The sequence below is a fragment of the Lynx canadensis genome, chromosome B1 (genome assembly GCF_007474595.2).
Source record: "Lynx canadensis isolate LIC74 chromosome B1, mLynCan4.pri.v2, whole genome shotgun sequence".
Taxonomy (NCBI): domain Eukaryota; kingdom Metazoa; phylum Chordata; class Mammalia; order Carnivora; family Felidae; genus Lynx; species Lynx canadensis.
Window position 1 is genome coordinate 140,699,042 of NC_044306.2, and position 278,276 is coordinate 140,977,317.

Sequence of the window (278,276 nt, forward strand, 5' to 3'; positions counted from 1 at the left end):
ATAGTATACACTTGATAAATGTTTGTATTATTCCTGCCTTGTGTGTAAGGATTATCACTCCATTGATGTGATATTTCACTGCATATGAGCCAGACATTGAAACTTATGTGTGTTCATTATTACTGGAATATATATATTTTCTAAACCCTTGCTACTCAGTGTGGCCCACAGACCAGCAGTCTGTGGCATTATTTGGGAGGTTGTTAGAAATGCAGAATCTTGGGACTCTTCTCAAGACCTACTGAACCAGATCCTGTATTTTAACAATATCCTAGGTGATTTGTACACTCATTAAGATTTGAGAAACACTGTTCTAAGACATCATTTAATATTTGTAAACTATCTGGATGTGCCATTATTTACTTGACATGGGGAGAACTTTGTAATTATATTAACTGAAAAAGCAAACAACAACTCCATATAGTAGGATTCAAATTTTATTTTTCAGAGATGCAGCTTATAAAATGCATAGAAGTGCACAAAAACACAGGAAGGAAAGAGATAAAGACAGAGTGAGTGATATTGCTGAATAGAATTGTGATTTTTATTTGAAATGAGATAGATTTAGATCATTTTGATAGTGTAAAAAGAATCTGGGCAAAACAGACATAAATTGCACAAGTTTTGTAGATATTAGATTTTGTAATGATTAGACTGTCTCTCACAATCCTGGAGGATAGCAGAGTGCACTGATTACAATAGGCTTTAGAGTCAATCAAACCTGAGGAGATCTTGCTATGCTATTTAAAAACTACTCTTTCTTAGAAAAAAAAAATTAACAGTAAAGAAAATATCTCTCTAAGCCTCAGTTTTCTCATCAATCAAGTGGGGATAAAAATAGTATGTATTTGGGGTGCACCATGGGTGGCTCTTGATAACGGCTCAGGTCATGATCTAATGGTTTGAAAGATTGAGCCCTGCGTTGGGCTCTGTGCTGACAAGCACAGGGAGCCTGCTTAGGATTCCCTTTCTTCCTCTCTCTCTGCCCCTTCCCCTCTCTCTTTCTTGCACACATGCTCTCCCTCTCTCTCTCAAAATAAATAAATAAACAAGAAAATACTATGTATTCATAAGACTTGAGAGGATTAACTGAAGAGATTTAGATAAAGTGCTTAGCACACTTCCTGGGACATAATTAGTCCCCAATAAATGATAATTATTATTACCATTGTTCGGGATTCTTTTGAATTTTTTTTAAAATATGAAATTTATTTTCAAATTGGTTTCCATACAACACCCAGTGCTCCTTCCAACAGGTGCCCTCCTCAGTGCCCATCACCCACATTCCCCTCCCTCCCTCCCCCCATCAACCCTCAGTTTTCTGTTTCTAAGAGTCTCTTATGTTTTGGCTCCCTCCCTCTCTAACCTCTTTTTTTTTTGTTTGTTTTTTCCTTCCCCTCCCCATGGTCTTCTGGTAAGTTTCTCAGGATCCACATAGAGTGAAAACACATGGTATCTGTCTTTCTCTGTATGACTTATTTCTTTTTTTTAAATTTTTTTTTCAACGTTTATTTATTTTTGGGACAGAGAGAGACAGAGCATGAACGGGGGAGGGGCAGAGAGAGGGAGACACAGAATCGGAAATAGGCTCCAGGCTCTGAGCCATCAGCCCAGAGCCCGACGCGGGGCTCGAACTCGCGGACCGCGAGATCGTGACCTGGCTGAAGTCGGACGCTTAACCGACTGCGCTACCCAGGCGCCCCTGTATGACTTATTTCACTTAGCATAACACTCTCCAGTTCCATCCACGTTGCTACAAAAGGTGATATTTCATTCTTTCTCATTGCCAAGTAGTATTTCATTGTTGATATAAACCACAGTTTCTTTATCCATTCATTAGTTGGTGGATATTTAGGCTTTTTCCATAATTTGGCTATTGTTGAGAGTGCTGCTATAAACATTGGGGTACAAGTGCCCCTATGCATCAGCACTCCTGTATCCCTTGGGTAAATTCCTAGCAGTGTTATTGCTGGGTCATAGGGTAGATCTATTTTTCATTTTTTGAGGAACCTCCACACTGTTTTCCAGAGTGGCTGCACCAGTTTGCATTCCCACCAGCAATGCAAGAGGGTTCCCGTTTCTCCACATCCTCGCCAGCATCTATAGTCTCCTGATTTGTTCATTTTAGCCACTCTGACCGGTGTGAGGTGGTATCTCAGTGTGGTTTTGATTTGTATGTCCCTGATGAGGAGTGACGTTGAGCATCTTTTCATGTGCCTGTTGGCCATCCGGATGTCTTCTTTAGAGAAGTGTCTATTCATGTTTTCTGCCCATTTCTTCACTGGATTATTTGTTTTTAAGGTATGGAGTTTGGTGAGTTCTTTATAGATTTTGGATGCTAGCCCTTTGTCTGATATGTCATTTGCAAATATCTTTTCCCATTCCGTTGGTTGCCTTTTAGTTTTGTTGATTGTTCCCTTTGCAGTGCAGAAGCTTTTTATCTTCATGAGGTCCCAATAGTTCATTTTTGCTTTTAATTCCCTTGCCTTTGGAGATGTGTTAAGTAAGAAATTGCTGCGGCTGAGGTCAGAGAGGTTTTTTCCTGCCTTCTCCTCTAGGGTTTTGATGGTTTCCTGTCTCACATTCAGGTCCTTTATCCATTTTGAGTTTATTTTTGTGAATGGTGTGAGAAAGTGGTCTAGTTTCAACCTTCTGCATGTTGCTGTCCAGTTCTCCCAGCACCATTTGTTCAAGAGACTGTCTTTTTTCCATTGGATGTTCTTCCCTGCTTTGTCAAAGATGAGTTGGCCATATGTTTGTGGGTCTAGTTCTGGGGTTTCTATTCTATTCCATTGGTCTATGTGTCTGTTTTTGTGCCAATACCATGCTGTCTTGATGATTACAGCTTTGTAGTAGAGGCTAAAGTCTGGGATTGTGATGCCTCCTGCTTTGGTCTTCTTCTTCAATATTACTTTGGCCATTCAGAGTCTTTTGTGGTTCCGTACAAATTTTAGGATTGCTTGTTCTAGTTTCGAGAAGAATGCTGGTGCAATTTTGATTGGGATTGCATTGAATGTGTAGATAGCTTTGGGTGGTATTGATATTTTAACAATATTTATTCTTCTAATCCATTTGCACGGAATGTATCTTCTTCAGTTTCCTTCATAATCTTTTGAATTTTTGACTGCTGATATTTGTACTAAATTTAGGAAGTTTGACTTTTAGTAAATTTCAGTCTTGTTACACATATTAATATTTGAGGACTTAAGAGTAGGGAGTAGGTAATAATGTACCTATTATTTTCATTTGTAAATATCCCTTAACACTAATATTACTTTTTGAGTGAACAGATGCTTGTGAGTGAACAGATGCTTCAGTAGTATACTTTTCTTCATGGTGACCATCAAGTTCTTTGCCAATTTATATTGGCAATGTATATATACATTTTTATATATATGTATATATACATATATATAATTTATATTATATATATGTATATAATATATAATATAATGACCATCAAGTTCTTTGCCAATTTATATTGGCAAATGTACATATACATTTATATATATGTATATATACGTATATATAATTTATATTATATATGTATATAATATATAATATAATTTATATTATATATGTATATATATGTATACATACACACACACACACATACACACACACATATATATATATATATATATATATATATATATATATATATAGTTCAGAATCTCAAATGATGCAGTTTTGCATCTAGTGTGTGCAGTGCCCTGGTTTTATTAATAGCATTTGGCATGTCTTTAAATTTGGTCTATGGTGCTGTTAGCTCTCTCTGATGTCAACCAAGGCCAACCTTTAGTGGAAACTATTTTCTGTGTCTATTGAGATATAATGAAGACAGATGGCAACACATATTTGAAGAAACATCCTTACAAGATGCTCTGTTGTACAAATGATGGAAGTGCAGATATGAAAGATAATGCATCAATTATCATAGATGGGACACCTGATCCAGTGTTCAATCAATCAATAACAGTATTTAATTTAGTAAAAATTAGCTAGAGTGTTTAAAATATTTGCCGTCTCTGTCAGTTGTCGTTTAGTGATGACAATTTTAATATAATGGACCTATTTTGATATCTTGAACATTTGAACTTGTGCAATTACTTGGTGAAAATAAATTATAAACTGTTTTGTGTTTATGGAACTGTTTATACATACAAACATTGAATTATTTGAATTTCCAGTTGTTTTCCTTTTTTAAAAAAATGGTTATTTATTTATTTTGAGAGAGAGAGAGCATGTGTACAGGGGATGGGGAGAGAGAGAGAGAGAGAGGGAGGGAGAGAGAGAGAGAGACAGAGAGAGAGACAGAATCCTAATCAGGTTCTGTGCTGTCCGTGCAAACCGTACCACAGGGCTTGAACTCAGAAACTGTGAGATCATGACCTGAGCTGAAACCAAGTGTCAGACGCTTAACTGACTGAGCTACCCAGGTGTTATTTTCTTAATACAGGAACATGGTAAACACTAGATGGAAAAATCCAATTTAGGACAAGTTTTATTTTTTAAAAGTGCATACACTCTCCTGTCTCAATTTCTCCCCAGTGCATTCTCCGTCCCTCTCTTTGATTGTTTTTCATTTGGAAATGTTTTGGGTGGTTTGGGTGAACTTCCTCTCAAATTGTGAGTTTCTGGATTTCCAACATTCACAACTTACTGGCTTTTTCACATAACTTTATTCTGCTTTATCATAGTCATAATATGGTTGTTGCTTTGCTTACTAGAAAGACATTTTTTATATTCTCATTAATTCATGTAACCTGTATTCCCTAAGCATTTATCGGTTGTACTACATGTACAAAACAATTTGCTAGTTCTAAAGGGTTGTATAGTATAATATCCTATTTTTATACCCCAAAAGAGTTTGTCTTTAATAGAGGAGGTGATTCGTATACTCAACTAATATAACATAAGGTCCAAAGAAATATATTTAAAAAAATCAGTACAAACTTTAGAGGGGGGTAGGTAATGTCCTGTGGGGAATTCAACTGAATTACTTTAGATGATGAGTCCAATTTTATGACTCATTGTCTAAAATGCTTGCCCTTCTTTTTTCTTTTTTTTTTCCTTCTTTTTAAGTTTATTTATTTTTGAGAGAGACAGAGACAGCATGAGTGGCGTAGGGGCAGAGAGAGAGAGGGAGAGAGAGAGAATCCCAAGATGACAGTGCAGAGGCTGATGTGGGGCTCGAACCCACGAAACTGTGAGATTATGACCTGAGCTGAAACCAAGAGTCAGATGCTCCACCAACTGAGCTACCCAGGTGTCCCCAAACTACTTGCCTTTCAATGAATGTGTTACTGGAGTCACTTTTCCATTCAGTAATGTCATTTCTATAAAATTCATTTTATTAAAATAAGTATTAATATTAAACTAATGTAAATGTATTCTTGTATATTATATAAGAATATAAATGTATAAATGAATGTATAAATGAATGTAAATGTATAAATGTATATTATACAATATATTGCACTATATAATCAATCTTTAGCTGTTCTTAGCTTCTGCTTAATGTAGTGTGATTTCTTTAATCTCAGACTTGAATAGAAAATAAATTTCTAAATAATTTTGAACCTTTTTCTTTAAAATCAAAATACCTTACAAGGGATAAATAGGGTCTGGCTTCAGAGATGTATACCATCAATAGTACTTAAAGGTATTTATTCTCCAGTTTTATGGAGAACGCCACAAGAATTAATCATTTGATTTTGCTATTGGAACTGTCTTTTTGAACTATATGATGGATTACATCAAATTAAAAGAGAAAGTCAGGATACACACATTTGTCTTAAATATTTTGAGATCTGATTTAATTATGGTCAATATTGGTAGAAGAGACAAAACTAAGACAATTTTAGAAATTCACACAGGTCATTCTGGGTTGCATATTCTTTGACATGACCTTTGGAAAATCTAATTGTAATTTCTTTTTTTTAATGTTGACTTATTTTTGAGAGAGGCAGAGAGACAGAGCACAAGTGGGGGAGGAGCACAGAGAGGGAGACACAGAATCCAAAGCAGGCTCCAGGCTCTGAGCTGTCAGCACAGAGACAGAAGCAGGGCTCGAACCCACGAACTGTGAGATCATGACCTGAGCCGAAGTCCGATGCTTAACTGACTGAGCCACGCTGGCGCCCCCTCATTGTAATTTCTTGATTTATCTTATTCTAAGCAATTTTTAAAAAAATGGTTACAGTTTCCAGTGGATTCTGTCTTTAAGCGTCTCATAATTTTTCTTGATGTTTGAAACATTTTCAGTAATGCTGCCAGAGGTGTGCCTGAAATAACTAATAAAGAAATTGAGAACTGATCTCCTTAAGGGATCTATTTTAAAATAGATTCCCTCAGACTTGCTGGCAGGTAGAGTAGATTTGGAGGCTTTACGGTTTTCCTTTGACCCCTCCGTCTGTGTGGCTCACCGTTCTTTTACCTCAGATCGGCCAAAGTGAATGCTATAATGCTCCATTTTTGTCAGAACCTTTTTAGCTCCATATTCCTTTAGCAAAACTTTTCTGTTTTGTTCCTTTCAGAGTCTTGTTACCTGTATCGTGTTAAAATATTTAAGGAGGTCACTGATTTGAGATACTTGCCCTCCAAGAGGGCATGTTAACCTTTGACAGTGGTCCTCAATTCTTTCCCCAATTCTTAATTGAACAAAGGTACACAGTCTTCAGAGGAATGAGTGTTGATTATAGGAGATAAAATAACAGACCAAGAGGAGGTCTTTGGGCATTGAAAGGTCTGTGGGTGACCATGGAATCAATCTTTTTGGTCATTTCTGAGTTTAAATAGGCCTCATCCAGAATGTCTCAGATATAAAATTTTACTGTATTTGTTTCCTAATCACTAAAGCTTCAGTTGCTTTGTGAAAAGTGGATTCACTGAGAAGTGATCTTAAAAAGTACAAATGATTCCCCTTTTCAGTGATGCATATTCAGCAGCAAAAATTACCAGCTGACTTTTAGAGTCTGACAATTTATACTTCCACTGTTATTAAAGAAAGCATAGAAAGCGTTTCTATTTCCTTCTTTCCTGTTCTAGTTACGAGCAGGAGATGCTAGAGACCATTGTACGTCATCTGTCTTCAACTCTGTCAAGAAAGGAATGTCGTTCAAAGATCATCTGGAATTTGTCTGAATTTGATAATGAAGTGCAGAGCAGTTCTAAAAATAAAGACAGGATTGTTGGGTCCATTCAGACCAGCTTATTTCATCATTGTTGTTTTTCACTTGTAGCCTTGTGCCTTGTATGGTGGTTTCTGTTTCTCAGAACGAGCTAAGAAGGGCCATTCTGTTCCTGTGCTCTGGGCATGCTGGAGTACAGAGTCTGTGTTTTTGAGGAAAATGTTGGGCTCATCTAAGGAGCCTGTGTCCTCCAACCATAAGGTTTGCTGCATACAAGGTGGGTTAGCATCCGTGGGAAAGGAGGCTGAGAAATCGGATAGAAATGCCAGAAATACAGAAGTGCTTCTTTATGGATATTATATTGAACCTCTTAATAAAATGACATTAAATTTTCAGAATTAAAGAGGGGGTCTGATTTGCTATCTTGTTTTTGCCTAATAGGGAAAGTTAGCATTGATTTCATGGCCATCAAGAAATTTTAGTTATCTGTTTGTATTCAAGGCTACCAGACTTTGAGGCAACATCCGCTTTATTGGTGCCTATTTATATTTACTCTAATCGAGTAAGGGTTCCTACAGTATACAATTGTAGAATATATACTGGAAGACAGCACAGAAATTTCCTAAGAGCTTGGTAGCTGTATATACAACAGTTAATAGGTTTTTCTCTGCCATCTATTAAAGTTAAGGGGAGGACCTTGAGGTTATTAGCAATCTTATAATGCACTTTACATGTTATAATTTAGTTCTCTATCTCGGTCTTCTTTTTTCCTTTTTAGATACTAGCTCAGTCATGCACTGAAATCCTGGAATTGCGGCCTTCAAGTGTCTGTGTAGGGGGTAAGTGGTTAGAATTTAAAAATACCATATAAGAAATTGTATTTTTTCCCCCTAGTTAAAATATATGATTTGAAACTCGTGTTGGAATGAGAATAACAAAATTAACTTTTTTGGCATCCTTTTCTGTAAGAATTTTTAAATAATTCCTTGAAATATTTCTATTTTAAATTCAAATTTTTTAAGATTGGAGTGTTATTTTAAATAATGAACATATTGTGTGACAGGCTTTTAGAATTTTCTGTATATTTAGTTCATGTTTGAGACCTTTCCTATGACAAGTAAAATAAAATATGAGTTTTTTTCTTTTATCTGATTATACAGTCATGTATCTGTAGACTTTGAGCTCCATGATTTGATGACCAGCCCGAAGTGCAGTGCCCTCCAGCTCAGGGCACAGAAGGGAGCGATGTATGGGTGGATGGCAGGAAGGAAGCAGGTGGCTTCATTAGCTAAGAACAGACTCAGGTTTTAGCATTTCCAGGCTGTCCTTACCCAAAGAGAATGTGATTCTCTCTGGCTTGTTCTGTTTCTTCTTCTTCAAGTCTGACCTGGAGTTCATTTTAACCTGACTTTACTAGAAAAGGAAAAATATATTGGGTCTGATGGAAGAGGAAATGTGCTGTGTAATTTACCACAGAGCCTCCCAATCTCTGGATATAGTCTTAAGTTCTATATCTTTTAGACTCCCTAATTAATGGTTGAGATGTTTAAAAGGAATAGTGCATTTGAATGTCGCAGAGCATCCCTTTGCCTTTATAACTTTACTTAATCTTCATACCAGCACTATTTGACATTTTTATAATCACTGGTTCAACAGATGAGGAAACCCAGGCAGAGTGGGTCAGTATTTGCTTTAGTAATTGTCCTATTTGACTCTTGTCTATCTGACTCTGAAGCCCATGATCTTTTGCACAGTCACATTGTAAGTTTTACCTGCCCTTTATAAGTAAAATTCCCTTTATAATATACTCCATGCGGAGTGGCATAGCAATATTTTCTTGATAATACATTATTGTATATATGTTAGATTTTGCTAGGCGATTGCTTGAGAAGATGGAGAGTTAATCACTGTTAAAATAGTTAATATGCCTTCTTCTAGCTAAATAGCAAATGTTTAATGGCCTATCAAGGTATTTGATCAGTTAACGTTTTTTCTAGCATTTTATCTTACTGTCTAACATTTAGTGACTACTTCCCCTGTATAGAGTCCTGAGCAATACGTTGAATAAACTTCCTTTATTGACTGGTCATAGATGATTAGTAATCCAAAGTTCATGTCCTCTGCTGGGTTCTAAATTTGTATGCAAAAGAAAATGAAACCAGATTAGTAATGTCAAGAAACTGTTAAAGAACTCTGTATGGGGTGTCAGAGATTAAAGAAAATACAAAACTGTTCTAAGAAACAAAGAACATGAATAAGTAATTTTCTTTACATTCCCACATCTTAATACTTGGGAGTACAGAAAAACAAAGAGGGTTCTTTCCTACTGATATTTGCCTAAGGATAGAATTTCTTCCTTCCTTTCTTTCCTTCCTTCCTTCCTTCCTTCCTTCTTTTCTTTCTTTCTTTCTTTCTTTCTTTCTTTCTTTCTTTCTTTCTTTCTTTCTTTCTTTCTACTGGGGACAGAGAAGACAGGGTAAGGGGAAGTTCCTGTGGTACGTGGGGATAAGTGTTAGGCTTTAGTTCTAATTTCTTGGTTACTATTGGAAACCACTTTGTTTAAAAAATTAAATAATGTCACCTTTCTATGTGACAATCAATGATATCTTCCCTGAATTTCCCTAGAGGGTCCGAGAAAGCAAGTAGAATTGGAGACAACGATGTCTTCATTGTTACTAGTTGGCTGAATACTATGAAGAAATTAATTCTGTGTACCTTGACCTTTCAAGTTATGTCTTTTTATTTTTTGTAAAGCAGGGGTTAAAATGTTTGTTTTTCTTTTTGCTTCTAGAGGAATTTCAAATTGTTTTGAATGGAAGAGGATTCATCTTGGGCAGTCGGAATGGGAGTGTTCTCTGTACTTACACTGTAAATGAAACATACACAAAAAGTAGGTTCCTCATAATCTCTATGTTGCTTGAATATCTGTACAGCATATAAGTATCAAGTGTTTTCCTCTTTTTCCCAGCTGAAATCAACTATGCTATATTTTTCAATCAAGGAAGAAAGAAATGAAGTCTGGTGAGATTACCAGTAGTAATAACAATTTTTTGTTGTTGTTGTTGTTTCATGATTACAACCTTTGTTCATAACTTAAGAGATGCTGAACCCTATCCTGAGTAGCCTCATTTTACGGGTAGTGGTCCAGTGGCTGAAAGAGTCAAATAACTTGCCTGTGGTGACACAGCCAATAATGGGCAGAGCTGAGAGTTGAACCCAGTTTTCCTAACTTGATTCTGTGTGGACTGCATCAACTGCTTGGTTTAATTGCCTCTTTCTCCAGATTTATTTATTGTCACTCTTGCCTGAAAATCTAACTATCTTGGACCACTCTACTACTTATTGCCTTATTTTATGCTCACTCATTTTCTTCATCTAATGTCCCAATAATTTGCCAGTCAGCTTCTTGAGAGAGGCTTTTTGCCTTGTTGATATTTCATATATTTTATGTTTTTGAATGTTTCACGTATTTTTATCTTCGGTGCCCACCCAGCACTGTTTATTGAAAATTATCATATTTATGGAATGGGGTTTTATTTTCCCTAACATGGCTTTCAAAAAAGCAGATGAGGATAGTGTTTTTAATCTTCATTCTGAGAAAAACTCCTTAAATAGATCTTAAATATTCTGAGCGTTTTGGGTCTCTATTGAGACATTTTTTCCTTATCGATGATTATAATGGCTTCTAAAATTTTAATCTGTAAGGCAGATACCATAACTCTGTGAACTCTGGTGGAATTATGTTTTGAGAGGTTCATCTACAATTTTGCTGTTTTTCTGATGGTACTAAGCACTCCAATAGCACAGCTTTGGCTATGTACACAGCAACTGTTCAGTGTGTGTTTGTTGAATTAACGTGGTGAGGATCTCAGCATGGTAAATGTCAGAATTAATTCCTCTCTTTCCTGTTAGGATCATCATTTTGGTAAAGCAAGACAATAATATTTGTAACAAATGCTTCATAGTAGATGCTACAATTGTAGAGGACAAAGTAATTTTATTTTTATTCACTAGCCATCTGAATCTAAGAGTTAGCTTTACCTAGCTCCCTTTGGGTACATGTTTGATTATAATATAAACATATTTATCCCTTAGCTACATAAGATTAAGTTTATTAAACTAAATTCTCAAACAAATGAATAGAGTCAGGTTGTATTTTCATCCCTCATATCCAGGATTATCCATTTGTTTATGTAACTTTTCTGAATATTTATAGTCCAGATTTTTTTGATCCTATATTATTAAAATTATTAGGGCAATTTAAGCATTCTGTTTTATGAAATGTATTTATTTATTGTAGATACAACTATTTTATTGAAGCCTTGAAATACCTTCATTCTTCTTTGGATATTCATCTTTTCTCCATTGTTTTTAATTTTTTTTTAATGTTTATTTATTATTGAGAGACAGAGAGACACAGAGCGTGAGCAGGGGAGGGGTAGAGAGAGGGGGAGACATAGAATCTGAAGTAGGCTCCAGGCTCTGAGCTGTCAGCACAGAGCCCGACGCAGGGCTCGAACTCACAAACTGCGAGATCATGACCTGAGCCGAAGTCGGTCACTCAACCGACTGAGCCACCCAGGCGCCCCTCTCCATTGTTTTTAAATTCTGCTTTTAAATATATATCACTTATCCTTAAAAGCCTAAGATACTTAAAAAATGGAGATGGAGAAGATGATAATTTTATAGTATCTACAAATACATGTGAATTTAGTCTAAGAAAAAAATCACAATTTACCAACACTGTATATCAGTGAGGCCTAGAGTCTCTATTTTTTTTCATTCTCTTTTCCGTCTCCTCTTTTTCAATGAGAATCTATTTGGTTTTTCATTCTAATATATATCTAATGTTCCACTGTTAAACCCTTCTTGCCATTATGTTTTAATATAATTTAAAATTTTTTTTTCAAGTTTATTTATTTATTTTGAGAGAGAGAGGGAGAGTGGGGGAGAGAAAGTCCCCCATATTGTCAGTGCAAAGACCAATGTGGGGCTCGATCTCACAAACCATGAGATCATGACCTGAGCTGAAATCCAGAGCCAGATGCTTAACCACCTGAGCCACCCAGGCACCCCATGTTTTTCATATTATTAATGAAACTGAGAAAAAATAAAGCTCTTTATTAATTCAGTGCCATTTTATTTTCTAGGTGTTTACCCAGTAAGTGTGGAGCTTAATTCTATGCTTTGTCCCGCACCTACACTGAATAAAGTTGGAGAGTAAGTACTTCATTTAAAACATATTAAAAACATTTTAGGTACAAATTATTAGGAAATGGTGACAAATATGCATTAATTATTTTATTGCATCTTTTTTTTTTTATGTACAGAGTGAACATGAAATAGTAGTTCTAGGCAAACTACTCTGGCTAGTACTTTAACCATATATACTCTTAGTAGGTTGAAAATGCTTCAGTCAGCTTTATCGTATTTCTTAAATATTGATTAAAAGGCTCCATAAGTATTTATCTGGATGGGTAAGAGATATTGTTAGAGCCTTTAAATAATCAGAGCCAAAGCATTATTTTGAACTGTGTAGTATTAAATTTACACATGCCCCTACACACATCTACACATACATGAGTTACAAAGTGAGATTTTGACTAATTACTATGGTGTTTAAATATCAAGATTAAAGAGCAAAAGGAGCATGGCTCAATAAGGCATGCCTTGGACTAGGAAGTATTTGTGCTTTAATTTAATATCCACATCCTATAAGGTCTGTTTTCTCATGTTCTTTGGTGTGACAATATAAACCATAATGATAGCTGGTTAAAATAAAGGATTTAGTTTGGAAGAAGAGCTTTTATTTAAATCACCTAAACAGATAATTTTGTTCATAATTTAGTATTTCCATTTGTGATTTTTTTTTTACACTCTATTATGAAGGAAATGATTGCAGACAGTTCAGATATTCCTTAGCCCAAAAGTAGTGGAAGGAATATGTTTAGGATAATAAGATACAGAATTACTTTAAATTGATCTTGCATATAGAGCAGAGGCAAATAAAATATACAAGGTTCATTAGCTTCTCCTGGTTTTTCTGCTTCTGTTCTTGGCATAGCGATCCTTTTAAAACTGTTCATTTATATCACCTTTCCCTTAAATCCTTGATAATATTTCCTGTTCCACTCAGAGTGAAAATCTAAACATTGCCATGTTCTACAAGGTTCTGTAGGATCTGGCCCCTCACCATGTCAGAGTATTCATCTTCCTTTTGCCCCTTTTGTGATGGTCACACAGGCCTCTTTGCTGTTCCTCAACTACGTTGGCACTTGTATACCTGTTGTTCCCGCTGCTTGAAATGCTCTTCTCCTCATGGCTCATTCTCACCTTCTTTAGGCCTTGTTCACATGTCACCTTCTTGGTAAACCCTTCCTGGTCACCCTATTTAATCAATACAGTCTTTCTCCTCTTGCGTTTGGCACTCCCTATTCCCTTCTCATGGTTATTTTTTTCTCCCAAGCATTTATTTTCTCTTGGGTCTCTTTCCTGCTAGGATAGATTTTGTTTTGATTCCTGCTGTATCTGTAACACCAAACGCAATGCTTGGCACACAATAGATTCATAAATGTTTGCTAGATGAGAGGATGGATGCATTTTCCTCAAATATTTTGAATTATGAGTTATATTAAGAGCAAAAAAGTACCTTTGATTGCTGGGGGTGGTCAGAGACTTATATCAGGTAGGAGAAAAATGCCCAGAATCCTATGGGAGGGGCATGCCATTTAAGAGAATAGAGGGGTGCGTGGGTGGCTCAGTCGGTTGAGCGTCCAACTCTTGATTTCAGCTCAGGTCCTGATCTCACCGCTTGTGGGATTGAGCCCTGCATCGGACTCTGTGCTGACAGTGCTGAGCCTTCTCGGGATTCTCTCTCTTCCTCTCCCTCTGAGTCTCCCCAGCTCTCTTTCTCAAAATAAATAAACATTTAAAAAAAGGAAAAAGAGAACAGAAAACTATCTTGACTTTTTAATAGCAATGATTGGTTAAGGAAGACATCTTACCATCTTTTCCAAAGTAGTTATAAAATGCAGTATGCTGTTTTATCCCAGACACTGAGTTTGTATTCTCTAGAATTTGCCTCTTTTTTTTTAAGAGACTATAGAGACCGCTGATATTCTTCAGTGATTTGTAGATTGACTAAATACCCAGGACGTGTGATTTAAAAAAAAAACATATAGAACATAATAAATATCAGACATGAGAAGTCATCATTTATTTGGCTTTTGACATTAATATTTCACCTACAAGAGAACTGGAGATTTGGGGGGAAGGACGTTTTAGATAATTACTTTTGCTTTCTCTTGCTTTCCTGCTTTCTTTTTGGTATCAAGCACGTGATACCACTGAGGCAAAACATGAGGTTTTATTTGTTAGTATATTGGGCACTTGGGGATATCATTATTGTTCTTCTAAGTATGTTACAAGTAATTCGGACCTTTCCTTTGCCTTGACTTTTCTTTAGATACCTCTGTAGGTGATGAGCTCTCTTATGAGATTGGATAAAAATCAACACAACTGAAACAGTTTAGCCTTGTAAGGTGACTGATGCTTAATATGTTTGCCTAATTAGCTTTTGGCTAAGAATTCAAACCCATTAAGTAGCTAGTTAGTCTATGTTTCAAATAAACACATCTGGCCCAAGAACGAATGAAGGGTTTTCCTGTGTGAGGGTGACAGATGTGGTGATGGTTCCCCCTGTTCTCTCACTTCAATAATTAACAACACCCTGGTGAAGTAACCCTGGATAGACAGCCTCAAAGCCAGATGCCTACTCTCAGAGCTGGACCCGTGGACATGTGCCTCATCTCATTAACCTGCTCTATCAGTTCCTTTCGCATCTTGCTGTTACTTCCTGAATTCCATTTTTGTTTGAGGATTATTCTTTTAAAAAAACCTAAACACTTGTGAATGTTAGTTTGTAAAAAGGTTAATATGAAGATGCTTTGCTTGCAGATGGGGACAAAGAATATAGCAGCAGAGCTAGGACCATAGCTTTGCATTTGGAAATTGATGTTGTGGAGTAAACAGACATTAAAACTGCCTGGGCAAATCTTATCCAGGCCTATCATTAGTTAGTGTTATTGAAATGGGTCTTTGAAGTACTTTCTTTGAGAGAGATTTCTGTTTATTAAATTTTTTTATTTGATATAGATTTCCAGATTGAGATGAATGGATTCTTAATATTTATTTATTTTATTTTACTTAAGTTTATTTATCAATTTGGAGAGAGACAGAGACAGTGTGAGTGGGGAAGGGGCAGAGAGAGAGGGAGGAGGGAATCCCAAGCAGGCTCTGCACTGTCAGCGTGGAGTCTGACACGGGACTCAAACTCTCGAAACCACGAGACCATGACCTGAGCTGAAACCAAGAGGTGGACACTTAACTGGCTGAGCCACCCACGTGCCCCTGGATACTTAGTATTTAAATGGGAAGAATGTAAAGGTGGTGGTAATGAGGTCGTTCTTCTGTACTTCTTTCATTGGATACAGTTTAATTTTAAAATGTCATGTGATTAAACAAATTGTCTTACCGAGAGAAATCTGTAGATTGTTGGCAGTTTACTTCTGCCAGTGGCTCACTTGTACCAGTGTTTTAAGTCTGAATAGGAAAGACTCTGTGGAGTTCTTTGAACCCTCCCCACCACAGGGCATTCGACTTGTGGTGTAAGTGCAGGTGTCCCCAGTACTTGAAGGATGGGCTTCTCCTCTGACCCTTGTTGAGTGAGATGTCAACAATAGCACAGCTGTTCTGCAATAGTTGAGATCCTCAAACCTGTAATTTGGCAAGAAGAGCAGAACAAATTGGGTAAATATACATAAACACATTGTGAAGAAAGAAAAACAGAACAGAATGAACCAGAGCCTTATCCTACAGCTTGTTTGATAGAGATGATTTAAGGAGGCATATGGTATAGTTAAATGTGCTTTCAAAAACATTGGCCAGAATCTTCTGGCAAATATGAAATAAATATCTAAGTCAGATGAAACTGATAGTATTAGTTCTCTTAAAAGGCAATGTGGGAAGACACATGACAGAGTGTTTTGAGTAAGAAGTGGTGGGACATTAGCGTATGTGGAAATTTTTAGGCATGTGATATTGAAGGTTCATTCAGATGAATGGTGTGGCCACCTTGGGGTTAGAGCCTAAGTTGGTAATAGAACCTTTTTATTTTCTTCTTCAACATTGTTAGTTTTTCAATATGATCATTTTACCTGGAATAAAATTGATTCATTCCACTTCTCTTTCTTGGCTGGACAAATTCTGCCTTTAACACAGCTTCTCACATGAACACTTCTTTTCAAAAATATACCTATGCATGCATGTGTATATATATCTATACAATACCTAATAACATTACCTTAGTAGCAGATGATATAAGAATGCCTTTATTCTCTCTTGTTTTCATTATGAGGAATGACACTTGATTTATTTATTTTTATCATAGATTCTAGGACAGTAGTTATGTCTTTACTTTGAATGTAAGCATTAGAATTTTGGTGAGATGGGTTAAGGCTGAAGACCATCTCTGTTTCTTTATCTCTCTATCCCCCACCCCAGTGGTGGGGCATTTTATCTTTTTCTTTCCCATAGTGTATTGCTTTCTGATTATACGTATAAATGTGATCAGTTCACCTAATCCTTATTGGGGCTCCATCCTAAGTATTATTTTTAGTTCTGGAAATTGTCTTTTAAGAGGAACAATTAGTTGGAGCACATCTAGAGGTGGCCGACAAGATGTTGCCAAGTATGGAAATGTTAAATACGATGTAATTGAAAATACTCTAAAATATGATTCAGGCATGACCTATCAGATGTCTTCAAACATCAGCTCTGTCATGTGAAAGAGCTGACTTATTCTTTATTGCTCTAAGGAAAGGAGAAGGAAAGAGCAAAAGGTAAAGAGAGGCACATTTCAGCTCAATACAAAGAAGATCTCTAACACTTTAGAGAATGTTTTGGTAACCACAAGTGTTCAAAGACGGACAGATATATGATGAGATAGAGATATCCTTAGATATGTGTTTCAATTCTCTTAAATACTGCTTCTAAATTTTGTATTATCATTTTATTTTTACTTTTTTTTGCTATTAATAGGGGATTTGGCTTTTTTTTGGATGAAAGGCACTAAAAATGAGTGATTATTTCCAAGTATCTTTTCATTATTTTATTAAAATATGCAAAAACAGTTAGAAAGGGATTATTTTCAGGGTAGTACTGTAAACATTTGCCGTACAGCTTCAGGTGTGATGGCCAGCACATTTCTGAATACAGCTTTCTGTTCTTTCTGAAATCTAGCAATTTCCCAACTGCAATGTTTGTTTTAGTATACACATATTTTGAAATATCTTAAAAAGAAATTATTTTATTCAAGAACCCTTTAACCACGTTAAAAAGATATCCTTAGATAAAGCATTATTTACACATATACTTATCACTATAAGTGAAATCTAGTGAAATCTTTATTCACAAATATGAAGACTTATTTTTCAACTCTTCATCTTTATTATGCACAAAACTAACTTTTAAAAAGCTCTGCAGAGTATTTCATAGTAGCACTTGATTTCAAAATATCTTAAGTCACCATAATTTTTATAACTTTTTGAGTTGTTGCCAGCTTAATTTTCAGTACGTGCAAATTGGAGGTAAATTATTTATTACTTCTGGCAAATACCTTTCATAATTTTATTTAATTTTTTCATCTTTTTTAATGGATCATAAAATGGCATCTTTTATTGGCTACACAAGAAGTCAGTAGTAAATGAATACTTTGCAAATAGGCTACCATGGATTGAAATGTCAACCATAGTTCATGGTGTGTGAAGTTTCTTAGATCAAAGTAGCTCTAACATATGGCACTGAGCTATTCTGTTTGGGAACTCTCCTGCATCTTTAAATAAACTCACTGTGACCATTAGGACTTGCTGAATTTTATTTACTTAATTACATATCACAATACTATTTAATAATTCATGTGGAATGAATTTAGTTTTATCACTATTAATTGAATACCAGTTGACATTAAAATGTACTTCAAACAATCTTTTTGCTATGGTGAGTTGTTTGGGTTTCTTCTGTCCTTCTGCTTTGTTTTGTTTTTTTGTTGTTGTTTTTTGTTTTTTTGCGCTTAAATGAGCTCTAGACCCAACATGGGGTTTGAACTCGCAACCTGGAGATCAAGAGTTGCATGTTCTATGGAAGGAGCCACCCAGGCACCCTGATCCTTCTACTTTGAAAAAAAAAAAATATTCCAAGGATGGAACCAAGAGTGTATTAAGATATTTGTGAGCAATTCTGAACAATGTAGAACCAATTTATAGAAAAGGATGTTGGAAGTTTTCAGTTCTTAGACTGATCTTCCCTAACCACCCTGCATTAGGCACTGTGGGCCATTCCTGTCTCAGAAGGTTCTCCCTTTGTCTTTCATGACTTTTTATTCTCACCTAGCTGGCTGTTTCTTCTCAGATGTCACTGCAGGCTCCTCTTCTTACTGTCCCTTACTCTCAGTTATCACCATTGTTGGCATACTGATTCATAAATGCATCTTCTTCAAGGCTTCCTTTTCTTGCTGAGGAGCTCCAAATCTCAAGACAAGATCTTTTTCTTAGCTCTAAAGGCACTATCCGAAAGTCCATTATCCGAAAGTCTACTGCTTCACTTGGATTTCTCATGGCCCATTCAACTGGAAGCTCCCAAGTTAAGCCTAGGTACTTCTGTTCAAACCTGCTCTGTTTCCTGTGTTTCCTATGCAACCCACCTCACACCAAGATAGAAACTGTTAAGTCATCATTAACTATTTCCTTCTTCCTCACCGTTAACATCCTAAATGTCCAATCATTTTTATTTTAATTCCTTAAGATCTCCCAACTTTCATTTTCACACCACCCTTATTGCCACTATTTTAGTTCATTTCTACTTTGGCTCTAATGTGAAATATACCACGACATCCATAAATGGTGTTTCTACTGTAGAATCTACTCTTCCAATCCACGTTCTACACTGTAAATAAGAACGATATTTGTAAAAACACAGTTCTGCCAATATTTCTACATAATTTAAAAACTCTTAAGACTAATTCCAAATGTCTAAAGATGGCATCCTGGCTTTTTCCTGATCCTTTCCTACTCCCTTTTCCAGCCTCAGGCCATATATTCTTACTCTCACATCTTGTGATGCTGAGTTGAATGGTTTTAGTTCCTTGACTGTTCTGTGCCTTCCTTACCTTCCAGCCTATCAAATAGCCTCCTTCTTCGTGGATCCTTTTCTAATCTCTTTTCCTTATTATCTCCTGGTCATTATTTAGGATTCATCTTTGAGTGACTTCCTGCAGGAAGCCTTTGTTGATGTCCCCTTGGCAAAGCTGAACAATTTGTATCTCTCACAACTAGGTCCGCTAGTACTCCTGTGCTTATACCTCTTTTAGTTAATGTCACACTCTATTGTAATTGTTTATGTGGCTTCCTTTCACTTACATGGTAATACTGTGTTTTATTTGTTATTGCAGTCCTGTTACCAAGCACAGCCTAGCTTGGCCTATTGTAGCAATTTGTAAGTATTTGTTTAATTAACTAGTAATAGAATGATTGAGTGATTAAATGAATCATGAACTTATTGGCAAACGTTCATAAACCAATTTAGAGTGCAGTTTTAGGTTTGAGGTGTAAACATACAGCCCAACACAGCTATGATGTTGGGTTTAATCAGATGATGTTTTGTAACAGGAAGGAAATAACACTGAAACATTTCTGTACAGGAACCTGGATGATGTTATATTCTAGGCAGTTTTTGAACAATTTATCTGTAGTTTTACATGGCAGTGAGTAGAAAAGTTCTTTGAGCCAAAAAGTGTTAGGTAATTATTTTATTGCTGCTAGATATTCTTCTGTATTAATTGTGTTATATTTTCACTTGGTCTAAAAGGTTTATATAAAAGTACCTTGTTATTCTGAATAATCTGTTAGAAAAATAGTCAAGTGTTACAATAATATAAGAATAACTGCTGTATCCTATGTTGGGTATTTTGTGCTTATTACTTTTCCAGGCTCTCTTCCCCCAAACAGCTCCAAAATAGGTAAAATTATCCCCATTTTACAGATTGAGGAATGCAAGGTTGAGAGTACAGGGACTAGGCTTCAAACCCAGACTCCTGATTTCTCAACTTGTGGGCTAGACCTCTCCCCTTTTATAATTTTAATGGATTCTTGGGACAAATGAAAAATGAACTCTCCCCTCACCTCTCACTTCTGTGTGGAATTAGGTAAAACCAACATGGCTTTCATACATTTTCATCCATAACAAAGTGTCTATCAACTGTGAGTGTGGGTTCTACTGTTAGTAATACACTAACCAGAAGTAGGGGTTATGTAGGAATGAGCAATGCATAGATACAAATGGAAATGACATAAAATAAGATGGCAAACATTAAATATATGTATTGGAATTTTGAGTCAACAAAAGGTCAGGGTATTAGGTTTGGGTTAGAGGGTGAGGTGGCTTTACCAATCTGCATGCAAAGGAGCAGCATACCTTTGGGCAAGGGTGTCATTCATGTGCCAGTATCATACCAATAATTTCAAAAACGTTTCACTAAAGAAACAACAACATTTAAATGCAAGAGTAACTTTTGGAGCGTGTTTTTTGTGTTATCTTAGCAGTTAGTAAATGCCATTCTAGTTAACCATGAGCAATATGGTAAATGTATTAGTATGAGCAATATGGTAAATGAATGTAGTAAAAACCTGGAGGAGTGTTACTCAGCTCTTGCCGATGAGAGAAATTTAAATGTAAGATTCTCACATATTTATCAGGGATGAAAGAAGTATGTGGTAGAAATAAAAGAAGCACTTGGACTCCAGAGTCAGAGAAGTTTAAGGTTTGGGCAAGTTACCTTTGTAAGCTTCAGTTCCCTCTCTTGGGAAGTGGAGAAAATGCTGCTGCCTAGCTCAGGGGGTCTCTGTGAAGATTAAATGAGAGGAGAGCCGTGTGTCTGGCTCGTAGTAGGGACTCGATAAACGCCATCGTTATCAATGCTGCTGCTGATGGCATGCTCTGCTCTCAAGAAGGTAAAGATCATATTGTTTCAGTTGAGTCCACATGTCAAAAGAAACATCAGGTGCCTTTCCATCTGTGGAGACTTGTCTCAGTTTTATGTGAAACCAGCCACATGATACTAGACTGAGTTTTGGAGATAACTGCAGTTATATTGGCTGCCTAGAAGATCTCGTTGGCATGCATTTCTACTAGAGGAAAGAACTTTGTTGTAAAATAGATCTTCTGTTCTTATTCCACTTGGATAAGCATTAAAATCCTTTTTTTCTTTTTTTCTCAGCCTGGAAGCATCAAAATTTTTAATGTTTCCTTCATTAATTAGAGAACTGGTTTGTTTCTGGTGAGTTCTAAGTGCCAGGTTATAAACAACTTCAGTCAGTATCTGCTGAACGCATAAAAGTTGAATCAGTAAGATTATTTGCAACAATCATACATTATTGTGAATCGATAGTCCCTTCCCCCAAACTAAAACCATACTTACCATGTCATATGCTTTCTGGTACGTTTCAAAGTAGAGGAATTGGGAACTAGGAAAGATTATTTTTGGATTCAACTCTGCTTAGTCTTCAAAAAAAGTAAATAAAACAAGGCACTTGGTTCTGCAGAATAAGCAATTGGGTTTAAGTTTTCTTTCTTAAATAAACCACTTGGCATTCTGTGTTGAACTAGTTCAAAAGTTCAAACAAGTTGATATAAATATCTTAAGTTCTCATTCTTTTCTGGATATAGCTAAACCTTTTTTTTAAACAAAGTATTTTGAAGGGAATAATTTAAAGAAATATTTTAAACAGAAGTATTACTGATTTTTGAAGAAGAGTTCAGCTTCAGGTCTGCTAGGAGTATCTTTCCTGGTGTCTCTTGTTCCTGTGTGAATCCAAACTAAATATCACGGTGAGAAAAGAAACACACTAAGGACTCTGATTTCAACAAGCTTGCGTGGTCTGATGGAAAGACTTCAAAATTAGTTAGAACCCTAGCTTTACCACTTTAGGCAAGGTAATTAGCATTTCTGGGCCTGATGTACCCCATCTGCACAACTGTGAAACTACTACTTTCTTTAAGGGCTGTTGTGACGATGATGTTCATAAAATGCCTAGGCTGGGTATCTGGCACATAGCAGGGGCTAAATAATATTTCTCATCCCCATCTCTGGCATCGTAATTGAAATTTTACCAGTGGTTTGAGATTGCTTCTCTTTTATCAGAATTCTTTGTAAGTGGTAGTGAATTTGGCTTTCAATTCAAGGAATAGAGAAGAAAACTTCAAAATATAACATTTTGTTGATTCAGAGTAATTCAGGCAAAGTTTTTACCTATTAATTCTTGGAATTTAGAATATTTTCGGAGAATGGGAGCATGGCACTGTATAGAAGTTAGATTACCAAAATGTTATCTACTACTTTCTGCTTTAATGAATGGATAGCTTTGAAATGTTGGCATTCCAAATATTATAGGATAATATACTGTGTCAACTATTTTGGAAAAGGGCTGTTACCTTAATATTTTAAAATCCCCTTGTCATTTTTTCCCCTATTGATATCTTAGAGCTATTTTTTAGAAAGTTACCAACTCCTGGCTGACTGATCACAAATAATTGCTAGAATCTGAATTAATGAAATTTTAACTATTATTAATTATCTTAAAATTTGAAATCATGTTTCCAAAGTAAGAGTTGTATTCTAATTCTGATGTATCTTAGCCATGAAAAAAAGAAATTATTCTTTCTTCTTGTACCTTTGTAAAGATATATATATATATATATATATATATATATATATATATATATTTTATTTATTTTTGGGACAGAGAGAGACAGAGCATGAACGGGGGAGGGGCAGAGAGAGAGGGAGACACAGAATCGGAAACAGGCTCCAGGCTCCGAGCCATCAGCCCAGAGCCTGACGCGGGGCTCGAACTCACGGACCGCGAGATCGTGACCTGGCTGAAGTCAGACGCTTAACCGACTGCGCCACCCAGGCGCCCCGATATATTTTTTTTAATATATGAAATTTATTGTCAAATTGGTTTCCATACAACACCCAGTGCTCATCCCAAAAGGTGCCCTCCTCAATACCCATCACCCACCCTCCCCTCCCTCCCACCCCCCATCAACCCTCAGTTTGTTCTCAGTTTTTAACAGTCTCTTATGTTTTGGCTCTCTCCCACTCTAACCTCTTTTTTTTTTTTTTTTCCTTCCCCTCCCCCATGGGTTTCTGTTAAGTTTCTTAGGATCCACATAAGAGTGAAACCATATGGTATCTGTCTTTCTCTGTATGGCTTATTTCACTTAGCATCACACTCTCCAGTTCCATCCACGTTGCTACAAAAGGCCATATTTCATTCTTTCTCATTGCCACGTCGTATTCCATTGTGTATATAAACCACAATTTCTTTATCCATTCATCAGTTGATGGACATTTAGGCTCTTTCCATAATTTGGCTATTGTTGAGAGTGCTGCTATAAACATTGGGGTACAAGTGCCCCTATGCATCAGTACTCCTGTATCCCTTGGGTAAATTCCTAGCAGTGCTATTGCTGGGTCATAGGGTAGGTCTATTTTTAATTTTCTGAGGAACCTCCACACTGCTTTCCAGAGCGGCTGCACCAGTTTGCATTCCCACCAACCAACAGTGCAAGAGGGTTCCCGTTTCTCCACATCCTCGCCAGCATCTATAGTCTCCTGATTTGTTCATTTTGGCCACTCTGACTGGCGTGAGGTGATACCTGAGTGTGGTTTTGATTTGTATTTCCCTGGTAAGGAGTGACGTTGAACATCTTTTCATGTGCCTGTTGGCCATCCGGATGTCTTCTTTAGAGAAGTGTCTTTTCATGTTTTCTGCCCATTTCTTCACTGGGTTATTTGTTTTTTTGGGTGTGGAGTTTGGTGAGCTCTTTATAGATTTTGGATACTAGCCCTTTGTCCGATATGTCATTTGCAAATATCTTTTCCCATTCCGTTGGTTGCCTTTTAGTTTTGTTGGTTGTTTCCTTTGCTGTGCAGAAGCTTTTTATCTTCATAAGGTCTCAGTAATTCACTTTTGCTTTTAATTCCCTTGCCTTTGGGGATGTGTCGAGTAAGAGATTGCTACGGCTGAGGTCAGAGAGGTCTTTTCCTGCTTTCTCCTCTAAGGTTTTGATGGTTTCCTGTCTCACATTCAGGTCCTTTATCCATTTTGAGTTTATTTTTGTGAATGGTGTGAGAAAGTGGTCTAGTTTCAACCTTCTGCATGTTGCTGTCCAGTTCTCCCAGCACCATTTGTTCAAGAGACTGTCTTTTTTCCATTGGATGTTCTTTCCTGCTTTGTCAAAGATGAGTTGGCCATACGTTTGTGGGTCTAGTTCTGGGGTTTCTATTCTATTCCATTGGTCTATGTGTCTGTTTTTGTGCCAATACCATGCTGTCTTGATGATGACAGCTTTGTAGTAGAGGTTAAAGTCTGGGATTGTGATGCCTCCTGCTTTGGTCTTTTTCTTCAAAATTCCTTTGGCTATTCGGGGCCTTTTGTGGTTCCATATGAATTTTAGGATTGCTTGTTCTAGTTTCGAGAAAAATGCTTGTGCAATTTTGATTGGGATTGCATTGAATGTGTAGATAGCTTTAGGTAGTATTGACATTTACCTTTGTCAAGATATTTTGATGTCCTAGGATCGTCTACAACAAATACCTACATGGACATTGCATTCTCGTTTTTCTTCAGTTTCTCTCTCCTGTATTATCACTTTCTCTACATTTTAACCTTGAATGGTTTATTATTTCCAATTATTTATTTATTTACCTATCTATTTTTTAAGAATTTTTTTTAATGTTTATTTTTGACAAAGAGACAGAGCGCAAGTAGGGCAGGGACAGAGAGAGAGGGAGACACAGAATCCAAAGCAGGCTCCAAGCTCTGAGCTGACAGCTCAATGTGCGGCTCGAACCCACAAACCATGAGATCATGGCCTGAGCAGAAGTCGGACACTTAACCTACTGAGCCACCCATGTACCCCTCCAATTTTTTATTCTTAATAATCTTGTGATGGTAGTAATGACTGAAGACAGGGGAAATATGGTAAATAGGATCTAAGTGTTTTTTTTTTTTTTTTTTTTTTTTTTTTTTTTTTTTTTTTTTTATTCTTTTTAGGGTATTGGGAAGACAGCCTCAGCATTTCTCTCAAGGAATTTTTTTTTTTTTAATTTTTTTTTTCAACGTTTATTTATTTTTGGGACAGAGAGAGACAGAGCATGAACGGGGGAGGGGCAGAGAGAGAGGGAGACACAGAATCGGAAACAGGCTCCAGGCTCTGAGCCATCAGCCCAGAGCCCGACGCGGGGCTCGAACTCACGGACCGCGAGATCATGACCTGGCTGAAGTCGGACGCATGGAATTTTTTAATGTTACTATTTATGTTAATCTTTCTCTTAAGAACAATTAGATCATTTAAGGAATTTGCCTCTGGCTACTAAGTAATGACTGGAGCTAAGAAAGAAAAAAGTTGGGATAACTGATCAAAAGTAAACATTCTTGCTTGTTTTGAATTATATGCAGAAATAAGAATCTCCCACAATCCTCTCGTTTTTAATTTATTTTTAATTATTGTTTCTTTCATTTTCTTTCAGAACTCTTGATGTTTCAGTGAGCTTTAATGGAGGAAAATCTGTTATCTCAAGCTCATTGATAGTCACAGCCACAGAATGTGTAAGTAAAAAGTTGCATAAAGTTACTTTTTAAAAATGATTCCATCCAGAAATAATTTACAGATTCTGAGTGCTGTTGCATATTATAATAAGGAAGATGCCAACAATGACACTGGAGAGCACCACAAGGAAAAGTTTGTATAGAATTCATTCTAGATCCTGTTTTTTTCCTTTAGTCTCATTAAAAAGAGATTTTAAGATAGGATAAATTTTGTTCTGATATTCATAAATCTCAGAAGTCATTTAAAATCAAAATAAGGTAGGAGAATGATTTTCAACTGAAACATTTTTATTAAAACATTAATTATCAAAATGGAATAATTTTTTTGTGTGTGTTATGAAGGTTGGGTTATTGTGTCTAAGACATTGATCACGTTTTTGAAATTATGAGTGTGTTTTAATGGTGAGCTCATATTTTTGTCCCTTTTAAATGTTGGTGCTTTCTAACATGAGTAAATAATTTGATTTCAATAGTTTGCTGTATCTTAGTTTGAAACTCTATTTTAGTTGAGATGATTGATTTGTATTACCTAAGATGCAATAATGTCAAATGTAAACTTTGTTGTTAAGATAGTGTTTTCCTTGTAGATAATTTTTAGGGTTCATGGAAAGTTTTCATATTCAGTTGAACATGAAAACAGAAAGCACTAAAAGGGACTGATCACATGGCTATTATTTTTATGAGTATATTATCTTTGTAAAAAATGCAGTAATCAAAGCAAGAAACCCCAAATTCTTGCCCTTCAAAATACCAAAATTACAAACCAAAACATTTTCTCACATCTCATGGTTGCATGGGTTTATATTTTGATCTTCATTTTTTAAGAAATGTTTTTATTTTTATTTATTTTGAGAGAGAGGGGGAGAGAGAGCAGGAACGGGACAGAGACAGAGGGAGAGAATCCCAAGCAGGCTCCACGTTGCCAGGGCAGAGGACTTGAATCCACAAACCATGAGATTATGACCTGAACCTAAATCAGGAGTCAGATGCTTAACTGACTGAGCCACCTTGATGTCCCTTCCTTCAAAAAACAAAGTAACTCAATATTATCTGTATAGAGACAGTTGTCTTTCTCACTGTAAGAAAACATTGTAAGGAAAACAAACATCCATAAGGACCTTGGGCCACTACTAAATTTTCTGGATAGCTCTTTATCAACACCTGTCTCTGTTTGAAAATATCTAGGTTTTTTTTTCTCTCTTCATTTGCAATTCATGTTGCAATTTGCAAGTTTTCTTGTCTCTCAGGATGTGGTTAGATTACAAATTACGTAGTTTCTCAGTGATTAGCTCACTAAATGATACTCTTTCTCCGTCCTTCCTCTTATTCTGTTCCTCTAGCCATCTCTTCTCATCCTTGTATAGGATACAAAGACTTGTATCCCATAGGCACTCACAATTTTGGTGTGCAGGGAAGCTGAGGTTAAATGACTCATTTTCGAATTTACAAGTCATTGTACTTTTAAGGGAGTCTTCTAGGTCTTTCCGGTTCTCAGGAGAGCACATTGTGACTCAAGGTAGTTTAAGAGTAAGGTGATTTTAGAAAGAGTGACATTGGTTGTGTCAGAGATGGAGAGAGTGAAGGTGCAAGTTGTAATATTAAGTAAGGGATCAAAGTAATTTTTGTTGCAAACGTGAGATATGAATAAAGACTTGAGGAAGGTATGAACGTGAACCCTGAAGACCACCCAAGGGAAGAGTGTTTTATGCAGCAGGAGCAGCTAGAACAAAGCCTAAAGGGTCATTCTGTCTGACAAGTTTAAAGCAAAGCAAGGTGGCCAGTGGGCTGGAATGGAGGTATCCTGGGAGAGCAGGAGTCTCAAGAAGAGTAGGAGAGAATGGGGGGGGGGGGGAAGGGGACCGATTGGATAGGGTTTTGTAAGTCATATGAACGACGTGAGTTTTTCTTCTGAGTAAATTGGAGAGCCATTGTAAGGTGACATGATATGACTTAATACTTTGAAAGGATCATTCTGGCTACTGTGTATAAATAGATTTTGCAGAGAGGGGCAAATGTGGAAATACAGAGACTAATTCCTTGCCGAATTCAGTAATCTAGGAGAGGGGAGAATGGCTCCACTAAATGTGAGATGGTGAGAAGTGATTGGATTTGAATACATCTGTGTAAAGGTGGAATCTATGGGATGCCTAGACAGAGTAGGTGTGGGTGTGAGAGAAGGACATTCACAGTAATTCTTTTTTTTTATTTAAAAAAATTTTTTTAATGTTTATTTATTTTTGAGAGAGACAGAGACAGAGCTTGAGTGGGGGAGGGTCAGAGAGAGAGGGAGACACAGAATTGGAAGCAAGCTCCAGGCTCCGAGCTGTCAGCACAGAACCCGATGCGGGGCTCGAACCCACGGACGGTGAGATCATGACCTGAGCCAAAGTCGGATGCCCAACCTACTGAGCCACCCAAGCACCCCCACAATAATTCTAAGTGTTTTCATATGAGGGACTAGAAGAACATGCTGTCATCAGGTAGAGCAGTGTTTGGAAGAAGATGAGGACTTCTTTTGTTTTGGAAATGTTGAGTGAAAGATGTCTATACAGCCATTTCAGTGGAAATATCATAAAGCTGTTGAATATACAAGTCGGGAATTCCAGAGAGAGGTCTGGGTTGAAAGTACACATTTGGGCATTGTATAGAGTGAAGTAGTCAATGAAATTCCACATGATTTTTACTGAAAAAAAGAAAAAGAAAGTGACTTTCAGAGGTTAGAGCAAGAAGAGAAAGAGCACCAGAGAAAGGTTTTGTTTGTTTTAATTTGGAGAATAGTTGACATACAGTATTGTATTAGTTTCTGGCGTACAGCATGGCTGATTTGATATTTACGTACATTTCGAAATGGTGACCGCCGTAAGTGTAGTTACCATCTGTCACTATACAGAGTTGTTACCATATTACTGACTATGTTCCCTGTGCTGTACGTTATATCCCCGTGTTTCATGTGTTTTATAACTGGAAGATGGTACTTCTTAATCCCCTTCACCAGTTTCATCCATACCCCCAAACCCCTCCCCTTTGGCAACCACCAGTTTGTTTTTGAGAAAGGTTTTGTATTCATGGAGGAATCAGGATAAACTGGGTCCTGAAAGGAAAGCAGGACCTAGGCAAGAAGAAAGGAGGGAAAAGCCGATTACAGATGAAGAGAAAAATGAAATTGAGGGTGGATGTATTTGATTGGAGTGAAGATGGGAGGGAATCTTGAAAATAGAAAATTTAGACCAGATTATCAGTAGCCTCAAAGACGGAAACAACCAGGTGGAGTTTAGAGTTCATCCCATAGGCCTGTGGTTCCTAAACCCCAGTGCACAGAAGTCTGTGCTGAAATGAAAAAAGAAAAGAAAATGGATTATGTTTTTCATAATGCTAGATTTATTCAACTTGAAAGAATTATTTTATTCTGAAATTGTTCTTTCTGCCACTTTAATTTTGCAATATCCTTTAACTGAAGAAAGGATAACTGTAATAATTTGTTGGATCAGCCCTTCCTTCGTTTTTTATTCTCTCCTTCCCTCTCTCTTCCCTCCTGGCTCTCCTTTCTTCCTTGGAATGGGAGAAATATATAGCAATAAAGAAAAACTGCACTCAACAACATTAAACAGGTAAGGAAGACCTTATTCAAGGTTATTATAAGGGTGCCTGACTGGAGCATGTGACTCTTGATCTTGGGGTTGTGGGTTCAAGCCCCACATTGGGTATAGAGATTACTTAAAAAATAAAATCTTGGGGTGCCTGGGTGGCTCAGTCGGTTAAGCGTCCGACTTCGGCTCAGGTCATGATCTCACGGTTCGTGAGTTCGAGCCCCGCATCGGGCTCTGTGCTGACAGCTCAGAGCCTGGAGCCTGCTTCAGATTCTGTGTCTCCCTCTCTCTCTGGCCCTTCCCCTCTTGAGCTCTGTCTCTGTCTCTCTCAAAAATAAGTAAACATTAAAAAATAATAATAATAAAATAAAATAAAATCTTAAAAAAAAAAAGACTATTGCAATAGGGGAGAGATTGAACTCAACAGAGGCGGGACAAGGGAGTGGAAGGAATTGCAGGCCACCTGTATATGCTAACTGGTTTTACCCAAAATAGAAATAAACTTTCTCTTATTTTACTGACAGGGGGTAGTGTTAAAATTTGGAGCTAGGCACCCATGAAGTTAGGCTACTGCCCTTCCACAGAGACTGGGAAATAGGGTTACCATCTTGTTTGGTGAATACATTTCAAAGGGGTATCTCTCAGGTTGAGAGAGACCTTCCCCCTTGGATCTATAAAACTGGAAAGAGACTTAAATATATTTCAAAGAGGGAGAGAAAGATTTTGCAATTAGAAGTTTTCTTTTTTTTATTTTTTTTTTAAGCTATGAGCACAGTGCCAGACCATTCAATATTTATTCAATCAAGAATGCTAATTCAGCTGTATATAAACTAACAGGAGGAGACAGATATGCAAACGTATCAGGGCAATGGTGTTATACAACAGATAACACTGTTATCTGTGTGAAGTAGGTATTATTTTTTTTTCAATATATGAAATTTATTGTCAAATTGGTTTCCATACAACACCCAGTGCTCATCCCAAAAGGTGCCCTTCTCAGTACCCATCACCCACCCTCCCCTCCCTCCCACCCCTTGCAATTAGAAGTTTTCTAAAGTAGATTCTCTCAAAAAAAGGGAGGTCATGGCCCTATTGCAAGAGGAAACTTAATCTGAAGTTTAATCAAGATGAGGAAAATGTAAGCCTATGTTGGTCAATAGAATTAGTGAAGTGAATGAGAGAAGGAACAGTTTCAAGAAATGGGAAAACCAGGACACTTACTATATAAAGGAGCCGAAGGAAGATGGAACTCCAATATGAAAAGAAGGCAGCATTAAGTGCTTCAGAGAGGTGAAAGAGGAAAGGTCAGAGGGGTCACAGTTACCTTGATGCTTCAGTCTAGGTTGATGATGTATAGTTTTCTGTGGGAATTTTATTATTCCAGTAATTATTATAGGATAATAAATACTATAATTTTCATTATTGTATTGCTAATAATCATTGCATAATTCATTTTTCCTATTAGAATAGTCATTGTTTGTACTCAAACTCAAATACCTCTAGAGTGTGGCAGTGATATTATATAACATTTGTAGATGTGAAAAGTGAGACCATTGCCATGAGATGCTCCTGCTGATGTGTGCATTAAATCTCTTTTTCAAAACAGACTAGGAGAGTGGGTAAGATGATGATAAACACTCGGGTGTTGTATTAAGTGGTATTCAGTCTGTCAGGCATTTTCAGATATGATGAGATGCAGTTAGTAGTATTACTCATTCTAGGATTGATGCTTTTGGCTTTCACAGATATTTGAAAGCCAATGAAAATAAAACACCATTGCTTTGGCAATCGATTAATCCTCATAGAAATCCCACAAATAAGCAGCCCTTCTGTGTGCTCCCAGGGCATCCAGGCTCAGTTCTGTTAAGGCACTACGTCACTGAACTGTAATTTCCTGTTTACTTCTGGGCTTTTCTTACTTGTTTCGAGATATTGGCAGCAGGGCCTGTCTCACTCCCTGCCTTCCTCCCAGTGCCTGGTCCTTACACAGGGCTTGTGCTCCAAAATTATTTGTTTAAATGAATGGATGTAGATCTAGTTTACAAGTGGGAAAATGAAGCTTCGATTTATGAGATTTTAAAATTAGGGCCCAGGAGGGCTTGTATTTAGACAGTCATCTCTCTTTATCTATGTCAGAAGATCTCCTAAATGAGTCTCTGCTTAAAAGAAATAGTGAAAGGTATCTTCTTCCCCCTTTGAACCACTGTTCTTCTGACTCTTGACATAACAGTATCAAAAATGTTTCTTGAACACACAATGCCAGACACTGTGCTAAGCACTATACATGTGCTTATTTATACATTAAATACTTAAGTATTTAATACTTAAAACTTAAGAGGAGGCTCTTACTGTTACCTTAATCTTACAGATGAGGAACAGAGAGCCACCTCTTATCTCTCGTACACATATATGCAAACACATCAGAAGGTGCTTCTTCTATTAGGTAGACCCAACCCTCAGCAGGGGGTATGGCTTGATGAGAAAGAACATCGGTTGATTTTAGCTCTCACTGCCCCTGAGAGGGGGGGACATGGAGCCTGGAGGCTCTAAAGGTTAAATTATCTGCTCATATCAAGTAGGTGGCAGAATCACAATTGAATCCAAGTCTGTCTCTGCCCACCCTGGCCTGACCACTTGTGCAATCTGCCATTTGTAACTAGGTCCTAATTTGATTATATAAAACAGGGGTTGGCAACTTTTTTTTTTTCCTGTAAAAGGTACAGATAGTAATATTTACAGATAGTAAATATTTCAGGGTTTCAGGGCTACACAATTTCCATCACAGCTACTCAACTCTGCCATTCTAGCACAAAGGCATCTGTAAATACTATGTAAACAAATCCATGTGGCTGGTTCAACAAAGCTATGTACACTGAAATTTGAATTTTATGTAACATATTCTTTATTATATTATTATTTGAGAGGGAAATGGGGAGAGGGGCAGAGGGAGAGACACAGAGAGAGAGAATCCCAAGCAGGTGCCATACTAAGCGTGGAGCTCAATGGAGGGCTTGATCCCACAACCTGGGATCATGACCTGAGCTGAATCAAGAATTGGACAATCAACTGGCTGAGCCACCCAGGCGCCCCATAACGTTTTGTTTTTGTTTTTGTTTTAATTTCTTTGGCTATGTAGTAAGATAAAAGAAAAAAATCTTAACTTGCCAGGGGTCTTATGAAAACACATGAGCTGATTTGGCCTTTGGGACATAGTTTTGCTAATTCCTGATATCAAATGTTCCAAAAGAATCCAGAACATGAAATCATTACCCATTCTGTTACTGATTTTTCTTCCTGAACTCTAAATACATAGAAACAAAATTGTGGAGACCCATTTCCCCTTCTCTGAGTCTGTCTTGTTTTTGTTTTTTGTGTTTTGTGTTTGTTTGTTTGTTTGTTTTTTAATGTGGTTGCTGTGATAATTATTTTCTAGGTAGCTTACAACACTTTTGAAAATTTTTTGAGTGATTCCTTTCTCATAGTATTTTGCAAGTACAGTACTGACTGATTTGTTTAAAAAAATTTTTTATGCTTTTTTTTTTTTTTGAGACAGGACAGAGACAGAGTATGAATGGGGGAGGGGCAGAGAGAGAGGGAGACACAGAATCCAAAGCAGCCTCCAGGCTCTGAGTTGTCAGTACAGAGCCTGATGCGGGACTCGAACTCATGAGCAGTGAGATCATGACCTGAGCTGAAGTCGGACGCTTAACCAACTGAGCCACCCAAGCGCCTGTGACTGATTTGTTTTTATGCTTCTATGATTCTCTCAGCCAGAATTTCACTTACATTAGGCAGAGTGAACTTTTTGATTGGAAAACTTACTTTTAATCGAGAAAAGGAAATCAGATGCAGATGAAATTCAAAAACTTAGTGTGTCCAGGATGACTACAAAATATGTTCTTTCTACCCCACTGTCGAGCTCAAGGCTCTGGTATGTCCTCAGTTAACCCTTAAAAGAGTTTTTGGCTTCATAGCTGTAACCATCATCTGGGTAGTAAGTCTCAAACTGGATTCCTCAGCTAACTTGCACAACCTACTCTTCACAGACATGTGAGAATGCCATTTTTTCAAAACTATGGTTAGAAAGATTCAGTCCAACAAATGGCCAAAAGAAAGGTTATCCAACAAATGGACATTAATCCAACAGATGGCCAAGTCTCTCTGTATTAAAAGAACTACCCACTTTTGAGAAATTTGTGTTTCATACCCTCTCTTCAGCTTCTTCAGGTGCTACTAAATCCCCTCTACCTATGTTCCACCCAAAGTTGTCTTTCTCTTGTCCTTGCAGGAAGCCACTATTTCTACCATACTTTCTCCCTGCGCTTTCTTACTTCCTCAAAGTGGTCCTCTTAGAACTATAGACCAGGTTAGTCTCTACTTGTCTCTATCGTAGTTGCCTTCCTTGCTCAAACCTTGCTCAAGGTTTGTCTCTCCAACTAACCTGTGGGCTTCATGAAGACTTGTCCAACTTGGTAACTTGGCACCTACTTATTTAAAAAGTGGCTTGTAGTTTCTGCCTGTGACACAGATCTATGTGTCATCATGGCTAGTTTCATTTGTCTCCTAAGTCTGCAGTTTTCATCTTGCTGTCTGCTCTTAGGACTGAAGTCTATGTGTTTGACCTTTCCTTAATTTGTTTATAAAGCTATGTGAACAATGAAATTATTTCCCTTTCAAGATGAAGTCTTTCATGCTCTGATAATGGCTCTGGAAAATGAAAACAACAGAACTGGGAAAGCCTGAATTTGTATCCAGTTAAACTGAGCTAATTTCTGGGACGGGGGCATCCAGGGACTGTGTCATATACTTACGGCACTGATGGCAAGGTTGGGCCTATATTATATTCTTTGCTTCCTTTGACCTGCTTTCCATCATGCTCAGGTTAATATGATAAAGATTAGGTCTGTAGGTCTTTAGAAAGTGTGTATTTTTGGGGTACTGTGGGTGACTCAGTCGGTTAAGTGTCCAACTTCGGCTCAGGTCATGATCTCACTGTGAGTGAGTTTGAGCTGCGAGTCGGGCTCTGTGCTGACAGCTCAGAGCCTGGAGCCTGCTCAGATTCTTTGTCTCCCTCTCTCTCTGCTCCTCTCCCACTCATGCTCTATCTCTCTTGTCTCTCAAAAATAAATAAATGTTAAAAAAATTAAAAAGAAAAAGAAAGTGTGTATTTCTTTTTAATTTTATTGAAGGTGAATCTTTGGAGTCCGTGACATGATAATATTGTCATAATAAATATATATTTGTGTGTGGATGTGCATAGTGTCTTATTAATGTTCCTAATAGAGTTACTTTTTGGAGGAAAAATTAAGAATTTTCACTGCCTATCATGGTGAGCCCATCTACTGTATATTCTGTCAGTATGATTTTCTGAATTTCCTGCTAATGACACATTCATAGAAAGAAAAAAAAGACACCAATAAAATTTTAGCAGATTCGTATCTTCTGGTTGCATGTTCTTATTTCTGAACACAGAGTCTGAATTCTAAGAAAAGAGGAAACCAAATGTTCATAGAACCTTTTTGAAAACTGTATAGTACAGACAAATGGTGAGCCATTTCCATGAGTGCTGTGACTAGATCCTAATGTGGGAAAAGACTGGTAGGGAATGCTGTATTCATTCTGTACATAAACAGTCAGATGGGGAGTATCTTATATAAGACCTTATATTTGAAGGTAGAATCATGAATTTATGCATTTGACAGCATTTCTGCCATAGGATATCACATTTTTTCTATGTGTTTCTTTGACATTCTTTTCCTGTCATATTCCTGTTTGCCTAGATTTTAGAGCTTAGCGTAATCAAGGCTGTGGAGAGTCACATGATTTGTTCATGAATGTTAGAAGTCTGTGTAGAAAGATGTACTTTGAGTATTTCTTAGGTAGCCTGATGTGTGTTCTGAATTGTTTTCTTTGACTTTAGGAACAGAGAACTTAGATATTTGCCTGGAAAATTTCTGAAAAGTATTTATATTCTCTCTCTCTCTGTCACACATATGTACACACACACACACACACACACACACACACACACACACAGGAATTTCTATGTGCAAGACAGTGAGTGATTTAGATATTTTAGATATATTAATAACTAGATTTGAGGTTATATTTTCATTCTACCAGACTCCACATCAAGAAATTGCTACATGAGTCCATGTCTTTTTATTTCTTATATTTAGGTTAATTCTTTATGGTAAATATCATGTAGTTGCATCTTCTAGAGCCTTAAGAATGGTCATATAGTGAATGATAGAACTCGGTGAAGATAGTGTGTGCCTGTGTGAAGTTTCGAAAGTTATTTTTGTTGTCTTCTGTGAGAAAAGTTAAATAAAATGATCAAGATTCTAAGTGATACCTTGGTGGTGCCAGTTTTGGGTTCATTTGCAACCTAATAGCAGCTACAGAAATTTACCTCCTATGGTTGTTCCCTCTTCCTTTCAGATGCAAAATCAGAAATCAAAGGATAGCTTTAATTGTCATGTGTAGTTGAATCTTAATCTTCTGAAAGTTTCTGAAAGTGATGAATATTTTATGGTTTATGCTGCTCTGCGAATTAATTATTTTAAAAGTAGATTTATTAAAACTGAAAGGCTGCTAGTAATCGGTATCTATAAAAATTGATCTGTTTTGGGATAGCTTCCAAGCCGCTATACGCTCATCGTTTTTCCTTTTTCTTCCTTTGTGATAATAACTGGTGGTACAGGGAAATGATACACATGTCAAGATTTTTCTGATTAGCTGAACCAAGTGTATTTGGCTAGCACTTCTTGCCACTTGTTTTGAAAACTACCTTCTCTTCTCTTCTCAGTTATTTACATGTAACTGTCTACATAGTGATTATTATCTCTTTTGTGTGTATGGCATTATGTTTTGCACTTTAACATCCCACTATAAAATGTTCTGACTGAATACTACCACCGTTGTCACTGAAACATCAGAAAGTCTCTCAGCTTTGATCGATCCCATCAGTTCTCAGTGTGGATTGTAGGGAATCCTAAATTTAAATATTTAGATGTTTCAAATGTTATGAGAAAAACAATGGTTCTGTGCTGATGTAAGTTGAACTTCTTTACTGCAGTATTCAGATACTTAAAAGTATGTTAACATCCAGAATGATTTCCTACAAGAGAGAGATAATAGTAATGGCTTTTTTCACAAAGAGTTTCATGATTTGGGAACAACTGGCTTTCCTTGTTTTGTAGATTAGAAAACTGTCCCTGAGAAGTTAAACAACTTGCTTAAAATTAAAAGTCTAGACTAATACTTTTAATGCAGTGCCATTCCAAGACGGATACTGCCTGGGTCCCCCCACACCTTGCCACCCCTCTCGCTGTCAGCTCTTGTGATACAAGTAGCTCACTCTGACCTCTGGGCTTTGTACTTCTTATTGTTTTGAATGACAGGGACATGTATTTCTGAAAAACTGCCCATGAAGTTCCAAATTCCCACCTGGAGAGTGTATTGATTTATTTACATTTTTTTTCCTTCCCTGAATTCTTTCCAAGAAAGAAGGAAGGAAGAGAAGGAAAGGAAGAAAGAAGAAAGAAAGAAAGAAAGAAAAAGAAAGGGAAAGGAAAGCAAAGCCGAAAGGAAGGAAGGCAGGAGAAGGAAGGAAGGAAGGAAGGACGGAAGGAAGGAAGATAGGAAGAAATGAACAGGAAGGAAAGAGAAAGACACACATACCAAAAACACAAACATTATTACTGGGGCTACCCAGAGTAGGATTTTAGAGACATGCTTTGTCCCATTGGAACTTTATTCCCCACACTAAACATTCAGTAAATATGAGTCTTTCGCCATCAGTGGCTTTTGCAGCCTAGTTTTTAGAGTTCATTTTCTTAATGCCAAGCTCATAATTTTAAATGCCAAGCATGGGATGTACATGGTAAGTAGGTTGGATGTAACCCCATGGCTTTCTAGAGCTCCTAACGAATAGTGGCAGAAAAGAGAAATTAAAGAAATCAGTTTATCAAAAGTAACAAACAGGGGGTGCCTAGGTGGCTCAGTCGTTAGGCATATGACTTTGGCTCAGGTCATGATCTTGCAGTCTGGTCTGTGAGTTCGAGCCCCTCGTGGGGCTCTGTGCTGACAGCTCAGAGCCTGGAGCCTGCTTCGGATTCTGTGTCTTCCCTCTCTCCTCTGCCCCTCCCAAGCTCACAACGCTCTGTCCCTCCCCCCCTCTCAAAAATAAATAAAACATTTTTAAAAAAACTAAAAAAAAAAATTAAAATAACTTATGATAAATGTTAAAGATGGAAGTACAGAAGAACTATGAATTGTGGTAATAAAGAGAGATGTTGTCTATCTTTTCTTTTTTTAGAAAATTTTATTAGTTGATGGAACACTTTGTTTTTGTTTGTTTTTCAGATTTTTATTTAAGTTATAGTTAGTTAACATATAGTGTAATATTAGTTTCAGGAGTAGAATTCAATGTTCATCACTTACGTACAATTACCCAGTGTTCATCATAACAATTGCCCTCCTTAATACCCACCCATCCAGCCCATCTCCCACCCACCTCCCCATCCATCAACCCTCAGGTTTATTCTCTATTGTTAAGAGTCTCTTATGGTTTATTTCAAGGAGGGGCATTTTCTACCCAGAGGGTGCAAGACAGGCTTCCTGGGGAAGTGACTTAAGCTGAGCACTGTAGGATGAGTAGGTGGTGGGTTACAGGAAGGGGATTGGAGGCAGAGGTAAGAGCAGGTTCCGTAGGGCTGGAGGATCTTGGCATTAGGAAGCGAGCAGACACCAGTGTGGTTTCTTGAGTGGTTAGTGCTTGAGCTGTGGTGAGAAATCTTCTGATATGTGAGTGCAGAGGTTGCTTTCTTGCACTGAGCATATGAACCGTTTGCCAACAAGAACCATTGTTGTTGGTTTCTCATTTGCTTGGTGATTTTTGATATTCCTCTTGCCCTGGCATTTAAATACATAATGCAAGTAGTTTTCTGTCATCAAAAAGTCTGGGAAAATGCTGCATACATTCTGCCTAGAAGTAATCATGCTTGCAATCAAAATAATCCATTCCCAGAGACAAAGATAGAGACCCAGACTGCCCATTCCCTATAACCCCAGATAGTGATTTTTCCTGCATTCTTTAAGCCATCATTTAAAAGTGTCTATAGCACTTTGGAAGGTTTCGTATTTATTATTGACTGTTTTAACATATATGAAATAGACTATAAAGGAATTACCGAATTTAAGGAATATAATAGAACTCTGATTTGACATCATTATGCTTTTCGCTATCGTTTTCTGGTGTTCCTTAAAAAACAAAAACATGTATTTGGGATTTAACTCTGCGCTTTACTGACCACTTTGTTTTGTCTTCTGCCCTCTTCTAGTCTAATGGGATTGCAGCCATCATTGCTATTTGGTGTTACTGCTACTACTGGGCATTGGTTTGATTGTGGTGGTTTTGGCCCCTGTGCTGCAAAGTGGTGAGGTAAGGAGGATTTTCAACTCTACTTGTTTGTAAAGCAGTGAGATGTCAAGTAAGGCCTGGACTGTGAATCAATGCCACTTGGTCAACAACAGCAAAGTTTCAGTTAGCAAATTGAATTTTAGGAGCTTTTATTACTATAATAAGTTCTAGAAAACATGCATGCCAATAAATGTTTCTTATAAAACTTCATCTAAAAAACATTTCAAAATGAAGCGTGGAGGGAGAGGGCGAGAGGGTAGGGGAAGAGGTAGTAGGGATAAAGGGCTTTCTACTCCAGTACAAAAGAATTTCCAGTAAGTTGAATGATACTTTCTGTTGGATTCCTGGGGAGAAGTTGCTAATCTGTCAGGTTTTCTTGTCAGTTGCTTATTGAATCTTTCATTACCTCTTTGGAAAATCTATTTCAGGACCATCTCTGTTTGCCTCTCAAAAAAACATTTTAGAAATAAATTGTGTGCAGATGTTAGGGTTGCACAGACAGTTTTGAAGTTACAACAGTTTCTTTGAGTTATTTTTCCTGTTTGAGTAAAACCTTTGAAAGACTACAGGTTTATTTGTTTTCTATCGCAACTTGAACAAATTGCTCTGCATTCCGTGGCTTAAAGCAACACAAACTTATTATCTAACAGTGATTTAATCACATATCCAAGATGGGTCTCACTGGACTAAACCGGGCTAAAAGGGAATGGCAGAGTTACATTCTTGTCTTAATGCTCTGGAGGAGAATCTGTTCCCTTGCCTTTTCTGGCTTCTAGAGACCACACACGTCCCTTGTTTCGTGGACCCCTTCCTCCATCTTCAAAGCCAGCAACATTGCATCTCTCTGACTATTCTTCTGTAGTTGCATCTCCCTCGGGTCTCAGCCAGCTGAGAAAGGACCTCCAATGTTAGGAAACCATGTGAAGAAATTGGACCCAGCTGGATAATCCATGATAATCTACCCTCGCAGCATCCTTAACTTTATCATATCTGCCAAGTCCCCTTTTGCTATGTAATGAAAATTATTCATAGTTCCAGGGACAGCTTTGGGGGGGACCATTCATTCTCGCCTACCACAGGATGGAATGTTGAGTACTAAAGTTCAGCACATTTATGGGGCACCTGGTGGCTCAGTCAGTTAACCATCTGACTTTGGCTCAGGTCATGATCTCACGGCGTGTGAGTTCAAGCCCTGTGTTGGGCTCTGTGCTGACGCTCAGAGCTGGAGCCTCTTCAGATTCTGTGTCTTTCTCTCTCTCTCTCTGCCCGTCCCTGCTCACACTTGTCTCTCAAAATAATAACATTAAAAAAAAAATTTTTAAGTTCAGCACATTTCACACAACCACATTTGGATTGTTCAAGTTTCATAGAAAGATTATCCTGAAGAAGCACTCATTCAAAGCATACCTCCTACTTAGTTGATAGTATTCCTTTTTATTATCAGCGTATTATGTAGAACTTTATATTCTGTAGATCACTGTGGTGTTGTACCTAATATTACTAGACTGCCTTTTTTCTCCCTCACCTTTGCTGACTAATTCCAAGTTCCTTATAACTTCAGGCACTACTTTGCGTCACTCCTGCATTTATTATTAATGTACTTCAGTCCGTTTTCATGAGTCAACTTACAATCCTTATATCAGAGCAGTTGGCCATATAAGAGGTAAGAATTAACTCAGACAATGGTAGAGACAAGAAGCATCCTGTCTCTTTGCTGAACTAATCAGTTTCCTGCCATAGCAGGTTTATGCTCAGGACAGTTTTCCTGTTGTAATCTCGATCATCCTAGATATGGCTATTTTCGGGTGGCTAACGTTCTTGAGTCAAATTGAAAGCAGAAAGGTGCCCTAATATGATTTGCGCTCCTTGGTTTTTTAATTTAAATTTGGCCGTGGTGGATGTCCTTTCCTTCCTTACTTTGCAGTTTCATTTATTATTGATCAGAGGGCTCAAAAGCATCGAAGTATACGATTTTTTAAAGACGTGTGAAAACTAAAATGGGCTTCTTTGGAGCATTGTTAGATGCTCCAAAATGTGGGCAAAGTTTAAATGGAGGGGCATGAGGTGTCCCAATAGCAACATTTGTAAAGCACACTAAGAACATAAGGAGGAGGGATTTACCAGAGTCACGGGATTGTTTCAGAGAAACCTGACTGGGCTGATGACCCACACTGAGTTTTGAATAATGAATAAGATGTTTGCAGTTGAGAGAGATTTCAGATGAAGTGTGTGTGTGGAATTATACTGATTTATTCTGGCATGCTTTGGGGAGCACCAGGCGAGGCGTTACCTAGTGTGCCAGTGAAAGGAAAGTGTGAAAGATGGTTTGGGATTTAGGTAGGAATCTCATTTAGGGAGGCTTCCTCTGTCTTTTAGGAAGCTTGAGCTCCCCCCAGGGATGATGAGAAGCCACTGGAGAGATTTGTTCAGTATAATACCCTGAAAGAAGCTTTGCTTGCTTTACAGCAGTGTCTACTCAGGTCTGGTCCTGGTGAGGATTAAGTCTGTATCCAGCTGAGTTTCCATCAACAATTGAAATGGAAAGCCAGTGACAGATGATGCACCTTGGATATGGCCAAAGCAAAGGAATGCTAACAAAGTGCGATAGGAGTTAAGGTAGAAGCTAGTGCGCTAGGGAAAAATGAAGAGGTGATGTGATGAAAGGGGCACAGGGACTTTAGCCTTGTGAAACAATCTTGAGAGTGTCAAAGGGTGTTGTGGTGCAATTGCAGGATATTTGTTTTACCTTTGTTACTTTTTAGAGAATATGTTTGTGCAATGCTGGACTTAGAATGTAGTTAGCTAAATAATTCTTTGCAAGTTAAATTATTAAGGATCAATTTAACTTTGACTATTGTTACCAGTAATATTACTTTCTAATGTGAAATGAGAGCATTTATTTCAGCTTGGTGTTGTACAAATTTTGTTTTGTTTGAGTGCTTTTAAGTAGTGGCAGGGGCACCTGGGGTGGCTCAGTTGGTTGAGCATCCGACTTCTGCTCAAGTCATGATCTCACGGTTTGTGAGTTTGAACCCTGAATCAGGCTCTCTGCTGTCAGCACAGAGACAGCTTTGGATCCTCTGTCCCCTCTATCTCTGCCCCCCACCCCACCCACTCTTGCATGCCTTCTCTGTTCTCTTTCTCTGTCTCTCTCTCTCTCTCTCTCTCTCTCTGTGGTCTCTCAAACATAAATAACATTTAAAAAAAATGAAAGTACTAGGGGGAAACATTTAAATTTAATGTTTCTGGGGTTGCCTGGGTGTCTCCAGTCGGTTAAGTGTCTGACTTCAGCTCAGGTCATGAATTCGCTCTGTTTGTGGGTTTGAGCCCAATGTTGGGCTGTGTGCTGACAGTTCAGAGCCTGGTGCCTGCTTCAGATTCTGTGTCTCCCTCTCTGTACCTTCCCTGCTCATGCTCTGTCTCTCTTTCTCCACCTTCTCTCTCAAAAATAAATAAACATTAGAAAAATTAATCTTTCAGCTGAAACATGACTAAAGAGCTTAAAAATGTCTGTTCTCAGGCACATTTAGATTATGTCCATGGTCCACTTCCTTGGGGATCACATGCTCAGGTGCTCTATAAGATAGAAAGCCTTGATATAAAGCTCTGAACAGAGTCCATAATATTTTGTCACACATTCTCAATCATTTCATATTTTATGTAACTATCTTATGAAGTGATTTTTTCATTGTTCAGAGATTAAAATTTCAAAATTTCACATTTACCTGATCAATAACTCAAAAATGACAGTGTTCTTACACTTCAGACAGTGGTTCTCATTTTTTTTTTTTCCTGCCCCGAATAACCAGAAGGTCTCAGAACAGTAGTGGTAAGATTTCCCATGGTGATGATTCTCCCTGAAGGGAAAGACAGGGCAGTTTCTCTAGGATTCAGTGCCATTTGGAGAAGCCTGTGGGGTTTGCTGAATAATGGTCTCTAAAGATATGCAGGTCTTAATTCCTGGAAATTGTGAATGTTATATGGCAAAAGAGACTTTGAAATGTGATTAGATTAAGGATCTTGAGCTAGGGAGGTTATCCAGGAGGACCTACTGGTGGGCTCTAAATGTAGTCACAAGTGTTCTTGTAAGAGGGAGACAGAGGGATGATTAGCCTACTCAAGGGGAAAATGGCAGTGTGACCATGGAAGCAGAGACTAGAGATGCAACTACTGGGCAGGGAATGCTCACCGTCACCAGGAGCTCAGGGAGGCAAGCAACAGATACAGTCCTGGAGCCTGTAGAAGGAACCAGCTCTACTAATACCTGATTTTAGCCTGATAAGACTCAGTTCAGACTCCTGACTTCCAGAAACTGTAAGAAAATAAATGTTCTATGGTCTTAAGCCATTGCAATTGTGGTAACTTGTTGCAGCCATGTTAAGAAACCTAATACAGTTCTTAAATGATCTGATATTCCCCAGGGTTGGGAATGACTGCCCAGGGCTATTGATTTTGGCAATTCTTATGTAACACGTCTTCGGAGCAGCTCGTTGCAAAAACTGTTCATGGAGTACAAGAGGTTGTAAAATGGAAGACAATGAAAATATTCTTTTACAATGTTAGCAGTGGTTCCAAGGCTATTAAGAATCAATATGCATTTTTAAAAATTAGAATTACGTTTCTGTTTTGTTCTGAGTACCCATAAAATAAATGTGCATAATGTTTGTATATACTGAGTAGAAAGTTACTTACTGTTTCAGAGTGACAAGGAATTTTTGGGAAGAAACAGGTTTCTAATTTTCAGAAGTATTCAAGGCATATATGTCATTAGAACCATTTGACAACAGGGATCCATGGACGGTCCCCCTCGGGGTGCTTGTTATTTGCTAGAAGAGGCCAGTACCATCCTATTCATATTCAGAAACTGAACCACTGAATTCCTAGAAAGCTAGAAAGTGACCATTTTACTCTGGAAGGAAAAGCAAAGAATTCAACATTTAACTAAATATGTCTCTGAAACTATGACATATACTTCATTAGCTGTACCAAATTAGCATGAAGAACAAGAAACACATCAAAAATCGTAACTATCCCCTCTAGAATATTTTATATTAAAATTGTAAACCAATGGGTGCCTGGGTGGCTCAGTCGGTTGGGCATCCCACTTGGCCTAGGTCATGATCTCTCTGGTCTCAAGTTCTAGCCCTGGGTCGGGGCTCTATGCTGACAGCTCGGAGCCTGGAGCCTGTTTCAGATTCTGTGTCTCCCTCTCTCTCTTCTTGCTTCCTCCCCCACTCACACTCTGTCTCTCTCTCTCTCAAAAATAAATAAACATTAAAAATAAATTCAAAAATTTAACCAAAATCCTCAAAAAAGTTACCCAATGGTACATTTTTGGTGATACTTAATGAAATTAAGATAAAACGATTATTTATGTGATCATTGTTGAACATTTCTCTCACTTTATAGTGTACTAATTTCATGAAGTCAAGTATTGTGTGTATTTTAATCAAGGCGTGTTATACATTATCTTCTTGAACTGTTTCAATTCTTAAAACACTTGAATCTCTTTATCTGAAGACGACTTCAAAATAGGGTAATCTGTGCCAGTTTTAATCAAAATTCTGTCAACTATGGAGAAGCCATTTTGAATGAGAGGATTTATGTATACTCTAGTTCTTGTATGATTTTCATGATTTTATTCAAAGGTATTCTTATAATGTATATACAATAGGAAAGGTGGCTTTGCCATTCTATACAACAAGAAGTAAGATACAAGTACATAAAATTGTTTATTATTTTTAAGTTTTTTTTAATTTTTAAAATGTGTTTTGTGAGAGAGAGCGAGAGAGGAGGTGTGAGAAGGTAGGGCAGAGAGAGAGGGGAAACACAGAATCTTAAGCAGGCTCCAGCTCTGAGCTGTCAGCACAGAACACAACACAGGGCTTGAACTCACAAACCACGAGATCATGACCTGAGCTGAAGTCAACTGCTTACTGACTGAGCCACCCAGGGTCCCCAGAATTTTTTTATTATAATAAAACTCTGAAGTAGAAGCAATTTACTTTAGTTGCTTCCGTATACACCCCACAGGGGTTTCAAACCTGAGGATTGTGAACTTGGGTGGGAAAAAAATCTTCTTTTTACTTCCAACTGAAATTTATCATTTCCTTCATTTATAAATGTAGGCCGCTATTCACAAAAACTATTGTCACCAATAGTATTTACAGGTATCCTATATCACATACAATTCTTCAGATATTTTTGAAATTCTTTTACAAGTAACATAACTTCAAAATTAGGATAGTTACTCAGTTCTCATTATTTAATGAATTAATAAAGTAGCATATATTTCTATATCAAAAGTTGTGTGTGTGTGGTGTGTGTGTGTGTTACAGAATTGATCATTATATTTCAATATAATTGGATTCCTTAAACCTTTTTTTATTTTAATGTCACTTAATTATTCTGGGAAGAGATCCATCGGTTCACCAGATTGCCAAAAAGGGCATAGAATAAAAAATGTTAAGGAAAACCTGTGCAATAAAAATCTGTCCACTCACAGACTACTTACTGGGCACCTAGGTGGCTCACTCAGTTAAGCATTGAACTCTTGGTTTCAGCTCAGGCCATGATATCACAGTTCCTGAATGGAACCTGCATCGGGCTCTGTGCTGATAGCATGGAGCCTGCTTGTGATTTCTCTCTCCCTCCATCTCTGCCCTTCTCCGGCTTGCTCTCTCTCTCAAAAAAAATAATAAACATAAAAAAATAATGAGAACTACTTACAAATTTAAATCTTTCAGTTCTGTTTAATGAGTGTTTTCAAGGATAAAGAGAGAGAAAGGATGAGAGAGAGGAGAGAGAGAGAGATGAGAGAGAGAAGATCATTTAAAATGGTTGCAGAATAGGGGTACCTGGGTGGCTCAGTCGGTTAGGTGTCTGACTTCGGCTCAGGTCATGATCTCCGGTTTGTGAGTTGAGCCCGGTCGGGGGGCTCTATGCTGACAGCTCAGAGCCTGGAGCCTGCTTCTGATTCTGTGTCTCCCTCTCTTCGCCCCTCCCCCACTCATGCTCTATCTCCCTCTGTCCTCTCAAAAATGAATAAAAGTTAAAAATATTTAAAAAAATTAAATAGGGGTGGCCTGGGTGGCTCAGTTGGTTGAGCATCAGACATCAGCTCTGGTCATGATCTCACGGTTTGTGGGTTCGAGCCCTGCACCCAGCTCTGTGCTGACAGCTCCAAGCCTGGAACCTGCTTTGAGTTCTGTGTCTCCCTCTCTCTCTGCCCCCTCCCCGTCTTGTGCTCTCTCCCTGTCTCTCAAAAACAAATAATAAAAAAAATTTTTTAATTAAAATGTTGCAGAATAGTGTCCTCTGTGTACCAGAGCTTTCCATGACAAATAGAAATCTGAAACAATGATAGTTGGAAAACTACCTAATAATAATCATAGTAAAAGAGTTCTTCATGCAAAGCTGAAATTTTTAGGCACTATCATTAGTGAATTATAGAGTGTGTTGGGTTTGCAAACTATTCCGTAAGGGGAAAAGTTCTCATTTTGTGTGAAGTTATTTCTTACCATCTGTTTAAGAGTCTGTATCCTGCTCATTGGGATCCTCACAATCCATCCTTTAGAGCTGCTTTTTCTTTAGCAAGACATCAGCTGCATCCTTCCCTTAATCCTTAAATTTAAAATGAGGGCAGGAGAGGTTAAAAAAACTTATCATGTACTGAGTCATGAGTGGAATATCAGAAAATATGGGTGTTTTCATCATTGTTTAGCTTAGAAGTTCTGTTGAGTTTATGACAGATTTGTTTTACTGCCAGGATGGCAGAAATGATAGTCCCTATAGTTGTATCATTGGAATATCCAGACACTCTGCAGAATTACAGATGTAAGGCTAATGAGGTGGCAAACAAAGGCTTTCTGGAGTGTTGTCAATTAGAGGGTGTTCTACAGCTGCAAATAAATATCTGAATATGCTGGAAATGATAATGTTCACTTTGCTCTAGTGTCCTTGGCCGAAGTTCTTCATCCTCAAGGGAAAATTGCAAGCTCATTTTTCCTTGGAGCATTTAAGACTTACATAAAGATCTCATAAATCTTAATTTAAAAAACCATTTTAAAAAGTTATCTTTTTAAAGCCCAATTTGCTTATAAGTAAGTTGAGCTTTCACGATGAGGATATATCTGACTGCAGCTCCATGGAATCATTTTCTTAGCCAGCAACAGCTGTGCTGTTCTTTCTAAATAGTAATAATGCTTCTATATTGCACTTGTCTTTTATTGTTGAGGAGGGCTTTTGGTGCCTTTATGAGTTACTTTGAGAATAGCCTGATTTTTTGGGGGGGAATGCACAATAAAATAGAAGTAATTTGAATTTAATATGCCTTCCTTGCACCATTAATTAAATGATTTATGTTTGGTTGCCTCCTCGAAATAGAGTGTGATGTTAGTACTTACAGCTTCCATGGTGATGTTTTCCAACAGAACATCATTTGCGAAAACAGGGTATCAAACTCTCCCTGGTATTAGTTTATTTGCTTTGACAGCAGCACCTTTACTTAACTCTTGGCAAAGTACACTCTCACACTATTCTTCCCAATCCCCATTTTGGCACTTTAAGTTATATTTATTGTCCAGACCTCCACCCAGCTCTTTATTTGTTCAGAGTAGGAATCTTTTGATCATTGATGAGTGTGTCAAGGAGAAGAGGAAAGGGGGGATGAGATAAATCAGACCGTATTTTGATCTGGATGATGAAAGGATCTAACTTGGTGAGATTCAGGGGAAAAAAAGTCCCAGATACGGATGTAAGAGAACTTTGTGTTTATGCACTTCAGAGGAAAGGCACCACACTTGCTCTCTGATCTATCACAAAGAAAAGGAGAATGAAAGGAAGACCCCATATATTTCAAACAAACTTTTCTAAACACTGAGACGTGACTTCTCTATTGTTTGTGGGCTCTTAGTCGCTTAGATGACATTGCTGATAAATTGGGCATTTGTTTTGGTCACTGGCAAGAATCAGTCCTGAAACACGACTTGATCTACAGGCGTTGTACAGTATCTTATTCTTTTTTAATCCAAGGCAGTTCACTGTTGACAGTTCTTTTCACTCTTTTCTGAATATTGGAAACATATGATTGCATCAAGCTGGCTGCAGGCTCCAGTGCTGACATTTCTAGCGCAAAGAATGCCCACATCACTCGAAACATTTGAAAAGTGTTAATGAGCGGATCAAAAGGACTGTTGCCTGAAGCAGCTAACTTTTTTTTTTTTTTTTAAGAAATCGGCTCTCCTCCAAACTGAAATCTTCATTCTAGCAGCTAAGTAGATGAGATGTAATCCTCCCTTGATGATGATAATAACAAATGAAAAAAAAAATTGGAGGAGAATCAAACTCTACATATGGTTCATAAAGTGGTGAAAGTGTTTTCCAGAATCTTCAATACAGAACTAAAGGATGCTAAGTGGAAAAAATTCTGGCAACTAGGCAATATTATGCCTTTTAAAATCTGCAAATTCTCATAAAATATGGTGCATATGAATACATCCTTTTCTGAAATGGATGTGTTCTTGCACTATTTAGTACAAGAATGGGATTCTCATGACTGTTATTTTTAATGTATTTACATTGACAGTAAGGTTTCCTTTTCTCCTGCACTAGTGTTACTGAAATGTAGGGATATCAGTTGGACACAGATTTTTGCCATTTTGGCTTTTGAACCAAATGGCTTCAGATTATTTTCACCGTCTTTGGTTACTTATGAGAGCCTGTAATAGAGTGTGTGGGGGGGGAACATTTTGAAACATCACATAAAAGCCGTTTTTTTCTTGTTCCAACATTTCTAGGTCAGTGATGTTGGGCATATTAATTAACAAGTTATGTCTCTATAAAGTGGGAATGATAACCTCTATCTTTCATAGTTACTATAAGGTTTAAATTAAACTCTCTCTCTCTCTCTCTCTCTCTCTCTCTCTCTCTCCCCCTACCTACCTACCTACCTACCTACCTTCTTATTCATCCACCCGTCCATCCATCTATCCATCCATTCATGCATTCTAGCAATTAACAGATACTCAACACATCTTAGGTCTTTTTTCTTTTCATCCTTCCCCTTTGCAGTCCAAACCTTATTTTATTTAAAAAAATTTTTTTTAACATTTTTTTTATTTTTGAGAGACAGAGTGTGAGCAGAGGAGGGGCAGAGGGCAGAGAGAGAGGGAGACACAGAATCTGAAGCAGGCTCCAGGCTCTGAGCTGTCAGCACAGAGCCCGATGCAGGGCTCAAACCACCGTGGGATCATGACCTGACCCGAAGCTGGAACCTCATCCGACTGAGCCACCCAAGCGCCCCATTCCAAACCTTATTTTAAATGGATGCCATGTGGCAGAGGAAGTTGAACTCAGAGTTTGGAGATAGATGGACCTGGGTCCTGGATTTGAGTCCTAATTCTGTTTTCTCTTTGTGCATCGCTAGACAAGTTATCGAAATTAGCATCTCCCTCTCCTTATATTTAAAATGTGGACAAGTATGGTAACTGCACAGGGCTACTATGACAGTAAGGGAAATATAGAGCATGTGGCATATTGTAGCACCAGTAAAGGGTGGTTGCTGTTAATAGTCATAACAGCACAGAGATGAGCCTGAGCTCTGGTTCAGTTTCTGAAGGTGCTATTCGTTGTGGTGGTGGTTGTGTCCCTTAATTTACTAGATCAAAATTTGATGTAGACAGAGTTTTAAGGGGTGTATTTCCATTGTTAACAATGTAGAAAATATACTTGCTAGAATTTCAGAATCAATTGAAATTTATAAGTCATACATTTAGTCATAAATGAGATTACACATTATCGGAAAAACAAACCCTTATGTTCTTTTCTGGAACCAGGTGGATACAAATGCATGTTGATATATGGCCTACTTAATTATGGAAAGGCCTAGAAGCAAAGACCTGCTGGAAAAAATGTGATACGTAATTTTTAAGTGTTCTGTCAGAATTTTCATGTTGGAAATGACCTACAATTAATCAAATTTATTTCCCAGATGAAGAAAGTTAGGATGGTCTAACATCTTCCCACCTGCCATTTAGTTAATTAGTTCTCTGATTTTATTGGTTGAAAGAGAAATTTGATGCTTCATTTTTTTTTGAAACTAGCAGTGTTTTAGTTTCATGGGAACCTGTGTCTATTTGCTTATCATTTATATATTTTTTCTCAGTATTTTTCTTTAAATGTAGAGGTTGGCTACAAGCCTTTGTGAACATCCTCAGCTAGCTCCTTCAGGTTACTTACAATCATATTTTTAGTATCGCTATTCTCAGAGCACTTTCTGAGGAACTGGTGATACTTGTAAAGAAGGAGAAATGATTATTGCCCTTAAGAAGTCTACACTCTTATGGGGTAATTGAAAAATTCCCAAATAAACATATAAGTCCAAGCTAATGAAGCATGAATGATTCAACTGTGCAGCAACATTTATTTTTAGAAGTTTTCAAGATTTTAGATAAAGCAGTAGAAAGTTGGGGGAATGGTTCCGTGAAGGTTGGATGGGACTTAACATGGAAATGGGCATTTTATTTGGGGCAAGCAAAATCTTCACTTTTTTGGAGTAGCGATGCACATAGGGATGTTTGTAGATAGGATGTGAGGGCATAACTGCATCATACTGATGCATTTGAACCATGAGAATAGAATTGCTGGTTCACATATATGTCCTGTACTGAAAAGAAGCTTTGGTTTTCCAGGTTGTGGCTTATAAAAAAATGCAAAGATGCCTCTTGTTAACCTATTGTGAGTCTGTTGGCAGTGGTCATATGAATTTATATTAAAACTCAATTTGCCCGTATAAACACTAAAACTAGATGCTATGCAGGATAATGAATATGACAAGTATGATGTAAAAAAGGATGAGTCATGGAGGAAGATTTTTCAGGAGGATATAATATAGAACCAGTTTGGGGATACTGTTTATGTCCTCAGAAATATGTATAAAAGTACAAGATGTATAGGTAATAAGCAGAGCAAATATGAAATCTTTATGAGGAAATGAAAAGGAGTTCAGATACAACGTACTCACACTTAGTGGAATGAAATATGTACCTTGGTCTTTTTCTAGTGAAAAACTCTAGGGAGTACTTTAAGGTAATTTGCAAAGCTAAGAGTACAAGCATCATTTGTAAGGATCATCCAGTACAATTCACTAATTCAATGATTTCAATTGTGGTCATTGGAACCATTGATCCATTTTGACCAGAGAAACACTTAGGCTACTGTTAGAAAAATAACCTAGTTACACAGGTTAGAATGAGGGACGGGTCGGAGATAGAAAAACAAGATAAATGTCTAGTTTAAGTAAGTAGAGCATGTGGACATTGATGCCAAAAAATCTATGGCAATTATTGACTACCAATCAATGTTATCAGTGTGTCATTAGTTAAAATGCATAGAATTGAAGTAAAAACTGGTGAGGGTGCATCTGTTTTATGTGAGTACCATATATTTACTTATAATGGCTTGGTTACACTTAAAATGCTATTATCAGTTCTGGAAAGCCTGCTTGGAAGTATTGATCAAAAGAATATGTATTAAAGAAATGGACCAAGATGACTGAATAACTCAGAACCATTGCATGAAAAATTGTTGTGATGTTTAGCTTCCAGATGAGTAGGCTCAGTAGATATATGGTTATTATCCTAGTATTCAAAAATAGGAACTGCCCTCTTCTGGAAGAAAGATTAGTTGTGTGTGTGTGTGTGTGTGTGTGTGTGTGTGTGTCCATCCGAGTGTGTGTGTCCACATCCTAGGATCTGGACTAAAGAGTGGAAACTACAGAGAGAGAGGCGCTTTGGCTTCTTTGCGGGGGGGGGGGGCTTTCAAATGATGCAAATTATTTGCCAATGGAATGAATTGCTTTGTGAGGTAGTGAATTTCTCTTTATTACGGGAATTCAAACATAGTTGGACTACAACTTGGTGAGAGGTTGTCAGAATCTTGAAGTTTTGGTTGAATGTGCATTGGAGAAGTTGAAAAGTGTACTAGATATTTTTAAGGTCCAGAGAATTATGAGTTTATGATTTTAGGTGGAAATAGTGGGAATAGAATGCAAAGAATCCTTCCTTCTTCCCTTGTTCTTCCTCTCCTTCCTTCTTTCCTTCCTTGTTTCCTCTCTCTTTGTCCCTTTCTCCCTTCTTTTTTTTCTTCCTTTCCCATCTCCATCCTTTTCCTCTCCTCCTAACTTCCCTTTATTCCTTCCTTCCTTTCTTACAAAATAGAAAACCTATTTTGTGCCAGACAATTTACTAAGTACTGGGAATGCACTGAGGAACAAAGCAGACATGAATTTCCAAATAGGCATTTATGCATATGAGGGGAATCTTACCTGCATTGGGGAGATTGGGGAAAGTCTTGGGTGGGAAGGTGAGGGACACAGAGAGAGAAATATTTCAAAAAATCTGTTGGACATGGTAAATGATTTGGTGAAGTCATATAGAAATGAAGAAGAAATTATTGATTATGCAAAAATTTTGAGGCTGCAACTGGAAAAAGTAATTTACTTGAAAGAAACATGGAAGAAGAGTTGGATTTTCGAGTGCAAAATGTTAATAGATACAGTTTTTACTGATTGCGTTTGGACATGCAGTTTGGATAATGATATGTGGCACTTTCTTTCTATAAATGCACCTGTAGCTTGATAACCTTCACTTTGTTTTAAATCTTATCCTCCACTGGCATTTATTTCTGGGCTAACTGTAAAAATTCACAACTTTTTATCCTTCAAAATTACTAAAGAGAACCGGAATTTTATATTGCTGATAAAATAAAATTGAATTAAATAAAAGGGCTAAATAGAAATAACAGCATTGTTGGTAGCATTCAAAGTTTTAAATAAATTAGAGATTCAGTCAAACTGTCAAATTACTGTCTAGTTACATCTATGTGGAGACTGGATCTATCTGAAATTTAGATCCAAACTAAAATTTGAACAATGAAAATATTATACATAAAGAAAAGTAAGAGTCGGTTCTCTCAACATTATCAATAGCATTGCATATTAAAAACCTTTCACTATGGAAAATCTCAAACATATAGAAAGAGAAAGTCTAAAATAACGAATTCCCTCATGTCTCTTTCACTCAGCTTCAATTGATTCTCAATTTATGGCTAATTGTATTTCATCTGTAATCCCTTCCACTTACCCATCCCAAATTATTTTGGTGAAATATCAGAATCATATCATTTAATCTGAAAAGTTTTCAGTATATATCTTTAGAAATGAACATTCTTTTAAAACATACCCATGACTACAGTAATATACCTAAATAGTAATATAATTCTTTGACGATACTCATTTTCAAAATTATTATTTTAAACTTCTTAAAAAATTTAAAACATAATTGAAATATTTGACATTAAGGTGAAGCAGTTATATTTTCAAACAGTTTTTCCTCTTTGTCTAGAGACTTGGAAGTATGTCTAAATTATCAGAAGCCATTGACACTTGGTCAGTAATTTTCTATCACGATGGTGTGAAAGTCTAGCTACCCCAGTACTGGTAAAGGTCATTTAGATTAGATCTTAGGCTTCATTTCTATCACATAAAGAATCGGCCATACACAATGTCATGAAAGAATATATTGAGTAATGATTCACAGAAAAGGCATCTTCGTTAAGAATGTCTGTTTCTAGCTTAAAGGGTGCGGAAAGAGAAAATGTTAATTTCCCCGTCATCTCTTCCAAAGCAAGCTAACTTGTGCATTTTAAATTCATGGAAAAGTCAATGAGTCATAGAAGGAAGATGTTGCTAGTAAATTCCTGCTCTGTTTGAAGGGGCATACTGTAATCTAGTGAAAACTGGTTGCATTTTGACATTAGAAGAACCATTCAGTGAAACTTGTGCGAAGTATTTGACAATTTTTGCTCTGTTTTTCACCTGAAAAATGAAGCTACTAATAAGTCTATGGCCTAAAGCTAAAAGGAATGAATGCATATGAAGGAGTTTTGTAAATCGTTAGGTGCTTTTTATCTAGTGCTGCCTAACAAACCACTCCACAACCTAGTGTCTTCAAGCGACAAGTTCTATGGAAACTGGCTCAGGCTAGGAGATTCTTACTCTGGGGTTCTCTCATGTGATTGCAGTCCGGTGGCAGCTGGACTGGAGTCTTCGGAAAGCTCAACAGACCTCCAGGTCTGAGAGAGCCATGCTTGGCACTTCAGCTGGGATGGTTGGCCAGGCACTTCTCTCATTACCCAACCTTTCCATAAGGTTATCCTGGGCTTCCTCCTGGTCTGATGGTCTCAGGATAGACTTCCGACATAACAGCAGGCTTCCTGCAGAGTGCGCGTCCCAAGGAAGAGGGAAGTGGAAAAGCTTCTTTTGACCTAGCTGCAGAAGTCACGTGGTAGCACTTGTACTTCATGCTAGTCAGTCAGAAGCTAGTTACAAGCAAGCCTGTATTCGAAGGGAGAGGCATACACATGGAGAGGCAAGGATCACACGGCACTACCAATATTTCATTAGCACTACCACGTTGTTATTTAATCTAGTTATTTATATACATCTTTGCTGTCTCCTTCCTATGCCACCAAAGTTTTTACATTTGATTTTTTTTTTTTTTTTTTTGGACAGGTTATCAAGGATCCTCCTCCACCACCACCTCCTGCACCAAAAGTGGTAAATCAGTGCCTAATAAGTGATGTGGATATTTTTTTCTGTATTCAGATACTATCCCCAAATATGATCATTTACTTTGTTGTTAGACAACGGTGATACCTGTCATTGACTTTTGAATTTATGAAAATTCATTGTTATTTTTCATCTTCTTATGACTTCTTTCATGTGCTTGAGGAATAGAACCTTCAAAAAATGACAAATATAGCCTGGCCATGAGGATCAATAGCACATAGAAACTTACTTTTCTTTTTATGTCAAACATCAATAGTCCGGATGTTACTTATAAAAAGTTGTAAGATCCAAGCTGATGGTTTAAAGATGCTATTCCTTTCTTCAAGATGATTCTTTTATATTCCATTCTTTGTTAGCCAAAATTGAGTTCGTATCATGAAATATGGAACGTAGTGGTGTAGTGCATTTTCAAAACTTTGCAACTGCCTATCTTTTTAGTACAAATTTTGCAGTTTAACTTCAACATGTATGTTGATGTTTTAAATGATTATTTAAATGCTGTTCTAAAGTTAATGTCTTTTTAAATATGAAGTGATGTATAGAACTGGAAAAATAAATGATGCTCATAGTTAGGGAGCAACTTCTGGTGATCTGGTGAAATAAGGGAGATTCCTAAAATTGGAAGGGCAGGAGTCCTTGTATTCTGTAGAATTCCACTTGAAATTTATGCATGTAAGCATAAGTACATCCTCATGCCCTCTACGTAATTGTTACCACATTTCTTTCATGTCAGTGGCATTATTTGGAAGAAACGTTTAAATGTGAGTTAGTTCTGATGAAACAGTATTTTAAGAAATTAATTAAACCCGTGTTTAAAAACTTGTATCTACCCAGGAAGAAGAAGAACCTCTGCCCACCAAGAAATGGCCCACGGTGGATGCTTCCTATTACGGTGGCCGAGGGGTTGGAGGAATTAAAAGAATGGAGGTTGGTATCTTTAAAAAGAAAAAAAAAACAGAAGCTGCTAATCTGAACGTGTAATTCTAGAACTATTAAACCATGGAAACTGTGTTTTTCACAATTTAATAACCGTCCAATTATATTTAACACTGGCTCTTTTTTGGATATAATTTTTTTTCTATGGGATCATCCTGGCCATTTCAAAACCATTCAAGAAGAACTGACTTCATTTAGTCAAAGCATCGCATTGATAAGATGTTTGAACTCTAAAGGGCAAAACAAAGTTAGGGTTTTTCTCACTATTTTGGAAAAAATTACTGCAGACAGCATCAACTTTGTAGAAGCCAGCCACTTAAAGTTGCAACAATGCTTTTCTTTGAAAAGATCCAATAGTTATGTACTGTTTAGAGATAAAAATGTTAAAATATTCAGTGGTATGGGTATGACCTTATCACAAATGTAAGGAAGCACATTTAGGCTTTTTTTTTTTTTTTAAACAGCTTTTAGTTACCACTTATGAACAATTATAATTAACTTAATTTATTTTTTTAAAGTTTACATATTTATTTTGAGAGACAGAGAGAAACAGACAGGGTGTACCCATGAGCAAGTGCAAATGGGCATGAGTGGGGGAAGGGCAGAGAGAGATGGAGAGAGAGAGAGAGAGAGAGAGAGAGAGAGAGAGAGAGAGAATCCCAAGCAGGCTCTGTATGGTCAGCACGGAGCCTGACATGGAGGCTCAAACTCAGAACCCATGAGATCATGACCTGAGCCGAAATCAAGAGCCTGATGCTTAAACGAATGAACCACGTAGGCACCCCCATCATAGTTAATTTTAAATATCACTTACAGAATGTATTGAACTTTTAAATTTTTTTTAACGTTTTATTTATTTTTGAGACAGAGAGAGACAGAGCATGAATGGGGGAGGGGCAGAGAGAGAGGGAGACACAGAATCAGAAGCAGGCTCCGGGCTCTGAGCCATCAGCCCAGAGCCCGATGCGGGGCCCGAACTCACGGACCACGAGATCGTGACCTGAGCTGAAGTCGGACGCTTAACCGACTGAGCCACCCAGGCGCCCCTGTATTGAACTTTTAGACTGGTTCAAATTGAACTTTAATATTATATCTTCAAAATGAAGTGTGGTCTTCTTGCCACCACAGAAATAGTTCTCAAGGTGATAGCTTAATTAATAATAAGCCATTATTGCCAGCACTGAGCCCTTAGCAACAGTGTAGACAGGCCAGCATCCCACCTCAAGGAACAGTTGGAGGAATTTGTCATTGATAGGCTGACTTTATTATGAAACACAGATCCTGGCATTTCTTCCTTATTAGTTACCTTTTAACTTTACTTCTTGATAAGAAGGAGTTTTTATGTGTTCTGCAATTATCATGTATCTCCTTGTATCGTGTATCGTGTATCGTGTACCACCGTATCTGCCTTGTCGTGTCACTGCCAGCAAAAACCAGTAAGCCAATTAATAAACAACCTCACAACGGTTGCAGTTTTCTCTTTTTAACTTTTCTATAAAATTCAGATTCCCTAGGAGAGTTTCCCCTTTCAGAATAAATTTCAGTATTCTTCCAAAGAAGTGGTTACTCAAGCCATCTGATAGTGATTCTCACTTTCTTGACCACATTAGATGTTAAAGTAATGCACACTTTCCATAAAAGCATGCCACTTTATTGCTGAAATATCCACTGAGACAGGTACGTCATTGCTAATAAGCCATGGAAAAAGGAGATGCGGGAAGCCATTAAGTTTGTCTTTTGGAGGAGATAGTGCGTATGTGTTTTCTTGTGAGTGATTGAGAATATCACACAGTCCACAAGAACGTGGCTATGCTAGCTTTTGTTGCCTGTCACAGAACCAGGAACATTTCCTTCTGCTTACTTTTGTTGTGTCATTCAAGGCTTGGAGGGGTGGGGAAAGAATAGACTATGTCATCTAATGTATATGAAAAATAAACTTGGAGATAAAATAGTTACCTCTGGATATCCTAATATTGTCTATCTCAACTTATTTTTAGCTTATTTCACCTCATTCCAAAATGTGTATGTAAAAAAATGTGTGCATGGGGCGCCTGGGTGGCGCAGTCGGTTAAGCGTCCGACTTCAGCCAGGTCACGATCTCGCGGTCCGTGAGTTCGAGCCCCGCGTTGGGCTCTGGGCTGATGGCTCAGAGCCTGGAGCCTGTTTCCGATTCTGTGTCTCCCTCTCTCTCTGCCCCTCCCCCGTTCATGCTCTGTCTCTCTCTGTCCCAAAAATAAATAAACGTTGAAAAAAAAAAATGTGTGCAAGGGAAAAAAGGTTTTGACAAGACATACTACAAAATGTTAGTAGATTTCTCTGGATGGAGTGATTTTCAGTTTGTGCTATGTATTTCCCTATTTTTCCTAACTCATTTGATAACGAGCATGCACTACTTCAGAGTCAAAATAATACATTTAATTCTATTTTGAAATCCACACATATAAAATACCACATGACCGTGAAATAAGGATATGCTAGTAAGTGAGCCTTAACTGAATAATGTTCTTGCTGAAAAAACGAGGAATTATGCCAGATTTTTGTGAGTCTAATATTCCAGTGTACCAAAGATTAAGATCTCTTTCTAAAGGGGGGGAAAAAAAGCATACACATGAGCTCCTGAAGGGGTCCTGAGTTCAAAGGAATAGTATTGGTTTATGATCAAGAAAGCCAAAGGCTCATGCACATTCTTGAGTAACTCACATTTCAAGTTCTAAGAGTTATTAACTCTTAATATGTGAAATGATATTGCCTGTCCTTTTCAGTTTAAGAAAACTTATGAAAAGGACCCACTTTAATGATTGGGGTGCATTTTAGCTTTGGACAATTTTGGCTACATTGTATAGGGTATTCCATACATAGGGTATGTAGGTATATAGGGTATTCCATACATAGGGTAAATAGGGTATAGGGATGGAAATGGGAATGAGAAAAAATGAGAAAGGAAATGTGAACATTACAAAAGGGAAACAATACATAAAAATACACAATAAAAAGAATCAAGAATTAAGCATCATGAAACTTTCTCAAACCTGATCTTATTTAAACTTAGGGAAAATAGAAAATTTAATCTGTTTTAAAACCATGCCTATTTAAGCCTGGAAAGTATTTTCCTTAAAAAAATACCTCTAACTAGGAAAAATAAATGGAATTCTAGAAGTTATGTGCACATCTGAATTACAGAACAAATCTTCATAACTAATGTTATTTTAAGGCAGGATAGGGATTTTACATAGATTTTTTTTTCTTACTCTTCCTTTAAATTAAATATTTAAACGTTACGGTAATGGCAATTTGCAGAACGCTGGAACTGAGCTGATGTTAATAACAGCTGTTAGCACAACTGATCCACAATACCTAATGACTTCAAATGTGTGTTTCTGCCAATTCAGCGTGAAACTGTTTTTGTTTCTTTTCTCAATTCTAAAATTGCTCCTTTATGATACAACCTCCTAGTCATCCAAATACTCTGGCAATTATGGAATTTTATTGTTTATTATGAAAGCCAAGTAGAGTTGGAAGGATTTAGCTATCAAGCTTGCACTTATTTTTTTTTCCATAGTAAAAAAGCCAGGTATATTAATTCTGCTAAAGTTCCCTTTAGCAATTTATTTGTCTGTTTTTTTAAATCCTTTTGTGACTATCTTAAAGTGGTTAAACTAAAATATTAAAATTTATACAACTAAATGTATATATATATATATATATATATATATATATATTTGCTGGCATACCTTGTTTTATTGCACTTTGCTTTATTGTACTTCACAGATACCATGCTGTTTTTTAGAAATGGAAGGTTTGTGGTAACCCTGCATTGAGCAAGTCTGTCAGCATCATTTTTCCAACAGCATTTGCTCACTTTGTGTCTTTGGGTTATGTCTTGGTAAATTCTTGCAATATTTCAAACTTTTTCATTATTATTGTATTTGTTCTGATGGTCTACAATCAGTGATTACCACTTGCTAAAAGTTAAGATGATGGTTAGAAGTTTTTAGCAATAAAATATTTTTACTTAAGGTACATACATTGCTTTCTTAGACATAATGTTATTGCACACTTAATAGACTACAGGACAGTGTAAACATAACATTTATATGCACTGGGAAGCCAAAAAATTCATTTGACTCATTTATTACGCTATTTGCTTTATTGTGGAGGTGTGGAGCCAAATGCGCCATATCTCTGAGGTTATGCCTGTAATTGCTTGGAGAGTTTTAGGAAAAATCTATGAAGTATTTCCTAATTTTAGACTTTGAAATTGAATGGGAATTATTTGTTTTGTTCTTTGTGATAATGGTGACGATGAAGGACCAGTTACTTTAGGAACTAACACTAAGGATTCAACTAATGAATTTCCTTTAGACCTCAGCAACTCTACTTCACAGAATATAGTCTTTTAATAGTTGAGTGTCTAGAAATACCTTGAGTCAGAACTCCAGTTCAACAACCTTCTTCATGTTCTTTATCTGAGAATGGTGCCAATGATAATTGGAGAATATGATTACCATTACCTCTAAGATACCAACTGTGAAAGCGAGCCTGGAGAGCTGTGTATGTTAAATCTATAAGTTCTGAATAGATCTAACCTTTATCTACTTACATTTTTAATTTGAATTACTTTTCTGAGTTATGGCATTCATTTGTTTACTTAACTGTGTATATTTTTTGTTTTCTTTTTGTTTTTTTTTTCCCTTAAAATTGAGACTTCACAACTGCCGGAATAATATTCTGGTTTTAGAGGGTTTTGTTTTGTTTTGTTTTTGTTTTTGTTTTTATTTTTTTAGCTCAGGTTAGCTATATTTAAAGATTTCATAAGTTTTAGTTTATCTAGGTGAAGACACTGTGATTTGAAAGAGAAGGTCATTTCTCTGGAAAGAAAACCAACTACCTAGCTCTAAAGGTTTAATGGTGTTTAAAACAATTTTAACAACCTCATAAAGAACATTCTAGTACCACTGATCACACTGAAAGATACAGATACATTTTAATGACTCAGCAGGGTCTACTTGAAGTTGAAAGCCTGTTCTAAAATTGTAGTAAAAAAGGTAAAAACATCTAAGTAAGCCTTATCGAAAAGCCATGAATAGTTCTTCCTGTGAACAGTAATCATCTGTATCCCTACCCACTAACTCAGGTCATTAAAATGCTTTAAAAAGTGCCTAATTTTTTTTTTCCTTTGTAGAAATCATTTAACTCTGGTGAATCAGCGTGCTCTGGACAAGGCTTCGTATTTCTTTTTAGACCTTCACTTATCTCATCCTTATCGTCTTTGTTAATGTCCTTGCTTTTTGTAGGACTTCTCCACTGCTCCTGGGTGGACAAAATCTTTCTCCAGGAGTCACATCCTATTCCCATACCTATAAGGTGGTAAAGTTTAGCTCAGATTTAGCTCTTGATTCTTATTCATTGAAGAATAAAGAAAACAATCATTTGACCCTATAGTTTTTCAATGTCTAGAGCTTTCAGAGAAGGAAATACCCTAATATTTGTGGAATTCTCTGGTGCCTCTGAATTTTTCTTTTCAAAGCAGAGTCTTTTCAGATTTGCCTTCCTCTCAATGAAGAATTGACCTGTCAAATAACCATACCCAAATAAGCATCAAACTAAAGACTAAAAGCTACTTTACAAAGTCAAGTTTTACAAATTAAAGAAAAATTGTATATAATGATTTTACGTGTACAAATATTTTTTTAAAAGACTTTTTTTTTAATGTTTTATTTATTTTTGAGAGGAAGAGAGGGAGAGAGACAGTGCATGAGCTGGGAAGGGGCAGAGAGAGAGGGAGACACAAATTTTGAAGTAGGCTCCAGGCTCTGATCTGTCAGCACAGAGCCCAACACAGGGCTTGAACCCACGGACTGGGAGATTATGACCTGAGCCATAGTCAGACTTATAATTATTTTACTTCTAAAGTCTAAATGTTAAAATCATACTTTTTGATTTAGGCAAACTTGATGAGAATTTTGGAAGGAACAACTTACTCCTTTGTATAAAATACAAAGTTTTTTACAAAGTTGTAAAATACATGTAAATTATATTTGTAAAATTCAAACCTATTTGAAAGGTACTTATTTCAGACTGCTTACGTTCAAATCCCTGCCCTGCCACTTGCTAGCTGTGTGACTTTGGACATATCACTTAACCTTTCTGTGCCTCAGCTTCCTCGTCTGGAAGGAAAAGAATATAGTACCTATACTGTCTATTCCATTGCATTTTTGTATGGATTAAATGCAAATTGGCACATGGTAGCCATTCAGTAAATGTGAATTGTCATCATCATCTCTTTCCCCCAGTGCCATCAGTACATATGGGTACGTATTTAGCTAGAAGAGGAACATACCTAATTTAGTCTCAGAAGAGGAGAAATTCAGAGTTAGTATACTACTCATCTGTTTATTCCAAGATGGTGAGCCAAAAGACCATCTACTAAATAAGAGGTTGTTCTTCTAGGACACTATATGTCTGATACAAGTATTTCCCCATTGTTTTGAAGGTCCGTTGGGGTGATAAAGGATCTACTGAAGAAGGCGCGAGGCTAGAGAAAGCCAAAAATGCTGTGAGGATTCCTGAAGAAGTTGAGGAACCTGTCAGGCCTAGACCACCTCGTCCCAAACCCACGTACCAGCCTCCTCAGACAAAGTGGTACACACCAATTAAGGTAGTTGTTTAAATTTTGTATGATTTAACTGAGAAACTGTAACTAGAGAAAATGTGACTTCTTCAGCTCCCCCAAGCTCCCAACTGTCTGAAGGAGGACCAAGGTACATCAAGTAACAGACATTCATCATACATTCTAACAACTGAATGCTGCTTTCTCGGCAATAAGAACCTCCATTTTTGTTATTATTTGTTTAATTTAGTAAAGAAAGGAGAGAGAGACTAAGACTTTACCTTCTTCATTGTAACTGTTCGTTTATTTAGTAAGTAGAGGTTGAATACGTCCACTGAGAATTTACAAATCCTGTTTCCCTTTAGGGTCGTCTTGATGCACTCTGGGCTTTGTTACGGCGGCAGTATGACCGGGTTTCCTTGATGCGGCCTCAGGAAGGAGATGAGGTTTGTATGTGGGGATGTGTTAGGAAAGAGCGGAGTGCTTGGATCGGTATAATGAAGGTAGGGAAATAATGATCAAAAAGAATTTAAAGCCCTCGTCACACTTGAGGAAGGAATCATCGTCTTACATGTTCCTATTACACGTGCCTATTACATAGGGTGCTTAATAAATTATTTTCTATTGTTGCACTATATTTGCAAGTCAAGGCTCAACACAAGTCCTTTCTCAAGTAGTATGTAAAAATTATGGCCTATTGTACACATACTTTCATATGCACACTTGTTGCTTCAGCCTTTGACTTGGACATCACATTCTGAGGTTTTCAAGGTGGGAAGGACAGACTGAGGACTAGTAGCAGACATATGTCCTAGCAGACTAGGACAGACTGAGGATCCTTTCTCTGGCATCTACCAGCAGAGAGGCCCAGGGAACATAGGTGAACTTCATTCACATCAACTTCAGAGGACTTTAGGTTCATTCAGGTTTGATAGGCTATTTTTTTTTTTAATTTTTTTTTTCAACGTTTTTTATTTTTGGGACAGAGAGAGACAGAGCATGAACGGGGGAGGGGCAGAGAGAGAGGGAGACACAGAATCAGAAACAGGCTCCAGGCTCTGAGCCATCAGCCCAGAGCCCGACGCGGGGCTCGAACTCACGGACCGCGAGATCGTGACCTGGCTGAAGTCGGACGCTTAACCGACTGCGCCACCCAGGCGCCCCTAGGCTATTTTTTTTTTAAGATGAATGATTAATGACACTAATATTTATTTTACAGTGCCAAATTAAGTTATGTTTAGTGTTATATATTTTAGCTTGGTGCTTAACATACAAAAACATCTAAATCCTTAAAATTTTACTTCTAGGAAAATGGGGGTCATTTTAAAAACCTCTGAGCTCAACAATTTAGGAAATACAGTTTGAGACTTCTCAACAGATCATTTACCCTTTGCTTGGACCATAGGTAGAGTGAAGCAGGTGGTTTATGGAACAACCTCGTTCATTTCCAGACCACTGTAGTTAATAGAAAGTAAACTCTATTTACTCTTTAATATGCCAGCCTTTCACTGTGTGTGTCTTAAAATCATTGTTGTGCATCTTCTTAGTTTTCTGTTCCCCAGATTAGACATTAATTTATTTGTTTAATAATTTTCACCTGTACAAGTGTTGGGTATTGTGATAGCACTAAAGATGTATTAGCTGACAAAAGCAGGCAGTGGTTCTACCATTCTTGCCAATACTGTATATATTCTTTTCACTCTTATGATTAAAGTTTAGTTTTGTCTTTCATCATTTCTACTAATTCTGATTTAATTCAGTAGTTTTTGAATTATATATGTGCCTTAGTAATGACATCAGGTACTAGTGAGGGGTAGATACAAACTGTAGCCTTCGCCCCTAAAAAACCTAAAACTTGTCTGGGAAACAAGACAACTAGGAAAGAAATATTTATTCCAGAAGGTGATATGAGCCACAGTATAGGTAGTTATCAAGTACTTTTGAGTGTACAGAAGGAAGAGAGATGAACTCTTTCTGGAGGAACTTGGGAATGCTTCTTCAAAAATATAGGTCTTCTATCTTTAAATATGAATAGGATTTCAACAGGTGGAGTTCGGTGGAATGAGCTTTTCCATGGATGAAACATCAGGAACAAAGTCTCTGAGGCAGCCAAGAACACAGTGATTCGTGGATTACTAGTCTGAGGGTTGGGAATTGAAACCAGAATGACAGGTTGGGAATAGAAGAGAAGAAATCTTTTGAGATTGAGCACAGTAAATATTGTTATTGACAAGGCCAACCATGTGACTCTGTGATATTTGTGCCAAAAAATCTACACCAATCATAAGGCATACATAATCATAGTACATGTTGGGTCAACTTTATAAAAGACTGTACAATAACTGAAATACTTGTTTTGACCCCAAATGTCCTGTCTTGTTCTCTTGTTACCCATGTCCTCTCCCCACCATACTTACTACTCTTCAGATATGTTCAGTCCATTTCCTTGAGTATGCACACTCTCTCTTGCTTTCTTTTTTTTTTTTTAATTTTTTTAACGTTTATTTATTTTTGAGACAGAGAGAGACAGAACATGAACAGGGGAGGGGCAGAGAGAGGGAGACACAGAATCTGAAACAGGCTCCAGGCTCTGAGCTGTCAGCACAGAGCCCGACGTGGGGCTGGAACTCAAGGACCGTGAGATCATGGCCTGAGCCAAAGTCGGATGCTTAACCGACTGAGCCACCCAGGTGCCCCATCTCTTGCTTTCTTAACTCCAGGTCAAATAATATTATCCAGAAAATAATTTAATTGTTTATATGAAATCATGATTGCATGGCACCATGGCCATAATCTGTATGGACATTCCAACATCCCACAAATTTGATTTTAAAAAAGAGAGCAACAATATTTCTTAAGTTCCAGTACCTTTTTACCTTTAGAGTATCTTTCATTTTAGAAATAAAAGTGATTCACCTAGTAAGAAAATGACCTAGAGGTAGAAATAGAATTAGGATATGGAGCATATTTTGCACTGCTAATTTTGATGTACATTTGGTGTAGGATATTAAAATGGGATGATTTGCATTGGTAAGGCTTTATTTATTCATGAGAAGCAGACTGGCTCACCATTACCTTCTACTTACTATGGCTAGTTAAGCCCTCAAAAACTAAATGGACTGAACTGTACAATTTTCACCAATTCACTGTATGTAGACATGGTTTGTCTCCCAGGATTACATGGAGTAGAGAAAAATTTAAATTTAGGAGATTAAGATATTCAAATGGCAGAGGCCTCCACTCCTCTGGCTATTCTTCATGTTGAATACTCCAAGTAGGCCAGAATAGAATCATTGAAGGAGTAAATTAGTCTTGGAAGGTTTTTTTGATAGCTTAAAACCATACTTACTAGTGACTGGATGCTGTAGCATGTGGCTGGGTAAAATCCTATCTTCAACTTTACTCCCCTGAAGCCAATCAGTACCTAATTAAACTCAGACTACTCAAAGTACTCATGAAAGGTTTGATACATGTGTGTGTACAGCACACATGTATACAGTAAAGACAATCATTGTCCTTCCAAACTTATTACTTTGATTTCACAAATCTATTTTTCCATTAATTTTTCCCATTAAATAATAGGGAATTGGTAAATAGTATTGTATCAGCATAGGTATATTGATTCCCACAAAAACCGTTCGCATATGAAATAATGCACTGGAAAAATGTTATTAGCTAGTCAAGGACAATCTTTTTAAAAGAAACTTTCTTATCAACATACAAATAGGTGAAAAAATTTGCCAATAATTTTGTTATTTTCCTGTGCTCATAAAATCTTGTGCGTGTTCACCTTTGATTATACTGCTTAGAAGTATTTGTACAATGTCATACGAGGCATGTGTATAATATGGGCAATTTGTACGTTGTAGAAATTAAGAACTTTTGGAAGAATTGTCTAGTCGTTGGAAATGGATAGTTTGTTTCATATTGTCAAGGAATAAGCAAGAATGGTTTCTCATTTGTGACTTTTAAAGGAAAATAGTCTCTTTCTTAAAAAAAAAAAAGGCAAAACAAAGTTAGCGCTGCTTGGGAGATGATAAAGCAATTGTTTTCAGGTTGTGGCTGATGGTTCCAAAATAACGGAACCAATGCCTAGTCAACAGCACGTTTTCCACCTTGGAAAACAATCTTGTCATTTATTCATAAGTTGTTTACTGCAGATTCTGCCTCTTGAGAGTTTAGTTTAATAAACAAATCAGCGTACGTAGAACTAAACCCGGAGTCAAGCACATTTACTCTGCAAGTCCCGTCACGCTGAATTTCAAGCCAAATGTTCTCCTTTTATGGCTCCGGGGCCGCACCGGGCTCATTTGCAGAAGAATTCACTGCTGAATTGAAGTCCTTGATCAAGTAATTGAAGTTCAGGCATAAAGTATCAAAGCGGCGCGAGGAATCTCTGGCCCGTCCCTCGCTCCCGCTCGCTTTCCGCGCCGCCAGCTCCTGCGGAGGTGGCGGGGTCCGCGCGCGGCGCACAGACCAGGCACGGGCTTTGATTGTGGCTGCAACTCCTCTGAGTCATGAATGTTTCAGCGCGCGGCGCGCGAGGTTAGGGCCGCGCGTCCAGGTGTAAGCTAGCAGGTTGTCGCCGACATCTGTTTGCAGCAGCGGCAGCGGCCTCCCCAGCCCGCAGCGAGCGGCCGGATTGTCAGCGGAGGTAGTTGAGAGCGGCAGAACCATTTTGGTCTCACACTCGCTGCCTGGAGGCCTGAAACACCAAAGGTAGGAGTGGGGGTGGACACAGCTGCGCTCCCAAACTTGCCTTAGGCACAAATAAAGAGATCTAATGCAGTTTGACTCCGTTGCGGTGGGGAGACGAGGACAGAAAGCCACTTCAGAGACAACTTAACGCTGCAACATCTGCCGCCAAGTTTCCAGGGAGTGACGGGGGACAGCAGGTACAGATTGAAGTCTCCACATAAACAACCTCCATTAAGCCATGGACTCTTTTGAAGGGCCTCCATCAAACATGCTGGAGTCCGCAGCAGGAGTTTGTTTGGTTTTCAAAGCGGTGTTTTGTTTTTGCAATAACAAGGTAATTTATAAATGATGCATTACCACGCGTTCTCCTTTTTCATTTGAAAAGTGAGAGTTGGAGAAGCAGAAAGGCAAAGAAAGAAGAAAGCGCGGCACTAGTTTTGGAGTTGTTCCACAAACCAATTAAATCTCCAAGGAGCTTCTTGGCTGTGATGGAGGTTATGTTAACCTTCAGACCGCAATCCCTCATTCACCAGTAAGCAGACATAAATTTATACGCCGCAATAGAAGAACCCTGGTAATAGTAACACCCATAAAGCGCATCCACTCTTTGCTTTTAAACTTATGTCATGCTGCTTTTTACTACTTGGGGTGAAATGAAATTAGATTTTTTTCAGATGGATGTAAATTTTTAGCAAAACAAAATTGAGAAAATTCTATTCGCTTTAATTTCCTATTTATAAAAGACTTTACTTAATGCCTATAGTTGGATAGTAAAAATACAATTATAAGTCAAAAGTAAGAAGTGCATGTTCAAGGAAACATTTTTCTTTCTGAGGGATTTTTCTGCTCTCCCACCTAGATTTAGCCAGAGAAAAATTCAAGAACGTGTATACTTTTCAGTGGCAGTATTGCAAAAGCTCATAGTTGTGCACACACTCATGTGACATAATTAGAATTGGTTTAAACATTAGTGTGACAAATAAAGCTCCAGGGTACAGTAAGATAATATTTTGGTAATGTAAACTGTTATTATTAATAAAGTTTAGGCTTCCTCACCTGAGGAAATACCTGCAAGGCTACTCTGAGATAAAGAAAAGGTGCTAACTCAGAGGTATCCTTTGGAGTGGGAATAGCCAGGGAACAATGGCCTAGGGAGACCTGCTAGACTGTGGCAAAGTTTTCATCAGTCAGTAGTGAAATAAGCAACAGAAGTGCATAGTGAGTTTCCAATTAAGCTAAATTTATGCTGAGAGGACTTTTATTAATCGTACAGATATAATTTTCAGTTTTTGAGATGATTGATGGTAGCTGCATTAAAAGACAAAGTCCATTTTGACAGAAGCCAATGTCAATCCTCCAATTAAAAAAAAAAATCTGCAGGGAAAAAGAATCCCTGCGAACATAGATAGCACAGGCTCATTTAAAAGGCACCAGAGAGGGGCACCTGGGTGGCTCGGTCGGTTGAGCGTCTGACTTCGGCTCAGGTCATGATCTCGAGGTCCGTGAGTTCTAGCCCCGCGTCGGGCTCTGTGCTGACAGCTCAGAGCCTGGAGCCTGTTTCAGATTCTGTGTCTCCCTCTCTCTCTGCCCCCCTCCCCCCCCCCGTTCATGCTCTGTCTCTCTCTGTCTCAAAAATAAATAAATGTTAAAAAATTTTTTTTAAAGGCACCAGAGAAACCTGATAACCTCAGTGGCAAATGATTAAGGCTGGACCTCTGATGTTTATATCTCTAGTTCTAGATTTATGTTCACTCCTCTGCCTGTCCTGCATCTGCATTCTCAAGTTCAAAACAAACCGGCCTCACTGTCTTCAATGGCAGCTTCTTCAATGATCCTAACCTCCTGAGGATCGCTGTTGAAGTCCATCATGCTTACAAATACCCCAGTGCTCAGTGCTATTATTAAGTCACTTCATCTTCAGACTGAATAGCATTTTGGTAGCAGAGATTTTGTGTCACACTGCCTTTAAGTTCCTCATCACATTTGCAAAATGTAGACCACTTGTGGGTGTTTATGAACAGATTGAAACTTTCACTCACGTGATTTGAAATTTCAAATGTTTTCAGTGCTTGGAAGTATGCAGCTAATGACTGCATTTTTACACTTAGTTTTTAGGTTCCATCTTAATATTTTGTATCATGTAGCTGGACTTTGCAATCAATTTTAAGTGCTATAAGAAAACCCTTTATTTTAGCCTGAGTCATTAAGTCCATACTATACACAAAAATGCCTCTGGGGCATTGAGGAGGGCACCTGTTGGGATGAGCACTGGGTGTTGTATGGAAACCAATTTGACAATAAATTTCATATTTAAAAAATGCCCATGGTACTTTCAGATCTTTTCTTTTTTTGAATTCTTAACTCAGAAAAATATTGAGATATTTTAAAACTCAGATGATTACCTTTATTTTTGTAAGGTCTGAAATTTTACATGATCCTTTAAAATAATTATGATGATATCGCTGGGAAAGAAAACCATCAGATTTTTCTACCCTCTTTGTTATCACCAGTGTCTTTCATTCTTATTATCTCTTGTCTTAATATTTTAGGGCATTCTGAAAATACCTAAAATGTCCCATTTAAACTAGTAGAAGTAATTTACTTGGTTTATATACATTTGAAAGATAAATTTTTACTAGAATAACACAAGATAGACCTGCCATTATTACTACAATCCCACTGAGTAAGTGTATGTATGTGTGTGTGTGTGTGTTTACTGTAAATATTTTTGTGTGTATACCTATAGAACATATTTTCTTGTGTGTATGACATCAGCTAATGCTTGTTTAAGTAGAAAATAACAATTTCATGAAATAGAGTGCTTTTTTGGATACTATTTCTTAGCTTAAATAAAACTATCTCTTAATTATGTGTATAAGCTGACAAAAGTGTTGACTTCAGTTTAGTTCCCTAAAGTGAAATATAGAATATGTGAAATGTAATGATTTAAATTATACAGGAAGATTTATTTTTTCAAAGAAAGTATAAATAAAATCTAGATACTTACTTGGCTTTGTAACCCCCCAAACCAGGCATAATTTTTATTTAGTGGCCTCATACATATTTTATGTATCAACTTATAAATAAGTTTAGGTAGAGAGATTTCTTGTTTAAAATTGATCAACAAGTTTTTGAATATCAAGAGGCAAAAATTATTATATTAGCATGAATACCCTCCTTCCAAAGCAATGTGCTGATTTTAGAAATAAACTTTTTTTTTCATCATCCGTGAGCCTTGGCACACTAAAACAATACTTTAAAAATACCAAGAGTTAATGTCAGTTGTCTAGAGCTAAATACATTATTTTCTTAGGCTTAATATACAGCATTGCTGTAGAACATCTTGAGGACATCAATTCAGTCATCCAGCTGGGAGCAGAAATGTCAGCACAGATACAATTTTTAACTTCTCTTTTTTACCGTTTTGAGTACTTTATGTATGGCCTTTTAATAATGTTAATTGCAGAAGATTAAGTATATTAAGTAAATCATCTTATCATTCCTAATGATTTACAAAAATGTATATTATCCTGCATATATTAAATATTAAGTTTTCAATTTAGAGCTCAAAGGACACAGTCCAAGGGGTGGGGGGAAGTGCATCATTTTTGTAGACAGTTTATTATTTTACCAAAGCACATTACGATGGTGCCTTCATGTCTACCAGAGCCCCAATTTATAAGTTTAGTTTAAGGAGAGCTTCATAACTCAGTTAAGGAAATTGGCTTGAGTAGGAAGCTTTTATTGTTCCCTATTCTGAAAAAGGAATTTGTATTAACACATTATACAAATGTATATACTTTTAAGGAATGTCTTCTCTTGCTAAATATCTTCATTTTTATTTCTAAATAAATAAAATACTAGTATTTTTATAATATACCCTTTTAATCTCTAAGTAAGTCCTTTTTAAAATTACTTCACATAATCTTTGTATTTTCCCCTAATTCTGCCCTGAATCAATCACAACCTCTAACACTTGAAAAACCTTAAAACTTACATAATTTTGAAGTATAAAATAAAAATGATTTACTTTTCAAACTTGCAAGAAGTTGTTTAAGAATACCAGTAGACATTTGTTTACCATTGTATGACTTTGGCTTAAAAATTAATTCTTTTATTTCAAAGGGTTATGAGAAATTTCTTGTTATTTTCTTTTTGCTTTTTTTTTTAATTAATGAGATTGGGATGGTTTTTACAAACTTGTTCCCATTTCAAAGTGATTTTATTCTCTGATACACCTCATATCTTTCTCCTAGAGAGCTCTTTTCATTTAAGACTGTGGAAAAAAGGAATGCATCTAATTTCCTAAACTTTAGATTCCCGTAATGTTTCCTAGCAAGCAGGTTAATGTAGTGAAATAATATATATTCTATTTATATTTTAGAGTCTTCTCCAGTACTAAGCACGTTTTGGTTTTGGGTCAAAATTAGATTTTTTTTTTTCTTAAATCAAGCACTGTTTCCTGCTTACAATAAATTCTTCTATTAGAGCCATTTCCTGACACTAATGATATCTTAACAAAGAGTTTATAATGAATTCAATAAATTTTATTCAAATAGCATTAAGATCTACCCTAATGAGAATTGGCTATACACACACAGGAATATATGGTTTTTGCATTATACACACTGATATCATATTATATATCAAATCATATCTTACTTGCCTAACAAAGTAAATCTGTAAACATATTTCAATGAAGAATTCAAATAAGACATCTTATATATAGTGTAGAGATAAAAGCTCTAGAGTTAAGAGTGTTTATTCTCTGATTTCTTTCTCTACATCTTTCATTTTTCTCTCTTCTCCTTCCTCCTAACTTTTATTGGTTCCTCAGGTTTAACCTTTGGTCTCCTGGTATTCTCACATCTCACTCTTCTCTAGAGATCACATGGACTTTCACTGCTTTGCTATCATCATTAAGTACATCATTTTTAGTCGTTTCGTTCCTCTCTCCTAAATTCTACTTGCACGTCTCTGAGAGCTTATATGAATTTCCTCTTGAATGTTCTCTTGTCACCACATCATCTGTGTTCACCTGGATTTCTACTGTATTCTTTATGTACGGCTTTCAATTATAATTACCATATAACTTTTCAGTCTGTTCATCTCTGCCCCTCACCTGATGTATCTCAGCTGAGGCCCAGCTGACTTCATGATTCCCACTAATGCAGTGAGCACAGTCAAGACTTTAACTTTCTCATTCTGGATAGGAAGTCCTGTGCCAGCAAATCACAATATTTCACTATAATGTGCACAAGATATTGAACAGAACTGTGTGTATTAATGTCTCTTAGTTCTATTATAATTGATGGAAAATAAAGATGAGCTGTTGAGGAATATATGCATTAGACTCTAGTGACTCTTGAGAGACACATCATTTGACTTTGTACAATTTCAAACCTTTTATTATCACGACTTACGATTTTAGGTTCATGATTTTTCCCCTGAGACTATGGGACTACAAAAATCAAGACACAGAGCAGTTAGGAAATTTGATAAATTTGAATTATTTCTTATAAAGATATAGCTGAGGATGCTGATACATAAAATGTTATTTATATGGTGCTAAGATTTATCATTTTGGATGGTGATTAACTTTTATAATTAAATCTATTAAACATTTTCTGAGTAATAAAAGCATGACACAATCTTTTCCTTTAGGTGGAATTCTGAATAGATGAAGGCTTGTAATTTTTATTAATTCTCTTTATCAAGATACATTTATTATTTTGTTGCTTGCAGCTGCATTCTGCTTATTTTTTTCTAAAACAGATTTAATCTTTGTTTCATATTTGATCAAGAAGAGTTTTCAGTGATTGGGATTCTTGTGAAGCCTGTATTTGTCCCAGTGAAATCATACATTAATGTCAATCTTTCCATAATCAGCCTTTCTGCAGGGCTGTATGTGGCTTATGCTAGCCTCTGAGTTCAGTTTATAGAAATGCTGGCTCTTCCCAGCAAACAGAGAGAAGGGAGCTGCTGATTGAATTCAGTTTCTACTCTCCAGAAGAGGTGTGATGTCTTTATCTATCCTCTGAATCCAGATTTATGAACTAGTCCTGTGCTCTTAACTAGATTAGTTCCTTTTCCATTAACCGCTTAAAGTAGGGCAGAGCTGTCTGAGCTGTTGGTTGTAAATTTGCTAATGTCTACTTCGTTAATCTCAGGTACAAAAGGCAACAGATAACAGGAACAAAGTTTTGGGACCCTGTGTTTTCACAGCCTGAAATGAGCGTGGAGTGGTCACAGGAATGAGAAATTAGAGATAGGAAGGACTGCTACATTGAAGAAAAGGGAATGACTTCTGTCATTAATCTTAATTAATTGCCAAGAGTTTTAAATCTGAGTTATTAATACTGAAGCTAAGCCCTTAATACACTGTTCATACTTTGGCATCAGATGCTCTTTTATGAGATAAGAGGTTTAGGAGGGGAAGGGAGAGGAGGGGAGAGGAGAGGAGAGGGGGAGAGGAGGAGGAGGGAAGGGAGAGAGGGGAGGGGAGAGGAGGGAGAGGAGAGGAGAGGAGAAGAGACTTACATAAATATTTTCATTTACATCTTTCAAACATTTCCCTGGGTTAATATTCAGGCCTTCACTTTTGACGTTACTTGTAGGGCAGTTAGGAATTATAGACAAGTAACAATAAATCCAAATAAAATCCCTAGGTATAGCATCAGCAGTAAATCTGAATAATATACTTTACTGGTTACCAGCATACAAAATACTTCACTGAAGACGACATGTCAGATTATGGGCTGAGATAGAGAGAGGGAGGATCAGGAGCAGAAAGAGGAAAGGAAGAAAGAGGAAAAAGAAATGAAAATGGGGAGGAAAAATGATTCCTCTTAAGCACATGCGGGGCAAAAGGAGGTTCAAGTGTTTATTTATTAAGTAATAAGCTGCAGATTATATGTTTGTAGGGCTTCCTGCTCTGCTGGACTTCAATTTGGAATGAAATTGACCCTCAAAATGACCCTAAGCCATCTTCTTATAAATCTCTTTGTTTTTCTCCCCCCTGTGGCTGTTCCATTCATGTTTGTCAGGTTAATCTCCCTTCACTATTAAATCTATGCTATTATTCTGTGATACTTTTCCATGTGAAATCACAGCAAACTGTATTCATTGTATTTTGTCTGTGAAAAATGGCTTGCAATTCTTGCAGAAGAACTCCTTAAAAAGCACACAAGGCTCGAAATTTAAGAACATGATTTCGGTCCTTATGTCTCATGTTCTCCATGCATTTGGACAAAATAAAAAAAAAAAACAAAAAGGTCTGTAATGAAAATATGCGACACGCTAAATCCATTTAGTTTCTACATGTATATCTTACTTCTGATAACTGTGAAGTCAGTTTCAGTAGAAAGTTGTCATCAGTGGCTTGAATATTATTGTGTGCAAATTTGAAATCCCAGATTTGGCTGTGAGACATATGTTTATTCTTTGCAGCAATGTTTCCTTTTATGTTAGCTTTAAGTGTAAATAGGGGAAAAATGTGAAAGTGAAATAGTGTTTATTTTACGTATTCAGCTATTTATTTTGTACCGAGTAATTATTGGAGAGACAAGCAAAAAATCTGCAGGTGTCAAGGGTTTAGATTTTAATTTATAGTCCATGGGGAGCCAGTAAAGGATTGGAGCTGGGCAGTAACATAAATAACATTAGAACTGGGCTCTTGGAAGGTTCTCAAATAAATTTGTGACAGGACTAGAGATAATTTGTGTTTTCCTGTATGGCTTAGCCTTGCTTTCAATGCTTTGTCTTTGAATATTATCTTTCATCATGAGTCACAAAAAAAGACTTGTATATAAATTTTGATATAGAAAGTGTGGTGGATTGTCAAGTCATCAAGTGGTTTCTTGGGTAAAGTAACGCTTTTCCTATAGGAATCCTATCTTTTGTTCTTGTTGTTGTTGTTGTTCTTGGGTGGATATCAACTTAGGTTTATTAGCTACAAAAAAAAGAGATTCCTGGCTTCAGATATTTTTCTTGATATTACCAAGGCTCAGGCTTTGTAATACCGATAGATAAAAATGCATGTGTGTGTTCATGTGTACATATGCATATATATTTGCAGTGTTTATGTATCTAATGGGGGTGACAGTGCTTTGTAGTTGTTGAGGGGTGCTCTTAATTTCAGGAAGGAGGAAATCTTTCATAGGATAGATTCAGAACTCAAATTAGCTAACTGTCATTGACTGCCTATTATGTTTTACGTATGTTCTGTATATTCAGTTCCTCACAGTGCTAACAGTTGGGTGTCATATTATTCCCATATTACAGATGAAGAATATGTGACTCAGAGATATTTATTTATTTTAATTTTTTTTAACGTTTATTTGTTTTTGAGACAGAGAGAGACAGAGCATGAACGGGGGAGGGCCAGAGAGAGAGGGAGACATAGAATCTGAAACAGGCTCCAGGCTCTGAGCTGTCAGCACAGAGCCTGATGCCGGGCTTGAACTCACGGACCGCGAGATCGTGACCTGAGCCGAAGTCAGACGCTTAACCGACTGAGCCACCCAGGCGCCCCGACTCAGGGATATTTAGTGAATTTCCCAAGGTGACATTGCTGAAAAGTAACTGAACTTAGATTCAAACCCAAGTTTTTTGATTTCTGGTTCAGTGAGCAACCTCCATTGTGCCGTGCTGTCATTTTACAGTGCAGCACTTTATTTTTCTCCCTCTTTCACTCAATAACAGACTGAATGAAGACTATTATACATGTAGGAAAGTACTTTTAAATAAATTTCAATTTGAGTCTGATTCTCATATGGAAATTATTAATATTGTATTGATGCCAACGTCAATAAGTCGTTTTGGAATATATACAGAATGCATGCATGTTCTATTTCTGTATATTATAATGTACATTTAATTTTGCATGCATTTGTAAATAGAAGATAACATTTAGAAGTGGCAATAAATTCCATAGAAAGTTTAATAAGCTGCATCTGTAAATAAAAGATAATATTTAGAATTGGCAATAAATTCTACAGACAGTTAATAAGGATCTTTTGCATCATAAAGGACCTTAGAAGTTGTGTAATTCATCACCTTTCTACGCAGAAACTTCCCCTCCATTTCAGTTCTATGCCCCAGAAGGTAGAGCATGTTCAGAGGAACAAAAGGGATGAATATCTGTGTATTCCAGGAACAGTTGTGTTCTAGGCTGGCACAAGAGCGTCAGAATTGGGGAAGTAAGTTATGAGAAGAAAGCAGAATTACCGAAGTTCTAACGCGCTTGGTGATGTATTGGCAAAATCACTATACTGGGCGTCCAGAGACTTGGATCTCTGTACTGTCATTGATTAGCTTGAAGCCCAGCATAAATCTCCTCCTCTCTCTGGTCCTCAGTTTTTCTCATTTATGTATAGAGAAATAAATGATCACAAGGATACCTTTGAATTCTTGCAGTCTGGTCTTTTTTTTCTAATTCCAACCAAGCCAGTTTTATGAAGACAGGGCTTTTCCTGTAATGTTCCCTGGGGTATCCCCAGGACGTAGTGCATTACCTCTCAGAGAGTAGGCTTTAATAATAATCTTTGGTGAATGAAAGTTTGTGTAAGTAGAAAGTTTGATCTGTTTACAAACCTGTTTAAACTAATTTATACTTTTTAGTAATTAGACATTTTGTCAGCCCATCAATAATTTAATAATACATAGAAACAACCTGAAACTAATATAATACTATTTGTTAACTACACTGGAATTAAAATAAAAAATGATAATACATATAAACATTTTACACGTTACCATAAGAGTTAAAGAATAGTATGTATTCCTCACAGTATTTGAAGTATGTCTGAATAACTGTAACAGTATAATGATTTTAGATCCATAATATATATTTTGCTACTATTATGCTTTAAATTAATTGAAAATACTGCATATGGAAGAAAGTAGAAAGAATACAGACTTAAGAGAGCAGCATAGTTAAATTTTATGCCAGTTTTCTGTCTTTATAAGACTAGTCTATTACTGCTTTTCTTCTTTCAAAATAAAAGAGAAGATATTTATGTGTGATATTGGATTATCTCCATTGTCGTTTTGATATGTTGCAATTTCCTGCATTGTGTCACAACTGCAAAGTAATTTCAACACAAAGTTTCTTTCATTTAATGCTGTTATAAGTAGTGAAGTACTAATGTGTTTCTCTCATTAAATATATATAGCTAACATGGAACCCTTCTCCCATTGGGTCACTCTGAAATTGATTTTCCAACTTGAGTTATCAGTAGTGGACAAATGTTAAATGAAAATCAATCATTTTGATTTAAATTAACCAAATACACTCCTTGTATTAAGTGGTCTTTTCCCCTAACTAGATGACAAATAACACTTTTGGTGACCTCTAGCCTTTGAAAACTTTTAACATAAACCTCTAAGGACAATGGTTTTTGTCATAGTTTTATTCTTATAGTAGAATTATTTTACTACTCTTGATCAGTTAGATAAAAACATATTTTAGGTATTCTTTATATATTGAGAAATCCTGAGTTAATATTGGCCTCAAATTCTTAGATCTTTAATATTTCAAACATATATCAGAAATATTTCATTAAGGGGGCACCTGGTTGACTCAGTTGGTTAAGTGTCCGACGTTGGGTCAGGTCATGATCTTGTAGTTTATGAGTTCGAACCCTGTGTTGGGCTCTATGCTGACAGCTCAGAACCTGGAGCCTGCTTCAGATTCTGTGTCTCCCTCTCTCTCTGCCCCTCTCCTGCTCATGCTCTGTCTCTCAAAACTTAATAAACATAAAAAAAACAAAGAAAGACTTCATTAAGAATACAATGTGGATATAATAGCAACATGTTATTGGGAATTATAAAGATGAAGACATGGAAACACAGCAACATTTAGTAACCTTTAGCTTCTTTTTTTTTTTTCTGGATCATAGATTATATGGTAGTTTTGTTTTTAATTTTTTGAGAAACATCCATACTGTTTTCCACAGGCTGTACCTATTTATTTGCTTATTTATTATTATTTTTTTAACTGAAGTATAGTTGAGACATGATGTTATGTCAGTTTCAGGTGTACAGCATGGTGATTGGACCAGTCTATATGCCATGCTCTGCTTACCACAAGTATAGCTACCATCTGTCACCATACAGCACCATTATGGTACCACCCACTGGGTTCCCTGCACTGTGCCTTCTATCCCTATGACCTTAAAACAGGCAAAGATAGGGGCACCTGGGTGGCTCAGTCGGTTAAGCATCTGACATTGGCTCAGGTCATGATCTCCTGGTTTGTGGGTTTGGGCCCCACATCAGGCTCTGTGCTAGCAGCTCAGAGCCTGGGGCCTGCTTTGTGGATTCTGTGTCTCCCTCTCTCTCTGCCCCTCCCCCACTTGCACTCTGTCCTCCTTCTCTCTCAAAGATAAAATAAACATTAAAAAAAAACAACAGGCAAAGTTAAAAAATCAGGAAAGACCCCAACGTGACATAGATCTTAGGTAATTATAGAGATGTTGGGACAGTGTCAGGATCCAAAACTGTGATGGCCAGCATTGAAATCAAAACTTGAATAGACTTGACTAAAAAAATTGCTTAAGAATTTAGTTCTATGGAAGGCAGCACACCTCACCATCATTATTGATACCATCATTAATTTAAAAACCCAGCATTATTTATAGAGAAGCAGCTCTGTGCCAGGTACTGTACTAGTGACTTGTATATGTTGCTCTAATTTTCAGAGCAACTCACTGCAGAGTATGTTTATCCCCATTTTATAGATAAGGAAACTGAGGCTCAGAAAGGCCAGGTAATTTGCCGGAATCACACAGGTAGTTGGTGAGTGAGCGATATTAACGTTCTTTGAAATTTAAATACATTATTGGAGGAATTTGTTTGCCAATTAAATTCTACTTTAATATATGTTTTAAAGCTAATTGACCAATTGTACAGAAAATGCACCACAGTTTAAAATTCATTGTTTTAGTTGTAATATATAGGCTCATGCATTGAATTGAGAAGATCATACCAATGAAATTAAATTGAAAAGGCCAACATAGACATGGGAAATACTACTAAACTATTTAAATAACCTAAGCATCACTAGTGACTATTTAAACATAAAATATTCAAAACATAAATATTAAGCATTTTAAACGCAGTGTTGTAAATATTGGGGTCAGAAAATCATTTGTGGATTGATTTTTGAGCATCTACAGATACTATACAAGGACCAAGGCTTAGGAACTATTATAAAACATATTTTCCTTAAAAAAAAAAAAAAGAGATATAAGTAGTGGTAGCAAATAAATCAACAGGTTACTCTTTTTATTTTTTTTAAACTTAATTCCAGTGCAGTTATCATACAGTGTTATATTAGTTTCAGGTGTACAATATAGTGATTCCACAGTTATCACACAGTGCTCCTCATGATAAGTGCACTCTTAATCTGCGTTACCTATTTCATCCATCCCCCCACCTACCTGCCCCTCTGGTAATCATCAGTTTGTTCTCTATAATTAAGTGTCTGTTTTTTGGTTTGTCTCTCTTTTTTCCTTTGATAATTTTCTTTCTTAAATTCCACATATGAGTGAATCAGGTGGTATTTATCTCTCTTTGGCTTATTTCGTTTAGCATTGTACTGTCTAGATCCATCCATGTTGTTGCAAATGGGAAGATTTCATTCTTTTTTATGACTGAATAATATTTCGTTGTCTATAAATACCACATCTTCTTTATTTATTCATCTATCGATAGTCACTTGGGCTGCTACTGAGCTTGGCTGTTGTAAATAATGCTTCAATAAACAGGGGTGCATATATTCCTTCGAATTAGTGTTTCATATACTTTGGGTAAACACCCAGTAGTGTGATGATTGGATCATAGGGTAGTTATATTTTTAATTTTTTGCAGAATCTTTGTACTTTCTTCCACAGAGGTTGCACCAGTTTGCATTTCCACCAACAGTGCAAGAGTGTTCCTTTTTCTATACATACTCTCCAGCCCTTGGTTCTTGTGGCATGTTTTGGTTTTTTGTTTTGTTTGTTTGTTTTTTTTGAGAGAGAGAGAGAGAGAGAGCCCACATGCATGTGCAAGCGAAGAAAGGGCAGAGTGAGAGAGAGAGAATGTTAAGCAGGCACCATGCCCAGCGCAGAGCCCAGTGGCAGACTTGATCCCATGTACTGATCCCATGATTCTGTTTTCAACGAGGCCTCTTGAAAGATTTTCATGTCGTAGCATGCTGATGCCATTATTATTTTTGTTTTTATTTTGCTGAGAAAATACCTCTTTACCAAATTATAAGAAATAATAAGTCTTTTTTATTCCCAGGTTATGTTCAGTGTGCTCCCTTCCATATAAAGATACTAATATTAATAGTGATAGTAGTGATGAATTTATGTAACTGAAGGAATTAGGACAATGTTTATATGAACTAAATTTTAAATCTTAAGTTATAAGATTTAGAATAAATAGTTTTCTATTCATTTCTAAACATTGCTTTGTTTTTGTAGGTAAGAACAAGAAAAACACAGGAATAATTAATGATATTAACACAATTATAATATATGGTCTAGAAGTTTACAGGTGAATATTCAATTTTGAAAATTATGAATGCTAGAATTTTATTTCTTGGTGTGTGGAAAAAATGAACATTTAAACACATTTCTTACTTTTGTCTTTTCTGAAGTTTTGGTTAAAATGTTTTTTTAATAAAATTAGACCAAGAGGAAAATGAACTACAGTCTTGTCAATAAACCCTTTAAAAAATTTAATGATAACTAGATAGTCCCTACTTACTAGGAATTTATGGTCCATTGGGGCAGGAGATCAAGAAAAGCTCACAAATTACAACTCAAAGCAAATCAGGTAAAGTTCAATTAACAAAAACAAAAAATGAAGCCAGTTGAACAATCTAGATGGTTTCTAATTCTTAATCCAACTTTCTACTATTGTATTGCCTGAAATATATGACTATGTTGCTTTTGATAAATATTGTATTTTGAAGAATTAAAATATTTTTTGCTTTATATCAATTCTTAATAATATATGCATGAATGTGTTACAGATAATCTATAATACGTATTTATAATATGTATTTATAGCAAAGCCTGGTCTCATATACATATCTACATATGCATATGTATGTATATATATGTATGTATGTATATATATATATGTATATCTCCATAACTGCAATTCCAGAAACAATTGGTAGTTTAAAATAATGAGAGGCATAAAAATAAAATGATTCATTTCTTTTTGAACACTCACTACTTTAAGCTATCTTTGAGACCCCAAAATATTTAGTACACAGTCCTCGATAAAGTTATAATCTACTCAAAGGACCAAGAATGCACATATAGAAAACAAGATAATGGAATATTTAAATACCAATTCAAGGCAGTAACAAAGAGATGTTGTGAAAGTATCGTTTGCTTTCTAGATGAATGGTCTAGACATTAATTGCTATTGGAGTTATCAGGGAAGAGCACTTCAGACTAGGAGATTAGTCTGAAGGAGATTAGCACTTCAGACTAGGAGATTAGTCTGAAGGAGATTAGCACTTCAGACTAGGCTAGTTAACAAATGAAGAAATAAACATATGAGTTAACTTTGAAGGATTTGTACAGGTGGAAAAGGTAGGAAAGTTAACATTTGTTCTAGGAGAGTGGTTCAAGTATTTTCTCTAGGAACTTCCAAACTATATGGGGGAAATAGTAGGGAATCAATCAAGGTCATGTCCATTCTCAAGGGTCTAGGATATTAGACTTAACATGTAGCAATCAATGTCCAGCACATACTTATTGCTCTGTGTCTCAAGTTTTTTTTAAAACCTTTGCCCCACCAAAGATATTTTATTGAATTCTGTTTTCTTCATGAAAACATTTTTATTTTTTAAATTTATTTTTAATGTTTATTGACTTTTGAGAGAGAGAGAGAGAGACAGTGTGTAAGAGACATGAACTGTGAGATCTAAGGTGAAATCAGACGCTTAACAGCCTGAGCCACCCAGGTGCCCCCATGAAAACATTTTTCAAAGGAATTAGCTTGGTGATCCACACTATATATACTCCTGGATAGGTTGAAAGAGAGAACAGAAGAAGGCTGGACTAATGCAGGAGGAAGGGACAATGGGATTTCATCAGAATGGGAAATAGGAATTAGAAAGGGGCTCCTAACAAGACTTCATTACTAAGTGGCACTAGAGAGAGCCATACATCTAGAAAGAAAGAGAGGCCGAAGAAAGAAGAGAAAACACCTGAGGATGGTGCCATGGAATTGAGCTTGAAAAATAAAAGTTGGAAATGCTCAGTAGGAAGTTGGAAATACTAGATGTGTCAGAAAAATCAGACCTGGATATGGAGACCGGAGAGGCTCCTTATGTAATTGAAACTGCGGGAGTGTTTAAGAGATTGAGGATCAGTTTGTCCTACTTTATATCACGTATTTTCTCTCTTGTAGATCAAAACCACATCTGTTTTATTTTATTGTTTTAATTAGAAATATCTTCCTGACCACTCATTGGCAGTTGTTTTTATTTCCCAATTCTTTGCCATTTTTGGTAACATGAAAGATACAAAAAAGGAAGGGTTTGAATAATCTACGATGGAGGGTGGATGGGCAGAGAGAATGGAGAAGAAGGGAGAAGAAAGAAGAAATAGTAGCTTTGGTTTGTAAAATTCTGTAGCTATTAACTTGCAGCTGTTTAGAGCAGCTTAATTCTTTTAAGAGCTAGAGATGTATGTAGCTACCAGAGATGTGGTTTTTCTTCTAAAGCAGTGAGAGTTTCACAAATGAACATGGATAGTAACTGAGAAATGTGGGTCTGTAGGTTCTTGTGAGCTATTGTATCTGAAAACAGTGTTAAAGAATGATGTGAATGATGATTTTTTTTTAAAAAAAATTAACGTTTTATTTTTGAGAGAGAGAGCAAGCGCACAAGTGCGGGAGGAGCAGAGAGAGAAAGCAACAGAGACAGAGACAGAGACAGAATCCCAAGCAGGCTCCAGGCCCTGAGCTGTCAGCACAGAGCCCAATGCAGGGCTCGAACTCATGAGCTGTGAGATCATGACCTAAGACAGTTAACTGACTGAGCCACCCAGGCGCCCCATGAATGATGATACTTGATGTATTAAATGGTACAGATAGTAACTACTGCAGTCTTAGAGTATGAATGAAGATATGATAAAGTAAATTGGGGCCTTTTTCTACAACTATTTCTAAGATTGATGATCCAACAGAGAGTGTCAGGATGACTGTTCAGTTAAAAAGAATATACCAGATACTGAATAAAATAATGAATATTGAGTGGGAATTTTTTAAAGAAGTTTGCTAGTGGTTTTATAAACTTAGTTGGAATGATGCATATTCAAAGAGGACAGCACTGATATGATAGCCATTCTGTTCCCTTCCTACGCGTATAAATATAGTCATCAGTTGTATGCCTTATTTTTAAAATATTGGACCATAATTCAGAAGTTATAGTAGTTATAAGTTGATGTATTTTTCAGCAAAACTTTGTAAGAATATAAGAGTATGTAAGAATATGTTCCTTGGAGAAAGCAATCTTAATCTAGATTTGATCAGTTTGTTCAGTGGATTAGCAGATAACAAAACTTTATCCCATAGCTTCTTTGTGCCAGCTGTGTTACATTTGGTTTTTAACTTAATCCTTATAAAGAGTAGGTTTTCCATTGTGCACAAAGGAATTTAACAAAAATAAAACAGTGGTTTGTTTAAACTCAGAGTTTGACGACATCAAAGCTCTCACTTATATTACCCTGGAATTAGTGCCTTATACAGACATAATCTACGAAGGAGTAAATTCTTGGGGCATTGAGGACACTGAGATTTTCTGTGCATGTTTCTGTATATATTATTACTTCTATTTTCTAAGCAGATGTAGTAAAGCCCGCACTTTCCCAGGAAGGACCTCCATAGAGATATAAGGATTATGGCAGTATGGTTACCCACCTGGGACAGTGACAGGTGCTGCAGCCGAATCCAGCCCTTGTCATCATTAATGACCTGCATGTGACACTTTATCCCAGCCATACTTGTTTAGTGTACAGTGTATTGCATTAAAATAATTACTACCTGTCACCCCCTATTTAACAGAGCTCTTGGTCATCCCAGACATGTGAGCATCATGTGACATACCAAACCCATGTTAGCTCCTGTGCTCTCATCCTGTTTGTGGATACCTGTGTCCTCTGCCTTTCTTCTTTTCTCATGGTGTTCCGATACACTTTATACTTAAATGAAGCATTTTCATTTTGTCATTCATATTGGAAGTTCATCTCCTTTGTTTTAAAAATAATGGCCAAAGGATGTACAGTCTCTATTTGTCCTGCTAAAAATACTGGAGAGCTAAAGTAGAAATCAGAGGAAGGAATGGTACTCAAGGAAACATGATGACCAAATCCAGAGTATAAATCCTGTACAGAGGGTATTATAATGCTGATAAGAAAAACTTTGTTTTAACTTAAATCTGAGTTACTTCCGAGGACAATTTTCTTTTCTTCCTTCCTTCTTCTCTTCTCTTCTCTTCTCTTCTCTTCTCTTCTCTTCTCTTCTCTTCTCTGTTCTTTCTTTTCTTTCTTTCTCTCTCTGTTCTTTCTTTCTTTCTCTCTCTCCTTTCCTTCTTTCTTTTCTTTCTTTCTCTCTTTTCTTTCTTTCTCTCTTTTCTTTCTTTCTTTCTTTCTTTCTTTCTTTCTTTCTGTCGCATTTCTGTTCTTTCTTTTCTTTCTTCTCTTTTCTTATCTTTCTTATTCTTTTTTTAGTTATCTTGTCTTTGTTCTTTGTCTTTTCTTTTCTCTTTCTTTCCTTCCTTCTCCTCCCTCCCTTTCCTTTTTTATGCAGTTATTTTGAGGAGACACAAGGGAATTCACTAAATTACTCAAATGGAAAGGACCTTCCATCATGATGTTAAGTCATTATAATATTTCTTTCTTGCAGTATTTCTTGAATGGGTTTACGAATTGCTTTGTCCTTAGACATTGCAGAGTGCGACTTTTTTTTTGAAGACTTGTATTATCTTTATTTTGTTTAAGACCTACTCATAGGCATCTGTTTATGGTTTATTTTACTTAGGGAGTTAGTCCTAAAAATGTGCTTCTGAATTTCTGTGTATCTAATTTGACAGCTTAAGAAAACAAAATAAAGTCATGCCTGAAATTTGTAATAATGCATGCCTTGTATTTATTATGTGATTTATCCCAGCTTTATTGTCAAAAGTCCAGATTCAAATACCAGATTTTGAATTTACAGCTGATTGGCCTTGAGCAAGTTATGTAAGCTTTCTAAACCTTTAAAAAAGAGAATTTTTCAATTGAGGCTCCTTAGCTGAATCACAGAACAGAGGAAATATTTTAAGGGACTATCATCTCATTGTCCCAAGGATGCCATACAACTACCATAAGGCTTGGGTGAGAAGTTAGTGTATCATATACAAATAGATACTTCCGCAGGTCTTGAGGATAAGAAAATTTTCCACTTTACATATTTTTACCACTATTTTTCTCATTAATTGCAAAAGGCTTTGGTTTTGCAAGCCAGAAGTGAATGCAGCCAACTAGCAATTTATTTATTTTTTACTTCCCAGAGTATCACTCAAGGAAAAGGAGGTTGATTTCTCTGAAGTAAAATTAATTTCTCAAATATGGGCCTTCTGGATAAAGTATAATTTTATAACAATAATGAATAGAAAGGACAGAAGTCTATTTTTAGATGGGTTTATTCAAATTTATATTTGTGGGATTAAGTTTATGTGTATATTATGTTAAATTTGGAGAGCAAACTTTTTTAGAGTTTTGTGATATACTGACAAGATAGTTAGGTCATTATTGTGCATGTGTATATACGTTTTTGCAAGAAGTTATAGCATCACTCAACAGTGACCTTGTTAGGTGAGAGGGAAGGCAAGAGAGGCTTACACTGCCTCTTGAGAGCAAGTGGAGTGATGCGTATCAGGAGAAGACACTAAAGATTTATTGTCTGTGGCAAAGGAAACACAGATCTCTGCTTGTGCAATAAGTGTTTTTGACATTACCCATAGTGAAGGGTGCTTAGGAGCGCTAAGTTAGAAAATGTTCTACTGGAACAAAATAATAAACATTTTCACGTTGTTTGTATTAAGAGCTTGTCTCACTGTTGCTTCTTTGTAGCACTTAAAACATGAATAATTGTCCTGACAAAACCAATCCTTGTTGTAAATAGGACCTTGCTATCCAAAATAACCAGATTTACCTAATTGAACCAGTATGTAGGAGCAGATTTGGTGTGAGAGGTAGCCTATAGAGCTGCATAATTATCATTTTTTCTCTTCCAGTTTCATATTTTCCTTTGTGAACCTTTCTTCTCTGTGCATACTGGCTAGTTAAGACAAATGTGATCCTCTTAGCCCAAAATTTGAAGGAAGGAAACAATTGTAATGGGAAGAACCTACTGTCCTTGGGTCTTCACGTAGCCCCATCTGGCTAAGGAATAGGGATTACAGTTCAGTTATTGTTGTTTGTTCCTACTGTTTCTGGTCAGAGGAAGCAGGCATCTCACACATAGTAGAGATTCATAGCAATTTGAAATATTGTCTCTGTGGGTGTATGAATCTTCACTTTAGTAAGAAAAGAGAGAAGGCATTGTGCCCTTTTTATTTTGTTATGGTATCTGCTTCCTAAAGTTTTAGGATTATCAATATACACATACAGGATGCAAACTATCTGGTATGTAACTTTAGGTAGATTAACCATCCTAAAAAATAATGTCTTCAGTTAAAAACAAAAACAAGGAGGTTTTTGTGGCTCATCACCTATTCTCATTCTTTTTTTCTCCTCCATCCCTCTTTCTTTCTTCCTTCTTCCCCTCCCCATCCTTCTCTCCCTGTCTCCATCCCTCTCTCCCTCTCTCTCTTTCTCTTTCTTTCCTTCCTTCCTCCCTTCCTTCCTTCCTCCTTTCCTTCCTTCCTTCCTTCTTTCCTTCCTCCCTCTGTCCCTCTTTCTCTTTCTTCCTTCCTTCCCTCCTTCCTTCTTTCTTTTCTTTCCTTTTCTTTCCTTTTCTTTTCTCATCTCTTTCCTTTTCTTTTTTTTTTTCTTCTTTTCTTTTCTTTTCTTTTCTCTTTCTGTTGAGCATTTCATGAAAACCATAGGAAAACTATTTCCCCTGATGGTTCAACAAAAACAGAGTAGGGCCACCCACATTCAAGGGCTAATTGATGTGAGGTGCTCAATTCAGAACAATTTGGAGGGCCTTACCCACTCCAGAGATCCCCAGTAAAGTGGGGAGAACTGCAACACAATACAAATTCTTGTTTTGCCCAATCCTGCTTTCTTCATGAAACAGGGCTGTTTCTGAAAGCACTCCCAGGGAACATTTGCAGACAAATAATTACCTTAGAGTCTGTTTGCAGGGGGACATGACCTCACTTAGTAACCCATCGCTTTCTTTCATATCTGGCTTCCATTCCTGGTTGTACTATTTACTAAGTCTGCCTTGACACAAATTCCTAGGCTCTCTAAAGCTCATTTCTCTTTTTTTCAATATTTAAAATAGAAATTGTCGTATAACAGTGGTTTACCACAAAGGGTTGTTTGGAGATTAAATGAGATAGTAAAGCACATAGCCCAGTGACTGAAACCCAGAAAGTCCATAATAAATATTTGCTATTATTATTTTTTACCATGATGATTATTATATTGGTAGTCTCTATTTCTCAATTTCATTCTCACGCCACATTTTCCCACCATACATATTCTGCTTTAGAAGAGCTTACTTCCTCCCCACCCCCCGCTCAGTTTATTTTTATTTTATTTGTAAATTTTTAGGTCATTATGTAGTGAAAAAATCTGGGATATGCATTTATGTGTAAGAACAAATATATTAAAGGAGGGCCTATTTGTGATGACCAGAATACATTTAATTTAGGTTCTAGCTGTTGTAACTCAGACCTTGTTGAATGCATGGGACTCCTTCTTCCATTCTTGTTATATCAGAAGCAGGATGGCCCAGTCCTCTGGAGGGGTGCCCAACAAACACCACCGAGTGAGTCTGAATGCTGTTTGACACAAAGGAGCCTCATAAAAGCTGAGTATCTCAGCTTCAGCTTGTATTGAGGATCTCACATCAATAGATAGTAATTTTATTAAGGCAGAAAACAAAACTGCCTCCCTGGCTTCATGTTGTGTCATATAAATACCCTGCTTCATTTCTGTGGAGGTCGTAGGAGTTAATTCATGTGAAACACTTAGAGCGTTGCCTGGCATAGAGTAAACACTCCATAAATATTACCAACTATTTTAGTCATTAATTACAATACATAGGAAATCAGTGCATTTCTTCCAATAAAATGATATGGGATGGATGATGGTTGACATGAAAATCTGGAAGCTGAAATTATAATGAGAATTTCGGGGAAGAGGATTATTCCATATTTAGGTTAACTACTGCTATATAAAGAAACTTTGAGGCACACTCCTAAAAATGAGATTTCCATATTGAACTTCTGCACGCGTTGCTTACTGTACTAAGTTGACTTCTAATTGGGCAAGAGATCTCCACATACTTGCGCTCTCATCCCTGCCTTCAGTGGGCAATGCTGAGAGAAGAAATGTGGCAGAAAGAAGAGAGAACATCCACTCTCACGGTTAGCAGCTCTAGTGTGGATGCATCCATGATCTCCAGTGTAGCTGCTGGAAACTAAGCCCACATTCAGGAGTTAAATAAGTCAAGTAATGCTTTAAAGTCAAGAATGACCTGTTGGAAAACCATTTATGCTTGGTTTTAGAAAGCTCAAGCGTAGAAGAAAACTGCCATGTCTTGAGGGAATTACAAAACAACTCTAATTTTAGCTGAATTTCTTTATTGTTTTGTTGGCAAGAGTCACTCTGCGGAAACCTCCAGCTCTAGGGTGAGAATCCTGGGCTAGAAGGAAAGACAATCAAAGGGGCAGGGCATCTGGCAGCAGTGGTGGACATGCTTAATGTATTTAAAGGATTAATAGGCTATTGAAATGAAAATCGCCAACACAAGGCATGTTATACCAACTCACACACGTATGTATAACAACCATATGGGCTACAGCTAAGGCCAGTGGCTTGCTTTTATATTGTGACAGGCATAGAGTAGGCCTTTTTTTAGTGTGAAGGCTCAAAAAAAAATACCTTTTATTTGTCATACAAATTAGAAATATACACTTAAGTACAAGAATTCATGTTCACATTTTTCCCCCCGAGCAGTACAGTACATCATTCTTTTGGTATGGTGCCAGAGTATGATACTCTAAAATCTGAATGTTTTTCTCCTACTGCAGCAGTTTAAAATGGTCTTGTGATTTAGTGGCTTTTAATGAGTATAACAGTAGTAATTATTCCTATGTATAATATAATATATTAACCACCATGGATAACAAAGTAGCGATACTTAAGGTAATGTACTACTTTCTCAGCATTATTTAAATTTTTCTGTAGGGAACTAAATTGGTTATAGAGAGCTTGGCATGAAAATACAGAAGTGTTTCAGATACATTTAATGGGCTTGAATTCTAGAGCTCTCTTCTTTTTCCTGCTTTTCCATCACCGTTCTGCATTTCACAAAGATACCCTCTAGAGTAAAATATTTTGTTAATTTGTATGAGTAGCACTACCAGTGTTGTTAGGCTTTGCGAAGCCTCTGGCAGGTTTTAATTAACTTGGTTCAAACTCAGAAATGAATGACGTTTTGCCATCAGACTTAGCAAGATTACTTGCCATCTTGTTCAGTGTTCTTTCCATGTGACCATTTCTGTCTAAATGGACAGTAGTAATGCTTATGATCAACCTCATGGAAGCTTTTGCAAGAAGTTGAAACAACAAATTCCTAAAAATATGGAATGGGAAAGGCAGTCATTTATTAATAAAAACTAGAATGAAATAGGAACCAGCTGTCAAAATATCATTTCTTGTTTTTACTGAAAAGCAATGAATTATTTGATAGTATTAGGGAGTTTTAAAAAACACAAGCACAGTGCAAGGTACACAGTTGGTGCTCAGTATAAAAAATTGCCTCAGTAGACACTTAATTGCTCAAGTTGTGCTTTGTTAGTGACACACAACATTTTTTTATTTCTCTGTTTCTAGTTTAGATAGTGAAACAAATCTGCTTTTTGAGAATGACACATTCTGGGTAGTACCTCTATCACGGTAGATATAAGTTGGAAATCAGAGTTGAGAAAAAGGAACCCAGGTGAGTGGCGAAAAAAGTAACCTGCAACTGGCCAATTTTTTGTGGATGTACTATAGTGAGGACTTTGATGAAAATACATCCAAGTGTAAGTAATCAGAAACCAGCCGCGCTAGCCTAAATTTTTATGGATATTTAAAACAGTCTTCCGGAGACTTTCTTCTTCTGCCCTATGCTGTACAGTTTTAGATGGTTCTATGAGATTGGTTTTCAAGGACCTTAATTGAGCCAAATCTGAATCTTTTGAGGTTTTCCTATTACTGGTAATTGCCTCATTAAGAAACTGAAATGGGCACCTTGTTTTCTTAATGCTGCTGTTGAGACTATAGTGATTGACTCCTATTCTCTATAACTGAGTTAAAAGCTTAATTAAGTTTATGGGTATTTTTAAACTGCATAAAATTAGGGCTAATTCATTTATTTCTTAAGAGTAAAGAAAAAGATCAGCAGTACATTTTTTTTCTTCTTTGTAAGGAAGATAAAAATGAGAAATGCCTCCAAGTGATTGAATGAACACATAATCAAATTATTCATTACTTGCTTTGTTCCTAGAATTGTATGAGAGATAGAAAGAAGAAAAGTGTAGTTCTTACCTTTAGTTAGTACCCTTGTGTATATAAGCATGCTTATATAAATAAGTATAGTATCTAAACCTTGGATACTACTGTTGTATCATGTATAAGTGTAAAGGTCAAAATCCACAGTGCAATAAATTACCAGAGCTTAAACTTAATTATTTTAAAGATTGTGCAATAATTTTTTAATTGATTGCTTTCTAATTATTTCATGTGTTTTTTTTTTCTTCACTATCTCTTAGGTTTAATAAAGGATATTTATTTATTTATTTATTTATTTTTGTATCATTGTCCAGTCTCTAAGAGCAACTTGAATGCTATGGAAATACCTCACTATTTTCTTCCATCAGCAATTATACATGAACTTTTATGAGGGAAATAAATTCTCTTAAAAGGAAAAGAAGCTTTAATAGAGTTAGAAAAATGTGAGAATATTTTGCCTGTTCATTTAGGTTTTGGAGTGAGATAGAGGAGAAGGCTTCTCGTATGGGATGTCTCAAAGTAGGATTCTAATGTAGTGCTACCAATTATAGTGCTGACTTAGGGAAAAGAATGGTAATAGTTTTGAAAGAGAGTAGCCAAGTTCAGATGAAAGAAGATCTGAAAATAGCACAGCTAAATAGCAGTGTATCATTTTACTTTTTTTAATGTTTATTTTTGAGAAAGAGAGCACATGCATGAGTGAGTGAGGGGTAGAGAGAGAGGGAGAGAGAGAATCCCAAGAGGCTCTGCACTGTCAGTGCAGAGCCTGACATGGGGCTCGAACCCATGAACCAGGAGGTCATGACCTGAACTGAAATCAAGAATAGGGCACTCAGCTGACTGAGTCACTCAGGTGCGCCGCCCCCCCCCCCATAATGTATCATTTAAAAATTTATCTGAATGGGGATCGATTTTTAAAAATCCAGCAAAAATTAATGTACCTATGAATTAAATAATTATATCATTTGTAGTATTTACTTGAGTGATGATTGAAACCACTGGCCCCCTTAAAAAGTAACATCAGAGTAATGCTGGCAATGATGTCTGGTTACTTCCTACATTTAGAACTGAATGCTATCTCTGTATTAGAATATGTGATCTGTAGTTAAGTTGTAATATGTCAAATCCTGGTAAATCACATTTTCTTACAACTTTAGAATGGGATCATAGTTCTTGGTCCTTTTTGGGGGGCGTGGGTTGGCAGATGCACTTATAGTTTAAGAAACTAGATCCTAACAGAAGCTAAGTCATCTCCGGAGAGTATACTGACTGGAGTGTCACTCTTTAATATGACTATACAACACCTAGACCGTGGTGGAATTGCACCGCGTATTATGGCAGTGATGTGAAATGGCCAGTGTTCCTTCTGAAAACAAGCAGTCAATGTACCCACAAATGGTCACAACATACTCCTTTCTAACCCACATTAGATTTCCAAGTCCTTTGACTGAATTTTAAACACATCTGACAATGTCTTTGCATCACAATTTCTGTAGCCAAAAGAAATAAGACTTTCTTTCTACTTTATTCTGCATACCTTCAGCACTTCATTATAAATAGCAATGTGCTTGCTTGCACTTTAGTTTCTACTCTGTTTCCTCATATTAGCATGACCCAGCCTTCACCCAAGTCACTGCTCCTTCTGGCATTTCCCTGTTTCAAGTCCCCTTTTTGTCATACCAGCTGGCCTTTGAGCTTCTCTTTTTTTTTCTAAATTTTTTTTAATGTTTTATTTATTTTTGAGACAGAGAGAGACAGAGCATGAACGGGGGAGGGGCAGAGAGAGAGGGAGACACAGAATCGGAAGCAGGCTCCAGGCTCTGAGCCATCAGCCCAGAGCCCGACGCAGGGCTCGAACTCACGGACCGTGAGATCGTGACCTGAGCTGAAGTCGGACGCTTAACCGACTGAGCCACCCAGGTGCCCCTGAACTTCTCTTTTTATGATAAGTATTTCTCCCTAGACAATCCGCTGCCAACTCTTTGTCACTATTTCCTTTTCACATTTGTGATCCATGATGTCCCATCACAAGTTACCTATAATTTCAGGAATGCTGTTTCTAGTTGAGCGAATTATGCCCTGCATAAAGGTAAAACCTGAGGGAATAATGGAGAATCATTGAAATCCCGCCCACTTTGTGTTGGCCACCCTGAGTCAGCCTGGAAGAAAGGGAGCTTGTTCTAATTGGCCAAGGCAGTGCCTTAAAAAAAATACCCAGAACATATAATTTTTAAACTCTTCACGTAGGTAGAGGGCATGCACTTTAATTTTACGAGAGTGTTATAAACCTACCTATTTTTAGCAACGGCTAGCGCTATTTCATTGTTTTCTTAGAATGCTCAGAGTCTGTTCTCTTAACACACAACAGGATCTCTCGCCCAATGACTGTGTGTGTCCCTCATGAAAGAAGTTCTGAATAGGTAGATAGTTCTTTGGTTTGGAACTTGACTAATGAAAGTTCTGTTTTTTGCTCCAATATCTGCTTTGAAGTTATAGTTAAAATAATTCCATGCATCAAACTACTTGCCATCTCATCTCTGTTAGATGGGACTAGTAGTAGGAGCAGGAATAGTAGGTAATAGCAGAATGAGGAGCAACTGTAGGAATGGCATTTATGCATGTTTATCATGTATCAAAGATTGGGCTTCACGTGCAAGCTCACACTTGTCCCACTAATTCTATGAGGCAGTACTACCACTTTTCACATTTTATCAGTAAGGGAAATAAGGTGGAAAGATGCGTTCTTCTAAGTCAGATGCCTCTCAAAATGGCGGATTTGGTTTTCAAAGACAACAAAAGCCTGCCCTCTTAACCACTGCTTCCATCTTATTCAAAAGCATTGACAGTCATTTACTGATACTCTTGTCACAGAAACTCTTTTCTGTTGCTTTTTCCATACACTTGTAAAAAAAATTTTTTTTAATGTTTGTTTATTTTTGAGAGAGAGATACAGAGTGAGAGTGGGGAGGGGCAGAGAGAGGGAGACACAGAATCCGAAGCAGGCTCCAGGCTCTGAGCTGTCAGCACAGAGCTTGATGCAGGTCTTGAAACCACGAACTATGAGATCATGACCTGAGCTGAAGTCGGATGCTTAACCAACTGAGCCACCCAGATGCTCCCATACACTTTTTTTTAAACGTGCTACAGTTTATATCTGAGGGAAAAAGTAAAATTATTTGCAACTAATTAGTTTCTTCCAATAATTTGATTTAGTGGGAAGACAACAATTTAGAAAAAGTAACTTTATGTTTCTTGCACGTGGAAGATGGGGGTAAATAGATAAATGAGGTAGTAAGTTTTAACTTTTTATTACAAAACAAATATGTACTTTATATTAAAGAAAATTTGCAAAAGTTTCAGGACAAAGAAAAAAGTATCTTCCCCTATCACACAAACCAAAACTATTAAAGAAACTATTATCTCAAAACTTTTTCTGAGCCTGTTTTTAAATATAATTGAAATCATACTATATAAATACTGATTTCTAGTCTCCTTTAAAACTATATGATTATTATTTTTCATATTGTTACATAGCTTTTATGATAACCGTCATATGACATTTTTCAAGCATTTTACTATGATCAGTTTAGGAATCCTCTGTGTTTGGATATTTAATAATTTTCTCAGTGATGGGAAGGACGCTATTGTAACCAATGCAGCAGTGATGAATCTGATTGCAAGTTGGGTACATTTGAGGAGAAAATGAATAGGTTTATAATGACAAATTAGGAAGGAAATCTTTTTCCAAGGAAAATACACCACTCCTTTATGCCATTAAGAGTTGTTGTGAACCATTTAAATAATTATACAAGGAAATTCTTTCTGCGTACAGTCACTACCTTCCTGAAATGCCTCCTTCACTAATCTTTCTGCTCTCTCTAGACTGAATCACACATTAAATGTTTAACCCTTTTCTCCTCTTGGGGGCAGTCTTCATGAAACAAACTTAACTATGAGGTGGGCACAGGTGGGGTTACTTAATAAAGGCCATTTTATTAATGTTTTGCTTGTATTTAGAATTAACTGAATATGAATAGTAAAGGCCTGACTTAATATACCTATATAATGGATATTTTTAGGGCATTCCAAACTTAGAGTATGCTAATTTGACTTAGTTAATACTTTCTTTTTCTTTTTTTAAGATAGTCTTCAAATAATATTATATTAGCAGTTTACAATAAATTTGTATGTCAGAAGAGTTTTAATGTGTGAACGTAGGTGATACATGAGTGCCTTTATACCCTCCTTTATTTTTCTTTAATATTCATGGAGTTAGCAGTTTATTACTATGTACTGAGAGGCATCAGTGGACAAGACAGATTAGGTCTTTCTTCTTGTGAGGTTTACCTCTAGCTCAAGAGCCACAGAACAAATAATTTCGTTATGGAATGTGAAGTCCTGTGAAGAATTCTGTGAATAAGAGTAGTGGGGGGCATATTTGGTATATTAATAGGCAACCAATAAGATTTTCAGGTAACAGGAACTCTGAAGAAAACAAAATGAGGTAAGGAAATAGAGAATAGGTGGGAAGCGTCTACGGATACTCAGATACACATGAATATGTGAATGCATTCAGGCGGGTGCACAAAAGAGAGTATCCTCTTCTTGTATTATTCCTAAGGATACATCATTCATCTAAATACCATCTAAATTAATGCATTTGTGGCAAATAAAATGAATTAAATATGCTTATTTGTTCCAGAATTTCTATTGTTGCTCTGGGAACAAATAGTGAGCTCTCACAGTCGCCGCTTTAACCTTGCCAATCACAGACTTCCTGTAAGTGCACTGCAGTTATTTGGAATCTTTTCTGGGTTGGCGTTGGCATTCTTTTACTAGATTACATTTATGCATTAGTACCATCTGTGCCTGCTGTACCTTCTGTGAGTTAGCCCTGGCCAAATGACTGGCATTTATCTGGAAGGAGAGAGAGAGAGAGAGAGAGAGAGAGGGAGAAAGAGAGAGAGAGAGAAAAGAAGAGAGAAAGGAGAGAAAAAGGAGGGGAGGAGAGGGAGAGATCTAAGAGCATTTATTTTACTCTGTTGGCACAAGTGGAATTTAGGAGACAAGACACATCAGTGAGCATAAAATATTTGCAGCTGGTGTCCCTGACTTCAACCCTTGTAAAGCTAACTCTTCATCTGCGTTCTCTTAAAAAATAAAATATAATAGTTATTTACTTTTAGCCTGTGATATGCAAAAGAAGATAAAACCAAGCATTTAAATAAGGAAGTATAACAAAGCACATTTGCAAAATTTTCAAGTTGAGAAAAATTATGTACAATTTGAATATGTGTGCGCTTATATGACAGTGAATATACATAATGTGAGTTTGGTTTTGTTGTTTAGATTTGGTAGACTGCTCGAATTGGACTCTATTTTGGTAAACGTGTTGAAATGTAGACTTAAGAATATTACAATCATGTAGGAACAGTATGGCTCAATATTCAACATATAATCAGGATACTGAATTTATTCTGTAGAATCTTCATGCAATTATATTATAAACCACAGTTGACCTTTGAACAATATGTATTTGAACTGCATGGTTCTCTATTTTCTTAATAATATTTTCATTTCTCTAACTTACTTTCTTGTAAGAATACAGTATATAATACATGTAACATACAAGGTATTTGGTAATTGACTACGTTATCCGTGAGGCTTCCAGTCAATAGGAGACTGTTAGTAGTTGAGTTTTAGGAGCTAAAAGTTATATGTGGATTTTTAACTATGGGGGGAGAGGCACGGTGATGCACCTAACCTCTGTGTTGTTTGAGAGTAAACTGTATGTGGTATTACAGAATAGATCAGTAATTCCTATACCTAAGTCACACTGTAGAACTGTAAATGGAAATAAATAACTCTCTGATCAGTAAAAATAGATGTTGAAGAGTTCCAGCTCATTGACACTATTATCTATTCTTATCTCATACCTACTTTTAGTGGGCTTGATTATCTGGTTTCCCTATTGGTGGCAAATTAGAAGAAGGGATATAGAATTGAGGCAGAAGGATAGATATCTATCTATCTACAAAAGATAGATACGACACAGTAATGAGAGGTCAGCATTGCAAGGAGGAGAACGAGAGAAGATAGGCAAAAGACTTAGACCAGCACTGCCCCTGGGGGGTCATATGATGTAGGAAGAAAAACAGCCTCACATTCCCTGTTATCCTCTGAGGACATTATTGACTACATCCTAGTATAATAATTAATATTCATCATTACAGAGTTATATCATGATATGAGAACATGTGCAGATAACTCAGTTTAAGATGATGGAAGTATGAATACATTCTCAAGGAGAGTTCCATCCAGATTCTGAAATATACAGAGTTTTAGGACTTAATGTAGTTAATCTACACGTATCTTTACATACTAGCTTGTATTATGTTTTCGGTTCTAGATATCTGAGTCACTTTCTGTGGTCTCAAATAGGAAAAGTCTCTCATATAAGTTTCCCTAATATATTTTATATTCCTTTTCATAATGCTCTTCAGACTAAATTTGTCCTGTATTTAGTTTTTGTATTTTCACTGGATTTAAGTTTCATAGAAGTGGGCATTTTTTCATCCAGTAATATTTTATTATGTCTAATGTAGTTTAAAAGACCTATATAAATATTCAAGATACAGAATTTTGTTAGTGCTAGGGTGGCAATGATTATGAGTGTTGGAAGCTGACACTCGTGGGTCCAAATCCAGGAGCTGCCATTCACTTGGGATGGACTTTGAAATAAATGATTTGCCTTCTCCAAACATCAGTTTCATCATAAATTTTGAATACAATACCTGCTACATAGGGCCTTTGTGATTATTAAGTAATACCAGTACTTATAGAGCCCTCAGAAAAGCATTTGGTATATAGTAAGGACTAAATTGTGTAATGGTTAGTCATAGTTATTGCTGCTGTTGTCAGAAAACAACTGATTATATACATGTGGAATATAATTGGTTATGGTTCAAATTATATTTTTAAAAAATTATTATTGGGGCGCCTGGGTGGCGCAGTCGGTTAAGCGTCCGACTTCAGCCAGGTCACGATCTCGCGGTCCGTGAGTTCGAGCCCCGCGTCGGGCTCTGGGCTGATGGCTCAGAGCCTGGAACCTGTTTCAGATTCTGTGTCTCCCTCTCTCTCTGCCCCTCCCCCGTTCATGCTCTGTCTCTCTCTGTCCCAAAAAATAAATAAATAAACGTTGAAAAAAAAATGATTATTACTGGTTTCTCTGCTGTACTATGTTATGTGTATTTAGCTATGTATCTGTTTGGAAAAGTCTTCAAACTCACAGTCGTATTGCAATGTTAGCACTCGGAGAAAGAAATGCTATAGCCTTTGCTCCTGTCCTGGGCCCTGGGTCCTGTCTCTGTTGGAGACACTCATGGTGGCAGCAGAATTAAGAACAGCTAAGGAGAATTTTCTTTTGCTAACAATAGCTAAGTCTTTACATTTTAATCTTTGGTGACCAAGTCTGCCAGCCCAGTGGTGGCTACTTAGGTTCATCCCCAGTAAATGGCAGCTCCTGGATTTGGACCAGAGGGTAGGCAACAGGGGAGAAGACTCCTTACCAGGGCCAACTCAGATGACTGGGAACAGAACAGAGGCTGGGGAAACCGGCAGTTTCTTTGCCTTCTCCTCTCAATTAAGAGGATAATTAATTGTTCCACTCTGAATTACTTGTTTCCCTGCTATTACATATGGTTAAGATTTGGTTGCTTCTGTTAGCATCTATTTGGGTTAGTACAGTAATATATCTAAACTAGATTTTGAGTTAATTTTTGAGGTGTCAGATATTTTCTTATCTTATAAAAATACATATGAGCCAACAATTAGTTCTTTCTTACATGCCATCATTAGTTTTTATAACATTAAAGTGAATTGACCAGCATGGCAAATAAAATAATCATGATAAATATGTAGAGATAACCACGTATTAGGAATTTATAGTAAAATTTGTTATATATTTTTAATATATTAATAAGTGTTTTTATTTAAACATAAATATTCCATGATATTCCTAACTGAATTATTATTGGTATATGGGATATTTTGATTTTTTTATATCTTGAAATCACCTTATCACTGACTTCTACAAATTATGATATTTCAGCTGATTTTAAAATTATATAAATAATAATTGTTTATCGTGGTAAAATATGCATCACATAGATTTACAATTTTAGCCATTTTTATGTGCACAATTCAGCAGCATTAAGTACATTGACATTGTGTAACCATCACTGCTATTTATCTCTAGAACTTTTTCATCATCCCAATTAAACAATAACTCCCCCTTCTCCCTTTCCCCTAGCCGCTGGCGGCCATCATTTCATTTTCTGTTTCTGCGAATTTGACTATTTTAGGTACCACATAAAAGTGGAATCATACAATATTTGTCCTTATTTTACTTAGCATAATGTTTTCTGAGTTCATCCATATTGTAGCATGTGTCAGAAGTTCATTCTTCTTAAGCCTGAATAATATTCCATTGTAGGTATATGCCGTGTTCTATTTATCCATTTATCTGTCGATGGACTTTTGAGTTGTTTCCTTTGGCTATCGTGAAAAATGCTGCTAACTATATGAGTGTGCAATAAGGACTGTACAATACCTGTTTGGGTCCCTACTTTCAGTTTTCCCAGAAGTGGAATTGCTGGAACATACAATTCTGTGTTTAATTTTTTGAAGAATCACGATACTGTCTTCCATATTGTGCCATTTTACACATCCCCTGACAATGCATGAGGATTCCAATTTCTCCACATCTTCTCCAACACTTGTGGGTTTTTTTTCTATTTATTTATCTGTGGTTTTGAGAGTAGCTCTCTTAATGGATGTGAAGTGAGATAATGATAAGCTTTTTTTAGTTTCCACTTTTCTACTTATTTTTCCCATTTGTAAACAGGTAGTGTGTACTTCCAACTCAGGCATTTTGCTTGGCATGGAAATACAAAGATAAAAGACTTATCTGATAAATTATGGTAACCTCATAGCAGCTTTCCCATATAAGAAACATAGTTGGATTTCTTAGTTCATTTAAAAATATCTACAGACATGTTATGTTCAGCTGTCTCCACATTTGATGAAATTGATTTATTTTTAAAATAAAATAGTTACTTTCACATGCAAGTCTTTACAGATCTTTATAAATTCTCATTTTCCTTTCTAAGCTTAAAATCATATCTCTTAATTTGCTTCAATATGGCAACCATCTCACTTCTCTTTCAACTCACATAAGCTAACACAACCTTCAAGATAGGAAGCTGACATGTAGTCTATAAAATAATAAGGTTTAGAACTCGAACCTTACTTCTGACATCATGTTAGACACATTTCCTATCTCATTGACAACATGGTACAGTAAACTGTTTTCATAGACATGATTGAAGTTGCTGTGTTTTGGTAAGTGAAATATTTTGGTTAACTAAACTTTCTCAAAAACATGCACAAGAACATATGACTCTTCAATCGATTATTAATTCTTACAGAAATTGGATTCAGATTCTCATTCACAAATATCGGCTGATTCACTCAATGCATATGAATCACTATTAATTCAGCACACCCTTGGCAATCTTGAAAGGTCTCCAAAGCCATCATTTTGAATCAGTTTTTAGTGTAGAGTTCTCCAAAGGTAAATAACCTAGGACACTGAAGTGACTGTTTAAGAACACACTGATTGGTGGAAGGTGATTTCTAAGATCATTTTATTAGGTAGAATTTGTCTTTTTCCCATGAAGGTGAAAAGCGACCAAAGAAAACTGCTTGCTTTAACATTTGTCTTGTCTTGAGAATACCTGAATGATGTCAAATTTTCTTTGTCAGACTTTGATTGCTCAGTACTTACTTTTTCGTGGACACCACATCTGTGATAATGCAGTTAAGTGGATAGATGAAGGTTGTTATACTAATAGTATTGGTTGCTGTTAATTTATTCACTGGCTGATTTGTACAAGTGTTATTTTTAATATTGTTCAATACAAAATGACCCCAAGTCATACAAGGAGAAGGATTCTCTTGATACAATCTTTAAAAATCCATGAATAAATTTGGTAGAACCTGAATAGTAAGCCATTGACTGTGGAAACTTTAAGTCCTGAAGGTTAGTATGATTACAGTAAAGAGATTATGTTTCTGTTAGTTCTGAGTCTCCATAACCTGCCTGATTTGAAACTACTGTAAAGTAGCTTTTGAACCAATATTTGAGGCTGGAATTCAGATTTTCTTTTTCTTATTTCCATATGCTCCGTTTCAAACGTATGTTACATTGTGTATTTAAAGCAAGAAGTACCAAAAATCCACATAAAAATATGTTTTCTTCATTATTAAAAGCTTCAATGCCATCGTCATTTAGGAAAAAAAAAACAGTGAATATAATTCAAGTCTATACAACAGACTTTTAATAGCACCAAATAGAATGAACATCTGGCTTTCTTTTTGCAAGGTGCATTGATGTTGTCAGAAGAGAATAAAAATGCTGATATGATTGTCCATGTTTGGGGTTTGCCAATACAGAATATTTTATTCATTCAGTGTTCTCTGAGTTCCAAAGATAGGTGTTGACTTTGATGAAAAAATACAATGATATATATTTAGAATGACCAATCTTTCATATTTAGATCTACAAACGTGCTGCTGCAGTTGGGTTTTTCTCAGGGATGCCATTCAAGCAACACATTACATTGTCATCTCACATAGCCTTTCTATTTGTGATGATAGGATGCCAGGTTAGAGGATGACAGCTTGGCACAGCTTTTATTATGGCATTGTACTGATGCATGACTACCTCGCTTTTGTTTCAGTCAAAGAGATATTTTAAAGTGGCAGCGTTTTGAAAGTGAATTTTCGTTGTCATATTTAAAAAGTGTACCAGAGGCTGAATTTAAAGAAAGCAAGCTTTCTGAATATTAGATGTTTTGCAATTGCAAGAGGCAGTTTCTTGTCCCTTCCTTTCATGTTTCCTGACTCTGAAGAACATTCTTTGCTCGAGTCCTGCCATAGAATTAATACTTTTCTAATACCCTGTCACCAAAAGAACAACAACTCCAATAATGGAATGCGGGTTAAAGATGTATTAATTGACATTGATTTTTCAAGTTACATTTATGCTTTTAAAGAATGTTCTCAATCTTTTTAAGCCCAAATCTTTCTTTTTGATAAAAAGAGCCCCGTATCCATTAAATCCTAAACTTTCACATTTGTCAGCAAATGCCACCAATGTTGAGAGTATTATAAAAACGTGTATTTTGAAAAATCTGCGTAAATTGTGTTGTATTATTTTCAAATTCAATAATGTTAGTAACAAATGTAGAATAATCCCTCCTTGATGCATAACTTAGTCTCTGGAATTTTTTAACACATGTGGAGATAGAAAGTGGTGTGCCACTTGTGTGAAGAAATACCATGTTTCTTCAAATATTGATTTCTTTGACAGGGAATAACTGAGGGATAAAGGAAAATAAATGCCCAGGAAATCAGTTAATTAACTCGGCATTGATTTAATGTTTCACTACTTCATAACATGTTTACATGTGGTTGGGTTGCTTGTAATGACTGCTTCCTGCTTGTCAAAGCATGTGTTGATTTAGATCTAAGAATCATAATGGGCTTAGAATATATACTTTTATCTCTATCTTCTCTGTTGGTGGTTTCAAGCATGAAACAGACCTCGCTTTCTACCATCTGCTCTCCATTTAAAATTGACACCAAGTTCAGTTCCTCTCTGATGCCTACTTGTTTCCCAGCTTAGAACAATTCTATCCTGTGGTTCAGCCATCTCCCTATTAAGCCTACCCATTGGCCTGGCATATAGGAAATGGAACATCTAGGACGGCTTGAATATTCATGTCTCAAAATAAGCCAGAAAGACTTTTGCCCATGGAATGATGGCCACTATTGCTTAATTACAAGTCAGTTAGCAAAAACTGAAGTACAGTTTTGTTGTTTTGTGTTTTAATGTTTAGACAAGTGAACTATTTTATTTTATAGCTTGCTAATCATTGTGTTACCAGATTCAACTATCTCAGTATTCATATGGATATCTATGTCAGTTACATGTTTCAGAGAGATATTAGCTGCATAGGTTAAATTTAATATTTCAAACCCTGTAGTTATTAACTCAGCAAATATTGTTAAGGAGTTAAACTGTAGGGTGAACACTGTCTTAGGAATTTGCAAAATGGTGGTGGTGGGGAAAAAACATGGAGCTTGCAGTCTAGGAAAGAAGACAGAACTTAAACAATTACTTAGATTTCTTTGTTAAAAATAAATTAGAGGGGCGCCTGGGTGGCGCAGTCGGTTAAGCGTCCGACTTCAGCCAGGTCGCGATCTCGCGGTCCGTGAGTTCGAGCCCCGCGTCAGGCTCTGGGCTGATGGCTCAGAGCCTGGAGCCTGTTTCCGATTCTGTGTCTCCCTCTCTCTCTGCCCCTCCCCCGTTCATGCTCTGTCTCTCTCTGTCCCAAAAATACATAAACGTTGGAAAAAAATTTTTTTTTTTAAATTTAAAAATAAATTAGAACTGTTACAATGCTGAACAAACTTTGCTATCACCCAGAGTCTATTTTTTTGTAGTAGGATAAGATATTGGGCTAGTAATATAATTTTGGGTTTAGAAAATCATTTTGGCCTAGAATATCAGAATTTGTTTTTCTAAACTAACTGAAAAATGACTCTATATTCACATCAGTGTGTCTATATATCTTCCTATCTATCTATTCACCTTTTTATCTATCATCTGTTTTGTACAAACATTAGGCCCAATACTTGTAGATAGATCTAAACTCTACTGGGATTTATGTTGAGTGATTACATAGACAGTCAAATGGAGATTAAATAAAGCCAATCGCTTTTTGTTCCTTGACCCTTCAATATACATGTCTTCATCTTTTTTGAGTTCTATGGACCAATAAGCAAACTGTCCTTTGTATATAGAGGTAACTTATTACACACAAGTGAGTAATTAATAGTTGGAAACACTATCATAATCATGTTTGTTCACTTATTTGAATGCATCTGTATGTTTTTATGTGTATAAATGTTTAAACTTTGAAAGTTTAGTCTTCCTGTTTGGGGAAATTATGTTGGATTAATTATATCTCCAGAGAGGGTCTAATACTTCCACAATTGTTTTAGAAATCAGTCTAGTTAGTTGATATGTTATTTAGACTAGGAATGTCTGTATTGATTAAGGGACAAATTAATGCATGTTTAGTTTCTTTTCAAACTGTGAACAAGGGATTCTATTAAATACCATTTTATTCTCACTGATCAGTGAAATGACATCTGGGTCACAGTGGTATCTATATTTGCAATATAAATCCCTGTGGCTATGTTTGAAAGGTGTCTGCACATAAAAGTAGGGATAGATTTCATGCTGCTACCAGCCTAATTTTGGTATATACAATTTAAGGTGCCACTTGAAGTTTTGTTCTCCATGGTATAAGTTTAGTAATAAATGTAGTCATTTGGCTGCTGTGCTAGCAGTCTAGAATGTAGAGGTATAATGTGAAGAATTATAATCCACATTACTCAAATGTTATAGAAAAGCATATATCATTTCATATCATATATCTAAATATTAGTCTCTAATAAATATACAAAATTAAGTCCTGACTTTGGGGATTTGGATATCTTCTCAGTAGATATAAAAGCGACTTAGCAATTGTTTAAAATTGTTTTTCCAGGGGCACCTGGGTGGCTCAGTCAGTTAAGTGTCTGACTCTTGGTTTCGACTAAGGTCATGATCTCATGATTAGTCAGTTCAAGCCCCGTGTCTGATTCCATGCTGACAGCACAGGGCCTGCTTAGGATTCTTTCTCCCTTTCTCTCTGCCCCTCACCCGCTCATGGTTGTGCGCACGTGCTCTCTCTCTCTTTCTCTCTCTCAAAGTAAATAAACTTAATAAATAAATAAAATTGTTTTTCCAATATTTGATAAAACATAAGTAAAATAAGTAAAGCATAAATTTGTTGAATACATACATATATTTTCTGTTAAGACTGAACGCCTTGAATGAGTTCATAAATATTTGCTATGCTGAAAGAAAACAGTATCAGAGTAACTAATTTTCCAGCTAAAGCGGTAGGCAGATTTTTCATAACATTTTTTATTTATAATCTTCTAGAAACTAATCTGTAATTACTCTTCAAAGTGAAGCTTTAAAAACTGTCCATTTCTATAAAGTATCTTTAATTGATATTATTCATGCAATATCAATTTAAAAATTTAAAGTGAAGTTTTTAATAATTGGTTTTCTTTGAAAAATCCTAGTCTCAAATTAGCCGGGAATTTAGCTATCTGACAAATGACCCAAAGAACTGTGAATACTTTTAAGTAGAGAGAGCTAATAAAAATCTGTGTGACTCAAGTGCAGGCTGAATTCATCAACATATTTTTAGTTATTAATTTTTGAGTGGGACAACACATACTGTTTCAGGGTCCCAAAGGTGAGGATTTAATTCTTAGAAATTTAATTTAGCCAGAGATGCATCATTACATCCCTAGGGTCATGATTATTTTCAGTGCTAATATGTGTTAACTATTCAGGATTTCTCTTAAATGTGACAAAAGCAATTTGATAAGACAAATTTTCTCAGTGCCTGATTTTCTAGGAAAAAAATCCATGAATTGCATGTAATTTTTTTTGCTCTGTGATATTAACATAAAACTTTAAGTTTAGAAATATTCTAGTGCAAATTAGTATTTTCACATGGCATTCTTCCACCGTGAGTAAATTAATTTATTCTATTTCTCACCTAATTTAACAGTAGTGATTTAATATGTCTTTCATTTGGATTTTTAAAATTAAAATTTTCCTAAATGCATAATTCAAATATGGATTGAGGTTTCAGTTAGCCATTATTTGATATAATGGTGGGTATTTGAATTCTTTATTGTGATATTGTCTCTGTGTGTGTGTGTGTGTGTGTGTGTGTGTGTGTGTGTGTGTAAGAAAGGGAGGGAAGGGAGGGAGAATATTTTGGTACGTGTGAATCTTAAGAACTTTGAAAAGTAGCTCATTTAACAGCTTAACTCTATCTACTGTAAAAGAGATGAGAGGGATCCAGATGTTAACTTTGTATAACTAGTAACTTTGCTTTTACAAAGGAGAATTTGTAACAGGTACCCTACAAGGCTTTCGCATGATAGGATCTCTACTTCCTCTCTGACTTCATCTTACACTTTCTCCATTGCTCAATCTACTCCTGCCACACTGGTTTACTTGTCTATAGATACGCCAGAGGTGTTTTACCCCAAGGTCTTTGCAATTGGTTTCTCTAACAGAATTACTCTTCCACAGATAGTCACAGTCTCATTGACTTCCTTTGAATCTCTGCTCAAGAGCTACCTCAACATTTTTTAAACAATTACAACTTCTCCAGCAATGGTCCCCCACACAGACTGATATATACTGATACTCTGTACCCCCTTACTCTGATTCAGATTTATATTTTTCTTTCGGCATGGATTCTTCACAAGTGGTGCTGTGCACTTTATAATGCATCACATCAATTTCTATTAGGTAGCCAGGATAGATCAGAGAAAGCAGGTTGTAAGAGTCTGATCCATCATATTGATTATTATATATTTGTAACATGGCCCACATTAGTGTTTAATAAATTTATTTTATTTTGGCATAATGTGTCCCAGATTCATCTTTTACATTTTGGTTTTAAGACTGGAATAAACCAGGGCGCCTGGGTGGCTCAGTCTGTTAAGCATCCGACTTCAGCTCAGGTCACGATCTCACAGTTCATGAGTTCAAGCCCCACATTGGGCTCTGTGCTGACACCCCAGAGCATGGAGCCTACTTTGGGTTCTGTGTCTCCCTCTCTTTCTGCCCCTCCCCTGTTTGCACTCTGTCTATCTCTCGAAAATAAATAAACATTAAAAAAATTTCTTAAAAAAAAAAAAAACTGACATAAACCATTCAACTCCAAAGAGCCCAAGATGTTTTTAGTAGATAATGGTATTTAGAGAACACATTTTGAATATTAGGGGTGCTAATTGTTATTGGGCTGTCTTGCTTCTAAGCATTTCAGAACATAAAGCTAGAAAATTGAATAGTTTTGAAAAATATCATGAATTTATTATGGTATATTTTCAATTCTAACTTAGCATTAAGAGCTCTTACTGAATATTTTTAAAAATTTATACTTGTATCTCTTTTACCTTACATGAAAAATCTTGGCCTTAACAGTACTGAAGTATTTACTTATTTGCTTCAACCTACCAGATACATACCTACAAATTAATAACAAAGTACTGTTCGTAAAATTAAGATTGATTAATGAAATAAAACATTTCTTTGCTGCCATATTTGTCTTTGGATTATATTCTGTTGTTGGTATACAGGCAAAATACTGTTTTAGTCACTTGAAATACTTATTTTCTGGATGTACTTGTGTATCCAATTCATTTGTTTCAGTTTGCGTCCAGTTCTTACATCCACATATTTGATTTCTATTTGTTCTATCCATTCTTCATTCTGTTTCTCCTTTTCTGCCCTCTTTGTGCTAATGTAGTCGTTTTGTAATCCATTTCATCTCCTCTCTTAAGTAGATTTTTGTGCTGTTTTTTTGTGGTTGCTCTAGAAATAACAATTTGCTTTTAGAATTTTTCACAATTCATTATCACATAATATAGCAGTTTAAGACCAATATATAAACATTACAGTGGCCTAATTCACATTTCCCCCTCTAACTCTGTGTGCTTTTGTTGTCATATATTGTATTTCTACATATGTTAGGAATTCAATAATAGGATTTTTTTTTTACTTTAAGTAATCATTTCTTTTCTATATTTGTATTTCTTGTTTGTTCACATATTTCCTCCTCTGTTTTTCTTTATTTCTTCCTGCAACTCTAGGCTTCCATCTAGTGTCTTTTACTTTAGTTTAAAGAACTTTTAGCACTTGTTATCTTTGAAGTCTATTGTAGATAAATTTATGTCAGGTTTTGCTTATCTTAAAATGTTTTTATTTTGCCTACATTTTTGAAGGGTATTTTCTCTGGATATGGAAATATAGGTTGATTTACCTTCCCTTAACACCATTTAGCATATTTTGGGGAATTCCATTGTCTTGTGTCCTCCACTGTTGCTGATAGAAAGTTGGCTGTCCTGCTTGTGTTTTCTTTGTATGTAATGTCTAGGAAGGGTGATGAGGTACAGAGAAGTATGTTTTTATGATATTCTTTGGTTTTTACGACTTTTACTGTTTGTTCCCTTATATATTTTTCTGTGTTTTAATCCTGCTTGAGCGTCTCTAAGTTTCTTTGATCTGTAGGTTTATGCCTTTCATGAATTCTAGGATGTTCTCAGCCATTATTTTTTCAAGTTTTTCTTGTCCATTATTTCTCCTCTACTTCTCGAACACCAATTACTTATTAATCCATTAGATGTGTCCCCACAAATCTCAGATTCTCTTTAGTTATTTTTTTCTTTGTTTTTCAGTGGGAACAATTTCTATTCCCCTACCTTCAAGTTCAGTAAGCTTTTCTTCTGCTGTGTTGTCTATTTTACACGAATCAAAAGCATTATTCTGATATTACAGTTTTCTCTCTAGCTTTTCCATTTCATTCTTATTTATAGTTTCTGCTGAAACTCACCACATTTTTATGCATGCTACCTATCTTTCTCACTAGAAATTTTAATATTTTTATCATAGTTATTTTAAAGTTTGTATCTTTTGGCTGCATATTTCTCTATACTGACTGTGTTTTCCAGTAATTATGGGTCATGTTTTCCTACTTCTTTGTGTATACTATAATTTCTTATTTTATGCTGGGCATTGTACATAACAATAGACACTGGATAATATTTACCTCTAGAAACATAGCTATCACTTCCTCTGTCATGTTGCTAATCTGTAGCTGAGCTGGGTCACAATTTGTTGCGATTTAAGTTATTTTTATTTCCCTGTTGGCTTAAAACATTTTGAGGGCAGGATCAGGGATTTCTTTTCATCAGAGCGCTCTCTTTCTCTCTCTCTTTGTCTCTCTCTCTCTCTCTGCTTTACAGGCCACCTGTGAGCTTTGTGGGTAGCAGGAGAGTTTTCTTTGCTCTCCAGCCGCCAGTATCACATCCCCTCACTCACATCCTCTGCAACTTTCTGTATCTTGAGAGACCAGCTTCCATATTGATTCCTGCTTATAGCCTTTAACTGACCAGTGATTTGCACTCTCAGAAAGCCTCATGAATCTTGGAGGGATTTTTCTCAGTTCTCCTGCTCTCACACTTTCAGTTGGCTGCTAAGGCCCAGGTGCCTCAGGGTTATTTTTCTCATCACTCTTGCCATTCCACAAACCTTCAGTGAGCTGCTTCCTTTCCCTGGAGGAAGGTCCCTTTGGAGAGGGAAAGATTCCTATTCCTTCCTGCCTTTCTCCCATCTTTTAGTTGACTACATTCTTGTTCTCAGGGAACACTTCTTGTACTATGGAGGGATTTCCTTTAGCTTTTCTGCCATGTCCTCAGTTTTTGGCAGAGTTCTGACTTGCACTTAGTGAAGCCTATTTTAGTTTGTAGGGATTTCTTTTCTATTGAATGTTTTTGCAAATGTATGTATTTATGATTGCATTCGATAGTATATAACAAGATCTGTTCAAAGATCTCCTTTACACCCTCATCCTGGTCCCAACCTGAGTCCCCTCTTCCACCTATCAGTAACTGCTTTTATTTTCAAAGCAAATATTGGCTTTTAATTTCCATTTGAAAATATAAATATGTAGCAATTCTAGTGTATTTTTCTTCTTTGTAACATAAAATATAGCATAATGTATATACTATATGCAGCTTGCTTTTTTTCCATTAATAGACCCTGGCCATTATTCTATAGTAGTATAAAGAGATCTCCTCCATTCTTTTTAACAGCTGTATATGATTTATAATATTCTATTATCTGTATCTTATAGTTTATTCATCTTGTCTCTTACTGATGGGTATTTGGGTATTTTTCAGTTTTGTTACATACCCATAATGTTACACTGTGCATGTACAGAACTTATATTCTGTTTTTCTATAGCTTTAAGTTATGTTTTTAAGTAGTTATTTTTTTACTATTGGTTTAAGGCCTAAGATACAAGTAGTACTCTAATTGAGATTAGAAAGAGGAAAATTATTCCTACACTACTTACAATGTATCCAACTAAAACAATGTATGGAATTCTGATTTTACATAAACAATTCTACTGGGCATCTTCTTCCCATTACAATGTATCATGAGGCCCAAGAATGTATTGCCAACAGTGTTTTTGGAAAACCATCAAAGTTTTACATATGTATGTGTGTGTGTGTGTACGTGTGTGTGTGTGTGTGTGTGTGTGTATAAAGAAAAATTAAGAGACCTGAATATTTGCAATATTCGTATAGTGTGCGTATAGAATCACTAAAATTTTTCAGGTGCCATAATAGAAAGAAAAGGGGAAAAAAGCATTTGAAAGTAAATTTGTCAAGCAAACTCAGCACTTCACTTCATGACATCTACTGAATATCCATATGGTGTGTGGTCTCTAACCATAAATGAGATTTTTATAGGTTGAACTTCCATTACAAGACAGTATGTGTAATTTATATTTCAGCTCAAAATCTTGCACTTTTGGTTTGAGCAGAGGATAGTAAGGATTCTCTCCTATATGTGTGTGTGTGTGTATATATATATATATATATATATATATATATATATATATGATGTAAAATTTTATGTGTTTATATATATGAATTGCTCTCTTGATATATATCTCATACATAGATAGATCTCTGTTGCATATATAGGAGAAAGATGATAGTATGTGCCCTCTCTTCAGTCTTGTACCTTCAGTTGCTTCAGAAAATCTCTGCCCAAAGAGCCTATTGTGTCCTCAAGTCGACATTCTTTCCTGATAATCATGATTTTCTGGACCTCTTGAATTGTTTTGTGTCTATTTCTATATGTATCCACGCTTTGTATACAATTTTAAATTTGAATCACTGTTTACTGTTGCACAAAGCACGAAGGTTTAATACATTTAGAAGTGGAGATATAAATAAATCAGCTATCTGTATTTGAAAAGTCTAAACTAAAGTGCAGTTGTATGCTTCAGCTTGTCAATGGATATTTATGAGGTGAGCATAATACTTTAACAGTTATAGCAGTGAAATATATCCTGTGCAGATAGCTAGTAAAGGAGTTCACTAGCATTAATGCCAGCAGAATTTTAATGCTGAAAAAGATGGGAAACATGGCACTTGCTCTGGCTAACGCTACTCTTACTGGCTACAGTGAAAATGAATAGGTGAAATCAGTTTTCAAATATTGCAAAAGAGTTAGGGTCTACATACTTAACCAACAGCAAATATGTCAGTTTCGACTATTATCTTGTTTTCATCTCTTGGTTTACTTAACTGTAGAGCAGTAACACCAGATACTTTTATTTGGGGCATCAATTTCCCTTTCCCACTTATTAAGAGACCCAAAAGAAGATATTTCCAATATTTCTGGAAAAATGTCTGGAGAAATGTCAATGAAATTCTTACTCTAATAGATACTTGTTAAATGCCTAAAAATCACTTAAGTGATGTTAAAGCTGACAGATTCTAATTGTGAATTTAGACTTTGTGACCAGAGTTTTATTTGTGATTTATCCTTGGTATATTCTGTTCCTTCTCAGGTGGAGGGAAAGTGGATAATGCAGTAAATCTTCTGCATAGAGTTCTATTCTAATAGATGAGTTGAGATGTTAATGTATTTCAAGTTTATAAAGAATCATATTGTGCTTATTTTTTTAGAAGCCAAAGAAAACAAAGTTAAGCTTTCAATCTTTAGACCTAGGATATTTATTCTTGTAGAACTTTTGGGATTTTATGAAGAATAATATAGTTTTAATATGATTACAAGTATAAACTTCAAGTTCATATTAATTATCTAAGTTAACTAAGATTAAGTTCAAATTAATAATCATTTGACATCAACTGTCTGCAGAATACTTCATTAGGTCCCACCAGAATAAGAAAAAGCAACAAAGAAGGGAAGTAAACATGATATTGTCTTTTGGTAGAAGACAGAGGTTGAGGCAATTCATTTGTTGGAGGGTTTTGAAGGTTTACCTGAATATGGAATCTTTATGTGTATGAAAGTTGAGAATTAAGAAAGAAATACATATTAGTTTAAATTTACTTATACCTGGTCTACTTCTAAAGAAATCATAAGAAAAAACATACCATCAAACTACAGAATAAAAATAAAATAATTGTGGCCAAAGTCACACTATATGGACACTAGAAAGTCACACTATATAGTCACACTAGAAAATGAACACTAAGGGCGGTCATAGTTTCTAGAACATTATGTGCCTGCATTTTTTGAAAGCCAAATTACAAACAGAAAGGCTGAGTTATATAGTTGCCATTATGTAAGGGTAGCACATAAACTTACCAGAAGTGGCAAGCTTTATCCTAGTTAGCTCTTAATTTCAAGAATTGATCCCTTAATATCTGTGTTCTCAGTAGCAATTTTCCAAAATATAAAATTCTCTTTATATGACCAGAAGTCATCTGGGCTGTTCCTATGACCAAAAGTCAAGGGAATAATGCTGTAATGGTGTCGTAGATCTAGGAAGGCATGTCTAAAGAAGAATAAAGAAACCAAAGTCCAGATATATAAGTAGCTTATTGGTGACCTGCCTTAACATAAGCATGAATATCTTGAATAATAGTTATCAAAATTCATTTTAATACAAATAGAAACAAAATCTTGTAGTGAATTGCAATTTTAAAGGTAGGTGAGATGGACTTCCTTGAGCCAAATGAGGATTGAGGGGCTTGCAGTGTGCCACCTCATTCCCTTCTTGTGCACCGTGCCAGCCATGGTGACCCCTGAGGCACCTACAATGGACTACGTGGACTACAGTATAAAACCTGACAGAGAAATACATGGCTGGCATTTCACTTAGAAGTTCCCTCCCGGTTGGAGATAATTTTGCCAACTGATCTGGAGAGACAGGATTCCAAAGTTATTACCATTAGTGCCAGAGGTAAAATATTCTACGTTGTTCATTGAATAGAGAAATACGTACCTCTAGATACCAGGCATATGGTTAGAAAGATCGATGTGGTATGAAAATTGAATAGCTTTCCTGTATTATTATTTAAATATAATCAATCCCAGCATGCATAGAACTTCAGATAGGCTGTGTGTAAGTGGTTGAACAGGCATTTCATGGAAACTCTTAGAAATGTGTATCATAAAAATGAAATGCTGACTAGTGGTTGTAAGATGTATTCATCATTGGCTTGCATCATCACCATGCACTCTTTTTTTTAATTTTTTTTAACGTTTATTTATTTTTGAGACAGAGAGAGACAGAGCATGAACAGGGAAGGGTCAGAGAGAGAGGGAGACACAGAATCTGAAGCAGGCTCCAGGCTCTGAGCTGTCAGCACAGAGCCTGATGCGGGGCTCGAACTCACGGACTGCGAGATCATGACCTGAGCTGAAGTCAGACGTTTAACCGACTGAGTCACCCAGGCGCCCCAAACCATGCACTCTTGAGTAGAATTGCATTCAGATGGATTCAAACAGGATGTTAACTGTAAATACAACCCAGAGATGAGTAAACAAGGTGATCTATAGGAACATTGAAAACTTTGGCATAGTTGGTAGCTGGAGGTGACTCCCAGAGTGAGTAGTCAACAGATTCCCCTAGGAGTAAGATCCCTGATGGAATACTGAATAAAAATTCCTTTCTGGCCAATAGTTTTTTTTTTCTTGGTTATCGTTTTTATTTTTCCCTTTTTAGGGCTAATCTCTTCCAGTATCTCTATATTTTCTTCTCACCTTTTCCACTGCTGTATTTTTCTCCTTTAATCTTATTTATTTATTAAATAATTAATATTAAATTAATATTAATATTAAATTAATTATTTAATTTAATTTAATTAATATTAAATTAATATTAAATAAATTATTAAATAAATCTTATTTAATCCTTTTTCTCTTTCAAATTTATGTTTCTTCTGTCTTCCTATTTTTGAGGTCTGGTTATTATGTATTCATTCATTTTTATGTTCGTCATCCATCCATTCATTTGTTTCTAAGTGAATATTTATTACAAGTTGGATCTATGTTAGATACTGCAGTGACATTGTACAGGACATACAATCCAAAAGGCTCCAGAAGATAATATTTTTATTAAAAAAAACCCAGTCCATCACTGTTTTAATATGCATAGTTCAGAACTATATCTTATTGCATATGAAGTTACACTATCATGGCTTAGAAGCACTGTTTTATTGCTTTGCTCAAACATTTATTAATCATGTCATTTTTTTCTGCCTCTCCCCCTTAAAAAATGTTTAGAAAAGGGATGTGTAATGAAAATAATGTTTTTAATGTTTCCATGGCTTTTGGTGTCATACTTATTAGTTAATCTGGAGAAGAGCATCTTTTCACTTAATATTCATCCTAAAGTTCTTGTTTGAAGGTTCTAGACAGTACAAAAATACAGTCTGTGTCCATGACCTATGACCAAGGAATTTTGACCTCATTCTAAGAGGGTCTTCTCTCTGCTTTTCTCCCACTCTCATTTGCACAGCTATTATTTGTAGACACTAGGTACAAAGTAGGTAATAAAATTGACAGTTGTAATAATGTTGCCTCCAAGATTGTTTAGAAGATGTGTAATTTTTGATGAATGTCTGCCTTTTAGGCAAAAGCTGATGGAAACAAGTTTGCTTTTATGCTTTCTCTTTTTTCATTAATTTCTGAAATTTCTAAATTTATTGAGCAAACATTTTTGAGAGGAAAATGGACCAAAATCTTTTTTTTATGTTCTAAGCTGTCTTCTCCAACAATATTTGTTGTTTCTTTTGAATCTTACCATATATTGGATATTTAAAACAAACTTATTATTCACATTTAGAGAGAAGTAAAGAGAAGTTCTAAAATCTGAAGTTAAAGAGCAGATATTATGACAAATAGGAAAATCTCAGTAAGATGATAATCTTTACCCAAAACTAGAGAAAAGCAGTATGCTTAGCTTTTGGCCTATTGAGAAATCTGGATGTGGTTTATGTCGTACAGAGTATCACCATGGCTGTACCCAGGAGACCGAAAGAGGAGATCCTTTATCAATAATTTAAAACTTTGTTTTCAAATAATTCTTGGATTATTTACAATTACATAGGAAACAATGTGTCTCCATAACCTTCCTTGAAATGCTAAGAAATTGGGATGACAGTCTCTGAAATGTGGAAAGTAGTGGTGCCTGGGTGGCTCAGGCAGTTGAGTGTCTGACTCTTGATTTCTGCTCAGTCATGCTCTCATTCTCATGAGATCGAGCCCTAAGTTGGGCTCTGCACCGGGCATGGAGCCTGCATGAGATGCTGTCTCCTCCTCTCCTTCTGCCCCTCCCTGGCTCGCGCACGTGCACACAGGTGCTTTCTCAAAAAAAAAAAGAAAAAAAAAGAAAAAAAAAAAGAAAGCAAAGAAAATGTAGAATGCAAATAGTCGCCCTTTGTTAAGAACACATAATGATGGTGTGTAGTTGCACACAGAGAAATGGTCAACAACAGAGGACGAGTTTTCTACTGTCTTTGGCAAAAGCCTGTTATTAAAATGCAAACAGAAAGAGATGCCATCTCTTCTCTTTCTCCCTGACTCCTTATCCTCCGTCTCTTACTACTTCTCAAGTGCATTCTTCATATATACATTTTAGAAGCACCATTTTTATATCAGTTTTAAAAGCACCAGATTGCATAAAGAAATACTTTCATTTAAATCCATTATAGAAAGAAACATAGGGTTTGGCTTTGATATTTTTATTGCTAAGATAGTAATGCTATACTTTAAATAGCAATAACATAGTTCTGTTTTACATAGAGTTCTTTCCACTCTAGTTTTACCATACGGTTGTGTAGGTGAACTTGCTCCAGAAAAGATCTGAATGAACCACCACCATGCTTTGACCCAAGGGAAAAAAACATGACTTAACGGTTCATCTTAACATTGACGTGTTCTTGGGTAATTGTCTATTATGTCATGGTAGGAAAACTAGGTATTCTTATGCCTTTTTATAATTGCTTTAATATTTCAATAGTGTTTTTTTTTTCTTTTCTAGGGCCGGTGCATAAACTTCTCTCGAGTTCCATCTCAGTAAAAGGAAAACAGGAAGACCAAGAAGGTATGAAGATACATCTTCACACTGCTGATTTCCAACCAAATGAAAAAAAATATGCATTTCAGAAGTTTTTGGAAGAACAGCTTTATTCCTCTCAGTCAGGAAATGTTTTCTCTGCCTTCTGCTTTGCTTGCACCAAACATTTTTAAATACTTGTTCTGCCATCTACACGAGAGTTGATGGAACCCAGGAGTAACTCATGATTCATGACATTGAAAATAAAGACTAATGTTAATCTACACGCTATGGTTTATACAAGAAAGTGCATTTGAAAGTGTAGAAGAGGAAAAAGCAAAAACGACAGCATGAAGATGATATCAAAACAGGGACCACAGAACAACTGGCCATGATGGATCTGTAACGGAGAGAGGAGTGTTTTATATGGAAACATGGCACTTGTGTTTTCACAGCGCAAGATTGTTAGCCACAGGCAGAGTATGGAATATCCCACCAGGCCAAGCAAATAAAGGAGTCCATTGCCTTATAGCTATGTCAGATCACAAAATCCTCCCAAGTCCCCTATCACAATGTGCCTTACGGGAAGCTTCTGACTGGAAAATCTTGTCATTCTAACACTGAAAAGTGCACACGCATGACAAAATGTAGACAGGATGCCTCAAGGTGTTGGTAGCAAGCAAGATTTTGCCCTTTAGTTTTTGAAGACACCTTTCTTTCATTATGCACCCGGGAAAAGAAGAAAATTAATAGAGCGTTATTCCACAGGAAGACAGCCTCTAAGCAGAGATCTTGAATGGAGTTTAAGGGACTTGTGCTTTGAGAACTTGTCTCTTGATCGGTAGATTTACCCCTCTCTCTATGTTTAGGGTTTAGTAGTGCATAAAGCATTAATATCTGTAAACATACCAGGAGTTTGTTTTGCTTTTAATTTAAAGGAAGCAGTAACCACAAAGCTTCCGCTCAGGGTTTTTCCTTCCTCCAAGTCTCCAAGGGCTCTTCAGCGTCACAAGCCAGCAACTCTCTTTGCATGAAAATTTCAAAGTTTAATTAATATAATTAAAGGCAACAGCAAGCAGCAGCCTGTGAAGATTTTGCTCATCTTTTTTATGCCTTTTGACATTGAATGACCTATTACTGTATGCGCATTACTTGGATTTTGAGGGGCACTCCACCTTGGTTATGATTCAGTAGAGGAAAAAAGACCTCCTCTCATCAATTTATAAATTAAATTTTCAGGAGGATCGGCCACCACAAAACACCGAAATGTATGTATTATAATTTTTAGAAAAACCACCATCGTGTCACGTCGACGATGCCAAATTATGTTAGCGTGAGTGGAAACACTGTGGGGGAGGAAGAAGGCAGCAGCTGAAGAAAAAAGCTCAAATGATCTAGTCACTTTCGATACTGTACTTCAGATGCGAAATGGATATTCGACTCGAAACCTGACAAAGCGCGCCTGCTTTGATGTGAACTGGTATAGACAATGACCAGTGGCTGGGTCAGTGGGATGTCTCTCTGTGAGCACAAAGGCTTATCAAATGACACTAAAAATAAGTTCAACAACCATCACATTGGAAGGGAGAAGGCGAGCATTTCATGTTTGGCGGGCATGTGTGTGCACAAGATGGAAAGAGCGATTTGGAGCATCCCAGTATAATTACCCCCATTGTGCTCTTAATGGAAATTTCAAAGGACGGGAGTGATTCTGTTGGTTGGTGTCCAGATCTGTGGCACTGCTCCGAGAAGCCTTACTCAAGCACACACAAATATAAGTATACATGCATATCCTCTAGCTTGAATCTTTTTGCTCAAGTTTATTTATGTCACTGGCTGGCTGGATCCAAAGTCATGTGTCTACATATTCATAAATAAAATTTTACCTGTGCCTCTGCTACCATTTTCTTTAAGCCCACATAAACTCAAGTTTTGTTTGGTTGAATATATAATTGTCCTGGTTAGTTTCAGGACAGAATTCTATTCAGTTCCAAAATGTCGCTTATGTTCACAAATGATACTATTGCCAGTAATTATCCATGTGTGCAAGTGTGACTTAGAAGCCTGATACACACCCCATGAGTTCTTGTAGACCTTTGTTCTACATTTTTATATCTGGGATGGCATTTACTGCTGTTTTCTCAAATTAGCACTTCATTTCTGATCCATGCACACCCATAAATGGTATTTAAGAGCACCAAAGATAGTACAGAAGCCAAGGCTGTTTCTTCAGTAGTTACTTGGAATTTGTCTACTATCGTATGGCATTTGTATTGAGTTAGTGTTTTGCTACATGAGCAATGGGAGTAGACCTCTGCCCTTAAAGGGAAAAATAGCTTTCTGTAGATTGGAATGTAAATGGGGTTCCAGTTCTAATACCACTATGAAGAGCTCTCCGTGAAGAGGGAGAGGCAATGGCCTGTATGTGTAGACTAAAAGAGTACAATTCATAAAGTTCAAAGACAGATGGATTTTCACTGCACTTAAAGATACGAACCAGATCTATGCCATTTTCTCTCATTTTGCTATCTAGCAAATAGAAGAATTTGCTTTGAAAGAGTACTCTTTTCTCACCAAAGAACTAAATCAAAACCTCTATACCTTTTAGTCAGGAAAATAAAAGGTTAGAATAAAGCCATTTCTATAAGTTTAATGACATTTTTTAAATATTTTGTAGAGAGGAATCGGTCCTGTTTAATTTTCTGGACATAATGTCAGTCAAGATCTACTTTCTGTGTCTAAACGAATAAGTCTTTATCTGTAATCCATTTGTGTTGCATAAGGTTGCAACGACAATTAAGTGGGAAATGACTCCTAACTTATGTGTCTACTCTGCCTGGAAAGAAAGTTTTGAAGGCATCTATATATATTTCATAACAATGTCTGTTCTTTATGGATTTGATCCATAAATATTTATCTATCTGAAAACTTTGATACTTGGAATGTTTTCCTTAAAGCATTTGGTGCTCCAAGAAAAAACATTTGGTGCTAAGAGTTACAGCACTGATGCCTTTCCCCAAGTTAATTCTATTTTAAAAATTTATATTTCCTTCCCAATGAGATGCAGAGTCAAATTTGAGACCCTCCATTAAGTAGGGCGCAGTACCTGCCATCTACAGATAATTCTTATTTTGACAAAAATATAGAAGGCTTAAACCTCCTGTATTTCAGATTGTTTGAGAAATGATTTGCTTACATTCCACCTGAACTTTATTTGAACGATTTAACATCATAAATTATTCAATATCTGTTTTTCTAATAAATCTTTACTGGATATAAGATCTGGGTGTCTCTGTGAAGTTAGTAACTTTAATATCTGTGTATCACTGACCACTGTTTACTGCTCTGAGGCAATTTATTGGTTTATGTTTAAAATTAATACACTGTATTGTGGCCAAAAGGCATCTAAAACATTTTTGATTGATCACTTCACATATATTGTTTTTGAATTTTAAGAGAGCAAAATATAATCAGGCCACAATTACCAGTATTGTAAAGCACTGTAACCTTCTCCTCCATGGCAAAACCCGTGGTTAGCTTCTACTAAGTGGCAGATAGCATCACATTACTTTAGGAAGTTTATAAGTGTTTTATTACCAAAAAAGTTTTTGGTGGGTATGTAATTCAGGAAAGAAATATATCCATTCTTTATTTTAATATGAAAGGAACTGTATAATGTAGAATCAGAATAACGGGTACACCTGCCGTATATTTAAAGAAAGAAACAGGCAGGTGAGGCTGGAGAATGTTGTCTGTAGATAATGAAGTGAGTGCAGCCATGTGTTCTAGTCTCGAGGTTTAATTTTGGTATATTCCTACACTTACTAGGATCTAATTCAGTCAAATTGGTCAAAGGAAAAAAAATTTTTTTTGAAAACTCATAATGCAGCAAGCCCTGTGCTATTTTTTAAAAGTGTACTTTATTTCGGTGCTCTTCTGCCAAAAGAAAATGCTGATAAAAAAGTACACAGTAGAACATGCAAATTTATATTAAAATGTGCTTGTTCAGATTACTTTACGAGAACTATATTAAGGTAGTGTGTGTGTGTGTGTGTGTGTGTATGTGTGTGTAAGAAAGAGAGAGAGGAAGTCAGTGTGATGTGGTACACATCATCTTCTGTTAGGAATCAGGTGATGGACGTCCCGGCTCCTAGAGTGAGCTACAACTAGCTTGCTGAAACTGAACTGATCAGCTTCTCAACCATAGACTAGAGGTGCACCGGAGAGGTCTCAAGTTCCTTCCAGCTCTGACAACATTTCTGTGAATACAGTCATATTGGAGGTTTTAGTACTTATATATTTCATATTTTTAATGACTTTCCTCATTTGGAGAGCACAGCAGTATTAGCTCTGTAAACTGCCATTTAGTTACCAAAAAGACATTGAACCATACTACATAATTTTATAATTAGCCATAATAGAGCAATTTCTCAGTTAATTTCTTACAACTAGAATTTGTCAAAGAGGCAACTGATAATAAAATTTATGTCTGATGAAACCTCTGAAATGATGAGTAAGATAGTGGGAAACATATCTTGTGTATTTCACTCTGACTTTACAGTCATAGCAGGTGTCTCAAAGGCATGTATAAAGATGTACAGAAATCGTTACAATATATTTATGTTACTAATTTTAATGAGGAGGTACTGTGTACTCTGCAGAAAGTTAAATTATTCTTTAAGTTAAGAAAAACTAAACTTTTCTCTCCTTAGTCGAAATTGGAAAACAATCTTCATTGACGATAACTGTGCTTATATCCCCCATGGGAAGTATTCAGTGGAAGACATTTTACTGAGTAATTTCAATACTACTCAGGATATGTAGTATTTTAGAATTGCTAAACTTCCACAGTTACCATTGTCTTATTGTAGAAGAGAACTTTGGAAGTAAGAATTAAAAGAAAATGGATGCTTAACGTTGTCTCCTAATTACTATAAAGTTATTTATGTTTTAGGTAAATAATATTCACAAGATTGTAAACGTCAGTGGATAATCCAAAAGTAATTGTAAAAGTTATTAAAATGTACATTTAAGTAGATCTCAATTTGGTTAGAAACATCAAGAGTTCATCTTCTAGAATGTATACTATCCAAAAGATACGCATTGCCTTTATGCACTAAAAGGCAAGGTGATTAAACAATGTAGATGCAAAACAAAGGAACTGAGAGCTTCCAAAATCATGGATGATAGAAAAAAGAAATTGTTACATCATAGGCTAAATTAGAAGCGAACGTAAACCTCTAGCCATGCTTTTGTACGTCACCATCTGATTTGTGTAAGTAGCTGGGGAAAGAAAAACTCACAATATAAAATAAGATTGACTAGTTCTAGCAAATGACACCTGTAAATAGAATTACCAGTTGAAATTCTGATGTGAAATGAGATGATTAATATTATCACGCTAAAGTCTTCTTTTGAGTTCTTTTCTTAACATCTTATAATCCGAAAAGTCTCTGTTAATTAAATAGAGCAATGACAGACCTTCATCTTCTTTAAATACTTTGTTTGTGTGAGGCTGTCACATGGGGAGAAAGATTATATTTTAAACAATATGTTCAAGTGTAAAATATCTTCAACAAATTCTTAATGTTTAAAAAAAATGGAAGAAGTTCCATGACTTCTATAATTAATTTCATGGGATTCTTCATAAGGAGCGGAATATTTCAGAAAGCTTTAAAAGATTATATATACACACACACACACACACACACACACATATATACATACACACACACACACACGTATATAGTTAATTTTTTAAATGTTTATTTTTGAGAGAGAGTGCATGGTGAAGGGGAAGAGAGAGAGGGAGACACAAAATCTGAAGCAGGCTCCAGGCTCTGAGCTGTCAGCACAGAGCCCATTGCGGGGCTCAAACGCAGGAACAGCGAGATCATGACCTGAGCAGAAGTTGGATGTTAACTGGTATATTTTTTAAAAGGGTATCAAAGACCAAATTATATTGGTAAATATTCAGTGTGTTTTATCTCATTTTATAGGATACTGATGTGATTAGAATAATATGGCATACCACTAAAAAGAAAATCACAGTGGCATTAATGTTCAGTATCTCTGTATTCCTACAACCATCCAGAAAGCATTGAAATGATATGTTTATATCAATGATTTTTTAAAAATTCAATTCAAATGATAAAGACCAATACACAAATGGTTTCAAAATTATTAAATCCATTGAACTGGTAGAGTAAACCTAGTATACACATCAAATTATTTTTTCTAATCATGTATAAAATGGGAGGGATTACTATGCTTTAAAAAAGATTTCCCTCAACTCTTCCAAAATCAGTCCAAAACTTTCAACCCAAGGACATTATGCATATGTCTATAATTTCTAACTCAGAAAAAAATGTTTTTGATATCAATTAAATTGAAAAGAGAGGGCTTGTGTTACTTTTCTATTGCTTCTGTCACAAATTGCCACAAACTTAGTGGCTTAAAACACAGATTTATTTTCTTATAGGTCTGGAGGTCAGAAGTCCAAAATCAGTTTCCATGAGCTAAAAAGTTAAGGTTTCAGCGGATTTCGTTCCTTCTGGAGGCACTGAGAGGAGGGTTTGTTTCCTGGTCACTTTCAGCTTCTAGTTTCCTGGTCATCCTCTGTAACCTTTGGCTTGTGGCCCCTTCTTCCATCTTCAGAATGTATTATTCCAACCTCTACTACAGTCACCTTTTGTTTTTCTGATTTCTTTCCTCAACATCCTTAACATAATCACACGAGCAGAGTCTCTTTTGCCATGTATGGTAATAGTCACAGGTTCTGGGGATTAGGACATAAACATCTTGTGGGGGCATTATTCAGCTTACCACAAACATTAGAATGATTTACCTTCACTAAATATTTTCCTTGCATCTGACACCCTAAGAAAATATACCAGTTGAGTTCAACTGTCTCCATTAAATCCTTGCCTGCCCATATTCTTTAGATCTTGTCATCACACAAGTGATTTTGTTTTTGGAGGAATTCCATTTGTCCCCATTCTACTGCTTTATATTTTACTTGAAATTCTTCTCAGAAAAGGAAAAATGCCAAGGGATAAATTCTTGGAACATTTTTTTTTGCCAGATGATAAACCTCACACAAGGCTGAGAAGCATATGGGCAGTTTTTTGTTGCCTCTGGAGAATTTACCTGGCCTATCTGCACAAGCCCAGAAGTTAACCTAGATTTAGTCCCTGTAATACTTTATGCTATGGTACTGAAAATCTATTTAGAAGGTATTTAAATATCACTAGAGACAAAGGACAAAAATAAGTGGATGTTGCTAACATCAGAAATACACATGTAAAAAAGAACTTGAAAAACCTTTCTTAAATGCTTGTATTGACTATTTTGTCCCAAATCCTGTGGCATTCACACATGACACACCCTGTGTTTATATAGGTCATTGGCTGCGATCTTACCTCATATATATATTTTATATATTTATTTCTTTATTTTTAAAATTTTTTAACGTTTATTATTGACGGATGGAGAGAGAGCATGAGCATCGAAGGGGCAGAGAGAGGAGGAGACACAGAATCCAAAGCAGGCTCCAGGCTCTGAGCTGTTAGCACAGAGCCTGACGTGGGGCTCAAACTCACAAACTGGCGAGATCATGACCTGAGCTAAAGTCAGACGCTTAACAGACTGAGCCACCCAGGCACCCCTATATATATTTTTAAGTTTATTTTGAGAGAGAGAGAGAGTGTGTGTGCACATGGATGAGCAGGGATACAGAGAGAGAATCCCAAGCAGGCTCCACATTCCATGCTGAGCCCAGTGCGGGTCTCGATCTCACAATAGTGAGATCACGACCTGAGTCAAAATCAAACGTCAGATGCTTAACCGACTGAGCCACCCAGGCACCCTTAAAATGGAGTCTTAATCGTATTGTTTGGTCCCATGTATAATGTCACTCCAGAACACACACTCCACAACAGAAAATTCAACAAATAACTATTGAATGCCTACTGAGGGCCAGAGAATATGTGGATCACTAGGGAAGTGATATAATAAATAAGCTGAGCTTACATTCTACTGGAGAAGAAAATACCTTAAGTGAATAGGTAACAAGTAGGATGCGTATTTTAAATGTGTGAGTGCTGTGTTTGCAAATAGTGAAGATTTAACTGGCTTGAGGGTTTTAGTGAAAAACTGGAAGAAGCAAGAACTTGGAAGGATAAGGACAGAAAGAAAGAAGGAAAGAAGAATGTTGTGGACAGTGAAAAAGCATGCCCTAGAATTAATAGAAATTTAAGCTACCTGGGAGGACCAAGAGATATGAATTACAGCATAGAGAGCCAAGAAGACTGGAAAAAGATGGCACAGGGTGGTTTAGGAAGGATCAGACAGTGTAGGGCCATGTTCACAATTTTTACTGTCTCTTCAGGTTGAAAAGTCTAAAGCGTTGAAGGTCTAAAGCAGGAAAACAATATTTACTAGGTTGACATTTTGAGGCATAGATCAGAGAGGAGACTATCAAGGAAAGGGTGTATCACAAATAATTCAACATCTCTCCTAAAGTCTCACATCACTGCACTGTCTGGATATTATATTTCTGAGCTTGTTATACTCTCTTGAATTATGGGAGCATTTAGTTTCTACTGCCTCAATTAAAACATACCCCTCAGTTTTAAACAGATGCCATGTGTTTAAAGTTAGAACTAGTCATTCTTGCTTCACACTTGTATTTTTTTTTCTGTTACTTTTAAAGATTCAAAAAGAGTACTACTATTTTGAATAATTTGGCCATGGTATTACCTACCCCCCCCCCCACTCCATCTCTGTGGGACTTGTCACCCCTGTGCCTAGATCCCTGGGGTCTGGCCTCCCCCTGTGTCTCTTGTCATTCTTAGATTCCTTACCCTCACATTAGCTAGAAGTGACCTGTGAATGCTAGGCGACCTGTGACCTGTGGAACCAGTTCAACAATCACAGCATGTCCTGCCCAGAAGATCTAGTGTAATGCACATTTGGATGTCACTCCTCAACTCTTGAGGCTTCTGCTACACCTTAGACAAAAGACTCCCATTTTAATGTTATGTCATAATTAGTTTAAAAAGGTTTTGGGGAAAGAATAGCGAAGGGGGATAAGATCTCTGGTTTTGTGGATTTTACATTCAAGTGAGGAACTAGAAAATAAACAACGGGACTTCTCTCACCATGATAGGAAGCAAGCTATTGGAGTTGAGCAGGATAGTGATGCGTATGCTTTAGACATGGGAAAAAATGACTCTAACTCCTGGGTGGAGAGTAAGTATTAGGAGTCAAAAATGGAAGCAGGGAGATGTGTGTGAAGTACTGAAAGATCTTCTCTTCCTTAAAATTTTGTGTAAGTTCATGCATATGTTTCCCAAAGAACAGCGATTCGTATAGAGGAATTGTATTTCAAGTTGGTATTATTCAAAGCAATACGAGGAGTTAAAAATATCTTGTACTCTAGTTGCCTGTGCGCTTGGGTAACTGGAATAATAAACTGCCTTTGCTTCCTTCTTTGTAACGAGCGAAAGAGCATGACAGCCTTTGTCTTAAGAACTTAACTCAGAGAGGAGGGGCTCTTGTAAGTCGTCCCTTCGAAGCTTCAGTTCAGTTCTCCCACGTGACGTGAATCTCCCATCCGAGTTCTGCAGCGGCGGCTGAGCAAAACTGAATTTCTCTGCATAAAACAAATCTTGGAGGCATTCCCCCCTCCCCTGAAATAGAAGGGAAATAAAATGGAGAAAAAAGAAGACAGAGAAAAAGACTGAGCAACACTGTAGGAGGTTAGAGCATAAATTGAGAAAATGATAGATGTTTGTGTTTTTAAGAATGGAAATGCCTGGTGCTCTGTTTTCAACGGCAGGCATTCCTGCAGTGTAAGCCCCACCGCCTGATAATTTCACTTGTAGGCTAACTCCGTTTTTGTGTTACTTAAGGAAGTTGCTTGAGTTCAGGAAAACTTTCAAGGCAGGATAAAATGATCCTTAAGATTAATATAAAAATGAGCTTCTCTGAAAATGTGCAAAAATATTGAGAACTGGCCATTCAAAACTGATGAATGGGTTTAAGGTAATATTATATAGATCTTATATAGTAAGTTGCCCCCACCTATTAACTGTTTTCCTAGAATAATATATATATTACACACACACACACACACGTGTGTACATATATATACATATATATACGTGTGTGTGTATATATATACACATATATATAGTAAGAAAGGAGAGTGATCTTAAAGTTAATAAAACTCACATTTATTTCAAACATTGTTCAAGTAGCAATCAAATTGATAAACTCTAAATGATAGAAATAAAAGGGATCAGTTTCTCCAGATTTCCCCTAAAATATATCATGTGCCAATGAACCTTGAGTTCTTAGGAAGAAATTATTAGATTCCCTACATGCGATAGGAATAGCATTTACATCTCTCATATTTTTTACTTTATATAGCTATACACATACACACACACACGTGCTCCTTCTAATAAACATATTTGTGTTAGAAAATGCTATAAATGACCCAAACTATGAACTTTTGTGTACAGCTTCACAATCCTAATGATATCCGGATTATTGACATAAGCATTTTGACATCTGAAAATAATGATTTCTTAGCACGTTCAAAGAAAACCAGGCAAATCACTTAACACTCATAACTTGCATTTATATATCCTTTTATAATTTTCCAAAGTACTTCCACATGTATTTTTCATTGTTTTTATTTAATAAATATGTATTGGCTACATACTATGTATACAGTGCAAATTTGGTGAAAACCTACGCAAATTGAGTGTGAAATTGTGGTATAAGGGTACGGGTGGAAAAAAAATGGCCTTCCCATGATGCTCAGTAAAAAAAGTCTTGCAGCATGAATCCTGAGTGGCCCATTTAAAAATAAACCCTGATCACATAAAATGAGATTTAATGCTAAATGAGGCCTGCTTTATATGGGAAACCCTAGATAAACTCTGTACCGCTGAGAGTATCTCATTTTGCTGCCACACAATTTTCCGTGTATATTAACAGCCTTCCTGAGGAAGCAAAATACTTTTAAATCATTTAACGTACTTTAAAACATTACTTTGGTCTAACTCACAGATAAGTTAAGCCACATAAAAATTTAATATCCCCTAAGGGTAAACAAAACAAAACAAAATACCATAAAAATGATGAGGTTAAGAAGGTTGACATGATTCCTAGGAAAAATGAAGGTTTCGGTAGGAAATTGTTTTCAGGGCCAGCTGAAGGACATTATGATAGAGATCATTGCTTTAACATAATTTCAGAGGCAGTTAATGTTGAACAAGAAGGGAAAGAAAACCCAAGACAGTAAAAGGATAATTAATTCAGTCTTGGTTTTAATTTCCAAGGATCATATGGTGAAGTGACCCTTCACCATGGAAAACTGAACTCGATTTATAGTTTGCGTTTTTATCTTGTGACGATTAACTCTTCCAGGTATTTATTCTACTTTGACATCGATGTTTCCCCTCCATTTTACCAATTGACCTACACAAAGCAGGTGAAGAACAATGCTGCAGAGGATGAAGCCAGGTATCACAATCCTTCAGCACCTAATGTTCCCATAGCTCCTGGAGAATGGCGGCATGATGTGTCTGGGGTGGAGTCCTGGGGGTAGGAAAGGTTAGTTGTGCTTAGTAGCCAGGAATGTGAAGACCCCCCCCCCCATGCCTAAATTCAGGGAGTTGGTTCTGTTGCCAAAAACTGACCAAGGAGGTCAGAAGTCAACGCAGCCATTTTACAAGGGATGAAAAGCAAAGGTAAGAGCAAAGTCAGGCAGAGAGGAAACCGCCTTGGATTCACATATTTAGCTGATTTAATGAATACTGGTGATGCCTACCTAGTGCCAGTCTGTGTACAGGGCGATGGGATATTGCAGTGAGAAAGACAAACTGGTCTCGGCAATCTTACTGGCAACTGAGGACAGACATTGAACAAGACAATTCCAGGTCATGAGTTCTGTAACGGGGAAATATAAAGTGGTATTGGGGCATGTAATGGGAGGGGAATAACCTAGTGTGAGTCATTAGAGAGGGCAGTGAAGTTGTCGCTGAGACTGTGAGGGTTTGTAGTGTTTCCTTCCTTCCCTCTTTGCTTTAGTCCTCTTCACTTAGCAACATAAATATAACAGAACAGCGGGGTGCCTGGCACATACTAGGCTCTCACTGAATATTTGTTAATGAGCTAGAAATTGATTATTCAGACTTCCAGTTCCTCCATGACTGAGTATTCCCAGTTTCTCCCATGTCCTCCCTATTGCAATCCAAAATTCCTGCACATAACACAACAAAAACATAGGAAGCCCGTGAAAGGTGGAAAGAAGAAGGCAGAGGCCATAGAACTCGAGGAATAACACGCAGGTCCCTGGGTTTTCTTACTGCATTACCCTGGAAAGGCTTCCCCAACAACCTCCAGCTGGGAATCCCCAATAGGACATAGAAAACCCCAAAGAAAGCCTCTTTCAACAGCTAAAGGATATGGGAAAGGGGGCCTACCAATGGAAAGCTTTTCTGGCAATACTTGGTCAAATCCGACCAAATAACAACAGAAACAGGCCACGCTCACCCAACCCTGGTGTTTACACGGGAGCCAAGTGGGAAGCTGCTGTTCCAAGCCCCCGTGCCTCCATCATTCAACCCCTTCCCACTCCATGGAAGCAGCCAGTGAGCTCTGATTCTCCTGCTGGATTCCATCTTCCATCCAGTGGAAATAAGAGGCAGTGACTTGAGGGGCCACCCTCAACTAGCAGCCACGAGGCTTAACTACAGGTTGCAAGGCTGAACTAGTGACCACCATGCCTCACCTCCACCCCCTGAGAGCAACAGCAAGTTCAGTTGAACCTCCACACCCAGAAATTCTGTTTTTGGAATTGCTGCAACATTCATATTGTTTGGCTACTTTTATCATGTTTATAAATTGACAGATGTGCCATTTCCTCTTTTTTTTCTTAACTGTAGCCCAAGAGTTAAGCTTTCCTCTACAAAAGAGTATAATTAATGTGTGTGTGTGTGTGTGTGTGTGAACATTCTTTTGAACTAGTATAACTTGTTCATTTCCATTCAACACTAAAAGGCCTCAAGGCCACTGCTATAACGAGATTCACATTTTGGAGCCAACAATCTTATAGCAATGCATTTCGTGCTGTCGTTCCATAATTTGCCTAATCAAATAAAATGAGATCAAGCATTACATTGGAAGGATCCAACCTCCCCATTCATACAAAGCTATATTTAACTAATCACATAAGAAATTACTCTTTTGCCAGGGTTTTGTTTAAATTTTTAAGCTAGTTACAAAACAGAATTTAATTTCTATTCCTCTTCTGAACTCTAGTGAGACTATTTCCCCTACTAAGAAAAGCCAAAATAATGAAAACAATGTATGGAGCTTGATTAATTAGTTAAATCAATAGATATTTACTGATTACTGGCAACATGCTAAGGCACTTTGCTGGTCACTGATTCACAGCAGTGAAAAAGATAGAAACATGATTCTTGAATGTTACGAGGCTTCTTATCTCTAATTTTAATAGTTTTTTTTATTGCTGATATAACAAATTACCATAACTCTGATGTCTTAAAACAACACAAATCTACTATCTTCCAGTTCTGTAGATCAGAAGTCCGACAGCATTTTTTATGGAGCCAAAAGGGAGAATCTCTTTCTTTAAGGTTATAGGATTAAGGTGTCTGGGTTTCTGTTTGGGACAACCCCATCTACTGGCTCGTGGCTTCCTTCCTCCTCCTTCAACACCAACCACGGCAAGTCAGACTTCCTCACTTTGCATGTCTCAGACCTAGTCTTTTGCCTTTCTCTTCCACTTTTAAGGAATGATTAGATTGGGTAGAAAACCCAGGATAATCTCATTTCAGGGACCTTCATCTTAATCACATCTGAAAAGTTCCTTTTGACATGTAAAGTAACATAATCACATGATCTGGACATCTTTGGGTGAGGAGAGTATTATTCTGTCTATCACACTAACATAGAGAATGAATTTAAGAATTTGGCCTGTGAAAATATTTCCTTGAAATAAATTTATTTCAAGTAACAATTTAAATTCATATCATATGCTTTGAGAATGAAACTGAATTAAAAATTACTCAGATCTGCATAATGGCATTTGAAAATTTATGTTTGTTTTAATTTCAGATCAATCCAATTTATTGAAACTCAGGTGGAAAAATTCTGGTTTTCCTCATGCTAACCAACACCTCTTTACTAGTAATTTTGAAAGGCTCAACAGTATTGTTCTTTGTCTATAGCCATTGGCCACACATCCACCATAGCAAGTCCCTAATTCTGAATTATTGCTTTCAATTTTCCTGTTACAAAGCTAAAGAACACTGCAAGAGGATATTGAGTCAATCACCAATTGGCACCATTAAAAAAAAGAATGTGTGTGTGTGTGTGTGTGTGTGTGTGTAGTTTTCTAGTGTCATATATTGTTCTACTGTTATTGAGAATAAATAACTCTTCTGGAAGGCAATTAGTATGTGCATTCTCTAGAATCAAATAAATTTGCTTTATGTTTTCTAAAAAAAGAAAAAAATTAAAGACAAAATTATAACCATATGATTAAATATTGTAACAAATCAATAATAATAAAGGATTGGAACCCATCTAAATAACAATAATAGGGCAGCAATAAATTAAATTCTGGTACATATGATATATTGAAGAATACTCGATCACATGGGAAATGTGTAGTATATATATGCGTATATAAGTATACCTATATATATACATATATATACTTATTTAAAAATACTAGGTTATAATATGTAGCTATACTATGATTTCATTATAAAAAACTATTAAAATCACATAATAAATGCACATGAAGATTTAGATACATAAATTTAAATATAGCAGTTGATGTACAGAAAAGAGTGATACTACTGAATTTTATTTTTAAGAAATTATAATTTTACTCAAAAGCAGATATATTTCCATTTTAAAATGCCATTTGGATTGGAATCTCTGATGCAGCTATTTATAAATATCCATAATAAAAGGAAAGAATGAAATTAAAAGTTAATAGTGTGAGATACAAAGACTACAATAGTGAGATGAAGAGGAAATTAAGTGAGTTAAGGTAAAAACTAGAAAGAAACTAAAATTTGAATAGCTAGATCAACAAAAAACAATATTATCAGAATAGACGCTGCAGAATCTTTAGTCACATTGAAAACACAGAGAATCTTTTTAAATTAAGAAAAAAGAGACAAAAGATAAAACCATGATGATGAACTTGAAAGACCTTACACTAAATCACTTACCTCACTTAATCTGCTAACTTATGTCTCAAGAAATTTTCCCACAATCTAATGACCAAATAGGCTTTTATTCAGCGATTCATGAATCAGGCAGCATCCAATCAACAGGTAGAAAGGAACTCCAAAGAGGTGCATGAAGAGAAAGACTTTTATAGACCAGCATGAGCAGAAACAAAGAAATTACACTGGGTGTTTGCTGAATGGTTAAAACACACTTCTTTTACCTAGAGCAAAGGGCAGTCGCAGAACCTGGTCAGGTAGCCTGTGTTGAGATTTTACATACGGGAGAATAAGAATGTGTAAATTATTTATTGAATTTGGTGTTTAGAATCACTTATGTTGAAAAAAAATGTTAAAGTCATTTCAAAAGTAGACATTTATAGAGCTAAAAGTAAATTATTTATTTCCAAATAACTGAGGAAGACAAAAATAAAGCTAAACAAAACAAAGTTGTTTATACGAAGATCATAAAAAGTAGCAATATAATAACCATAAAATAAAGACAAACTATGGAAACTAAAGTTCCAGAATGACAGACCAAGTATGTCATTTACAATCACAAATAAAGTATATCATTTACAATCACAAATAAAAATTACTTAAATTCTTTCTTAAAATTCAGTGGTTTCCATTTTATCATAGAAAGATTAAAATAGAATGGAAAGTAAAAGTAAGTCTAATTCAATGACACAAAAATATAATAAATAAAATAAGTATAGCAAAGCATAAATCAAAATAAAATTTAACATATCAAATACAAATAATATAAAAGATGAGCAGTGGGGCACGTGTGTGGCTCAGTCGGTTGGGTGACCGACTTTGGCTCAGGTCATGATCTTACAGCTGGTGAGTTCGAGCCCCGCGTCAGGCTCTGTGCTGACAGCTGGGAGCCTGGAGCCTGGAGCCTACTTCGGATTCTGTGTCTCCCTCTTTCTGTCCCTCCCCTGCTCACACACTCTGTCTTACTCAAAAATAACCTTAAAAAAACTTAAAAAAAAAAAGATGAGCAGTTAATGAAAGATAAAATACAGAAATCAAAAATTCAAAATATCCGAAGACCAAACATATATGTTACAATGACTAATGTTTGACTACTTAAAAAATTCAGTGGCTCATATTGAGTGAAAGAAGACACAAAATAATCATTCCTTTTATATTATGCCCAAGGATAGGCAAAACTAAACTACAGTGAAAGAAGTCAGCAAATGGCTAGATAGGCAGTGTGCAGAGTATTGGGTTTACCAGAAAAGAGAATGAAGGAATGTGTTGGGTATGAATACAATGCTCTATAACTGGTCACTCTTGAAGGGTGGTCCAGACCAGCAATGTAAGTACTACCTGGGAACTTGATGAACATGCAAATTCTTGGGTCCCACACCAGACCTACTGAAATAGAAACAGGAATTCAGAAGGAGGGACCCAGGAATCTGTATTTAATAAGCCCTCTCACAGATTTTAAATGTATGCAAACCTTTGAGAATCAGTACTTTGTTTTGGGTGATAGTTACATAGATGTAAGAAACTATCAACAGAACTAAGTGTTTAGAAAACTTTTTATGTAAATTATAATTTTTTTTAAAAAAAGTCAAATATAAAGATTCACTGTTCAAAAAAAAAGGCTTACATTTTGGAGTAAATATAAAAATACCATAAAAATAAAACCCACTAAACAATGTAAATGTCAGAAGAACATAAACTAATTATCAGCAAAAAAAGTTTAACAAGGAAAACACACGTGAAAATAGAGGAGTAGGTTGCGGGGGGTAGTGGGGGGGGCACCTGAAATTAAAGGAACGTGATGTCCCATGACTGGCTTAGATATACAAACTGGAAGAAAAATTAAATGGCTTATTTCAAAAACATCTATTGATCCCTATGTGATATGAGATTAATATATAAAAAGGAAAACGCAAGTCAGTTTTATTTAATTAATTAGACAGAATTTTGTATAATTTTTAATGCTCTTTAAAACATTTAGAGCATGAGATATCAAAGATCTTTTAGGACACAGATTTCTTCAACATCCTGCTCAGAGATTTGGCTTAAAAACAAAGTTTATTTCTATGGAATAGGGAAATTCTCTATATTCAGAAAATTTAACCAGTCAAAATTACTGGGCAAGTACTAACAGCTGTGTTCCATTATAGACAAAATATGAATTCTAAGGTAATCAATCTATCATACTTAATATGTATTTGTATAAATCCCTGATGCCTTTTACAAGATAAATGTAGTAGCTCAGAGTAGTGTATTGAAGCATTTAAGGAGCAGTATGTCAGTGTTGTTAAAGTAGGAGTTAGTGTTGTATCATTCTAGGAGAAAATTTGAAAGTCCTTTGATGTCTTTGTGGGCAATTTTTAAAAAAGTTCAAATGCTTGATAAATTTGTATACATTTACCCCATGATACCATTGTGAACTTTTTAAGTGGTTAAATTTAATACACAGGAAAAAATATATATTTCTGAGTGGAGAAACAACCCAATTTGGTGATTTTCACCAAACTCATTTATTCTAAACGTAGGACATCATAAGGACAGTGAGAATCCAGCATTGTTTGGGGATGGTTCTCTAAATTAAACAGGAGAAACAAGAAAATGTTTAATGAAGGATCTCCTGTTACAAAGGCAAGTTGTAGAACAGAGTTTTTTATATTAACTTTGGACAGTGACACAGGAAATATCCACCGGATGTGCAACTGTCATCTCACACTCAACAACTACCACAGCAACGACACAAATAATCTCTCATCTTGGCCTCTGCATAGCTTGGCATTTCCTATGTCTGTCAACTCATCAACTAATCATGACATCTAGAAATCATAACCAATTTCCTCCTTTCTTTATTCTCCTATTTCTTACTAGCTATCATTAGTTTTCCCTTTCTCTTCTTAAATATTCCTGTTCCAGTTAATCTAATCTTAGGTTGCACTGTCCAATAGAACCTGTGAGATAATGGAAATCTGTAAATCTACACTGTACAGTAGAGTAGCCACTAGCCATATGTGAGCACTTGAAATATAGCTAGAAAGACTGAGAAACTAAATTTTCAATTTGACTTGCTTCATCCATACATGCATTTGGTCATTTAAAAATATCTTCTGGGGGGTGCCTGGGTGGCTCAGTCTGTTAAGCATCCAAATCTCTATTTTGGCTCAGGTCATGATCTCATGGTCATGAGATCAAGCCCTCCTTCCTGGAGCTCTGCACTGGGCATGGAGCCTGTTTAAGATTCCCTGTCTCCATCTCCCCCTGCCCCACCCCTGCCTCAAAAAAATCTTTCAGGGGACATCTACTATGTACGCAAGCATAGTTAAGCTTCTAATTCCAAAAGGGTCCAGTGGCAGAGAAAAGAAAGTGATAGATATTTGTGCATAGGGGGTTATAGGAGAGTGGACAAATACCGACTAGGTACTCAGAAAAAACTTCTTGGGGAAGGTGATGCTTTAAAAGAGACTCAGTAGGTAAAGAGTACAGATGAAGGAGGAGCAGAGAGGCATATATAGTATTAATGAAGCAAAAGAGAACATGGTCCACTTGGGGGGAAATTGTAGAAGTTTAGCATGGCTGAAATCTGTAATTTGAAGTGAGGAAAATGTCATGAGATGAGCTTAGAAAATTACTAAAAGACTCCAATGTCATGTCTAACCATTCCCTGCCCCCTATTTTAAAGTGCTTAGAAGATAATTGTTTGGTAATGGACTAATCAGGACTATTTTGTTAATTAAAATTTATTTTTAAGCAAAAGAGATATAATCAGATGTGGAGTTTGACAAGTTATGCAGGAGAATGGATCAGAGTGTGCAAAATTTGTGGGGCTGCCAGTGGGAGATTGTTGCCATGGTCTTAGCCTGTAATGACAGAAGAGAAAGAAAGTAAAATGTATTGGAAAAAAAATTATTATGGGGTTAGAATCAGCAAGATTTGTGACTGATTACCTGTATGGGGTGAAGGGAGTTGGGGAATCAAGACATCCCACAGGTTTCTGACTCTGGCCCCTTTGACTCGCAAGAGTCATTAATGTGGAAAGGTTTGACTTGGACCAAAAATTACTTCTAAGATAACTCACTCAGGTGGCTCTTGACAGAAGACCTCAGTCCATAGACACATGAACCTCTTGACAGAGTTCCATGAGTAGTGTCCCTATGACTTAGAAGGTTTCACCCCAGAGCAAGTGTGAGAGGAGAGATGAGAGAGAGAGACACACACAGAGAGAGAGAGAGAGGACACGATGCTTTCTAATGACCTAGTTTTGGAAGCTGTGTACCATTGTTTCTGCCTTATCCTATTCGTTAGAATGGAGTTATTAAGTCCAGCTCATAGTCAATGGGAGGGAATTAGGCTCCACCTTTTGAAGGGGGGAGTGTCAAAGAATTTGTGGACATATTTTAAAATTACTGCACTAATATAGGGGACAAACAAGCTTATTTATTCCAACAGTAGGCTTCACTCTAATTATTGTGGGGGAACAATGAGCTTAGTTCTGGTCCCACCCACTTGCCTTTGTGAAATATATAAATGGCAATTTTCAATAGACTGTCAGGGAATACCTGTAGCAGGAATATATGGATGGAAGTAGAGCCCAAAAGTGATTGTAAAAACTGATAGTCAAATTGTGTGAGAGAACCAAGAAAGAGTGATGTGTATAAGTTAATGAATCATAATATTTGGAAAAGGAAGAAGTGGATATAATACACAATGACTTTAGGTTATAAGTTACTCCTGGAAAGGAAGAAACAGGGAAAGGATGGCATCTTTTATGTTTTATTTATTAATAGAGCTAAAAAATATGGCAAAATGTCTGTATTCGTTTAATCCAAATGATAACTAATGAGCGTCTGTTATATTTATTATGTGAATTTTTATATTTGAGACACTTGTGTACTTGAAATACTTACAATGTTAATAAAATTCCAAAAAAGGATTAACTTTTGAAAGTCCTGAAGAAAGTTAAGTAGGGCAAGGACTGAAAAATATCCATTGGATTTAGTAATCAAGTGGTCACTAGGGACCTTGATAAAAATAATTTCAGTGAACTAGTGGTTGTAAAAGCCAGATTTCAGTGGGATAAGAAGTTAATGGGGAGGTTGGCTGGAAAGGTCAGATATTGGACTTCGTAGATCAAAAGAGATTATATTTTTGTTACTGCTTCCTTCTAAAACAAGGTGACTTCAATTTATTTATTGACCAAGGTGTGGGGAAGCCAGCAGAGAAGGAAGTCATGCGATACCAGACCCAAGTCCCCAAAGAGCAGAATAAGATCCAGAATGCACATAGAAGCCTTGTCATGAATGGGACGTGGGCCTTTCTTTGTCTTTTTATGTGGTGGGGAAAAAAAAGGTGAGAAGGTGAAAATAGAGCTTCTAGAAATAGCAGGAAATTGAGGGAGTCACTGAGATAAGAAGGATAAGAATGGGTAGGTCTTATAAACACCATAAAAGTCTGGATATCTGTTTTAGGAATCAGAAACCTATCACAAAACACAGTGCCTGGAACTACCTCCCTGAGCTATACAGGCTGGTTTCTAAGAAGCAGATGGTGAAATGGAGTTTTGGGTGCAAATGTTTATTGGGGACCAATGCTTATGAAAAAGTGGAAATCATCTAATGCTTTTTTTGTGGACCACAGGGTGAATAGCCATGGAGCATTCATATTGTTAAAATAAATGTATCAATATGGAGAAATCCCAAGAACAGAACATCGAGTGAAAAAAGTAACTTACCTAAAGGTATATATCATATGGTAAAATTTGTATAAATTTTTAAAGCAAACAAACCAATAGTATATGTTATGTTATGGATAAATATAGACAGAATAAAAGTACAAAAACCCCTAGGGGAATGATACACATCAGTGTAGGTACCTCTGATCAGCACGAAATGGAAAGGAGTGGGAGGTTCTGTGAGGTAATTATGTCAAGCCTCATTCTTGACACCTAATAAATACAATAAATAAGTAAGTAAATAAATAATACAATAATACAATAAATAAATACAATAGATGTTAACTAATATAATAATAAAACATATTAACATATGTTTATTCTCACTGGTATATATACAAGTATCTATTATAGTATTTTATTTTATTGTTATTATGTTTAAAAGCATTCGTACTTGATGATTTTAAGGAACCAAACACCATCAGGGACCCTTTCCTAATTATACAAGGCCAATAATAGTACTAATTTCCAACATGATACGTGACTTTCATCTCAACTTTCTGAGGGCCAAACCTCTATGAATTAATTGGTGATGAAATGAAATAGTCAAGTCAGTGGCATACTGTTTGAATACACACACGCTCATATGCATGAACATCCTCTTTGTGTAACATAAGCACCAATAACCTCATTAAAGGCTAAGGCCAAGTGCATCTGTCTTTCCTCTTTATCTGATGAATTCTTCAAGGGTAGGACAGTGTCCCTTTACGCTCTGCCAGCCGTCCCTGGCATATTGTGAGCACTCAATAAATAATAATTACTTCAATCCCTTAATAAACAATCATGCATTTCCTCAATAAATAATACTTAATGATAATGAAATGACTGAAAAGAATGGCAAAACTTGAAAAAAGTTCTAAATGAGATATACCTGTTTGAACCTAATTAAATATAATTTTCTGAAAAGTGTACTTAGAACTTAACCCTGTAGATTTCATATAGGTATTCTATGCCTTAGATTTTAGGACACTATTGTTCTTTTAGTTCATATTATCACTAATGTCTCAGCTATATTCACATTTATATAAACCTGTTATGCATGTGTGTGTGCATATATGTATATGTGCATATCCCTCTATAAGTGTGTGTGCATACATGTATTCGTATATATATTTGTGTATGCACAAATACATTTTTTCCATCTCAGTCTATAAGTCACTGATTCTCAGCAAGACTGTGAGGCATTACAGTTCTCTTTGTGGGGGTGTATGTGGGAAGAATATTCTCCATTTTGTAACACCATTGATACTATGTGGCCTAACTGTGCCCCCAACCTTTTATGCCCTGTGTCCTCAACTATCACAGGTGTTAGCTAATATTATCACTATCATCTTACTATTTAGCTAATCTCATAAACTAATTTGTAATGAGGTATTACTATGTCAATGAATTGTTTTCTTACTTTAATAAGGACTGTTGGTACTTTCCTCTGAAAAAGTGATTGACAGTATGAATTCGAGACATACATACCGTCCAGACATGCTGTGTTGGAAATGCAGTTCCACAAGGATCCTTTGGTAGTACTCAGATTATGACATATGTAATATTCTTGCTACACAATTCAGATGAAAGATAAATTCACCCTGACATTTGTTCTCAGATATCTAGCTTTTTCATCAAACAAATAAAACAATAGAAAATATTGATTTTATTTTACTTTACTTTTAGGTTGTACAGCATAGTCTTACTAAAATTTAAACTGATGCTGTTTGGCTCAGTTGGTTAAGTGTCTGATTCTTGGTTTAGGCTCAGGTCATGATCTCATGGTTCATGAGTTCAAGCCCGTTATCAGGCTCTGAGCTGACAGCACAGAGCCTGCCTTGGATTCTCTCTCTCCCTCTCTCTCTGCCCCTCTTCTGCTCTCTCTGTCTCTCAAAATAAATTAAAAAGTTAAAAAAAATTAAACTAACTTTCAGAAATGCATTTTGTAAATAGAGTAGCAAAATCATGTGACATGCTGTAAACCAATCTAAGTTAATATGACCACAGTTATTTACCAACTTTCCATTTTGATTTTCACTTGGACATCTTCTTGGAGACTCATCCATTTCCTCCTTTCCCTTCTATAACTACAACTGAAATTAAATACTGTTCATCTCATTCAGGATCCAGGATGTGCCTCTCAAAAAAATGAATGACTGCCCTTTCTGAGTTGGTTCCATAGAGTAACTTTAAAGAGTGAACACCACACTTGAAGAACTATGTAATTCAGACAATGCTTTTATTGATGAGAACAATTTTGCTTAAGTGTGAATGCTTTTTTAAAAGAGGATAATATGAGAAATAGATGTAATAAAAGGAATGAGCCCTTTAGATGACAATGGGGTGATAATAAGCTTGTGATGCTGTGCTTATGACTTATTTTGTTATTTTAGTCTAATGGCCTGAAAGGTCCTTTAAAAATCATCTAGGTGGATATATATTACATGAAGATAATAGTGTAGGTGGTTGTTTCCATTTGACTTTAAAATAAACTTCAAAGTCAGGAACTTTTTGTATTATGTTGAATTGTTCAATTATGGACTTTTGAAAGGCATGGTTTTCATATGCAAAATATCTTCCCAACATGTGCATGCTTTAAAAGAATTCTTTTACTCGAAATGTAAAAACACAAAAATAAATACCTCAATTCAACCAGTGAACTTGGTTGATGAATCCTCTAATGGAATAGCGTGTCAACTCTGCCCCTTTTAAACTCACCTTTGTCTCTAATGCCTGAGCTATCACTGAAGATTAAAGATGGGATTCAAAGAGAGCTATTCTTCATATTTTACCTGCTCATTAAATGCCAAGATAGTTTTTTACTCAATTATACATCTGCCAATGAAAATGGTGAGCAAAGACAACACCAAGGCCATGTTTTCCTTTCCATCATTGTCCCCTAGTGAATTACAAGGTTGTGAGCTCTCTTAAAACAATTTATATTGACCCAGGCTTCATAAATCTGGTACAGGAGACTGAGTTGCTGAGCTATATGTTGTGGTCATGTCTTTCTGCCAACAACATTAATCACTTTCTCAAGAAGTAGCTGTTCAAGAGTGTTCTGTCTCAGGCTCTTGTCAGAAAGGACGTCTCAGCAGAAGGCTTTAATGTTGCCCTTTCCCCTCTGGCTTTCTACACTCCTCTCTATAGGTAGGTTTTCAGGCTCTAACCTACCATGTACTCTTTATTAGGTAACGTCAAAATGAACAAAAATGTACAATCATATGCTCGTGAGAAGAATATTATATTTGTTAGCCACAATTTCTAAAGAATGGAGATAAAATTAAAAAGACACTAGATGGGGCGCCTGGGTGGCGCAGTCGGTTAAGTGTCCGACTTCAGCCAGGTCACGGTCTCGCGGTCCGTGAGTTCGAGCCCCGCGTCGGGCTCTGGGCTGATGGCTCAGAGCCTGGAGCCTGTTTCCGATTCTGTGTCTCCCTCTCTCTCTGCCCCTCCCCCGTTCATGCTCTGTCTCTCTCTGTCCCAAAAATAAATAAACGTTGAAAAAAAAAAATTAAAAAAAAAATAAAAAAAAATAAAAAAAATAAAAAGACACTAGATACATTTGCATATGAAAAAAGTAATCTTCCATGTTTAGAATCACTTGAAGTTGGAGATGTATTTGAGATGAAATGATTTTTATTTGTGCCCTTGCGATGAACTGCTTCTAACTCATTTTTTAAAACAAATAATTTTCTCCTTAAGGAACTACTAAACTTAACCAAAAACCAGCCAGCACATCTGTCTCTGAAATGTTCCAGGGGAAGACATTAACAGGACTCTGGTAGGTTATGCATCTGGCCACCAACATTTTATTTGGAAAAAGAAAGAGGGCTATGACTAATATACAGGAAATTATGTTATTTAACACCTTATTATATTAGAGAAAAAAACAAAACAAAATATTAGGCTAGTATGAATGAAATGAAATAAATGAGATTGTTTTAGGTATTATATACAATAATTACTCCATTTCTTCCCATTGCCTTAGTGAATAAACAGAAGCATTACTATAATATTTTTACTGAAAGTAAATAAATAATATGCCCTTTTAAAATCTCAATTTTCGGGGAGCCTGGGTGGCTCAGCTCGTTAAGTGTCTGACTTCGGCTCAAGTCATGATCTCGTGGTTTGTGAGTTCAAGCCCAGCGTCAGGCTGTGTGCTGACAGCTCAGAGCCTGGACCCTGTTTCAGGTTCTGTGACTGACCCTCTCTGTCCCTCCCATGCTCATGCTCTGTCTCTCAATAATAAATAAATGTTAAAAAAATACTTTAAATACAAAAGTAATAAAATCTGAATTTTCATGTGTCTTCCTATAACTACTATTAAGTAACTCTTATAGGAGACTTTTGTTCTATGCGCAGAGCAGTTTGTAATCAACCAGTTGATTATTTTAAAACGGAAGATATACTTCGTTGAACACTATTCTCCCTGACACTACTGATGAGTGCCTAGAGCATTTCTTTCTTTCTTTTCGTTATTCTCCTGCTTTTTTAAAACTTCCATGAAGTATAGAGTATGTAGGGGATGCTTAGTTTTAGTTCTCAAAACAAATACGTTAGCATTTGATTACAAAGAGACAAATAGAAGAGTGCTCAGAATTATTTTTTTTCTAGCCAGTATAGAGCATGTGCTACACTTTTAGAAAATGTGGTTCTCATCCTTCGTTCCTTCATTTGTGATAATTTTAGAAAACCACTTAAATAAGAGTTTAATTGTATACAATTTATCAGGCTGATCTCTTTCATATTGCTGGCAGTTTTAATTACTGTTGATAATATTGATTTGCCGGTTATACTGAGTCTGGAAGTAGAAAGGTCAATTGAATCGACTTGTTAAAAAGTATAAAATGGTAATAATTATCCCCAGCCCCATATGCGAAGTTGCCAGGTAGTGGCAACTTGTACAGCCATCGATCGACTCCCTCAGCATTATCTGTATGATAAAGACCATTTTTAATGCTACAGTCTCATGATGGATATAGAACCAGATTGCTGAAGATTTTTCCCTACTTATTAAGTCATCTTATACCATCTGTACGTGGACTACATCTTGCTTACAATAAAATTAAAATGAGTCTATGGGTAATGAAGACATTTAAAGGAATGCTGTATAATACAATTCAAAGCATGAAAAACAATACCAACGCTAATATTTTGTACACATACGACGCAGTAAGATAGTGAAGCCACTGTATCAATAATATTTATTTTTTAATGATGTAAAATAATGCTTACAAATCATAAAAACACACAAAAAAATTAAAGAAGGAAAAGCACCTCATAATCATAGAGGGATTAATGTGATTTTAGAACTTTTACTTCCACTTTTTTTTTCACTCCATATGCTACTTTGTATTGGATGCAAATTTCCAAATTAAGATATCTGTGGAATCCTAATCTGCACTGAAGCAAAAACACTGTGCGTGATCAAGAAAGTCTTTTTGCACACATGGAAATCATGTAAGTCACAGAAAAGAATATCTTTTTATTTTCTAATTTTTTTTAATGTTTATTTTTGAGAGAGAGAGAGAGAGAGAGAGAGAAAGGGAGCTGGGGAAGAGGCAGAGAGAGGGAGACACAGAATCCAAAGCAGGATCCATGCTCTGAACTACTGGGCACGGGGCCCGACGCAGGGCTTGAACTCACAAGCTGCGAGATCATGACCTGAGTCAAAGTCAGATGCTTAACCTACTGAGCCACCCAGGCACCCCAGAAAAGAATATCTTAAAAGGGGTATTTCAAAGGGTAGGTGTTTGACAATATTTTTCCTCCTCAAACTGTAATTACTTTACAAAACTAAGATCAAGTTTGATATTTCAACATTGAAGTATCAGTAGGTTTCTAGGAATATCCCAAGAAAAATAAACAGTTAAATGGAAGGATTGAGATTATGATAGGCATTTTGAGATTTTCATGCAGAAGATTATTTTAGATTTTTTTTTTAATATATATATAGGGGAGGTAAATGACAAGAAATGAAAACAACTACTTCCAGAAATGGCATGGTAATTACCACAACACAATAAAATTGAGTTGATCCATCTTTAAAAAGCTAATCTGCTTAGAAAATACTTGAGCCATATTCTTTCTGGAAGCTCTTATAGCGTTGTCAATGTGCCATAGAATTTTAAGTCTTTATCTCCAGTGAGGTCTCTCTTACTCCAGACTCGTTTTACCCACTGTCCCATACCAATCATTTGGATAGTTCAGACTCAACTTGTACTCAACATGTCCAAAACAGAACCTCCCACATTTTGCCCAAGCCAGAAATCAAAGGGGGAAATGCTCTTCCCTTCAAACTCCAAATTCAATCAATGGTCAAGTCCTGTTATTATACTACTTAAACATCTGTAGCCCGTGTTTCACTTCTCTCTATCCCATGATGATTCCCTACATTTAGACCACCATTGCCTTTCATCCAAAGATGCTACAATAGCCTCCTGGCTGGCTTCCTGGTCTCCTTTCTCTCCAATCCACATTGCAGTAAAGGAGAGAGATAGCAGGAGCTATGGAGAAAGGGAGGGGGGACTGAGTGAAACTCTGATTTAGACTCATCCTTGACAAAAATCTTTAAATATTTTCTTTAAATTTCTTTTTTTACTTTTTTTATTTTTTTTTCTTTTTTTAGAGAAAGTGTGTGAGTAGAGGAGAGGGGCAGAGAGAGAGAAAGTGAGAATCTTAAGCAGGCTCCATGCTCAGTGTGGAGCCTGATGTGGGGCTTGATCCCATGACTCTGGGATCACGACCTGAGAAGATATCAAGAATCAGATTCTCAACTGACTGAGGCACCCAGGTTCCCCCAAATATTTTCTGAGTATGAACAACTGGAAGTGGATTGCAGTGGCTCTTATGACCTGGTTCTTGCTTTCCTCTCCAGCATGTCTCTCTAAACCTCTTGCCTTGAACCCACTGAAATATACTTCAATGCAACACATCCCTCCCTTCTTGAATCTGCGAACATTTTTGTCTTTGTTGAGCATTATGTTCTACCCTTTGCCTGGTTAGCCCCTACTCAACTTTCCAATATCATCCCTCAGAACACTTTCTAAATGTAAGCTTCACTGGCCCCAAAGGCTTGGCTAGACACTCTTTCCCCCTATGCTTCCAGAGCACCTGTATTTTCTTCAGCAGAGGATCTATCATTCTGCATTGAGATTCCTTATTACTTGCAAGGTATAAGGCTAGGAATTGAATCTTTTTAACCATTATATCCTCAGGTTTATATTTTCCAGACTTCTCTCTGTTCTCATATGTATGCATTTAGGCTCCATTCAGCTGGACCATCCAAAGCCTGGTGAATTCGCCCCTCTTCTTCTTCTTCTCTCCAGTATTTTCCCTTGAAATCACATATGTTTCCCCAAATCTTACTTGTTCTTCTAAGTTCTGTTCATTTGGCACCCTTTCCAGGAACCCCTCACCAGTAAAAAGTGCACAACTCCTTAGAGCCTTTATAACAATTATATAACACTTACTTGGACTTGCATGTTAGAGGCCTTTTTGGTAGTCTTCTCTTTCTTATAGCACATAGACAGAAACTATATATTATGAGTCTGTGTACTCTTAATTCCTACCACTTAACACTAGTACCAGGAAATAAGTGTTTAGTGTATAAACAAATGCCTGCTGATCTTTGGACTAGTTTAGAAACTCACATGTCACATATACTAATCTCTGTCTTGGTGTCTCTCTTCCTGACATGCCTTCTCTTTTCCCCCCCTGAAGTCCATCTGTCCTTTTCCCGATTCACCTCCTTAAGGAGACATTTCAAAATCATATTTTCCAGGGAAGCCTTTTTGAATCCACCTGCCACACCCTGACTTCTCCCCCACTCTCCTTGTCTTGTATGCTTCCTTAGTATTTTATTTTATATGATATTATTTTATTTTTTAGAATATTACTTTGTAGATGCTAACATATCATGTTGGTTGTTTTCAGGTTATTTCGAGGATATTTATTTTGTCTCCTAAAATAACTTGTAAGTTCTGGACAGAAGCTTTCCAATACGACTCTCTGCCATGATGGACAAAGTCTATATCTGTGCTATGCAGCAGAATACTCTCTAGACATATTTAGCTACTGAGCACTTGAAAAGTGTCTCGTGTAACTCAGGAACTAAAATTTCAATTTTATTTAATTTTCATTAATTTAAATGTAAATAGCTACATGTGGCTAGAGGCTACAATATTGGGCAATGCAGTTTTCAATGCCAAAGACAGTATATTTCAAATTATTCCTCTTCCCTAAGGTGTCTGGTACTTAACAGGAAGCAATGCCTCATGTTTATATTTTACAATAAATATATAAACTCAATTAAATACAGAACCCTACTCAAGTTTCAGAATTACTCTTTCATGCAGGTAGGATAAATATTATTAAACCCATTTAATTTTTTAAAAAAGTTTTTTTAACGTTTATTTACTTTTGAGACAGAGAGAGACAGAGCATGAACGGGGGAGGGTCAGAGAGAGAGAGAGGGAGACACAGAATCTGAAATAGGCTCCAGGCTCTGAGCTGTCAGCACAGAGCCCGACGCGGGGCTCGAACTCATGAGCCATGAGATCATGACCTGGGCCGAAGTCGGACGCTTAACCGACTGAGCCACCCAGGCGCCCCCATTAAACCCATTTTAAAATAACCGGGAGGGTAAATGACTTATGCAAAGTCATATGGAAATCACTGGCAGATCAGAATCTGCCCCTTTAAAAAAAATATATCCTAATCCTTTTCTTTTCAATGTTATGTCGCCACTCAATAAAGTCTATCAATAAACTGAATTATCAAAGCAAGAATTTAATTTGATCACAGAATCTTCATTAACTGGTCATTTATTTCTTCACTCAAAAAATATTTATTGAATCCCGGCAGTGAGTCAGGCATGCTACAAGCTGGCAGTAAACTGGTGAATATGTGGTTCCTTGCTCAGAAGGGACTGATTGTGTGTGGCTTGGGGAGTGGTGATGAGTGACAGTGAGTAAGCAAGTCGGTAAGTAAATAAATAAATGAATACAGATGAAAAAAAGTGCCGTGAAAAATATAAGCTGGGTGGTTAGGTAGAGAGTAACTGGGGAAGTCTTTTTCAGATAAGGTTATTCGAGGAGAGTTCTTAGAGTATATAAGATATGAATTGAGATCTAAAGGATGGAAAGAGTTGGAAACTAATTCTGGGGAGGAGGAACAGCAAGTCCTGAAGCTGAGAGGGATTAGCTGAACTTGAACTAAAAGGAGGTTAATGTGTCTAGCGCCTGGTGAATAGGGTAGGGGCTATCTTAGTCTGCTCAGGCTGCCATAACAAAATATACAAACTGTGTATTACACAGCATACAGAAAAATTAATTGAAGATAGACCATGGACTTTAATGTAAAAGCTAAAGCTGCAAAGCTTATAGGAGTAAATATATGAGAATATCTTCATGACCTTGAGGTAGGCAGAGAGGTCTTAGATAGGACAAACATATATAATATAATGCATCAATTGTCAACCAATTATAAATATACAATAGAATACAATGTGCTTTACGATTAAATACTACATAGTTATAATACAATTATACAATACAATATAATAATTGACAATTGGACTTCATCAAAATTAATAAAAACTTTCGTTTGTGAGGGCGCCTGGGTGGCTAGGTCAGTTAAGCGTTCAACTCTTGGTTTCAGCTCAGGTCACCTTCTCATCGTTCATGGGTTTAAGCCCTGCATCGGACTCTGCGCTGACAGTGCAGAGCCTGCTTGGGATTCTCTGTCTCCGTCTCTCTGCCCCTCACTCTCTCTCTCTCAAAAATAAATAAACATCTAAAAACAAAAACAAAACCTTTTGTTTGTGAAAAGACATTGTTAAAAATAAAAAGACAAGTGATACACTCGAAGAAAACATTTACAATGCATTAATCCACCATGTATACAAAAGGTCTTAACTGTATAAACCACAAACTTAAAAGTATAAATCACAAAAGTATAAACTTAAAAGTATAAACCACAAAAAGATGGGCAAAGGACACTTAATGAAAAAAGGTATATGAACGGTCAATAAGTATATGAGAAGATGTTCATCATTAGTCGTTGAAGAAATGCAACTTTCCTGCACTCACTAGAATTGCTAAAGCAAAAGAGATAGGCAATACCAAATGTTGGTGGTGATATGGAACAAATCAACTCTCAGATATCTAGTAGAATTGTAAAGTGGTTTAACCAGTTTAGTAGATCCTGATAAACTTACATATACACCTACCTTATAGGCTAGCAATTCTACTCCTTTGTATTTACCCAAGATATATGAAAACATATATTTGACAGAAACTTGTACATTCATGCCTGTGGTATATTTATTTATAACAGCCAATAACTGTAAACAATCAAGTGTCTATCAAGATAAAAATAGAACCCAATTTGCGTTATATTCATGTGATGAAAAAATAGTAACAAAAATACTGATACATTCAACATCATGGATGAATCACAAAAATATACTGAGCAGAAGAAAACAGCATGAAAGAGTATATACAGCATGATTATATTTATAAGAAGTTCAAGTTCAAGCAAAATTAATTTAAAGTGATAAAAACTTTAAAGTAAAGTTTCGGGGCTCCTACGTGGCTTAGTCGGTTAAGCGTCGGACTTCAGCCTCGGTCTTGATCTCGAGGTCTGTGAGTTCGAGCTCCTCATGGGGCTCTGCGCTGACAACTCAGAGCCTGGATCCTGCTTTGGATTCTGTTTCTCCCTCTTGCTCTCTGCCCCTCCCCTGCTCACACTCTGTCTCTCTGTCTCTCTTTCAAAAAATAAACATTAATTTAAAAAATAATAATAAAATAAAGTTCCAGGAAGGGGTGAGGATGATTGTCTAGAAATGAAACCTTCAGGGAGTAAAAGAATTCTACATCTTGAGTGGGTGATATTACATAAGTGTGTCATTTGTCAACATTCAACCAACTCCACACATAAGCTCTGTACATTATACTATGTGTAAAATATATAAAAGAAAAACGTCATTTACTAGTAAAATGTGATGAGTAATAAGAGTAAAATGCAAAGCATCTGACTGAAATGGAAAGGATCAGGAGTGAAGTTTATAATTTAACCCATCTCATTCGGGAACCCATGTTGGGCCCAGACACAGAGGACTGGACTGACTTGACAATAGTATTTCACTCTACCAGGCACATCGGCCAAGCTCAGTGGCTGGATACTTCTTTTCTTCCTACCTTTTAAGTACAAACAGATACTCCAATAACTACCAGGAGATTCTGATCTCAAGAAGAAGGTAAGTTAGAACTTGTGATGCGATATAAGTGCTCCCATTAGTGATATCCATTGACTTCGTCAGGTCCTGAGTTTGAACTCTGCTAGGACGGTGGAGAATTTTCCATTTTGGAACTCATTTATGTTGTTATTCTGCTGCAGCCTGAGAGTTCTAACCTCCAGGGCACAGGGCAAGCCTCATCTGTTTAGCCTCAGTATTAAGGGAAGGGTGGTTAAGCTGTAGTCAGTTTGGCAAGGGTGGAGATGTAAATATTTTATGTTTTCACTTGCTAATTTTAAGTACATGCATAAGGCCAGTGGTTGAACACTAGCTTTAAATTCAAAACCAAAATAAGGCAGATTACAACTAATAAGTCCAAGACATCAGATTAAAAGAATTTCAGCTTTTTCAGAAAGATGCTAGAAAATAAAAATGAATATACCTGGGTAAATATTTGAATAAGTAGATCTTCATGACCCCGGTGATACTCCTTTTAAAGGCCCTGTACAACTAACTATCTGTTTCCTTGACATGCTTCCCCTTTACTTACCATCTCTTCAGATACACCTGCTGTATTTCTGCAGCTAAACTCAATTTTTTGAGCCCAAACACTACCATGTCGCCACTATGATATCATTGAGTCTATCCTGTGACATATGTACTATTATAATTTCTTATTTATAGATGTAAAAACAGAGAAGCTAAGTAGCTTGCTCAAAGTTGCACAGCCTCTAAGAGAATCAGGATTTTAACTCAGATCATCTAATAGACATGCTTGATCACCAAACAAAACCAGCTCTCCTCACCTTGCCCCTTTCCTTCGCTTCCTCAAGCACTGATGTGCTTTTGCGTGTAATATTTAATATAATTCTTGTAATGACTTTTAAAGATGAGATGTCAAATCTTTACTGACTAAAAAAAAAAAAAAATAGAATACTGAATTTCAAAAGATTAACTTTCCCAAGTTTGCATGGCTAGAAAGTGTTGATGGCACCCGAATTTGAATCCTTATCTACCTACCTGCAGCGCTGTGAGTTTTTCTACCTAAAAGACACACTTTTAACGTACAATTTCTCCCAGGCCCTTTTGTGTTTTAGAAACCATTTCCATATACGGCTTACTTAATTAGGTTTTACTGAAGCTATTTTAAAATAGTTTGCATTCTTTGGGCAAATAAACATGAAGGGAACCCAGAAATGAGTTGGAGGTCATTAAACAATTGGGCACTTGTGGATATGATTGAAACAGTGTGGCATTCACACATATTCCATATGTATTTTTCAAAACCTTGAGATCTCTAGTCAAGATAAAATGTTAAATTTCTCTAAGTCTTGTTTTCCTTATCTTTAAAATAAAGGCATTGAACCTGCTGATTTTTAAGATCTTTTCCTACGAATCATTTTCTTTTCTATTCTGTAATATGCTCTGCCTATGTACTTTTGTGTTTTTTAAAAAATACAGAAGTATACAGGGCTTAGTATACTAAACACCTTGGAGGCTTAGTCGGTTAACATCTGACACTTGATTTTGGCTCAGGTCATGATCTCAGGGTTCGTGAGATCGAGCCTGGCATCAGGCTCCATGCTGTTAGCACTGGTAGCCTGCTTGGGATTCTCTCTCTTTCTCTTTGCTCCTCCCCTACTCGCATGCTCTTGCTCGATCTCTCTCTCAAAATAAATAAATAAACTTAACAAAATGCAGAAGTGTAAACAGGATGGATTCATTATTTCATTTGTTCATCTGATTTTCCATTCCACAAATATTTATTGAGAACCTACTAAGTGCCAGGCAGTCTGTTGACTCTGGGGCAACAAGCATAAATAAAGCACAGTGTCTGCCCTCTGGAAGATCCCTTCGCAGAGTTGGACAAAGCTACACAGTACAGAGGGATGGTGCAATTCTCATGGGTGACATTCTTCTCAGAGATGACAGATGACAACTGCTCTTCCTTTCATCACGAAATGTACAAAAGGTCCGTTTACTTCATAAGCTAACACGCACACCTCCCTCTAACAGTGCTGTTATCTTTTGTGTAACTTCTTCAGAACCAGGAAGGTTTTTTTTTTCTTTTTCTCCCCCCCCCCTTTTTTTTCCACATAAATGAATAATACAGGAGACAACCAATAGCCAGTTTATACTCCCTGCTGTCCTTCCAAAGCTTCATAGCCCAAAATAAAGGTGCTGCGGAGGTGGAGAACCCAATTTCCATTCTAAGTTTCACACAGTGGGTTTCAGTCAATTAAAATTTCTGTTCCTAAGATACAGTTGCTTATGGAGGCAAGTAGCACCCACATTTTCTGGAAACAGTGATCCTGGTCTAGAGGAATGGTCTTTCCCCAGTATCTGCTGAGACCCCAAAGGATTCTATTCAGTTGCTGATGCAGGATTTCATCTCCTTTCTCAGGCATCAACTTCCTCTTATTACCTGGGTTTTGACTCCTCTAAGCAACACAACAAACATCTTAGGGGGGAAACAACATGTTTGTCATTCTTTTTATCCTCACTAATGCATTGGAAGTAGGCCATCTGGCTGCCTTTTGGGTAAATCCATTTTATAACAAGATTTTTTTTGTGTGTGATTCAGTAATTAAACCCCTTTGGATAGAGTTCAAGATGGACCTGCCTTATGCTGAATTTTGCTTTAGAGCAAACTGTTAGTCACAGGTGCCAGTGAATTCGTAAATCAGGATGAAAAATCTTTTATAGATTTTGGAAAATTAGTCATCTCTCTGAGTTTCTTCTGGCCTTAGGTACATTCTTCTTCAGAGGTGAGCAAGGTGAGAATATCCTTAGGATTGCCCCTGGTCTAACATGGCTAAGATTGTGATCTGCCATCTATTCTAAATCTAACCTCCTAGGGCTGAAGTGTTGAAATTAAGATAAGAGACTATTAATATTGTTAGTCATTGCTATAGACACCATAATAGATTTATTCACTCACTCATTCATTCATTCATTTATTCAGTAAACATTTGCTAGCTGAAGGTACAGAAATAACTAGAAAAGCTTGTGAACTCAACTTCATTATGACATGATTTATTCTATTAGAGACCCAATGTTCTTTGTGTGTGTGTGTGTGTGTGTATGTGTGTGTGTGTGTCATTTATTATGTGGGGGCTTCAGTTGTCAAAATCTGATATGACATAACATCTCCTCTGGAATATTTTCTAAGAATAATTTATTTCTTTGGACAAATGGCCCCATCTCTTAAACCCAAAAAATATAAATCAGTACAAAAATATGGTTAAAAGTCAAGTAATCAGTCATGTTTTGTTGGATATCTTGTAGGAAATATTTCCTCTTGTTGGCTAGTTGTGCTCCCAATTTCTTTTGCCATGAGTCATGGAAAGTTAATATTCCATTTGAGAATTTTCTTCTGGCCCCTGATGCTTATGAAAATCCCTTTGCAAAAAATCATCACTTTGATTAGACCCTATTTGCCTTTCTTCTTGCTTTCTCCTTGGCATCCACTTTCTGGCTGATGAGATGACCTATTCCTTAACATGCTTATGTCTTTCCTTAACTATGATCTAGTTATAATGTCATTCGTTTCAGCAGCCCTGAGAGCTTGTTTGACAAGGAGAGCAACCCTCTATGACAGTTAATTGGGTAACAACTCACTTTTATATCAAGCTAAGTTGTCTGCATCTTTTAAATAGATAATGAGCTTAGAGTCTCTCCTCAGGCATAAGAGTGGCTTGCTTTGGGAGGAGTAAACTCTTTGAGTTGGGGCATTTTCCCTCCTTGGGCATAGATTTGCTTCACTTTTGGACCCCCACGAATGGTCACTGTGGTCTAGTGTCATTGAGTAGAGACAGAATGTTCCTAAATTCCTGGAAATTCACCAGATGGTACCAGACTTCAGCAAACAAATGGTGACTTTGGCTTCCTTGTGGCTTCTGTCTTGACTGACATAAATCAGCCTCCACAAGTGGACAGCTGATGTTTGTAGTCAGAGAGAAATGTGCTCTATGGCTTAGGTCTAGATTCTGCAAAGACTAAAGAGGTAACAATGGGTTTGGGTGCATTAGAACAATTGTTGGAATTACATCTGGGGTCACACTTGAGAAGGGTTTTCATCTTGCTCTCACTGAGATTCTTAAAAGCTGCTTATACAATTGTAATTCACTTTGAAACTTTCTGAAAACAAACTTCATCATGAGATTTCTAAGGAATTTTTAGTTCTGGTTGGGTCCCATACTAAGAGAAAACTATCTAAGTAGAAGCCAAGACGTGCTGCAATCCAGACATGTTTATGAGGAGGCAAATTACCACAGGTGTAAGAACCTTTCAAGAGCTCACCAAGTTTAGATAAAATTAAAAATAGTTCATTGCAATATTGTGAAATGTATTTTTGTCACACATTCTTGTGAGTACTAAAGCGTGATTATTTCAAAGGGTTGTCAAACCGATCTTGTATTCGCAGAATTTTTTGTGTACTAATGATTTATTTTTTGCTTGTGGGTTTGGTTCTTCTTGGCCACAGTGGATTGTTCTCTGTATAGTGTATGGGTTGGAAGGGCTTAAAAGACATATTGGTGAGGTTTACAACTTGCTAGCTGGAACCCTTCCTTGTTAGTGAGGGGTAAATTCCAAAGATTCCCCTGCTGAGAGCAGACTTGAGGACATGTGCCTCCTTAGGTAAGAATAGGATGCTCTCTCAGACTGAGGCACCCAGTTCTAATGATCTGGGCTTGCATTGGTGGCTCTGAGACTTCATCAGAAGTCTACGTGAAAAGGGGTGAAAGGCACAGTGAATATTTAGAGTTGCAAACTTACTGTACATCAAGAGCATTGCCTGTGCTGCTCAAATTGGTGACCAAAGCAATGTAGTGTGTTACTGTGTAAATGAATGACCTGGTTTTTCAAGAGTTAAACTTGGAAGAAGCCCCAGGAGAGAGGCAGGTGGGGTTCCAGGTAAGGGACCACACAAGACTTGATTTTCTCTGGCAGAACTGGCAGAAATCATGCCGTTGATGGAAGAGCCACTATTACATGAAGAGGCCAGAAGCCTTTGAAGGTTAATAGAGTTTTAAGTTTTATATTTCTTCTTGGATACATTAAGCTGTGCGTTTAAATTTTGTTTGAATTAAACTATGTACAGAGGTTTCAAGTAAAGCAAGTGGTCCGCCTATCATACATTCTCCATCCTTGAGTTCCACTTCTCAATGTGAACTTTTTTTTTGCTTTTGCTTCTGGTATTCATCTCCATTTGTCTAAATAGCAAAATATTTCTTTATTTAAAAATGTTAGACCTTATTATTTGATTTTTTACTACAGATAATAAATATTTACCCCCATCCCTCCCACAGCCCTCTCTCAGGTGTACATGGGACTCTCCCCTATCATTCTAATACAGTTGTTTTGCCACTTTTGATTAAGTCGGTATTCAGTATTTACATTATTTTTGGTTATATAGATGTCAACTGCTAAGCCACTTGATATAATAAAGTGACTTTCCTATATTTTTACAATTTTTGCATTTTGCATTTTGAGGTCTTTTTAAAAGCTAATAATTCTTTTTTAGTTCATTTACTTTTGCATTCTTCAGTCATAAAAATCTCTGAAAGAACTGACCAAACACATCAAATAAGAGGTCAATTTAATGATTTTTTTTTCTTTGAGTTCTTTAATATTTCTCCAAGAGCTTTCAGTTTTCTTTTTCTAATCTTCCCTGTCAATTGCCAGATCTTCCAGGATTTTTTCACAGCCGTCTTGTCCTTGTCTTGTCTTGGATCTCACATTGCTTTCATGTTTTCTGCCCTATTGATTCACTCCCTAATTTTGTTGGAGTGCATTCTCCAGTAGCTTTCTGAGAACAGCTGTGTAAGAGATGGATGTTTTGAAGCATTGCATGTCTGAAGATATCTCTATTCTATTTTATCAGCCATTGGTACTTTGGCTATAGGATTCTGGGTTGTGTGTCATTTTTTCACTATCTCTTATTTTAGCTTCCAGCACTGCAGCTAAGCAGTTTCATACTATTCTGATTACTGATCCTTGGTAAATGACTCTTTTTTGTCTCTCTGGAAGCTTTTGCAATCTTTTATTTCTTCCTTCCTTCCTTCCTTCCTTCCTTCCTTCCTTCCTTCTTTCCCTCTTTCCTCTTTTTCCCCTCTCCCCCATCTTTCTTTTTTCCATTTAGGGTGTTCTTGCTGCGAAATTTGAAATCACAGACACATGTTCTTAAGTTCTAGAAAATAGAAAACTTCCTTGTATTTTGTCATAAATACTTTCCTCTTTGATTCTTTTGAAAGATTATTTTTCTAGAACCCCTATAAGTTGCAGGTTGATGTCCCATATTGATCATTTTCTGACCTCCCCCCTCTGTTTGTCTTTTGGTTCTACTTTCTCAGTCAATTCCTCAACTTTATTTTACAGCATTCTTCTTGGCTATTTATACTTCTTCTCTCATATCTTTAATCTCCTAAAGCACTTTCCCATTTTCTGAATGTTTTCCATTTATGTTATTCTGTCCTTATTACATGGTTGTAAACTCATTTCTAACTTCTGTGGGAAAATTAATTGAAATGTTTCCTTTAATCCTTTTCTTTGGCCTCTTCTTTTATGTTAGAGTCTTTTTCCAATGCCAGGTTTTTCTTTATATTAAAGAAATAAGATGTGCCCCTGTTTCTAGAAGTACGGAAGATTATTCTAAAATTTCCTCTTAATTAAAATAAACTTATGGAAAAAATTATATAAACTTTTAACTAAATGCTTTTTAGGCCTGCACAAAAGAGTCTGCAGAGACTAAAAACAAAGTGAAAGAACCTTGAGGTTAAGACACATCCAAACATGCCTCTATTGCGAGGAATTCTAAAGAGAAAGACTGAATGAGATTGCTGGATTGGATGGGAGGCTGGATGAGTAATTCCAGCCCTACCCTCTTTGGACACACCTTTAGATATATTTTATATAATTTCTCATTACCTTAAGTTTCACTGCAGCATATACAAAGTCTTTATATAGTCTTCCCCCCCCCCCCATTTTACCATTGTGTAAGGCTATGAAAAGCACAGTGAAGAATAAGGAAGAGGGTCAGATACCAACAATATTCTTTATGGATGAAGTTTTAGAGACCTTTTTTTTTTTAATTTTTTTTTTTCAACATTTTTTATTTATTTTTGGGACAGAGAGAGACAGACCATGAACGGGGGAGGAGCAGAGAGAGAGGGAGACACAGAATCGGAAACAGGCTCCAGGCTCTGAGCCATCAGCCCAGAGCCCGACGCGGGGCTCGAACTCACGGACCGCGAGATCGTGACCTGGCTGAAGTCGGACGCTTAACCGACTGCGCCACCAAGGCGCCCCTAGAGACTTTTGATCTAATGGGAGCAAGGGAAAGCTTTCTAACACTTTCTAACAGAAATTTAGTGGAATAAAAAATATTTCTATTATTTCCTTCCACCCAAAACTCTTCGTAGGGATAAAGTGAGCTAGGTTTTCCATAGGTGACAGCTTCTTTCATTTTCCAACTTGAATTTGCCATATTTCAATATGGATTTTTGTTTTGTTTTGTGAGGTAATAAGCATGAGATATTTCTGTGTTCAACGTTTTATCAAATCTCCTGTTGATGCTTGCTTAGACCTTTCGTAGCAAATGACTATTTCATTTGACTATCCCCATTTCCAATTGGGATAGCATGGCTAAAACAGGAAGATTTCCTTTTCCCATTTTAATGACAGATCCTTATTTCCCTTTCGTTGTTTTTCTTTTAAACAAGGTATAAAATATCTTACTTTGCTAATTAGCTAAGAAAACGAGATTTACCCCCTCATCCTTTTGAGTTTAAAAGAGAAGTAAAACTCTAATATCAAGGGTCTTTAGAATAATGTCTAGATTAAAAGTGCTTCAGAAACACAAGTATTAGAAAAGAGAGAAACATATGTCTCAGGAAGCAGGTGGTTGTACAAGAAAAGAATGTCTATACTGGCTGGCCTGCATTTCTGGAAGCCAGAAATACTGCACAAGCACAGCCTTAATATAACCATAACAGACAGCAGGGTATGACTTAATGATCAAATAATAAATAACAAAGAAAAAAAATGAAGCTACAGGTGTTAAATGGTGAAGTGTGAAATGGAAGTCCTGGACTGTGGAGCAGAACTTAGCAAGTAACTTAAGCACTTCTGCAGCACTGTAAAGTCTCTGGATTGAACTAAAATCTTTTTTAAGAAAAGAAATTATATATATATAATATAAATGTTTTATTCAAATGTACTCCATCTATTATTTTTGTTTAAAGTTTATTTATTTATTTTGAGAGAGACTGAGAGAGAGAGAGAGAGTGAGAGCATGCATCTGAGTGCGGGAAAAGCAGAGAGAGAGGGTAAGAGAGAATCCCAAGCAAGCTCTGCACTGTCAGAGTCAGAGGTTGAAATCAGGAACCATGAGATCCTGACCTGAGCCGAAACCAAGAGTCAGCTCCTTAATTGACTGGGCCACCCAGGCCCCTGTACTCCATCTATTGTGGCAGAAATTGTTTCTAATTGGCTGATCATCATCCATTCAATGACTTACTTAACAAAACTTAACTGAGTGCCTGTTCTATGCCAAGTCTTAAGCTAGGCACAGTGGATGCAGAGATGTCCCAAAGTTCATAGTCTAGTAATAGAGACAAACACCAACTTTCCAATTAGCACTATAGGAAGATGAGTTCTGTGGTGAAAGGAGGCAACAGATGCTGTGTAAGAAGAACTACCTAACCCAGCCTAGAAGACTTTCAAAGGCAGCTGATATTGAGGCCACATAAGAGTGGAAAGGTTAGGAGGGTTCTTCTAGGGAGGGGAAGAAGTATATACAAAAGCCTGAGAGACTTGGCTCAAATCAGCAATTTTGAGTTGAGTATATTGGTATATACAATGCAAGGACTAGATGGGTAGACTTAGATAAAGGTGTTGCCTAAAGTCACTGTGAAGGCATGGCAGGATTTAGAAAGATCAAACTAGTGGCTAAAAGTGGAGGTTGGGAGACCAGATAAAAGGTTGTTATAATAACAAAGTGAGAACTGATAAAGTCTTAAACCAAGGAAATCACAGTTGACATAAGCAGATTCCCCAAATTCAGGAAGTACTCCAAAAGAGCAGAATTAACTGTAACTGATGACAAATTTGATGTGGAATAGGGGAGTAAGGGAAGATGATGAGTCAAAGATGATATTCAAGTCTCTGATTTGAAGAATGGGTATGGATGTTGCCAACTATGTAGTTAGGGTAATCTGAGAAAAGAAGCAGATCTGGAAGGAAGCTAATGGGTTCACTTTGAGATGGGTTCTGTTTATGGCATATTTTTTGGCATCCAAGTGGAAATTCCAGTAAGTGGTTATATATAAAAGCCTGGAAGTCAGGAGGAGGGAGATTTGGACTTAGACATGTACAATAGGGAATTATTGAATAGTCATAATAGTTGTTGCCATCATTAGTATAGGTGTATTTGTCAGGTTGGCCAAGGGATATAGGTAGAGAAATATTAACTTTCAAGGAGAAGTAAAAGAAAGAGTATGTTATAAAAGGGACTGAGAAGGACTAGCTGGTGAAGTCAGAGTATAACCACGTGAGAATGGTCTCCCGGAGTCAAGGAGTTCAAAGAAAGAGCTGGGTCACAGAGGTAATCACTGCAATGCAATCAAGTAAATTAAGGATCAAAAAGTTGAGTGATGATATAAATCATCATCCAAAATAGAATAAATTTGAGAGAGAAGGGACTGTGATGGTCGCTTTAAGCGTCAACTCAACTGGACCATACAGTGCCCATATATTTGGCTAAACATTATTTCTGGATGTGTCTGTAAGGGTGTTTCCAGATGAAATTAACATTTGAATCATTAGACTGAGTAAAGCAGATTGTCCTCACCAGTTGGGGTGGGCACCATCCAATCGGTTGAGTCTGAATAGAAGAAAAGGGCAGAGGAAGGGAGAATTCACCATTTCTCCACCTGAAGTCAGGTGAGTGCGAATATTGGTTTCTCCAGCCCTCAAACTGGGATTTACACCATTGGCAATTCTGGTTCTCAGACAATCAGACTTGGATTAGAATTTACACCATCAACTCTCCTGGCCTTTGGTCTTGGACTGGAACTACACACAGCCAGCTTTCCTGGCTCTCCAGTTTGCAGACAGCAGATCTCAGCTTCAATAATTGTAATAAAGCCCTTTCTGTATCATTTATCTCTATAACTGTATCATCTCTATCTTTCTCTTTATCTATCTGTGATCTATCTATCTATCTATCCATCTTCTATCTACCTGTAAATCTATTTATCAATTTGTCTACACATTCTGTTGGTTCTGTTTCTCTGGAGAATCCTGACTAATACAGAGATTGTTACTGATGACTATGATAGGACAACAAGTATAAACCAGAAGTTCTCTATGCAAAGAACTACATTTAGAAGAATTATTTCAATGAAGTAGTTGGAGTGGGGTTGTAGATGGCAAGAATAAAAGAGTGAAGTGAATGATAAGTAATTAAAATACTTATTAACAGACTATTTTTTTGAACTGACTTCTATTTAAAAGGGGAGAGACTGAGTGCAAATTAGAAGGGGATAGCAGGTTAAAGGCAAATGTTTTGCCCGGCAGAGGCTTGAGCAGCCCTGTATGCAAAAAAGAACAGGTCAATGAAGAGGGAGAAGTCAGGGAATTTACCATAAGAGAATAAATGATTGAACCACTGCTGTATGGGAACTGGAGGGGATGGCAGGATTAGCTTTAGAAAGAAGGATAGAATATCTTGCCTAGAGAAACCACAGAAAAAAATGAATAGAAAGCAAATATAGCAAACATATGGGTGGTGAGTATGAGGTTGGCCAAATTTCCTCCTGATGGTCTCTGTCTTCTCTGTAAAGCATGACGGGAGGCCTAGTGCTCAGTATGGATCACATACATACATTGATAGGGAGCTTGGGAGACACAGGTAAAACGGTATGGTTACTCTGGATAGTGAGGGACAAGCTGATTAGGAACATGACAGTATTTTCAGGCAATATTAAGGGCCTACTGGGCACTATTAACTTGCAGTGACATGGACCTACAGAGTTTCATGTTTTATTCTCCCCCATCAATTTTAAGTAGTGGGGATCATGGCATTGGTACAACAATATGATGCGTGAAGGAGTGGCTTGAGTTCTGGATTATTGTCCCCATGGAACTGGGGACAGGAAGAGGCTGACTGATGGGTTAGACTCGGGAAGTCAATAAACTTCAAGTCTCACTAAAGTTGGGAAACAAACATGTTATTAGTACAAACACAGTAGCTCAAAGGATAGGAAACTGTGGATAGGTTGGACATAGAACTTTAAGATTTCAGAGGTGTGTGAGCTCGGGGTGGTGGTGAAGTCCTGGCTATGGCCATGGTTGCATGTATACAGTGGAGATGAGATATGTTCTGGAGTTGCTGTTGGCTAATTCAGCCACATGGTTGCAAAAATTACTAAGAACAATGATAAAAGTTAAAGCAGAGAGGAAAACCTTAAACCAAGTATCACTGAGATGACTGAAGTAAACAAAGAGATGGAGATAATGTGCACGATATAGCTCTTATTTTTTGCAAGAATTTAGAGAAGCAAAGATTTTGTGTGGCCACACAGAGTTGAAACTGCAAATGCTGACTTTCAGTATAATCCTTCAGTGGGCTTTTAGGCGTATGGTATCATCAGACAGAGATTTTCACAAAGACATTGAGATCTAGGAAATGTCCTGTGAAGAGGAGAGTGGAAGAGTTTACAAGAATAAGAGGATTGTCATGAGATAGGAATAAAAGACAAGCTGGGAATAACAGTAATGAAGAAAAAAGTATAACTGAGAGGTCAAGCTGCATTTTTGGAGGTGAGGAAGGATGAGAGGCATTCACTTATCGAAGTTTCTACCCTGTTCTAGCCTTCCTAGCACTTAATAGCCCCTGAAATGTATGTGTAGAGCATGGGCTGTAAGCTCCAAGACAGCAGAAATTTGTAGCATTTTGTTTATTGCTGTATCTAAAACACACCTGGCACAGAGCGAGTGTGCCGCATTTATTAAAGGAAGGAATGAGCGAATCCTGGGAGGTGGGACAATGGGTAATGGGCAATGGGCAGCGGTTAAGAGCATGAGCTCTTAAATCAGAGAGCTCTGAGTCAGGACCCTGGCCAAATCTTGGGCAAGTTGCTCAACTTGTTTAAATTTCAACTTCCTTATCTATGAATTCTAGGTTAGGTTGGTAACTATACTTCAGAATTTCTGGAAGCATCTGGCACCTAGTTGGCACCCAGTAAATGGCAACTATTGATGGCACTATTACTTTAACTGTTTTATTTGTTGGGAGGAAATCTGGTAGGACAGTATATAATTTGTAGCTAGAGTTCTGATATATATATATATATATATATATATCTTGATCTTTGGCATATATATATATATACACACATATAGCTAGAGCTACAAATTATATACAATTATATATATATATATATATCAGAGCTCTAGCTACAAATTATATGCTATATATATAGTGTATATATATAATATATAATATATAATATACTATATATATTAATTGTTAACCAGGCTTTCAAGCAGAATATTGGTTAAAAATCCCAGAAACGTTATACCAGTTTCAGAATTAGTTAACTCCTTAGAAAGTGAAAAGCCTTCCTTGCTTTTAATAAAAACTGCAACATTTCTACCTGGTTACTTTTTTTTTTTTTTTTTTTAATTTTTTTTTTTCAACGTTTATTTTATTTTTGGGACAGAGAGAGACAGAGCATGAACGGGGGAGGGGCAGAGAGAGAGGGAGACACAGAATCGGAAACAGGCTCCAGGCTCTGAGCCATCAGCCCAGAGCCCGACGCGGGGCTCGAACTCACAGACCGCGAGATCGTGACCTGGCTGAAGTCGGACGCTTAACCGACTGCGCCACCCAGGCGCCCCTCTACCTGGTTACTTTTAACAAATGTTTTTTGTGTTTTTTTATATCAATTTTTTGCCTACACCTGGACACCCTAAGCAGAAATATAGGATGTTCTTTTTTTATTCTGTGAATAATACAAATATTTTTCCTGTTTCAAATCTACTCAACCTGGGAAAAGGTAAAACATTATGGGAGTGTGTGGCTGTCCTTTCTAGTTAGTTTGCACCTTTTCTGAATTTTCTTTGACTTTGTAAACTCTTGAGTTCCAATGACAATCACTGCCTACAGTATTCAATTTTCCTAGAAATCCTGAGTGCACATGAGTTATGAATAAGAAATATTAACATGAAATTATTTTAATTTACTTAATAGGAAATATACTGTCTCCAATGTGCCCATGGATAATTTGGCTATGATCTCTATCAGCAAACCCCCTTGACTTACCTAATCTGCTATTTTGTTTCTTCTCTGGGTTTAGATGAATGTCGGCTTCCCCCCCCAACCCCCCGCCCCAGTTGACTCTAATTCCTTCTCTATCAGCCCTGAAAACATTTTGTTGGGGGTAAGTAGCTCATTTCTTTTCCAAAACTTCACTCTAATACCCTTAGAATGTACATAACTCATGGGAAAGCCAGGAAAATCGCTTCCAACACTTTTACACTGATTCTGGCCCAGCCTACAGTTTCCTCATGCTATGATCCTTTTGCTTTTTTGCTTTCAAAATCCACAGACTGCAAAACAGCTCCCACCCATTGAAATGACTTTCCTCGCAGATCACCAAAATCTACTCTAATCTTTCCATGTGGGGGAGGTGACTTGATTCCTTTCAGTGTTGGAAACCACCTCTCATTTCCCCCATCCACCAGTGGACTTTGCAGCCTTTTCAAGATTTTGCTCCAATGCCAAAGATCAAGTCCAACCTCCTGTGACATATTCTTGATTTATGGTTGTGGGGTTTTCCAAATGATGTTGAGTGTTCAACCCTAATATTTTAAATGAAAACTTGAGACATTTTTTTTTTTTTTTCTCAACAGAGCCATAGCCGTGAATCTCTCATGTCTGCTCTCCTGGGTCAGTTTGTCTTACTGGACACAGAGCCCTCCTAAAAGCCCACACAGTGTGGGGGGTGGGGGGGGGTCTCCACATGATGGTGTGATGCTGCTTTGACACTGCAGCTGGCCAAGTGGTCACTGGTTGATTTACCCAGCAGGAGATTTTGCAAAAATTAATTTGATGAGAGTAAAATAAAACTATGCCTCCCCCCCACCCCCGGAAGCTGTAGTAAAAATGAAGCAATAAATAATTTTGATTATTTTGATTAATTTTGATTAATTAACCCTAAAGAGACAATAGAAGAAACATAAGGTCATTCATTGGTAAGGGTAGTTGCTGGAACCCTACTAAAGCAAATGCCGGTATTGTTTTCAAGGTCAAAGACTAAAAGACAGTGAAGTTAAACTTGGCTTGTTTCTCCTATGGCATGTGCTGAATGTGGAAATTCAGGGAAGTTTAATCTCTTTTATACACAGATTGAATTATATGGTCATGAATTTCTGCATTACTAACTAGCTTTAATCCAATGAGAAATAACTTGATAGAGGAAGAATACAGTGCCTGAAACAACCAGAAAACCTGAAAAAATTTTTATTCTATGTTGTGGCTGTAAAGAACACTGCAGTATTAAGCAGAATGAGATAAAAATTTTTACCTCTTTTCTTTCTGCTGCTCGATTTGCTACTGAGCCTTCTCTCACTCATAAATGCTGAATAATCTGTGAAGGAATTAGAATGTAAATCAGGCTTATGTAACTGTACCTGTAAGTGCTAAACTTGTTCAAGACTAGATGCAGTTGAGTATTATGGGGTTTGTTTTTTTCAAAATCTTTTTCCTGATTAAAAGATCAACTCATCCACACACATCCAGACACACATATATTGTTAAATTGGTTATTAGATAAATATTCAGGTATGTAATTATTAGATTGTTGTGTATGAGCAAAGAAATGGGAGAAATTGAAAGTGCTGAGGTAGTTTCAATGAACTTATAATATTTGATGTATTTTATTACTTAAAATATGTCTCTGAAGGAAGAGAATGATGAACGAATAAAGTATTGGGGGCACAGCTTCACTTGAAAATCTCATGTGAATTTTGTGCTTTACTGTGTATTTACATCTGTATAATGTCTTATACCTACAGTATCCTTTTAAGAGGAAGAAAAAATAATGCCAGTTTTTCTTCCCCAAATCTTTGAGTAACATTAGTTTTCCAGAGAGACATGTTCCGTTTTTATCCAGTAGTTTTGTGTACCGCTGAGCCCACGGGAGTTGCCCTAATTCAAAGGGTCAAAGCTCTGTCAGAACAGTGGACACACTAGGGTACCTATATAAAAATGCCTGTGCCTCGCCAAAGCCCAATTAAATCTGAGTCTCTGGGAAAGATTCTTAGCATTGATATTTTTAAAAATCTCCCCAGGTGAATCTAGAATTTGCCCAAGGGTAAAAACCAATGCTATAGGTGGAGGCTTACTACAGCTTGAGGACCAGGGAGGAGGTTATATTAGATATGATCTGTCATTATACCTTTCTGCACATCAACCTCTCTTTGAACTTTTTTCCCTCATCACTGGGACCCTAGAGTAGCGAACTGATTGCCACGAAGTAGAAACACGGTCTGCAATGAAATCCACGCCTAGTGTATATAGCCCAATGGGATCCAGCATTCAAGTCACTAATTCTACAGCAGAGAAATAGAACTACTAATTCTAAACACGTTGGGCATGGGTTTTTTTCTCCCTCATGGTAACTTCCTACATCTGAAGAAAATTTTAACGTGATAAATTCCAAATTGTTGAATTTTGAATGTATTTAATAATTATAATCTTTATCAGTTTGACTTTTTAAAACCCCACCAAATTCTCCTGCAATATTTTCAGTATTTGCTGAAGGATGACATCCCCCTTGCCTTAATCATGTGCCAGATTACTCGTAAACCTGGACCATATGCCACTGCAATTTGCTGATGGGCCCAAGCTGTTTTGGTAGATAAAAAATCCAAGGGGATTAGAATGGCTCAATCCTCACTGTGAACAGAGCAACGGCATTAGGGCAGCTCTGTGCTTTCCGCTCTCTCCTTGTCCATGCATTACCTAGTTTCTCTTCGTTCAGGCCACTGGTAACCCCAAACCAGAGATCGCATCAATGCCTGCAAAAGATGTATATTTCACCCTGATAAGGCTTTCTGTAGCTACGTCGACAGAAACCAAGTTTCAGAGACCTGGATCATGCAAGCAAGGGAGTAAAAATCATTATGTGCAAAAGTAGGAAATATTTCCTCACTTTTGGCTTTAGGATGGTCCTGGGGGGTGGTAAATACTCTAAAATTGATGAGTAACAAAGCATCTTTCTCCTTTATTTGGCTCCTGGTTTCTGCTCGGTACCGTTAATGGTGATATTCTCTGTCATTAATATTTGAATGACTACAAGTTTTTCTGTTTATAATAAAGTGAACCTCTATGAATTCACTTCAGAACTCCTCTGGAAATCTTGAAATCACAATCAGATGGCTGATTAAATTGTTAAAATTCAAAATGACCTTTGGGAAAATATAATTTTCTGGAAAACACTTTCCCACACTCCCCTTTTCCTTTCTTTGCAGGTGAAACTTTCCTCAAATAAGGAGGTCATTGTGATTTATTTCTTGTGTCTTGAAATCCATTTTCTTGATAGCAGCCCTTGTTTTAAACCTCTGACATGGTGTGCTTAAAGATAAAGCAGTAAAGCATTTGGTTTGAAGTATACTGCTAAGAGTGCTTTAAAACAGTAGGAAAATGCTGGTTATTCAGGTTTCTAAGTTACCATTAAATAATTTGCATACTAAATAGTTAATAGTCCCAGTAGTGGGGAGTTTTTTTCATTAATCGCACATTAATTAATTAGTTCATTGATTTACTAACTTCTTAGATTGTCTCTTAATCAAGTTTCTTTTAGTTAAAAGTGACACAAACATAACTCTACCATAAGAAACAAAGGAACTTTTATTATTATTATTATTATTATTATTACTATTGCTGTACAAGCAAGACTCAGGTACAAGATTGCAGGATTCCAGCAATGTAACCAAGACTCCCTTTCTCTTGATCTCTTGCTGTTGGGGGGAAAACCACACTTAATAACACTTCTGACATCAGAGGTGTGGGTTGTGGGTTTATTCCCAAACTGCCCAATTCTCCAACACCAGCTGAGTGTTCACAATTCAATTCAATTCTGACACAATCTCCCTGGAGATAGCATCAGATTCCAGAAGTTAAGGGCTCAATCCCACAAGACTGTCCCCATTTCAGATACCAGTCACAAGCCCCAGGTTGTCACCTATATTTCTGACTGCCTAGCTATAAATCAGGGTTCCCACAACCCCCTCTTTGGGTTCAATAAATTGTTAGAAAAACTCATCAAACTCAAGGAAACATTCACTGATGGTTACTGGATTTTATATAATAAAGGATATGATAAAGGATAAAAATGAACATTCAGATGAAGAGATACACAGGCAAAGGTCCAGAAGGGACCCACGTACGTACAGAAGCTTCTATCCTTATGGAGTTGGGATGAGCCACCCTCCTGGCAGGTGGATGTGTTCACCAAACTGGAAGCTCTCTGAACCTTGTGCTTTAGAGATTACAGGAAGTTACACGGGTTTTAAGAGTTCTGTGTGAGGAATCAGGATCAAAGACTAAATATCAGCAGGAACAAGAGGCAGAGACTAATAGATGTATCTTCATGCAGAAGGAGGACACAAAAATAGTGCCCACCTTTCTAAGGTCTCTGGAGAGGATTACAGAGGGTGTTTAGAAGTATGTTGAACTAGCAGCCTGCCCCTCAGGCCACAGCTCTGAAGATAAACTAATAGGCCTTTCTCACAGAAAGACTGGTTTGAGCTGGTTGCTTCTGTACTGGGCCCTGGGGTAGAGCCAGGGTGAGTCTGCATGAAATATTTAGGAACTGTTTCCCAGGGCACTATAGCCTTGTGGGTCTTGTATATGCAAGCTCCACTGACATTCAAAGCTAGATGTTTTGGGATGTGTTCTCTCAGCACAGGTCTTAAAAGTTGGGTAGCAAATGTGGGGAAAGCACTTCTTCTCCGAGGAAGCTGGGGGTTATGAGTTCCCTCCTGATGGTGGATCACTGCACTGGGGTTGGGGTTTCGGGTGAGATTGTGTCTCAGGCTCTCCTACCCATTTTGATGCAGGTTTTTTTCATTCATCTGATATGTATTGTCTGGAGGGAATTTAGGTTTCTCGTGTTTTCCAAATTATCACTTTATCTGCTATGTTTCCATTTTCTCTAGTTATGGAACAGGCTGTAACATAAGGAGAGGTGCAACACCATTGAGGAAGGAACTATATATATTTCTTATTATTTCACACCTGTCTTTGTTGGTCTCATTCTCTCCTACTCTATGTAAACTTTTCCATGTGGCAGGTGATATGTTTATACATAGCCTCGAGTTCATATCATCCCAATTCAGGGAACTCACAGGAATGAAAAAGTTCCCAAAAGCTTCTGCATGAAAAAATCTAGGGATGGTGGCCCCTGTATGTATACCTGAACTGGTGACCATGACCATTGGATTGATACTGTGAGTGGTCAGGTCAGAGTCACATACCTCACTTTGTACCGAGGTTCCAATAAATGAGTTTTTACTTGGTCTCTTCTTGTCTTTTCCACACTGGTATGGAAGGCAAGGTGTTATGGTAAATGTGCACATAATTAATGTGACCGCTGTGAGCTGAGGATTTCAAGTTACTTTCCTAGTGATTTTTGGAATACTCCAAGCTAGTGAAACATATTTTTTAAATTATTATGCTTCTACTGCTGAACTCCATCCCTGAACTGGCCTACAAAGTGAATACATTTCTAAATTTTTTTTTGTTCTGAGATCAATTATATCATAAAACCCACAAAAAAAATCTCTGCCACATGGAAAATATGTTAAGGTAGATTGATTTATAGTGGTCAGAAAATAAAACAACAGAATTTATGATGAATGCCCTGAGTTATAAGAAATGTCTTTCAGCTATCAACTTAAAAAATGTCAAAGTCCCTTTGTGTTAAATGGAAGCTTAGTAATACCAAATTTGTATAAAGATGTATTTACTAGGTTCTGATAGTTAAATAAATAACCACTTAAAAAATTCTTAAAATCTTCAGATCTTAAATAATTCCTATAAAGAGAGTATAAGATGTGGGAAGTGTGAAACCAAAAATGTTTTCACTCATTAGAGATGACCTTATATAATTTCACCACTTCTGAGTTATCAGGGCATCTGTAACTTGTGAAAATGATTTTCATATTTTATTCCCAAATATTATGTATTTTCCCTTTATTTTGGAAAACATGTAAACATACAAATGCACATATTGAGGGACATAGCTTCCATATTTAGTTATACCAAGTTGTTAGAATATGAATTAAAAAATCTATTTGATAAGGCATCCCAACAAAAGCATAACTAAGTATAGCAAAATTCTGTGTCCTTGTTCCTTCACAGAAAAAGTCACCTTTCCAGAGGTGCAACAAACTGGAGCATTGGGATTAGAGAAACGTCAATAGAGTCAAGTACATTTTTCACTTGTGGACTGAAGGCACAGTTGGGTAAGCATAATTTTTTTTTTAATTCTTAAAAAAACAAAAAGCAAATAGTGAATGGAAGATCAATGTGCTGGTTTAAAGGTTAAGCAGATAGAGAAAGGGAAATCTGTTTCCAAATCTATTTTCATACAATCAGTTTTGAGAAGGTCATGAGAGGCAGTATTTTAAATAGGTTAGAAACTGCAGACTGATTTTTTAGTATGATTATGCCAGTTGACATCTGTATTGGGTGCTCACATGTCCTGTCTTACATCTTCTTGGGCCATTTTTACTCCAGTTCTTGGTGCAGCAACCAGGGGTGTGAGGCTGTAACACGACAGGACTTTACCTCAGCTGCACAGCCACATCCGGGCTTCCATGGAGTAGAATGAGGCTGAAATTGAGTCAGCTGGTGCAAGTGCTACAGACACAAGGAAGCAGGAAAAGGCGACCAAGGATAGGATAGGGTGCAACTTTTAATAAGGTGGCCGCTGAAGACCTCACAGGGAAGACAGTACTGCTATGAAGGCCTGAATGGAGTGAGAGAGTGAGCCTTGTGGGCATCGGAAACAGAGTGCAGAAGCTCTAAGGCAGCAGCATTGTTGGAATGCTCACCAGGGCCAAGTGTTCCTTGACAGAAACCAGACAGGCAGAAGAGCAGGAGAAGAGGGGAGAGGATGATGCCAGGATGTAGAGATCCTCACAGGCTTCTCTAAAGATGGTGGTGTGGTCTCTGATGAGCCAGGAATGGAACGGAAAGTTTTAGGAGAAGGGCTGACATGATGTGGCGGGTGTTGAGACTAGAATGCAGAGTGTGTGGGCAAGTGTGGAAGCAGAGACATCTGTTAGGAAACCAGTGTAATAATTCAGTCAAGAGACAATAGCTTTGTGAAAGGCGGAAGCAATAGATGCGGAAGTTGAGGTAAGAATCTGGATATATTTAGAAGGTAGCACCAAAAGAATTGGCTGATAGGCCAGATATGAGGAGAGAAATGATGGATAATTTCAAAGTTTTAATTGAAAGACAGGAGGGAAAACATTGCTATTAACTGAGGTTCCAAAGACTGACAGTTGTGAAGTTTGGGGAGGGGGTCAGGTTTTGGATACAATAAGTTTGAGATACCTACTGGCCATCCAAATGGAAATAGAAATAAGGTAAGAGGGTGGGCACACGCGTCTGAAGTGCAGGAGAAGGTCTGGGATGGGTTGTAAATTTGGGAGTCATCATCCTATAGATGATATTTAAAATCACAAAACCGGATGAATCGCCGAGGTCGTGTGTGCAGAGAGAAAAGAGAGGAGGCCTGAGGGACTGAGCTCTGGGTCATGCCAAGGTGCAGATGTTGGGGACCTAACAAGAAACTTACAAGGGAGCCAGGGAAGGAGTGGACATGGAGGTATAGGGCAACTGGGAGAGTGTGAAATCTTGGCAGCCAGGTGGAGAAAGAGTTTGAAGAGTGTCAAACCCTGAAGGGAGGTGAGGGGTAAGGACTGAGAATTAAGCACTGGATTTAGCAATGCAGAAGTCACTGGGGACCTGGAAGAGCCAGTTCAGTACAATGGTGGGGGCAAAACTCAGAGTCAGGGAGAAGAAACTTAAAAACAATGAATACCATGAATGCAAACGACTTCTAAAAGGAAGACCAGACCAGAGTGGACTTAGAGCTGGAGGGGGTCTGTGAGTAGAAGAGAAGGACTCTTTTTCTTTCTTTTCTTTTCTTTTCTTTTCTTTTCTTTTCTTTTCTTTTTTTCTTTCTTTCTTTCTTTCTTTCTTTCTTTCTTTCTTTCTTTCTTTCTTTCTTTCTCTTTTCCTCTGGGAGAGATGATAGCATGCATACAAACTGTTGTATGCAAGTTATTTGGTGGAGAGGGAAAACGGGAAAAGAGAAAGAATTGCAGGATGATAGGAAGCTTGGAAGACTGCATGTGCAAGAAGGCAGAGAGGTGGCTAGATGTGGTGATGCAAGAAGCTGTGGGGGTTGCATTTCCATCGTTTCTCTTTCCCTGTTGAATAGGAAGCAAGGTCAACGGCTCAAGTGAAGGTGGAAACAGAAATGTGGGGCATATGAGCATAGAGAAGGAGGTTCCAGATGGTCCTCTAGTTGTGGGGAAGTGGATAGATTAGGGAAATGGATGTGGTTTCTGAGGAAAATCAGGGGCCTGGTACACAGTGGTGCACATTTGAACTTGTGTGCTTTTCCCAGCCGTGTTCAGCCTGGGGGAGGAACAGAGCAATCAGAGTTGAACTTAACCGGGATGGGGTTTTTGTCAGTCCAATAGGCTAAAGTGAGAGATGTGCAAAGGAAGGGAGGGTTACACAAGACAGGATTTCCATGATTGCAATGGTTTTATGCTAGAGAGATTCATGTTTTCTTTCAAATAAGTTTCCTACTGTGACTTCAGCCTTTCTACTAAAGGTAATACCTCTTCTTCATCCTACTTCAGAATTCCAGAATCGTTGTGTTTTCTTTCCTCTCACTCTCCAGTTACCCCAACCACCAAGCAGCAGCATGGTGTCACAGAAGCTACATGTCCCACTGGTGACACTGTCACAGAAGATACATGTGGGAGCAGACCATACACGGAGGGGTTAGAGCAGGGTAAGGCAGGAAAAGCCGCTCAGTGTCAGGATATGGAGGTTCTAGAAGGCTGAGTTAAATACTATTCTTAATTAGGCAGGCATCCTCAGAGTGAGCATCCCAGGAGAATCAGGAGGAAGCTGCAGGGTCCTTGGTGAACTAACCTCAGTAATCTGACTTAAGGAGGAACTTCTTTTTGTAAATAAATGTTATTGGAACACAACCACATCCATTTCTTTGCATGTTGTCTATGGCTGTTTTCGCACCAACAGCAGAGCTGAGTGATCGCAACAGAAACTATATAGTCGGAAAAGCCTAAAATCATTACTACATAGCCACTTAGTGGAAAAGGTCTGCTAACTCGTTCTCTAAAAAATAAAAAAGTGTCCTAAGCGAGAGCTTTCAAACTGACCAATTGTGGCCTTTGTTGTAGAACTGAACTTCCTAACATGCAATGAAAACCTACAGTATTCATAGAGCACTATCCACAAAAAGATCAAATTTCTCAGTGAGATTAGAGGGAAATTCCTACCCCTCATTTCCCCTCTCCAGAGATATTCCCTAAGACAAGACAAAATACATGAACTGCACCCAGATTTAAACATTAATTTTGGGATGTTTGCCAGACCAGATGGTTAGAAAAGCTAAATACCATTGATTTATTTCTTACCCTTTATGAAGCAACATTAGAGACAATGGACCTTATCAGAACAAATGAGAATAAACAACAGAATGCAGATCAGAGGAGAATTAAGAACAAATGCTATTGGATTTTATTATGCTATAATTAATTTTGTATATAGAAAAGCACTAATTATTAGCAAATTGTAAACTCCACCAACCAAGCTTTAGTTTATAGCAGCTGGGCAAGGATGGACTTTTCTGTTTTATGAATGTCACTTTTCCTCGTGTGACACTTTTCCATCATTTCCGGTACCCAGAGGATGTTCTCTTGCAAATGCAATTAAATATCCATCAAATACCTTTTGAGCACTCTACACGTTAGCGGCCAGGAACGCACGATCCCTGCAAACAATGTCTCAGTATAGTGGTGATTTGCACCCAGAACTGCAACAATAGTTCTTACTTGTTTTGGATCACAGACCCTCACGAGAATGTGATCAAAGCAGCAAACCCCTTTTTTCGAAAAAACGTGCAAAGGCGCATAGAAACAAAATTCTGCATGTGATTTTGAGAGTTTATTTTATTTCCTGAAGGTCATTTGTGAAACTGCATTTGGGGGCTAACCCTGTTTTTAGAATCTTTGTGGTATAGCATGGGCACAACTGAGTAAATGTGCGTGTGTGTGTGTGCATGTGGGTGCCCATGAGTATGTACAAATGTCTTAGTTCCTTCAGGAAATTAAGATGGAAACATATTTTCTAGATGGGCGGATTGGTTTGTGCAAAAAGTGGTGAGACAGACATGACAGAGGAATTGAGGGAGTTCAGGCAGTTTGGGATGACACTACCATAGGGAGGAAGACTGAGGCCTTGGGAGAAAAGGCTGAGAAGAAACTATAGCTTGGCTCCCACAAGTCTTTGTATGTTGTATGAGTACTTACCTCTTTTCCTTGGGGAATCGTACATCCTTAAGGAGCACACACGCCATTGGAACTGGCATTGACCACAGAACACTTAAGGACCTACATTTGCTTGCTCTTGGCTGGTTGTTTATTGCTGAGTTTCTCTTCCTTTTTGTGTGTAAAGTATGTTACTAAACAAGGATATTTATGTGTATCCTTTCATGGTATTTAATTTTGTAGCAGTCTAGATTTTATTTTACCTATTTCACTCACAAAAACACTGAGAGCCAGGGAGATAGCTAACTTGCTCAAGCCCACACAGTTGGGAACTGAACATCCCTTTTTTTTTGACTCTAGTTTCTATCCTTTTCCCTCTAGGCTTACAATAGTGAGCCAAATAAAACTTTTTTAAAAGAAGAACTGATCATTTCTGGCTAATGTAGATATTCCCTTAGGGTAAGTCAGATTATTAATTAAAACCATACTTTTTTTTTTTTTTGAGTCTAAAACATCTTTTGTTTACTTATTTCCATAGGGTATTTCTTTCTCTTTTTTCTTTTTGTCACAGGATATATTTATATATTTAATTTTTTTAAATGTTTATTTATTTTGAGAGAGAGAGAGAGAGCACGAGCAGGGGAGGGGCAGAGAGAGGAAGGCACAGAATCTGAAGCAGGCTCCAGGGTCTAAGCTGTCAGCACAGAGCCCAGCGCGGAGCTCAAATTCACAAACCATGAGATCATGACCTGAGCTGAAGTTGGACGCTTAAACAACTGACTGAGCCACCCAAGTGCCCCTATTTTTTTTTAACATTGTATTCAAGTTAGTTAATATACAGTGTGGTCTTGTCTTCAGGAGTAAAACCCAGTGATTTCTCTCTTACATATGACACCCAGTTCTCATCCTGAAATGTGTCCTCCTTAATGCCTGTCACCCATTTAACCCATCCCCCTGTCCAACACCCCTCCATTAACCCTCAGTCTGTTCTATGTATTTAAGAGTTGCTTATGGTTTGCCTCCTCTGTCTCTATCTTATTTTCCCTTCTCTTCTCCTGTGTTCATCTGTTGAGTTTCTCAAGTTGCACATAGGAGTGAAATCATATATCTTTCTTTGACTTATTTGGTTAGCATAATACCCTCCAGTTCCATCCACATTGTGGCAACTGGCAAGATTTCATTCTTTTTCATCGCCAAGTAGTAGTATTCCACTGTATATATAAAAACCATACTTTTTAGTAAGTATTTTTATTTAGTAGTTTTATTTAGGCTGAGAATTTTGGAGGGTATGTGTTAGAGATCCTTCACTCGTGCCTACCCTTCCTTTGGTTTTTATTTTAAGAAAGATAAAGCTGGAAAAAGGCTCATAGCTGGGGTTGAAGTGAGCAAACTGGACAGACTGGAAAGGATTGGCAGGGCTAAGACCTGGATTACAAGACCCTGGGAAATCCTCCAAGATAAGAATTCCAAGCAATAAACAAAATGACTGTACAAGATAAAGAGAATTACACAGTAGGAATTTTTTAAAATGTGTTCTGCCTTCTCCAGAGGTGGCAAAAATACATAACCACGAAGTGGAGAAGGCACTGGTGGCACAGGGACAGGGGAAACTACCTATTCACAAATAAAGCCCTCTCCAGTGTCAGGTATGGCTTGAATTCTCCCTGTGAACTTTGCTTTGGGGCATAATGGTTTATTGCCAAAAAGGCTGTCCAAAATTTAAACCTAATGAACACCTCAACTCTTCTTGAAAACTACATGCCAGTTAAAGACCACAGATTCTGAGGTGATAAACTAAGAAGCGGACAGTGTCTAGTAAATTCGGGTTGTGATAAGCTTTAGACCACTGAGCCATCAGGGAGATCAGGCTTAGGTGTGGCACTTTGACGTCAGATTAGCACAAAGTAAATACTCAAAATTCAACAAAAAATGCAAAGATAATGGTGACGGATGACGCCAAAGAGGAGGAGGCTTCCGTGGATGAATCTGGCTTGCTTCACGATTGTGCTTTAAGGGCCTGCTCTGCAGGTCAGACAATAAGATTCATCACGTGGTGAAATAATTTGTAATGAGACCATGAATCGTACTCACAAGCCAAGGGCAAACATTGTCAAAGGCCCCTCCCACTGGTGCATAAATGACAGGGAAGCGTTTCTGGAGTGGGGCTTGTTGAGTACTGTTTGTGTGTTCCCCTCTGCAGGACAAGCAGCCTCTAGTCCTGCTAACAGACAACCGGTCAAGTCACAGATGTTTATGTGGAAGTTTCTGTGACCTTTCCGGAATGCTCTCCCCTCAGCTGGATCCCAAACACGGTCCCATTTCACAGCCTTGCATCATCTAGTAGGAACCCAGCCAGGTGGAGAGGGAACAGCCTGGGAAGGGATGAACAGGAAGAGCCCCAAGGGTTCTACAGTGGGTCCAGAAACCCCTTCGCTGAGTAAACTTGAGGAGCCCAAGGGCACTTTCATCAAGCACAAGGACAGTGTGGGAAGAGACAAACCAAATGCAAGTTGAGAGTGTGACCACGTTGAAGGGCAACTGACACTTGCCACAAGGCTAGACGTTTTGTATGTTTTTTAGCACCTGGTAATATGACAGACATGTTTACTAAAGCCTAAGAACAGATGCTCTTGATACAACCATAGGGCGTGAAGTCCCACAGTATCTTCATAACTGAAATACATATTTTTAAGGTCCTTTCAATCGTTCAGTGTCACTGATCCCATTGTGACCTATTTTTTTTTAATGTTTATTTTTGCAGGAGAGAGATAGAGCATGAGTGGGGGAGGGGCAGAGAGAGAGGGAGACACAGAGTCTGAAGCAGGCTCCAGGCTCTGAGCTGTCGGCACAGGGCCCGACGCTCGAACCCCCAGACCGTGAGATCATGACCTGAGCCGAAGTCAGATGCTTAACAGACTGAGCCACCCAGGTGCCTCTCATTTTTGTTTTAAACCTGTTTCTAAAGTGACTCTTCAGTATTGTCGATAGATCCATAATAAGAACTAAAATTGTTATTTTTTTTAAATTTTTTTTTCAACGTTTATTTATTTTTGGGACAGAGAGAGACAGAGCATGAACGGGGGAGGGGCAGAGAGAGAGGGAGACACAGAATCGGAAACAGGCTCCAGGCTCTGAGCCATCAGCCCAGAGCCCGACGCAGGGCTCGAACTCAAGGACCGCGAGATCGTGACCTGGCTGAAGTCGGACACTTAACCGACTGCGCCACCCAGGCGCCCCAGGAGAACTAAAATTATTTTAAGGGAGTATCTGTTATCATTTACTCTTCTCCCATTCCCCTAAACTGAAAGACATAGTCATGACTGGAATTCTCAGAGATAGGAAATGATTTTCCCCTCTATTTTGGTTCTTTGAACGGTTTTCCTTGCTGCTTCATGGTTTCCAAGCTGGCTATTATTGTGGAACCTTTTAATCTCTCTGTGCCTGTGGAATTGTGGCTACCAAATGGAGGTGACATCAGAATTTACTGGATACAGTTGTTGGAGAATGAAATGGAATGATAGATGTAAAGTGCTTAGCAAAATGCTGGGACACAGAAAGTGCTCAGTAAGTGCTAACTATGATCGTCTTTATCATCACCATCATTATTCATTTAAATTCAGGTTAGTCAAGGATACAGTAATTTTTAAATGATACATTTTATGTTTGAAGATAGCATATAACTTCTGATTATTAACTTTACATAATTATCACTGCTATCTAATTTGAAAATGCCCAAAAAAATTTTTCAGCGCCCTCCACATTTGCTTGGTAAGGGTGTTATATGTACGTAGGAAACATTTTTTAATTATTTTAGATTTTAAAAATAACCAGATTTAATTTTCAGACATGACAATGTTGAATTTGTGATAAATCTGAAAAGCTGAATGATTAAACTTTGTTGATAATCATTTGCATTACATGTTTTGTCTAATCTTTAAATCTACTATGCCAGCAGAGAGACTGTGATGTTTTAGAATTTGTTTATTCAAAGAAAACATGGAAACATTTGCGTACTGATGTGGAATGCTTAAAAAATGTGCCACGCAGAGGAAAGTTGGAAGCAATGTCTGTGAACCTCAAACTCATCTTGCTTCTTGCATTTTTAGGGCACCAGATTCCCAAGCTGTGTTGAGAAATGTCCAGAGATGAGTGGAAGTGTTTTGAAATCAGTCTGCCACAGCATGGAGACCGCCCTTTGTTTAAAGGCGAGCCAAGCATTGTCTCTGGACCTTCATGCGCACATCCCAGTGACATAACTGGGAGTGTCAGGTTGAGATCCCTCTAGACTTGGCTACATCGTGTGCTGGATTTTTAAAACAACCTAGCTATCAGAATAGTTTCCAGGCTTAGAATCAAATGCAATGGGGATAAAATGCCCCCATAAATTAGTTTTCTGAAAGCTTCAAATATACTTTAATTGAGGTGAATCCTGATATAACAAACGAGTTTCCCAGGTTCCTGTGTAGAAATGTAATGCCTCAAATTGGGTAACACTATCATGTTTCAGAAATCCCTCCATTCTGGCTTACCATAACGTTAGGTTTCCTAATAGTCACTTGTCTTAGACATTCTCTGAAGGCAGATTCTAAGGCAAAGGCTTTTGTGCAGGTAGTATATTCATGAATTGCTGGAAGGCAAGAAGGAAATGATACTGGAAAGCAAGATGTGGAGGATCAAACAGGAAGGAGGAAAAGCCAGTTTAGGGATGAGTTACAAGTTTGGCCACACCAGTGGTACTCAAAGTGGTATTTTGTTTTTGTTTTTGTTTTTGTTTTGTTTTGTTTTTCTAAAGAGCCTTATGTATGTGTTTCAGAAGTGACTAACTAGGGTATCAAAATGGTGGACACATCTTTTATCTTCTGTCCCCCACTGGTCAAGGGAAACCACATTAATGCTTCTTTGCACTTCTGAATGATGCACAGGTTCTTATATACTTTCCACACAGGTGCATCAAAACCAAAACCAAACAGGGGCACCTGGGTGGCTCAGTCGGTTAAACATCTGACTTCAGCTCAGGTCATGATATCACGGTTTGTGGGTTCAAGCCTCACGTCGGGCTCTGTGCTGACAGCTCGGAGCCGGGAGCCTGCTTTGGGTTCTGTGTCTCCCTCTCTCTCTGCTCCTCTCCCGCTCAGGCTCTGTCTCTGTCTCCTTCTCTTTCTAAAGTAAATAAACTTTAAAAAAAAAAAAAAAAGCAAAATACCCAGGTAGAAACTGAGAGATACTTACCACAGGCCTCAGTCAAATGTTGTCAGGTTGCCCCTATGGAAAGCTGGGTGAAGCTTTCAAAGAACAAGTCATCACGGCAGTCCTGGAGTAGGATGTGGAGAAGGTTTGAGGCAGAGTTCAAGGCACGTCTACTACAGTCCATCCCTTTTACCTCTCAGTTTCTCTCATTCCCATTACAGAGTCCCTTTTAAGGTGGTAGGCAAATTTGAGAGGATTTAATAAAAGGTTAGTTGAATGAAGGTTATCCTCACTGCTTGGATGTAAATCCTAAAGCCATAATCAGTATTTTCTTTCCTCCACTATATATTTTGAATTTCCGTTATATTTGACTAGTAGGAGGGTCTAACTGTGTGCCCAGTGGAGCGACTCGGGACCTTTATCCTGAAGCCTTAGCCGCCTGGCCCTTGTTGGGCTGTGGTTGCTGTACCTGCTGATTCTTAGTTACCACTAAGTGCTGAAGCACCAAAAGACGTCCCAGGGAGCCTCCTCTTTTTCAGATATATTCCTCCCTGTCCCCAAGGTGTAGCAGCAATACTAACTCCCCCATGGTTGTTAAGGTCAATTTTTATCCCCTGTAGAGTTAACTCTTTGCTTATTGGTTCCCTGGCATGATGAGCCCAACATGACCAGATGGTAGCTGTACCTCCAGCTACACTAGAATGCTCGCAGTGCACCCTGGGAAATAGAACTAATGATGATGTAATGTAAAGGATGGTGATGAGAAGCATGCATTCTGAAAGTGTGTCACCAGGAGTGATGGTGAGAAGTACCAGCCCCACTTCTACCCTTGGTTCCCACACCTGTATATCCAATGAACTGGGGGCACAGAACCAGAAATGAACCATTTGTTCAGAATACAAACCACATTCTGGAGGACTGCACCTCACAGGATGCTACTTGAGCTGGTGCCTTTGCCAAACCTCTCTACTATATTCTATAGTCCGCTCTTCTTCTTCAGCTGATATCGTACATGGTAAGTCTAAAGGGTTCTGTGGATATATATCTATTCTTTTGCCTCTTTTGGGGTAAAGTGGGTTTATTCTCAAGATGAAGCAGAGAGAAGAAGGAAGTATATGACAAATACATGTGCAGTTTTCTATTCAACTTAAATAATGATTTTGTGGTGGATGCAACCTTATAGGGCAACAAAATTCATTTTGCAAATTATTCAGTAAATCCAAAGTGCCATGCAAAAGTTGTGGTTGTTTACAGTGATCACAGGATAGGGAATTTGGCTAAGAAAGCCATCCAGACTGGTGCAGAGCTGTTTTTTTTTTGATTACAGATAGAGCCAGGCTGATGGCCTGAAGTACATGGGCAGCAAAAGAGAAACGGAAATCCCTTGATGTCTGCTATCTCCTCCTCACTCTCCTTCTTTCTGCAACAACTGCGTTAGCTTCAGGCACCTTGAGTACTGTGGGCAATTTAGAAAAAGAAAATACAATTTGAAATTCTGAATTTGCAAGGGACTATAAGAATAATTGATAGTAATGAGTTTAAAAATCAACTTTTGAGGGGTACCTGGGTAGCTCAGTTGTTTGAGTGTCAGACTCTTGATTTCTACTCAGGTCATGATCCCAGGGTCAAGGGATTGAGCCCTGCATTGGGCTGTACTGAGCATGGAGCCTGTTTGAGATATTCTCTCTCTCTCTCTCTCTCTCTGTCTCTCTCTCCCTTTCCCACTGCCCCTCTCTTCTGCTCTCTATCCCTCTGTCTAAAATTTAAAAAGAGTTTTTTAAAAATCTACTTTTTATTGCCATCTTACTAGCTGCAAAATGTTTTGAACCATGAATTTTTGCAATAGTGCAGCACAGTACATTTTTACACTTTGAATAAAGAATAAACTTCACAAAAGGGGAGCGGGCAGAGTGTGTATACAGGCCATGAGGTAGGCACAGCACAGCACGTGTGAGGGGTCAGGACAGTCAGGAGAGGTAGGTCCGTGCTGCTGCTGGAGCTCAGACATGGCGGCTGTTGTTACTCACCCAAAATCCTCAGCAACAACTGGGCTGTGAGGGCCATGGAGCAGCTGGAGAAAACAACACCCTGTGTTTAAGAACATTAGCTTCAAGGGGCTGGAAGTAAATATGTTAGATTCCCCCTTTCTGTCTCGATCCCCATGCAGCTTATTACGAAGACATCTTGGGTTTTGAGCAGTTCTCCACAGTGAAAGGAACTCACCTGGGCATCACAGATGACACCTTCTCTGTTCAATTTGCTACAGGGTGTGTCTCCATCTCCTGGCAGCATGAGATGATGGAACTGAATGTTTCAATGACACCCGTGAAAGTGAAAGTGAGGGAAATACAGCATTGGGTACATAAGAGAAATGTGTCGTCCAGTTTCCAGACCAAACAGAAGCTTCTTCTATAGAGTACTCAGAAGAGGAGTCTGCCTTAACTCTGACCCCAGAGGGAAGAAAGAGCTGCCCACGAGACTGTGACTGCTCACGATGTGGAGTCAGACCTCAATGCCAAGGAGCGTGTGCTGTGTTTCATCTTATTGTGAATTGCAATAAACATGTATGATACATCTGAAATGTAAAAAGCAATACCTGTTAGTGTGAGGCAACGTTGTACGTGACACCATGCCAATGGTTCATCGTTAGGCAAATACTCTAATGGTAGTGCTGGAGTTGCTCTGTAGACCTAAAAGAAAAACCCAGATGTCAATTCTGGTAAGGATGATAAAGGATGGAAGAAGTCCAATGCAGTGGAATTGAAATCAAGTGATTGGCTCTTCTCCTCCATGACGGTGCTACATTGCCACTGGTGATAGGGCATTCAGTAATGGTAGCAGCTAGATCATTCTGGATGAGAGAGAGCCCATGCTGTATAGTCCATATGTAGTCTTTATCTCTGGCACAATGGCCACATCATTCATAACTCATTGTGTCAGCCCCACTCGGCTCAATAAATATGATGATTGACACAAGATGGATCATCTTGTCCAGTGAGTTGTTGATTTCCTTTTCTGTGTTGAATGCTCTTCAGTAGCTATTAATGTAAGCCATGAACGTTTGCATACTCTGTCCACTTCCATTGTTCCATCAACTGGTCTATTCTCCAGACTTTCTTGCCTCTGATTTTTTATTATTGTTCCCTCAGGCACAGGAATCAATGTATACTCATAACTCAACCTTCCCATAATTCAACTATCCCTTTCACACATGGTAAAAAATGAACTGTAGTGCTCACAGTTTTTAACATTGATAGAATCTCCTTAACCACAGTCTTTTGGGGCCACCTCTGAGTGAGGCTGTGGTGTGGCTGCAGTACATTTCTGGCTGGTCCCAATGTATTATGTATTACCATCTGTGGACCAGACCTGAGGTTTTCCTTCTCTGTTATTTGGACATAATTGTTTCAGGTTGGGTTTCCTAGGAAGCAGACTCTGTTTAACATGCAAGATTTAACATGCAAGACATTTATTAGAGTGTGCTCTTGAGAACAATATCTGTGGAAGGAAAAGGGAGGGGGCAGGATTGGGCAGGAAGAAAATTGAGCTGTGACAGTGTCTGTGGAATGCCTTAGATAGCCCTGAAGAGAAGGCTGAAGACCAGAAGACTCTTGAGAGCTGTCCTGAGCTGGATAAAGGCACCAGACCTTTCTTTGTATCCTTTATCAATGGTCACAGAATGTAGGCTACCCAAGAAAGGAAGAGATCTTAGGCAAGGAAGCTCTGTTCAGCTGAGGCAATCCCAAAAAGGGCTGACAGCTGAGGGCTGGTTATCACAGTATGTGGGGTTAATGAGTCCTTTATTCCTGAAGGGAGATCTGGGTAGCAAATCTCAGCATATGCCAGAGGGGTCAACCTTTAGAAGATATGATTTGAAGGGAAGGAAAGGCATTGGTACAACAGTGATGGCTTCCATGGAAGTCTGTGAATGTACTTTGCTTGTTCTTTCTGAACCTGCTCAAGTCTGAACCTGTAAGAAACATTCTCCCCATTCACACACAGGATTGCTATTATGCCCCCTGAACCATTTGGTTTGGTTGGTAATACCCAGCTTGTGATGGGCAGCTCTGGCCACAAAGGTATTTGTTATCGCAGGTAAAAACTCCTGATCTGAATACCTATATTTTTAATTCACTGGAAGCAAGAAAGCCAAATTTCTATCTGGAAATTTACCACATTGATGAAGAACTTGTCCTTAGAAACTTATTTAACTTTGCTTTTAATCTGTATGTTTATCGATGACCATAGTAATCTCATGGAGAATTAGGGTATTAGAATACTGGGGCATGAATCAAAGTTGAGCATTCATGTATGAACTCATTCTCTTGAACAGAAAAATTTCATGGATGTAACAATGAAATGACTGAGCAAAAGAACATGCATATGATAGGAATGCTTACAAGATGTTTTCAATTTGCTCTTTTGGCGACCAGTATCTGAATAGACTAAAATTGCAATTTCTTTGTGTATTCTGTTTTATTTCAGAATATGGATTTATAGAACCCTTAGGTTGCTATAAATTTTAAAACATTTTGTAGTCAGTGTCTTTGCCTATATTTACACACCTATGTTAAAAAATTAATCCTCTGGAAGAAACACTATTTATTTATCTATTTATCGGTCTATTTATTTTATTTGAATATAGTTGATGCACAATATCACAGTAGTTTCAGGTGTACAATTTAGTGATTTGACAAGTTTATACATTATGATGTCTTCACCACAATTATAGTTACCATCTATCTCATCACATCGCTATTGCAATATCATTGACTATATTCTTTATGTTCTGCTTTTATTTCCGTAAGTTACTCCTTCCATAACTGGACACCTATATCACTCTTCCATTTACCCATTTGCCCAAACCCCCTCCCCTCTGGCAACCATCAGCTTGTTCTCTGTATTTATCGTTTTAATTCTGCTTTTTGTTTATTCATTGTTTTAGATTCCATTTATGAGTAGAATCATATGGCATCTGTCTTTCTCAATGTGACCTATTTTACTTAGCATAATACCTCTAAGTCCATCCATGTTGTCTCAAATTACATGATCTCATCCTTTTTATGGTTGTATAATATTCCATTGTGTATAAATTCCACATTTTCCTTATCCATCTGTCTATTGATGGACACTTATGTTGCTTCCTTGTATTGCTACTATAAGCTATGCTGCAATTAACATGGGAGTGCATATATCTTATTGGGAGTGCAATTAACATGGGAGTGCATAGTGGAATTATTGGATCATATGGTAAGTCTATTTTTAATTTTTTAAAGAACCTCCATACTGTTTTCCACAGGGACTATACAAATTTACATTCCCACCAACAGTGCATGAGGGTTCTTTTTTCTCCACATCCTGACCAACATTTGTTGCTTCTTATCTTCTTGATTTTAACCATTTTAACAGATGTGAGGAAACGTTTCATTGTAGTTTTGATTAACATATCCCTGATGATGAGTGATGTTGAGTATATTTTCATGTTTGTTCGTTAATAATCTATTTTAAAACCTGACAATTGTAGTTGAATTTTCCTAATGTCTACACCTATCTATCTATCTATCGATTGATTGATTGATGTAGATGTTGGGAGAATTTATGTATAAAATATACACATATAGGGACGCCTGGGTGGCTCAGTCGGTTGAGCGTCCGACTTCAGCTCAGGTCATGATCTCGCGGTCCGTGAGTTCGAGCCCCGCGTCAGGCTCTGGGCTGATGGCTCAGAGCCTGGAGCCTGCTTCCGATTCTGTGTCTCCCTCTCTCTCTGCCCCTCCCCCGTTCATGCTCTGTCTCTCTCTGTCTCAAAAAAAATAAATAAATGTTAACAAAAAAAATAAATAAAATACACACATATAAAAATATATATATATATAACATGTAAGGTACATGTATAATAACAAGTAAACACTCTATATCTACCCATCTCTCTCTCTATATATAACCAATATATTATATACTCCTGGTATAAAAAAATATAAAAACTTAAGAGAAAAGTTAACAAAATTACATGGACTATTCATATCTCAAATCTATAGGATTATGTGGTGCTTTAAAAAAAGTTGTTTGCATATCTGCTCATCAAGATTTGGGGTCTAAAGTTCCCTCCCATTGAATCTTGTAATTCCCAGGGAATTCCTGGTTCTCTCCCAGTGACTCTTGTAATTAAGATAATGTACTAGATGTAACTATGTAACTTCAAGGTCAGATCAGAAAAGATCATGAATCTTTCAACTGGCTCTCTTGGGAAGTTTGCTCTGGGAGAAGTCAGAAACCATGTAGTACATCTAATTATCTTGATATTTGTATGCTGGAGAAGACACAGGTAGACACTCCAGCAATGGTGCAGCTAAGCTTCCAGCCTACAGTCAACTCCAAGTGTCAGCATTTGAGCGAGCCATTTTTGACATCCGGCCCATTTAGACTTTCAGATGATTGTAGTCCCAGCCAACATCTGAGTGCAATAGTATCAGAGAACTTTAGAGTAAATAGCCCAGCCAAGCTTTACTCAAATATATAACCAATACATGAAGAACAAAGTAAAATGTTTGCTCTCATAATTTGGGGGTAATTTGTTAGGCAGCAATAACAACCAATTAGTATGTGCCATTTTACTCTGCTCTGCGCATTATCTCTACCAACTCCCTTAATCTTGTCTATACTGCACAGTGAGTGTTACTGCATTTTAGAGATGAATGAAGTGAGTTTCAGAGAGGTTAACATTCTCATAATGTCACACAGCTAGGAAAAAGTAGAGTTGGAATTCAAACCCAAGCCTGCCTGACTAACTGAAATCTAAAAAATAAAATCAAAGGAATCTTAAATTTGTACAGTAAGGCCTACTCTTCAGCAGAAAAAAAAATAAAAAAAATTGGCAACATATCTGAGATCAATTGAATTAGAAATACCCACGTTCAAATAAAATAATTAAAACACTTTCTAGAGTTCAGCATGTGCAAGCTACAAATGAAAAATTTGGTTGAGAGGGCCCTAGTGAAAAACAAATTTAACTATTACCATATGAACATTGTTGCCTGAATGGTGAAGACGCCAAATGGCTGAGCAAAAGGTATTGGAAATAATCTGTAACAATTTCTGTAAAGATGTTTTGGCATGAAAGTGTACAGCAATTTCATTTTGAAATACTGAAAAGCATGAGTGAAAACATAATTAGTATCCATAAAAAGTGAATAATTACAGCGCTTTGCTTTAAATGACCTTTGATGAAGTTCTAATTCTTCAATATACCGTTACCCATTTAACCTAACATAAAAAAGGAGAAATTATCTTCTATACTTTTCATCCCTTTAGAGGTCTACCGTCAAAAGGAAATATCAAACTTAAACTGCCCTATCATATGCCAAGACTGAGGGACTATAATTATGCTCGTTCACACACAAGACTAAACATATTTTTTAAATTTGTTCTGATTGTATATGTGGCTTGCAACTTATTTATCCCAAATAAACATTTTCCATGTCTCTTCTGTCGGACTTACAGTTTTTTACATATTAACTCTAAATATTGGCAAAGAAAGTTTTCATCACTGAACAGTCCTTTCATCCCTTCGCCTCTGATTGCTCTAGTGTCTTCTTCAAAGGTTCTTTGCTTTATCCCGGGTTAGTGTTTGATATATTGGGAATAGGTTGGATGTTTCAAGTATGTCTATTAGAATTTGATTTGTTTGATCCATAGTTCTCAAATATTTGTGTGCTTACGAATCATCTGGGGAATGCATAATAAAAAACTAGATTCCTAAAAAAGAAGGGGAGGGGGTGCCTGGGTGACTCATTTGGTTGAGCATCCTACTTTTGATATGATTTCGACTCAGGTCATGATCCCAGAGTTGTGGAATTGAACCCCGCTAAGAGTGGAGCCTGCTTAGGATTCTCTCTTTCCTTCAGTCCCTTTTCCCCTTCTCACGCACACTCAATCTCTCCCTCTCTAAAACAAATACACAAAAACAAAACAAAACAAAACAATCTAGATTCTTGAGCCACATTGCCAGAGATTCTGTTTGGAAGGCTGTGGGGGTAGATCCAAAGGATGCACATGTGTAAGAAGGACTTTAGAAATTTCTTTTGCAGATAGTCTGAGTATCACATTTGGGCAAATGCTGTCCTAAGTATTATGGCAGTGATTTTAGTAACTACCATTAGATTGTAGGATGCCATTTACCATAAATTGCTAAATGTATAGACTTCATCCATATAGTTTTTAAAAACAAGAAAAATAAAAACTTTCATACTTTAAAAATATTACTCAAAATAAATTAAAACTTGAATACTTAAGGTAAAAACACAAATATTTATTATAGCTATTTGGATATATTAAAATATAATTTATCAAAATTTAAGTGTATACAACAAACAGGACAGAATATGTATAGTATAATGTTGATCATAATTATATAGGATATATACTTATCTAAGAGTATACTTATCTGAAATAATTTTCATAGATATATAATTACCTAAAACCATTAACATTAAGTAAAATAATCATTTCTTAATTTAATATCGCTATCTACCTTAAACTTTTCATGAAAATTTGCAAATAAAAAGAAGTAACCTATGTTGAAGTGGTTACATAGAGGTTACATAGTGTTCATGAGCTGGTTGCTTATTTATTTGTGTATTCTTTTGTCTTGAAGTGTCAGAAGTTGATGTAAAGCCTATGAATGCTCCTAATGATTTAATTGCTCTTAGACTTGATTTATCTTTGCCAATATAGAGTCCTTTAGGCTATTTACCTCCAGTGTTTCTACATAGAATTTTTCCTCATAATCTACAAAATTATCATATATTATCTCAAAATGATCAACTGAAATTAAAAATGAAACAACAAAGCCATTAAAGTTTCCCCCACCATAATTCATTTTTGTATTAACTCAGCAATAAACCTATTAAATAATCTCTATTACGAGACACTCCCTTAGCCCTCACAATATAAAATAACACAGGGCACCTGCTCTCTAAGGCACCTGTTCTGATGAGCCTCTGTACTTCAAAATCACAAGTAAGTTGTCTAGAATTTTTCTGAAGTAATTATTTCTCTTCTATATCCCCTCTTTGTTATTAAACTAGTTAGTGTTATATATTAAGAGAAGGAGCTTTGAAATCTGTATTTTTAAGGACTCTATTCAAATCCTCGCTCACCAATGAATTGCGATGGGAAATAAGAGCAATTTCTTTATAAAATCAAGATAATAATACTTAAATTCACAGAATTTTTTTCAAAGTATTTCAAAATATTCAAAGATAAAAGAAGGTCATATGCAAGCTCTACCTCCAGTAGGATAATAGTATGAGGAGTTCTGTGGATATGCTTCCCTGAAAAAGTAATGACAAATATCAAAAATCAACGTGTAAAGGGATGTAAATGAAGAAGTGTTTATTCAAGAAAATCTACTACAGTTTGGCAAGAACAGTGAGAGTTGGTGGTATGTGAATGAAGACCCACTCCCTCCTTTGTTCTCCCGTCTCAGCCACGTGGAAAATCCAGTCTAGGTTTGTATAGCTAAGAACCCAGGGATCCCTCTCATCCTAGCTCCAAGTCAGAGGGCAATTTCCCAGAAGAAGCAGGACAACCGCATTTCTCAACCTGCTCTGAGCTATCTGTTGCTCAGGCTAAGTTCTGGGTCAGTATGACTGACAAGTGGGGCTCCTTTCTTCCACTCTGCTCTCACTCATGGAACAGCGACTCTACCTGGTGTACAGCATCACCGAGAATCCTGAGGCTTGCTTTTTCTTGGTTTGCCATGCTGAGAAAGACAAGCTGAGAAGACCTGAGGCTATCTGCCCCTTTCCACTCAGCACTCAGGTACTAAAGCAAATGTCTCAGAGAGAGACGAGAGACTTAACCATCGTACCATACCTAGCTCCAGAGTTATCACTAATATATTTTGCCTAGAGAGAGATTCAGGATATATATTACAGAGCTTTGAATCTCTTCCCAAAGGAACTGACTTCATTTGCGACAGAGTATGGAGAAATTCAAGCCTAAAGGTTGCTTTCAAAATCAGTAGGAGTTGTGGTGCCAAACAATGGGTAAAAGATTGGTAGAGTCATTGGGGACATAGGCAATAGTGTTGGCTAGCTAGTTTGCCAAAGAGAGTCAGGGAAAGAGACAGCTGGGAGGAGCACTCCTTGGGCTAGAACAAACCTCAAACAATGGCCTAGGAGCTATCCCTTCAAAGGAGCCCAAATGTGATTGGATCAGTCTGTTGAACTTTCTTGCCCCAGGACATTGTTGAAAATAATAAAACAATTAGCTGACAATTATTGTAGTTTCAGCTAGGTGTGGGCACAGAAAGAGACCAGAGAGAGTCCTGCCAAAACCCTATCATACCAGGGTCACTGTGGGCTATTCAAGGCTGTGACCGTGGGCTATTCAAGTAGTGGGTGGGGGTGGCATGGCGTGGGTGATACACTTTGCTAAAATAGTCCAGCCAGTCATTAAACAAGTAGAAAAACAACAGCAATGACAATCCTTGGAGGGGAGGGACCAGTACCTGAATTGCTGCAATGCATTATCCATAATGTCATTTACAACAAAAAAGTATGAGACACGCAAAGAAACAAGAAGATACGATCCATACATTGGGGAAAAAGCAGATTGTGTGAATGACTAAATGTCAGATTTAATAAAGACTTCACTTCAAAGCAACTATCACTAATATGCTCAAGGAACTAAAGGAAACTATGATTCAAGAAGTAAAGAAAGATTATTATGACAATGTTGCAACAGACAGTATCAATAAGGAGATAAAAATTATTTTAAAAAAAGAACCAAATGAAAATTCTAGAGTTGAAAATTTCAATAACTGAAATGATAAATTCATTGGAGGGGCTCAACAGTAGATGTGAACTAGTAGGAGGGATAATTAGCAAACTTGAAAGTAGGTTGATAGAGATTATGCAGTCTGAAGAGCAGAAAGAAAAAAAATGAAGACAAATAGACAGACACTCAGAGAAATATGAGACACTACTAAGTATACCAAACCACAATCATGTGAATACCAGAAGCAGAGGAAAGAGAAAAACAAAAGTATTGAAGAAATAATAGTTGAAAATGTGCCAAATGTCTTAGAAAACATTGATCTATACATCAAGGTACATCAAAACAAACAATCTCCACATCGGTAAACTCCATAGGATAAATGCAAAGGGATCTACAAGTCACAGTAAAAATGCTGAAAGCCAAAGGCAAGGAAAAAATCTTAAAGGAGCAAGAATAAATGAGTCATCATTGCAAGGGAACTCCAACAAAGTAAACAGGTAAATTCTCTCAGAAGCGAGGGAGGCCAGAAGACAGTGGGATAGCAAATCCAAAGTGCTCAAAAAAGAAACTGTTAACCAAGAAACCAATATTCAGAAAATTCTGAATCATTTCAAACGAGAAAGTAGGAAAAAGACATTAAGAGATAAGCTAGAAGTGAAAGAATATATTATTCATAGATCTACCTTTGAGAAATACTAAAAGAAGTCTTTCAGGCTAAAAGCACAGGATCTTATATTTTCAAATTCATACAAAAACAAAAAAACAAAGGACATCTGTAAAGGTTATTGTGTAATTATGAAAGAGTGTAAATGTTTATTTTTTGTCTTCTCTTAACTATTTTAAAAACCAATTGTATAAAACAAATCAATATATGTATAATGAATTATTGAGCCTATGACCTATAGAGATGAAATATATTTGCCATTAACAGTGAAAAGGAGGTGGGAGAGAACACAGCTCAAGTGGGCTAAGGGAATGGCTCCAGATGGTAGCTCAAATCCACAGAAACAAATGCAATGATAAATAATTAATATTCTTGGTCTTTCCCATAACCCCTCCTTGCTAAATGTGATATTGATTTCACATGCTGTTTCTTACCCTCTCTTGGAATCCCGAGTAGCTCCTGCACTGATATGCTTTTGTGATGCAGGAGGAAAAGGAGAGAGAGGACAAGAGGCGGGACCCAACAATCAACAAGGGGTCTCTCCACTTCATTGCCAGGGGGAGTCAAAGCCAGGGAGGGTTAGAGTTTACACATGAGGACAGAGGAACTAAAGAAGTATGGTTGTGGAGTCTCATCATGATATTCAATTAATTCAAACAAAAACTTGAGAACTTATTTTGAAATTAACTTTTATTTTCTTATCTGCTCTTTTGATAGATAACTCTCTGAGTTATACTAATCTTACTGGGAAAGTGCCAGATACATTCTCTACTAGCTTTTCTCACACCTGCTTCAAGCCTTTCATTAATATATATATCTTTTAATCCTATCTCTTGGACATTTCACCACTTGGTTCAAATAGTACGTTCTTTTCCTTTTTAAATCAATAACGTTAAGTAGCACAATAACTATCAATATTTTATCAATAATATTAATTGTTAACATTTGCTAGCCAAGTAACTAGTTTGAAATAGTGTAATTGAGTAAGGGATGTGTATTTTTTTTTTTAATTTTTTTTTCAAAGTTTATTTTATTTTTGGGACAGAGAGAGACAGAGCATGAACGGGGGAGGGGCAGAGAGAGAGGGAGACACAGAATCGGAAACAGGCTCCAGGCTCTGAGCCATCAGCCCAGAGCCTGACGCGGGGCTCGAACTCACGGACCGCGAGATCGTGACCTGGCTGAAGTCGGACGCTTAACCGACTGCGCCACCCAGGCGCCCCAGGGATGTGTATTTTTGTATAGTTTTCACTATAAGTATCTTGCTGTCTCTGGAGTATCTGTTTAAATTCTTTGAGTACCAAATTTCTTACCTGTTAAATAATGGAGATGGCTTGATCATGGGTCACAAAGATCACTTCAGCAGGTCTATATATGCCCCAAAATTATATGTACAATTTTCTCATTACATAGGTTTGTGTTTGTTTGGTTTTTATTAGAAAAATGCATAGCTTTCAAATGATTTTCCAATGGGAAAATGATTTCCTTCAAAAGGGTAGAAAACTCTGCATGGAGTTTTCCAAGGTCTCTTTATAGCTTTAAAATGATATAATACCATTAACTAAACCTATATTTTCAGTCTTGAATGTTATAAACTTGCTTACCTCTTGCCACAAAAAAAGATTATTTCTCAATCTATTCAATGTTCAGTCGTCCATAAAGGAACCGGCTCAATGATTACAAATGTGTTCTTGGAGCCTCCTGGTATGAGCTTCGATCTCTACAGTCCTTCAATGCACAAAAGATTTGTGATTGGTCTTTTACTAGTTTCAAAAGAAGTACCACCTGATTCTGGTTTTTATTTGTTTGTATCAATTTCTTTCTTTAGCTCAAGAGTCTTAACAGATCAGTCTGTCCAGCTCTGAATGTTGAGGATGAGGAAACAACCCATTCACTGACTTTCTTAAAACCACGTTTCATGTCTCGAACAGCACTGGATTTAGTACCATTCCACTACACTATCCAGTCTTTCTAGATCTAGAGCCTTTGTGTTGAAATTTTACAGTTCTGTTTTATACTCAGATAGGCGTGAACAATGCACATTTTTTAAGAGCTTATTTATTTACTTATTTAGAGAGCAAGGGGAGGGCAGAAAGAGGGAGAGAGTGAATCCTTAGCAGGCTCCATGCTGTCAGCACAAAGCCTGTGGTGGGAGTCAATAACATGAACCATGAGATCATGACCTGAGATGAGATCAAGAGTTGGACACTTAATTGAATAAGCCACCTTGGTGCCGCCTTTTATTCTGATAAAAAACAAAAAACAAAAAAACTTCACATTTAATTTTTTGGAATATGGTCATTTGTTGAGTTGAAAAAAGTAGAATACACTGGAAAATATGATAATGTGATTCAGTCAGTGGTAGGATGAAGTAAGAAAAAAGTACAGTTTTCAAACCATAGGAGATTCTCAAATACAGAGAACAAACTGAGGCTTTATGGGGGTGGGGAAAATGGGCGATGGGCATTAAGGAGGGCACTTTTCAGGCTGAGCACCGGGTATTATATGTAAGAGATGAATCATTGGGTTCTATTCCTGAAACCAAAACCACACTGTATATTAACTAACTTGAATATAAATAAAAAAATAAATAATACATTGAACAACAACAGAATATTTAAAAGGCGTGTGTGTGGTAAGCTTTGAGGTTGTTTCATTTCCAGTGAGGAGAATAAGATAATTTAATTACATCTTGTCTATTAACTGATACACAGTTTACACTTGTTATGCTTGAAAGCAGAGACTGCAACTTTAGTTATAATTTAACACTGAATTCTTATCTTTAGAGTCTTAGCTAACACTTCTTATAGTCATCTAGGATGTGTCTCAGTACGCAAAATAAAACGAGAGAGAAGAAGGCTTATTTTATGTGTAATGTTAAATGCAGAGAACGTAAAACCTAGGCAGTTTAGGTGAGCTCTATAGAAAACAAAATCACTGTCTCTAATGCAATAGGGATTCCTGTTTGACTCTTGTTTATAAAGAAGAGTGGAGTATTTTCCAGGTGATTGTTCCTAATGTAAACATGTGGAGCTCATAGAGAATAATCCATATGCATAAGCAATTTTCATATAACCAGCTGTGGAAGAATGTAGGGTAATTTCTAATCCTATAAAACAGGATTCACAATTTATCCTGGTTAAGAAGGTATATCAGTCAGTGTCCTGCTGGGACAAAAGAAACCATTTCAAGTCTTTCAAATGAAGAAACTCGATGCAGGGAGTTGCTGATAGATGCAATGGAAGAACTGAGAAGCCAAACCAAGTCAGGCTGGGGTAACCCAGAGATTAGTCAGCAGGAAGTCTTGACCTTCCTAATGGATAGGGAACCAACAGGAAGACATGATATTATCAGAACCCAGGAACTGGGGTATCTGGTGAGAGGACACACCCATGTCAGATGCTGCCTGACAGGAGCTGGAGCCACGGATAAAGTGTAGCACCTGCAAGAATGGCTGCTGAAAAACAGAAGTGTCCTGTGTTTTTCTCTCCTCCCTCTCCCTTTCCATGAATTCCCCCCATTACTGAATTTACTGGGAAGCTAGAGAGTAGGCAGCCTGGTCAAAGTAGATGAAAATAATGCAGAGCAAAGCAGGGAAAGAAGGCAGTGTGCATCTGAGAGGTAGAGGCCAAACATTGGAGGATATCGCCTATTTGCGGAAACGATACCAAATGCTAAGACAATTATATGACAGCATAAGAAAATATGTAACCAGGTGCTCAGAATTGTACAGATAGAAACCACCAGGGAGTTAAGTGTGAGAAACGCCTCTGTTAGAAGGAGCATGGGTGCAGAAATCAGGAAAAGCTGAGATGAGACAAGACTTGACCTGTGAGTTGATGATTTGGAAGGACAACAGGAAAACATCTGACAGAGGAAGTAGAGCATAAAAAAAGGCAGATAGTTATCCTGGAGTATGTGTGTGAGGCGAAGGTGGAGAAGGAAAGAAGCAGGAGGTGTGGTCAGTGAGAAAACCAGAACAATCCCCCCCTCCCCTTTCACCCTTACTTCCTTTCTCCATTATGTCAAGTGTTTATTGAGTAACTTCTATTTGCCTGATACCTACAGTAGCCTCTAATAGGTACCAGATATGCAGAGAACATAAAGGTCTAGCTCTTGCCCTTGGGAAGCTTATAGTTTAATTGAAGAAATAGAAAATAAATCAGGAAACATAGAATATATATAATTTCAAATGTTGGAAAGGCTATAAAGAACACAAACAGGACTACACTGTATGTTAACTAACTTGAATTTAAATTAAAAAAAAAAGGACACAAACAGGGTAGCATCAAATAGAAAAATGTTTAGTAAATAGAGATATATCAGGGCTTTTGACCCTTCATGTGGAAAGTGCTAAACAGTATTTTGGAAACATTTCTGGCACTGTGGAAAAGGATTCATTGCAGACCGGACTCACTACACTAGGCTGTGACAGCAGCATAAACAAAAATTGTGTCAGGAGTTGGGGACATGGGGAACACAGCTGAGATATCACAAGACTTAGTGACAAAGTTGACTCTGGAGAATAAATCCAAGCTTGATACATTTAACATACAAGTCCAGAATAATAGTGGTGACATCAATAAAGGAAGACATAGGACAAAACAGCAAATTTAAAGGGGAAAACGATCAGTTTTGAACATATCATCTTAAAGACAATATCCACTCAAGGTAAATGGCGACTTACAAAAGTAATGTAGGAAAGCTAATTCTCCCAGAAACAGATCCACTTATAGATAGTTAATAAAGAAAAGTTGGGGCTGTGGGGACGGGCAGGGGTGATTCTTACAAATTTGGAGTTATATAGTTGCATACTAGCAGGGCAATGACAGATAATATAAAATGGGATTATTCTCACCCAATATGATTATCTATCTATCTAAAATTTTATTCTCACCCAATATGATTATCTATCTATCTATCTATCTATCTATCTAAAATTTGTATGCCCACTGAAGTCTAGGAAATGTGAGATAAATCTTAGATACTCAGAATTGTTTCTGAAACACAGTAGGGACTCAAGCTGTTTAATGATGATTAGATCTTTGAGAAGGCAAAGATATTTCCCAAAACCATCTGAGCACTGATTCTGCTTTCTTTCCCTGATTTTTATGTGGCCTTGTATATGAAGACTTTGATACAAAAACACAGAAAAATCTAATTTGTGTGAACTTTCATATGAGTGGAAATGCGTAGGGTAGACCAATGCCTAAGGCATTGACAACTGTGGCAGACGCTGTGTCACTCAACCCATCCCCAGTCAGGTGTCTATTATTTCCCATACATGAGCTCTGTTACTTCTCAGAGCTAGCCACTGAGTCTCTTGGTAGGCAAGTGCCCTCAGACCTTCAGATCCCACTTTCCTACTTGCATAGAGATCTAAAAATACCTGGGAGTTGAATCCTATAGCCTCACCACCATGGGCAGTGAGGAAGCAATGTCCAGGCAGAAGACAATTAGGAACTCAGTCCCGTGGACGTTTAATTTAGAATGACTTGGAGAAGTCACCCACACTGTCTCCAGAGCTCCCCAGTGGAACTAAGCCAAAGTCCCATGGACTTAGCTTGGAATGGTTCCCTTGAGTGGCTTCCTTTCCTTGCTGATGTCACTTCCCTCCACCCCTAAACAATTTTTTTTTTCTGGGAACACTTGCTAATAAAAAACATTTTCATATGAATCCTTATTCCAGAGCCTAAAACCAGCCTAACTAAAGAGTAGTTGCTTTTGGTTTGCTGCTCTAATAAATTACTACAAAATCAGTGACTTAGAAGAACACAAATACGTTATCTTGCAATTCTGAAAGTCAGAAGTCAAAAAGAGTTAAAATCAAGTCACTGTTAAAAGCTACTCACTGGACTAAAACCAAGGTGTTGTAGGGCTTCATTTCTTTCTCAAGGCTCTAGGGGAGAATATTCTCACAGATTCTAAAGGCTACCTACATTCCCTGGCTGATGACCCTCTTTTTCCAACTTCAAGACCAGCAAAGACTGGCTGAATTTCTTCTCACATCATATCACTCTGACCTCCTATTATGACTCCCTCCTCATTTTAAGAGACCCCTGTGATCACATTGGACCCCTTAAAGTCAAGTATTAGCAACCTTAATTCTATTTGCAACCTTAATTCCCACTTTTCCAAGAAACTTAGCATAGTCTCAGGTTCTGGGGGGAGGAAGGAGGTACCACTCTTATATGTTATAATATAGAATATTGTAAATCCTGAGTATAAAGGCCTCCTGGTATAAAAAAAGTAGACTGTTTTCATAGATAAGGCATTATCCTACACTGTTCAAAGTGTTATCCGTTTCTGCCTTTTTAGTGAACTGGAGGGCCAGGAAAAATCACATCAAGATAAATTACATCTGTGTCTCACTTGTGTGGTCCATATTGCTTCTGTTAATTATTTGTGTCCATGGCTAATTAAATCCAGAATTTAATCTAATGTGTGTGTGTATATGGGGAGAATGGGGGAGTCTCTTCTTGCCAGTCCAAATGCCAGAAATTCAGCAGTGATGTAGTTGTAATGCAGTTTTTTTTTCCACTTGGAAGTCAAGAACAAAATATGTGAGCAATGCTTCTCTGCTTGTGAGTTCCCTTTAATCTCAGTGTTTGAGGAGACACTGAGTGTCAGCTGCATATGGACATTACAGTAAGAGTTCAGAGTGTAAGAGGGATTCGACTAGATTGTGTCAAAGATATATTCTATTGTATCTTTTATCATTTTCATTGTATCAACACAACAGATTTAAAAATGACTCGGGAATTGTCTTTCTATCACAGTGTAACTCAACCAAAGAGCCGTCAGTCAGCAGGACGGAAAAGGAATCTGTCCCTGCAGCAGTAATTGCCTGCATTCTGAAGAATGAATGGGGAAAGGACGGAATTCTGAGTCACGTTACAAAGGAAACTTTTCAATTTCCAGGCAAGTTTGGAAAACTTTCCTTGGGAGACTCTAGCAAGGTGCACAGAGCCATGAATTAAGTGCTTATGCGAGAGAGGATTTTAGAAGCCAGAAGAAGCTAGATGTTTAAATATGCTTATGCTATTTTATTTGAAGCCAAAAAAGGAGACACTAGAATTGTTTGTCGTATCTGAACTGTTGCTGGGAAACTAAGAAAGGTATTTCCAAAGCAGGATGCCGGCGAGCACTGAAAAACCTTGGGGGCTGCTTGCCAACACTGTAAACTCCATTTGTCACAGAGCCTGTGTAGTACCGAGTTTCTTCTAAATTTATCTTCTCCATTTGTTTTTGTCATACGATTATAAACAATGTGAGGTTAGACACATGAAACAGCTATATGTGTTGCTTCTTTTAGCTTTGTCAGAAGCAGCTTTGTTTAGTATCAACTGCACTGTTAAAATCTATGAGGACTCAGACACATTAGATCCTAAAGTTTTGAGGGTTGGAGATGCTGTCTTGTTCCTTTCCAGATGTTCTGAATTGCTCTGCCCGTGGCTAGTACATCCTAAGTATTACATTCCAGGCCAGACTTATGAACCAATGAATGAATGAAAGAAGAGAATGAATTACCGATGAAAAATCAATAGAGAGGTGTTTCTTCAATGCTTTGTGAAATATAATATTAAGCAGACATGGTAAATGGAACCAGATGAAATTGTTAAGACATTACTATTTTTAATCTACAAAATGGTCATTTCTCATGTTCAACTGAGTAGATAACTACCAGTAGTTCACTACTACTGACTAGTCCCTCCAAATATATTCAGAATAAATCACACTTTAGTAGGCCCCTATTTAGAGCCAGGTATTCAGGTAAGTATTTTTGCATGTTATTTTATTTCACCCTTAAAAGAATCCTGCGGTAAGCAAAATTCTGAAATGGCCTCCAAGATCCCCATACTTGAATATTTTTATTTTATTTATTTATTTTTTTTTTTAATTTTTTTTCAACGTTTATTTATTTTTGGGACAGAGAGAGAGAGAGCATGAACGGGGGAGGGGCAGAGAGAGAGGGAGACACAGAATCGGAAACAGGCTCCAGGCTCTGAGCCATCAGCCCAGAGCCCGATGCGGGGCTCGAACTCACGGACCGCAAGATCGTGACCTGGCTGAAGTCGGACGCTTAACCGACTGCGCCACCCAGGCGCCCCTAATATTTTTATACATTGCTCTTGGGACTGCGAATCTCATAGGGTTTACTTCTGTAATTACATTACGTTAGGTGACACTACTGACTTTAAGAAAGAGAGACTGTCTGGGTGGGTCGGATCTAATCGCAAGAACCCTTTAAGTCTGGGTTTGCGGGTCAGACACAGAAGTCAGAGATGAGAAACAATAGGTTTTGTGTGAGAGGTTTCTCCAGTGCTGGCTTTGCAGATGGCGGGACCACGTGGCAAGGAATGTGGCCATCTTCCAGGGGTAAGACTGGTCCCACACCTGCAGCTGGTAGGAGAATGAGGGTGTCAGTTCAACACCAGAAAGGACAGGAATTCTGCCAACGGCCCTTGCACTCTGAAAAGGACCCTGAGCCACAGATGGCAACCAGAGACCCAGCTGACAGCTGAGTTTCAGCCTGGTGAGATCCTGAGCAAACCTGTGTGATACACAGAAAACAAGAAATATTAAATTTGTTGTGTGTTGAAGTCCTTATGTTTAAGGTAGGTCATTGGTTACACAGCAATAGAAAACTCATCCGAATCCCCTTTCACTTCATTTTACAAACGAGGAATGGAGACTCAGTGCAAGTAACTAATTTTGTCAAGGATAGGCAGAAAGATTTTAATACAAGAATTTGAGTCTATCTGTGGTTAGTATTTTTTTCTAATGGGCCCTACTCTTTGGAAGGAAAAGAGGGTTGGAAGAGGAAGTAAGAACTAGAGAATTAGAGTTCTGTCAAGTCAATGGTAAAGTCTCACGTATATGAGGTCACAGAATGTCATAGGAAATGTCCCCTTACATGTGGCTTTACTAAAGTTTTTAAAATTCTGGTTGTTTCAACAAGGAGCATACAGATCAAAAGATATTTGGCAAGAAAGAATCACATGGTGTTGGGTAAGATTAACTGTGCTTCTGAAGTGAGAGACGCATCTGTGGTTTGTGGGAACTTCCAGAATTCATGTGATTCCTCCTTATTTATTTCTTCCTTGCTGAGAAAACAACACACCAAGCCCAATATTTGATGAACCAGTTTCTTGTAAATCACATTATGCTAGTTCAGCATCATATGTTGCTGTTTCCTGTGGATCTCTAGGACTAAGAAATGCAGCATTTAGCAAGATAACCAAATAGGTTCCATATCTTATTACATTAAACTCTGTGTGTGTGTGTGTGTGTGTGTGTGTGTGTGTGTGTGTGCGCGCGCGTGTATGTGTGTGAAGTGGGGGTGATATCAAACTATGCAATCTACTTAGAATTTTATTTTATTTTTAAAAATAAATAGATTTTATTGTTTTATTGTTTTCAGCTGTGATGGTCACATTTCATATAAATCATGTAACTAAGAAAAGTTCTAAGGAGGCTTTTTTAAATTATTCGTCATTCCAAAAACTAGAAATAATTTTGCTGTTTTTAATTACCTTTATTGTAGACATAGTTTTATGTATATATACAGATAAAAAGAATAGAACAAAAATGAACATACTGCAATAATATCTAATAATAGAGTTTTACTTGAGACAAAAAAGTAAAGATATTCTGAACTTTAGATTTATTCTGCTGCCTCTATTAGACACCACTCCGTGCTGGGACATGTTGGCAACCCCACCTGACTCACGAGGTCACCAGGTGCACTGGTCAACTTCAGGTGTGTCCAATGGACATCGCCTCTCATGCCACCTCTCCATCCAGAAAAAAAAATAACTTTTTTTTTCTCACCACATGACATGTTAGTTCTAGAAGAACCATTGCAAAAGCAGAGGTGGAAAAACTCTTTCTGTAGAAGGTCAGAGAGTAAATATTTTAGGCTGTGATGATTTCTGTGTGTGTAGGGGGAGAAGGGGGCGTTTTACAATCTTTTACAAATTTAAAAACCATTCTCCACCCCAGAGCTGAACAAAAACAGGCCAAAAGCCAGAACTGGCCCAAGTAAGAATAAAATATGCCAAACATTAAGAGATTAGAGTAGTTTTTAGCAAATTATTTTATTAAAGTATAATATACTATAGAAAATACCCACATAATGAGCTTAGGGCTCAAAAAGTTTTCACAAGGTGAGCTCACTTGAGTAATAAACCGAAGTGGGGTGAAGAAAGCTACATTTTTGGCAGCTCGGAGGTCCCCCTTCCGCCCGTGGCGGCCATGGAAGTGTCGCTCCCATCTCTCTGTGAGAAAACACTTGTCTTCATCTGCCAGGAGTGCAGTGAGCTGGCCGCCACTTTTCTGTGGCAGCTTAAGCTAGTCGCTGAGCACACAGGTGGTTACTATGGCCTGACCATTTGTGCCTGATGTAGAACTCCTCCATGTGGTAATCTTTTTGGAGAGTTTCCCCTTGGATTGGATGAGACTTTCGCAAATTCGCGTTTGACTTTGAGGCTCTTCTTGCTCACGTCTGTTTCCTTTCACAGATGTCAGATCAGCATAGGGTATAATGGCTTCCACTTCCCAGTCAGGCTTCCATTTCACTTCTAAATCTCAGTTGTTACTTCTCAATAAACCTGTCGCACCCCTAATCTACCTCGGCTCCTGCCCCCTGGAGGACTCAGACTGACACTTGTCCCCTTCCATCTGTTCCTTCACCTTCTCAAGTGGACACCACACTAACCTCTAACACGTAGGTAGCTTCCTGGATTGAACTTGATATCGAGAGAATCATGCACCGTGAAGTCTTTTGTAATTGGCTTATTTTGCTCAGCATTTTGTTCGTGAGATTCATCTTTCTTATTCTTGTAGTTGTAGATTGTCCATTCTTGTTCTTTAGTTTTCTGTGTGAATGTGTCCATCGTGTAAAATATACCACAATTTATTTGGCGACCCTAAGGTAGATGGACATCAGTTTGTTTCTAGTTTGAAATTATTACCGATAGAACTGCCATAAGCATTGCTGTACCTGTCTTTTGGTGAACATTTCATTCACGTATTCAGTTTCAGTAGATTTTGCCAAACAAATTTCCAAGTCCTTTTACGAACTTCTAGTCCACAAGCAATGTGTGAGTGTCTGTTGCTCCACAGAAAGAGTATTTTTTATTTTAGCCATTCTGTTGGGGGTAAAGATATATCACGTTATAATTATCATTCAAACGTCATTGAAAAACAAGTGAAATTGAGTACTTTCTGTGTGTTCTCCTTTGTCTTCAGGTATTTTTCACCTTTTCCGTTCTGTTGTATTCTGCTGTATGCATTTTTCATATTGATTTTTTTGATGTCCTTTAAATATTCTGGGTAGGAATGTTTTGTTGAATGTATACGTAATTCAAACATATTCTGCTATTTTTACTCTTTTAATGGTGCTTTTGATGAAAAGAAGTTCCCGACTACAATGTGGTCTGATATATTAAATTTTTTTGTTAACACTTTTTGTATCCTGTTCAGAAAATATTTCCCTACTCCAAAGTCATGAAGATACTCTCCTATGTTTTCTTCTAAAATCTTTATTGTTTTAACTTTAATGTTTAGATTTTGACTTTATTTTTGTACATTAAGTGAGACAGTGGTGATAATTTATTTTTTATGAATATTCAACTTGCCCAGCACCATTTATTGAAAAGACTATCTTTCTGCAATGCATTGAATAGTCACCCAGACCATAAAAGAGATGATGATTTCTCTACTCTCAAATTCTGTTCTATTGGCTTATTTCTTTTTCCTTGCACTATTACCATATATTCCTAATTATTAGACCTTTGTAATAAATCTTGATATCTAGCATTGTAACATCCAGCCTTGTTCTTCTCCAGTAATGCCTTGGACACACTTGGGCCTTTACATTTCCATAAATTTTATAATCATCTTGCCAATTTTCATATGGTTAGATTTAATTTATACATTAATTTGATGACAACTTACAATTTTACAATACTGAATCTTCCAAACCATGAAGGTGGGATAACCTTTCATATTTTTGGCTGTTAATATGGTCATGACAATTTTCTTATGCGTATTGTCTTCGTGGTATATGTTTTCATATTTATTTACTCCAGCTATCTCTTAAAGTGAGTCATTTATAGAAAGCATGTAGTTGAGGGGTGCCTGGGTGGCTCAGTCGGTTAAGCGTCCGACTTCAGCTCAGGTCACGATCTCACAGTCCGTGGGTTTGAGCCCCGCGTCGGGCTCTGGGCTGACGGCTCAGAGCCTGGAGCCTGCTTCCGATTCTGTGTCTCCCTCTCTCTCTGCCCCTCCCCCGTTCATGCTCTGTCTCTCTCTGTCTCAAAAATAAATAAACGTTAAAAAAAAAAAAAAAGCATGTAGTTGAATCTTACTTTTTTATATAGTCTGACAATCTCTGATTTTGAAATGGAATGTTCATTTTACATACAATTCAATCAACTTATTTAATTGGATTTATGTCTACCATTTGCTATTTTCTTTTTATTTGTTTCCTCAGGTTTTTATCCCTGTTTCTCTTTTGCCTTCCTTTGAGATAATCGGACAATTTTTAGAATTGCATTAAAATTTTTCTTTCGGCTTTTTATTAAACCTTTGCATACTTTTAAAGAAACTAATAGAAGAAAAATGCACATAACCATCATCCCCCGTGTTCCTCATTTATTTCTGTAAGTCTGATTTTTCATTTGGTGTCACATACCTTCAGCCAAAATAACTTTTAGCATGTCTTGCTAAAATTTTCCATGTTTTGATTTTTCTGGGAATGCCTATATTTTCCTTAGTTTTTGATAAATAACATTGACACTGAATATAGAATTCTTTTAGCATTTTAAAGATATTATTTCAAAAAAAGATATCATTTCATTATCTTCTGGCTTCTCTTATTTCTAATAAGAAGTCTGCTATCATTTGTATCACTTCTTTCCTGTGTATAATTTGTTGTTTTCTCTGGCAACGTTAAATATTTTTTCTTTACCTTTGGTTTTTACCTGACTGCTTGGTTTCATTCAGCTTCTTGCATTTGTAAGCTTATGTTTTTTTTATAATATCTTGGTAAACTTTAGCTAGTATTTTTTTTTTTCGGATCTATTCTCTCTTGGCCATGTCTGAGATTATATGTTACTTGTAATAGATTCCTTGATATTGTTCTCCAGTCCATTGAGGCTTACTTTTTTTTAATCTCCTATTTATAGATTGAATATTTTCTATTATTCTGTCATTAAGTTTACTGATGCCATCTTTAAGCAGCTGTTAAGCCTATTCAGTGAGTTTATCATTTCAGATACTTTATTTTAGCTTCTAAATTTTAATTTGCTTTTGTAAAAAAAACATAGCCTCCATTTCTCTGTTGGAATGATCCATTTATTAATATATTGTGACCCTCCATTACTTGGTCTTGGAAAACATTTATAGCTGCTTTGAATTCCTATAAGCTAATCCTGACGTCTGGGTCATCTAAGGTTTGGTTTCAGTGGCTACTTTTTATCTTTATTACCAGTAACATTTTCCTGTTTCTTTGAAATTCTCATAATTTTTAATTTTATCCTATGCATTTTGGGAAATCCACTGTAGAGACTCTAATTCTGTATATTCTCTGAAAGAGTGTTGCTTTACTTTGAGAAGGCAGTTAACTTGGCTTCACTCAAACTCAGCTCTCTCTCCTGCAGAAGGCTAACTGAACTTTCTACTTGCTAGCAGCTGTTGTCTCCTGCTCTTACCAGAGTCAGTCCACTTATCTGCAAACTTGGGTCAAAACAATGAGAAGTTCATACACTAAATTTTGGTGTTCTCCAGTGGCTCTCCCCAACACAATACCTTCGTCTTCCTGGTTCTAGCTGCTCCAAACTCTATCCTGGTACCTCTCCAGCTAGGAAGACTACAGCTTTTTACTATCTTGCTAGCACTGGGAAGTGCCCTCAGTTGAAAAGCCATGTCACATAGTGCAGTTCCCTTTTTCTTAAAAGGTTTTTTCTAAAAGTTTCTTAAAAGGTTTTTTGTTGTTGTTGTTTGTTTGTTGTTTGTTGTTGTTTGTTTGTTTTGTTGTTGTTTTCTTTAAAGGTTCTTAAAAGGTTCACTTTCTTCCAGCTGTTGCCTGTTCCTGGTTACTCTTCAGTGGTGCATATGGTTGTTTGGTTGTTTTGTATGTCTTAATAACTGTTATCTGTGCAATGAGTTCAATACAACTGTTCTGTAAAAAGTGGGACTTCTGTATATCTCTTTGAATGTCCTTTTGTGTGATTTTCTCTATTCTACCTACCATTTTCTCTTTTAAGTCACATATGTTTTGCTGCTACTTTTAATGCAGATTTCTTCTCTGAATGTACTTTTCTTCTTACATTTGATTTAAAGTTTGCTGGTCCAATCTCATCTCTTGATTTTTCTTTTTTTTCCTTTTTTTTGTAATTTTATCTTTGAAAGCTTAGTTGTATTTTTTTGTCTTTACAAAATACAATGATGTCCATAAAGAATTTGTTTTTTTTTTTTTATTTTTACAGTTCATGGCTTTTTCATTGGTTTTTTTTTAATTTTCTTTATTTTTTTTAAATTTACATCCAAATTAGTTAGCATATAGTGAAACAATGATTACCCATTTAGCTCATCCCCCCTCCCAGTAACCCTCAGTTTATTCTCCATATTTATAAGTCTCTTCTGTTTTGTCCCCCTCCTTGTTTTTATATTATTTTTGTTTCCCTTCCCTTATGTTCATCTGTTTTGTCTCTTAAAATCCCCATATGAGTGAAGTCATATGATTTTTGTCTTTCTCTGACTGACCAATTTCACTTAGCATAATACCCTCCAGTTCCATCCACACAGCTGCAAATGGCAAGATTTCATTCATAAAGAATTAGTTTTATGATTTCCTTTTCTGTTTTCTTAGCTGTTTACTCTTGTGATATGCGTCTTTCATCTGCATTTAACCTATGTTCCAGTTCTTTATTTATCCCCTTCCCCACCTAAAAGTTTTATACTGGTTCCATTGTTGTCATTACCTTAAATGAAGCTAACTATTTGTTAAAGAATCATGTGGGGAGAAATCAGCTTCTTCTTGGAATTACGGTTGCCAGGACTCAATAAACGTGTTATTTCCTTTGCCTTGAAGACAATTTTAAATTTTTTTTTTTCAACGTTTATTTATTTTTTGGGACAGAGAGAGACAGAGCATGAACGGGGGAGGGGCAGAGAGAGAGGGAGACACAGAATCGGAAACAGGCTCCAGGCTCCGAGCCATCAGCCCAGAGCCTGACACGGGGCTTGAACCCACGGACCGCGAGATCGTGACCTGGCTGAAGTCGGACGCTTAACCGACTGCGCCACCCAGGCGCCCCTGCCTTGAAGACAATTTACTTGTCATTGTTGTTGTTGTTGTTTAGTGCCCAAGAGGTTTATTGAAGACGTCTTTGCGTGGCAGCTGTCTGTACTGCTACCATATAATCACTTGATACCTTTACTCGTTCATCCTATTTTCCCCTCCAGTGGCTCCGCACACTGACACAGAGAACGTAAAAGTACCTGATCTACAGTTGATCCTTCAGGTCCACCTCCCTTTGCATTCTGTGGTCTGAAACAGAAGCTCTAACAGCGTCTTATCCATTCTCTCCGGTGATGCACATAAACCCCCGGTTCTTGTCTCTCTCCTCAACGTTACATTTGTATGGGCCCTTGGAGATGACACTCCTTACTTTTAGGAAAAGTCTGAGGAAAAGAGGTCAAATCTCCTCTTTATCCTGCATTTTGGTCCTGATTTTATGTTACTTTGCAAGTATGTTTTGGGTTTAAGTTTTTCTTAATATTAAGTATTAAGTATTTTTAATATTAAGTATTTTTAATATTATTTTCCGCTCGTTTCAAAGAAAAAGAATGAGAAAAAAAATTGCCGTATTTAACTGGGAGTCCCCACAGGACTCTTCAAAGCATTCAGTTTATATTGCACCTTTTAGATAAAGATGATAAAGTGATGTCAACGATTTACGATACTTTGCGCTTCAGGTGTTTTAGAATTTCTTGAATCCTACAGTACAAATTTTACTGCATCTTGAATAAAACCTTCAGCCCAAGCAGTACTCATTAAAGGAGATAGTGTAGTATAGAGGTTAATGTCACAGTTTCAGAGTTACAATGGCGTGGGTTAAAGCATCAGATGTACCCATACCTGTTGTATGATAATTGAGAAAATTGCTTAATTTCCCAATATCCTAATTCAATTTCTTCATGTTGGCAATGGAAATACCCACCTCACAGAGATGTGGTAAGGATTAAATGAGATAACACAGAGAAAACAATTGCTACATAGTATTGCTAAATGAACAGTAGTAATTATGATTATTATTCTAGATTATATTTTGTTGAATCAAATCATGATATCAACTATCATAAAATTTTATTGTACTTTCCATATTCCTTAGGTGGAAAGATACGTGTAACTCTCCCAATACAAGTAAAATTATCTTTCTGGAGAAACAGAAGAAAGGTTAATGATTCCTGTGTCTTAGGACCTTATTATCTAAGGGTTGAACTTGCTGGGAGAAAAATTTTGCTTATGGAAGTGCATGCCAGCTGCTGGCATGTTATCTTTTGTCTTGTCTATACCCTGACCTTTCAGCTTTATAACTTCCAAATGTTTATGTAATGAGAACTGCCCTTTTAAAATTGACACAGTGATTAAAATTGAAAATGAGATCCGAGACTGTTCTCTAATAAATAGGCTGGATCTGAGCATACATCTGTCCAGCAAAAATCTTCTAAGCAAGTAGGCACACAATTCTTTGCTTGTATGGAAAAAAGTGAAGGTGACATTTATACCGTTCAATAATTTTTCTCTCCATCTGCTTATTCAATGGTAAGATTTAAGTTGGCAAAACGCTACACTCACACTGATACTACTACTAGGCTGTTTGTCAAATATTCAGCTTTTAGAAGCATGCATCCAGGGCCTTATTGACACATAAATTTCTTATATATTCCAATTTATAAGAAAACACCCTTTCAAAAAGAGGATGATAATCAAAGCAGAACCCGCCTTACTCCAGTAGTTCGTCTTGCTAACAGATCCGCCAGTTCCATCAAAGATTCCCGGATCCCATAACAGTTTATCCTATTTTCTTCACTTCTGCCCATTTATATATACATATGTGTATATATGTATATATATACACATATGTATATATATGTACACATGTGTATATATGTATATATACACATGTATATACACACATGTATGTATACATAGGTATATATACATGTATACATACATACATATGTATATATACATATGTATATGTATACATATGTATATGTATACATACATATGTATATATGTATACATATGTATATATGTACATATATATGTATATATATACATATGTATATATGTGTGTATATGTATATGTGTATAACTTTCTTCTCATCTGAATAAGAAGTATGAATGAAACTTTATCAAATTTATCGATTCCAACATTTTTTTGTTTTAAACTAGGATCTAAGCTAGGATTACATTAAGCCATGGTAACCACACCTCTTTCATCTGTGCTCTGCTTTTCAGGTAAATAGAAGGAGGTTTCTTTTATTTCAAAATACTGAATCTCGTACTTGTTCTTCCACTAAGTCCTGTATCTGAATTTGAGGGACACAAAATTTTACTTATTTTCTAGGAAAAAAACATTGATACCACTGGGTCAAATAAATGTGACTCACTCTTTACATTCACACTGTTCTAATCATTTCCCTCCTATGGGAGACAAAATGCTTATGGTATCTCAACATGCCAATTTAAAATATTTAAATATTTAAATATCTAAGTAATAATAATAGTTTTCTATTTTTCAGAAACCTACCAAAATTCTGAAAAAATAGGAAAGTCTCACCACTTTGTATACATACTTTATTATTGAAGCATGACACCATTCTTTTTATTTTTAATTTCTTAAGGTTTATTTATTTTTGAGAGAGAGAAAGTGGGGTAGTGGCAGAGAGAGAGTGAGACAGAAGATCCGAAGCAAGCTCAGTGCTGACAGCAGAGAGCCCAATTCGGGGCTCAAATTCACAAACCGTGAGATATGACCTGAGCCAAAGTTGGACGCTCAACAGACTGAGCCACCCAGGTGCCCCAGACACCATTCTGTATGCTTTAAGAAAGGACACTGTTAAAAGTTGAGAGATGTAAAGGATCTTGAAATCATCCAGTCCAACTACTTTTCAGTGCTTAGATTCTCTGCATAGATTTCTCCAAAGTTATTGTCTTATAAGCCTATGCCTGAACACTTCTATTAATAGAATTGACATGGTGATTTGAGACAGTAAATCCTGCCTTTGGACAATTTTGATTGTAAACAAAAAACGATGCTGTGATTAAATATTTCTCTGAGATGTTCTTCAATTGGTTTCATTTATATTCTGAAATATACTGAAAAGTTATATTCCAATTACCAAAACGATTTTCTTTTTACTCTTTCTGTTGTGAAAACTACAGGTCTTATAATAAAAATTCAAATAATATAGAAGGATATGCAATTAAAAGTACCTCTCCCTTATTCTATCCTGGTAGCTTTACTCTCTGGAAGTTATACTATCAAAATTTTCTTGGAGGATTTTGGAGAAAATTCTCACCTAAAAACTCATACCTACTGATATATAGATATAAATTATATAGAGTTTTAAGTACCACTTGGCATGTAAAATATACACTATTCTGGTTTACTTTTTAATTTTACAACTAATTCTTATTTCCCCATGAAAATGTACACATCAACCACATTCTTTTTATTAGCTGCAGAGTACTCTATTGTAAAAATCCTGATACAAGTTTACATGCATGTGCGAGACTATGCAATGGGAAATTTTTCAAAAAGGTTTTGTTGGGTCAATTTCTTTTATTTCTGAGCAAGAATTTTGCTCTTTTCAAAAATAATTAATTAGTACTTTGGGAAAACAGTATGGAGTTTCCTCAAAAAGTTAAAAATAGAAATACCCTACAATCTAGAAATTGCACTAGTATTTACCCAAAGAATGCAAAAATACTAATTCAAAGGGACACATGCACCCTGTTGTTTATAGTAGCATTATCTATAATATCCAAATTATGGAAACAGTCCAAGTGTCCACCGACTAATGAATGGATAAGAAAGATGTGGTATATATATATATATATATATACACACACACAATGGAAGAATACTCAGCCATAAAAAAGAATGACATCTTGCCATTTGCAATGGCATGGATGGAGCTAGAGAGTATCATGCTAAACAAAAGAAGTCAGTCAGAGAAAGACAAACACCATATGATTTACTCATATGTGGAATTTAAGAAACAAAGTGGAGGGGAAAAGGGGGAAAAAGAGAGTGGTGGGGGTCAAACCATGAAACAGAGTCTTAACTAGAGAGAACAAACTGATGGTTACCAGTGGGGAGTGGGGGGAGGAGTATGGGTGAAACAAGTAATGGGGATTAAGGAGTGCACTTGTCATGATGAACACAAGGTATTTTATGTAAGTATTGAATCACTATATTGTACACCTAAAACAAAACTACACAGTACGTTAACTACTTGGAATTAAAATAAAAACCTAAAAAATAAATAAGAGCACTGAATGAAATAAAATAAAATGACATAATACAATCACTTTTTTCAAGTTTCATAACAAGTCTTCTCTTTGACAGCAACAAACCTGATATAAGTATTTTGTGCCTGAGATTCAATCTTCTTTAATTTTTAGAAAAACAAGATGAGGTTTTCAATATTGCCTTTGGTTCAGTACTTAAAACCTAGCAAGCAAATATATAATTTTTCTACATTGAAACAATAGCATGTTTTTACATTAAATTGTGAGAAATTAGGAAGTGACTGGGGCGCCTGGGTGGCTCAGTCGGTTGAGCGTCCGACTTCAGCTCAGGTCATGATCTCGCAGTTCGTGAGTTCGAGCCTCACGGCGGGCTCTGTGCTGACAGCTCAGAGCCTGGAGCCTGCTTCGGATTCTCTGTCTCCCTCTCTCTCTGCCCCTTCCCCGCTCGTGTTCTGTCTCTCTCTGTCTCTCAAAAATGAATAAACGTTAAAAAAAAAAAAAGAAGTGATTGACACTTCTATTGTGTTTCAAAGATAAACTTGTAGAAATGCATCCGTTTTTATAATTCTTCTAGAATAAAACTTTTTAAAAAAATTTCGAAATAACTTTAGATTTACAGAAAATTTGCAAATATAGCACAAAGAGTTCACACATAACCCTCACTCAGATTCCCAAGTGTTAATTTTCAAAACTGTAGTACAATGATCAAAGCCAGGAAATTAACATTGCTGTGCCACTATTAGCTGGACTACAGATTTCAGTGTTCCCTTGATGTCCCATTTTGATTCCACAATCCAGTTAGAATCCCACATCACAGTTAGTTGTGTCTGAGCAGTGACAATTCTCAGTCTTTCCCTATCTTCCACGATTTGACACGTTCTGAATACTGGTCAGTTATTTTGTAGAGTATCTTTCAGTCTGTTTTTGTCTGCTGTTTTCTCATGATTAAAATGAGGTTATTCATTTTAGCAAAAAAAAAAAAAAAAACTGGAGAAGTGATGTGTCCTTTTCACTGCATTATAACAAGGGGGAAACGATTTTCATATGGATTGTAACTAGTGGTAGAACCCTCAATCATACGGCCAATGTGGTGTTCCCTCGGTTTCTCTAATGCAAATTTACCATTTTTCCTTTGTAACTGATAAGCATCTTGGGGGGAGATATTTTGAGGCTCTGTAAATATTCTGTTTCCCCTCAAATTTTTATTCATTGCATTTTTCATCCACTGGTGGATCTTGCTTGCAGCAATTATGATGGTGGTGTTTATCTAATGATAGTTTTGTATTTCTCTAAGTCCTTCTACATTTATTAATAGGAATTATTTTATTAAAAGGAGCTTCTACTTCCTTTATTTATTTACTCAATTATTAATTTATATGAATACAGACTCATGGATATTTATTTTATTCCAAAAATTATAATTAACTGCTATCTTTATTTATTTTCTTATTCAAATTGGCTATTAAGAATATAACAAAATACCACAGACTGGGTGGCTTAAAAAACAGGAATCAATTTCTAACAATTCTGGAGACTGAATTTCAATATCAAAGTGTAGCCAGGTTTGATTTCTCCCTAAGACCACTCTCCTTCATTTGCAGATGGCTGTCCTCACATGGCCTTTTCTCCATAAATGCAGATCTCTTGTGTGTCTTCTTACAAGAACACCAGTTGTAGGACCCCACCCTTATGACCATATTGAACCTTAATTACCTCTTAAAAGGTCCTGTCTCCAAATACAGTCAAATTGGGGGTTAGGACAGCATAACAGCATATTTATCTTCCTGTTTGATTAATAGTCAAGGTTGGCTACCTTTCATGGCCTCTTCGTTACCAACAATCTGCTTCTGCTTAAGGCTGTCTTGTTTCCCTGATTCCTCATTCTGCCTCTCCCTCTGCTCCTCTGTAGTATGAAAGGGCTATAATGACTCTCACATTTTCCACTCTGTCATTTTTAGTGCAGAGTCATTGTTTGAGCCCTTCAGGCCTGGTTGATTATTGGAAGACTGAATGTTATGAAAGATTGGCAGATGTTGATGTCCTCTTAAAAAACTTTCTGAATTTGGTACAAATTCCATTGGATTTGACAGCTCTCAGTCACAGTTAGTGGTTTTGCTGTGCTTTCCTAGTTTTATTTTAGATGGAGTTTCTCCACTCTGTTTTCCATTCTCTTTTTTGTGTTTTAATTGGCTTCAAGAAGAGTGGAGTGAAGTGCCTTTATTTGGCTATTATCTTCAATTAAAGAGAAACTCAATTATTCACTGTTATTAGTATTACGGATTTTTTTTGAAAGAGAGAGAGAGAGAGACAGCAAATGCGTGAGCAGAGAAGGGGCAGAGGAAGAGAAAGGATCTTAACCAGGCTTCCAGGACCCTGGGATCATGACCTGAACCAAAATCAAGAGTCTGTTGCTCAAACGACTGAGCCACCCAGGTGCCCCAATATTATGGAAATTTTAAAGAGAGAACCGTGAATATATTAATGGAAATTATATACTGATAAATGTTGAAAATGTTCCCAAAATATAAATATAATAATAATATATTTTATAATATAATAATATTTGTTTGTGCTAAGTATAATAATAATTAAAATAAGAGCCACCAATATTTATTGAACTCTTACTCTATCCCAGGGATTGTGCTAGGAATCCATAAGGAAAACCTAATTTACTCTTATAACCACTATAAACCAGAGATAACAGTATTAAATTTTACAAATGGAAATACTTGTTCAAGGCTACACAAGTGATAAATGTTAGAGCTGGGTGTCACACACAGGTTTACCTATCTAAATTATTCACAACCACCATGTCGTAGAGATTATCTTTGGAAGAAAAGAAAACAAATAAATCAATACAAAAGAAACAACAAGATACACCTCAATATTTTCTAATATTATTTTCTTTACTAATTATCCTATTTCCAATAACATCACTGCAAAATATGTTAACTCATCTTATAAATGTACTCATAGAATAAAACAAGCACATATGTCATGGTCACTACTGTATATAATTCTTCACTTACAAAAGAAATATATTGCCTCTATTGTGAGTGGCCTATTTGTTTCAGTTATTTATTTCTTTATATACCAAATCTACACAGGAAATGAAACCCTGGCACTGGTTACTTTACACTAATATGGCCAATACAGACTGATGCAGTTTTCTTTCCATGCCCAAACATCTATTAACATGGAGAAAATCTGGATTATCTGGTACTGAATGTGCAAAAATGGGTTTAGCTTCCTGTGCTGGATGATTGAATGCATCCTTGGATGAGCCTATCAAGGTTTAATTGAACTACAAATCCAATGATAATTGGAATAGAACTCCAGTCCAAAACAGGACGCAAATATTCTAAGCTTTAGTTAATGAACAGAAGCAAATGGAGATTTCTGCTTAAATTTATGGCATCCTTTGACTGTGTCAGTCATTCAAAAAACGCAATATGGCAATATTTGAAATGAATAGTTATGTAACAATAATTAGACAGTACCTACTCTGTGCTCAATAAATGAGACTAGAAAACTAAAATGTAAGATGGGAATATTCTAAAATAACTCAAGTCCTCATCTATATTTTAGGTTCTTCAAGGCTATATATTTTTCTTCATACAATGTTAATGCAGTTTTAGGTGTATCGTAGTTACTAAATACATGTTTTATTTGTATGTATAAATGGTTAGTCTTTGGGGTGCCTGGGTGGATCAGTGGGTTGAGCATTGGCTTTGGCTCAGGTCATGATCTCGTGGTTTGTGAGTTCGAGCCCCACATCAGGCTCACTGCTGTCAAGAAGAGCCTGCTTTGGATCCTCTGTCCCCCCATCTCTCTGCCCTTCTCCTGCTTACACCTTTTCTCTCAAAAATAATTAAAAACATTAAAAAAACATTTAAATGGCTAGTCCTTGGAAGAAATAGATTAGTAGATGAGGCATAATACATTGCGTTCATTATTAAAGTCATTTAATTGATTTTAAAAAAAGGTGAGTTTACTGAATAAAAGGATATATACTAGTCAGGACTGCATTTGCCATTGTCAACATGGTCATCTGGTATATTGAACGAGCTCAATGGTTTATAATCACCAGAATTAGGTAAAACACATGCAAATTCATTTAACATTGTCTAAACCTCTTACAAGATTTTAAAGCTGTGATGTTTACTTCTGAAATGTTTTTGAAAGTTTCATTACTGTGACTATTCACAATTACAAATGTACATAGAACTGAAGATAAAGGTGACTGCGTTAATCAAACTGACACAATTATGGAGAAGAGATTAGTGATTGCTAGGGGTTCGAGATAAGAGAAGAGAGGGAGAGGACTGTTGACTCTAAGCAGTAGTGGGAAGGATCCCTTTGTGGTGGTGGAATAGTTCTGGACCTGATTGTGGTGATAGCGGTAGGAATCTACACATGTAATACACATGCTGTCAATGGCACATGAAATGAAATGGCACATGTTGTATCTATAGCAATTTTCTGATCTTGATATTGTTCAGTAGTTGCATAAGAAGTAGTCATTGAGAGGAACTGGGTGAATGACACACAGGGCTTCAGTAATTTTACGACTTTTTGTGAATCTATAATCATTTCAAAGTAAAAGTATAAAAAAATGATTGAGCAGAGTTAATCTTGACTTGCATAAGAGTCGTGTTTTTTTTTTCTCACCACTTACATTTAAATGTTTTCTACAATTCTAGTTTGAATGATGCTATTTACAAGCTGTACATACTTGGGCTTTTGACAAGCAGTTGCAGGTGGCATATCAACTCATCAAATGCATCATGTACTCTTGTTTTTCAGTGATGAACACATGGCAGTCAATCTGATATTTTTCTTTAGAGGGCAGAATTTCTCAAGTGTTTTGGTCGAAACACTGTTGTGACACTTGCTCGTTTCTACCTATATTGCAAATATGGTTTTATATATTTCATCAGTACAATAAAAAAAATGTGAAATACTGGAGTTTTCCTGATTTTATAGTTCCTCGGGGATTTCAAGTATACTTTGAAACAATATACCCATATTTTGTTATTCACATATTTTTTCCTGTGTTCATGTATATTATACTCAGGTGAATGGTGTAGATCTTCCTGATAATGCATAAAGGATGCTAGAAGACACACGGATGGTATGTAGGTATATGTGTATAAAAGTCGATGAGAAAGGTATTAGAATTCTCCTGCCCTGCCAATCTCTGTCAATGCTAGGAACCTTCCACAGGCAAATATTCCATCTCATTGTTTCAATTTGTATTGCCTTAAAAACTAGAAAAAGTGAGCATTTTAATATTTATTTCAATTTGTGTTTCCTACGAACACCTATGAAGTATCTAGTGATTTGCTTAGTTTTTTCTTCCTAGGTAATGTTCTTTTCCCAGGTGATCCAAGGAACTGCTTCTGTTGATTACACAGAGCTCCTGTGGTATATGTTGCGAAGATCCTTCTTAAAGCATCATCAATAGGAGGACAGGAAACATGGTATATTCAAGGAATTGAAAAAAAGAAAAGCAAACTTGGTATGGCTGATGCACAGAGATTAAAGGGAGTATAAGTGAAAAACTGTGAGAGGTATAGAAATACAGAGGCTACATAAAGGATTTTAGTTTTTATCCTAAAGCAAGAAGATGGCAGTGGAATGGTTTATGTTGGGAGTGTGGGTGGGATAAAGCACAGAGATGATGGTCGTGTTGTAATTGAGATTTATTGTAAAAATTCTTTCCTTTTCTTTATTTTTTAAGTTTATTTATTTATTTTGAGAGAAAGCAAGAGTGCACACACTGCACATAAGGAGTAGAGGGGCAGAGAAAGAGAGAGAAAGACAGAGAGACACAGAGAGGATCCCAAGCAGGCTCTGTGCCACAGGCATGGTGCCCAATGTGGGGATCAACCTCAGGAACTATGACATCATGACCTGAGCCAACATCAAGAGTCAGTCAGTTAACCGACTGAGCCGTCCAGGCGCCCCTGTAAAAATTCTTTTCAAATAATATACCTAAAACTCTTAGCAAAGAAAACGGCACATAGTTCCAGATATTTAACAAACATCCAAATTCATCGTTAATATGAATATATTTATCACTGTTAACATTTCTGTCAGGGGGAGACTCTGAAGTCTGGTGAGGCTGAACGATGATTCCAATGCGATAGCTATAAAGAATCACAGATAGCTGTTTCTAAGCTAAATCCTATTCTCATTCTGATATCCAGAGTGTGAGTATGTCTACAGCAAGCAGTTTGTGAGCTCACAACACAAATCTAGCCAGGGGAGTGATTCTTTTACAGACCAAAACATTAAGAATATTAAAAACAAAAATTCAATCACTCATTGGGTCACTCTCATGGGAGTCCTACCAAGTGCATGTGATTAATGCATTGGAGGCCAAAAGACTTGGTTACAATAGCACTTACACAGAATAGGTTTTGGAAAACAATACTATCTTCATTATAGAGTTAGTCTGCCAGAATTTACAAGTGCCATTTTTCAAAATTAAATAATCTACAAGCTTCATGTTCACAAACATGCACATACTCCGTGAGCCCTCAATAAATACTAACTGACTGACTGACAGATAAACAGCCTCATAAACAGATAAACACTTCTAAGTGAACTGTCGCCATATATTTATTTATTTATTTATTTATTTTTTTTTTTTTTTTTAACGTTTATTTATTTTTGAGACAGAGAGAGACAGAGCATGAACGGAGGGAGGGGCAGAGAGAGAGGGAGACACAGAATCGGAAACAGGCTCCAGGCTCTGAGCCATCAGCCCAGAGCCTGACGCGGGGCTCGAACTCACGGACCGCGAGATCGTGACCTGGCTGAAGTCGGACGCTTAACCGACTGCGCCACCCAGGCGCCCCAAGTCGCCATATATTTAAAGAGGCAGTATCAGATCTACGTGTATCAGCTGGAGATTAAGTATATGAGAAATGTAGCAAAAATACAAAAGTGGAAATATCTATTTAAATTGTGAGTTCCTCGAATAGCAAATGAAGTCTAGCATTTTTTAAATTATCCCAAATGAAAGTTTTATAAAGTAACTTCATTCAACAGAATAGGGACTCTTGAAAGATTATAAACAAATCCATCTTTGTAACTTCAAATCTGTAGGCTGCTTCTTAATTAATTTGTAAATAATGGAGACTTTGGTCTTGTGTATTTCTTGTGTGATATGTGTGACATCTCTTGAGTATGAGAGATATAAGGAAACAGCCAAGACAACATTAAAGATCAAGAAGTGGACATTTGATTACACCCTCTTCTCTCAGGTTTTATTATACTGAAGTCTTATTAAATATCCTTACCTATATCAATGAGCATATCCCTACTAATTTAACTGAAATGTAGCAACAATTGGGCTAACAATCTTGAGTTCAGAACTTGCTTACTTTATGAACTTAGGCAAGATCTAACCTTCCTGAGTTTAAAATCATTTTATCTCAACAATGGGAATAATTCATTTCACCATTTCTTTTAACAAACTATTTTTTTAAATATGTATAATATCTGGCACAGTGCTGGACATTTCATGGGAATGAAGTGAGTCTTATTAGCTGATATTATTTATTAATTAATAATAACAGTGACAATTTCCCCAGTAACAAATCTCCATTTAAGCATTCTCTCTCTCTTGATAATGAGACTGCGGTGGGGAGTTTTGTTGCAGTAGCTGAGTTCACAGGGTGACAGAATAGAATAGCCTTTGTAGGATAGGACAAGTTGGGATTAAAGGAGGGTCTTGCTCTCTGGGTTGGCATAGCCAGGATGTTTGAAGTGTGTTAGTTACCCTGGCCAGACCCAAAAGAGAAAGTGAAGGCCACACAACTACCACGTGCTCCCCTTATGAGGAAGAAAAAGGGAGTAAATGACTTTCAGTAAGAGTTAAGGGGAAATCCAAACCCTGGATTGAAGACATAATTCTCCAGCCTATTACATTAAAGGTCAAAGAAAAGGATTTTGTGGCTGTTATCTGTTTTGTTTTGAGAACTTGGAGGCCCCATTCCTTCCAGTTGTGTTACATGTAGATTTCAGTCATGCCTGAGACTAACTGAAGATGTTTCAGTGGTCACAATCGCTCCGTGGACGACTGCATTTTCTATGGAGGTTAGAGACTGCTTGCAAGAAGGACAATAAAAATACAGCGATGTATTTTAAAGGTTGATCCAAGTGCTACAATTTGTGACTACTGTATTAATAGGATATTAATGAATACTGCTAATGGGGAGGAAAGTGACTCATAAATGTTGAAAATTATGCTCTTTTCATATTCGTTTCCTCACTTGCCTTCTTTCACTACAAATGGGACTAAGCTTAAATGGAAGGTATAGGCTGAGTGTTGTGCTTTGGCATTACATTTGCCTTCTAAAACTACTTCAAATGTTTTCTTCTTAAAATCCTTAATCATTCCAAAAGAGGCTATTTTTAGGCCAAATTTAGTTGAGAAAGTTGATGTTTAGACTAGACAAAAGCAACAGATCGAATATTAAATAACAGGTAAGAGGTAGAATATGAAACTAGTAATTTTTAAAATTTGGGAAGACATACCATGTTTCTGATTGAAAAGCATAAATCTTACAAGGATGTAAAATGATCCCTATATAATACACATCTAATAAAATTGCAATCAGAATTCCAGCTCGTTTGAGCTGATCAAAATAAATAATATGTGGAACAGTAAGAGCATAAGAAAAATTCCCAAGACATTTTGAGAAAGAAGAATGTTAGGGAAGAACTCCCCCATCAGTTAATAAAACATTATAAACCTGGAGACATAATCAAGGACAGTGGCAGAAAAATAGGTGAGTAAACAAAATGGTCCTGGACGTAATCAAACTGCTTTATAAAATAACACGCAAAAAGAAACTCAGGACTGCATACCTCAACCTATCTCTATCTCTGTCTCTATTCGTAACCAAATTACTACTCTCACACTCCTCTCTCTCTCTCTCCGTCTGCCAAAAACAGAACACACACACACACTTTCTCTCCCTCCTCATTGATCTGCCCATTATCTATCTAGTTATTTATCTATCTGTCATCATCCATCTACCATTTATTTATCTATCTTCTCTATCTATATCTACGTACAGATAGGGAGTAGGGAAGAACATTTTATCCAAGATAAATATATTGGAAAAGACTGAGAGATCTGATTATGAAAAATATTTTCAAAGTTTTCAGAGAAAACATTTTCAACAACAGAATCAAAAGGCAAATGATATGATCAAAAATGTTTCTAACAATGTGCTAATGGGTTATTCCTAATACACAAAGAGCTTTTATTAATGAATAAGAAAATAAGCCAAGCAGCTCAATTGTAAGCTGTATAAAGAAAACAGCTAGGCAAGCCAAACTCTATATGAAATGTTACCTGGGCAGTCCTGTCTGTTATTCACTAAGATACCATCTGAACTTCTGTCAAAAGTTAAGTAGTCACAATTCTATCTCCCTGCCCACATGTTTCTTTTTGTTTCTCTTCTTAATCCATAACCAGAGAATTCAGTACTCTGAATATGTTCTTCCCTAAAATTCCTTCATCCTCCAAAATTTGTAGACTTTCAATTAAAATTGGAAGTTGATTATAACTACTACTATCAGCTAGAAATTAATTTTTAAAAATACACACTAAGGTGAGAGAAGTCTTATGCCTTCTAAGGTGCCTGCATTTGCACAAGTAAATGACACAAATGTTATTGATCCTATTTTATAGACTCAAGAGGCAGAAGGATTCTACTGATTGCTTATGCTACATTCAGGAGGGAGCTACATTGAAAAGTAGAATGAAAATTGAGGGATAACTATCTTCTAAAGAGGTTAATCTTCATTTTCAGAGCTATAGCGTAAATACTCAATATAAAATACTCGAGATTGTCTTTTTAAAACGTGCAAAAATTGCAAGAGAGATTTGTGTCACACACTGGATTGACTTTAAACTGTGACCCAGAGGAAAACCTTCATAACAGTGGTATCTGATATTGCGGATGATAATAAAGTCAGAAGAACAGTAAATAATAAAGAACTATGCAGTCAGATACAGAAGCTGGATCACTTAAGTACCGGGGCTAAAAGATGGCAAATGCCAGAAATCAATGCAGATAAATGGAGAATACTACATCTTGAGAAGAAAAAGCATCAATGTCTACAAAAGTAAAGGAAACAAAGCAACTCTGACTGGCGTGAGGTGAAATCAGGAGACTATAGATGCTGGAGAGGATGTGGAGAAACGGGAACCCTCTTGCACTGTTGGTGGGAATGAAAACTGGTGCAGTCACTCTGGAAAACAGTGTGGAGGGTCCTCAAAAAATTAAAAACAGACCTACCCTTTGACTCAGCAATAGCACTGCTAGGAATTTACCCAAGGGATACAGGAGTACTGATGCATAGGGGCACTTGTACCCCAGTGTTTATAGCAGCATTCTCAACAATAGCCAAATTGTGGAAAGAGCCTAAATGTCCATCAACTGATGAATGGATAAAGAAATCGTGGTTTATACACACAATGGAGTACTACATGGCAATGAGAAAGAATGAAATATGGCCCTTCGTAGCAACGTGGATGGAACTGGAGAGTGTGATGCTAAGTGAAATAAGCCATACAGAGAAAGACAGATACCATATGTTTTCACTCTTATGTGGATCCTGAGAAACTTAACAGAAACCCATGGGGGAGGGGAAGGAAAAAAAAAAGAGGTTAGAGTGGGAGAGAGCCAAAGCATAAGAAACTCTTAAAAACTGAGAACAAACGAGGGTTGATGGCGGGTGGGAGGGAGGGGAGGGTGGGTGATGGGTATTGAAGAGGGAATCTTTTGGGATGAGCACTGGGTGTTGTATGGAAACCAATTTGACAATAAATTTCATATATTGAAAAAAAAAGAAACAAAGCAAAGCAAAACAAACAAACAAGAAACACTGCAGCTTATTGCCTGAAGCACAGATTTGGGAGTTCTATGGAAATATTCTCCACAGCTAGCACTACATTGTATACATAGCCAATGATGAAAGAAGAAAAGACTGTGACACACTTCCCCTGAAATACAATATAAATCACAGGGAAATGGGAAGATTTTCAGACACTCTCAAAGAAAGTAAAGGAATCTTTGGAGTACATGACTGGTATTATTACCCAGATCTACGGACTGTAAGACAGAGTGGTAGACAGGGCATCAGAGACCTAATTTTAATAGCATCAGAAGTTAGAATTGAACTTTCTTCCACATTTTTGTCAAAATAGCTTTATGAATTCCTCATAGGCCGTAAACTAAATATCATTTTAAGATTTTGAATATCTGTCAATAACTTTGTTATTAAAAGGAATCAGTACTTTTACATGAAACCAATCTTCTAACCCAATATATACCTCTCGAAATACTGAATTGAAAGGTGTACAAATCTTTTTCTACTTTAGAAAAGCATTTTTGAAAATAATTCCTGTTGACAAATGCTCATTTCTTTGTTCCCTGGCTCCCTCTTGTCTCCGCTTCCCTCTTTTTCTCTTCTTTCCAAATAGCAGTTGTTTTCTTTTTCCTAACTTTCCATTACTGCTATATTTCAGTATCTTTTAGAAGATCTTAAACACATATTTACATTAGTTTTTCTTCCCTCGAGTATTAAATTCTTTGGTATCTGCCACAATGGACATATAATTAATTTAACATTTTGGTAACTGCAAAATAAATTTTACAAGATCAATAACCTGTGATAGTCTTAAAAATTCTGGTGTGCTTACTGTGGGCCAGGCATTATATTAAGCGCTTAATTTTTATTTTTATTACAATTCTGTGAGCGAAGTCCTATAATTGCCCCCTTCCCCCTTTCAAGGAGGAAACTGACATTCAGAAACATGAAGGTCACAAGGCTAGTAAGGAGCAGAGGTGAGGTTCCTGAAGGGAAAAGTGTCTGAATCTAGGGTACCACTTACACCCTACCATGTCACTGCTCTATAGGTCCTGGGACCAATACACTCAGCTCTTGTGGGGACACCACATTGATTCATGGTTTCCAAACAATTCAAGGTGTTTAGAAATATAACATTACATTCTGTAATCTCATGGCGGGTGAGGAACTGTGTCAAGCCCTGAGAGAGAGAGAGAGAGAGAGAGAGAGAGAGAGAGAGATTTTCATCTCTCTGCTTCATTCTTCTCATTTCCTTATACTTGTTAGTAAAATCTAATGAAAATCTACGAAATATTTAGTGAACAACTTGGCTTTACAAGGAGTATGTGCAGCCTGCTGGTTTCATAGATTTTCCAGACTATCATATAATTATTTTAGTTTATTTACTTGTTTCTATTCCAGGGATAAAGTGAGCAAATTAAATCCCAGCCCTCATCTTTGTTTCTAGGTTGAGATCAGAGCAAGCATACCTTCAGGTTTTGCTCATCAGAAAAGACATCCAGCTTCATTTCAATAGTCAACTGAGCAACTCTCAAAGATACCTTGCCATTAGAAGGAGAGGTAAGAAAGAGTGTCAAATTACTAAAGACATGACATCCTAATTAAAGGAGTCCTGTGTAGAATGCCAGAGAGGGTTCAGGCAGAGCCAAAGTGATTGTGAAATCTTGTCTCTCCAAACGTCAGTATCCCCAAAGCTGGCTCTTTAATTAGAATCTTCTTTTATTTTGTCTAAGCTCAAGACATGAAAACTCACTGCAGTCACCCTGCCTGGAAACGGAGTTGCTTAGAACAAAAAGATGTGTCCCGGAAAGAGAAAGTCAGGGTTATAACCGGCGAGACATATAAATATGTATATGGACTATCATTTTCTTGTAACAAATGGTAAACAGCTATGCCAGTGACAGTGAGAGAGTCACGTGGAGGGTCTGCTTTATCACCTCCCTCTGACTGTTTCCCAGGCAGCGCTCTCTCCGGTCCTAAACCCGGGGCCGTCATTAGTCCCCGCGCATGGAAGCAGTGAATGTGTCTCTTAAAGTAAATCATTGGAGGATTTTTATAATCTCAAATAAAATTTTCTAATATTTTTTTCTAAGTTTTCCAGGTTTAAGGTTTTAATCTTTTATTATTTATTGTGCAGCAGTTTTGAAGAGCGTGGTGAGAAGTCCTGGGTAAATAGTTGGATGGCAAGATCAGTGCCGTGCGATGCTCTATTAAAAACTAATGAGTTCTTTCTTTTTCGTATTACCACTGTTGTATCTTCTGGTGCTTAAAAATTAATAGCATGTGGGCTTAGAAACCTTTGGCTGTCGATCAGCAAAATTGCTGATAAATATATTTTAGAGATTGCACAGGCAAGAAAGTCTGCATATAAATTTTCTCTTCAATCACCAGGAAGACCATAGGCATCCATTTCAACTGAACATATTTTCCAGTGTTTTCTTTCTTTCTTTCTTTCTTTCTTTCTTTCTTTCTTTCTTTCTTTCTTTTCTTTGTATGATATCAGGACAAGGAAAATTACATATCAAAAAATGTATTTCGAACTTCAGCTTTGAAAATTAATAGGAAAAGATGTTGATAAGACAAATAGTTATGGAATAAAGGTAAATATTTCTTACTTCCTACCTATCAGGGTTTGAAAAATTAACAAATCGTCACAAATCATTTTTTGTAGAAATAATGAGAATAAATTCAATAAGGGGAAAGGTACCTTCTTCTTACTTTTTTTGAAAGTCTTGAGTGTCTGTATTTATTTCTGGTATTAAACAGAATTGATTTGCATCTACCAGTGAAATCTCACATATGGATTCAGTTAGAAAATTAGGACCTGAAAGGGTCTGGCCTTTATCTAATGAGGAAAAAATAAAAAGCAGACACACTGAGAATCAGTACAAAATGTGAAGTCATAATGACACGGACTCTGAATATTATTCATGTGTGTTTATACATTTGTGAGTTCAACATACACAGGAAGAAAGGCAGGAAGGCAGCAATAAGGGATGGCAGGTAGAAAGGAGAAGAGGAATGATTGAAAAAACATGAAGGAAGGACAAAAAATGATGAAGACGAATGATTACTGGTTGAGTGTGTGATGAGAACTGAATCCAATATAAAAGGGTTCTAAGTCTTATGCTGCTCCTGTAGCACAATTCTAGCTGTGTTTTTTCCCCTCAGTTTTGCAACAAAATATCACATCTATCCCTTCAAGAGAAGTATTAACCTTCCTTCTCTTAGACTATGATTTTGAAAAGGCTCTCCTCTAATTTTGGATTATGTATGCCATTTGGACCTTCAGTTTATTTGCGGCAGCAAGCACTCTGATGAGTGTACTGTTTGTCCTATAATTGCTATCTTCCAGCAAGCATTTTGTTCCATTATGATCTCCTAGAACATTTTATTCTCGAAAAGACGTGGCACAGGCTGATTCTTCATTCTAAAGATGCTCCTTGAACTTCTCCAGATTGTAAAATATTTTAAATTATCTTTTGAATAGTAAAAAGTGGGGGGGGGGGGTAAGGAATGATCGAAACTGGGATCCATGTTTAAATTCATATTGAATATTTCAATTTTTATTTTGAAAATGAGAGTGTGTTATAGAATAGAGCCGGACACAGACAGCTCATTCATGATGTGCATTAATAATACAAATAGGTAAGTGGAAACAAATTCAGTTGTAGACACATACAGTAATTCTGAGTACTTTTTAGTAAATATATATACATATATATTGCTTTCCTTAGACAGGTTTCATCATGAATGCAGTACTGCTATTTTTTTTAATATCTTTTAAATAATTTTTGTAATGTTTATTTATTTTTTGGAGAGAGGGAGAGACAGAGTGCAAGTGGGGGAGTAGCAGAGAGAGAGAGGGAGACATAGAATCTGAAGCAAGCTCCAGGCTCTGAGCTGTCAGCACACAGCCCTACGTGGGGCTCAAACTCACCAACTGTGAGATCATGACCTGACCCAACTGGGACACTTAACCGACTGAGCCACCTAGGCACCCCTACTGCTGGTTTTTAATAAAGACTATCAGGGTTTGTTTTTTTTTTTATAAGTAAAGGATAATGACTTTATCTGTTTTATGAATGTTATATTGTTGTCCACAAGCTATCTTTGTGATGTTTAAAAATGAGCAATGAGTGATTAGGAGAATATGCATTTTATTTTAAGCATATTTAAGTAGTTTAAATTCTCATTAACATCGTATCAAGGCCCATGTGAAAATATCTTGTAAGAATTTACTACAGAAAGAACTGTTTAAAATGTTTACATACTTGTAAAACATGATCTGAGGTGACACACAGAGTAACAGGATGGTTATAAATAAAGTTAGAGAGGTCAGAAAACATAGTCTTCAACAAAATGTGGTTGACGAAAAAAATTATAACAGGAACATATGACAAGGCACTACGATTTAGATTTAAATACAGCTCTGGGCTTCCAGATTGCCAAGTCAAATAAGAGTACAGTTTCCATTAAATGACAAAAGAAAACATACCAAATCATCTGACAAGAAAAGGTATAGTATCACTATGCAAATAATATGTAAAATAATTCTGCTAGGAAGAAGCCAATTCTTTTCTTCTTCCCTTTTCTTTTTTTCTCTTCTTTTCTTTCTTTTCTTTTCCTTTTTTTTTTTTTTTTTGGAAGAAGCCAATTCTTAAGACACAGGTTATAGATGGACTTACGCGATTATATAGATTGAAATTTCTGAGATGTTTTTGAGAGGAGGAGGGATCATTACTTCCCATGACTACTGACTTTTCACATCCATGTACAAGCCCACATCACAATCTCACATACGGTAGAGTGAATGGCACCTCTCACACTTCTAAGGTGTCTGCCTGAAATGAACTCCTCCCTTGATACATTTAAGGAACTCCTACTTACCCTGTAAGCCTTACCACCGACTTTATTTCTGAATGGAAGCTTTCTCCAAGCATCTAAGCTTGCTCATAGCACGCTGTTACGGCACTTTTCATTCTGTGTTGTCATAGTTGATTTACTTCTCCCCACTAGACTATAAACTTCCTGAAAGCATGGAATATCATAGTTAATGTTTTATTCCTAGTCTCTAACATGGTCTTTGACACCTAGTAGATATTCAATAAATCTTTGGTGAATGGGTGGTTGGATGAATGGATGAATGAGTGAATTTAGGGCCATGCTGAGAGTCTTGTTACCAGCGGGTTTGGGGTGAGGCAGAGAAGTGAGAAGTGAAGGGAAAAAAAGACTGTACCACATGTAGAGGGGGCTGGCATGTCTCAGCTCTGAGCTCAGATTTCACCTCCTTCCTGGAGCAGCTTCCCAGACATTAAAAAGTCAGCACGGATATTGATTCTTAGGAGTGGAATTCAGTGAAGGATGAGGAAAATTTTTATTTAATCACATTCCCAGAGCTCAAGCTGTGGTACTCCAGGGCTGATGGAGAGAACCAGAGAAAATCTTGATACAATTCTATTCTATGAAATGGATTTTTCATGCATTCATTTTAAAGAGTGTCTTTATCATACTTGCCTTTGAGGAAGGCAATTTATATTTAGCAAGAACTGCTATTAATTAGTATTCATGGGCATAGCCTTTCTTTCTGTTTGTTCCGATGTTCCAAAATTGCAAGGAAAAAAATGCCTGCCATTTAATTATATTAAATCAGATATGTGAACAACAGAATTCTGGCGTCAAGGACTGTATTAGCAAATTGTGCCAATTAGAAACACACAGCAAGTACTATGCACTTTCCTTTTGCATTAGTGGCTTTTAAATCATATAGTGGCATAGTAACAAATACAGCTAGCATGGTGTGACTGTCACATTTTCCACACATTCATTTTTAGCTACTTTGCCTTTTAAAGAAAACATACAGTATGCTGTAGGCCTACACATAAAATGCTTCCCAGAATATAAGAGATAATTATATGCTTAAGGAATAATATGCAAACATTCTTCCTCAGATAATTATGAACACTTATTTTTCCACATGGGAAGCCAGCCAAGGAGTAAGACATACTGCACTTCGGGAAGTCATCCATTTTTAATACATGAAGCAGCGCCCTCTCAAATACTACAAAAAGAAAGTTATCAAATTTCCTGTGATCAAATGAACAGCCAAAAGTAAAAAGAAATTCTAAACTGACAATTAACATTCATCACACAGTGCCCTGCTAAATAAAAAACAATCATATGAAGCAACAGAATCTGCTGTAACAATAAATGTTGGCAGCCATCAAAAACATTTGAATTTTGATAGATTCTGAAGATATTTATGTTTATCTATCTTCCTTCTTAAATATATATTTAAAGAAATGGTTGATATGGCTTGATCAAAATTTACTATCAGGATCTTTTTCTATTAGCTCCATTTATTCTTTATTTCAAATTCCGTTTAGTTTTTTGCCTTTTCTGGGCTTAGCTTAATTGAGCTTTTTATGATTTCACTTTATCTTTTTTACTGACTTATTATTACATATTGATAAAAATTAGGAGTTGTCCTAGGAATTCTACTATATAGGTGTGTGTGTGTGTGTGTGTGTGTGTGTGTGTGTACGTGTCTGAGTTTATGTTCAAATAACATTACAGCATCTCACATGTAGTTAGGATCTTACAATAATGTATTTCCAATTCCTTCTCATCTTTTGTCATACTGTGCTATGTATTTTAACTTTCACACATGCTACAAACACACAATACACTGTTACCATTTTTTGTTCTGGTCAGTTATCATTGAAAAGTTAAAATTATGAAAAACATAAATTAACTTACCTTAATTTATTCCATTTCCAATGTTCTTCATATCTTGTGTAAATCTAAATTTCTTATATTCTTTCTGCCTGAGGATCTTCCTTGAACATTTCTTTTCCAGATAGTCTGCTAGCAACTTTTTGTTTGTTTAAGAAAATATTTATTTCTCCCTAATATGTGGATGATATTTTACTGGGGATAGAATTCTAGATTGACAGTCTTTCTTTTTCTTCCAGTACTTGAAAGATATCACTCGACTGTATATTACCTTGCATGGTTTCTGATGAGAAGTCTACTGTGGTTCTTGTTGTTTCTCTGTAAGTGCTGTGTCTTTTCCCCCGGATTTCAAGATTGAATTTGTCTTTGGATTTTAGCATTTTGAATATGACATGCATAGGTGTTCCCTTTGTCCTCCCCAATCCCATGCTTCTCTGAGCTTCCTAACTCTGTAGTTTGGTGTTTTGTCATTGATTTTGGAAAACTGTCAGTGATTATTTCTCTTTCCAAGTAATACTTGAGCTCACTTGCTCTCTTCTCCTTCCAGGATTCTAATTATTCATATGTTAGGTCGGTTGATATCATCCCACAGCTCACGGATGCTCCTTCTTTTTTTACTTTTTCTCTCTTTGTGTTTCAAGTTGGGCACTTTTTATTGACTTATCTGTGCTTTCATGGATCCTTTCCTTGCTTGTGTAAAATGTGCTGAGTCTGTTGAAGGTAGTTTTCATCTATGTTCTTATGTTTTATATTTCTAGCATTTCCATTTGATTTTTATAGTTTCTATGTCTGTGATGAAATATCTTTCTGATCTTAATGTGGTCTACCTTTTCATTAAGAGCCTTTAACATATTAATTATAGTTATTTTAAATTCTTTGGTATTTCCAACATCCATGTCATATCTGAGTGTGATTCTGATGATTGCTTTGTCTTTTCAAAATTTTGCTTTTTGCATCATAATGTTCTTTGTAATTTTTGGTTAAAAGCTAGACATACTGTATAGAACTGTAGATACTGAGGTAAATATTTTTTTTAATATGTGGATATGTATATTCTTATCCTTATACTAGGCCTTTAGTGTGGAGAATTGTGGTAATATGCTCAGGAGTTACACCGGGTTTGCAGTTTGTTGCACAGTCTTTGAATTCTTCCACTTACAGGCTGTGGAGTATTCCAGAGTTTTGTTTCTCAATATTCTCTCCCCAGAGAGAATGTAGCCCTCCAGCTGCATCCCATTGTTATAACTACCAGATGCTGTTGGCACAGTAGTGGGAGGTGGGGAAGGGGGAAATGGTCTCTGATGTTCTGATTAAGACTTATGCTTATGCAGGGTGAATCTGGATCTCAGAGTGGTGTGGCCTGAACAAGAGCTCCTGCCCTGCCTTGCTCCAGCTAGAGTGTTTTGCTTAGTTGCATGTTTCTGCCCCTTTCCCAGAAGTAGAACTTTATTTTCCCCCTGTTTCTTTTCTATAGCTTGAATGGATTTCCAACAGTGCCTTAAGAATGGTTTGGGGCGCCTGGGTGGCGCAGTCGGTTAAGCGTCCGACTTCAGCCAGGTCACGATATCGCGGTCCGTGAGTTCGAGCCCCGCGTCGGGCTCTGGGCTGATGGCTCAGAGCCTGGAGCCTGTTTCCGATTCTGTGTCTCCCTCTCCTCTGCCCCTCCCCCGTTCATGCTCTGTCTCTCTCTGTCCCAAAAATAAATAAACGTTGGGAAAAAAAAAAAAAAAAAAAAAGAATGGTTTTGTGGTTCTTATCTCTACAGACTATCTTCCTAATAGAGGAGTTAGGGGAGATGGGTTTGGGTGGAGTTTTGGCAGTGGCTGCTGTTCCCTCCCCACAACAGTTGTAATGACAGAAATTTTCTCAGGATTCTACACAGTCTTGTCTGTGAGTACCCAGTGTGATTCATGGAAGAAAAATGTGTTAGAGGAGGAAGACCTTTCTATGTATACAACCATAAGTGACTTAATACTCTTCCATCAATATACATTTGGCCTGTAGTAATTCACTGAAAAAATTTAGTCAACTCGTATTACTGGCTTATATGGCATTTGGTGGCATTTGAGCCAAGTACACAAATGTTTGGTTCTTTTTATGAATGAAACTTCTGCCCTGAAGTAAACGTCGTCTGATAGATTCAAGAAAAAAAACATTAATTTGCAATTTTGTTTTTTCTTTTTTTTCTCTTTTTTTTTATTGTGAGGGTGAAATTAATTATCTTTACTGCTCTCTATATCGCTGGAATGAAACAAGAAGTTTATGAATGTTTTTAGTTTATCCATTGTAGTGGTGATATAGTGGCATCCTATTGAGCTTTTCAGTTGTGTTTTTCTGATGATGAATGATATCGATCATCTTTTCATGTGGTTGTCAGCTATTTGCATACATGTCGTGAAGTTGAAAGAACATTATGCCCAAGTTTTTTTGCACATTGCTTAATTGGGTTGTCTATCTATTATTGATTTGTAAGAGCTCATTACATATTTTGGATAGAAGTCCTTTGCATATAAATTCATTGCAAATATTTTCTCCCTGGATGTAGCTTCCCTTTTTATTTTTTAATTGTGTCTTCTAATAAAGAAATTTTTTTTATTTATGTGAAGTTCAATGTATCAATTTTTTATAGTTCTTATTTTGCATTTCCTTTAAAAAAACTATTGCCTATTCCTTTAAACAAAAAATTCTCATTTTTTTTTCTTGTGGGGGATTCATGATTTTAGATTTCATGTTTTCAAGCCTGTGATCCATCTCAAATTAATTTTTGCATGTAGTGCAATGTAGAAGTCAAGATTCAGCTTTTTTCCTTCAGTATTTATGTAGTTGTTTCTAGCATCATTGGTTGGAAAGTGTATTCCTTCTCCCATTGAATTATGTTGATCCCTTTGTTGAAAATCAGCTGGTCACATATGTGTGTGCCTATACTCCATATTCCTTCCATGAATACATTTGTCCATCCTTAAGCCAGTACAACCAAATATGATTACTACAGCTTAATTGTATATCTTTGTTCTTCTTTAATGGTGTATTGAAGTTGGATGGTGTATAATTTTGTGGTGAGAAGTTTCTGGAATTGAATTCATAAGACTCAGAGTCTTATATCTGTTTCAATTTCACTATCTAAGAAATGAAATCAAGACTGAAAATGTCTAAGCTCTTCTACCTTCTCTTTTTCTATCTTTTCTTTACTTTCATTTTACCTTTTATTTACTTAAAATTAAAAACATAGTATCCACCTTGCCTACACATCATGTAAAAATGTTTTGAAACATCAATGCTCTACATAGAGTAACAAAGAATTTTATATTTACATTATGTGAAAAGTCGTATGTACCTCTTTAGAAGCTTCATATTTTTTTTTATTCTTGATTTTGACTTAAAGACAAGGAGAGCGAGGGACACAAAGCCATAGCAGAATGACTGTACTGTTGTATTTCAATTAAAATGGGGCCTCTTTTCTTCTCGTCACCCAATACCTCTATCTATAGTCAGGCAAAAACCCAATTAGTTATTAATTGATGTGCATTAAAATTCATTAACTCTGCATGTGAGGCCTGGGCTATAATTAACTGTCTTTCTTACCTTTTGTTCTGAAATCTCTAGGTAAAAGATCCCATTGCTAATAAGAAGGAGGGAAACAGTTTTGCTGCCTATAGTTAGTTAGAAGTAAGGTCTTCAGAAAGCTGGGGTCTGAGTGCCCCAAATGTCTCATCATAATCAAGCAACATTGTGTATTTTCTTATGTGAAGTTTATCTTTGACATATTTGAAAAGGGGAAAAAATGTGGGATAGTTTACAACATTTTGATTTTATGATAGGCACACTTTAAGTTACACTTTGTATATGTCTTCGGCCAAAATTCATATTCAAACATAAGATCGAAAGAAATATCCACTGAATGTGCAGTTTCTCCTAAATACCTTGAAAATAATAAATTTTAAACTAAATGTGTTGAAATAACTGTACATTTTCTTAAAGACCCTTACAAATGCATGATAGACAAAGTAAGTTATCTCAGACTCAATTGAAGTAAGTGTTTTCCTAAATAGCTTGCATTCTAGCTTGACAATATGCTATTTAGGCAGATTTACAGTAAGAGTTGTATTGGAGTTGGTATCTGTAATCGACAAAAATAACAAAAAGTAACGATTATTCCTTAGGATCCCAAGTTCCTTAAAACTTGAGTATGAGGAGAATTACACACATATTTTGAGTGAAGACCACTAACACACTTTTCAGTGGAATCCATCCATGAGTAGGGTCAAAAGAAAGAAAATCATGTGAAATGAGAAATAAAGAAAACTTAAAATTTGTAAGATTTAGAAAAAACCATTAAGAACTTTTAATGTCTCCACTTCTTCACTCTTTAAATTGGACAAGTGAGGCCCTATGATTCAAATGACTTTCCCAAAGCTGTAACTCCAGTAAGTGCTAGAACTATAGGACAAACTCGTTTCCTACCCAGTTCATAACTAGTTATCTCTAGGACATAATAAACTTAACTTTGAATTCATGCTTGAATGTAAAAAATCATTCCTCATTTTTGTATTAACCTGGATATACTGCAGATGGCTCATGCTCCCAGAAGATAATAACTATATGTGACATATTTAGCTGATATTTATTTTCGTACTTTTATGTTCTAGGTAAATACTATATACTCTTCTAGGTATTTAGAGCTATTAAATCATTTAACCCTTAGATGAAGACTGTGAGAAAGGTCCTATCATTATCATCTCCATTTCAGAGATGAAAACACTGGAATTCGGGGAGATTAAGTAAACTGCCCCAAATCCCATAGCTAGAAAGTGGTCTGTGGTTGAAAAAAGCCTATGCTCCTATATGAATGTTTACATATCATAAAGGCCTATTGTGATTAAATAATATGCACAAGTCTAATTTTATAATATCATCATTATTTGGAAATTTCTCAGAATTTTTTTTTTTTTAAATTTTTTTTTTCAACGTTTATTTATTTTTGGGACAGAGAGAGACAGAGCATAAACGGGGGAGGGGCAGAGAGAGAGGGAGACACAGAATCAGAAACAGGCTCCAGGCTCTGAGCCATCAGCCCAGAGCCCGACGCGGGGCTCGAACTCACGGACCGCGAGATCGTGACCTGGCTGAAGTCGGACGCTTAACCGACTGCGCCACCCAGGCGCCCCGGAAATTTCTCAGAATTTTAAAAATATTTTCAAATAATTACCTATTGAATTATAAATTAGACAATTTGCTTATAAGGTCTTGATGTTTTATTTAAAAAAAAATTTAATGTTTACTGATTTTCGAGAGAGACAGAGAGAGAGAGCAGGGGAGGAGCAGAGAAAGAGGGAGACACAGAATCTGAAGCAGGCTCTGAGCTGTCAGCACAGAGCCTGATGCAGGGCTTGAACCCACAAACTGTGAGATCATGACTTGAGCTGAAGTCAGACGCTTAACCAACTGAGGCACCCAGGAGCCCCAGTCTTGTTGCTTTAGATTCTCAGTAGTGCTGAAGTGAGCAATGGTTGAAGAACAAGATTCTGTTTCATTACATACATATTTAAAATGTTGAGAAATTATTGAATAAGATGTATTCTGATTCTTTTCGGTCTCTTTGCTGACTCCTTCCTTCAATGTCCATTGCCTCAAAACTAGGTCCTCAGCCACTTTCCTTCTTCTACATTCACTACGTGTTTCCATTAAGTCATTGGGCTTTCATTCCATGTATATGTTCATGGCAATTCAATTTCTTTAGCCATGACCACCGAGTTCCAAATTTAAATATTTGTTGAGTTGCCTTTTGACATCTCCAGAAGAATTAATAACTATCTTTAATTTAATATAACCTAAATAAAACTCTGTAATCCCTTTTGCCCTCAAACACAAATCAGAAAACAAAAACAAAAAGAAAACTTACTTTTAGGAAAACAAAAACAAAAATAAACTATTGAGACTACACCAAAATAAAAAGCTTTTGTAGAGTGAAGGAAACCATCAACAAAATGAAAAAGCAACGTCACGAATGAGAGAAGATATTTATAAATGATATATCTGATAAGGGGTTAATATCCAAAATATATAACAGACTTATACAACCCAACACCAAAAAAAAAAAAAAAAAAAAAAACACAAAAAAACCCGTAAATAATCCGCTTAAAAAATGGGCAGAGGACTTGAGTAGACATTTTTCCAAAGAAGACATGCAAATAACTAACAGACACAAGAAAAGATGCTCAACATCACTAATCATTAGGAAAATGTAAATCAAACCACGCTGAAATACTACTTTACACCTGTCAGAATGGCTGGTATCGAAAACACAAGAAATAACAAGTGTTGATGAGGATGTGGAGAATAGGTAACCCTTGTGCACTGTTGGTGGGAACATAAATTTGTGCAATCACTGTGGAAAACAGTATGGAGTTTCCTCAAAAAGTTAAAAATAGAAAAAAACATACAATCTAGTAATTCCACTCCTGAGTATTTACCCAAAGAAAATGAAAACACTAACTCAAAAAGATATGCCCCCCCATGTTTATTGCTGAATTATTTAGAATAGCTAAGATATGGAATCAACTCATGTTCATTGACAGATGAATGGTTAAAGATGTGGTATATATATATATATATATACACACAGTGGAATATTAGTCAGCCATAAAGACCATGCCATTTGCAACAACACGGGTGGACTTTGAAGGTATTAATGCTAAGTGAAATAAGTCAGACATATAAAGACAAATAGCATATGATTTCACTTATGTGTAGAATCTAAGAAACAAAACAAATGAACAAACAAACAGAATCATAAATAGAACAAACTGGTGGTTGCCAGAGGGGAGAGAATTGAGAGTATGGGCAAAATAAGTGAAGGGGGCTAGGAGGCATAAAAGTCCAGTTATAAAATACATAAGTCACAGAGTGGGAAAGTACAGCATAGGGAATATTATCAATAATTTTGTAATAACTTCTGTGGAAACATATGGCAATCACTTATTGTTGTGAGCATAGCATCACATATAGAATTGTCAAATCACTTTGTTGTACAACTGAAACTAATGTAACATTGTGTGTCAACTAACTTCAATAAACGAAACAAAACTTACTCTTAGTTCCATGTTTTCCATATTAATTAATACCACCCCATCCCTCTAGTTGTTCACTCCTAAATTAAGTCATTCTTAACCTCTTACTCCCTCATTCTCTACATTTAGTCCTTTAGCACATCCTGTCAATTCTTCTTCCAAATGCTATCTCATATTCATCCCCCTTATTTCTTCTCCACTGCTATCATTCTAAGCCAAATCACTTACATCTCTCACCTGAATTACTTGCACACCTGGTATTTGATGTTCTTGCTTCCACTCTTTCTCCTTATGATAAATTTTCTATATACCAGATAGAAGTTCATCTTTAAACGTAAATAGCAATTTGTTGCTCATATCACGTCCCTGCTTACAGACCTTCAATGACTATCCACTACATTTAGAATAAAACACAGCTTTTCACCATAACATCCAAGACTCTGTGTGATCTCAATCTTGCTTACTTGCCTGATTTCACTGTCACTCTCCTTTCTACTATTACATTCCAGCCATAAAATTTGGGTTTCAGCTCCTTAAACAAGTTAGCCATCTTTTACCTTTGCCCCAGAAATGTATTAATGAAGACTGGGAGTTAAAAAAAAAAAAAAAAGAGAGAGAGAGAGAGAGAGAGAGCTAGAGAGCTACTGGTGTACCATGTATTTTTCCAACCACCTCTTGAGAAGGGGGTTTCTTCTTCAGACCCCAAGCTAAGTAGTTTCCGAAACCAGTCAGAGCTCTTAACATGGCGCAGGAGAGAATGATGAACACAGGAGCTGTTCCCTAACATTCACCTGAAGATGTCTGACAGATGGTGACCTGATAGTGGAGGAGGAACAATATAGGGGGAAAAACCTGGGCTTCCATTGATGGAATGTTAAATGAGCCCTTGGAAAAGGGCAGAAATTGAAATTTATCCCTATCTGGAGGGCAGGGTATCCTCAATAGACAGTCTCTATGTATCTGATGGACTACGGAAAGCCAGAGGCTAAAGGGTTGTCATGAACATTCAGTTGGAAAGAACATTTTTCAGATCAGGAAACCCTTAGTGAATGGCTAGCAGCAGGAATGGTGCTATAGATTGAATTGTGTCCCCCTCAAAATTCATCTATTGAACCTGTAACCCCAAATGTGATGGCATTTGGAGATGGAGCCTTTGGGATATAAAGTTTAGATGAGATAATGAAGGTGGTTTCTAATAATGGGATTAATGCCCTTATAAAGAGAGACACCGGAAAATCACTTCTCTCTCTCTTCTTTTTTTTTTAAACAAAGAAATGACCTTGAAAATTATGTGCATTTAGTAAAAGAGATTACTAATGGGACATGTATGAAGACATTAAAATGGGAGAACTTGGAATGGAACACTCATGTGTAAGGGGAGCAGAAGAATAGGATCCAATGAAGGTCAAGAGGAAGCAGACACAGAGGGAAAGAAAACCCAGAAATATAATGTCATGGAAGTCCAATGAGAGGAGGGTGTTAAGGGAGTGAAAAATTGTCAAATTCCGCAAAGAGACCCACAGTAATGAGGAATGAAAAAAGGCCACAGATTCTAAAGTTGTTGTGTTTTAATTTTCGTATTTATAAAATAAAGGTAGCTGGGATGTTGTAAAACAAACAAAATGAAACCTACACAACACTAAACACCAAGAATTACTTCTAGCAAGTCCAGATTTTTAAGAAGGGAATAATAAAGATTTAAATGATTTTTTGCACCCTTAGAGAATCGTATCAGGCTAGTGTCCTGTGAAACTCAGAGTAGTGTTTTTTTTTTCTTTTTTTACATTGTTTTAAGGTTTTTTCCCCATTTTAGAGCTACCCCTAAAAATTTGGTAACTGAATATCTAATAAATTTTTTAACATCATGTGAAATTATCCAATTTCCCCAAAAGTTATATTAAAATTATAAGAATAAAGTCCTTTCTTTATATGTGAATATAACTGGGACTTTAAAGCCAGGGGCACCTTGCATGTCATCTAGTTTTGCAGATGAGGAAACTGAAGTTTACAGAGGTCAAACGACACCCTCAGTGTCACTTAGATAGTTATTGGCAGAAATGGGAATAGACATTAATTCTCATGACACTTCTTTAAGAGAGTATTTTCACTATATCTCACTGGTGCTTCTTAAAAATTAGTGACTGGAAAGTAGAAAATGGTCATTAGCAATGGGATGCAGCCCAAGCAGATGCTGTGGTGAGGTACAGCTTATGGCATGGAGCAGAGACACAATTAACAAATACCGTTGGATTTACCATGGAGGAAGTGAATTTTATGACTCATAACAAAACCCCACAAAGGAGAATTTTGGCAGTTTCAGGTCAACTTTCAACAGCCCTTGCTTGAGACTCAGCTTGCTTAATGGGCTGAGCTACCCTGGTTCCTCCAGGGGCTCATTAGATAAACAACTATGGTCTTTAGACCTTGAGATTTGGAGCTGAAGCTGCTTGTGCTGCAAAAGGCAGACCAACAATGACTGTTGATATGAATGAGCAATAGAACATTGAGATTTAAATTAGGGGAGGCAATTCTAGTTCTCTTTTGAGGACATAGAGATCTCATGCAAGGCGTGGGCTAAAGAGATGTTGTCAACTTAATCACAGAAACTCGAATAAGCAGATTCATATATGAACTATATCTCCTTCCAGTTTCACTTCTTAATTCTGGGTTGCATCAAAGAAAGTATTCTTTTCTACCCATTGGCTAAAAGACAACTGTTGCATTAAAATAAAATATACAGTGAAAATGGGAGAGTTATTTATTTCTCTGAGTAGTACAAATAATGATGAAATTGCAGCAAAACCTAACACACATCTACAGGGCAGGTAAATCCCTCATAGTTAACTCAGGCAGCCCTTCTAATGGTTGCTACAAATTTAGCATTTAAACCACGGTACTGTATATTTGTGGTTTTCTTCTCAAGACCTCTAGGACTTCAGGAAACCTGAAAAGTAATAATTTTAAGGGGAAAAGTCTCTCCAATATGTAAAAAATGTAAAAAAAAAAAAAAAATGAAGGCATCTTTTGCCAGGCTCATGGGCCCAGAGCCTCAGAACTGGTGGCAAGGAGATGTCCTAGTCCTATGAAGATAGAAGAGTAACTTTGAGCTTACTCTCTGTGTGGATGATATTTCAGAGTTCAACCAGTTGAATGAAATTTTGCTGACCTTCACTATCAGTGATGTTTTTGAGGTTGGGCAGGCTTAATTGCATTTTCTTTTGCCCCTTGAAGGGTTTCTCCTCAAAGGGGACTGCATTAGCCTGTTAGAAAAATCGTTCAAGTGATGCTAATTCCAGGAAGGGTTCATTTCTTGCAAAAGCCTGTGAGGAAATTTGATGGTTCAGTGTTCAGTTTTCAACTGAAGATTGGGAACTTGTGAAAATGATAAGATGGGCCTGAGCCTTACTGGCCTTGTGAGAACTGGGAGGGTGTGCTAAATCTGCTGACAACTGGTACCTTGTACTTATGTAAAATTACATAAGTACCTTGTACTTATGTAAAATTCTCAGTCAACAGCAATCAATCGTGTTTGCTGCCTATATTAAATTCTAACTTTTGTTCTGTTGGGGCATTTTCACTGTGGACTGGAAACAATATTCTACTCTGCTGGGAATAAACACTAAAGATATTGGTGCATACAGACCCTGTAATTTATTTAAAAATATTAATCCTACAGTCTCCCTCCACTCATGATTATGTTTAAAAACTCTCACGATATTATTTTTTCTTGAATCATAGATTTTATTAGCAGTCTTTTTTTTTTTTTAATTTCCAAGATTTTATTTAAATTCAAGTTGGTTAACACATAGTGATATTGGTTTCAGGAGTAGAATTTAGTGATTCATCACTTATATATACAACACCCAGTGCTCATCACAGCTAGTGTTCTTCTTAATAGCCATCACCCATTTAATTCATCCCCTGCCCGACCTCCTGTCCAGCAACCCTCAATTTGTTCTCCATAGTTAAGAGTCTGTTGTATGGTTTGCCTGTCTCTCTTTTTTCCCCTATGCTCATTTGTTTCATTTCTTAAATTCCACATATGAGTGAAATCATATGGTATTTGTCTTTCTCTGACTTATTTCGCTTAGCATAATACATCCTAGCTCCATCCACGTCATTGCAAATGGCAACATTTCATTTATTGTGATGGCTGAGTAATAAGCCATTGTATGTATATACACCACATCTTCCTTATCCATTCATCAATGAACTTTTGAGCTCTTTCCATAATTTGGCCATTGTTGATAGTGCTGCTATAAACATTGGGATGAACGTGACCCTTCAAATCAGTATTTCAGTCTTGAAGGGGAAAAAAGTATTATTGTGGGAGAAGATTTGACAATGTACGCTCAACAAATTCCTTAAAAACATAAATCTATGGTTATCCTGCTTATTGTCCTAATCGTGAGTTTTCTAATACTGCCTGTAATTTCTTCCTCCTTTGTTAATCAGGAAGGAGCAAGCCAAAGTTAAATACAAGCAACGTGATGAAGGCCATGGTTTCTCATGAGTTGCTATCAAAATGCACCCATTTATTTTTCTTTGATAGCTTTGATAGCTGCACTCTCCACCATTTCTGAATCTGGAAGTTGGATCGGTGTTGTGGCTGAAGTAAAAAGACAGGACTGCAGCAGGTATGAGCTTGCCAGGCATGGCCAAGTAGAGAGTTCTGGAACAATGGCTTCTGTTTCATGCTCTGTTGATGTCCAGTGGGATGTCCTCACCTTCTGTTGCCCAATTACAGACTAGTTGCTATAAAAAAATGATGTCAAATTGTTAACACATGTTGATCACTCTTCTACTTTCCCAACTTGTAAGTTATATTCTATGAGAGGTAACCGCAGGAAGTCACCCCATTTGGAATGTGTCATGTTATGGTATGGTGGGAAGGAAGGAAAGGGGGAGAGAAAAGGTGGGTAGTGCATTCACTCAATGATTCTCGGTGAAATTAAACTGCTGCCAACTTGTGTCACTCCAACAAACTCCTAAGCAGATTTTAAAGCTTCTTAGAGATGTTTAAGAGGCTGCATTAGCCAGCAGCTGCGAAGATCACCAGGGGGCAGCTGAATGATTCTCTGCTTAAATTGGGCATAAGCCCAGATAACAGAGACTGGAAGTAGATAAAACAGGGATTTTTTCCCTACCTCTGTGACTCCCTGGGGATTATTGAGGCACCCTAGGAAGACAGAGAAGATGTGGTGAGCATATTATTCTTATCGTTACTATCTACAGGTGATGAACAGCCCCAAATGACAATGTCCTTGGAAGGAAAAAGGGCAAATTTGCAAAGTGTTTTTTGAACCCAGTAAAGCAATGCCATCGCCCAGCCCTTAAAAAAGAAATAACCACAAGTAATAAATATTGCTTAATCCAAATATGCAGAATGCAGAGGCTGCACATTACTGCCTTGAAAGCAGAAAAGTTTTCTTCTTTTCTGAAATCAGTGACCCCCAAACTCTGTCATTAGTAACAATAATTAAAAGGTGCTCTAAGAGGGAATGGATGGATGATTGCCACTAAGAGGCACATTCTCATTAATTTATTACCAATTTTTAACTTTGCTTCATTAGGACATGTCTGTTGAAGGCCATTTAGGACTCAGGGGATTTGCCTGCACTTCACATTGCCTCCATATTGGTGCCAGGGCAGGAGGATCATTTCAGTTTGTTGTTCTCCATGGACCTATACGTACAGGGAGGTGGAAAGAAATCTACTGCCTTGTAAATCTTCCAATCAAGGAAGTGGTCAACTTCTTTAGGATGTTCTTGAGACTGAGTAGGTTTTTAGGAATCAGTTCTGGGAAACCATCATCGGCTAAGAAAATTGTGAAGCAGTTTGCATGTCAGTTTTGCTTCTGCGTCAGCGAGAGGTATAAATAAAATTCATTCCTGTCCCAGACAAATTAGGAACCTGGTCTCAAGGATTCTGAAAACACCTTAGGCTTAAGCTCCCTCACTGTTTTTTGCTCTGTGTTTCCAGCTGACACACACTTCCTGAAGATCGCGTCGGGCGAGAGGGTGAGCTCTCCTAGACGTTTGATCTCAGAGCATTGCACCAGGTGCCGCCACCCCTGATAGCAGACGGTTCACCTTAAAGATGTTCTCTACATGAACTCGCTGAGCAGAGGACCTTTTTCTTTTAAAAATACTCTTAGTCAAATAAATTATTCCTATCATCTCTCTGCCTTAGGGCTAAACATCTAGATCTATGTCTCTTGGTTTCCCCATGGATATCTCTTGTGATGGGCTCTAAAGACATGAATTGATCTATCCCAGACTTGGGTTACCACCAAAGAGACTGGAATTAGGCATTCACTGGCTGTCTTGTGGCATAATTTACTAGGGTTTGTCTTTGTCTCCTATAGAACAGCAAATGCCATACCAAATGCCCTTGAACTTTATTTGAAAGGATCAACTATTTAGGAGTCTCTAGGGTGAAATTTTCCCCATCATTATCATTGCTTTCATCTCCCCAAAGCCTAACACAAAACCTGGTATAAAGTTGACCCTGAGTAAATGAATAATTGAATAAAGTGTTCGCTCATGTCATGAATGCAGTGGCCCTTTATATTCTTTTCCCCATAATGTTAGGGACAGAAAATGTGATCCAAGATTATCTCAAGTAAACTCTTGGAAAAAAAAGCTGGAAATTATATTTGCTTTAGTCATATAAATAAAAGTATTGCTTTCCTTAATTTGGTGGAAGACTTGGAAATCTGGATTATACTTTTAGGTATTTTTTAAACAAAGCAATTAAAGACAAGAGAACACCCAAATTGCCATGATAAAAATAAATGCACAAAATGAATCCACTATCGAATACTCATAGAGTAGTGTTTACCAATAATTAACAAATCCAACTGATATTAAGAACTCAGCCCCCTCTAATGGAGCAGACCACAGGGAAATATCAAAGAAGTGCTAACAGCTGGCTTGTTAATATTCTCAGTCTTTTTTCTTTTACAAGAGGAAACAAATGGGAAAGCACCAAAGCAATTACACAGCAGTCCTGTTCAAGATAAACCAAGAAAAGTAAAAGTACTGGCTAGATTGATAGCATTAGCACACCCCAGATCATAAATTCTAACATTGGCTACAGGAGTATAAAATATTATCAGACTGAGAAGTACTAACATACAAGCAGCTGACTTTATTCTTTAGAAAATAATAAGAGAAAGACCCAACCAGAGATCCTAATGGGGAGGAGCATTTATCTCATTAAGTCACTCCTATACACCATCTGCTTCCAAGTCAAACCCACATGAAGGAGCCCTTCAAGTAGCAAAAAGATCATAGAGGATGCCAAATTTTACCTTGCCCTCATGTTTTGTGTTTTATATCTTAGTTTATTTTGAACCACTGTGAATGCAGTTATTTGTACAGGTAAAAAACAAAAACTAAATACAGAGTTTATCCTTCCAAGAAGTTGCTATCCTATCTTTTGGATTCCCTCTGTGCTTCTTCCCTCCCTCCTGGATACACAAATCAGGTCTCATCTCAAGGGTCACTTGGTTGAAGAAGACTTCCCTGACATGGAAAGCTCCCTGGCCATTTTTAGTGCATGTTTCTTGGATCGTTATTCTCATCAGATGTAAGTTCCCAGAGTGCTAAGACAACATTTATCTTTGGTACAGTTCCATTCTTTTTAGTAGTCAGTGGAGTGCCTGGCACATGGTAGATACTCCATCCATATTTGCTAAATGAGCGAACAAGTGAATTAATGAAAAGCTTACATGGTAAAGATACAAGCGTTCCAGCATGGCCCTAAACGAAGTAGAGATTTTTAGATAATATTTCACAGGTATCAACTGGAAAGATACACTTGGAAACACTTTTTAATCAGCAGAACTTTATACTTATTGAGTCTAGAATATATATCTTATATTAGGTAATGGGTCTCAAAGATAGGTCTGTCTCAACAGCACCCAACTCATTTACTGTATGTGTGTGTGTATGTGTGTGTGTGTGTACATACACATGCATGTTTCAGGTGAAGGGGACAGTTAGATGCCCCTACCACTTCTTGTATTAACATGCTTAAATTCCCAGAAGACCATTGTAGAAGATATTAGTCCCTGAGTCACTGTAAACTCCAGTCCTAAAAGACCACTTGGGTCTCCTGAAAATTTAGACTCAGTTTTAAACCAGAAGAGAATCTAAGCAGTCATTATTCATCAGAAACTCATTCTTTGGGCTCTCCTACTCTAGATGCTTGAAGTAATCATTTTCCTAACCATATTAGACTATCTCCCCTCACACAACAACTTCCACTGGCACTCAGGACTCATGCTGAAGGAATCCAAGATATATGGAAATATTTGAGGATATTACAGTCCAGCAAATAACATTTAAAGCAAAAGATGAGTAAAATCCAATTTTACTAAATGGGGCAGCATTATGATTTATTACCTTATACTTTGTGTAGTAATCAAACTATTTCAGTTTAAGTATGTCTGAAACAAGTATATAAAAACCAAAATTAATGTCCATGCTCCTTCATGAATACTAAATACTAAATGGCTTAGACAGTAAAATAAGACAAGGAAGGAAAAAATAGGTTTAAAATATCATTAACCTTTACTTCAATTTCACTATTTGGAGTAGAGGGGGCTCTTGATGTGATTTCCAGCTTTTAGCTGTTTTCGTTTTAGACGGTGATAGTCTAGTGAATTATGAATCTGCTGCAAAATATCTATTATCTTTGTTTTGAAATAAGTATGCCTTTATACTTAATTGTACAATGTTGAATTTGGAAATGTGTTAGTGTTTTTAAATTGCTCCTCAGGTTATTTTTATTTAATTTCAAGTAAAAAAAAGCCCTAAAATTTGTAAATATTTCATTTTTTGTTTTCAAGAATGTGTGTGTGTGACAATTACTCTTTGTTTTATGTTCATTTCTGTGTTATATGTTATATATTTGCATACAATAATTCCTCTTTTGTCTCATCTTATTCCTACTTTTTTCTTTTATAGATTTAAAATAAATTTATCAGGTGAGTAAAATCCAAAGATACTAGAAATTAGGGTTAAACTTAAACCTACTTTTCAAGGAAAATAATTACATCTTTTTCTTGTGCCTATTTTCAATATATAATGTTAACATGGATCCAGCTTTTAAAAAAATAATGCTTCCAATTTATACTGTAGTATGAGAAATTGCTAAGTATATAGACCCAGGCTTCTATTCTACTCAAGCTAATATTCTTCATATTAAATGCCTAATGATTCCTAAAGAAAAATTGCGATGTATTACAGCATCTTTGCACTTAAAACACTATCTACTGAAATATGTTATAACAATACAATGTAGTAAACTTCAGTATGATTTTAAACTTCTTCCTATCATTATTAATGAAACTTTTACTATCCCAATATACATGATATCATGGTAATCTTTCGATGAAATTCAGGAAGGATGGAGAAAGTAAGTGTTTGCATTGTATGGGTTGAAGAGTTTTAGAATGAATATATCAGAATGAAAAAGGGATGAAGCCCCTGAGAATGTTTATAAATATTGATAAAAGGGTGAAATATGTAGCTAATGAGAGAAAAAAGTAAATTCAGGAAGAGTTGATGGATTCAGTAGGTATCTCTGTTAAGTCCATGGCCTAATGCAATAGGAGTAATAGAGTAGAAACTGAATGAGTAATAGTATTTTTAAAGTGGGCCAATTAAGTTAAATTTTCAGGGGTGGGGCAGCTCCAAGGAATGATGATGTCAGGTAAAAATCAACAGAATGTGTTGTGAAATAAAGAAGAGATAACAGAACTTTGAGACTACTAATTGACAAAGTAGTGACCAAAATGGTAGCCGCATTTGAGGCTGAAGGGTACCTATGATATAGATGGTACAGTTATCAGTGAATTGGTCAAAAGTCACTTGAATGTAGGCAAAACTTCAGGGGGAAGAAGGCAGTAGCCAGATAGGCAGAGCTCAAAGAGGAGAGAGAGTCTTTAGCTCTGGGAAGTCAGAACAATGAATCTGTGATCTGATAGCCACAGTGAACAATTGCAGAAAGTCAGTTGTTTCATTTTATTTATTGATTGATTTTTATAGAGCAAAAGCTGGCTCCATTGTGAAAACTGCAAAGAAGCGTGGGTTCTTTATGGATGAGCCAAGTTTCCATAATGGAAAGAAAGTGGAAGGAACATTGTGTGAAGGAAATGAGAGAGCACAAGATGCTAGCAGGCACTGATGGTGTTCCATTCAGATCCTGTTCAATCTTTTTTACCGGTTATGTGTTTCCCCCACCTGTCCACATCCCCAGCCCCATGCCGCCACCACCATAGTTCAGTAGACTGAACATTGCAGGCTTTCCAGATTTACAAACAAAAATATTGAGTGGCCAATTAAATTTGAATTTCAGGCAAACAACAAAATATTTTTTTAGTACAAGTTTGTTCCATGCAGTATTTAGTATTTTATACTAAAAAGAATTTGTTGTTTATCTGAAATTCAAATTTAATGGGATGTCCTATACTTTATCTGGAAAGCTTTTAAGGGGGACAAACTTATAGGTGTAATTTAGGCTCCACGGCTCCTCTGTGGAATCAAGTGACGCTAAATCTTTAACGGTGGATCCTTGCTTGACTTCTTTCTCCCTGCCCTGCTTCCTTCACTCTCTTACAGGTCTCTCTTGGTACCATAGTGAGTCACTTATGCAAAATTCCTTGTCTCAGGGTTTGCTTCTGCAGAATACAAATTATGGTGAGGACTTTATTTAAAGAGGAACTGAGTATAAAATTAAAGAGTTTGCAAGGAGGTCAGCAATGGGTCCATGAGCCAGGAAGAAGGCAAAAGGAAAGATAATTCCCCCCAGTTTTACAGATGAGAAAACTGTCTCTTGGAAAGGTTTCTTAACTTTCCAGGCTAATACAGTTAGAAAGTGGTAGTGCTGGGTCGCCTGGGTGGCTCAGTTGGTTAAACGTCTGACTTCAGCTCAGGTCATGATCTCATGTTTCATGAGTTCAAGCCCCGCATCGGACTCTGTGCTGACAGCTCAGAGCCAGGAGCCTGCTTCGGATTCTGTGTCCCCCTGTCTCTCTGCCCCTCCCCTGCTTGTGCTCTCTCTTTGTCTCTCAAAAAATGAATAAATGTTAAACAAAAATTTTTTTTAAAGAAAGTGGTAGTGCTGAGGATCAAATATAAATGATCTGGTGCTAAAGCCTTAGCACATGTCGCCACACAATACTCTTCAGGGCAGAGGAACAAGAGTGCAAGTGCCTTGACAATACACCACCGAGGGCCATCTGCACAGTGAACAATAAACTGATGTTAAAGGAATGAGCCCAGTTTATATTTGAGGTGGTACCTCAGAGAAACAGAGATCAGAGCAATGAGTGGAATAGACTGACTTCAAGCTCTGAGGCCCAAAAGTAACATTTCAGGAAAACTGGTAAGACCGAGTTAAGATGTTTCCAGGTGCTTCCTGAGTGTTGAAGCCACTGGAAACCCTTCTCCGTGGCACTAGGAGGGCCAGAACTGGAATGGATATCAGCTTTCCAAATGCCCTTAATAGTAGGGGCGCCTGGGTGGCGCAGTCGGTTAAGCGTCTGACTTCAGCCAGGTCACGATTTTTTGAAAAAACAAAAAAACAAATGCCCTTAATAGTAGAACATGTACATGCTCTCAGAAAACTTTCCAGTGTGAATCACATATACGCTTATCGGCACACTGTTCTCCCTTATTATCTAAATTTTCATTGTGAAACATGTTCTGGGTTAAAAAACACAAACATTTTTAAGTGAAAACATGACATTAAAAGAATTATGTTATGGTCTCTTTGTGATTTTTTTTGCTATGACCTTTTTTCCCCTTTGTTCTCATTAATATACATTCCTTAAATATGAAATATTAGTGATATTTAATAAAGAATAATAGTGTTTTTCAATCGGAGGAGATTAAAAGTTTGGAGACTGTGTGGCTGGGGAATGTGGAATATATCTTTGGCATGTGGACAGCTGTGACTCGAAAATTTGGAGTTAAGAGGCAAGCAAAGAATGTTTTATTGCCAGTATCTAAAACAAATTTTATTGGAAACTTTTATGTTTGTAGGTTTGAGTAGTTTTTATAGTGAAGAGTTCTGAAAACTGCCATAAAATTTTGCCTTGGGGGTTATGATTACATTTGTATCTTTCCCAAACTTATATAAATAAAAAAGACAGTTTTTACTGTGAAAGCTTAGAAGGTTAGAGAGGTATTTGGTCTGTGATGAACCCTTTATAGGTTTGATGTTATAAGGATTTATTTTAAAAATATCAATAAAAATACAACTTTAGAGGCCCTGATAAAGAAATTGCAGAAAACTTGATGTTGGAGTTTCCATTCGAATAGACTCACTAAAGATAATTTAATTAATTTATTGTACTATGCAAACTATCTTTAATATTGGCTGATGCTACAATTATACATGGTTATGATATATAGTTTGTAATTTTTTTGATGGCTAGGCAGTTATAGGAGGTGGATTTTTTTTCTTGCTAGAGCCGTGTAAGCATAAGCTGGACCATCATATGGCTGGGAAATTATAGAGGAAATGGACACATCTTAGAGGAGACTAGATAAACCCTAATATCTCCTTCTGAACCAGACATTGTTATTTTTAATCTGTTAGAGGGATAACTTAAAAATAGTATGTGGATATGTCCTCCTTTCTCCTTTTCCTTCACACCAGAGGTTTTATCCTGTGAAAACACATTCTGTACCAAAGAGACAGAAGAGAAGGTAGAAGGCAGAAAGAGAGGGAGGGAATATTTGCAGTGTAAATCAAGTATCACACATGATTTAAAATAACTATGGAAAGAAGAAAGTATTTCCTCATTTTCTAAATGAGGTGACTGAGCTAATATAGAGCCAGAATTCAAACCAGAGTATCCTTGATAACTTGACACGTATTTTCCTTCATTATCAATTTTTAAATTTTACTACTTAGAATGAAAGGATGAGGTGAAAAGTGAGAATATATATACACCATATATATGTGTATGTATATTCTGTCTATCATATATAATAATATAGCATAGATAACATGGGTTTGGCCTCAAAGGCAATTGTCTGGATATTTCTGGGTCGGTCAGACATCTGAGAAATAACTGTTGGGCACCTATTATGTATCAGACACTTTACTAGACACTGTAGATACTGTAGTAAACAAAGCAAACAAAATGCTTCCCCATAGAAAGTTGGCATTCTAGGGGGAGTGGAGGCCAACAATGCACATAATAAGGCAATTCCAAGTCTTGATAAGTGCTTTGAAAGAAAAACCTTGGGCAAAACAAAACAAAACAAAACAAACCCTAAATTTGATTTGGCTAAGACCGGAAGGGGCTGAGGATGGTAAGAAAGGTCGAATAGTGTTTGTTGAGAGCATTTAAAGCCATTCTAATGAACTGGGGCTTGATCGTGCAGGTAGTGGGGGATTCCATTAAGAGTTTTCTTTCCTAGGGGCGCCTGGGTCGCTCAGTTGGTTAAGTGGCCAACTCTTGATTTCAGCTCAGGTCATGGTTTCACGGCTTGTTAATTCAAGCCCACATCAGCCTCTGCACTGACAGTGTGGAGCCTCCTTGGGATTCTCTCTCTCCCCCTCCCTCTCTCTCCACCCCTCCCTACCTCTCTCTCCCGGAAAATAAATAAATAAACTTAAAAAATAATTTTAAGGTTTTTTTCCCCCTAAAAAATTGCTTGATTAAATTTATTTTAGACAGTTTCCTGTACTGATGGTGTAAAGACTGGAATGGAAAGGAAAGACACAAAAGACAGAAGAAAAAGAAGAGGGCTCTTAAGGTAGTCCAGGAAATGGTGATGGCATTACCTACGTAATGAGGATAGATTAGGAACTGTTAGTGATATATAAATACCGGTATTAGTGACTCACTATAGAGAATGAGGAAGGGATGAACTGCACATGGCTGGATTTGCTTGCCGTGGATGTGAAGATCATTCTCCTAGTTTCGAGAGATGAATGCTATAGGAAGGGGCAGGGATTTGATGTGTATTTGCCTGCTGATGAGTGATGTTGAGCATGTTTTCATGTGTCTGTTGGCCATCTGGATGTCTTCTTTGGAAAAGTGTCTGTTCATGTCTTCTGCCCATTTCTTCACTGGATTATTCGTTCTTTGAGTGTTGAGTTTGATAAGTTCTTTATAGATTTTGTATACTAACCTGTGGGAAACAGAAAACCACAATGACCATAGGCTCATATTCATTTAGGGTCCAAGATGTCTGAGAAAACGCGAGATCGTAATGTTAAAAATAGCCTGAAAGCACCTGAGTGAAATGCCCTTGGAAAATATGGTCTGTTCTTTAGTACACAGATAGGGATGTTTTGCTTAAAGGAAGCCAGCTGTATATAGCACAGTGCATTCACTCCCTTCTTTTTCTTTGCTTCTATCGTAAAGATTCTTATAGGAACATATGTATCTGCAAGATTGCTCTCGTAAGCAAGATGCATACAATAGCCAAATCAGATGAACATTGTTGACATGCTTTGCTAAGCTTCTGTTGTTAATCATTGCTGATCTGTTTTTCCTGAAAACGTATATAACAAGATATACAAAAAACCTTGGGGCCTCAGGCTGTTTGTTCGAGGTCCCCTGTGCCTCGCTATACTGTCCTTTTTCTCAGTTCCTTCGCCGTCCCAGGTCCACGGCCCTTTGAGGCCGACACTAACCCTTTATCCAATATGTCATTTTCTCCCCCAAAATCTAAGAGCACACTTTACACACTGTATGTTAGCCAATTTTACAATAAATTATATTTAAAAATAAATAAATAAATCACTAAATCAATCAATAAATAAAGATGCAAGACAATAAAAAGGGGGGGGGGGGCAAGGAGAGGAATAAGATGCTTTCCCAGAGATTATAAATTAGGTTTTGGACAAGTTGAATTTAAGGTACTTGTGGCATCATATAAGTTGACTTTTTTTCAGTAGGCACCTGGAAAGATAGCATTTTCCTGACAGCAGTTGGGATGAAATAAAAATTAGGAAGTTAGCAACTAGATGTGCTAACCAAAGCTGTGCTATGAGGGTGGACTGAAGATGTTACAAAATTTAGGGGAAATGGAAGTTGGGTACATAGTAAGAAATACTGGTGATTAGTATGCCTTTTTCCCCTTAGTAATATCTCTAGAAGCTAATATAATAAGTACCCAAACTACTTCAAAAATACAGACAACAAAGAAAATTTCCCTGGAGTATGCCTGGCACTTTGTTGCCCTGTTATCAACTGTCCCCCTCTTCTCTTTCACTCTTATTTCATCCTGATACTGTGCAAACTTCTTCATTCAAGTTAATTCTCCCTCTCCTCTTTCCTCTTCTTCTCTCCCTCCTGAACATGTACATCAGTTCTCACTTGAGTCTAACAGCATTTTATAAGATTCTCAACCTTTTCATTTTCTTAAGAGTCACAAATGACTCTTAATCAAAGAAAATTAAGTCATAGGAAGAAGAGTGCCCTTGCAGTGACCTTGTACAGATGAATGGGAAGGTTAGCATGGGATGCTGGAAAGGTCAGGAAATATGGTGCCCAAAACCCTGGCTTTCCAATCCAACAGTTCTACTTCCTAACTGTATGAGCTAGGTCGTTTATATTAACCCCTTTGAATTTCTGTATACACTTCACAGGATTGTAACAAGTAAGTACCAAATGAAATGATATATGTAGATGTGTGATGTACAGGGCTGTACAGATATTAGGTTTTCATCTACTGTCTGGCTTAATAAATGTTTGTTGAATGAATGATCACCTCTATTAAGGACTCTTGGATCTACCCCTATAGGCCCGTCAGTCTCTATAAAATTGTTTCTTTAAGCATTTATAGCTGCCAGGATTTCTGGCTTTAAGTATGCTTTTAATATACTCCTTTATTTTTTGTTGCATTAGTTTTAACTTAAATAATAAATGTATTAAGTTATATGCATATCATATAATTATTATTAAATTATGTTAACAATAATACTAACGTGTTTCTTTTTGATTATCCCCCTTCGATAATCTTGATTTCTCTTTTTCTGTAAATCTTTTTCATTCAGTTTTCAGCGATATACAAAGAACATAAAAATATTTAAAATACTCTATAAAACTAAACATAAAGGTATAGCAACCAGAGAAGGCTATCGCTTAGTTAAGTTCTCACTCAGCCACGATTTTTATATTGCCTACTAAATTGTATTTACTTCTAACATTTTTTCTTACTGTAAAATATTCAAAACTGACTTGGAGGCTTGTCTTAAAAACTTGAAACTTGAAAGCCATGATTATTTCTTAGACCCTGTTACAGACCCCTATATATAACTGTAGGACTTCTGAAGGGTATGCACTCCAGTCTGCAGCTTGCTTGCTTTCCTAACCGATACAATAAAGCTCCATTCCATGCTATGCTAAGAGATTTGTGTAGATTGAAGTCCAAATCTAGTACAAGGAAACTGTGGAGGTTCATGACAGTGAAAACATAACACTAGACTATAAGCTTTATGAAAACAAAGGCTATGTCAGATATTTTTAATATATTTCAAATATTTATATATATTAAATATTCAAATAATATATATGTTTATATTATATTCAAATATATTTAATATATTTCAAATATATTTCAATTTTCAAGATCTAGCAGAGACATCATTCATAAAAACTAACATTGAACTAGTAAATGGTGTGCGAAGCAAGTTTTAGATTATGATTTCATAAATGTTATTTCATGCAATTAAGTTTTTTTTTCTTTACAGGCACCTGGGTGGCTCAGTAGGTGAAGTGTCTGACTCTTGTTTTTGGCTCAGGTCATGATCTCACGGTTGGTGGGATCGAGCCCCCTGTCAGGCTATGCTGTCAGGGCAGAGCCTGCTTGGGATTCTCTCTCTGTCTCTTTCTACCTCTCTCTCTCTCTCTCTCTCTCTCTCTCTCAAAATAAATAAAGAGTAAAAACTTTATTTCTTTAATAAATTAGAAAGCATGCAATTTATGTCCGCTGGCTTCTTGCTCGTTCTTTCAACATACCCAGCTTGTTCCTGCTTCAGAATTCTTACCTTGGATATTTTTTTTCTGAATGGAATTCTCTTCCCCTCATAGACCTTTATATAGTTTTTTCTTTAACTTTGTTCAGCTCTTTCCTCAGATGTCCTTTAGGGGGTCATTCCTTGACCATCTCATTTGGTCTTTTCCTGCCTTGTCGCAAATTATTAGTCCGTGTCTTCTTTTCCTAATATGTTTTTATTTATAGCATTTATTGCTACTGGAAATTAAATATTTCTTTGTACACTGGTATATTGTTTCCTCCCACCACTACTCACACACATTCACTAGGCTATAAGGTTTGTGTAGGGAGGGATAGTGTCTGTAGAGATCATTGCTCTATCCCCAAAGCTTACAAGGGTACTTGGTGGCATTAGGTGCTCAATACAAAGTTTGTTGAATCAACAAATGAATTTCTGATATCTCTATTTGATTTATCTCCCAGGAGTCCTGGAAGATCTTTGAGAGTAGAAATTAAATCTTATGTCCTACTAATCCAACCACAGTTTCAAATTACTGACTAAATATTTAAATGTACTGGCACTTGTGATGTGCATTGAGTGTTGTATGTAAGTGATGAATTACTGAATTCTATTCCTGGCACCAATATTGCATTGCATGCTAATTAAAATTTAAATAAGAAAATGTTTATTGGGATCCTGGATGGCTCAGTTGGTTAAGTGTCTGACTTTTGATTTTGGATCAGGTCATGATCTCACAGTTGTGAGATCAAGCTTTGTGTTGGGCTCCGTGATGTCTGAACAAAGACTGCTTGGGTTTTTCCCTCTCTCCCTCTTCCTCCTGCTCTCTCTCTCTCTCTCAGAATAAATAAATAAACATTAAAAAAATGCTGAATAAATAAGTAGATGGATAGATAGATAGATAGATAAATGTATTTACTGGGGACTTGTAAGCCAGGTGCTTGGATTTTCTCACTTAGTCTTTGAAACAACTTTCTGGGGGTGGTTATTATTATCCCATTTTGATAATAAGGAAATGGAGACACAGAAAATTTAAGTAATTACCTCAGAATCATTCAATTATCAAGTGACAAAGTTCACATTTAAACCCCACTTAGTCTTATACAAAATCCCACGTTTTCTGTAACTAAGCTATGCTCCATTTTATACGGAAGCCTTTAGAACCCTCCTAAATGGAAAAAAACTGAATTTTATTTCTATTTTTTGATCCAACAGAAAAATTTTACACAGTCTACCTAAAACTAAACTTGCAATTCAACAAGTCAGCCTGATGCAAATGCTCTCATATTAGAAACATGTTTTCCAGCCCCCAAAAACTAACTCTCAGGCTCCAAACATAACCTCCCTAGACCTAAGGGCCTCCCAATTTTTTTTCTCCAGAACATTTTGCCACCATATCTTTGCATTTGAGTGAAAGTTAATGAGTTTCATATCCCCTCACTTGAGATCACATATACAACTTAAATGAATCCATGTTAATAATATGCTAGGTATAAAGTGATTTGATGGACAGCAAAAGTTGCTTATCCATTACCAACAAAAATCAACAACAAATATTTCAATACAGAATGGGACCCCAGTATATGAAATTAAGGAAACTTGCACCAGACAAATTAAACAGGCAAGAAAGACTATTGAAGCAGGCAAAAGTGAGTAAACTCAACCCTCCTGAAACAAAAGATAGGAGAAGTTTTAAGTACTGGGGTGAACTAGTGGAAAAGTACTGGAGGACATTAGGTGGGAAGTTGGTCTATGTGAGTAGCTCATCTGTGTTTGTTAATATCTAGGCTCCTACCATCCCACAGAGGGGGCACTGTCCTTCTTGTTGATCAAAGTTTTAAAAGATGCCTCCTAGGTCCTTGAAAAAGACATTCCCAGGTTGTAAAACAGTCAAGAGATTGGGAGAAGATTTACTTCTCAAAGGGGCAGAGAAAGAATTTATAAAATTTTTCTAATGTAAATCTTATCAGAAAAGGAAGGTCAGGGCCTTGTAGTCACGAAGAAAGCTGTCCAAAGTTGAGTCAAGCTGTGGGCAATATCAGATCACCTTGCTCAGTATAAACAGGTGGTCATCAAGTATAACAAATATTTCTATTCATAGTGTTGGATAATAATTGTGTCTTAAGTGACTATCAATAAATAACTTTGGATTTTTCTTTTGAGTCTGCCTTTTAGTGTGATAATTACTGCAGTTCATCAGATGAATTGTCATGAAGCATAATAAAAGGCCCTTTTGTCTCTTTTGGAGATTACAATCTAGTGAGGGCTTTTTTGGGAGATAATTCCCCCAATTTATTAACTAACCCAAAAGGCCAGTTCTACAGTGGGAACTCCAGATCTTCTTTATGAAAGGTCTGTGGATAGAAAGGGTCATTTCAGAGAGCTAAATTTTATACGCTTCAGAAAACAGCATTTGTTATGGTATTCAGTAGCTCTGTTCCTGAAAGTTATATGAACATAGAAATTTTTCATTGGACTTTCATTTTAAATCTCCTGATAAAATTTATTCACTCAACAAATATGTATTGAGTACATTGTACACTATGTGCTAGATACATTTCTGGGCATTGGGGATTACTTTTCTGGAGCTTGTATTTCAGGTTGGGAGTTGGGAGGGAAGCAGTAATCAATAAAGGTAACACATCAGAAGATTATAGAGTATATTAGATGAGTGCTATTGGATGAGTGCTAGAATAGGTAAAAGAGACTGAGAGACCAAGGGGTAGAGCAGGGACAGGTTATCACATCAAACAGGGTTTTCAGGGGAGGCCTCAACGAGTAGGTGATATTGATCAAAACCTTGTTGGAGGATGTTAACCCTGAAGACATCTGAGGAAAGAGTGTTCTAAGCAAAGGGGACAGCAGTCCCATGGGTGGGAACAAGCCTACTATTCCTGGAACAGCAGGAGTTCAGTGTGGCTACCACTCAGTAAAGTCAGAAAGGGAATGGTGAATTCTGTACTTTAAAAACTGCATACATGGGGGACCTGGGTGGCTCAGTCGGTTAAGTGTCCGACCTATGGGCCAGGTCATAATCTCACAGTTCCTGAGTTAGGGGCTCTGCGCTGACAGCTCAGAGCCTGGAGCCTGCTTCGGATTCTCTGTCTCTCTCTGTCTCTGGCTCTGTCTCTCTCTCTCTGTCCCTCCCTTACTTGTGCTCTCTCTCTCTCTCAAAAATAAATAAATATTAAAAAAAAACTGCATACTCTTTGGAGGGCAAAGGCTGAAGGTAGAGGAACAGTTAGGTGGTTATTAAGGTAAAGCACCTTTTAAAGCAGTTACATATTATAAAAGCAAATACTATTTTGCATACGAATTACTTTATAAATTACACATTTTATTAGTTCTAGCTTTGGTGTACAACACATTTGTATAAATCTCACCTATAATTTCAAAATTTTTAGAGGTGATGGCAAATTAACTTACAATGAGACAAAAATTGCTTACTCAATACAAACAGTTTAACTATTTATTTATAGATTTTAGTTCTTTCTTTCACTGCTTACTTAATTGTCATCTATTGGCTGCCAAACAGATTTTGGTTGTTTGATTACCATAATCTTATGGAAATGATATGTACCTCAGTCTCCCAGGCAAGGCTTTTGTTTGAATAGCACTACTTGTTATCCCTGGAAAAAGAGAGGTATCATTATTACCCAGACATTTGGATAGCATGCTTAGCATCTATTGATACTACCCTATGGGCTACTTTTGACTTCATAACTGCACTGCGAGGCCCAATTCTAAATCCATATATTTATTATTTATTTTTTTAGTAATGGAAGAACATCTTCTGATGTTCACTGGACTTTACACGTAACACAGTAATTTCAGGGTCTCGTGTGAAATCAGAAAGATGTATTTATATGAATCTCGGGTCTCAACCAATTTTGTGATTCAATGACCCTAGCGGACAAGACAGCATTTCTAAAAGAGATATACCCAACGGTATGAAAGTAAAAATTATACTCTTGCTATGTATTGCTTTTATTTATCTTAGAAAGCAAAAATGAAACAAAACTATTTTCATATTCTTCCAAGTGTTTATTGTCACCTACTTGAAAAAGAAGCTATTTTAACTAAAGGGTACACATAATCATAAGAAATGCCCTATCCAGTTAACATCAAATATTCTATTTTGTCTAGTGATGCATGGTTCAAAAATTCTTTCACAATACAAAGAGGAAATTAGAAAAATTTTAGTTCCAGCTTTATTAATTTGGAGCTTTATTTGGCAACTCTGATTTCTTTCCTATAGGCAATAAAATCTCTCTGCTTTAGATACTTAAAAATTCGACTTTTGTGCTCATCTAAAATAAGACTTTTGATATCCAATAATGCTGTGATCTTTAAAAGTCCAATAGTTTTTCTTGACTTCATAATTTCCTGACACATAATTTTACATATATATTTATATATATATCCCTTTATTATTTAGAACAGTAGCCCTAATCTTCAGTATCTATGTGAGTCACCAGAACATTTAAAATGCAGCTTCTTGGTCTCATCTGACCCCTAAACTCAGGAATAACAAGACTGAGAAGAACCCAGGGAGTTTTGTTTTTAACAATGTTCCTGTGGATTCTGACCTACTTCCACAGTTTGAGAACAGTACTTTTAAAATATCAACTATTGGGGCACCTGGGTGGCTCAGTTGGTTAAGCGTCCAACTCTTGGTTTTGGCTCAGGTGATAATCTCACAGTTTGTGAGTTCAAGCCCCATATCGAGCTCTGCACTGAAAGTGCAGATACTGCTTGGGATTTCTCTCCCTTTTTCTCTGGCCCTCCCCGCTTGCTCTTGCTCTCTCTCTCTTTCTGTCTCTCTCTTTCTCTCAAAAAATAATTAAACATTAAACAAAATTTTAAATAAAAAAAATCAACTATTGTGACCTAATATACATAAAATAAAATCTACATATTTTAATTACACAGTCCCATGAGTTTTGAGAATGTGTAAACTATGTGCAAACCATCCTAATCAAGATATAGAACATTTGCGGGGCTCCTGGGTGGCTCAGTCGGTTAAGCGTCCGACGTCAGCTCAGGTCACGATCTCGCGGTCCGTGGGTTCCAGCCCTGCGTCAGGCTCTGGGCTGATGGCTCAGAGCCTGGAGCCTGCTTCCGATTCTGTGTCTCCCTCTGTCTCTGCCCCTCCCCCGTTCATGCTCTCTCTCTGTCTCAAAAATAAATAAACGTTAAAAAAATTAAAAAAAAAAAGATATAGAACATTTGTATTATCCTATGAAGTTACATTGCACCCCATCCCAAGCAACCAGAGATCTGATTTCACTCACTATAAAATAATGTTCTTTTTTCTAGAATATCACATAAATGGAATCATGCAGTATGCACACTCATGTCTGCCTTCTTGTTTAACAGAATGATTTTGAGATTTATTCATGTTCTTGTGTGTATTTGTCATTTGTTCCTTTTTATGGCTGAGTAGTATTCCATTGTATGTATACATCACAATGTGTTTATTCATTCAGCTCCTGATGGACATTTGTATGGTTTTACTTTTAGTATACTATGACTGAAGTCACTATAAACATGTGTTATACAGGCCTTTATTTAAACATAAGATTTTATTTCTCTTAGAAAAGCATCCAGGAGTGAAATATTGTTTAATACCTAAAAACAGTTACCTACATATAGCACAATTTTGTAATCACTTATGGTGGAAAGGCTACATTACTACTCTCATAGAGGAAAGTAGACTTCTGAGAATAGTAATTTTTAACCTTTTAGGATATTTTGATGATATGCTGGAATTATGTTTCTTCAGCATTAATAGTTAAATCATTTAAATCTTCAATAGCCTGTATATTTATTTTTTTTCCTATTGAGAGAAAGAGAGCAGGGAAGAGGGGCAGAGGGAGAGAGAGAATTCCAAGCAGGCTCCATGCTTACTGCAGAGCCCAATGGGGGACTCGATTTCACAACTCTGAGATCATGACCTGAGCTGAAATCAAGAGTTGGACACACAACTGACTGAGCCACTCAGGTGCCCTTCCTTTTAATTAATTAATTAATTTTTATATGGCCTATATTTTAACTATACAGTCAAAGTGGGAGAAGTGGAGATTAGAAGGAGTGCTTCTGTTAATTTTTACTTATATCTGAAGTAATTTCAATGAAAAATTTGTTGCATACAGCTTCCTGATATTTTAATTGTGTAGCATACTCTGAATTACTGAAAAAGGACTTCATCAGATTTACATGAAGTCATCTTTGTCAGATATTCATATTGTAACCCTTGTTTTATTTTTAGCATGTTTTTCTTTTATACCATTAATCATTTCATTACCATGAATTATTGTAAGTCAACTTTTTTAAAGCAAGTCTGTAGTATTTAGTTATAATGATATTTTATTGTATTGTATTTTAACCAAACCCAGGAGTCTTTTCCATTTAATTTATGAGTTTATGATACTTAAGTTAATCATTATAATAGCATTTTCATTTAACTTTGTTGTCCCATTTTATTCTTTTGTGTAAGAGTTTTTCTCCCTAATTTATTATTTATGTTTAGTTATTTTGAATAATTAGGAAAAGGTATATCTCTGTCTTTAATTATAGTAGTGGTTACTTTTATAAACATATAATAATGATAAAATTTCTATTTCTTAATCTATCACCCTTAGAAATGAGACATTATCTAATGAATACCAACTGTGAAATACAAATCAATTAGCACACTTACAGACATTTTCAGTCCCTCCTTCTTTTTTTCTGTTTCCCAAGTTTTGTTAATTGCTGAGACTTTTTCCTCCAATCAATTTAGCAAACATATTATTATAATTTGTTGCATGGTTGCCTCAATGATAGCCTTTGGTCCATGTTTAGAGATGATTTCTGATACCCCTTTCATACTATACCTCATGGTTGGTTAATTTACACCTTTAGGTAAACTGAGAACTTAGTTTATTCCAGGAAATGTGCCAGGAACTAGAGATTCAACAATGGGTAGGGTAGCCACTATTAATGCACCCGACAGCATTTCTCAGTATAGTAAGTAGAGTTTCCAAATAAGGAAATAAAAGTTGCTTCACTTTTCTTATAGTTTCAATAAAGTTCATTAAAAAAAATATATCTTTTGGGACACCTGGGTGGCTCAGTAGGTTGAACATCAGACTTTGGCTCAGGTCATGATCTCATAGTTCATGGGTTTGAGCCCCATATTGGACTCTACCCTGACATCTCACAGCCTGGAGCCTGCTTCACATTCTGTGTCTCCCTTTCTTTGTGCCCCTCCCCCACTTGTGCACGTGCATGCGTGCACGCTCTCTTTCTCTTTCTCTTTCAGAAAATAAACATTAAAAACATTTTCTTTCATTTCATTCTTTTACTTTTCATTGAGATTGCATTTGATAGTAGGAACCTCTATGGGCACTCTAATTTCATTATTTCATTTGTTTTCTAGGCCTATATACTTGACATTGAAAATTTTTATTCCAGGTAATTCTCATGGCTTCACAAGGAGCTCTTCGGTTTACCTCTGAGTAAAAAAATTTCCCCTGTCTTGTTTGCTTCATTCACCCTCACATATTTGTTTTGAACATTTGAATTTGTGCTTGTTCAATGGTGTGTGAGCTTGAAATGCCAGGGGAAATAATTGGACAATGCAACCTACTCAAAGTTTAAAATCTTAATTATGCTTCCAATGTTCTATCAGTTGTCAGAAGCCCTCTATGTTGAATCACAAACAGTTTTTGAGAAGTTCTTGTGGTCTTAAAAAGTATCCTGGGAATGAATTTTTAAAGCATGTCTCAACTCATTTCCTTACAGTCTCTTTCCATTCACAAATCATCATTGCCTTCCCTAGTTTCTGGTGAACAGCGGATCCCTGAGAGACAGATTAAAAAAAAAAAGTATCTAAATTGTCAGATGGAGTAACAGGGAAGTTCTAAAAGGTAGAATTTGTTTCCTTTCTAGATCAGGAGTTCTCTACTATTCAGTGGTGGTCTATGAAGTTATTTCACTAATTTATTCCTTTGTGAAATGAAAGCAGGTGAAAGAAAATGTTACAGCTGTCACTCTTAAATCACTGAAAATTCAAGAAGTTATCATGGTCTGGGTGAGCGCACCTGCAAAGACATCTGGGAAGAAGGATGCCTCCTGAGCTGCCTTCAACAGAATATTTTTTCTTTTTTTTTTTTTTTAAGTTTTATTTATTTATTTGGCAGGGGGTGCAGACAGAGAGGGAGAGAGGATCCCAAGCAGGCTCTGTACCATGTGGAGTCTCATGTGGGGCTTGATCTCATGAACTGAAATCATGATCTAAGCTGAAATTGCTCAGGCACCCCAAATATTTTTTTTTTCTTAAGCAAAGAGTTTTATGACACAATCTTCTTCAGAAACTTTATTTCATGTAACTGAAAACTTCATAATGTGATATATATATAATATGTAAAAGTATATATGTATATAATATAATCTATTATGTCTTGCATAATATAATAAAGTTTTATTTTATATATTTATTTATTTATTTATTTATTTAATGTTTGTTATTTTTGAAAGAGAGAGACAGAGTGCGAGTGGGGGAAGGACAGAGAGAGAAGGAGGCACAGAATCTGACACAGGGCTCGAACTCACCTACAGTGAGATCATGGCCTGAGCCGAAGTCAGACGCTTAACCGACTGAGCCACCTAGGCACCCCGTGTTATTTATTTATTTAAAAAATTTTTATCTTTTTCCAAACTCCAATTACTTCTTTTTCTACAAAACATCTAATAAGAGTTTGTTGCTGCTATTGTTGTTCTAGGAAATATAGTTTCAGAAAACTTGCCTAGGAAAATGCTTCTCATGAAGCCTACGGCTTTGGGATTTAATAATTTCAAAAGTAATAAAGAGGGTAGCAGAGACCCATTTTATTTTGTACTTGACTCTTGACCAACCGAAACATGCAAACACACTTACACCCCCACAGAAAGAATGCTTCATTGAAAAATTCTGTATCTATACTTCAGCTCAACACTAAGAATAAGATGAGTATGTGACTCCTCATTCCCACATATTAACCTCATTACTATCATTCCCAAATATTAGCACCTCCTGAATCATTTTCATGCATAAAAATGAAATTTTATTTAAACAAATATTATTGGTCATAAGTTCACTCTAAAGTACTAAATATTAAAAATTCCTTAATTCCAAAGGAATTCCATAAGTCAAGAGGCAGAATGGAACACAGAGTTAGCAAAATCATGAGAGAAGTGAATGACTTTTTGAGACTTGGAAGAGGAAATTTCTTCAACACAGAGGTTGAGTGACTGGAACAAAGATCAAATTTTCTGACTTGACAATTTGGTCTACCCAATGCCCATTCCAGCTGTGCTACATAAAATCATTCTCAAATGCACATTTCTAAAGTTATTTCTGAAAATAATATGCCAAAACTATTCAATGGTATTATGAGATAATGCAATTCTTTGTACCCTTGCCAGTATTAGGTGTTAAATTTTTTTTATCCTTGCTAGTTTCATGTAGAAAAATTTCTCATTACTTTTTCATTACGAGTTCTTTATTGGTGAGGTTAAATATTTTTAATATTTTCGTGAATTATATTTCCATCATATCTCGCAACATATGTTGGCTATGTAGGGCCTGACGATCTCATCTGTAAAATTCTGTCCCTTTATTTCATTTCCACTTTCTCCATTGTTTTGCTTTATGAATATATTCAGTGAGAATAAGGTATAAATAAAACTAATCAATTTTTTGTCTTATCCCTATAATCCTAGAGGATGATTTGATAATAAAGTTGATCATAACTGTAATGAGAATACAGTGAAAAATTGTCTGTACATTTTATTACCATGATGTTTTTAATTTGGCTAAGTATGATTGTCAGAAAAAAAATAAAGATGTTATCACCATTATCAGTTAACACTGTTTAAAAGAGCTAGTGATTGTGTTATACCAAGAAAAGGAAGTTATGTAAAGTTATTAGAAATGGCAAATAAATAAAGTCATTTTACAATAAAATAACTGTGTTAAGTTATAGAATCTATAGATTATCGCAAATCCTTTGAACATCTTGGATTATGTATATCATCTGTATTATGGAATAAAATATATATCTTCCCTACTGAAAAGTTAGTTTATCATTTTGCTCCTTGTACTGAAGTCTAGATGAAATCCAGATAAGTTATTTTATATAGAAAGTGAATTCTAACCTCTAGATATTCAAAGAATGAGTATTCAGTCCGATTCATGGAAAGCCTAGGTGTGGATACATGAAAAATCGTGGAAGTAATTTTCATATAATAACAATTTTACCAAATTTTACCAAATGTAAGAAATTTGTAAACTAATTTCTAAATAATGTTTTTATTTTTTTATTTAAAAAAATGTTTTTAAAAAACAAGATTGGTAGTTAGATACATTTGGTACACTTTTTTTTTTTCAAGTTTCTAGGTCAGTTTATTGAAGAAAATGCTGAGATTTCAAGGTGAGCTGTGAAAATCATTTACCACTTGCACCTACTTTATTGGTGTGAGTCTGGATTTTTTCTTTAATATTGTGCAAGCAATGCAAAACACAAAAATAAAACTGAAGATTGAGACTGCATCAATCATTCCTAGCCCAGAGTTCACACTTTTGTGTTTTTCATTAAAACAGCATCAGGCACAGGCACTCTAGAAAACAGTGTGGCTGTGCTTCAAATAATTAGAAATAGAATTACTCTATGACACAGCAATAGCACTGCTAGGAATTTATCCAAAGAACAATAGCCAAATTATGGAAAAAGCCCAAATGCCCATCAACTGATGAATGGATAAAGAAGATGTGGTGCACACACATGCACACACACACACACACACACACACACACACAAGAATACTACTCAGCAATGAAAAAGAATGAAATCTTGCCATTTGGTACACTGTTTCTTACACTAATGGTCTAGGTATGGGACCACTTTTTGGATATGCCTGAATAGCCAGTATATCCCATGCCAGAGGTAAGGAAAGACCTAAAGAGGAAGGAGAAAGAAACAGGAAGACCTATCGCAATTGATGAGGGATTTGTAATGTATGGAAATGAGAAGGATGAAGACAGTTAAGGATACCAATGGCTAAAATTTATACTTATTATTTGCCAAGCATTGTACTTGTGTCTTCCACACAAGGATGTAGGTTGCAGCCTTAAAAACAAATTTATAAGGTAGCTGATATTTTAAATTTCTAACGATGTGAGTAAGAACTAAGGCTTAGAGAGGTGAAACCTCTTTCCCAAGGTCAAAGAGCTCAGTGGCAGAGGTAGATTTAGAATACAAACCTATGTGGGTTAGAAACCTGGACATTTATTTTATTTTTATTTTATTTTATTTTATTTTACTTTGTTTTGTCTGTTTGTTTTCTTTCTTACTTACTGAAAGTGATATATGCACATAGTTAAAACATTCAAATAGTTTAATGAGACACAAAACTAGAATTTAAAAAAAGGCAATCAGCTACTCTGTTTCTAAAATTTCACACACAAGATGCAATACACTTAATTCTTTTACCTGTATCTTTTGGTCATTTACCCCAATATTTCTAAATATCAAAGCTTATACTACAATTTTTTGTAAATCAAGTTTACTGAGCTCTAATATATCACAAGATGTACTGTTCAATGAGCTTAGATGAATGTGCTCATCCATGTAATCACCACTCCGATCAAGAGACAGGCATTGCCCTCATGCCAGAAAGTTCCCCAGATACTCCTTTCCAGTCAATCCTTCTACCCAGGCTGACCCAAGACACTGATATAATTTTTATCAACATGAACTTACATACATTAGTTTTACTTCTCTAAGACATCATGAATACTACCTTCTTTTTTTATGTGTGTGGCTGCTTTGGGGTCAGCAAAATAATCTTGAAATTCATCCATGTTGTTGCATGTAATCAGCACTTAGTAGTACTCCATTGTATAGATATGTCATAATTTTTAAAATTAATATTACTTTGATGGATATTCAAGTTATTTCTAATGTTTGGCTATTAGGACTAAATTTACCATGAATATTGTGCACAAGTTTTTGTGTGAACATATGTTTTTATTTCTTTGTAGTAGAATGACATAGGTGTATGTTTAACTTGATAAGAAACTGCTAAAACATTTTCCCAAATTCTACCATTCACATTTTCACTATTAGTGTATGAGACTTCCAGTTCCATATTCCCACTGACATTTATTTTTGTCAGTATTTTTAATTTTAGTCATTCTTTAAACCAGTATCTCATTTTGGTTTTAACATGGTTTGTATCTGCCTGAAGAGTAATGATTTTAAGCATCCATTCATGTGCTTTCTTTTGGAAAATATATCTTGAAGTCCTTTTCTCATATTCTACTGGTATTTTTTCTTCTTTTTTTTGAGTTGCAGGGTCATGAACATAGTTTTTGTATGTATTTTGTCATACATATTTATTGCAAATATTTTCTCCCAAAGTGTGATTTGCCTCATTATTTTCTTAATTATGTTTTTTGAAGAACAGACGTTACTAATTTTGTTGAAATCCAATTTATCAATTTGGGTTATATTATAAGTACTTTTTATTTTCTAAGAAATCTTTGCCTACCTTAAGGGCATAAAATTTCTCTACTCCACTTTCATTTAGAAATTTTGTGGATTTACAATTTTCATTTAGAACTATGATTCATTTCAAGTTAATTTGTGTAGGGTCAAAGATTTTTTTTTTGAACTGATATTCAACTGATCCAGTACCATTTGTTTGAAAAGCTATGCTTTTCATTAAATTACCTTGTCACCTTTTTAAAAATCAATTGACCATATATGCATAGGTCTCTTTCTGGAATCTCTTTATTGTTTCATTAATCAATTTTTAAATTTTTATGTCTATACCACACTCCCATGGTTATTATAGCTTTATGGTAAGTCTTAAAATCATGTAGTGTAGGCCCTTCAGTCTTTTTTATTCTCTTCAAAGTTCTTCTGACTAATGTAGGTTTCTTATTCCACCATTTTTTATGATTCCATTTGAGATATTATGTATTTACTGCTTAATTCTCAAGATGAGAAGTTATTTTCTCCTTTCCCCATTATAATTTTGTCAAAATTTTGGTTAAACCAGTGTTCAACTTACTGCTCAGTTATTATAGTGATATAATATTATTTACAGATGATTCATATGATGTATAATCATTTGCATTCTCTTTCTTGTAAGGAAAAGTTTTTTGTAAAAGTTTTGTTTTCCCTGGGGTTGTTAGTTGCTTTATATTGACGTTTGCTTAACCTCAGATAAAGCTATCTCTAATTCTTCTCTAACTCTATACCAGAATTCAAATCTTTTTGACAATTTTCAAATATATTATTAGCATTCCATCAACCTCCTGTTCTAATAATGGTGTTTTGTCTCCAAGCTTGATAGACAGTTGTCATCCCAGAATCTATCTCCATGACTCTAGGAATCTTCTTCATTTATATCCTGTATTAGATTAAGGTTTTCAGTTTCCTGCATCCTATATCTTCCTTAGTTTTCCTATACCTTCCTTAGCATACTTTTTGCTTAGTATGGACACATCCTCCAGTGGCTAAGAAAATGTGCATAGGAGCTAAATTTTTGGAGAAATTTTGTGCTTGAATAATGTCTTTATTTAGAAGCGGATGTAAAATTGTAGGTTAGAATCATTTTTCCCTTGGAATTTTTAACTATTGCCTTATTTTATTTTAGCTTCCAATGTTTCTATTGGGAGGTTTGATGTACTTTTGAATCCAGCTTCTTTTATGAGTGAGTGAGTGTGTGTGAGTGTGCATGCATGGAGGCATCTGTGTCATTATCCAAACAGAATGTTTATGTGCACATGCACACACATTTGAATGTTTTTAAGTTATTTTCATTCTCACGCATCTGAACTTTCATGATAACATTCCTTACTGCATGTCTATTTTATTTATTGTGCTAGGGATTTTTTTTTGCACATTTTCAGTTTAAATACTCACGCTCTTCAGTTTGGGGATATTTTATGGAGTTTTATATATAATTATCTGCAGGATTTTCTCTGTTTTTTTTTTCTTTTGGAAAATGTTATTCAAATAGTGGATTTCTTGGTCAGGTTTTCTACTTTTCTAATATTTCCTATATTTTACATCTTAGTGATTTTATTTTAATTTCTGGATATTTGCTCAAATTTATCCTCAAACGTTTTTTCTTTTCTTGGATTTTTTACTGTGATAAAAAACACAACATAAAATTTATCATCATCATCATTTTTGTGTATATAGTACAGTAGTGTTAGCCAGAGACACATTGTAGTGCAACACATTTCCAGAAGTGCTTCATCTTGCAATGCTGAAACTGTATACCTATTGAACAATGGCTCTCTTTTTCATCCTCCTCCGGGGCCCCAGCAGCCACCATTCTACTTTCTATTTCTAAGAGTCTGACAACTTTACATACCATATATAAGTGGAATCATGCAGTATTTCTCTTCTTGTGACTGACTGACTTATTTCACTTAGCATAATGTCCTCAAGGCTCATCCATGTTGTAGTGTATGAAAGATTTCCTTCACTTTTAGGGCTGAATCATATTCCACTGTATGTATATGCCACATTTTCTTTCTCCATTCATCTATCAATGGACATTTGCTTTGCTTTCACCTCTTAATTATTTTAAATAGTGCTGCAATGGACATGGGTGGGCAAATATCTGTTTGAAACCTGGTTTTCAGTTCTTTTGGATATATATCCAAGACTGTGATTGCTAGATCATATGGTAATTCTATTTTTAATTTCTGAGGAATCTTCCTATTGTTTTCCATATTAACTCCACCATTTCACATTCCCATCAACAGTGCACAAGAGTTCAAATTTCTCCACATCCTCACCCACACTCGTGCTTGTTTTGTTTATTGATAGTGGGCATAATATGCATGAAATACCTCATTTAGTTTTAGATTTGCATTTCCAAAATAAAAAAAAGATTTGCATTTCCCTGATGATTAGGGACATTGAGCATCTTTTCATATACTTGTTAGTCATTTGTATAAACTTTTTGGGACAAATGTCTATGTAGGTCCTTTGCCCATTTTTAAACTGAGTTATTTATTTTTATTATTGTTGAGTTGTGGGAATTCTTTATATATTCTGGATATATTTTTATTATTAATTTTTTAAGTTTATTTATTTTGAGAGAGGGAGAAAATGGGGGGAGGGGCAGAGAGTGAGGGCAAGAAAGAGAATCCCAAGCAGGCTAATTACTATCAATGTGGAGGCTGATGTTGGGCTTGAATTCACAAACAGTGAGATCATGACCTGAGCCAAAACCGAGTTGGACACTTAACCAACTGAGCCACTCAGGTGCCCCTATTTTTTATTATTGAAATATGGTTGACATATAATGTTATATTAGTTTCAGGTATACAACATTGTAATTTGGCATTCTATTACTCAATGTTAATCACAATAAGTATAGTCACCATCTATTATTATACCAAGTATTACAATATTATTGACTATATTCCCTATGCTATACTTTTCATTTCCATAACTCATTTATTTTATAACAAGAAGTTTATACCTCTTAATCCCCCTTTACCTATTTTCCCAACCCTCCACCCATCTCCCCTCTGGCAACCAATGGTTTGTTCTATTTAAGAGTGTTTGTTTTTTGTTGTTGTTTGTTGTTGTTTTTTTGTTTTTTGTTTTTTGTTTGTTTCTTTTGTTTTTCAAATTCCACATGTAACTGAAATGGTATTTGCCTTTTTCTGATTTATTTCATTTACTGTAATACACTCATGGTCCATGTGTATTGTCACAAATTTTGTTCTTTTTTATGACTAAGTAAAATTCTATTATGTATATCTATACTCATCTGTCTATCTATCTATCTATCTATCTATCTATCTATCATCTATTACATCTTCTTTATCCATTCATCTATTAATGGACACTTAGGTTTCTTCTTTATCTTAGCTATTATAAATAATGCTGCAATAAATGTAGCAGTGCATATATTCTGGACATTAATCCGTCATCAGATATATGGTTTGAAAATATTTTCTCTCATTCCATAGGTTGCTTTTTAACTCTGTTGGTTGTTTTCTTTGCTGTGCAGAAGTTTTTAAGTTTGTTGTAATCCATTTGTCTATGCCTGCTTTTGATGACTATGCTTTTGGTATCATATCCAAGAAATCATTGCCAAATCCAATGTCATGAAATTTTCTTCTATCTTTTCTTCTATGAGTTTTATAGTTTCAGATATTAAATTTAGGGCTTTAGCCAATTTTAAATTAATTTTTGTACATGAAGTGAGGTAAGGGCCCACATTTATTCTTTTGCATATAGGCATCCAGTTTTTCCAGCACCATTTGTTGAAGAAACTACCCTTTACACATTGTTGTAGCCTTGACAGCTTTGTCAAAGATCCTTTGGCTCTATAGACTAGGTTTTATTTCAGGACTCTCTGTTCTGTTCTGTTGGTTTATTTGTCAGTCTTCATGTCAGTACCATACTGTTTTGATTGCCATTACTTCATAATATGTTTTGAAAGCAGTAATGCCATTACTTCATAATATGTTTTGAAAGCAGAGGTCTCCAGGTTTGCTTTTCTTTCTCAGGATTATTTTGGCAACTTGGGGTTCTTTAAGACATTGGGCTGTAAGGGTGGGGAGTCTCACTTTTCATATGTGGATTTTCACTTAACTCTATTTTCACTATAACCTCTCCACCCTCCATTGAGCTGGGTGGTACCATGCCCAGGGTCCCTTTGGTCCAGCAGAAAGTAAATCCCCAGTCTTCTACTGTGATGGATCTGGAGATGAGGAGGGGTGATACTTGCTTTGCTGTGTGGTGGAGGACACGGTCTAGGGTCTCCGGTGATATTTTTTATTGCTTTGAAGTAAATAAAGATTCAGCAAATGCTCATTGGGTGAGTGATCTTGTCTTTCAGCATTAGTGAACTGATTGCTGGACTGAGGAGCAGACAGTTTAGACAAAAGGAGTACAAAAAGTTTAAGCAAGAAAAAATTGAAATTAAAAAGTAATTAAAATTGTTAGATTCCTGAAATTTTTAATTGTAATCCATTAGTCATTGTGAATATATGATTTCTTCATGAAGTCTTTTTTTAAGAAACATTATGGAATTTATGTCTATAATATTTAAAACTCTGCTGTCATAAGCAGAAATATTAGAATCCTAAATGGACAATCACTGAAGTGAACGTGCTTAGTTTTTGCATGTAGAATTCTCAATATCTCTGCCAATAGGATGAGAAATTTAAGAAATTCTTTAGGAGAACAATTTCATTCCTCTGAATAGCTCATCATTTGTCTTCTGGGGTTTTTCATGTAGGCTATTTAGGTGAATATTAAACGTGTGAATGGACATATTTTGTACCCATGATACTACAGATTGGCATCTCCCAAAGACAAGAGATATTGCCAAGTCTATCACTAATCAAGTTCTATAATTTACAACCTGTGCAAACAAACCGTGGGCTGAGAACTATAGCAGTTGTGCTGAGCATTTCTGGGAAGTTACCATCATCCCAGCGCCAATTATTAAAACCTCTTACACACATTAAAGCTATAAAGATTAAAAATATAGCACACTTGTCATTAAATATGGATGACTTCATCTAATATGCATTATATACAAAAACAACGTCCTGCCACTTGAGCTTTATCACTACCCTATGGAAAATCCACAAACCCAGAGTCCCACATCAAAGCTCATTTTGGCAAAGCCAAGGAACAACTTCGTCATGCAAAATAAACACAGATGTTCCACACTCAGGCAACTGGCTAAGAGGAGATGGATGCACAATCTCTGTAAAAGATAATGCCTCTTTACACGTCCTACAGCAGTATCTTCTGTGGAGGCTGCAAACATGGCTTAAGAGGACTGATTCTTCTGTTTTAAAAAATTATCTTTCCTGACTCTTGCTGTGAACACACTGAACTGAGTTCTTGTGTGTGTGTGTGTGTGTGTGTGTATGCAGACGTGTATGCACACTGCCTGCAAATGCCGATGTGGATGTTTTTGAGCTAGAGAACTATATTTCACATGCATCTTAGGCAGTGCCTTTCTTGTCAGTGATTTATTGATTCCTGTCTGTAAGGTATGATATTAATAACCATATTAATTATAAGGAGGTCTGAGGAAGGAAAAGTTACTAGCCTCTCCCATTAACTGACAGTTAATGTTGGGCGGTTCCAAATGACCAGACAGCTATAATTGACTTCCCTTTGTTCCTTTCATTCTCAGCTAATTGCAAGAGAATATTTCCGCTAAACAAACATTCCTGGGACTCAAATGTATTTCTCCCAGAAATAAAAATAGAGTTGCAAAAGATAAAGAACACGTGTTTGGGATTTCTGACATTTGGCCTAGATTTGCACTGACAATCAGTTATGGCCTATTTAAAACGCCCAGTCAAAATCGAGTTTCCCGTTTCCCCTCATACTGTCATGGGATTGCAAAGGATAGAAGAGGGTAGGATTGGAAAGAGAAGGTTAGGATTTGGGGTTAATGTGATTTGGGGAGCTATATATTTTTGTGAACACTTCTGTCTTGAGATAGTTTTACTCTAAAATACACCTAAATCTAATGGAGGGTTGGGGGAGAGTTAGAAAGCCAACAGAATCTCCCTATGTTCTGCCAGCAATATTGTCTTCATAGACAATATCGTCTTGGTTATAATGGGAAATCAATCCTGGTAGTCATATTCTAATTAGTACATACAATATGTGAAAAGCATTTTAGGGAATAAGTAACCTCTTGAGAAGGCCAGGCATCTTGTTCATTATCTCCCACCGACTTATATGTAAAGTATCCTGCCTTAAATGTGATAGGCAGAAAACTTCAGACTGTATCCCGTTTGTCCTTCATTTGCTACAAGTATTTTTGTGCCCTGATGCTCTCTTTATGGCAATATCCTTTACACTTTTCTAATGATGCACTCATCGATATTTTTAATTTTTTTAAGTTTATTTATTTATTTAGAGAGATTGAGAGGGAGAAAGTGCATGCGAAAGCATGAGCAAAGGAGGGGCAGAGAAAAAGGGAGAGAAAGAGAGTTCCAAACAAGCTCCCCGTTCTCTCAGCGCAAAGCCCAATGTGGGGCTTGAACTCACGAACCATGAGATCATGACTGAAATAAAGAGTCAGAAATTTAACCGACTGAGACACCCAGGTGCTCCTCTTTTTCATATTTTGAATATAGATTCCCAAAATATATTTATTTATTGCTTTATGACTTATTAGAATAATATAAATATTGTAAAGCATACTCAGAAATAAAAACTAAAACCAGATGAAGCAAGGATAAAATTTTAAAGACAATTTTAATTTTACTTATTGTTAATTTAAAAGCCCTCTTGTGTTATCATTTGATTTTAGATGAAAGTGACGTTGAGTCTGGCACAATGTCTAAATATGCCTTACAAATTTGGTTATCCCCTATAATATAGCAGTTTAAGAATCTGGTTCTAAGTGTAGATTATTTTCACATTTGGTTATAATAACTGCTATACTTGAAAAGATACTTTCTACAAATATAGGGAGTCAAGTAGGAAGACGTTTTTGGCTGTGATTAATAAATTATGATGCTCATTAAAAGATTTTCAACCCCACAATTAAGTAAAACTATTTTTCTTAAAATTTGACTAATACATTTCCTCCTTCCCTGATGTCAGTCGGTTTTCCTTGCAAACCAATAAGAAATTATTACATTAACAAATTTCGTCAATATACTGAAAGTTTTATTTTCAAGATTTTAACATGCACAGACTTAAAATCCTTACATAGATTTCTTTATTGTGGGGGGCCAAAACTACTGTTTAATAATGGGGAAGTTTCCAAATATCAGTTTTCAAGACCCCCTTTCCATTGTTCAAGCTACTTTGTTACTTATTATTCAAGTGTTACCTTTACCTTGGAGGGACATATTAATATTTTTCCTTAAATATCTGTTAGGTAGCATGCTCCTGTCAGCCACTTGCCATCATAGAAAATGTTAATAAACTTGGAAAAACTTTACTTTACATAAAAGAATAATGAGTAGCTCATTTAAATTCCAACAATTTATCAGAACCTTACTCTGAGATAATCGGTGAAACTCTGTGGGCAAAAAAGTTCCATGATTTTGCCCTGTTTTACTACAGGATAATATATATTCTATTTTAAGTGTCTTATCCTTGTACAATAACTGTATTATGAAATACTTTAGTAGATTTTTCTATTTCTTGTTTCAACTTCTTTTCTGCAATAGTTTTGTAAAAATGGTATGAATGCATTTCACAAATGATAATATTGATTAATGTAATCCCAGAATACCTCTTTGAGTTAATTCTATTTGGAGCCATGCTTAGAGTTGGACTTCCAAGGTTGAGCTTATATCAAATATCATGTTTTGAAATATATTAGTTTTATTTTAAAATGTCATTAGTGCTGAAGTACATCTTCTCTGACTCAGTTTTTCTTAAGCATAAGTTCATAAAAGCAGTTATCTGTGTATTTCAGTATTGAAGTAGGATCTGGAAAACACCATAAGCTGAAACAAAATCTACAGGCAGATGGAAAAGGTAAATGAAGTCCCCCTTCCCTTTACTTCTGACTTCCAGCCCTTTTGTCTCTCTGGTCTTGGGATTTGGGGTTTGGGAGTGGATCCTGTAGGCTCTGTTGAGGTCCTGTCAGAAAGAATAAAGGAGCTAGTGATGAGCTCCTTCCCACTTTCCTGCTGTGTCCTGTCCAAGGTCCCTTTCCAGGGGCCTCAGCAGGGGCTGACAGCCTGTCAACTTCCACAACATAAGTTTATCGAGTTAGACACCTTCTGTGATATTCATGACTTTTAGGATACTTCAGAAAATGGAAGTAAACCCCATTAATCCAGTAAAAAAATAACAAACTTCTTAAGTGGTTCAGCAGTCAGAGAGAGGAAAAATAGTCCAAATAATCAATGTCAGGTTCAATGAAACAGAACAGTTTAGGGACACAGAGAAGTATATGACTTTTTTTAATGAAAAAAAGGAAAAACAAAACAGTAAGAGAAGTCAAAGAGAATTGAGTGCAGCACACACATACATGCACGAGCACACACACACACCCTTACACACACAATTTCCTGAGGCTTAAAAAAAAATCTTAAGCTAAAAATTCAGTACATAAAATGTACTGAAAATACATTTTATGGAGAAAATTGTCATTATTAATATTTGTATTAACCATATTATTATCTATAAAGAAATTATCAATACATTTTAAAAATAGAAATTATAGAGGCACCTAGGTGGCTCAGTCTGTTGAGCATCTGGCTCTTGATTTCATCTCAGGTCATGATACCAAGGTCATGGGATCAAGCCCTGCATAGGGCTCTGCATTGAGCATGGAGCCTGCTTGGGATTCTCTCTCTCTGTCTCTCTGTCTCTCTTTTTTCCCCTCTCCCCCACTTGCACTCTCTCTCTCTCTCTCTCTCTAAAAATTAAAGAAATAGAGATTTTACAGGTCACTCTTTCGTTATAATTCAATATAATTAGAAATTAAAAATTAAACAGAGGTACCTGTCTGGCTCACTTGGACAAGCATGCAACTCTTGATCTCACAGTTGTGAGTTCTGGCCCCAAGTTGGGTAGAAAGATTACAAAAAAATAAAGACATAAACTTTATATATATATATATATATATATATATATATATATATATAAAGGAAAAAATAGAAATTAAACTGAAAAAAGTCTTATCTACATAGAAATTAAGAAATATATTTAAGTTGAAGAGCAATAAAAAGAACATTGAAATCTAGATATAAGGAAAAATAATATGAAAACATACAGTAATGGAAAAGTTAGGCTCATAGAAATATTTATACTTTTATCGTTAGGTTCATGGCAAAGGAAAGAAGTGAGAACAATAACTGCAAAATATGTTAAAAGAAACTGGAAAGGTAGAATTAGTAAAGATAAAGGCTGAAACATTTAAATTGAAAATCAAGAAATAAGAGAAGGAATAAATAAGTCCAAAACATAGTACTTTGAAAAAAATTATGAAAGAATTCCCTCAATGATAATAACAACAACAAAATCAGTTAGTGAGAAAGGATGCACAATCATAGATGCAGAGATGATGTTTTTTAAAGTTTGATTATTTCTTTAAGATTTCTTGGTCAGATCTTTTTAATTATTACTGCTTCTGCCACATAACATGCCTGATAAAGTGATCACATGAGTAAGTTTGCCTATATGTGAATTCTAGAATCCTTCTCTTATTCTTCCCTAAACCTACTCCAGCCAAACTTTTGACCCACCACATCACTGAAACTCCTCTTGTCAACATTACTATACCTTGGTTTTGCAATGTCTCATTCAGTTCTCAGTCTGCATGGTTTTGTTGTTGTTGTTGTTGTGTTGTTGTTTTGTCCTCTTGGCAAGGATTAACACAATGAATTACATCTTTCTCCTTAAAACACTTTCTTCTCGTGAGTTCCAACATCCCAACTTTCCCAGCCTTCCTCTTACTTTACTGGCCATTCCTTCTCAGAGCTTTCTTTAATAAGCTTTGTACTATTCTCCTACCCTCTTTCTGTTAAAATGTCCTTGGTCCACTTGTCTTCATAACCTCATCTGGCCTCAAGGCTTTAACACTATCCAGTCTCCCAACTCCAAACTACCTATTCTCTTTTACATGTATACATGTGCACACACACACACACACACACACACACATTCTAATCCTACTCCACTTCTTGCCTTCCCCATTCCCATCCTTGCAGTGGCTCAGATAAAAATTATTAGCACTGCCCTCAACTCCTGCTTTTCTCTAGCATCCCATGTCCAATTTGACAGGAAATTTTGTTCTACTTTCACATTACACTCAGAGACACTTATTTCTGCTGCTGGAAGATAGAAGAATAGAAGTTACCTGATATGAACAACAGAAAGAAAATAGACTGGGAAAAAAATCAACAGAAATTCAGGGACCTGTAGGACTATAACAAAACATCTAACATTCACATCATGATAGTCTTGGAAGGAAAAGAAAATGAGAACAAAATGGGAAAAGGATATGAAGACATAATGGCTGAGAACTTACCCAACTGCCAAGACATATACATCTATCTACACATTCAAGAAGTTGAGTGAAACACAAACAGGGTAAACCCAAAGAAATATACACCAAGATACATCGTAATTAAAATTCCAAAAATTAAACAGAAAGAAAAAAATCTTGAAGGCAGTGAGAGAGAAATGTCACCTTACCATTAGGATAAAAACAATTAGAATGACAGAGGCTCTCTCATCGGAAACCATGCAGGCCAGAAGTAAGTAGACATGCAAATACAACATGGACCAACAGTTGTACTCCGGGACATTTACCTCAGAGAAATAAAGATATAAGTTTACCTAGAAACCTATACACAAATGTTGATAGCATCTATTTGTAGTAGACAAATAATAGAAAGAACTCAGGTGTTTAAATGGTTAAAAATATTGTGGTACATCCATGCCCTGGAATGCTATTTAGCGATTACAAAAATAAATTATTGACACATGCAACAACCTGGAGGAATCTTCCAGAGAATTGTACTGAGTAAAAAAAGCCAATCACAAAGGTTATAGACTGTATATAATTCTATTTATACATCATTCTTGAGGTGATAAAAGTATAGAAATGGATAAGAGGTTAGTCGTTGCCAGAAGTAAAGAAACAGGTAGTGTGGGAAAAGGCCACAGTGTAAAATGAGGGATCCATGGGGCACCCTGGGATCCCTGGGTGGCTTAGTCAGTTAAGTTTTCAACTTTGGCTCAGGTCATGATCTCATAGTTCACGAGTTTGAGCCCCGCATCCTGCTCTCTGCTGTTAGCACAGAGCTTGCTTCAGATCCTCTGTCCCTCTTTCTCTCTCTCTCAAAAAAATAAAAATTAAAAAAATGAGGGATCCCTGTGGTGATGGAAATGTCCTTTATCTTGACTGTATCAATGTCAATACCCTGGTTGTGATATTATATTACAGCTTTGCCAGATGTTATCCTTGGGGGAAACCATTCTTAAACTTATGTGAAGTACCATGATCTCAAAAAAATATATAATAATAATAATTTAAAAAAACAAATTCAGGAAAACAAGCAGAATAAACAAATCCATGTGTTCTCTCTAAAGTTTATGATTTTTTTAAAATTTTTTTTAATGTTTATTTATTCTTGAGACAGAGAGAGACAGAGCACGAACAGGGGAGGAGCAGAGAGAGAGGGAGACACAGAATCTGAAACAGGCTCCAGGCTCTGAGCTGTCAGCACAGAGTCCGACACGGGGCTCGAACTCACGGACTGTGAGATCATGACCTGAGCCGAAGTTGGACGCTTAACCGACCAAGCCACCCAGGCGCCCCTAAAGTTTATGATTTTTAATAACAGTGTATAATACATAGTCAGCTGATAAAAGAGCAGTCAGAACTCACAAATAGCATAAACTCTTGCTGTGGACCTAGTTAACCATAGTTCATTCATAGTACATAGTGCAAGGCACAATGTATTTACCCTCTGATCTTCTAATCAACTGTTCCTCAGAAAGTGGAAAATGGTCATTGGAATAGGTAGCAGAGGGTTTAAACCATAGATAATTATTACTTGCAAATCTCTGTCCAAAAGATTCAATGTAAGTAATTTAGAGTCTTCAGGCCTAATTGAGTGGCGTTTAATGATCTAGTTCTTTTTAGTTGACACACAATTCAAAAGTAATTTGTTGTAAGTGTGAGGAGCACTGACAAAGAAAGTCCTTTCTCCTGCAGTTGTGAAGAGTCCTAGTTGGGGAATTTTAAACACCCAAGGGTTGACTTTGGAGTTCCACATTGAAGAACCAAGTTGCCTTGGAGTGAGCCGTCACTCTCTCATGTCAGAGCACTGAGAGCTGCCATAGAGCTCGGGCCACCATTTAAGTGCCAATGACACTTTCGGATAGTAGAATTATAGTGTGAATTTGTGCTTCTTCCTTTTGTTACTATGTGGCTGGCATACAATAGCACAGGTGCTATTTCTGCCTTCACTCTTCTGTTAAGTGTTCTCCAGGTCACTTCTTCACTAAGTCTCAGGGAGGTAAACATTTAAACTAAACTGACACCTGGAAAAGTTGTGTTTTCTATTAGCCATTCCCAGGTATGACCCCGTGTTACACTAAACCCCGAACATCTGTACCTTACAGGTTGGCCCCAAGTGTGACAGATTGTAAGCACCTCGTTGGGAGGTGCTTGTCTTAGCAACTACTGTGTCCTATCACTTGTCATAGTAACTCCTTAGAATAAGAGCTGAATAAACATTGTGGATTTGGGGGATGATTGCAAACTATCATGGCCAGCCAAAAGAAACTCTTTAAGCGGCTGCTAAACAATATAAGAATCGTGAAAGGAGTCTATTCTCTTGCTAGATATGTGTGCACTCAATTATTTTCATTGTTATTTAGAAGACTTGATTGATAGGGATTACCAAATAAATGCGGATAAAGTTTATAATTCCGATTTTGTATTAGATGGCTGCATAACAAACTTTATGAGGACTAAAGTGCCATTTTACAGATTGATTCCTTTCCATTTTCAGTGCCTGCTGTATGTCAGGTATAATTGTTAGATTTCAGGGTTAAAATGGTGAGCAAGAGTGAATGTAATCTCTGTACTCAAAGCCCTTACAGAACATTAGTCATCTAGACAAATAGATACAAACTACATTGAGCCAGGAAGAGGGGTATCTGCTAGTAGGAAACTTTGTTTGTCATTGATCTTATAACTTTGAAGAGTTATTCTATGTGCTGCATACTAATTCTTAGTCAGCGATGCTTAATGAAAGCATATTTTCCAAGTTTGTATCTTACTTGTTTATTTTTAATGGCATCTTTTATTAAATAGCTTTGTTCAGGGGTTTGTGGGTGGCTCAGTCTAGCTTCTAACTTCAGCTCAGTTTGTGAGTTCGAGCCCCATGTTGGGTTCTGTGCTGACAGCTCAGAGCCTGGAGCCTGCTTCAGATTCTTTGTCCCTCTCTCTCTGCCCCTCCCCAACTCACACTCTGTCTCTCTCTCTCAGAAATAAACATTAAGAGGTTTTTTTTTTTTTTTTAATAAGCAGCTTTGTCAATTTAATATAATGACTTTAACATTTTTGAAATTATAAGTAGCACATTTTGACTTAAGAAATCATTCCCTAATCAAATCTCATTGTCCTACATTGCTCCTACAATGTCTTTTAAAGTTTTGAATTTTTGCTTTTCACATTTGTGTTTAATCCATCTATAATTGAATCTTATGTACAATGTGAGGTAGGGATTAAATTTTATTTTTTTCCTATGGTTATTGATTGCTCTAGCACTGCTTATTGAATACTCTTTACCAGATACACTAATCTGCAATACTTCTAATTTGTATCACGTACAGGCCTATGTTTTTATGGCTTCTTTATAGACTTTCTGGATGCTTTCATTAATTATTTTGTCTTATTTCCATTGGTCAAACTGTCTTAATTACTAGATCTTTATGTAAGTCTTGACACCTTATCGGGCAATCTCCCACCTTGATTTTCCTTTTCAGGAATATTCTGGCTATTCTTAGCCTATTGTTCATTTGGCTTGTCCAATTTTATGAAAAACTCTTTGAGCATTTCATCGTACTTGCAGTGAATCTGTACCTTAATTTGGGGGAAATTGGCATCTTTTTGTGATTTTGAGTTTACCTAACATAAATTTGGGATATCTCTTCATTTGTTTATTTTTGTCTTATAATGTCACCCCCAAAAGTTTTATAATTTTCTGCATACAGGTCTCACGCATTTCTGTTAGATTCTTTTCCCTAAGTACCTTAAATGCTTATTCTTATTATAAGCGCTTTCCTTCTCACTACATTTCTTATTTGTTGCTTGTGTGCGTGTCAGTTATTAAACTCCTCTTGTTGATAAAAATTTGTCTAAAAATGTGTGTTTAGACTCTTTGGATTTTCAATCACTTTTTTAGAATCAATTTCATCCAATAATAAATGTCTTTGCAATACTTCTATCTTAAATTTATTTTTTCTTATCTTACTGTATTAGATAAAACCTCAGGAGAACATTGACTACCACAGGTGATAGTGGCTATCCTTATCATTTCTTGTTTTACAAGGAATGTTTCTAATGTTTTCTTTTTATTAATGATATTTACTCTAGATATTTTTGTATGTGGACAATGCCATGTCGAACATAACTTTGAAGATTAAATTGTAGTGATATTACTACTTAAAATCAGAAATATAGGGAAATGAGCAGACATAAGTAGGGAGTTGAGGGAAGAAGTTCAGCTAGTAAATGGAGACATGCAAGTTCAAAATTGAACTCTGCATCTTTACTCAGCACTCACATATGTTTACCTTTTAAGTCTCTTTGTATAGCATTCTTTGATTCTTTCAGAAAATCTTAGGTACATCTTCCTGGATATGTCCGTCCAACTTTGTACACATCAGGTTTGCAGCAATTACAGCACTATGTTGAAATCATGTGTTTACATGTTTAGCAGCCCAAATTGTATCAGCTAGCTACCCTTTTCCATTTTTTCAACTCCACAACCAATCTTTCGGTTGAAAAGCCCTGTCAATTTGTTAATGTATCTCTGAAGCAGACTTTGAGTGCATTTGATTTTATCTCCATTTTTACTTCTTTACAGTCTAAGCCAACATTACCAGTCACTTAGACTGGTATCAGCCTTCAACCTGTTGCTCCCATTACACGCTTCTATCACCATTGTCTGTACTTCATAAAACAGTTTTATTGGTCCATTAAAAGTACAAATGAAATCACATCACTCCTTAGCTAATCGCTTCCCTTATACTCAGAATAAAATTCAAACTTCTTATTCTGCCTTAAAAAGCTCTATGTTGGGGCACCTGGGTGGCTCAGTCTTTTAAACATTCAACTCTTTACCTCAACTCAGGTCTTGATCTCAGGGTCATGAGTTCAAACCCCACACTGGGCACCATGGTAAGTCCTATGTGATTTGGCTTTTTTTTTTTTTTTTTTTTTACTGCATCCTAGAATTGGGGCATCCGAGAGTTGGTGGCAAACCCATCTCAACCCAGCACCATTTCAGACAGGCCTTCCCTGCTGGAAGAAATAAAATGAATAAATAATATGTAAACAAAAATAAATAAATAAACATACAAATAGATAATATACCTAGTAGAAGAAATAACACAAAAAAATAAGTCCCAGGACTCCATAAAAATGGAAGAATAACAACTCTGTAAGAAATTTCTCCAGAGAATATATTATTAAAGCATAGGACAAAAATCTACATTGATAATGGTTATTAAATTTTGACTCAGTGGTTCCGAAGGGTGGTCTGGATTTTTTTTTTTAATTTTTTTTAAACATTTATTTTTTAGACAGAGAAACAGAGCATGAACAGGGGGAGGGGCAGAGAGAGAGGGAGTCACAGAATCTGAAACAGGCTCCAGGCTCTGAGTGGTCAGAACAGAGCCCGATGCGGGGCTTGAACTCACGGACCGTGAGATCATGACCTGAGCCGAAGTCGGATGCTTAACCGACCGAGCCACCCAGGCGCCCCTGGATTTTTAAAATTTAAATACAAATTAATTAATTTTAATATTGGTGATTCTGATACAGACCATCCATGGACAATGCTCCGGGAAGCAACTCCTTTGGAGTTCAAAGGAGAAAGACCACCTGAAACGAAATTAGTAGAAAAAGCTTCATGACAGAGAAATGCTATACCTTGGGCTTTAGAGAGTTGTTTGATTTATCATGAATAAGTATAAAGACACAGGAAAGTAATTCAAAATAGAAAGCATAGGAGTTAAGATTTTCAGAGCAGTAAAAAAAAAAAAAATAAAACTATTCAAATATTTTTTTTTTAATTTAAGTTTAAGGTTTAAGGTTTCAGGAATACTCACACATTATCAGTTATCCTCAAACTTTGTGTAAAATGTATTCCAGAATATACTGTGATCATGTTGCTAACTCCTATAAGAGAATGTCAGCCCAGTGCCCTG

The 278,276-nt window shown here is 36.6% G+C and overlaps 1 protein-coding gene across 1 annotated transcript; it reads left to right on the forward strand.

The window, feature by feature from the left end:
• Window positions 1–4,692: 4,692 nt before the first annotated feature.
• ANTXR2 (ANTXR cell adhesion molecule 2) lies at window positions 4,693–118,855 on the forward strand. Its single transcript, XM_030313609.1, is given in 11 exon segments — window positions 4,693–4,761; window positions 7,912–7,972; window positions 9,925–10,023; window positions 12,284–12,353; window positions 25,783–25,861; window positions 38,793–38,888; window positions 54,444–54,488; window positions 55,335–55,427; window positions 61,930–62,094; window positions 62,412–62,492; window positions 115,562–118,855. Coding segments are annotated over 11 exon segments (882 nt in total). The 5' UTR covers window positions 4,693–4,707; the 3' UTR covers window positions 115,601–118,855.
• Window positions 118,856–278,276: the final 159,421 nt, after the last annotated feature.